We start from the raw sequence: 288,358 nt of genomic DNA, 5'->3' as shown, positions 1-288,358 counted from the left end.
TAAGCCCATGTTGAAATGGGGCAGTTGTCAAAACCCTACTTTCCGAAGGTGCACAGAGTCTAGAAATGTCCAAACCCAACAGTGGGTAAAACTAACCTTCCACTCTCTTTTTGGATACTTCCTCAAGTAAAGGTATCACAAATTCTTCAGGGTACCCCCTGTTGACTAACATACCCAATAAAACATCCCTTTCCTTGTAAAAGTCATCAGTTCTGCTGATCATGCAGACCAATGTCACCCCTTGTCCTTTTATTAAGGATCTTTTTTGATGAAGGGGATGTCCGTTATCAAAATGAAGAAGGGTGTTCAAGTATGTGGGTTTCTCCTACTATACTCTCTGTCTCTACCTACCAATAAATAAAAATTCATAAAAAATAGCCAAAAGCTACTGTGACTTACAAATAATTAATATAATATTATATATAAGTCAAAATAATAAGACATTTAATTTATTTTATATATTTTGCCATGCAGAACTATCCCCCCATTACTACATAAAAGTTTAATAATCCTCCTCTATTAATCACAAATATAAAATAATCCAACAAATAATGTACAGTATACCTATTTATGTAATAGTAGTATAAAATATCCATTAAATATTCCTAAATTATTCACTCACTCATTCAACATTATTATAACTAAATATCTAAATAAATCAGTAGAACAGAGTGGGACCTGAAGAGATAAAGATACATGTAAACTTACGGGTGACAGGTAATCTTATCATACTAAACTGTTGTACAAAAGGAATATCAATGCACATATATATTTAGCATGCTAAAATATACATAAATATTTCATAGATCTAACAAAAGATCTGAATTACTTTTTAAATTACAAATGTCCATAGCTCACAACTGTGTAACACTCTTAACATGACAAATATCAAAATATTTAAAAATCCCTTAGCTTATTAAACTACTTCATAAAAATATGTACATTACTGAGGTCAAAGAAAAGGTCTTGCTATTTCTATGAAGTCAAAAAAAAATTGCAGTCTATATTGTATTCAAAAGTTATGTGTTTAATTACAATCCCATTCTCCCTTCCCAAGTTCAAACATATTGAAAAATATATATAATATAAACAAAGCTTTAAAGTTCACATGACCAAGCTTTAAATTTCAGCTTTCAGATTATTTTCAAATTTGTATATGATTTTCTATGTAAATATATCAGCTCTTGTGCATTCACATTTCTGCCATATCCAGGTATATGTAATGCAGCTTTCTTATAAGCAGTTTGTCATTTAAATATATTTTCCTCTAATATTCTACTGTATTCTATACAACTTGTAGTTCTAAAATCTCCCTTCAAAGAGCTATTTAATCATCAGCTCTCTATCAGAGATTATAGTATGTGTGTATATTTCTTTACTTACGGATACTGCTCTTTTATTAATCTTACATATTAGATATTTCATTCCTTGTACATTTGCATATTATTCCTAGAATGTTTACTCTTCTTATTAATTCTAATATTAAAAGCAATCTTGACTGTATATAAAATAATGCTTAATTTGAATGTGTGTGTTTAGCTATTGTGAACTGCTGTTCTGATCTAAGCTTCACATCCTTACAGTGAAATTTGATTAAAGCATACAACACATTAACTTCTGCTTATACAGTATAATAATGTTCCTTCTCCAACATGAAACAATTACTTTATATTCAGATTATGCGGTCTTCTTTATAAATGGTCTGTTACTCTCAAGCAAATCCACTATATATTTTCATGGTAGCATTAGTGGCTGAAGCCTCAATTATAGGTTATACTGAGCAATCAAGAGAGTAAATTGTAGTTTTCTTACTGGGAATTTAATGGAAGGAAGGATAACAGTTAAATTACAATGCTGTGCCTCTGTCTCATTGTCTGTCTCTCTGAACAGCTAATTTGCTCACTGTCCTTTCACCAAAATAACACTAGGTAGAAACTGAAAGAAAAAAAAAATCTATAACATCTGCTTTGCTTTTAATAAACTAGCAAAACACCTGTGTGATATCAGGGGGTATGCTTTAACTGAAGTTAGGAATAAGAGACTGACTGATGTCACTTTATGAGCTTGGTTTACAGACAACATTGAAGCATGCTACCTCCATCTTGGCATCAGCTTTTTGCCAAGAAACCGCTTATTTTTTAGCTCATGAGACTTCACATTTGTGAAAGGAATCTTTGCTGTATGCTACTAAAAGAGAAATTACTGCTGATAGGTGCTCAGTTTGTTACTTTTGGTTCAGGGGCATACTTCTCAACTGTACAGATTTTTGTAGAATGTCCATATTTTTGCATCCTATTTTTGGTTAATTTTTCATAAAATTGTGATTTTCTGGCAAAGTACTTATTTATTTATTTTATTTTACATTTGTTGACCAGGTTAGTCCGACTGAGTTAAGTAGCCCTTTTTCAGCAGAAGCCTGGGGAGCTCCACAGTTTTACAATTTTTAGTGTTAACAGTGTCAGCATGTTACAACATTATACATGCAATGAAATACATTTTATCAGAAAAATAATAGAGGAAAAAAAACGTAATAAGCATACATAAGAGAAATTATAAGATACAAGCATTTTCAATAAACAGTGAAAAATAACAGTGGAAAAAACATAATAAGCATAAATAAGAGAAATTATTCGACACAAATATTTTCAATAAACAGTGAAGAAAAGTTCATGGAAATAAGAAATGGAGAAGAAGAAGAGTGATACCTTAAAGAGGTTTATGAGCTTAAAAGGTGTGAAGTTTTGGTGATAACATATGAATTAAGGGGCTAGATCAGGGAGGATGAGTGCATTGGCAGGTCCAGTGAGTTTGTAGGTACTCTCTAATTGCAGTTTTGAACTGATTTGGATATTTGAAGGACCTGATATTTAGTGGTAATTTGTTCCATCATATGGCAGGATTGTAGCTGCAGAGGTTGCAGCCAATTTTAGTATTAGGTTTGTATATTTGTAGTAGGTTAACATCAAAGCTATGTAGGGACCTAGTAGGGGAATATTGAGAGATGAGAGGAGATAGGCTAGGGCAGAAGGATTTCAGGTCTAATATAGAGTGAATTATTTGAAGTTGAGAGAGTAGAAGCTGGTGAGGTAATTCCAACCAATTTAGGTATCTTAGTGAAAGACGATGCGATTTATAAGTCTTTTGAGCAGCGAATCTGGCAATCTTGCTGTAGGTAGACTCTAGTTTAGTTAGTAGTGTGGAATTAAGATTGGTAAGAATTTGGCAGCTATATAGAAAGCTAGGTAAGAGATACGCATGAGAGAGGATTATTTTTGCTTTATTGAAACTTTTTGTTTCAATAAAGAAGGCCAAGTTTTTGGTGTGTCATTTTGATGCAGTTGTTTACATGTAGATCAAACTTGAGTTAGCCATCTATTGTTATTCCTAGTAGTTTTGTACGAGGTTCAACATTAATGGGGTGTTATTGAGGGACAGTACAGAAAATGTAGATTTATGGTGGGTGAAGTTCTTTGGGTGAAATAGTAAGAGTTTTGTCTTTTTAGGGTTAAGAATTAGCTGGCTGTCACAGAGCCAGGATTCAAATGAGTTAAGAAATGCTCGAGTTGTAGAGATAAGGTCAGAGGGAGTATTCGGGATGGTGATGACAGATGAGTCATCTGTGTATTGTACAAGGGATGACTGTGGACAGGAAGTGTAGAGTTGATTAGTGAATACATGGAATAGTAATGAGCCAAGGATAGATTCTTGGGGATGCCCATTTTGACAGGAAGAGAAGGGGAGAGAGCTGAGAGCCATCTCACTTATTGCAGATGGTCAGTGAGACAGCTGGAAAACCAGGTAATAGTAGAGGAGAGAAGTTTAGGTTAGTCAGTTTGTTCAGCAGAAGAGGGTGAGAGACCAAAGGCAAATGACCAGCTTATTATTGTCTCTGGCTAGAGAAATAGTATTAATGAAGGATATAAGGGCAGTTGTAGTGCTGTCTTTAGGGTGGAAGCCATGCTGTGTAGGTGTGAGCAAGCCTTTCTGAAGAAGGTATTTCATGATTTGCTTGTGTATGCATTTTTCTAGTATTTTTGAGAATGGTGAGAGGATTGGGATGGATCTGAAGTTTGTAATGTCATTGGAGTTCCTCCTTTTTGAATGGGTATGGTGTAGAATTCTTTCCAGATAGATGGGACCTTAGATTCTGAGATGGAGTGATTTATTAGGATTGATACAGGGAGGGCAACGGATTCAGCAGCAATTTGTAGGAAATAGGGAGGCAGGTTATCAGCAGAGGCATAGCACGGTTTAAGTTTAGAGAGCAAGGATTTTATATAGTTTGTGAGTACAGTTGTAAGAGAGAAAGTGGTAGAGGAGTTGAGAGTAGGAGAGGATTTGGAAATGTTAGTTATGTTGATAGTAGAGGGGAAGGAATTCATTAACTTAGATATGGATTCAATGAAATAGGAATTGAATGAGGTAGTTGTTTCTTCTGGTGAGTTGTTTGGGCAGGGGTTAGGAGAGGAAGGGTTACCAGGCTGCAGAATTTGGTTTATAGAGTTCCAAAATTTCTTAGGATCTGTTTTTTTGGGCAGTTGGGGGGTTTAAAGTAGAAGTTCTTTTTGTCTTTGTGGATGTGTTTTTTGCCTGATTTCTTAGTTCTTTATATTTTTGCAAATGAGAAGGGAGCTTAGTTTTTACCCACATTTTTCATGCCCTGTCTCTAGTTTTCATTAGGGTGCAGGTGGCATTGGTAAGCCAAGGGTATATATTAGATTTGATGTGAACAGTGCAGGGTGGAGCAAGAGAGTTAAGAATGTTGAGGAAAGTAGAGTTGAAAGAGTGGACAGCTTCATCAGGGGGGAGATAGGTTAGATGTGTCCAGTTTATCCTAGAGAGGAGGTTATTAAAAATCTCAGGACAGAAAGTGGACAGTTTGCAACAGGTTATATATCTGTGAGGCCAAGTGAAATAAGGAGTGTATCTAAGAACTTTCACAGGGGAGTGATCACTTAAGGAGTTGGGTAAGGTCTTAGGGTTATGGTATTTGTGGGGATCTGTGACTAAAATCCAATTGATGAGAGAGCTGGGGATATGTGATCTGTTTGTATTGGTGGGGTTAAGATAAGTTGTACAAAGCCATGTAAGTTGATGCATGAAGTAGTGTTTGGGGACTGAAGAGTTAGACAATTAATACTTACATCCACAAGAAGAATAGTTTCATTGTGGATGTTATGAGAAAGGTAAGAGAGAATGTTTTCTAGAAGGGTAATGTTATCTCTGGGGGGAATGTAAATAGTTACAACTGTGATAGTGGTATAATTGTTAAGTTTAAAGTTAGCTGTTAGGAGTTCAGTAAGTGAGAAGGAGAGAGAGGGTTGGTTTAGACTTGAAAGAGTAAGATGATTTGAATATACAATGGCCACTTCACCCCCTTTTTTTTCTTTTGTCTATCTAGTCTAAGAATATATCCAAGGGGAGGATATCTCTCTCACGGTTTTGCGGCTTCAGCCAGGTTTCAGTCAGGGCTGCTATATCAGGGGTGTGGTTAGCCATCCAGGCATGAAATTCACTAAGTTTGTTTAGGATGCATCTAAGATTCATGGAGTAAAAAGATACTTGCTTTTTTTGGAAGAGTAGTGTAGGGTTGGTTAGGGGAGTTAGCTTTATTGATTGGGAGGGAGGGCTTGGGCCAGGGTTTGTGTGAATGTTACCTCACAGTACTAGATACTTAGGGAGGAAATTTTGTTTGCATAGTACGTGCTTTATTTTATTTTCTAAAGAGTGGTAGGGGACGGGGGTATTTTCATTCTTGGGAGGATAGTATTTAGAGAAAAGATAGATAAGCAGATAGGGAAACATTGCAGAGGATGTGTGAAAACATTGGCATTAGTATTTGCTGGATGAAAGTAAGCTGGATTTAGGTGAAAATTATATGAGATAAGAGTGCATAGGAGGAGAAGGGGAGGCAATAGAAGAAAGGCTTGGATTGAAAAAGGCATGTCAGTAAGGAGGGTCAGCAGTTAAGAGGGAGGTAAAAGTTGGGCCTAAAAGAAAGGTTGTAGGAAAGTTAGGGATAGGTAACCAGTAGGGGGAGTCAGTACACAGATGGGAGAAGGGAGTGGCTGATGTCAAGAATTTGCAGAAGTGAGGAGGGAGGTAAGGCAAACAAATGTAGGAAGGGTGGGAAGCAGAGGAGGGGATTGTGCAAAGGAGATGGGTATAAAGGAAATTATATGGGGTGAGTGGGAATGGGGGTGGGTAGAGGAGTGGAGTAAGCCCGAGCAGAGTGAGAGCGAACGGTGTGGGATGCACAGCAGGAGGAGGCAGTGGACTGAGAGAAAGAGAAAAAAAAAACAATCAGTCAGGCAATTCCTTAACAGGTAAGCAGTACACTTCCCAAATTGGTTCCGACCTGTTTTTTTGAGAATGTACTGGGAGGGTTGCAGGTCCACATAGGACTGGAATTAGAGTCACCCTTTGCTTTATTGCTCATTCTTGTTCTGCTGTTATTTATGTTGCTTTTTTATTATATTAGCCACTCTACATAAAGAGTTTTACCTTGGTTTTGGTCAGGGTTTAATTGTTAACTAGGATTACTGAGTGTATGAACTTCACTATTTCTTACACAATGCTGCTATCTAGTGGCTGAAACAGGGAGCTGTTATTGAAAATATAAGAAAAAAAATAAAAATGTTCTCGTGGAAGTCCCTGCGAGTACAATAAAGAGAATAAAATATTGGAAAGTCAGTAGGCAAACACCTACATTTGTTTTTTAAAGGGGGATACTTGTCCCTGTTCTGTGAATTCAGAAACTTTCCTGGGCTTCCGAGAGGACACGGTCTGAGACAGCAGAGGTTCTAACCTGAGGTGGGGGAGTAGCACTTTCAGTACCAGATTTGTTTTCAAAAGAGGGATTCTTGTCCCTGTTCTGTGAGTTCAGAAACTTTCCCGGGCTTCCAAGATGATGTGCTCTGAGACAACAGAGGTTCTAACCGAAGGTGGGGGAGTAGCACTCACAGTACCAGATTTGTTTTTAAAAGAGAGATTATTGTCCCTGTTCTGTGAGTTCAGAAACTTTCCCGGGATTCTGAAAGGACGTGTTCTGAGACAGCAGAACTTCTAACTGGAGGTGGGGGAGTAGCACTCGAGGTACCAAATTTGTTTTTAAAAGAGGGATACTTGTCCCTATTCTGTGAGTTCAGAAACTTTCCTGGGCTTTCAAGAGGACATGGTCTGACACAGCAGAGGTACTAACTGGAGGTGGGGGAGTAGCACTCACAGTACCAGATTTATTTTTAAAAGAGGGATACTTGTCCCTGTTCTGTGAGTTCAGAAACTTTCCCGGGCTTCCAAGAGGGCATGGTCCAAGACAGCAGAGGTTCTAACTGGAGGTGGGGGAGTAGCACTCGCAGTACCAGATTTATTTTTAAAAGAGGGATACTTTTCCCTATTCTGTGAGTTCAGAAACTTTCCCGGGGTTCCGAGAGGATGTGGTCTGAGACAGCAGAGGTCCTACCTGGAGGTGGGGGAGTAGCACTCACAGTACAAGATTTGTTTTAAAAGAGGGATACGTGTCCCTGTTCTGTGAGTTCAGAAACTTTCCTGGGTTTCCGAAAGGACGTGTTCTGAGACAGCAGAGGTTCTAACTGGAGGTGGGGGAGTAGCACTCGAGGTACCAGATTTGTTTTTAAAAGAGGGATACTTGTCCCTATTCTGTGAGTTCAGAAACTTTCCTGGGCTTCCAAGAGGATGTGGTCTGAGACAGCAGAGGTTCTAACCAGAGGTGGGGGAGTAGCACTCACAGTACCAGATTTGTTTTGAAAGAGGGATACTTGTCCCTGTTCTGTGAGTTCAGAAACTTTCCCGGGCTTCCGAAAGGACGTGTTCTGAGACAGCAGAGGTTCTAACTGGAGGTGGGGTAGTAGTACTCAAGGTATCAGGTTTGTTTTTAAAAGAGGGATACTTGTCCCTATTCTGTGAGTTCAGAAACTTTCCTGGGATTTCGAGAGGACGTGGTCTGACACAGCAGAGGTTCTAACTGGAGGTGGGGAGGTAGCACTTGTAGTACCAGATTTGTTTTTAAAAGAGGGATACTTGTCCCTCTTCTGTGAGTTCAGAAACTTTCCCGAGCTTCCGAGAGGGCATGGTCCGAGACAGCAGAGGTTCTAACTGGAGGTGGGGGTGTAGCACTCGCAGTACCAGATTTGTTTTTAAAAGAGGGATACTTGTCCCTGTTCTGTGAGTTCAGAAACTTACCTGGGGTTCCGTGAGGATGTGGTCTGAGACAGCAGAGGTCCTACCCAGAGGTGGTGAAGTAGCACTCACAGTACCAGATTTGGTTTAAAAGAGGGATACTTGTCCCTTTTCTGTGAGTTCAGAAACTTTCCCGGGCTTCGGAAAGGACATGTTCTGAGATAGCAGAGGTTCTAACCGGAGGTGGGGGAGTAGCACTCGCAGTACCAGTGGCAAGCATACTGAGCAGAAGATGGGAGAAGTTTCCGATGTAGGGGAAAAAAATATTAAAAATAGGCAAGTCATTGAAAACTGAAGTCAGAAAATAATTACAGACATTTGGGTTTCAGACTTCATACTCTTCTGAAAATTCATGCTAACATGAAACCTGCTATGCTAACAACTTTCTAAGTTTGTAAGAGCAATGTATAAAAGTGTCCCTATTTTTAGGCCTTTTTCCACCAATAATTTAAGGCTTTGTCCAGATTTTTTGCTTTAAGAGGTTGAGAGGTATGTTCAGGGGTGAAAAGATTGGGATAAAAGCCAAGACGTTGTTAAGGATTTTAGCACTGCATACCATTGTTCTCCTTTAATAAGACTCATATATTTATATCTCTTAATCCTCCGGGTAAAAATACTTGCACTCCAGGGTGATAAGATATATATGTGGCTGTTAATTCAGGGATAGATGCCACAGCTACCTGCATCAACAATTTAAATCTGCAATGCATAGAGCGACTGGATTAAGGGAGTGCAGTATTTCCATTTGACAGATGTATATCGGCATTTATAACGCCAAGAAACATATGCATGTCATTCTCATTAGGGTTCTGCCCTGATACAGATTTATTTTATTTACTTGCTTACTTAGTGTTTGTTAACTTTGGAGGAAGACCAGTCAACTAATCCTTTTTAAGGCAAGACTCGGACCACAAGCAAATGGAGCTGCAGACAACCAGTTAGGGCAATCAATATAATGTACACATAGAACATTTCTATACAAAGCACATGTAATACACAGTTTGCTATCATACTTTCGAAGTGAACTCCGTCGACTGCACTTTTGTCGAACACGGTAATTCGAAAACAGTAATGTCGAACACCAAAAGCCAACCTAGGAATGGGTTTTAACATGGGTTGAGATAGGAGAGAGGTTTGTAGTTCGGCCATAACAGTGAACACCTATCTCGACCCATGTTAAAACCGTTCCTAGGTTGGCTTTTGGTGTTCGACATTACCATTTTCAAATTTCCGTGTTCGACAAAAGTGCAGGCGACAGAGTTCGCTTTGAAAATATGATAGTAAACCTAATACACACATAATGAACATAACAGGAAAGAGATTAGCTAATGGACTTTTTATTCAATGAGCAGTAGTTCAAAGAGAGCACTGCTAAATCCCTGATGCTGTAAACCTGTCAGTACTTATGGCTGAAGTCTAAAGTATTGAATGTGTCACTGTGTAAAACATACTGAAAAGATATGCACTTGGTGTAAGTATGCCCCAGTTCCAAAAGACTTGCTTCAACTATAAGAAACTTTCTCCAGTGTAAGCCCTATCTATATATAAAGCAGGCTTACACCAGAATAAGTCACTGACACTGAGAACAAGTCTTTCAGCATCAGGTCCAAGATGTCAGCAACATTAATCTGTTACCTTGCAACATTGTAAAACTTGAGAATACTCTGTCAACTTGGAAAGGCCATTCTGAGCTGAATTCCACACTAACGTCAAATGACAATCTCTTTAAATTGCTTCAAAGTATTATGCAATTTTTTTCAGAGAAGACCCCTTGATCATTTCACTTTCATTTTGTTTTGCACAGCTTAGTTTATTACAGGGAAAGTAGACAAAATAATCTCAAATATGGGCAATGTTCTCAGAGCACATAAAATAGGAATTATTTTCTAAGCCTAAAAAAAGAAAGTACTCCTTTTCTGATAATAGAACATTATTTTTTTGGTTCACATTTCAGAACTCTCATATAATGTGATTTTGATACATGCTGAGATTCTCAACTTGAAAATGCAATACATACATACATACATATATACACACATATTGTAAAATGAATGGCAAAACTAGTGCATCCAAATGGCTACATGAGACTGCTCGTGGTATCTAGCAGTAAAGGACCATTTCTCCATAACTGTACAAAAGTATTAGAGCACATTCTCGGTATAATATGTCATGACTCCCTAGACATAAAACTTACTTAACTGGTTGTTTCAGTTATAAGACACACACACACACACACACACACACACACACACACACACACACACACACACACACACACACACACACACACACATCATCTTGTATTGCTGTTTACTGTCTATGAGTGTAAACTAAGGGTCGGGGTGGGGTCATAAGTCCAGTGGGAAAAAAATCTTCTCTATTCAAGAGACATAAACAGGATTTTTACTTCTGATATAATGACAACTCAGTGACATAGTATTTAGACCATTATTATACTCATTATGCTAAGGAGAACTTCACCATAGCACCTCAAACCACTGGGGCCTGTATTTGAAAGGCTATACCTCTGTCCCTCTATGAGGTTTTATTACAAAGCTCTCACCTAGTCACAAGGTATTCTGCTAAACAATGCACCTAATACTGCAATTCCTACTTCAAAGCTTCAAGTGCAGCACACCTCTGAATTTGATTGCACAGCTTTAGCCACTTGAAAATATAGCATTGTAGCCATGGCATGTTAAAAGTGAAATATATATATTTGCAGTGAAATGTATAGGAATGTTCCTTCTGGTGTAATGAGAACTTCACATACAATTATTTTGGACATTAGAGGTAGAATAGTCGCCATGTGGGAACCTGATATAGTTTCCAACTGTGATAACAAAAACCTTTGGAAATGTTGGATTTACTAGCTGTACATAAGAGAGTATATGTCAGTTCCCCAAAAGCAGTTCAGAATAAAAAAAATCAGGGACTTTTAATAAAGTACTTGGATGCAAAACACACACATTGTGACCAAGTGGAATTTGACCCTTTTGAGATGGTATACTACCTCTGACTGTGAAGGAATCACATTAGTACAATGGCTATATTTCTTTTTGACAGATTCTAGCCCCCCAATAGACCATATCAGTAATCATTTAGAAGTGATATTGTAACTGCCATTTGTTTTCATACATCACATGCTGCCAAAAGCAATACTCACATTCTGTATACTTTTAAAATGTAATTGAGAAGAAAACAAAAAACATAACAGCATCAGAAATATACTCCATTTGCTGCTACAGGGCATCCCACCACATGCCAATTGCCATAAGAGATAGATTTGTTGACAAAGCAATTTATTGATAAAGAAATGTCAATATATAAATAAAATTTAAATAAAACATTTTGTGTTATGCTCAGTGTGTTACCAATGTCACAGATGTATCTGGTTTTCTACCAGAAAAAGTGAAAGAAAATACAGTTGTGTAGATGACTTCCCATAATTGTAGATGTTCGAGTAGATCAAGTTTTCAGTACCAAGTCTTGGGAACTTCCTGCCATACAAAAGCCTGTGACCAGCCCAAATAACAGAGTATTTCACCATCCTCCAGCCAATGTTGTCCTTGTCTATCTGATGTCACAATGTCAGGGTTATAAGATGTACGTTGTACACAGCCATATTTATGTCTTTCTTGTCAGAGTTTCTAAGGGTCCAATGATCCACAGGCAGAGCACAACCTGCCCAGCTATCCCAACTAATAGCCAGAACTCTGAACTAACTGATCTACTCGAATATTTACAACTATGGTAAGTGGGGTTGCCACCTTTTCAAATGGCCAAAGTGGGACATTTTCGGGGCACACATCAGATTTTACAGGCCGACACATACCCACGGTCAGTACAAAGGATAGAACTTTACTTTTTTGCCTAAATGAAAGCTTACTCTTGCAGCAGTTTAGTTGCTTATTCTGTTTCTTGTAACATTTAGGTATTTACATACAGAAATAACTATTTTATGCAACTATTACATGAAATATGGGACATAATTATGTCCTACAATCTCAGGATATTTGCCATTTTTAATATTTTTGGTCAGGACACAACTGCCCAAAGAGGGACTGTCCCTCGCAAAGTGGGACAGGTGGTAACCCTAATGGTAAGTCATCTACAAATCAAGTCTTGGGAAGATTCCCAAAGCTTCCTATTGAGGAATATTACAGTAATTGTCTGCTTGTTTTGCAGGTTACTGATATAGTCTGGAAGGAGAGAGATCTTGTCCTCTGGAAGGAATGCTTTTTAATGGACTGAGTCTATGACTGCCCCCAGGAAGACAGTCCTGGTGCTAGTAGAGAGTTGTAACTTCTGGACATTGAGGGTTAGCCCTACCTTCTGAAAGTAACTCATTTCAATTTGTATATGTGTCAGACATTCTGAGGGTAATGGGGTCTAGATCAGGCATTTGTCCAAGTAAGGGTAAATGTGGACTCCTTATGTTCTGCAAAAGGCAACGACTGGTGCTAGACATTTGGTAAATACCCTGGGTGGATTAGATAATCCAAATGGTAAGGCACATAACTGATACAGTAATCCCTTTGCCTGGAAATGTAGAAATCTGCTATGGTCCTGTAAAATAGGAAGATTAAAGCAGGCATCATTCAAGGTTAGGGTCACCATCAATGGTCCTGGGAAACAAGGATTGGTAGTTGTGTTTGTAGAGTCAACATTTTTAATTTTGGTACTGCTATAAACATGTTTAGTCTGGAAAGATCCAGGATGGGTCTCCAGGTACTTTCCTCTCTGGGGACTAAGAGGAGGCAGGGGTAGAACTCCAAGCCTGCTTCTCCTGGAGGCACTTTTTCAATGGATTATTGAAGCAAAAGGTCCTGTAGAATGGGAGGTGTCATTTTTTCTTGTTGCTTTGGAGTGGAGAAATGCCTAGAAAAGGTGGAGTTTTCCAAAAACTGAAGGAATAGTCCTTCTTTATGATCTACAGGACCCATTTGTCTTGAGTTACCTCTTCCCACTGAGTGTAGGAGGAAGGAAGCCTTACCTCTAGGCTGAGTAGGGGAAAGGGTTGTGGTGGCATCTGTGGGAGGGAACAGAGGTACTGGATATAGTAACAGCAGTTCCCTGGGAGCAAGGTCCTTGTGTCCCCAAAGTTTAGAATGGTGTTTAATTTGCCACGTCCTTTGGTGTCTGGGCCTTCACCCTTAGGTTGCTTGTTTTTTCATGCATAGCAAAAATGGACAGGACTTGCCAGTTTAATTTCTGTTACAGTATATCTGTGGGTAGGAAATAGGTAAATCTCCTTGACAGAGTATGTCTGTTTGCCTTTTTTATACAGTCAGTCAAATGTTTTTACTGCTGGAGATACAAAGAGAAACTCCTTATCCAAGGGTGCATCCAGGAGTTCTGCTTTAACCTGGGATAAAATGGGTGAAGTCCTCAGCCAGGCATGTCTCCACTTATCAGACCTGGTGGCAGACACACTGCATGATGTGTTCAATGCATTATAGCCATATTTTAAATGAGTGTCTGAATACTTGGAGGGTAACACTACACAGGTCCTGGATATGTCTCTGAGGCCCTTATCCTGTATTCCCTCTGTTTTGGACTTAATTTTTTCCTGTACTGTCTCAAGGTATTTGAGAATATGGATCTGGCAATTCAGAGCTCTTATGGCTAGGGTAGCTGAAGTGTAAGATTTCTTGCCAAATGAGTCAAGGAAATTATTCTCCCTGTCATTTGGCAAGGGATTCTTGGATGCTTGCCCACTAGCTCCCTTTGAGCATTTCAAAGAAATCACTGGATCTACCATTGGGGCTTTATAGAGATGCTTGTAGGACTCAAGTATTCTATAGAAGAAATAAGGCTTTCTGGAGGCAGTAGGGAGGGAGTTAGGCTGCAAGGACATATCTCAAAACACATAATCCAAGACAATGTGGACTGGAGGGATCACCAAAGGTCTAGGGGCAGGCAGATTCAGAAATTTTCTGTAGTGAGCTTGAGCCTTAGAGAATCCCTTAGACTGCCAGTTGAAGGTTTCCTTCCTTTGAGGGTGAGGGTGAGGCTGAGAATAGGATGCCTTCCAAGTAAAAGTATTCATAAGTCTGAAGGGGAAGGTGCACTAGGGAAAAATGCCCCTTCATCCACTGACTGTGAGGAATCTGAATTTCCCTGGGGATTTGCTCCTCTTTTGTTTTCTAAGGGAGGGTTACTGGCACAGGATCCTTTTGCAGGATTGGTTGCCTGAACTTCATGGAATCCATGAAGTCCTGCTCCAGCCTGACCAAGTCCTATGAAGAGACCTGGGAGGATGAGGCAGGGGATTCAGATAGCATTGGCTGGAGCAATCCTACCTGCCTCTTTGATTTGAAAGGATGGGTCTTAGGGGAAGACAAGGTCTTAGGTCATGGTCAGCTGGCTGCAACCTTAATCTGGTTGCTAGGGGATATCAACTTCACCCTTAGCCACCAGAACGCTGGTTATTTAAGCCATGGTCTGCTTCTGGTATTGGCATATGATGAGTGGGCTTCTGTCTCATTTGCCTCTGGGGGGGCCATGCCAGTGGACTCGGGCCTAACAGGCATCAGGCCAGGGGGCTGCAAAGGTGCTTTACCTGCATCACCAATCACAAGTCTAGGCAGGAAGTTGGATACAGACATGTCTTCAGCTTCTACAACTTCCTTCTTCTTCTTTAGGTGCTTATCGTTTTGATTTTTACAGATAATGGCATGGGAACTGACAGATGCCAAGGCATGTGATGGCCCAGCCCTGTCTAAGTGTTGCTGAAGGGATTCGGCTGTATGCCTAATAGCAGTGGCGGCTGGTGACTTCAAATCCAAGGGGGGGGGGCTGCAGGAGACAGTTGAATGGGTGGGGCCAATGGGAAGGGGTGTGACCAGATAGAAAGGTGTGGAGCTATGCTCAAAACCACAAAAACTGGGACTTTAATTAAATACACTGCCCTGGGTGCCAAACTGTCATTATGAGAACCCAATGAAGACAACGTGAAGTGTAGAAGAAAAACATATTTCAGTGCATTGGCTACATGACAGCTTACTTAATATCTACATGGAAACAAAAAGGTTGTGAGGCATGAAAAAATAAATTACTTTTTAAATACATTACTGGAATGCCAGTCAAAATCAAGTATAAAAAAAACAAGCAGCACTCAACTCAAACCACTTCTCCTTGCACTGCAGTTCTAATTATAATTTATATTCAGCTTTATAAAAGTACCAAGTAATATGCTGAAAGTAGCAATCTCTGTGATACCCCCACTTGTAAAAATGTTTCTTATCCAAAAAAGACCTGCTGCCTGACAACAACTATCTACTTGTTTCATGGGGAAAACATGATCAAAGTAAAAAATGAATAGCAAACAAGACAATTGCTCAAGATAAATTGCTTAAATGATTACTGCACAGGTTAAGGACCACACATGATAGATTGGCAATCTGTTTAGTTTACTGATAAAGCCTGCAAAGATGACTGCAAATCTTCAACAAATGTAGTGAGCTTCTGAAAATACTGTAATCCTGTCCTTTATTAGAAATACTGTCATATGCATTTCATTACCTAAGGCTTATATGTTATCTAGTTATGTAAATACTCTCTGCATGGCAATAACAAAAAGGATTTTAATGTTGGTAATTCTTTAACAATATGCTTATTAAAGCTTACTTGCATATTACAATCTCTGACAAGCTTACCTGATGGTCATTAAAGCATTGCTACTTAAACACAGAGCAACAGGCAGTGCAATAACATGCATTTTCTGAATAATAAGCATAAATCAACAGTATAAAAATATGACAGAAAAAAAGAACATTCTGCAAAATCAAGGACAGATGAAAAGCCACTGTAGTACTTGTGTCTACCTTGGATGGGGAGGATACTCTGCACATTTACACTGCATAACTGCTCTTTGCCTTCCTTGGACACATCCAGAGTCACTACATGGGGAGTGAGGTGCAACAAGTATGCCACAATTTGAAATGTCTCTGGCTGATGGTGATGGCCCTGACACATTTGTCATACCTCTCAACCTCAGAGCAAGAAATCTGGACAAAGCCATAAACAGAAGTGGGACAAAGTCCCAAAAATAAGGAAACATTTTTAAATATTGCTCTTATAAACTTAAAAAGATGATAGAATAGTAGGTTTTGCATTAGTTTGAATTTTCTGAAGGGTAAGAAATCTGAAACTCAAATGTCTGTCATTATTTTCTAATTTCAGTCTTTAATGATTTACCACTAATTTGCCAGAAAACCACAATTTTATGAAAACCGGACCAAAAATGTGATACAAAAATATAAAATAGCCACATAATACAGCTGGGAACCTGTGAAAGAAGGGACACTTTTTTAATATTAGTACTGTTAAGTTGAGCAGCTGACAAAATAAAAGAATCTACATGCATTTCTGAAATAAAAGTAATCTATAACTCTGATCATTAGAATTATTTATTAATTGTAAACCCTCAACATCTTCTTCCAAAACTGCCATTTTGCGGAGGGATTATTAGGGGGAGAGCAACATTTTGAGCCAAAGTCAGGGACAGTTGAGAGGTTTGGATATACCTTATTCTATAAAGCAATTTATTTGTGTGTACCTCTCAACCCCTTAATGCAGGAAATCTGGACAAGGCCAAATATATTGGGGGAACATACAGACAGTACTAAAAATTGCTGTTGTATAAACTTAGACAGTTGATAGAATAACAGGTCTTGCTTTAGCATGCATTTTTCTGAAGGGTATGAAGTCTGAAACTCAATGTCTGTCATTATTTAGTGACTTCATTCCTAAACGATTTGCCAGAAAACCACAAATACTATGAGGAACAAACCAAAAAATAAGAAGCAAAAATATATTCATTCTGCGAAAATCTGGACAGTTGAGAGGTATAGTTCAGCCAGAGATTACTTTGAGTTTGCCGCACTTCCCCCCCCCTCACAAAATCATGGTTGAATGGGGCCTCTCCCCTGCAGCCATTCCAATGTCCCATTACTTGGCTATTTCACCCCATTTACCATAAACACTGTAATTTGCATACTGCTTTACTTCTACAATTATTTGGATTTTATTTAAAAGTTTTATTTTACATTTTACAGCACAAACACTAACAGACATCTGCTAAACAAAGCAATGTAGTCTCACAATGAAAACAGACTTAGCATTAAAACTTCTCTGCCTTTGAAACTCACATTCCTTGAAACAGCAGTGAAACCCACATTCAAAGAAAATACATCTGACCAGTAGCAGATAAAGATTACCTTTGGGCTGTTTTAAAATCATAGGCCCCTTGCACATGAAACATACATATGTTCTTTAATACACCTTCCTGATTGTATTATATTTTATTCCTTGTATAATACAGTATAGTTGTTAGAGGGCCAACTGCCCAATTCAGAACATTTCCATCATAAAAGTCTACTCATACTCCTACAATTGACCAGTATCAGTAAATATGCACAATCTCTGCAGAAGTAAAAGTCATCTAAATAATTCCACATTAAAGAGATCTGTAACTAATGAAGAGGTTGCTGCTAGCAAACAACTTTATATTTCATTGTTTCATCTACAAATAAAGTGCCTGTTGCCCTTGAGGAATAAATTGCCCATGTTACATTAAAAAAATGATAAGCTACTAATATTGCAATAGGGAACAGATGGCAAACCGATAACATATTGATAGTTACTAGGTATCTCCGCCACAGAGGACATTCTCAGGACTGCAGCATCCACCCCCTTTAAAAGTACAACACAGTACAGTATCAGCAATGCATCTACATACCATGGGAGTAGAACCCACAGTCCTCTGCATTGAAAGCAAGTACACTACCTGTTGTGCTTTTAACATTGCAAGCAGACTCAGCATAAGCAGCACTAAACTTCTCTTCCCCTGAAGCTCTTCGCTCCTTATAAAATCCATTCGACACTCAACTGTATCTCTTAACTTTGCAGCACATGAGCACAAGAAATCTGGAACAAGCCAAAATTTATTGAGGGGGAGACAAAAGCCCAAAAACCAGGGACACATTTTAAACACTGCTTGTATAACCTTGGAAAGTTGATAGAATAAAATGCTGTACTACCGCCGTACATTTCACCACCCAGTCTTGAACCTAGGACTCTGTACACTACAGCAGTCAGAGCAACATACCACTATGCCAAATCAGCTGTTTCTTGAAAGACTGGAAGACTGAAACTTAAATGGCTATCATTTAGTGAATTCAGTTCTCACCATAGCTCTCAACCTCTTAGCACAAAACACCTGGACAAAGCCAATAATGGGGGAATACAGCCCCCAAACATATTCAGTGAATTCAGTTCTCACCATAGCCCTCAACCTCTTAGCACAAAAAAACCCTGCAAAAAGCCAATAATGGGGGAATACAGCCCCAAAAACAGGGACAAATTTCAAATATTGATCTTATAAACTTAGAAAATTGCTAGAATAAAATGTTTTGTGTTACCATGTACTTTCTGAAGAATATGAAATTTGAAATTCAAATGTCTGTCAATATTTAGTGAATTAAAAATCCAGAAAACGGCAGATTTTATGAGGAACAGAACAGAACAAAAATATGAGGCAAAAATCTGAATGCTTTTCACAAGTGGTGGTGGGTAGGGAATTCAGGGTCTTGCTTTCTGCACCCAAGGTTGAGGGTTTGAGCCTGATTTTCTCTCTGTAGCCACCAGTTATTGTTAACTGGGGCACTTCACACACACACACACACACACACACACACACACACACACACACACACACACACACACACACACACACACACACACACACAAACACACACCTGAGTGATCTGGATGCATGAACAAGCATGCATGCATGTGCTGCCTCTAGTTCGTTCTGAGCATGCACAGACTGCAGACCTTGCAGCCTCCCCCCCCCTCCCAGCTTCTAGCTGTACAAAAAACAAAATAAAAAAAATCTGGACTGCTGTTTAACCAGTCCAGATTCGGAAAGAAGGCAGCAGTCTGCAGATGCCCCAGAACTATGCGTTTACAACCGCATAGACTAGAAGGGGATGAGCCGCCACTGCCTAATAGTCTTACTATTAAACCCACCACTGAACAGGCAGTTAGAATCATTGTACTGAGGCCCTGAGTAAAAAGGCAATGCAAATCAAAGTCTTTCTGGAGAATTTGTTTCCCACATGAAAGGCACTTATTAACCCTTTTGAAATGGATTAGCAAGGAGGAAGTAAGGATAGCTATGAAGAGGATGAAGCATGGAAAGGCTGTTGGTCCAGGTGTTTAGATGAAATGGCAGTGGACTTTTTAACCAGATTGTTTAATGAAATTTTGGAAAGTGAGAGGATGCCTGAGGAATGGAGAAAAAGTGTTTTGGTGCCGATTTTTAAGAATAAGGGTGATGTGCAGAGCTGTAGTAACTACAGAGGGATTAAATTGATCAGTTACAGCATGAAGTTATGGGAAAGAGTTGTGGAAGCTAGGTTAAAAAGGGAGGTGATGATTAGTGATCAGCAATATGGTTTCATGCCGGGTAAGAGCACTACAGATGCAATGTTTGCTCTGAGAGTGTTGATGGAGAAGTACAGAGAAGGTCAGAAGGAGTTGCATTGTGTTTTTGTAGATTTAGAGAAAGCATATGACAGGGTGTCTAAAGAGGAGTTGTGGTATTGTATGAGGAAGTCGGGAGTGTCAGAGAAGTATGTAAGAGTGGTACAAGATATGTACAAGGGTAGAATGACAGCGGTGAGGTCTGTGGTGGGAGTGACGGATGCGTTTAAGGTGGAGGTGGGATTACATCAAGGATCAGGTCTGAGCCCTTTCTTATTTGCAATGGTGATGGGTAGGTTGACAGACGAGATCAGGCAGGAGTCCCTGTGGACTATGATGTTTGCAATTGTGATCTGTAGTGAGAGTAGGGAACAGGTGGAGGAGACCCTGGAGAGATGGAGATATGCTCTAGAGAGAAGAGGAATGAAGGTCAGCAGGACTAAGACAGAATATATGTGTGTGAATGAGAGGGAGGATAGAGGAATGGTGAGAATGCAAGGAGTAGATGTGGCAAAGGTGGATGAGTTTAAATACTTGGGATCAATAGTTCAGAGTAATGGTGAGTGTGGAAGAGAGGTGAAGAAGAGAGTACAGGCAGGATGGAGTGGGTGGAGAAGAATGTCAGGAGTGATTTGTGACAGACGAGTAAAAGTAAGAGTGAAATGGAAGGTCTACAAGAAGGTAGTGAGACCAGCTATGTTATATGGGTTGGAGACAGTGGCATTGACAAAAAGGCAGGAGTTAGAGCTGGATGTGGCAGAGTTAAAGATGTTAAGATTTGCACTTGGTGTGACGAGGGTGGACAGGATTAGGAATAAGTATATTAGAGGGTCAGCCCAGGTTGGAAGGTTTGGAGACAAAGCCAGAGAGGCAAGATTATGTTGGTTTGGACATGTGCTGAGGAGGGATGCTGAGTATATTGGGAAAAGGATGCTAAGGATGAAGTTACCTGGTAATAGGAAAAGAGGAAGGCCTAAGATAAGGTTTATGGATGTGGTGAGAGAGGATATGCAGGTGGTTGGTGTGACAAAGCAAGATGCAGAGGACAGGAAGAAATGGAAACAGATGATCCACTGTGGCGACCCCTAACAGGAACAGCCGAAAGATGATGATGAACATTTGCTAAAGAGATAAAGCAGATCCCCAGTGGGATAGTATCTGATATGCTGTGGTGATTTAAGCTGACGAATTGACTGATGATGCCAAGTAGCATAATCCTGTGCAAGGGACTATACAGCATGAAAGAACTGAAGATGGTGCTGGCCAATGTACCTCTTATACCCTGGACTGCCATAACTGAGGAAAGTTCCTGATAATGAGATACAGGTGAGAACTATGTTGGATCCCCATCCCAATTTTGGCCATCAACTGTGGTTGCCAAAAGTACTGAAAAAAAAAACAGACACAGAAATGTATTTCAAATTGCTGCTTTAGGGCTGAAGGTGTTGCTACAGGGAACCCTGTTATAGTTTTCAACCCTTTAGCTGAAGAACCAGGGACATAGCCAAAAATAATGAGGGAAGGCAAAGACCCCAAATCAGGGACAAATTTTATATATTGTTACATATTTAGAAAGTTGCTAAAATAGCACATGTTGCACTAGCATGCATTTTGTAAAGAACTGGTAGTTTAAAACTTAAATGTCTGTCATTTAGTGACTGCTGTAACTGTCAACCTTTGGTCTCCAAAATCATCCCTAAAATGTGGATCCCTACCTCACACAAAGTGAAACAAAATGGCAAACTGTGAAACATTCACTAACAACTTCAAGTAGGTATACATATTTAAAAGCTCTTTTGATGCATTAATATGTTTCAGTATTATTTTGCATTATTTATCATGGATATTTGAAAAATATCTTAAAGAATGTGTATCGTACTCTTTCAATATGAATATAGAATTTTTGACTCAAAATGAGGAATGTTCCCCGTGATGCTGTACATTACTGAGAGGAATAGTGTTTGCAATCCTCAGCAATTCAAGGAACAGACCAAAATATAAGCAAAATCAAGAACATTTGAAAGTTATGGTCTCACCCCTTTTCCCAAAGATTGATCACAGTAAAGTAAAGTAAAATAAAAAAATATATATATATATATATATATCCTTATTATTATGTTGTGGTAAATGTCTACTGTTACCACTGCTGACAGTTCTGTTTTTCCTGCCAGTAGCAGAATTTAAACTGAACTTTAAAAGACGTAGCTGTTGAAACAACAAAAAAAGTCACAAAAAATCTGCAAGCCTGCAGCTCCTGACCAGAAGTCTCTAGTCCAATGACTAGAGACTGGTGGGAAAGCACTGTGGTTAGAATACACTGCATGGTAATATGACGTGTTGGCTAGCTGAGTCCTATTACTATCAACTTAGAAAATTTAGGTTTTTAATACATTTATGGGCACACTGGTAGTCTTTTTTATATGCACACAAATACATTAGCCCCAAAAAGGTGTTTAATCTTACAGATGCACTCACTAGGGTACACTGTTTCAGAGATACAGCATATGCACAGCCTATGGATAGCAGTACATATGTCTTTTTGTAATCACTGTAAATAAGCACACCACTCAGTACGTTTGATGTCCTTCAGGACAATCTGCCACAATCTGTTTGTTTCTTTGAATTCCACAAATGTATGCATGTTTTTTTCTGTTAAAAAACCCTGACAAAACAAAAAAAATTTCAACAATATAAATAAGTACAAAATAAAGTCAAATACCAGATCAAAGCTGACATAAAACTTTATTACTCCAATATGCAGAATAGATGCTATAAAAATTGTAGACAATTTTAAGCCATCATATCTAAAATACTACACCGTGTTTCAAATGTGCAGCTTTCACATATACAGAGTAGAAAATGAGGTGGTTATTTCTCTGATATTTTAGAGAAGGACTTCTAAGCTAGAGCACTACTACATTTTATAAATCGCATTCAAAGTGTTGTAATAGTAGAATTTCTACACCAGTATATGCTTGATTTTATTTGTAGTTTGTTTTTTATTGGGGTCCACAGCTTTGCTGTACAAGTTTAAATTAGAGCAGTTAGCAGGAAAGTTGCTTTGGCTGTATTGGATAACCAGTTGGACTCGCTTATAGTTAAGCAGTGGTTTTCCATCATAGGAATTAACTATACTAATTAAAGTTATCTTATTTGCAGGTTGTTGTTGAGTGGTAGAATTCTGAGGGGAGAGTAGAGCAGGGTTGTGATCAGAAGAGCATACTCCAGCTGTGATAATAGACTTAATTATTATGGCTTATCTGAGATTCGGTGTGAAATTTTATATGCTACCTTCAACTAGATGAGTACATTTTATGTTTGAGATTGTACATGTGAGATAAATGGTAAAGTGTGATATAGTGTCAGTCCAAGGTATTTCTGTTGTGTTACAACTGGCATTTTTTGTTCATCTGAGTCTAGCAGTGACATAGGTTGATCTTTATTGAGTTTATTGAGGGTACCAAAAAGCATGACAGTGGGTTTTTGTGTATTTTGGGTGAGATTATTCCCTGTGTAACCAACAGTAGTGTTAGAGCATCTTAAAAATAGTAGATGATTTCTTTAACAGAGTTACTAGTTTTGACTGTGACTATGCCATCTGGATACAGGAGACAGTTTAGGTTTGGTAACTTCTAGGATAGATCATTGTTAATCACAGACAAAAGAAACAGTCCTAGAACTGTTCCTTGAGGAATCTCTCTATTGATGCTAGTAGTATTTGCATGTAGATTTTGTGATGATAATGCAAAGATTCTGTTTGACAGATAATCAAAACTCCAGGCAAGACATGAAAAACATATTTTAAATATAAGGATATTTATGTATATAATGTGTGTGTATATTTATTTAACTATACAAATATATATCAGATGTACACCCATTTTATATATTTATAAAGAGAGAGATGTGGAATGGAGAGCATTTGAAAATATCAGTAATATTTTTTTAAAAATGTTAATAAAAAGATTAAAAAAAAAAGAAAATATCAGAAATATTTTACCAATTATGTAGAAGCTGGCCAGGAACAATGCTTGCATAGTCATGGTGCTTAGCAGCAGTAACCTGAGGGAAATCTAGCATGTGGCGGTATGCTTCTTCTGCTAGAACTGCAATAATTGGTTTGGCAGAGACATCAAGGGGCAGGATTGCTCCCATTGAGAAGATGATAGGCCATCACCAGGACCAGCAAACTGGCCCACTCTATACTACAAGACTCCTGTTGGAGAATGCAGCTCTGATTGTGACACTTGGGTGGGAATGAATGCCAACCTTAGGAGTGCCAAGTCCATATGACCCCACAATGAATAGAACGATTGGACAAAGTCTTGGAACAAGCAAATAAAAAAAAAAATGAAAAAAAGCTTTGCCAAGGACATTTAGCCCTTGTGAATGTAAGAATTGCTTAGGTTAATAGTTACATTCTGTGACTCATAGGCGTGAGTTCTGGAATAGTGAGACTGAACGTGCAAAAATGGGGATTCACCTATACTACAACTGAAGGCAATGTATCTCACATTATTCCCTTTTCTCCCATGGATGGTAATCTCTAAGTTAGTATATGCTGTAGAGGTATGGTGGGTGCAGCCTTGCTAAAATTAGGGGGTGCAGGAGGGCTTGTCCCTTGCAAAAAATAACTTTAAAGTATAACAGCAATTGTCAACATTTACTTTTGGCCTCTAGTTTTGCTGTTTTTTCTTTAATTCCAGTACTCACATTTACTTGCCTTGGAATTACAATGTGGGGCTGTAGCAAAACCACAAGAAAGAATGAAAGAAAGTACAGAGGGATGAATAAATGAATGTTAAGAAAAAATCTGGAAAATAGAAAGCAATGACAAATAATGGACACTTGGCCTCACCTTCTCTGACATCCCTCCTCATGAATAAACTTTCATTATATTCTAACTAGTATTTAATTTATGTCTCCTTTTCTCCAAGAGAAATTAAGTCTTCTGCACGCTGCCATATATTCTCCCACTGTTGCTAAATCCATCACTTTTTACGGGAGGTTTTTCCATATGTGCACAACACTCACTGAAGAAATAGTTCTGCAAGTCCACAAGTCTGTCTTTCTTTATTTTTACATTGTATTTCCTTTTTCATATGCATTTTCACCTCCTTAAGATACCGCCCTCTAAACCTTATTGGTTAATTTCAGTTATTGGAATGTCTGCCATGTTTCTTCTCTTCTACTTCCTTCAGATATGTACATGATAAATTCAATTGATATTTCCTCATAAAATAAATGACACAGACCTAATATCATCTTGGTTTCCCCTCTCTGAACAGTGTCTATCCATTTGGTTCAGGAGAAACAGGGTTTTCATAAATCAGTTGCTAGTGGTCACAGTACTGTGGGGGTGAACACCTGTGTCACGTGATTTCTCTGAAGCAAGAAGAACCAGACATGAAAGGCATGGTATGGTGCAGGACTTTCACTACACAAGCCCACAGATGTAAGCATATACTAGTGGTATACTTTAACTTTAAAGACAAATACAGGAGAGAATGGCATCTATGCATAACATGATGCATGTGAACACACCACCAGAGCAGTCCTAGGACCATGGTGTCTCATATAATGTTCGCTGTCAGATTTAAAAAAAAAGGAAGTGCATTCCTTCTTCCTCCTCCTAACCAAATGACAAGAAGGACTTTTGAAATATTGAAACTACAACTAAGTTTTGAGGAAATCACAAAGGATGGATAAAACTAACATTAAAAGCTAAAAATGAGCTATGACAGAAGAGATGATGAATAAAATATATATCTTGAACAGTAGTGTTCTCCATAACTGTCACATCTTAACATTTTGTCACGTTTCAGTTTTTTGCTTGGTAGCCTTCAATCTCCATGACACATACACACACACACACACACACACACACACACACACACACACACACACACACACACACACACACACACACACACAAACACATGCAAGCAGATATACAGACACAAGCACACCTTCATAATCTGTTTCCTTAGCCTGCAGTCTGCCATATTATACATTTGTGTGTAAGGGTTGCTTTAGATTAACAGATGTACGAGTTTGCCAAAATTCACCTGTCTCAATAATCTGTCCAGTTATATTTCATATGTTCCTTATGTTCTGATAAATGTGATACCTTACAGGTTGGATTCCCTGCCATAAAGCATTGTATCATACAGACAGCAGCATCAAGAGGATTTGTCTCTCTAATCTGTACTACCACTTATTGCCACATTGACACAGGAGCCTTCTGTCTGCACAGAACTATATTTTAAGGACAACCACTTCTATTCTAAATCACTAAAGCACAGCCATTACAAATCTATTTTATACACCAAGATCATACAAACTCTCTGTTTGGTCATCTGAAACAATGCCATCCATTTTTAACAGGATTGAAACTCTGTGAAGCTGATAACAACTACCTGCCTGTCTGTAAAAACACAATCACAGGAGATGGTGCCATAACTCTCAACTGCCTAGATTTTCACAGAATGTGCAGATTTTTTCCTCATATTTTAGGTCTGTTCCTCATAAAATTTGTGATTTTTGGGCAAATCATTTAGGATTGAAGTCACTAAATAACAACAGACATTTGCGATTCAGACTTCATATCCTTCAGAAAATGTATGCTAACATAATGTCCTTTTGTGACAATGTGAGGTATTGCCAGCTATGCTAGAAGAAGTAAGCCAGTGGATGTGCAACATATACCAGCACAGGTAGCTGGAATTGTGTTAAGAATTATATGTCATTTGTATATCAAACTGATTTGTAGAGATGCTTTTGTTGAAAAATGTTTTTGTAATGCTGCTTGTGTTAAAAATGTATCAACAGTGTGCCCTGCTGGGCAGAAAAGAAATGTACATGCATTATTGTAACTGTTTAAATGTATATATTGTAACAGAGGATACTAGAAGAGAATAAGTTAATCTCAAGCCACCTGACTTTTGGGAAATAGGAAGAAAATTAAATTACTGGGCCTAGGACATAAAGATGTTATCTCATAGTTCTGAGTTCAGCCAGAGACAAAAAGTCTGTACTAGGAAGCTTCCTGTATTTTCATTGGAGTGAACTAATTGCTGCTATGAAAGGGTGGAGGTTTGAAATTGTTTTATGACTTCCAGGAGCTGCAGCAGATCTTAGCAAGGCCTTTTGTGTGTGTATTATTAACACCTATGTTATAAATCCTGACAGCTTCTGGCAATGGTGGTTACATAGGAACCAGATGTCAGATGACCAGAGGTAGGTGATGTAATTCTGTACAGAAATTATGTTTTAATATTAGAAGAAGCCGTCTGTTTCTTGGAATCTGACTTAGAAGGATCCCTCGCCTACTTCATTTTGCCTTGCTCTATTAAGTAAGTAGGAACAGTAATTCTCTAGAGCAGTCAGCAAAATATATGAGAATAGTTAAGTATTGTTTTTCTGTAACTGTGTGAATCTTTCCAGCTGTGTTATTTTTAATATTTCATGTGATTGAATCTCTGGTGTTTACTATAAATAGATATTTCATATTTTCATGTTCTTTTATTATTTATTATTAAATATATTTAAACTTTTCAATGTGGCCAGTCCCTTTAGAGAATATTTTAACCTTTGGGTGTACTTATGTCTATTGGTGACACTGAAGCCTGGCTATTTGGTCAATATTACCATTTGTATTAATATAATTTCACTCAGTATAATTGGGTACTCTTGCAAGAGCCTTAGGTAGCTGGCTTTGTAGTGTCTGGTGGCAGGGATAACTACCTTATAGTCTGGGCAGAAGGAAGCACAGTGAGTAAATCTGTGCTAGTCTTTCCCTGCTGTGTGTGCGCGTGCGCGTGTGTGTGTGTGTGTGTGTGTGTGTGTGTGTGTATGTGTGTGTGTGAAAATCAAATATCACAGTATGTGTGTGTCAGCTACTTGGAGCCAGGACACAAAGCACTGGTTTCACAGAGAGGGTGCTAGAGAATTTGGCTTGGACAGTTGGCTGAGGTCTCAACCCTACAGCTGTACCAGTGGGGAGTTTTATTGGGGATCTGGAGGGAAACAGAGAAATCCAGACCCGGGTTCCCTGTGTGCTCTTAAGGGAAATTGTGCTTGATGCAGAGAGGTCTACATCTGCAAATACTGAGTGTCTCCATTTGTATTCCAAGTGAACATCCCTCTCTAAAGTCAGTGATTAGGATTTAGGTTCCTAGATTACTGGTCTAGAGTGGGGATGTCACACTTTTATTCTAGCAACTTTATATGATTATAAAATCAATATTTAAAATTTGTTCCTAATTTTGGGTCTTTGTCCCCCCATTATTTTTGGCTTTGTCCAGATGTCTTGCTCTGAGAGGTTGAGAGGTATGTAGGGTTCATAAGATACCCATTCTGTACACAGTATCAAGAAAGCAAGTGTCTACACATACAATGTTGTTTCATCTCTGCTTGAGTCCAACACTGGCAGAGGAAGGAAGCTGTGAGTGTCAGAAAGGTATATAAAAGTTTACCCTGCATAATGCCTACAAGACACTACATTACAGCACTACATTAGTGAGAGGAGGAGCATTTATATAGGATCAGCCTAAAGTCTTCCAAAACAGAAAAGCAAGAAGGCATTATCTTATTTTTAGAACAGCATAAAGTAATATGAGTGTTAGCTTTTATTTTTACAGAGGGAAGAACACACTTCAACAGTTTAAAAAGAAGTTAATGAAAATGTTAGTACAGTGGTGTATAAATCTGCCAAAGTACCAAACTTTAGATTTATCTGAAATTCCAGTTTTAAAAGTGCTGTTGAGATATACCCCCTTCTCCCACCAGGTACTGTATGAGCAGTCAGGACTCTCACCCATAGATGGATTTAATGCTTCCACCTTGTACTTTGTGGCAGTAAGAAGTAAACAGATGTTCATAAAATAGCTCTTTTCTTTGTTCATGGATAAAATCAGGATATCTCAAAATTGGATAACATTGATGGATTAATTAACTTTTTCAGAATTCAAAATGTTTTTCACCTTAGCCATCCCAAGTTATTACCTTTTAATAAATTTGTTATAGAAAAAAACAATTGAACCAAAATTAAATGTTACCCTGATAGTAATAACCATTTAGCCTTTTACTTTCTTTACTGATGCCTTTTTTCATTATCCTTGGTAGTATTTTTCCTTACCTTTAGTCTTTCCAAAGCTGCACTTGCTGAAATCTAACATAGCCAAAGCTAAACAAATGTATTAAGATAGTGGATAAATGCTACACGTTTCACATTGGAACTGCTGTATACTATCATATTGTTAAAACAGTCCATAAAATCATTTTCATGTTCTTACACATGGATAGCAGCTAGTGCCTAAAAGGTGGCTAATGCTTCATGTAGCTCAAAAGGTAAGATCCTAAGGTATTTCCAAGATAGCTGCACACTGATCATCAGCTTAATTTCATCTCTCACAATGTGAAAAAAGAAACTGAGTGATAAGGGCCAGTAATTCTGCCAGTTTTAGTAAAATACAGTTACTTGCTAGTAAGTACACTGCCTAGATGCCAGAAAAGAAACTTAGAGAGACTGAAAGAAAATCAGCTAGAAAAGGTGAAGAGAAAACACTGACTGGGAAGATTCCTGCAGCTGCTCAGCAAAAAGTAGCTAAAGCTCCAGCTTTAGTACAAAAGATGGCTTCCAGTAATTTAGTGGAAAAAAATAAAAAAAACAAACACCGAAGGAGTATATTGACTCAAATAAAAAAAGGCTGGGGAAAAATGGAAGTAGCTTTAAACAGCTTTTCAGATGAACTGATAAAGCTGCAAAAAAAATTAGAGATCAACATGCAGAAGAGGCTGGCTGAGTATGAAACTGCTCAAGAAAAACTGTTTCAAAAAATGATAGAGTTAGAGGACAGAGCGCACCAAGAAAACCTTATATTTTCTGTTGTACCAGACAAACTGGAAGGAACAGACTGTATTAATATTTTATGAAATCACAAATAAGCAACTGGACTGGTATCCACAGCTGGATTTGTTAATTGAAAGGACACATTGCGGGTATGCACAAAAACCTGGCCATGAGAAAACAGTCAAGATTTGTATTAGTAAAGATACAATCATACCAGTAGAAGGAATTGATTCTGACAAAACTGTGGTAGAAGGGCAAAATATTAAAAATCAGAGATAGCAGAGTGTTTGTGGAAAATGATTATTCACTATACACCAGGTAGAAGAGAAGCACATTTATCCTAGCAATCAGGGAATGCCAAGAGGCAGGCATGAGAGTCAAGCTGTTGTATCCAGCTGTCTTCAGAATATTTTTTTTCCTGGAGGATCAAAGTCAGTTTTTTGACAATGAACAGGAGGACAGGCTGTAGCATGAGCCTTAGCATGCATAACCTAGGTTTAGGTTAGGTAATGCTTGTTGGTGTAGCTGTTGATTTGGGACAATTGTTCAAAACAGGAGGGTTAAACATCATTATTTGAACATGTACATAGTTTTGTGTTTATTTTAAGTTAATGGGTTATGGGTGTTCAGGGTTTTTTTATGTTCTTCATTAAAACAGAAAGTCTTGAAAAATGTAAAATAGGTTCAAATGGTGAAGACACGAAACTACTGCATAAGAGATCAACCTGTCAAACACTAGTGGGTGCATGTAACACAAAAGCTGGAAATAGACATTTAAAACCTCTGTCATATATAATAGGTGGTAATAATAACATCTTAGTATAATGGTCACAGTATCCATATTATTTTGGAATGTGAATGGCTTCACAGGTAAAGACAAAAAGGTAAGACCATTGAATTATATTAAAAAATGCAAAGTGCAAATAGCAATGCTACGGGAGACACATTTGGAAAGAAATGAGCATGTGAATTTGATAAAGAATGGATTTCAGGATAGATATTCAGCAGAATATCAGGAACAGAGGAAACTGGGAGCACTTATACTAATTGCTAGAGGAGATCCAATAGAAGTAGAGGACAAAAAGAAATAATAACTGTACACTGATGGTAGTAAGGGGCTACTGGCAAGGGAGGAGGATTATACTGGCATGTACATAAATTCCCTATTTGTAGGGGGATGAAAGCACTCAGTACAGTGACTTTATACATCCATTTACACCCTCTTTCAATGCATTTTTTCTGTTGGTTATTGTTTTATTTACGCACTACAATGTTGGAGTTTATGTACTTAAATTCCACCTAAAACTGCTGTCATGGATCTTAAAAACATTTTGGGAGAAATAAGCAGCTTTCAGCAGGGAATATTACTCATAGACTGGGACTAGAACTTGATTTGCAACAGTGAGAATGTATCTGGGGTATCTAGAAGGGAAATATAACAAAATATGGTATATTTCTGAAGAAATTTATGAAAATATTTAGTATGGTAGATGTGAATTCAGTAGTAGGAACTCTGAGACAATTTACATGTTATTACACAAGGTACAGTGACTGGGCTAGACTAGACAGAAATTATATTTCACAGGAACATGGGCATTTAATTAAAAGCTTCAACACACATCATATAATGATTTCAGATCATACACCAATAACAACTAAGAAATAAATGCAGGGTAATGAAGTAAAACTGAGACACTTGCACTTGGCCACCTACCAGTTAAAAAGAGAGGAACTTAAGGAATGGGAAGTGGAGATCATTCAGCAATTATTAGGGAAGACAGAAACTTTTTCAAAAATTATAGCTAGCAAATGGGATAAAATGAAAGTGGAGTTTAAAAATAGGGTAGAAATAAAAAAGAAATATATTTAAGAAGTAACAATAATTATTTAGAGGAGCTGACAATGGTTAAAGTATTTTATAATAAGGGGAATCTTACAGAACATGAAAAGCACAACTGCAGAATACTAAAGATAAAATAAGAGATTATCTGGGTAATATGAATGAGTATAGAAAGATTACTGCTAAGCAACTATTTTTGATAATGACTCCAAAGCACAAAAACTTTTAGCACAACAACATAGACAACAGAAAGAAGAAAGGGTTGTTGCCAAACATAGGAATCTATAACAAGAAAATGAACCAGAGATCCTGTACAGGTATTAGAGATATTTCAGAAATTGTATGAAAATTTGTATACAGCAGAGAAATGTGGAAATTAAGAAAGAGGACAAATGAAAATATTAACAGAAGACTTAAGTGTGCCAATATTAGAGATAGATGAGGTTCAACACTTAACAGTTAAGGAGATGAGATGAAGGAGGTGGGATAAAAATGGTGACATATAATCAATCTGCAGGAAAGTCTCCAGGAACAGATGGTACTCCTGTGGAAGTTCAGAAGCTAGGAGGAAAGAAAGTCATAACACACCAGACCAAGAACACTGCATCAATTGGCCCAGATAATATCCCAGGATGCCTTCTAAATAGCATGAAACATGACCTATCAAGGCCTTTGGAATTACTATTTAACTGTAGCCTCCAAACAGGCTTTGTGCCTCATGAATGGAGAAAGGCAACAGTCATCCCTCTGCACAAAGGAGGGCCATCTACAGACCCTGGAAACTACAGACCCATAAGTCTCACTAGTCTTATATGTAAAGCCATGGAAATAATTATCATGGAGATGATCAATAGAGATATAGTAAACCTCCAGACACTGGACCCAACCCAGTTTGGTTTTGTCAAGGACAGATTATGTCTACTCAATGTGGTGGACTTCTTTGAGAAGGTCACAAAAGCAATGGATGAGGGCAAAATCATTCACACTGCCTACCTTGACCTGCCCAAGGCATTTGACACAATACCCCACTCGGGCATTGTTGACAAACTCAAGAGGTTAGGTACAAACCTGTGTGTCACCAGGTGGATAGCCAACTGGCTCACGTATAGGACCCAGGAAATTAGAACTGGGGAGTCCACTTCTACAAAGAGGCCAGTTACAAGTGGAGTCCCTCAGGGATCAGTCTTTGAGCCACTCCTTTTTGGCATTTACTTCTCAGAAGTCAAGGCCAATATCAGTGGTCTCTGGCTGACTAAATCTGTAGATGATTGCAAATTAGGAGCTGTCATTGAATCTCACACTGACACAAATGTTCTCCAGGAGGGGCTGGCACAGACAAACAACCGGTGTCAGAGCCATGGACTAAAACTAAATGCCAAGAAATGCATAATAGTATCCTTTGGGAAGTCATCCATCCCTGGTAACTATCACATTGACAACACACCCCTTAGAACTGACCCAGTAGTCAGGGACTTAGGGACACGCATAGATAGTAATTTAGCCTTTGATCATCATGTGTCTACAGTGGTGAGGAAATCATTCTATGTTGTGCAACTTATAAACAAAGGTATGGCATCTAAATCCAAGGAAGTCATTGTTCCACTGTTTTTGGCATTCATCAGACCTATCATTGAGTACAATGCCCCCTTTGGTATGTACTTTATCAGGCATATCCAACAACTGGAATGTCCACAGAGGTTCCTCACTAAAAGAATACAAGGCGTAAGTGATATGTCCTATGCAGACCGCATCAAGGCCCTATCCCTGTATTCTGTCTCCTACAGGCTTTTGAGGGGAGATCTATGCCTGGCATACAGGACATTGTCAGACCCCTCTCTGATGGACCTCCTGCATATCCACAAAACAAACAGTACCAGAATTACCTATTCTAAAGACTTAAACCTTGCCTGTGATATACATAGGACCTACTGGAGAGATAGGTATATATCCCAGAGACTACCCCATCCATGGAGCAGGCTCCCCATCCATGTGATGCAGAGTTTCTCCCTAATCCAATTCAAGTGCAACTTGGACAATTGGATGGGAAACCAGAAATTCATCCTTGGTTTGGCATCTATGTATCTGATGCAAACAGGTAACCTGTAAATGGTTTGTCTCCTAGGACCATGCTTACACTTATCAAGGGTATCAGAACTTGTCAGAGATTTGGGATGCATGGCTAAGCTTAAAAAGGCCCTTGTGGTCATTAGCCTAGTAAACACCCATGAACCTATGAACCTATAAAGATCTAGAAGGTTTTGTTTAATGGTATTTTAAAAAGAAGGGAAACACCAACATCCTTGAAGAAAGCTGTGGTGGCCATAATACCGAAAGATGGCAAAGATCCACTGGATCCAGCTTCATATAAGCCCATTTCAATTTTAAACCATGATTATAAAGTGTTTATGTCTATAATAGCTAAAAGAATGGCAAAGGTGTTGCCAAAATTGACAGTTCTGGATCAGTGTGATTTTGTGGCTAGGAGGCAAACATTTGACAACATTAACAGAACAATGATGATCCAGAGGGAAGCAAAATATAAGAAAATGTCAATATTGTTGGTTGGTCTTGATGCAGAGAAACCATTTGAAAGAGTAAACTGTGATTTTATGAGTAGGGCAATGGAAGCATTTGCATCCCCTGATACAATAAGGTTAAAAAGGAAGATATATGAAAATTAAAGTGGGAAGGTTCCTGTCTGACAAGTTGCATCTGAACAGAGGAACCATTCGGGGTGTCCTCTTTCCCTTTTGTTATTTGCTTTATATTTAGAGCCATAGGCAAAAATAAGGGACTCAGAATTTCAAGGATATAATTGGTATGGCAATCAAGAAAAGTTGGTTTTATTTGCGGATGATATTATTTTGTACCTGATAAAACCAGAAAAGACATCAAGTGTTGCAGAACATTTTCAGAGAGTTTCAAGTTTTTTGAGATATAAAATTAATGAAGCTAAAATTAAGATTATAGCTGTAAACGATGTGCCCACGTATGAATTGGTTCAGCAATATCCATTTTTATGGAGACACAATAAAATGAAGTGTTTAGAAGTATAGATTAAAAAGGATTCTATTTTGACAGCTACGGATATGCGGGAAGAGACTAAATAAAGGATAATAAAAAACTGAGAAAATAGAAGCTCTTGCTTATGGATATGGATTTCAAGATACAAGCAGTGATAATATTTTTAGCCCCTTTAGTTTTATATGCAGGTCAGGCACATTTGGATCAATCAGAGGAGTAACTGTAATAAATAGCTGAAGAAATTTATCTGGGTGGGATAGAAGGCAAAAGTTAAGTGGGATAAGAGGATCCTTTCACTAGAACAAGGCAGTTTAGGATTACTTGATTTGAAGGGATATTTTAGAGCTGCACAGTTAAGGCTCATATACATAACACAACAGAAAGCTATAATTCAAAGTAGAAATGGATGATGATGAAGCAGTGAGAATTCAAGAACAGAGAGAGTGGAATTTTGGATGCAGATCCTTAAGAAAAATACAGAATACTATATTCCTAAAGTAGCAGAAAGTATTCTAAGAATTAAACCAAGAAAAGAATAGAGAAAGGATATTTTGCTGATAAGGATGACTGCAATTAGGGGTACAGAGAATAAAAAAGAGGGGACTAGAATTTACTGAAGAAACTGGCAAAGGAATTAAGGCATTGGGACAAATAACTATAGAGGGAAAGTTAACTGAACGGGATGAGGCCGAGAAGACATTTGGACTGCAAGCTAGAGATTGCCTTCAATGTCAGGGATTATCAGAGTATAGGCAAAGAGAAAGGGATAAGGAAATCCTAAGTGAAAGACCAACACTGGTAGAGTTTTTAGTTGATGCTAGAACAGAAGCTGCTGTTAAAAATGGATGGAGAAATTAATTCTCCACATTCTAGCCAGAAAATATTGGTGGACTACAAGGGTTCTTGCTAAGCCACATACTTTTCAACATATTCATCAATGACCTCTACACTACTACAAAAATGTCACTTAAGTTCAATATACACCAATGACCCTATCCTAATCTGCCAAAACACTACCATGCACAAAAATCCTTATCTACCGAATGGCTACATAATCACAAATACTTCTAAACCATATAAAGTCAAAATTCCTACTCTTTACTCCAAATCATCTCTCTATCAAAATGCTATTTAATATAGTCTCTGCCAGCAACATCAGGACAAAATATGTAAACCACACAAAATTACTGGGTGCCATCATAGATGACCAGCTGAGACCCGACCTGAATGCATCACACATAAAAAGTAGGTACATTGCACTGAGTAAAAACCTACCTCAATGACACAGCCAGAAGACATTTCACTGCATGTGCACTGAGAGGGAGCTGTGGAATCAGTGCAGTAAAGAGTTGTAAGCCATAAAGATGTGAGTTTATGTAACCATTTTGGTTGGAGACTATTATCATGCTTTTGCTAAATCTAGGAAGATGTTGGAGACTAGATTTCTGGCATTTGTCTTGGTGTTAACAGTATTAACAAAATTTAGCAAAGCAGTAGTTGTGTTGTGCAGAAGATGGAAGCCATGTTGGGTTAAAGACAGAAGTGGGTCCAGGAAAGTAAATACTGTGGGAAGAAATAGCCAGGGAATTGTTATGGCTAGGCTTGTATAGGCCATAGGGCCGATAGCCTAGTACCAATCTATGAACCTATAATTAATATAACATATAAAATATTGCACAATAACTATAGGAATTAATCTGAGGAGGATAGAAGAGATTGGGAAGAGAGACTGGATAAGCAATTCACAAGGAAACAGTGGGAGGAGATGTGTTTGGCTCCCAAATATGCAACATATCTAGAAGATTTATGATTTTTGCTTGGATGTGATTGCATTGGTATTTTTATACCCCAAGCAAACTTCAAAGAATTTTTCCTTATATTTATGTTTATTTTTCACTGAGCTGCTTGACATTGTACCTTTAAATTTTGTATTTCCATCAGTGAAGAATGTGCAGAATTCTCAAGCTTAATTGCTTGCACCTGTAGACAGATTATCTCCATGTAAAAGTAGTCAGCAATGAAAAAAAAAACAGCTAACAAACTACAGATGCTTGCAGGAATCTTTGTAAATTTCATTCAGAACACAAGTACCCAATTCCCATGGCTAATTGCCTTCAGCTACAGACTTTTCATCTGTCACTGACAACATTTACTAATGGAAAAAAGCTAATATATTAGTAGTTACAAGAAGATTAGAATTTTCCATGGCATTCGTCATTTTGCCTTATTTTTCAAGCCTATTTACGTACAAAAAGAAAATTGTTCAAAACTTAAGTGAATGACATTAATCCAGATATCCACTTTTGTAAAACAAGGGAAATTATCATTATTACACTTTTGCATACCACATCAGCAGCCCTGATCCCAGCATTATTTTAACTTAAACTTGCTTCTGTTCAGCCTTTTCCTCACTTATTTATACTGTAAATCTATATTTCTTACTGCTAAAAATGTATTTGTTAATTTTAATGTCTTTAACACATACATAGTCACTGAGGAGACTACCCTTCACACATTTAAAATCTCCCTGACTACTCACTGTACAAAACCGCTTTACAATATAACATGACATTTATATCATGGAATGTTTTATACAAATACTAACAAGAAAAAAATGTTTTACTTACAGTATTTTTCTTTTTCTTTTTAATGTTCTCCTAAACATTAAAGACATAATGTGGGGTATATGCTTTGCAGTCCACCCACAAGTTTAACAAAGTTAACAAAAGTCCAGTCTTTTCTTAGTCATTTTTATTTGCAAAGCCATATTTCACAAATGTGACCGATGCTTTATAATCTAACATTTATTCAGTAATTTCAGTGTAGCTGGGCATCTTTCTTATTATCTCAATCTTTCAAAGCTGAACTCTGGTTCAAGTTCAAGGTATGCTTGATTCTTCTAGATAATGCCTGGGATTTTTTCTGTCTCTCAAGCATTTTCCTTTGGAGTATTGGAAAGGTTTCATTGGCAAAGTCTCTCTATGAACTTTACTAGCAGAAGAATGAAAAGTAGAGTCCCCTTCTGCTTGTTGCCTCTCTTTGTTAGATAAACTTTTTTATTTCCTCCTTAGCCTGCTCTGCATCAATAAATGCCTTTGATCCTCCAGGACATATACACCGAAGATAGCTGAATAAAGTGGTTTGAATCTCACACCTGCCTCTCAATGCTATCTGATTGCTGAGAGAAATTTGTTTCTCTTCTATCAGGTGTACAGTGAATAATCATTTTCCATAAACACCCTGCTATCTCCAGTGTTTAATACTTTTCCCTTATGCCTCAGTTTTTTTTTTTCAGGATCAACTCTTTCTGGTGTTATTTTTGCATCTTAACTGATATATGTATTGGCTGTTTTCTCATGGCCAGGTTTGGAGCATACGCTCAATGTGCCCTTTCAGTTAAGAAATCCTACTGAGGAAAATTAGTCCAGCTGCTTATTTGTTCTTTCTTAAAATTAATACAGTCTGCTTTTTTCTTCTTTTCAACCTCTGATTTTTGCAATTTTAAAGTTCATCTGAATAGTTAAACTTCTATTTTTCCAGCCTTTTGTTATTTGTGTTGATACATTCCTTCAATGTTTCATTTATTTTAATCACTTCTCCGTATATCAGATTTATTTTTTTCCACAAAATTACTGGAAGCCATCTCTTAAACCAAAGCTGAAGTTTGCTTTTTACTGAACAGCTGAAAAATACTTCCCAGACAGTGTCTTCTTTTGACCTTTTCTGGCTGATCTTCCTTCAGGTTCTCCAAATTTTTTCTTTGCAACATATTTACTAGCCAGTAACAGAATTTACCCCCCCCCCCCCAAAAAAAAAAAAAAAAAAACCACACTCAATGTCACTCCTTTTTCTCATTTTCTGTTTTTGCACTGGGAGAGTTAAGCTACTGATCAGTGTGCAGCCATCTTGCAAGTCCATGAAATTATGTGCCTTGACCAGAAAGGGGGTATAATGTCTGACAGTGAAGGTACTAAATTATTATGGTAATGTCAGGTTTCTGTAAAAGTGTATCTAGTTATCTGTATGAATTGTGACTATGCATCAGCATAATGGTAGAAAATAAAGTACGCCTTAAAGAGTATATTTTGTTTCCTTTTTTTCCTTAATACATACAAAGCCTATACACTGCAAAAAACATTGTGAACTTTGATTAGAACTTTTCTTATTTATTACCCAGATAAGCTCCCTAGAAAGTGTCTCTTTTCAAGTGTAACACAGGAGCACAATCTGTTTAAATGACTTGCTCGTAGTCACACAGTAGGCAAATGGTGGCTGTTTAACTCAAATCTTGGACTACAGGCAGCAGCTCATAGACTTAATCATATTTTAAACTGGCAGGCAAATTAATGGTCAAGCATTCAGAATGATCTCTGTTGTAAGGAACTTGGGTACAGATACAAACAACAGTTTTCATTTAGATCAGAACAGTGGTTAGGAAGGCCTTTGGGACTGGGAATATCAGGATTGTCTGGCAACTGATAGTGCCATGCCTGACACTAATCTGGAATCTTTTGTACTTAAAGTGTATTATCATACTTTATTAGTGCATCATGGCATCTAGTGAGTTAAGTGCCATAATGCATCTCGACCTAGTTGATCCTTAATTATTTGGGCATTTTTTAATATAATGCTTCATAAACTTTTTGTTGAAACAATGGCCGAAATAAATTTAGTGTTTCCCTTGGTGATGTCTCCTTAGGGATAGGTGCATAGACTTTAATGGATGCATCTACATTTATTACAATCAAAGAATACATGTCACATTTTCCCTGAGTTGATGTCAATGAAATTAAAGATCACTCAATGGCATCAGTGTGGGAAAACAAATTAAAGAAAGGTGCAGAGGAAACTGAAAACATTTGCCAATGGGGTTAAAATTCTATTTGTCACCTTCTGAATTACTTATGGTTGTACAACATGTAAGCAATACAGGTGTAACAATACACTTTAATGAAACCCTGTACAGCTAAAGAAAGTTCTAATGTTTCTCAAAAAGGAAATAGTTAGGCTACAAAATGTAAACTACACAGACAGGCTAAGGGAATACTCACTGTATTCTGTCTCACATAGACTTCTGAGGGGTGAAATGTCTGGTCTTTAAAACAGTGTGAAGCTTGGCTCTCTTTTAAAACACAACTAGAACACACAAATTATAAGGCTAACATCAGGATGGGTATCTTGCTATTAAAACTAAATATATATAGCAGAGGAACTACATTTTGTGATACTGCTTACCTAAATTACAGAATAATTTATGTCTACTAGTTAAACAAAACATCTCTGTCTACTTTTTAGAAATCACTAGATGATTTTCTGGGTTATAAGAAATAAAAACACTGAGTTATGACTGTCAAGTTTCTAGATCAACAAATGGCAAGCTCAGTATTCAAAGCTGTTAACCCCAGCATCTAAGTCTCATTTTCACCAACTTGTGTCACTGATCCTTCTCTTCTATGACCACTTTCCCATACTTGGCCATCACCTTCTATCTCCTTTGCTGCCATTCCTAACCTGCTTGCCATATTTCTTTTCTGTTAGACACAAATCATCTTTACCTGTAATTATGTGATTTTAATTTCTTTCTGGTGCTTTACAACCTCTACCCTTTCTCCTTACTCTCATTGTTGTATCTACATATCTGCTCCTCTACTCCCTGCAATTTTGATTTATTTCCTCTAAGCACAGAGTTCTTATCTCTCAAATAGCTTATGCTTTTTAAATTCCCTTTAGCTCTTATGCACCTGATTCCTGCAGTAACACTTCCCTTCGTTATTTGCATTTTTTGAGCCAGATATAGTGACTCTCACAGGAGCCTATTTTCAGCAAAGACACAGGGTGTAAAGCTCCATTAACTTAACCATCTACATACATAAAAATCACTAACATAGACAATCAATAACATGGCTAATATAATACCACAAGTTAAAGCAGTTGTACCCATTATGGATGGTATACATAGGTAGATATATTGTAAACACTAAATCAGATATTCAGATCATCTTTTGCAATTTACTACTTTCAAATATGCAAAAATTTAAGAGAAAAGAGATTTAAGAATTTAAAGAGGAGAGATTTTGTACAGTGTACTGTAGTAGTGTTTGATTATAGGGCATTACATGTACAGTATAAAGTGTTTTACAGAGTAAAATAAAATCAGTGAAAATAAAGAAAAGGATAAACACCGGAAGGATGCCCATGCTGGGATAGAGGAGGATAGCTGGGAAAGAGTTAATAGAAGGAGAAAAGGAGATTTGATTGTTTCAGGACTGTGTAATGTCAACAGGAGCAGGTATGGACTGAAAGAGTAGGAAGACTTGGAAAACATGAGAACTACTGAAAAGGGAAGAGTCATAAAGATTAGAAGACGAGGGAGGGAGATAAAAATAGGGTGCAGACAACAGGTAAGGTAATAACAAGCTACATTTGATTGAGGAAAAGTAGCTTAGACAAGAGTAGGAGAATTTTAAAGCCACCAAAATAAAATGTTATAGCAGTGTTATTTTTGAAGAAGGCATAACTAGGTAATACTTATTGTACAACTACAGAACCATTTGCAGAGTAGATTTTTTCTGACATTTTGAATAAACTAATTTCTTGGGAATTCAGTTTTCTGGATCAAGGTTATTCCAGAGCTTAGCAATGGAATACAAAAAGGGAGACTATGTGGTGATTTTTTTCAGTTTTTGTTATTTTAGCAAATGTGTATGTGACTCAGACTGTAGAGATCAAATAGGGACATGCCATTTTAGGACTGACTGTGTAGCAGGGTATTTATTTGGGGGACAAACTATGCAATGTGTCATTTGTGTTTGTCTAATAGTTAGGAAATATGTAACTTCTACCCAATTCTGTTTGTTTCTGAGAGTGTGACAATGATGCTAGCAACACATTTTGCTTTTTTACTGGAACCTTGACCTGGCCTGTTAAGTTCAGAGTTGTGAAGACTGATAAATACTGAGCTGGCATATAAGTGGCCACCTAAAAGGCAGGACTGAATCAAGGCTGCCTGTGCATACTCTGTCAGGAATGGTTTCACTCTGTAGGTGCTTTTCCCTATTTTTCATGACTTATATCCTAATCAACCTTTATGCAGTGAAACAAGTGTGGTAATTAAATTCTATTATTGCAAAAAAAGACAAACCAGTTAAGCATTTCTATAGCATGAGACCCAGTTTCAACAACTGCTAAGCACCACTGCTTTAGTTGTTAAGATCAGGTATTGGGCTAGGCAATTAAACCTGCCAGTACTGACCAACAAATGACAGAGGCAGAATTAAAAACAGATTTGTTTCTGCTTGTCTGTGTTGTGTCCCTGGGACTTTTTCTAACATAATAGAATATCTTACACTGTCTTTCTGACAGTGCTCACTAACTGCTTTATGGCTTTGAAAGTTGTCAAAACACTTAGTTCAACTTATTTCTCTAAGTAGTAGCAAATAAAGTTCCATGCACTTCAAAAAAGTATGACTGGGTCTCTGATTATAATCCTTTATTTTGTGTTCTCAACATGGATGCCGAGATTCGCCTTTCACACTTCTCTCTTGAGGTGAATTTCTTGGCATCCATGGCTCAAGTACATAATAAGCTGGTTATAATATGCAACCTGATAATAATCCTCTATGTTGTGGCTGATAACTATTCCTATGCACTCTCTATTATTAATGGTCACTGCCTGAATTCCAGAGTCTGAGGTAATTTGAAAATCATGAGTAGCTAACATAAGCACCACACTGTTTGAGGAAGCACACGTTTTGCTTTGTTAGCATTCAGTAGAATCCCTGAAAAGGATAGGCATTTTTGGATTTTTGATAAGGAGACTTAAATGCAGTACAACTTACTTAAGTTGTCAGCATATTGGGTGTGCAGGGTAGGATGTGAATCAGAATGCATGTTATTAACAAAACACTGAAGAAGGAAGGGCCAGTTTTGACCCTTGAGCGTATTCAGCACTGATAAGATCAGCTTTGGAGAGGGCTTCAAACCAGCAAACAGTTCATGGCAGAGAGATAGCGGCTGAACCACTTGGAAGCTTCTCAACTAGCATTAAAGGCATTCAAATGTAAAACTGAAGTAGAGTTGGAAACTATCATAAAAGCTTTAGAGAGATCAAAGAAGAGATTACCAACAGTTAGACCATACTGAGTCCTGTTCGGATATACTGTACTAGATAGTGTGTGTGCTGTGACTTAGGCAAATGTTATGCTGAGTTGGGAATTCAGGTTATGACTATCTAGAGGTCATTTTACTGTTTATGATTGTTGACTTTCAATATTCTACTAAAATGAGTAAGTACAGTAATAGGAATTAGTTTGATAGTCTAGCTGAGGCGAACAATGATAGATTTCCAGCATTTTGGAATGTAACTTTCACTAATGGACTTTTTAATTAATATGGACAGTGGGTAGACAATTCCCTCCAAAATAAGACTAAAGTTGTCTGCAGGAAGCTTGTCAACTGCTGGTGATGTATGTTTGAGCTGGAAGAATGTGAGAAGGCACATTTCTCTAATCGTTGTTTAGCATGTTTAGCAAGAGAGGCAGAACAGACAAAAAGACCTCAGGTAATGGTCACTAAATTTATTAGCAACTGGCATGCTTGTTAAGGGATAAGCCTGCAACTTTTCTACCTGAGTTAATGAACTGTTTGATATTGCCTAAGAAAGCATGAGGTATTTTTATGTAAGCTGCTTAAGTAACCATGAACTTTTTCAGGAAAGCAATGATGAAATTATCTTGTTTTTAAGCTCACAGCATTGCTGCAGTAACTGTATGGATTTCTTTTGGAAATGCCAAGTCCAAGTTGTGATGTGTTGATTAATGAGAGATTGGATTTACTATGTAAGCCAAGGAAATGATATAACCTTGTGTTTTTTTTTATATTTTAGTGGGGATAACTGTTAAATAGGCAAATAAGAGGTAAATTGAAGTAAACTTATTGTAAAGTCATCTAAATATAGGTGAAATACTGATGATCAGCTGAACTTACTAAATACGTTTATGACTTTTTTTGTTGAAAAAGTCTGTCTTATTTGTTATCCATGTTATGACTCATTGAACTTTTCTGTGCTCTCTTAAGGCAAATATGGGGTGGCAGTTGCTAACACACTTGGACATTAGTGTGAAGGCAGGAATTTTCTTTGGAGTAGAAGTAAGTATCCAGCTGGCAATGCAATGCAATATCTCCTTGTTAATTTGTCTCTTTTGGCTGTATTAAAGTATGTTGTGTTAAACCAAAAAGGCTTATTAAAGAGTATGACTATAGATCAGATGTCATCCAATTGTTATTATAGTTATCTAGATCTATTTTCTTACCAACAATATCAGAGTTAATCAAAGAAAAGATGTCTTCTGTAAAAGATGTAGGGGTTTCTGGTGGGATAAAGGTACAGATTATACTGAGAAACTGATATTTTTTTACTTTAATTGAAGCTGATAATGGTGAGGGAATGTATGTAGTACATATGGAACATTGAACAGAATCATGGTATATACTGGTACTCCACCTGAACCTTTGTGAGGTCTGTCACAGCAGAAAAATATATAATGTGGAAGGAGTTCAGTAACTAGCAAATACTGTTTGAGCAATGTCTCTGTGAAAGCTACAAGGTCAGGACCATTGTGAGATAACCACCTCTGTGACAAGATGCACTTGTCACTTTAACTTATAACATCTAAATGAACACCTGAATGCGCTCCTGTATTATACCAATGTATAAGATAATGTGTCGCTGTCAAAATTAGGGCCAGGATTTGCATGAACACCTCCACATATAAGAAGAAATTTTATGGGATATTTATATCTAAATCATAACAAATATTCACTCTATGAGATATGAAAATTGTTTTGGCAGTTGTATGAATTTTAACAGTGGTAGGGAAAGATCTCAGAATTGGAAGTTGGCTTTTTCCAGGTGCTGATGTGGATAAATCATTGGCTGCATGACATAGTTGTGTTAGGAAATATGTTCATGATGTAGAATCTATAGCAAGGGGTAAGAGTGCTGAACAACCAGCACACTGGAATATTCATGGTAAGCAGGAGTTGTAACTGAAGGCCCATCATTCATTTTAGATGACTGATTTTATCTTCTGATTCTTTCAGCCTTCTACTAACCCACATCTTAGTTCTCCCACATATCCCCATTGTGCCCTAGCTTCATATCTTATATATCTTAGCCAGCTATTCCCCAACCATTTCTGGTTCTAGACCCCCTTCCTTCCTATGATTATTCACTGTAATAGTTCTGTGCCAGCCACATTGTTTGTTTACTTCACTTTGTCTGTGCTATAACATATTTTTGGCTTACAATGAATATTAATGGTAAGTACTTGAATCCTGAGTGCCCTGTCCTTGATCTAAGTGTCTATGAGTTAGAAAAGGACAAAACTGAGGTAGGTGGGTTCTATCCCAGATTACCTCAGTTTCAGTCAGGAAATAAACTATCTACAGAGTTACTAAAACCTGAGCAAATGATTCCTATTGGTTTATAGTATCCAGCGGAACGAATGTATACTTGACTGTTGAAAAGAGAGAGAGCACCAATAAGGACTAAAGGCTGCTGTAAACTTTGCAAAGCAGAACAGCATCGGGAAATGAGGTTATGGTGTGTTATAAAAGAAATGATGGTCACTGGGGTGGTGACATATAACAACTTCACTGCCCTACTCAAACTCAATAACTTCAGTAAAAAGGATAAAATAAAACTACAATGGGAAAAGTTGGGCAAATGTTTGCTTATTTTCTATTGTTATATAAAAAAAACAAATCTGCACTTTATCTGCTTTTACTGTATTTGTGTTTCTTCCTACTTTATTACCTTATTTACTTTTGCCTCTTCTTAAAAGTACTCAATTGTGTTTATTCTGCTGCATTTATTACTGCTTGGTAGTAGCCTGATTAAATTGTAACTGTTATTCTAAGTCTTTTGGTTAAAGCACTTGGGCTTCAGACCAGTTGTTTTACATTAAGAAGGTTTGTAGTCTGCACTGTTGTGGCAGGACAGGTAGCTTACATCCTTCTAAGTTGGGAATTGCTGATTGAAGGCTCAGTGTCTGTTATTCTAAAAGTGTATTAGTTCTGGTTTACGCACTTGGGCTCCAGGCCAGTTATTTTACATTAAGAAGGTTTGTGGTCTGCACTCTTGTGGGAGGAGAGGCTAGATTCTGCCTTTCTGAGCTGGGGATTTCTGGTTAAAGGCTTACTGTGCCTGCTTATTTGAACTGTTTTTCTGATATTGGTGCACCTTGTTTGCTGTAGCACAGACTAGATTCAGGCCTGCTGAATCTAGTTTTGTTTGTATAACTTGAGCACTAATCCAGGCCATCTTTTTGTGGAGAAGGTTCCCCTGCACCTTAGTGGCAGGAGTGTGCAGTTAGAACTTGTCAGATTGAAGACTGCTAGAACAGGGCTCAGTTTTGAGTTTTTTTACTGGTTAATTGGGTAATTTGTTTAAATCAGTTTGCTCGTTTTCTATTGTTATTAATAAATGCACTTTATTCATCTCCTTTTACTGTAATTGTGTTTCTTTCCACTTTATTACCTTATTTTGCTTGTGCTTCTTCTTAAAAGTACTCAATTGTATTATTCTGCTGCAGTTATTACTGCTTGGTAGTAGCCTGATTAAATTCTAACTGTTATTCTAAGCCTTTTGATTTAAGCACTTGGGCTTCAGACCAGTTGTTTTATATTAAGGTTTGGGGACTGCATTGTTGTGTCAGGACAGGTAGTTATTCTAAAACCGCATTAGTTCTGATTTAAGCACTTGGGCTTCAGGCCAGTTATTTTACATTAAGAAGGTTTGTGGTCTGTACTCTTGCGGGAGGAGATGCTAGATTCTGACCTTCTGAGATGGGAATTTCTGGTTAAAGGCTTATTGTGCCTGCTTATTTGATCTGTATCTTTCTGAAATTTGTGCGCCTTGTTTGCTGTAGCCCAGAAGTTAGTAATTTATTGGCCATTTTGGGCTAATTTCTATCTCTTTCATTTCCCTGCTATAACAAACGCATTTGCGTGGTTTTGCTCACTGGGCAGCACCAGTTAGCTAGGTTTAAACTATTTCCAGCTCCACTCATTAGCACTCTTCAAGAAAAATCTTGATGATTGGATGGGAAATAGGAAATTCACCCTGGGGATCACCTCTGTGGCTCTGCTCAACAGTGGCACAGGAAAATAATTTTCTTGGGTGGCAAAAGCCAGGGTACCTTTTTAGCTGGGCTTGTATAGGCCCCAGGGCAAATAGCCTAGTACCTACCTATGAACCCATGAACAAAGTCTACTCTTCAAACCACCATGAAAAACTTTTCAAAAGCAAACTTCACATTACTTAAGACCAAGGTGGAAAGGTTCACAGTCCCCATGCTAAAGGACAACACTGTCCAAGCTGCTGAGTCCCTTACAAAGGCACGTTATGAGCACCTGTAAGAATGCATGGATCTTGTTATCCCAAGCAAAACCAAGACTCCCTCCTCCAAGAAAAGGAAACCAGTCTAGTGGATCCCTGCCATAAATAAGCTATACAATAGAAGGAGGAAACTAGTAAAAGAGCAGAAAAGAGTAAAATCCCAAGAAGGAAAGACATCCCTGATCAGTATCAGCAGGAAACTACGATCCCTCATAAAATCATCCAAGGCTAGCTTCGAAAGAAAAATTGCCAAGGACTCCAAAGATAACCACAAAGTGTTCTTTAGCTATGTCAAGAACCTAAATGGAAACTCTCAGATCTGCTCTGAGTTAGTGCAGAATGGCACAAAATACACTGAACCGACTGATATTGCCAACATTCTGGCAGACAGGTTTAGTGCAAACTTCACCCCCTTCTCACCCCCTAAAGAGCCCATAACCATACCAGAAGAATGTAGAGCCCCGGCAATCACTGACGCACAGGTTAAAACAGCCCTATCCAAAGCCAAAAACACAGCTTCAATGGGACCGGACAGTGTCCTAGGCTGTGTCTTACACGAGCACCAAAATGAACTAACCCCTCACCTAAACACACTGTTCAAACTCAGCCTCTCTACAGGCTACGTACCCATAGGGTGGTGCACAGCAACAGTTATCCTGCTTCACAAAGGTGGAGCCACAACGGACCCCAGGAACTATTGCCCTATAAGCCTGCCTAGCCTGGTCTGCAAGGCTATGGAGCGCATCATCATGGAACTCATTAACAGAGACATTGGGAACCTCCAAACATTGGACCCTACCCAGTTTGGCTTTGTTAAGGGCAGATCATGCCTCCTATACCTGGTGGAGTTCTTTGAGACAGTTACCAAGGTTTTAGCCAAGGGAAAGGAGGCCCACACAGCCTACCTAAACCTCGCAAAGGCTTTCAACACCATTCCCCATTCTGGTATTATAGACAAGCTCACCAGCCTGAACATAAACCCCTACATCACGAGATGGGTTGCCAACTGGCTCATGGATAGAACCCACATGATGAGAGTTGCAGGCTCTAGGTCCGACTCTAAACCAGTTACAAGTGGCGTCCCCCAGGGCTCAGTCCTGGGACCTCTCCTGTACGGTATATACTTCTCAGTGGTACAGGCAAGCACAGGAGAACTATGGCTGACCAAGTTCTCAGACGACTGCAAACTGGGGCCCATAACTGACTCTCTGGCTGATACAGACATCCTCCAGAAGGGTCTCACTGAGACGGATACCTGGTGTCAAAATCATGGCCTCAAGCTAAATGCCAAAAAGTGCATAGTCATCCCCTTTGGAAAAAACAAAGTACCCACGAACTACCACATACGTGGTAGTCCACTAATTACAGAAAATGTAATAAGGGATTTGGGGACCCAAGTAGATAGTAATCTCTCCTTTGATAATCATATTACCAAGGTGGTTAGAAAATCCTTCTATGTGGCCCACCTAATCAAAAAAGAGTTCGCATCTAGAACAAAAGAGGTTATTGTGCCCCTCTACTCATCACTCATCAGACCCATCATAGAGTACAACTCCCCATTTGGGATGTAACTTACAAGACACCTGCAACAGCTGGAAAGACCACAGAAGTACCTCACCAAGAGGATTACTGGCCTCAAACAGATGCCCTATGCAGCCCGACTGAAGAAACTCCAGCTGTACTGGGTTGCATACCGCTTACTCAGAGATGATCTCTACCTGACATACAAGGCCATGTCCAACCCAGAATTGATGGACATGCTCCATCTAAAAAAAAAAATCAAATCCCCAAGAGCCACACGCTCTAGGGATCTAAACCTCACTAGAATGATAAATAGGACATGCTGGAGGGATAGATTCCTGTTCCAGAGACTCCCCATGCTTTGGAACAGGATTCCAATCTACATTAGGCAGAGCCCCTCACTAACACTCTTCAAGAGAAACCTTGACGAGTGGATGGGAAACAGAAAATTTACCCCGAGGATCATTGCAGTGGCTCTGCTGGACAGAGGCACAGGGAACTAATGGCTCTGCTGGACAGAGACACAGGGAACTAATCTAAGGGAGTGGCGAAAGCCAACACATTCTGGCTAGGCTTATAGATGCCCTAGTACTTACCTATGAACCTATGAACCTAATCTGTTTTATTAAGGCTCCTAGTGAAGACCAGATGTTGTGTACTACAGAACAGTAAGAAAAAAAGGGTTGCACTGAAAAATATCCTGTGAAGCAAATTACTTTGCTGACATTTGTGTATGCGGAGTGGGGGGGGGGGGGCAAGGGGCTGGTCATTTCCCCCAAATGCCTCATCTCCTGTCAATTCATTTATGGCAAATGATGAGGCGCAATGCGGTATGGCTGATGGTCAGAAGTATATAAGGCAAAATATTAAAACAATATAAAAAAATCCATAAAACTCCAACTAATTAAGCTTGGCAATTTTAGACACTATAAAAACATAAACATTCAGCAAATTTCAAAAGCAAAATAAAAAAATGCCACTTTTATGTACTTAGCTCTTGTTTCTGACTAACCACTAGCAGAAGTTCTTACAAATAACAACACACACTCCAGCTTCAACTACTTCTAAACTATTCTAGCGAAAGAGATTAAAGCACTTAGACCTCAGTACTTAAAAAAAACTCATTACTCTTAGACAGGAGTAGTATAAAAAAGTGTAACATCCAGCCAAACATTTAGGAAGCTTAAAACATAAAAAAGAAACCCCATTTTCCTGTGCTGTAGGTCTTTTCCGTGCCTAATTCACACAGTCCCATATTGGTACTGGCATGAGTGATACGTTTTAATTCATATGCAAATCTGGAGATATTAAAAAAAAAAACGAAAAAAAAAAACATATTAAAACTGTAGATAAGCAAACTGTAGATAAGCAACATACCTAGAAGGCAAATTCCTGATAAAAGTGGCCGAGTAAAATGTGTTGCCTGTTCTACCTCTACCAAAAAAAAAGCTAAGCAATTATCTATAATGCAATATTATATGTAAAAGAAAGAGTTTACGTTTTAAACAGAGGGGTTAAATGGGACTAGATTGTTAAAGCAATTATACAGGTTACACATCACCTGTAAACCTTCATGCTGGATAGAAACATATTAGATCTGATTGGTCCATCTTTGTAAGACAAATATCTAAGTTGCTTAAAGTGATGGTGAAAGTGAAATAACCCTGTTATGTTTCTAGCTCCTTAGTCTTGCACACAAGTACATACAGAATATAAGTCTATATATGGTATGAATAGACTTATAAAGTGATGTAAATACAAAATCCTCTATGTTTATTATGTTTTAAAAATTGTGTTTTAAAAGTATTAGCAATCATGCTATGACATTTCTTAAGAAAAGTATTTTGTTTTAAATTTAATGTCACTGCTGACAAGGAAATTTAAATCCCTTTTTTCACAAGCCTAGTTAATTATTATACAATGTGTAGGTGGCTTAAAAATTCAAGAACCAAAAAGGCAAAGCTTTGCATTTGTCTAACTCAAACTTATTGTGGCTGAATGAAGCACATAATTACATATGATACAGATCTAATTGCTGCAAATGACTCACATTACCATTGCAGATGATATTACCAAATTTAGAATCAATAGTAAATTTCTCCATCCATATATTAAAAGAGGCTTAAAATTAAGGTCAGAAATGGAAATATTAGAAAAAGGTATGCTGAGGCCCAAGCCCTACAGAAGCCTACCTGGGTTATGAGCCCAGTCAATGCTTACCTTTTAACATTATAGGCCTTATTATAATATATAGATACAGATTATTATTTTACAGCCCAGTGAGAACAGTATTGTAAAGCAAGGAGTACAATGTTTTCTTATAGAGCCTATTCTAGCAAGCTGTGGGTGCAACACAGAGAAACTATTCTGAGCAGTTTGTTGGTTCAGCACCTACCACCTAAAATACACATTCATAAACTTTCTCTGGTAATAAATCCATGCTGAAAAGGGTCTATTAAGTTATTTAGTTTCAGACGAGAGATATTTAACTGCATAGACGTGCTACATGCCTAGAATTAGCAAAAACAGATCCTGAGTCTTAAAAAAAATAGTTGTGCTGTTAGCTTGCTAGTGGGATGAAACCTGAAGTGAAACAGTAGTCAAAAAGATAGGCACAGAATTGCAGAAACTATTGAGAAGATGCAGATTGTCTTCTTTGCAGAAAGTAAGTAATACAGATGGTAATTTGACTAAAGCTGAAAGAATAAAGAATCAGAATTGAAGTCTTGTGACTATTAGGTGCTTGTCTGAATGGAAATTGACAACACAACAGCAAAGTGTGTCATTCATTTTAATACAAAACAGATTAATGGATGGCACTGGGGGTTGGGGGATGCAAGACTGATAAGGTACACAGCAGGGTAATACTGTGTTGTCTTACAAATTGATTGAGGCTCACCTATGTGCCCTGTTCAGTCACAGCATCAACTCAGGCTTTGTCCCTACCGAATGGCACACTGCTACAGTCATCCCTCTCCACAAAGGAGGAGTGACTACAGACCCTGGGAACTATTGCCCCATTAGCCTGACAAGTCTGATATGCAAAGCTATGGAATGCATCATCATGGACCTAATAAACAAGGATATAAGGAATCTCCAAACTCTGGATCCCACACAGTTTGATTTTCTAAAGGGTAGATCATGCCTGCTCAACTTGGTCAACTTCTTTGAGTCAGTCACCAGAGCTGAGGATGAAGGCAAGATGGTTCATACAGCCTACCTTGATCTGGCCAAGGTGTTTGATACCATTCCCCATTCAGGAATCATAGAAAAACTCACTAAGCTAGGCATCAACCCCTATATCACTAGGTGGTTTACAAACTGACTCACAGATAGAACCCACAGTGTGAAAGTAGCGGTCCTCTCCTGTTTGATATCTACTTCTCTGAAGTCCAGGCCAACACAAAGGGTCTCTGGCTGACAAAGTACGCAGACGATTGCAAGTTGGGAGCTATTATTAACTCCTTAAGTGATGTTGACATCCTACAGAAGGCCCTCACTGAGACCAACGACTGGTGTCAGAACCATGGCTTTAAGCTCAATGCCAAAAAATGTGTCGTCATCCCCTTTGGGAAAAACCCGGTTCCCATGAATTTACCACATCAATGGTAGTCCACTGAATACAGAAGGTGTTATAAGAGATCTAGGAACACAGGTTGACAGCAGCCTCTCTTTTGACCACCACATTGCCACTGTGGTCAGAAAGTCCTCTATGTGGCACATCTCATTACTAAGGGTTTTGCATCCAGGAAGAAAGAGGTCATTGTCTCCCTCTTCTCTTCCCTCATTACTCCATTCATCAAGTACAATGCCCCATTTGGCATGTACCTCACTAGACACCTGCAACAACTGGAGCGGCCACAAAAGTACCTCACAAAGAGGATCATAGGCCTTAAACACTTGTCCTATATGGATAGACTCAAAAAACTCCAACTATTTTCTGTCTCATATTGCCTACTTAGAGGTGATCTCTGCTTAACATACAAAGCCATGTCTAATCCAGCTCTGTTAGAAATGCTACATCTAAAGAAATTCCAATCCCTCCACACCACAAGCTCCAGTGACCTCAACCTCATTACCACAATCAACAGAACGTGCTGGAGGGACAGGTTCATAACTCAGATACTGCCCTTACTATGGAACAGACTTCCCATACATGTCAAACAGAGCACCTCACTGGCCCTCTTCAATAGAAACCTTGAGGAGTGGATGGGAAATAGAAAATTCACCCCGGGGATCGCTCTAGTGGCTCTACTCGATAGAGGCACTGGGAACTAAGGTCAGGTGGCATGATGTCAGGGTAATCCTATGGGTTAGGTTTGTAAAGGTTCCAGGGCCATTAGCACACACCTATGCACCTATAACACTTGGGTGCTTTGAAGTCTGAATTACAAGGGGCACACATCACTGTGGCATGCAATGTCTACATGAATATTGCATTAAGGAGAAAGCACACACAAAATACATAAGAGTCTTCACAGGAGAAGAGTACCACAAGAATCTACTCTTAGCCCACTCCTGTATACCACAATTATGTGTATAAGAGGAGCCTCACTACCAGACAATTGGAAAGTATTACATGCTATGCCAATAACAGGGTCTTCACTAGGTCTGACCCATTCCAACATGTAATCAGAGCAAAGTTAGAGGATGACCTATCCATCCTGTCTTTCTGACTCACTGATAAAAAGTTGATAATGAAAATTAGTGTGATTCAAACTGTACTCTTTCTCATCCTTGCTAAGAGTTCAAAGATTAAGCACAGAGGAACAAGGCTATGAATTGTTAACAAATTGTTTCCTATAGTCCAGAGTTTGATTACTTCAGCCTCCATTTTCCACTGTGTGATTCAAAGCAAGTCAGTTAGCAGGGGGTCCACTGTGGAATTTCAAAATTCCACAATTCCGATGTTCCAAATACCGATGCTCAGAACCTCGAGATTGTGGATCTTGAAACCTGTAACTGGAGATTGCCATACAGTGCAGAATGGGAACATTAACATTCTCTTCACTGTAGTGCGATCTCAGAGTTAGTATATTTAAGTTGCAGTGGTGTGGGGGTGCAGGGGGGCTTGCCCCCCTGCAAAAATGTGTTTTTTTGCTGTATTCTTGTTTTTTTTTTTTTTAATTTCAAGATTCCACAATCTCAAGTTTCTGACTTTCGGTATTTAGAACGTCGGGATTGTCGAATTTCAAAATTCTATAGTGGACCTCTTAGCAGGACAGTACACCTGGGATGAGTCTGAAAAAGGTCCATGCAGATCAATGTTCTGCCTTGGTTAACATATACAAATAAATCTCATCATAATTTTAGTCACTGCTCTGTCCATCGATATCCAAAATGAGCATATTCACAACAAATTTTCTATCATGCTGAAGATGTTATCATCTACCACCATTCTTCATTAATAAAGTCCAACTGGCACTCTGTAAAGGTTCATTTAACTTCTTCTTGAATAAGGTCTCCCAACTGTCACTCAGATAGTCACTAACAGAGCAATACTTCAAACATGCTTAGATAAAGTCTTTTTCTTTGCTTTGCATTATTGTCCTTCACGCCTACCAATCATCAAGCCACTACTGTAAACATTTGCTCCTCTTTATTTGATGAAAACGCAGTTGTGGTATGGCCATCTTCCAGGTAGTGATTAGATTTTTTTATTATCCCTATATTTTCACCCTTCTGCATGTCCACTGACATCCAAAGAAGAGAATACAATGAGCTGTCGTGCGGATGTCACCTACTTCTGTCAGTGACATAACCCCTCCAAAGACCCCATCGCTCTTACAAGTAGACTAATTTGATTTCTACTGACACTAGAGATTCTAGCATGGGATGTTCACTCTGTCCTAATCAGTCTTTCCTTGCACCTGAGAAGTGAGTAGGCAGTGCTTCTGTATTTCTCTTCCTCACCTCACCAACTCCTCTAGGTCCCAGACAGCTAACTGAATATGGGTTACTTGGGATTCTTAAACAAAATCTCCAGCTTCATACTACATGCACTCAAAAAGCAACACTATTTTAAGCCCTAAACTAGAAAAACTACCTACACTCAACTACAAGAGAATAATAAGTCTTTCCACTCTTATTTATAATATTCTTAACTTGAACTGCCGATCATCTAGACGTCCTCTTTATTTATTTGATGTCCTTCTATATTCTTCTGCTTTAATAGTCAATATACTATTCAATCATCCGCCACTGGGTGGTGCAGTGGTGCAGCAGTCAGCATTGTCGCCTCACAGCAAGAGGTTCTTCAGTTCAGTTCTCAGCTGGGGTGCCTTCTGTGTGGAGTCTGCATGTCCTCCCTGCATTTGCTTGAGTTTCTTCCAGGTGCTCCAGTTTCCTCCTACATTCCAAAGAAATGCTTCTGGAGTATTTCTCCCTGGGCCTCCACTGAAAATGGCCTCTGTCCCAGTCGGACATTCCCAGTAAACAAATATTAAATGAATAAATAAATCCATTTGGTAAACTCTTGTCCTGGTGATGGTTGTGGAAATAGCAAGCAGAATAGAGTAGACCAGATTTCCCTAGTTTCACTCCAACAGTTTCCAGCTCATACTGATGAACCCACATGTATTCCCATGTAAGCAGAAATGTATATTCCCTTCAACATTCCCTGGAGTTGGCTCAATATTTCATAGCCAAGACAGAATCTACACTGTTCTTCTTGAAACAAAGATTTGACCTTAGGATGACATTTCCTTTCTAGTATTGTGGCATATGATTTAATGACTGTGATCCCTCTACTACAGTAATACATGCTGCTGTTCCTGTTTCTGAAAATGGGGACCAGTACCACATTGTCCAACCAAGAGATACTATCCAAGCTTTCCATGTACAAGTGAAAAGGTGTTTAACCACAAAACTCTAAGAATGTCCAGTGCCTTCAGTTGTTCTGGCCATATAATTATGGTAATATATAATTATTGCTGATGGGATGGGCAAGTCCAATCTATAACCAAATGGGATAGGCTATTTCAAGCACAAAAAGGGAAATTGGCTAGGCTCAAAATGTTCTACAAGGGCAACTAGCCTTGCATTTACCTATGAACCTATATCTCGTCTAGTGTTATTGCCCTGCCACAACAGCGACCTTATCTACTATAATAGAACCAGTTCCACCATCGATTTTTGCCACTGACACTTGAGAGGAGATATGTTCACCATTTTTAGGAGTTCCTCAATGTTCCTTCTACCGCTCAATAATGTCCCCAGTCAAGGAACGTCCAAGATGGCTGCAGATTGAGTAACAGCTTATTTCTACTTCTCCCAATCCCAGCGTGAAAACAGAAACAGAAACTGGACAGCGCAGTGGTGCAGCTGTAGCATTGTCGCTTCACAGCAAGAGGTTTTCTGGTTTGATTCTCGTCTGGAGTGCCTTCTGTATGGAATCTGCTTGTCCTCCCTGTGTTTGTGTGGATTTTCTCTGGATACTCCAGTTTCCTCCCATGTTTCAAAGACATGCATCTGCAATGTTTCTTCCTGGGCCTCCACTGAAAATTGGCTTCATTCCAAGTCGGACTTTCCCGGTTAACAAATGTTAAATAAATAAATAAACTTAGCAGAGAAAGCAAGTGGACCTAGATTTCTGGGTAAATTTCAGTAACAGCTAGTAAGTGTACTGCCTTGATGCCAGGAAAAAAAGAAATACGGAGGACCTGAAGGAAAATCAGCTACAAAAGGAGACAAAAAAGAATACTGACTGGGAAAAGTACTGCACTGTTCAGGAAAAAGCAGTGCAAGCCCCAGACATGACTTCAGGTAACCAAGAGGAAATTATAAGACAACTGCACACAGACCTGACTAAAATAAATGAAACACTGATGGAGTATATCAACTCAAGCAATAAAAGGCTGGAAAAAAATGGAAGAAGCTTTAAACAGATATTCAGATGAGGTGATAAAGCTGCAAAACTCAGAGATCGAAATGAAGAAAAAAGGTTGGCTGAGTATGATACTGCACAAGAAAAGATGTTTCAAAAAATGATAGAATTAGAGGAAAGAGCATGTTGGGAAAACCTGAGAATCTGATGTTGTCCTTTTCATTCTTCCTCATGATTGGGTTATGGATCTGACCTTCGGATCCAGCTTGACCACATTTCTACAGACTAGGCTCCAAGTCTCGAGCTCCTTCCTCTGCCCATAATACTCTATCCTTTGCCTAGCCCTCTCAGATCTCATTTGCTGCCAGCAGTGACAGACGTGGTTTTCCTTGCACTCTTTGAGTTGATTAAATTGTTGTGGGATTTTTCAAGTTTTTACTCTCAGCTAACTGTAGTTTTATTATTTCTTGTTTTCTTCATCCTCTCCGCCCCTCCCACTAGTCTTTCACAGGCATTAGGGGCTTTTGTTTTTGTGTCCCTTTCTTTGCTTCTTCAGGCCTTGCCCTTTCTGTTGTTAGCTATACTGTTCATAATTCTATAAAAAAAAAAAAAAGGCTTAGATTCAATTTTTCATTGAATGTTTCTGTTGTGCATAGAGTACAGTGCTACTGCTCTTTTTATCTGATCATTTGGTGTGTTTTTTCTGGGGGGGGGGGGGTTGTGGTGCTCTTTGCAGTCACTATGTCAGAGGAACCGACTGGATTTAAGCAGTGTCCAGAATATGGACACAAGAGTCCACATTCTGATGAGCACAACCATTGTTTTTATTGTCTTGGTCCTGAACATCTGCGGTCGGCATGTAAGATTTGTGGTGGATTCAATCCCAGAGCCATCACTGACAGTAAAAATAAGTTAATCTTGAAAGGGCTTTTGCCTTCTTATTCTGTTTCTCTAGGGGGCTCAACACCCCTCAAAGAGTGTGGCAAGGTCTTTGGACCCCAAGAAATGCCTGCACAAGTACTCCAAGGCTTCTTCAGAGCCAACATCCAAGCTTTCCAAGCCCTCAGATCTGACTTTACAAGATCCTAGACCCACTTCTGCCCTGGTGGATTCAAAATGCTCCTCAGATCCTACTGGTGCTTTGATGTCGAAGAGCTCTCCAAGAATGTCCACTTCTGCATTGGATCCTTGATCCCCTGATCTGAGAGTACATAGCTGGACCTTGGAGTTCTCAATTAGATCAGTGTCTCCAACTTTATCTTCCAAGCTTTTGCAGACCCCAACCAGGCATTCCAAAACCAGCTTCAGTGGCTTCCTTGTGATCTTCAAGGAGCCTATCAGAACTTGATGTGGACAGGATGATATGAAAGAGACTCAAGAATCAGATCCAGATTGGGGTCTTGCCTTCTCCATCTCCTCTAAGATCTGTGATTGTCTCTTTTACGGTGCAGCCTCCTTCTCCAATCTAATCACTGGCATCAGAGCCCCAGGATCTTAGCCACCCAGGTGAGTTGGTGTCAGATCCAAGGAGGCTTTCTTCCCTGACTTTGGCAGTTACCCTGAGTGCCTCTGCTCCAATGATGTTGGATCAGAGTGGTTCTCAGATCAGGGATGTCATCATCAGATCTGGGGGGAGGACTTTGGTTCTGACCTTGTTGGATCCATCCCTTCCCCTCAGGGCTTTGGAGCTTGACAGCTCAGGTCCGATTCTAACTGGGAACCAGGGATCGTAGATACCTACCTTTTTTTCCTCAGTTGTTTCAGCTCTGAGGGAGTTGGGGAGGGTATCTCTGGGTGCATTGGCTTTCCAGATCATAGAAAGAGTTTTCTCTTCTTCTAGAGATCCAGCATCTCTGAGCTGCAATCCTCCTTGTCATCCCTCATTGGATCAGAGAACTGAGCATATCACACCATTCCAAGGTCAGGCCCACCCCAAGGGACCTTCAAATTGGAGACCCTTCTTCTTCTAAGACCTCTCTTGAGCTTCCCATGGAGGGGATTCCTCATAAGAAGACATGTAAGAAGAGACCCCTAGACTCCCCCTTGGAGTCTCTCACTGAGGACATGGACATCGATGAGGGAGAAGGATTCCCCAAGATCACCACTACAGGATGTCTCCTTTGGAGACACTTTAGAGATCCTGAGACAAAGAGGTGGTTGGTCAGACCAAACTCCCTCTCCTGAAGAGGATGTGTTTTTTGGACCCTTTCAGGGTGAGCCTGTCTACATCTTGGGTGACCCCCTGACAAGTGAACTCATTGATTTAGTGTCATGCCAGGCCTGGAAGGAGCCAGATGTGATTGAACCAATTCCAAAATGACCTGATAAGTTTTTGTCTCCTCCAAAGACCAACCACACTGACTAAGGGTATACCAGTAGATGCCATGGTTGTGGCGGCAGCTACCAAGAAGGAGCTAGTTAAGCAGAGCTCCTCTGTCAATCCACCAAAGAGGGAGTCCAGAGTGATGGACAGATTTGGTAAGTATATCTATGCCTCAGCCACTTTTTCACTGAGAGGATTACATTATCTGGCACACTTTACTTGGTTGCAAAGAGATCTGGTCAAAGAACTTTCCCACTCTCTAGCAGAGACCATGTCAGTGGAGGACTTCAAGAAAGTATCTCTCCAACTCGCTACTCTTTCCTTCCTGTCTAATTCCTCCATGATGATCATCTCTCATTATACAGAAAGTGCCTCATGGGCAGTCAGCTCAGGTATTGCTATTAGAAGACATGCCTCATGGAACCCTTCAAGGTGTCCTTTGTCAATGCCCCCTTTGATTGCTCATCCTTGTTTGAGCCATCCATCAAAGATACCTTACCCATAGTGAACAGGAAGGGAAGATCATGTCTGCCATTGGGGTCAAGTCTTCTATCCCTCAGTGTACTTTCTCCAGAAATCAGCACAGTGGCAAGAAAACCTGGTTGCAAAAATCCCAAGGGTCTTTCCAGGATCATTGTGGGGCCTCTTCCTCCAGAGACGGGGGAAGTTTTAATGGGAGATGCCACCCCCAGGCAGAGGTGGACAACAGAATCAGGGCTTCAGACAGCCTTTCTCTGACAAGTCCTGTCAGTGCTCCTGAAGAGCTGCCAGACTGCTCAGTTCTAGAGGCAGTTGGGGGTCATTTTTCATTGCACCCAAATACCTGGACCACTCTAACAAAAAACTTTTGGGTGCTAAGGATTATATCCAGAGGCTATTATATCCCCTATTCCTTTCAACCTCCAAAGACTCAAAAGAAACTCCCTTATGTTCCACCTAGCCAGAGGGAATATGCAGTACCAGAGACTCAAAAACACCTGTACAAAAGAGTCATCTAAGGGGTCCTGACTGATCAAAGAGGCTTCATTACTTACTCCCATTTCTTTTTAGTACCAAAGAAAACTGGGGACCTGAGACCCATTCTGCATCTAAGCAGCCTGAATTTGTTCATAAAGAAAGCAAAGTTCCACATGGTTACAGTTCAGTCCATCTTACTGCTATTGCAAAAGGATGATTCAATGTGCTCAGTAGACTTACAGGGTGCATACTATCACATCAAAATAGACAGATGCTCCAGGAGTCATCTGAGCTTCAGGCTGGGAGCCAGTCATTACTAATTCAGTGCTCTGCCCTTTGGACTCATCATAGCCCACAGGGTGTTTATCAAATGCATGGCCGTAGTCACAACTCACCTGAGACTGAAATGATTGTGAGTGTTTCCATATTTGGATGACTGGCTTCTGACTGCCCCAATTAGGCATCAACTTATTCAAGCCAGGGATTACTTGTTACAGATATCCAATCCTCTTGGTATCACCATAAACCTGACAAAATCAAACCCATCTTCAATGAGGCTCTTCTAGACATGTTGGATCAAAGAGCATCGCTACCCCTATCCCCTCACTGCATACAAACATTGAGAGATCATGCTCAAACTATTTTGGATCTTCTGTCTCCACCAGCAAGACTAGTACTTCAAGCTCTTGGGTCCATGGCAGCTGCCATCATTTTTGTCCCATTAGCAAGTTTTTTTTATGACAGTGCTTCAATGGACCCTGGCTGTTCAGTGGTCTATTCTCTACCAGCCTCTATCTGTTCCTATCAAGTTGACTCCATTTGCAGAATGCATCTTTGATGGTGGCTTCTTTCAGACAACCTGGCAATTAGCAGGCCATTCCTTGTCTCTTCTCCCACAGCCACTGTGACCACAGACATTTCCCAGTTGGGGTGGAAGGGCATTTCAAGGGAAATATGGTCCAAGGCAAGTGGGTTTACATAGAGACAAGATTGCATATCAGTGCTCTGCAGATGAGGGCAGTCCTCCTCATTTTCCAAACCTTTCAGGATGTTCTCCCTCTAGGAACTACTGCAGTTCACAAATACAATATGTTAGTTGTCTGGTATATCAACAAACAAGGGTGAACTCATTTGTATCCCTTGTGCAGAGAGGCCATGAGGGTATGGGAATGGGTGATATCTTCAGACCACTTTCTACTTGCAATGCACATACCAGGAAAGTCCAACATTCTTGCGGACAGACTCTGCAGGTCCAATCAGACTCCTCATGAGTGGTTCCTCAATCAATCGGTAGTGGACTTAATTTTTGGCCATTGAGACCAACCTTGCTGTGACCTGTTTGTGTCTCCTCAGAATTACAAGTTCAGCAAGTACTTTGCTCTGATCCCCCCTCTGGGAGAGTCCCCAAGGGATGTTCTATTTCATGATTGGCTCCCCGGTCTCCTCTACACATATCCTCCTCTTCCATTGATCCCAACATTTCTGCAGAAAGCCAATTGGTTGAAGACTTCAGTAATCCTCATTGCCCCCTTCTGGTCTTGTCTGGTTGGGTTCACCTTTCTCTGTTCTCACCTGAAATATCCCCCATGGATACTGGAACCCAGATAGGACCCCCTTTTCCACCCCCCTGAGGGTTATCATCTGAATCTATGCACCCTCAAACAGACCACTTGGTTTCTCCAGTTACAGTAATTGTACAGTGGTCCAGGCTTGCTTCTCCTGTTTGAGACATTGTGCTAGCTTCACAGAAACCTTCTAACAAAAAGGTGTACAGAAGCAAATATAACAGATTTGCCTTTTGGGCATCCAAGGAGAACACTGATCCTTTTTCAGCTTCACTCTCTACTATTCTTTCTTTTCTGGTGTCTCTCTTTAAGGAGGGTGCTAGCTTTTTAACGATTAAACTTCAACTGACAGCTATATTCAATTTTCATTCTGGGAATATTTTTGGTTATCCTGCTGCATCAAGACTATGTAAAGCCTTTATGAAGGGAATTTTTCTACTCTGACTCCCATTTAAGGATCCTTCCCCTCTGTGGGATCTCACCGTCATTCTCCAAGGCCTAACTCAGAAACCTTTGAACTATCCAGTGACTGTGAAATGAAATGTCTTTCCTGTAAAACTGTCTTTTTGGTAGCTATCACATCTGCCAGAAGGATTTCTGAAATTCAGGCTCTGTCTTCTAGACCACCTTACATTATTTTTCATAAAGATAGAGTATCCCTTCATACCAATCCTTCCTTCATGTCTAAAGTAGCCAGTGAAGTTAACTTGAATCAGTCTATTCAATTGTCAGTTTTCTTTCCCAAGTTCTCCTATAAGGGGGAACATTTTTGCTGCAGCTTCTTTATGTTCACAGACAACTATGTTTTTTACCTCCACAGGACAAAACACTGTAGAAAAACTGACCAATTATGTGTATCCTTTTCACCCAACCAGCTCGGCCAAGCAGTTTTGAAAGTTACCTTTACTAAATGGATTACAGACTGCATCTCTCAAATTTATTCCAGAAATGGCCTACAGTTGCCCCATCCCCCTAAAGCCCATTCAATTAGATCTCTGGCTACGTCATTGACTTTTTCTTCCAGAGGATCGAGTGATGATATTTGCGCTGCAGTCACCCGGTCAAAAACTCATACCTTTGTGACTCATTACAAATTGGATAATGTCTCCAGAAGCAGGGCTTCTTTTGGTTTGGCAGTGATCTGGCATATCCATTTTTGAGGCCACCCAAAGGTTATATAGCTGGGGACTCTGACTCAATCATGAGAAAGAATGAAAAGGACAACATCAGATTTATAAGCTATGTACTTACCATAACTTGGCATCTGTGTTGTCCATTTACATTCTTTTTTACCTTCCTCCCAACCATTCCCCAACCTTGCAGCTCTTAGAAGATCTCTGGAATTACTGGGAACCTAATGTTCCTAGTTTGAGCCTCTGGTTTTGTTTTTTTCTTTTTTGGTTACATTCTTGTTCTATAAACACTTGGGCAGCAAACTTGATCTGAGAGGGCTGGGCAAAGAGTAGATCATTATGGGTAGAAAAGGAGCTCAATACTTGGAGCCTAGTCTGTAGAAATGTGGCTGAGTCGGATCCAAGGGTCGGATCTGTAAGCCAATTGTGAGGAAGAATGAAGATGGACAACACAGATGCCAAGTACACAACTTATAATTTTCTGCTGTACCAAAGAAGCTGGAAGGAACATATGGTATTAATTTTATAAAAGCACAAATAAGAAATTGGACTGGTATTCCACAACATGAATTGTTAATTGAAAGGGCACATTGACTGCATGCGCCAAACCTGGCTATGATGAAAATAACCTACACCTTTAATTGTAAAGATGCAATCTTACCAGCAGAAAGAGTTAATTCTGACAAAACTGTGGTAGAAGGACAAAATACTAAAAAGATTGTTTGTGGTGAATGACTACTCACTGTACACCAGGCAGAAGAGGAGTACATTTATCCCATTATTCAGGGAACATTCAGAAGTGGGCATGAGATTCAAACCACTATACCGAGCTATCATCAAAATATTTTTCCCTGGAGGAACAAAATAATTTTTGATGAAGTACATGCTAAGGAAGAAATGCAAAAGTTTGTCTAACAAAAAGTGAGCTGTAAAACAGAAGGAAATTCTGCTTCTTGTTCTTCTGGTAATAAAAACCACATAGAGACTGCTCCAGTGAAACATTTTCCACTGTTTCAAAAGAAAATGCTTGAGATAGGGAAAAAAGCATAAGAATTGACTAGAAGAATCAATAGTGCATTAGAAATTAAGCAGATACAGGGTTTGGGAGAAGGAGATGAATAGGAATAGAATAAGAAAATCTGGAAACATTGGACTTTCTTAGACTTTGCTAAACTTGTAGGAGACTCTAAAGTGGATGCCCTACTTCATGTCATTAATGTCTGCAGAAGAAAATCAGTAGCTCAGAATTTGAAAAATGTGTGATTACAAAGCAATAATTATATTTGTGAAACATGACAGAACAAGACATTCTGGAAATATTGGACTTTTTTGGATTTACACTTGTAGGGGACTCTAAAGCATATGCCCTACTTCATGTCATTAGTGTTTGGAAAATACTCAGGAGAGGAGAAGGCGAGGGAGAAAGATAACTGTAAGTAAAATAGAATTTTTTAAATAATACTATTAAAATGGTGCATAATTTTCTTTGCATGTTATAAAGTAAAGCTTTTTTTCAGTTATTTTAAATGGAATGGGGATACTAATGTAAACAGGTGTTCCTGTTTTTTCTCTTTGTTTCTTTCTCCCTTCTTCTACCTTTCTCCTTGTTCAGTTTTAAAAAACAAAAAAAGAAAAATCTAGCAAAATCTAGCAAATCTAGACTTTCCACTGTGTGATACCTTTCTCCCTCACCTGGTGTTTTGTGTTTTTGTGTCTTTTTTAACCTGTTGGTTTTACTGTGTGACCTTTTTTTACTCCTTGTTCAGTTTTAAGAAATGTAGACACTGCAATGTAAAAAAAAAAAAAAAAAAGATCTGGTTAAAAGAGCATGACAAAAGAAAACTTAGTGTGCTTTTTCTCATTCTTGCATAGGGGAATGATTGTATTAAGAGGCCATTAGCTTAATCTAGTAATAGGTTTTGAGAGAAAGCAAGTAAATAAAAAAGAATATTGAATACTATAAGGCTTTTTCCTAGTAAACAGTTTTGTGTCTGGTTCTCGTGTCTCTAGCAGACAATCTGATAAAGAGAAATGGCTTTGACAAAATGTCTTCTGAAAACATACAAGTGTTTTCCAGCTGAGAGAGCTATAAAGACAAAAAAAAAAACAGCACTTACAACGACAGGCTATACAATGAAACTTAGCATGAATAATCTTTCTTTTAAGTAAGCACGAGTCTTTGTGTGTGTGGCTGCCAGTTTGGAACATTTGTTCCTATTAGGAGGCTAAAACTTCAATATTTGAAGATGTATATAATTTTGTGTGTTATTATGATTAAGTTAATAGGTTTTAGGGAGGTATAGGGTGGGTTTGTGTGTGTGTGTGTGTGTGTGTGTGTGTGTGTGTGTGTGTGTGTGTGTGTGTGTGTGTGTGTGTGTGTGTGTGTGTGTGTGTGTGTGTGTGTGTGTGTGTGTGTGTGTATTTTTGTTTGAGGGTTTTCAATAAAACAAAAAAGTTCTGTAAGATGTGACATAGGCTGAAATGGAGATGATAACAAACAACCTTATAAAAGATTAACCTGCCAAACAGTACATGCATGTAACACAAAAGCTGAAACTAGACATTTAACAAAAAAGCTGTTATACATAAAAGGTGGGAATAATAATCTCTCAAGAATATGGTGCTTTCTATAATGTCTTTAAACATTAATGGTCTCACAGATAATTGCAAAAAAAGAAAGAGTAGTGAACTATTTTAAAAATGTAGTGTTAAATAGCTATTCTACTGGAGACAAACCTGGAAAGAACTGAACATGTGAATTTGATAAAGAAATGTTTTCAGGATGGTTATTCAGCAGAATACTTTGGGAGAAGGAAGAGAGGAGTACTTATATTAATTGCAAGAGGAGCTTTAATAGTAATAGAAGAGGATAAAAAAAGAAAATAATGGTAGATTTGTACTATTAAGGGGTTACTGACAAGGGAGGAGGATTACACTGGCATGTATTTATATTCCATCTTAAACTGTTATAATGGAGCTTAAGAAAACTCTGGGTGAAAATAATCAGCTTTCAGCAAGGAATATTACTTATAGATGGGGAATGGAATTTGATTTGCAATAGTGAAGATGTGCCTGGGGTGCCTAGAAGGGAAAATATAACAAATGAGGGTAAATTTTTGAAGAAATTTATGAAAATATTTAGTATGGAAAATGTGAATTCAGTAAAAGGAGTTCGGAGTGAATTTACATATTCTTCTCCAAAATACAAAAAACTGGGCTAGGCTAGACAGAATTTCACATTAAAATGTGCATTTAATTGAAGCTCCTGATATGCACACAAAAACTATTTCAGGTCATGTGCCAATAATAACTAAAATAAAAACACAGGGTAATGAAATAAAAATGAGATACTGGCATTTTCCCACCTATCTGTTGAAAAGACAGGAATTTAAGGAATGGATAGCGGAAATTATTTAGGAGCTATTAGGGAAGATAGAAAATTTATTTTGAAAATATGTCTAGGGAGTGGGATAAAATTAAAGTGGACTTTAAAAATAGGGTGGAAATAAAGGAAAGGCAGATATGGTTAAGAAGTAACAGAAATTATTTAGAGGGACTGACAAATGTTTAAGTATTGCAAAATAGGGGGATATCACAGAACAAGAAAAGGAGAAAGTGCAGAATGTACGAGAAAATAATGGATTACCTGCACAATATGCATGAGTTTAGAAAGATTGCTGTTAAGCAACTGTTTTTTTTTATAATAACTCTAAAACACAAAAACTTTTAGCACAACAACTCAGACAACAGAAAGTAGAAAGGGCTGTCAATGGGCTTAGGGAGCCTATAAGAAGGAAGATAACAAGGGATCCTGTAGAAGTATTAGAAATATTTTGGAAATTCTATGAAAGTCTGTATAAAGCAGAAAAATATGGAAATCAAGAAATGGTACAAATGGAAATGTTTGTGGAAGAAGTAAATATGCCAAGGATAGAGGCAGAGGAGGCTCAATTACTAACAGTTAAGATAGGAGGAGATGAGATACAAATGGTGATACATAACCAATCTACAGGAAAATCCTCAGGAATAAATGGCATTCTTGTGGAAGTTTGGAAGCTAGGAAGGAGATAGCTGATAAATGTCTAGAAAGTTTTGTTTAACAGTATTTTAAGAGGATGTGAAGTACCAACATCCTGGAAGAAATCTGTAGTAGCTGTAATACCTAAAGAGGGTAAAGATCCATCAGAACCAGTTTCATACAGGCCCATTTCAATACTAAACAATGATTATAAAGCATCTAGGTCTATAATGGCTAAAAGAATGGCAAACGTGATGCCAAAATTGATAGATATGGATCAGTGTGGTTTTGTGGAGGAGAGGCAAACATTTGATATCATTAATCGAACACTAATGACCCAGAGGGAAGCAGAATGTAAGAAAGTACCACTGTTGTTGGTGGGTCTTGATGCAGAGAAAGCATTTGATAGAGTAAGCTGGGACTTCATGAGCATAGCAATGGAAGCATTTGCATTGTCTGATAAAAATTATACAGTTGATTAGGAGGATATATGAGGTATCAGAGGTGAAACTTAAAGTGGGTGTGGTTCTCTCTGATAATTTCTGCTTGAGCAGAGGAGCCAGGCAGGGGTGTCCTCTTTCCACTTTGTTATATGCATTATATTCAGAACCATTGGCAAGAAAAAAAGGGACTCAGAAATTCAAGGATATAACTGGTATGGCAATCAAGAAGAGAGAAGAGCTGTCTTTGTTTGCAAATGACATTATTTTATACCTACCAAACCAGAAAGGGACTTTACAGTGCTGCGGAACATATTGAGACAGTTTCAAATCTTTTAGGGATACAAAATTAATGAAGCTGAAACAAAAGCAATAGCGGTACATTATGTACCCACATATGAACTGGTTCAGCAATATCCATACTTATGGGGACATGATTAAATTAAGTATTTAGGACTATGGATTAAAAATTATTCTGGTGTGGCAGCTAAGGATATGTGGGAAGAGACTAAAAAGATAATACAAAAACTGAGAAAATGGAAGCTCTGTTATATGGATATTGATATTAAGATGCAAGCAGTTAAAATGTTTTTAGTCCCTTTAGTCTTATACACAGGTCAGGCATATTTTTATCAACCAGAAGAGAAGTTGTGGTAGCAATTAATAAAGAGCTGAAGTATTTTTTCTGGGAAGGGAAGATGGCAACAGTCAAGTGAGATAAGCTTATTTTTCCAATAGAACAGGGCGGATTGGGATTACCAGAATTGAAGTGGTATTTCAGAGCAACACAGTTAAGGCTCCTATACATAGCAGAAGCAGAAAACTATAAATCAAAGTGGAAAGAGATATGATGAAACGAGGGCGAAGCTCAACAAACAAGGAGAGACTGCGATTTTGGATGCAGACCTTTAAGGAGAATAACAATAACCATACAGAATATTATATTCATAAAGTAGTAGAAAATATTCTAAGAGCTAAGCCAACACAGGAATGGAGAAAGGAGATTCTGCTAATAAGGGATGACTGCAATTAGGGATACAGTCAATAGGCAAGAGGGAGCTGGAATTTATTGGAGAAAACTGGCAAAGGAACCAAGGTATTGGGAGCAAATAACTAGAGAGGGAAAGGTAATAGAATGGGGAACACGCCAAGAACCTATTTGGACTGCAGGTTAGAGATTGCCTTCCCCATCAAGGATTGCTATCAGATTATATGCAAAGAGAAAGGAATATGGGGTCCTAACCAAAAGATCAGCACTGGTAGAATTTTTAGTAGAATCTAGAACAGAAGCTGCCATTAAGAAAGGAATAATTAGTAGACCATACAACATATTGCATAACTATAAGAATCAATCAGAGATGGTTGGAAAGGATTGGGAAGAGAGATTGTATAAGCAATTCACAAAGAAACAATAGGGGATATATGTATGTCTCCCAAATATGCAACAAAGTCTAGAAGATTTAGGATCTTTGCTTGGAAGTGTTCACATTGGTATTTTTATACCCAAGTAGACTCCAAAGGTGTGATGGGGAAGAAAAAGGTAAATGGGAACTTATTTTCTGGCAGTATAATGAGTTCAGACTTTAAAGATTCCCTGCAGACTGCTCTGTCAGAGATGCTGGGTGAGCAAATTTGTGTAACTAAGGAAATTATTTTTTGAGCTATGATACACAATTGGAATTGCCTAGACACAGTAAGGCCTTTCTGACTCTAATTATGATGGTTGCAAAAACATAATTAATAGAAAATGGAAATCAAAGTTTAAACCAACTTTACTACAACTAGCAATGATTTTAACAGAGATAAAACAACTAGAAAAGGGTAGGAGCAAATATCATAGGAAAAGATGGGAAGTGTGGGATCAATATATGCAGAGGAGGAATGAGGTTTAAAAGAAGGCAGGAACTGAATGAGCTATGTAACAGTTGACTGACAATAACTGAATATATTATAAGTGCTGTATAATGTTTGCAGCTACAATTGTGTCGGCATGGTTTGTAATGTATAATGTTTGCAAATGAGATTGTGTCAGCATTGTTTATTTTCATTTATATAAATGCAAGATTGCCTATGTCATATGCGATAATTTAATAAAGATGTTTCTTGTTTAAAAAAAAATCTATGTCCCCATTCAATGTCAGAGCTTTCTCACCTCTCTTTCTAAGCCACTGCATGGTTTGCCAGAAACACTTTGAGGTCATCCAAAAGTCATTCTCCATAGCCTCACTAAACTCCTGCCACACCCGGCCCTTAACTTCAGCAACTGCAATAGATACTGCCTTCCTACGTTGGTGGTACCTTCATAGTCCACCATCTCTGACAAAATGTGTGCTGTTACCAGTCTCCTATCATTCAAAAGGTAACTTAGGCAGTTCCTCTCTTAAACTTCACTGCAACAAGTTTGGTTTAACCTAAGCTACCAGGCCTCATAACTCACTGTAATGTCTACTAAGTTCCTTGCTGAAACAACTGTTGAACCTCAGATAGTTTAACCTCCTTATTTTACCTGCTGTTTCTGACTGCTCATCATTTATCTATTGTCTGACTCTTGTCATAGTTATTTATGGATTTTATTCTCCCATTTGCCATTGTAAGCACTTGAGTTATTTATGGATTTTATTCTCCCATGTGCCATTGTGAGCTCTTTTATCTTATTTTACGTATTCTTTCCTATGACCTCTACTTTCTTTTAACCCCCACCCCCCACCCCACTATGGGGCTTGTGCAAAGGTTCCCCTTTCTTGTGTCCCATTGGCTCATTTCTTTCTTTCAAAGAGGGGTGGATAGTGGCATCATCATCATTCAGCAGAGCCATATCAGCCCATCCATTTTCCTGGAAGGTAAGAAATGGGCATTAGGAAGTAGGCCAGATGCTGGACTGGTTCCCCCCCCCCCCCTCGACTTACTTCCACCCAAGTAGGCAGCTTGCTGACTTAGTAATGGCTGCCTATTTGTAGAGAGGTATGAATGCTTCCACACATGCTGAACTCCCTGACTCATCTTTGCTCTCCCTGCTGAAACAACACCAACCTGCTTAGCCTCTTTCTTAAGTGATCACTCACCACTAGGTGGTAACAATCCAGTGGGCCAAGATGCCTCCCTTTCCCCAGGTTGGGTAAGTTGGAATATGCTGCTCAAGACCATTCTCCCCTGTCTTTCCTCTCCCTTAGTCATGTTTTGTTTTATTTATTTATTTGTTTGTTTGTTGGTGAACTGGTCTGCAGATCCTTTTTAGTCAAGATCTGGGCTCAGAGAGCAGAAAACACGAGTAAATACCTTAATAGCAATATAGATAGGAAATGAGAGATAATACTACAGATGCCACTTGAACATAAAAAGTTGTTATGCTAACACAATATTTATACTATTTATAGCTTTATTTAATTCTACAGTATCATGTGAAAAACTTGTAAATTATAGATAAAGTAAAAGATGGGAAACTGGGATTTATCCAGTATCCCAAAAAGTACAAATTGCTTCCTTTTGAAGTTTTTTTTTTTCATTTTTATTACTACCATAATGTTTTCTTCCTCTGTACCTCTTAGGGACTAGTTTTGTTCTCTAACTGGCAATATTTTTTCAGTGATGGGCAATATCCCAGATTTAGAGCTTTATACGGTAGAGTACTGATCGAGCAGGTGGTCCTGAGGGTTATACAGAGCCAAGTGATGTTTTCTAGGATCAGATAAGAGTACAATTCTGCAAATCTTGGTTTCAGTAGTCTGTAGTTTGTCAGTGTTATAGCCCAAATGGAAGCATAACAGGGGCACGATATCCTCAAGTTTAGGAATAAACATGAGTCTGCGTACTTAGATATTTTTATAGCCCAGACCAAAGAATTCTTCCTCAGCTAGATTGCAAATGATGGAATTGTGACGGGGAAGAAAGAAGTAAATGGGAACATATGTTTTAGGAGTGTAATGAGTGGACAGATTTAAAAAAATCCCTGCTGAGTAGTCTTGTCATATGTATTGGGTGTGCAAATGGCTGTAACTAAGGAAATCATTCTTTTGTGTTTAGGCACAGGATCTGAATTGCACAGACATAGTAAGGCCTTATTGAGTTTAATTTTGTTGGTTGCCAAAAAGGCAATTACTAATAAATGGAAAGCAAAGTCTAAACCAACTATATTTGAACTACTGAATATTCTAAAAGAGATGGGGATCTTTATAAAAGGAAAGGAGCAAAGTACGTAGAGATAAATGGAAATTGTGGGAACAATACATGCAGAATAATGTTCAGGAGGAGGAGTGAGGTTTAAGGGAAAGTAGGAATTTTGGCAATTTATGTAATGTTCATATGTTTATAGGTTCATAGGTGTGTATTAGGCTAATGGCCCTCGAGCCTTTACAAGCCTAGCCTATAGGATTACCCTGGTGTCGTGCCACCTGACCTTAGTTCCCAGTGCCTTTGTCGACTGGAGCCACTGGAGTGATCCCCGGGGTGAATTTTCTATTTCCCATCCACTCATCAAGATTTCTCTTGAAGAGGGCCAGTGAGGTACTCTGTTTCACATGTATGGGAAGTCTATTCCATAGCATGGGAAGTCTCTGGGTTGGTCTGGTTGGACTGATGATAGTGACAAGGAAATAAAAGATATGTGATTTATAATTTACCTAAATGGAAAAAATGTTAATATTATTTGTTTTCTTTTCTGTTAATGTATGTTAGGCAATGTCTCAAGTGATAACTTAATGAAAAGTGTTTAAAAATAATGTAAAAAATGTGTCTGGATGTAACAATTCTTGCATGGGGTGATAGGCGGTAGGAGATTTTGTAGCATAGCTTGAGCTGAGCTGACACTTTATGGGAAACCTTTTCAGTGTGTGTTGTGAAGCTGAGGCGGGGGTCCAGAGTAAGTCATTGATACCTGCGTTCTGTGACATTAGGGATGATGAGATTATTAGTGTCTAAGTGTCAGAGGCTGGAATGCTGATTTGCTATAAGATGAGAACATTATGAGATTTTTTTTTGGGGGGGTGGTTTATGAATAGTTTATCTGACAAAGAACTGTTGCACAGTTCAGTTAAGTAAGCTTATAACTTGGTGTGTAGGGGACTGCATAAAGCATAAGGTTAAGGGATGGCAGGTGTAAGCAGAGGTCATTGACAAAAAGGGAAAAAATAGTAAGGGGTCTAGAAGAACATCTTGAGGAGTGATACTATTTAGGGGAATATTAGTTGACAAGGAGTTATTGGAATAAAAAAGTTCTATTCTTTAGGTAGTCTTGGAACCATAAAAGTACATTATCAACTAAAGCTGAGCTTGGCCAGCTTGCTAAGTAGAAGGATGTGAAGCTGCAGGGAGCTTTTGGCTAGGGGTTACTGGCTACGCCTGCAATGGTCTACAGAATGACTGGCTAGTACATACCTATAAACAGTCTCAAATGCCTTAGTTCTGTCAATATCGACACTGACTGTTAGAACTCCGTCATTCATACTGTCATATGTGGTATGTACAGCTGTAAGGCAGCTGTAGTACTGAAAGCATGAGATATGTGTGTTGATCTCAAAGAAGGCCAAAGCTATTTATATGTCTGAGTTATTGTTTCTACAGTAGTTATTTTTCAAAAATATTGGTGCAGGACACAAGTTAGACATGGGGCAAGAGTCTTTTAGGTCTGTTTTCTAACATATTCTTAGACCTATCTCTTAAGAAAATAGGATTTATTTTATCATTGACTTGAATTCGTCCCTTTATTAGTACTTCAGTTACACGTCTCAGTTTTGCATGGTCTTTCGCTCTCATTTAGCACAATAAATTAAGGATCCGAGCTGCTAACGAAATGCTTGTTATAGTCAGGGGTACACAGGTTGATTTCTTTCACCTCCATTTGCCCAATGTGTGACTTTGAGCAAGTTGTTTACCAGACAGTCCTCTCAGGTCACCCCTAAAAAGGGACACTTTGTTCAGTAAACAAATGGATAAAATAAAATTGTGGTGTACTGTTTTATATGACATGCTCTTCTTTTCCTTCCTATTGTTAACTGTCTCGCTATTATTAATTTGTTTTTAAAGAACACCAAATCCCATGTTTGTGACAGTGCAAGTAATTAAGGCCTATGTTTTTTTCTTGTTACTGTAACTGAATTGTGACTGAAAAGGGGGTCTTTCGGTGTACTGCACTTACTCAAAATACAATAGAAACATTTGTTGTGTACTATTTCCAGTGTATTAAGTAGCGCATGATAGTTTCTTTAAATATTCTGCAGAAAGTGTTTTTTTTTAATCCATTATGAGTCACCTCGCCTTTCCAGCCTATATCATCACAAGAACATCTGCACAAGGAACTAAATGGTTAAAAAGAGTTAGTTCCATCCTGGTAGTACTGCTGAGCAGTTTCACTTTATACCAGGTACTTTCAGAACTTCAAAAAATATGCCAGAGGTAGTCAAATCACTTAAAAGCACAGGGATACAGAGCAACATGAGAAAACATGCAAATTCAGTAGGCTGCAGAGAAACATAACACATGTAAGCCGTAGAGGATCATGGCTAGGTTTCTGATTGTAGCTCCCTTAATGTGTATTCAAGTTATGGATGTAAAGAACAAATTCATCTTGGCAGCAAAGCTCGAAATGTGAATCTGGTCATCCATGTCAGGAACACATAAGTGAGTAGTAATGAGAAACCTGATCATAATTCCTTATAGGGCATGGAGCTTTACTTGTTCCAGGCACTACCAATAACGGACAAAAAAGAGAAAGTGTAGAAGCTGAAGTGTTTTACCAGTTTTGAAAGCTGTTAAAGTACTTAGCATTGTCAAACAGACAACAGAATACTTGTCAAATTCTTTGCTTAAGAATTTTGGACAAGTACAAAAATAATGAGGGGACGATGGATCAGAGCCAGGGACAATTTTTAAATAGTGCCCTAATTCATAGTGTCATGGGTATATACTAGGCTAACAATCACTGGGACCTTTATAAGCCTAGCCATGTAACCCAAATGTATACCATGGGCTATTTTACCTTAGATATTGTTTTAAGGTGTGTATGTTATTTAGGGCATGACTACTGCTGTCTTTGTCCATCAGAGAATATAGGTGTCAAACTAGAGGTGAATTAATGATTTCCCACCCCTGATGTGGGTTAGGCTTAGGTTCATAGGTTCATAGGTTGGTACTAGGCTATCAGCCCTAGGGCCTATACAAGCCTAGCCATAACAATTCCCTGGCTATTTCTTCCCACACTATTTACTTCCATGTACCCCTGTCTAGCAGGGTGACTGACATGATCCCTGGGGTGCATTTCCTTCCTTCCATCCAATCATCAAGGTTCCTTTTGAAGAGGGCCAAAGAGGCACTCTGCTTGACATGTACGGGCAATCTATTCCAGAGTCTGGGGAGTCTCTGGGTCAGGAACCTATCCCTCCAGCATGTTTTGTTTATTGTGATGACAAGGTTTAGATCCCTGGAGCGTGTGGCTCTGAGGAATTGTGATTTCTTTAAGTGTAGCATGTCCAACAGCTCTGGGTTTGACATGGCCTTGTATGTTAAGTAGAGATCACCTCTGAGTAGACGATATGCGACAGAGAATAGCTGGAGTTTTTTTAAGGTGGTCAGTGTAGGGCATCTGCTTTAGGCCTGTGATTCTTTTAGTGAGGTATTTCTGTGGCCTTTCCAGTTGTTGCAGATGTCTTGAGAGGTACATACCAAACGGGGCATTGTATTCTATAATGGGTCTAATGAGGGATGAGTACAGTGGGACAATGACCTCCTTTTTTCTGGATGAAAAGCCCTTAGTGATGAGGTGTGCTACATAGAAGGATTTCCTGACTGTTGTGGCAATGTGGTTATCAAAGGTGAGACCACTGTCCACCTGTGTCCCTAAGTCTCTTATCACACTTTTGGTGTTTAGTGTACTGCCACCTATATGGTAATTCACGGGTACATGTTTTTTTCCCAAAGGGGATAACTATACATTTCTTGGCATTGAGCTTGAGCTCATGGCTCTGGCACACTTGAATAGTGTTAGGGAAAGGTTCTGCTTCACATGGATGGGAAGCCTATTCCAGAGAATGGGATTTCTCTAAGATATATACCTCTCCTTCTAGCATGTCATATTTAAATAACAACCAAAGTTTAAATACTTAGAGCTAGTAGTTTGAATGCTCTTCATTCTGTGGATATGCAAAAGATCCATCAAGGCAGGATCCAAGGATGCCTTTTATGCCAAGGTATAAATTGCTTCTTAGCAGCCTACAGGAAAAAGAATATAGGGATAGGGTTTTGAGGCAATTTGCATAGGGCATTAAGTTTACACCCAGTATTCTTTTTGTGAGCAGGGCGGCCACAGTGGTGCAGCAGTTAGCAGTGTCACCTCACAGCAAGAGGTTCACTGGTTCGATCCTCAGCTGGGGTGCCTTCTGTGCGGAGTCTGCATGTCCTCCCTGTGGTTGCATGAGTTTCCTCTGGGTGCTCCGGTTTCCTCCCACATCCCAAAGACATGCTGTAGGTGGATTGGACACTCTAAATTGGCCCTAGGTGTGAGTATGTGCATGTGAGTGCCTTCCATGGAAGGTTGGGTGCCCGGCTGGCAACTCGACACTGTAAAAAACTCCACTGCCAATCATGAGCGGACAAGTGATCCGCTGTTGCGACCCCTAACTGGGAAAAGCCGAAAGAAGATGATTCTTTTTGTGAGCAACCTCTCTGGATGTTCCAACTGTTGCATGTGCGTGGTCAGATGTACACTGAAGGGAGAGTTATACTCAATGATGGGTCTGAGGAGAGCTGAGTATATTATCACAATGACTTCTCTGGACCTAGATACCATGCCCTTACTTATTAGTTGAGTGACATAGAATGATTTTCTTAATACCTTAGACCCATATTGGTTAAAAGTCAGGTTACCACCTACATGAGTCCCTAAATCCCTGATTACTTTGTCTACTTTTAGGGATGTTTTATTGATGACATAGTTTCCCAAGGTGGCTGACCTCCCAAAAGGTACTAGTGTGCATTTTTGGCACAGAGTTTTAAGCCATGGCTTTGGCAGTGGTCATTTGCCTGTATTAAACCTTGCTGAAAATGTTGGTATCTTGGTATATACTATGATTGTTTCCAGCTTGCAATCATTTGCAAACTTGGTAAGCTAGATGCCAAAGAGGAACTCACTTAAAACACTAATTGTACAGCAGGTTTTGCATCAACACATATTTTCTGAACAATAAGAAGTATGAGTGACATTATTGCCTGACTAATCTTCAGTGATTTACTAGAAAATCAAAGATTTTATGAGAGACAGGGTAAAACTGGAGACATTCTACAAAATCAAGAACTGTTGAGAGATACAGCAGGCAGAAACCAAGTGCTCCCATGGCAAAAGGTAAAACAGCTTTTAAAAGCTGTTAAGACACTTTATTCTGCCACACTTTTTTGTTTGTAAGTGTGGCAGACTAAAGTTCTAATAGCTTTTAAAGGTTGTATTTTTTGTCACTGTTTTTTTGCCAATCAACACTGTCCCTAGTATGAGGCCTGGTTGTAATGGTGTTCAGGAATGCATAACAAACTTTTGTTAATTGCACCTATGTGTTGTTACAATCAGGTTTCACAGTATGGAAGCTCTTAACAATCTTATTTTTCCTTGTTTTTGGAGCATAATCACGGTGCTCCATGCACTACAATTAAGTAACAAAGTACTCAGCAATTGCCATGCTGAACTTTTAAACTTCCAGACTTTCAGTGAGATGGACATTATGTAATAGTTTTTAATCAGACTCAGAAGTAGTAGAATGTTAAGGAGTGCTTCGATTACTCTGTTTCTCTTGTCACAAGGAGTGTACTGACATGGACAATCCTTATAAAGAGCAGTATTCATGCCACTGCTTGGCAAAAGAAACCAAATAAAATCCAGCTTCAGGGAAAACAATCAGCACTTGTCAGTATACCTCTCTCAACCTGCAGACATTGAAAATGGGAACAAAGGCCAATGAAAACTAGGGACATCCAGAAAAATCTGGACATCCAACTAGCATAAAATGTGAATACTAAATATTACATAACTCTTCCCACTTCCACTATTAATGTGGGATACTACTTAGAAACACATGTTTTAAAACAGTTACAAAAATTATGAAAAAATATAAGCACATTATCAAAGAGACAGTGTAAAAGCTACAGACTTTAATGAACTGTATTGCAAAACACACCATACAAGGTTGTATTATTTTGTTTCAGAAAAAAATGAAATGTAAGATTGTGTGTCCTTTTTTAATAAATTACTGTTGCCACTAGTATGTTGGTTATATAGTGGTGTGCTGTATACTAGATAGCTTCAAGAATCACATGTGTTGAAGAGGTTCAGAAAATTGTGTGATGGGGTAAATCAAGTCTGAAAATAGGGACATACTTCCAAAAATATGAACATCCTAAATCAGGCCAAAAAGTAGGAACTTAACTCCAAAGTAGGGATAGTTGAGAGGTCTGCTTGTCAGAAATTAACCAGATAAGAATTCTGGCTGGGGTAAAGTATACCACTCCCTATGCAGACTTGTGGTGTTGCCACTACCAGGAGATAAGTATGTTCAGTAGCATAGATATGGTGGGGCAACTGCCCTCGGTACAAAGTGTTTGGACCGTGACCTTGATCATCCAGTTCTGATGACTCTTGAGCACATATAAGCTTTTTAAAGTTAGTATTGAATCTGTGGTCAAATCTGAGTACTATAGCACTTCCATGTGGTTTAAAATAACAAAAGCATTTTGATACAGTTTAAAAGAAAAAAAAAAAGATTTTTCGCTCTCTCTCTTTTTTTTTAATAAAGTTTAACTATTGTGGCACTCTGTGTAGGGTATAAACTGACCGCAACAACTGCTTGCTGCAGTTTCAAACAAAAAATTTATTTTTCTCTTTTTTTTTCAAACAAAATCTGAGCGCTGTTGCCCTCAGTGTGGGGTATAAACTGTAGCAATTACTTTCAAAGAAAATAAGATTTGTTAAGATTTGTTTCTTTTTTTTGTTTGTTTGTTTTTGAAGTAAAATTTGAGGAAAGTGGTCTGGAAGCAGGGCACAGAAATGAGACTCAATTGTCTCCTACATATCAGGAGACCCAGGTACCTAATCACGGAAGTTTTTTCTCTAAATTGCTAATTACCCTAGAGCTGAGGAGGGTAGTGGGTAAGCTGAAACAGGACTGGGTTGCATTTCAGGAGCACCAGCCACCTGATTGTGGTCCTTTATTTTGCCCTTCAAATCAAGACCTGGGGAGGCAGGGCAGCAGTATAGACATCAACCCCAGGTGCTACATTTCGGAGTATGTACTGCAGCAAGCATGGACCATGTTAGACAGTAACAAGCCATGACCAAGTAGATGACACATGAACAAAAATAAATCTTAAATGCGATGAAAATTTTAAAAAAGAAAATATAGAAATAATATGAATTACTTCCTATTCCACGGTGGTGCAGTGGTAGCATTGTTGCCTCACAGCAAGAGGTTCTCCTGTTCAATTCTTGGCTGGAGTGCAGGGAGTGCCTTCTGTGTGGAGTCTGCATGTCCTCCCCGCGGTTGGGTGGGTGTTCAAAAGGCATGCGTAAATGGGCGTGTCTTTGTTGAAGGTTGAACGTCGAGCTGGCACATCGGTGTTCATAGGTTCATACTAGGCTATCTGCCCTAGGGCATTTATAAGCCTAGCCAGAGTGTGTTTGGCTTTCGCCACCCATTTTAAATTAATTTTGCTATGCCCTTTTTCGAGGTTAGTATACTGTGCCTCTGTCTAACAGTGACACAGAAGTGATACCCGGGGTAAACATACGATCTCCCATCCACTCATCAAGATTCCTCTTGAAGAGAGTCAATGAGGGACTCTGCCTAACCTGGACTGGGATTTTATTCCAGAGTGGAGGGAGCCTCTGGGTTATGAATCTGTCCCTCCATCATGTCCTATTTATTTCAGTGCTGAGGTTCAAGTCTCTCGAGCGTGTAGCTCGATGGGATTTGGATTTTCTGAGGTGCAGCATGTCCATTAATTCCAGGTTGGACATGGCTTTATACGTCAGGCACAGATCGCCTCTGAGCAGGCGGTATGCCACTGAGTAAAGCTGGAGTTTCTTTAACCAGGCAGCATATGGCATCTGTTTGAGCCCCTTGATCCTCTTGGTGAGGTACTTTTGGGGTCTTTCCAGTTGCTGCAGGTGTCTGGTAAGGTACATCCCAAAAGGGGCATTGTACTCAATTATGGGCCTGATGAGGGATGAGTAAAGAGGCACGATGACCTCCCCTGATCTAGATGTGAATGCCTTCATGATTAGGTGGGTTATATAAAATGTTTTTCTAACCACTCTGGCCACGTGGTTGTCAAATGAGAGATTGCTATCAACTTGGGTCCCCAGGTCCCTAATTACTTCTTCTGTACATAATGGATTACCACCTATGTGGTAATTTGTAGGCACTTTGTTTTTGCCAAAGTGGATGACTATACACTTTTTGGCGTTTAGCTTGAGGCCATGGTTCTGGCACCAGTTGTCTGTTTCTATGAGGCCCTTTTGGAGGATGCCTGTGTCAGCTGGAGAGTCGATTATGGTGCCCAGTTTGCAGTCATCTGCGAACTTGGCCAGCCACAGTCCTTCTGTGTTGGCCTGTACCTCCGAGAAATATATACCGAACAAGAGAGGTCCCAGGACTGAGCCTTGTGGGACACCACTTGTAACTGGTTTGGAGTCTGATATGGCTCCAGCAATTCTAACCATGTGGGTTCTGTCCTTGAGCCAGTTTGCAACCCATCTAGTGACATGGGGGTTTATATTTAAGCTGGTGAGCTTATCTATAATGCCCGAGTGGGGTATTGTATCGAAGGCTTTTGCGATATCCAGGTAGGCTGTGTGGACCACCTTCCCCTCGTCAATGGCCTTGGTGACTGTTTCAAAGAAATCAACCAGGTTTAAGAGGCAGGATCTGCCCTTAACAAAGCCAAACTGGGAAGGATCCAGTGTCTGTAGGTCCCCAATATCTTTATTTATGAGGTCCATGATGATCCTTTCCATAGCTTTGCAGACCAACCTAGTCAGGCTTATGGGGCGATAGTTTCCAGGATCCATTGAGGCACCACCTTTTGAAAATCTACTGCCAATCATTAGCGGACCGGAGTTCCGCTATGGCGACCCCTAACCGGGAAAAGCCGAAAGACAACAACAACAACAATATGAATTACTTCCTAGGCAGGGATTGCATTTTCAAGGTCAGACAAGAATCTAAAAAAAGTTTCACGCTGAAAGACAAACTGTTAAAGCTGAATACTGACCTTAAATGGAAGAGTAAGAGAACTGTGCAATAAGCACATGAGAAGGATACTAAAGAAACAACAGCACCTGACAAGGGACTAAGCCATTAACATTGAGAAACATTCTTTTTAACAGCCTTAACTGAATTAACACTTGTGACATAGACAAATTTATATTTACATAAAAGTAATCAAACTGTGTTAACAAGTTCACAGTTACAAACATTATACTTCATATATATTGCTATATATCATATAACCTAAGCAACATTACTTAAAATTTTCAATTCCTGCCATTTTTTTAAACAAAACACATCTTTATTAAACCATCACTTATGAAACAGGCAATCATACATTTATACGTGTGTAAATGAAAACAAACCACACCAACACAATCCTAGTTGCAAGCATTTTACATCAAAAAGCATGCTGACACACTCCCAGTTGCAAACATTATACGTCACTTATAATGTACCCAATCATTTTCAGTCAAATATTACATAGTTCATTTAAGTCCTGAATTCTTTTAAACCTCATTCCTCCCCTGTATGTATTGTTCCCACATTTCCTGTTTTTTCATATGTAGTTGCTCCTACCCTTTTCTCAAGATCTCAGTTCCAGTCATTTTATCTCTGTTACTATATTCACTACTTCTAGTATAGTTGGTTTAGATTTTGATTTCCCTTTTCTAGTAATTGCTTTTTTGGTGGCCACCATAATTAGGCACAGCAGGGCTTTACCATGTCTAGGCAATTCCGATTCTGTATCATAGCTCAGAAAAATCTTCTCCCTTGTCATACCAATCTGCCCACCCAGCATCTCCGACAATGCATCCCACAGGGAATCCTTAAAGTCCACTAACTCACTGTAATCCCAGAAAATATGTTTCCAGCTACCTCTTTCTTCCCTGTTACACCTCCAACATTTGCTGTCAACCTGAGGGAAAATTCTCTGGACTCTACTTGAGGTATAAAAATAGCTATGTAAATATTTCCAAGCAAAAAATCCTAAATCTTCTAGATTTTGTTGCATATTTCGGAGGCATACATAAATCATCCCATTGTTTCTTTATGACTTGCTTATCCAGTCTCTCTTCCCAATCCTTTCTAACCTCCTCTGATTGATTCTTATAGTGTTCATACAATATTTTATACAATCTACTAATTATTCCTTTTATAACGGCAGCTTCTTTTCTAGATTCTACTAAAAACTCTACCAGTGCTGATCTTTTGGTTAGGACCCCCCCCCCCCCATTTCTTTCTTTTTGCCTATACTCTCATATCACTCCTTGATAGTGAAGGCAATCTCTAACCCCTGCAGTCCAAATAAATTATTAGCATCTACCCATTCTGTCATCTTTCTCTCTCTAGTTATTTAGGTTCATAGGTTCATACTAGGCTATATGCCCTAGGGCATTTATAAGCCTAGCCAGAGTATGTTTGGCTTTCGCCATCCATTTTAAATTAATTTTGCTATGCCCTTTATCGCGGTTAGTATACTGTGCCTCCGTCTAACAGTGACACAGAAGTGATACCCGGGGTAAACCTACGATCTCCCATCCACTCATCAAGATTCCTCTTGAAGAGAGTCAATGAGGGACTCTGCCTAACCTGGACTGGGATTTTATTCCAGAGTGAAGGGTGCCTCTGGGTTATGAATCTGTCCCTCCAGCATGTCCTATTTATTTCAGAGCTGAGGTTCAAGTCTCTCGAGCGCATAGCTCAATGGGATTTGGATTTTTTGAGGTGCAGCATGTCCCTTAATTCCGGGTTGGACATGGTTTTATACGTCAGGCACAAATCGCCTCTGAGCAGGCGGTATGCCACTGAGTAGAGCTGGAGTTTCTTTAACCGTGCAGTATATGGCATCTGTTTGAGCCCTTTGATCCTCTTGGTGAGGTACTTTTGGGGTCTTTCCAGTTGCTGCAGGTGTTTGGTAAGGTACATCCCAAAAGGGGCATTGTACTCAATTATGGGCCTAATGAGGGATGAGTAAAGAGGCACGATGACCTCCCCTGATCTAGATGTGAATCCCTTCATGATTAGGTGGGTTATAGAAAATGTTTTTCTAACCACTTTGGCCATGTGGTTGTCAAATGAGAGATTGCTATCAACTTGGGTCCCCAGGTCCCTAATTACTTCTTCTGTACATAATGGATTACCACCTATGTGGTAATTTGTGGGCACTTTGTTTTTGCCAAAGTGGATGACTATACACTTTTTGGCGTTTAGCTTGAGGCCATGGTTCTGGCACCAGTTGTCTGTTTCTATGAGGCCCTTTTGGAGGATGCTTGTGTCGGCTGGAAGGTCAATTATGGTGCCCAGTTTGCAGTCATCTGTGAACTTGGCCAGCCACAGTCCTTCCATGTTGACCTGTACCTCCGAGAAATATATACCGAACAAGAGAGGTCCCAGGACTGAGCCTTGTGGGACACCACTTGTAACTGGTTTGGAGTCTGATATGGCTCCAGCAATTCTAACCATGTGGGTTCTGTCCTTGAGCCAGTTTGCAACCCATCTAGTGACATAGGGGTTTATATTTAAGCTGGTGAGCTTATCTATAATGCCCAAGTGGGGTATTGTATCGAAGGCTTTTGCGAGGTCCAGGTAGGCTGTGTGGACCACCTTCCCCTCGTCAATGGCCTTGGTGACTGTTTCAAAGAAATCAACCAGGTTTAAGAGGCAGGATCTGCCCTTAACAAAGCCGAACTGGGAAGGATCCAGTGTCTGTAGGTCCCCAATATCTTTATTTATGAGGTCCATTATGATCCTTTCCATAGCTTTGCAGACCAAGCTAGTCAGGCTTATGGGGCAATAGTTTCCAGGATCCATTGAGGCACCACCTTTTGAAAATCTACTGCCAATCATTAGCGGACCGGAGTTCCGCCATGGCGACCCCTAACCGGGAAAAGCTGAAAGACAACAACAACAACTGTAATAGAAATAGGTAAAATAGATGTGAGTTGTGTGAATATGAATAATGAATGAACAATATGAATTACTTCCTAGGCAGGGATTGCATTTTCAAGGTCAGACAAGAATCTATAAAAAGTTTCACACTGAAAAACATACTGTTAAAGCTGAATACTGACCTTAAATGGAAGAGTAAGAGAACTGTGCAATAAGCACATGAGAAGGATACTAAAGAAACAACAGCACCTGACAAGGGACTAAACCATTAACATTGAGAAATAAGAAGTTATGTACCTACCATAACGTTCCATGTTAGTTGTCTTCTCTCGCCTTCTTTCTTGCTTGATGGGTTCGGAGCCGATCCCTCGGCTCCGACTCGGCACTTGCTTTAGCTCGAGAACTCCTTTTACCAGCTCGAGGCAGCCCCATATCCCATGATGCAAGGCAGGAAGTACCCAGATCTCGTTTGTTGACAAAAGGGCAATAACACCAAGCATAAACAATACTTCCCAAAGGAAGAAGAAACTTACAAATGGAAAAAGGACCAGGTCTGAATGGTCTTTAGTATTATAGTTTCTTATACAAGGTCTGTCCAGGCCAGGGGGAAGGAGGGAGGGTCGCAAGAAAGAAGGCTAGATAAGACAACTAACATGGAACGTTATGGTAGGTACATAACTACTTTATGTTAAGTTGTCAAACTCGCCTTCATTCTTGCTTGATGGGACCGCCCCTAGCACCTCTATCCTGGGTGGCTCAATGGAACAAACTCTTGAGGACTGTAGAGCCAAAACTGGCTCTGTCCCTGGAGGCCAAGTCCAATTTGTAATGGGAAACAAAAGTGTGAGGAGTGGCCCAAGTGGCCGCTGCACAAATAGTGTCTAAAGGCAGTCTAGCTTGAAAAGCTGTAGAAGTAGCTAAACTCCTAGTTGAATGTGCTTTAGGTTTTGAGCACAGCTGTTTTCCCCTGATCGTATAAATTTCAGTGATGACCGAAGAAAGCCATCTGGACAAAGTCACTTTAGAAACAGGAAGGCCTTTTTATTATCCGCATAGGAAACAAAAAGTTGATCAGATTTTCTAAATTTTTTGTTCTGTCCAAATAATATCTAAGCTGACGGTGGACGTCAAGATAATGTAGCTTTTGTTCAGCTCTATCTGAATAGTTAGGAAAAATACAGGAGATCAATAGATTGATTCAGATTGTTTTTCGAGCGACCTTAGGTAAAAGGATGCATTAGTTCTCAAAGATACTCTGTCTTTGTGAAAAATCAAATAGGGTGGTCGAACCGAAAGAGCATGAAGTTCAGACACCCTCCTGGCAGATGTAATAGCCACTAGGAATAAAGTTTTCCAAGAAAGATATTTCAGGGAACAAGAAACAGCTGGCTCGAAGGGGAAGAATCAAGGATGTCAGCACTAAATTTAAATCCCACTGAGGAGGAGGATTCCTGATTGGAGGCTTTAGTAGGAAAATTCCTTTCAAAAGGCCCTGCAGAGCCTATGGGACATAATATTATGATCTGCTATCCCGACATGAAAATTAGAAATAGCAGCCAACTGAACTCTGACTGTGGAAGAAGAGGAGCCTGCATGGAAAATCTCTGCTAAGAAGTCCAGAACTGCCTGAACAGGGGCAGTAAAGGATCAATATTTTGGGCCTTAGCCCAATAAGAGAAACGTTCCATTTGCTTGTGTAAATCCTCCTGGTAGAGGATTTTAGTGAAGTTACTATGATATCTCTAACTGGGTTAGAGATCAAAGGAAGCCTGGCTAAGGAAGGAAGTGGAGCAACCATGCTGTGAGGTTGAGAGAAGGGATTGACCGGTGCAGCTGACCGGATTGGTGAATCAGTAGATCTGGCACTGGGTCCAGATGCCACGGCTGCACCAAAAGGTGATGATGGAGGAACGGGAACCAAACTTGTCGAGGCCAGTAAGGGGCAATGAGAATCAATTTGGCTCTCAAAACGGTAGCTTTCTGGATCACCTGAGGGATCAGAGGAAAAGGAGGGAAGGCATAAAGAAGTCCCTGGGGCCAATCCTGGGTCAGAGCGTCTCTGGGGGGATGGCCTGATAGAGGGAAGAGGCTGAAGAAGTCTGGACATTTGCTGTTTTGGGGAGTAGCAAAAAGATCGCAACATGGCCGACCCCATTCCAGAAAAATCTCTTCCGCTATGGATTGCTTGAGAGACCACTCGTGAGGCATGAGAATAGCTCTGCTCAATCTGTCCGCTATAATGTTGGTTTTCCCAGGGATATGCGTTGCTACCAGAAAACCGATGAGAGGAGATCGCCCATTGCCATAGTCTGAGCGCTTCTCGACACAAGGGGTAGGACTTGGTTCCGCCCTGTTTGTTGATATACCAAACTACAGACATGTTGTCTGTGTGGACTGCAATTGTCCCTACGGGAAGAAAGTCGTTGAGGGCTTGCAACGTTAAAAGCACTGCTCTCATCTCCAGGACATTTATGTGCAGATGGTACTCGAACGGTTGCCACGTCCATGAACCATCCTGCCCTGATAATGACCCCCCCACCCGATCAGGGAGGCATCCGTGGTGACAGTGGCTATCGGGGACGGAGGTACAAAGCACCTGCCTTGGTGAACCTGAGACGATGTGATCCACCAAGCAAGATGTTCTTTGCATGTTTGTGTCACCAGAATCTGGTGACGCATTGGGAGTTGCTGGTATGACCACTGTGTGAACAGCATCCACTGAAGGAGGCGCATGTAGAATCGAGCCAGGGGAAGAAGAGTGATGGCCGCAGCCATAAGACCTAACACCTTTAGAACCATTCTGGCCTGTACCTTCTTGCTGGCCAGAATGATCCTGACATGAGTCTGAATGTCTGAAACTCTTTGTTCTGTAAGGGTAGCTGACATCCGAACAGTGTTTAAGTTTGCGCCTATGAAGGTAATAGACTGGCAGGGCGATAAGGATGATTTTTCGTAGTTGACTGAGATGCCCAAATGAGAACAAAGGTCTATTGTGTAATCCCTGGCTTGTATAAGCTGATGCCTGGTGGTGGCTGACAGGAGCCAGTCGTCGAGATACGGAAACACCTGGAATCCTTGACGTCTCAGGTGAGCCGTGACCACTGCCATGCATTTGGTGAACACTCTGGGGGCTGTAGTGAGACCAAAGGGCAGGGCTCTGAACTGGAAATGACTGGACCCCAGCCGAAGCGGAGAAATCTCCTGGAGCGTCTGTGAATTTTGATGTGATAGTACGCATCCTGAAGATCTATTGAGCACATCCAGTTGTCCTTCTGTAAGAAGGGTAGAATTGACTGAAGAGTGACCATTCGAATCTTGTCTTCCTGACAGACTTGTTGAGTCTGCTGAGATCCAATATTGGTCTCCAGTCTCCCGTCTTTTGGGGACCAAAAGAACCTTGAGTAGATTCCGGGCTCTGAATGGTCTATAACTGGCTGAATGGCTCTTTTTTGCAGTAGTTTTGCGATCTCTAACTCTGCAATGTCCCTTAGACCGGGTGGTACATCTGGAAGGGAACTTGAGGGGAAGGGACTTTCCTCGAAAGGAATTATGTAACCCTTGGATATGATCGACTGTACCCATCTGTCTTGAGTGAGGGAATGCCAGGCTTCTGGGTACAGTGATAATCTTCCCCCGACTGCCTCCAAGGAGGGACAGCCGGGCAACACCTCAGGGATGCTGAAAAGGCTTCTCAGGAAGAGACTCCCTGTTGCCCTGATTCTTCGGACCCCTCTGCCTCTAGAGCGTCTGTTGTTGTTACCCCCTCTGCCTCTAGGGGTAAACTGACCACGTGAATCCGGCATGACTCCTTGAGATTTACGGAACCACATCTTCCCACCCTTCTGTCCTTTGGGATAAGGCCTAGAAGGGGTGGAAAAACGGACTCCAACAGCAGAAAGAGTCTTGCCGTCCTGCTCACACCTGGTCAAGGTTTCCTTCACCTGAGGGCCAAACAAAGCTGACCCATCAAAGGGAGAATTTGTGAAGGATGCCTTAAAGGGATCCGCAAAATCACATAGCCGCATCCAGGCTTGGCGTCTAAGAGCCACACCTGTGCCTGCAGCTCTACTCGCTCCATCAGCAGCATAAGATATTAGCCGCATGGAGGAGTTAGCAATGGAATTGAGGGTTCCTAGCTGCGAAGCAATCTTTTCTTGGGCCCCTGCAGCTGTAGGATCCTGAACTACTTCTCCCAGCTCCTTCAGGATATCTCTCTGGAGTCTGGTGAAGTGACAAAGATAATTCAGCGAACGCATAGCAAAGGTCGCTGAGGAAAACATCCGCTTGCCGTACCTATCCATGGTCCTAGAGTCCTTGTTAGGAGGATGGACAGGCACGGAAGGATCTGCAAGTTCCTTTTGGTGGCCGCAGCCACCACCATGGCATCAGCGGGGACACCCTTGGTAAGGAATTGTTTGTCACTAGGGGCAGTTATAAATTTAGAAGGCCTCCTAGGGACTGGCTCTACAGAGTCAGGAGCTGTCCACGCCTTTCGAGCTATAACCTGCATAAGGGGGTCGAAAGGCGGAGACACCCAGGAGGTGGAGGGCCGAGATCCAAACGCCTCTAGGTATACTGACTCATCCTCAGAGGGATTGTTGGTGGGCCAGTTTCCCCTCTGTTTCAGAAGTTCTAGGATGTCTGAGAAGGAGACATCCTCAGAGGGGGATCTAGGGGATCCCTCTGACTCATCAAAGTCAGTATCCGAAGTGACAGGCTCAGGGGAGTCTACATGCTTCCTCTTACAAGTCCTCTTCCTAGGAGGATCTCCCGAAACATCAGGAGAATCCTCGGAAGAGGGGGAAATTCCCAATGGGGAAACCTGAGGCGGAGGATCTCTGGGTCCTGTAGCAAGAGAAGTGGCAGAGATGTCAACAGGTACAATAGAGGGAGGAGCTACGGAAGAGACTGCTGACTGATACCAGTGGCCAGTACACTCTTCATCACCTCGAATGCTCCCCTCCCAGGCAGGTCCGAGAGACCCGCTCCAAGAGCTAGGAACTCCGGGGCCACCGAAGGGAAGTCTCCGAGGCAGATGTCGGAGCCGAGCTCACCAAGGCCGAGGCTCCAAGGGGAAGAGCGGGTTCGGACAAGGGTCCGATGCCACTCACCCCCTCGGAGGAGACCATGGAAGCCCGACCATCGAATCCCTCTAAGGAAGAGGAGATAAGAGTAGGGGCTGAAGGAACAGAAGGGGGGTATCCGTCCTCCAGCCGTAGCAGTAACCATGCCCGAAGACTCCAACTCCAAGCTCTGAGGTAGAGTTGAAGGAGGAACTGTAACGGGGTGTGGACCAACAGTCGTCTGCTGAGACGGACTGTGTAGCATTTGGGCCAGTACCTGTGACTTGAGCAATCTACTGACCACTCTCTCTAGGTCATGGTCTGACAACCTGGATGACCTTGAAGATCGGCTCCGATGGCTCCGTTCCGATAGAAGAGGCGAGGCCGGCGCCGAAAGTATCCGCTCCAAGGAAGGAGACCTCGACCTCTTCCTGGAATGGGTCATCGGAGCCGATATTACTGATCCTGTCGGCACCGATTTCGGAGCCGGCAGAACGCTAAGATGTATCGGCTCCAGCCGGAGCCGATACAGCCACCAAAGTAACGGTGTCGGAGCCGATCGGAGCCGACACCGATGCCTGTGCCACATGGGTGTCGGAGCCGATCGGAGCCGACACCGATGCCACGTGGGTGTCGGAGCCGGTCGGAACCGACACCACAGTGGTCAAAGCAGATTCAGCACCGATAGCCATCGGCGCCGAAAGCTTAGTGGATCCAGAATCGGCTCCAGCCGAGCGATCTCGACTCTATACGAGTCGGAGCCGAGGCCACAGGCTTAGAAACAGAAGCCTGGGTCTTGGCAGATTTAGTTGATTTTTGTGGGGCCGACTTAGCCGGAGAGCCCTCCGGCTTAAGAAGACCCGAGAATCAACTTATTCTCTCTCCTGCAGGACTCTCTGGCTGAAGGAGTGACAAATAGCACAGGAGTCCTGCAGGTGAAGAGGGCCTAAACAGTACAGGCAAGAAGTGTGACCGTCTGTCAGAGACATCTTCTGACAGCACGAGTCACACTTCTTAAAACCTGAAACCCTCTCTTTAGACATGGTGCCTAACAAAACACACACACACCAGTCCAATTAATTAAACTAATACCAAAAGGGTATTTAGTAAAAATACCAACACACACACCCTAACGGGGGGGGGATGGGATAGGAAATTAACTGACTAAAAAAAATTAAAAGAGACAGGGATTTCTGTCAGAAAAAGTTAAATTAAAGTTAAACTATCAAAACAAAAGTTTTAACTAAAAGGGGCTTAAATGTCACAAATGTGAATTACTTACCAGGAGCTGGTAAAGAGAAGACCTCCCAAGCGAAGCGGCAAACGAGATCTGGGTACTTCCTGCCTTGCATCATGGGATATGGGGCTGCCTCGAGCTGGTAAAAGGAGTTCTCGAGCTAAAGCAAGTGCCGAGTCGGAGCCGAGGGATCGGCTCCGAACCCATCAAGCAAGAATGAAGGCGAGATTGACAACTTAACATCATTCTTTTTAACAGCCTTAACTGAATTAACACTTGTGACATAGACAAATTTATATTTACATAAAAGTAATCAAACTGTGTTAACAAGTTCACAGTTACAAACATTATACTTCATATATATTGCTATATATCATATAACCTAAGCAACATTACTTAAAATTTTCAATTCCTGCCATTTTTTTAAACAAAAAACATCTTTATTAAACCATCACTTATGAAACAGGCAATCATACATTTATACGTGTGTAAATGAAAACAAACCACACCAACACAATCCTAGTTGCAAGCATTTTACATCAAAAAGCATGCTGACACACTCCCAGTTGCAAACATTATACATCACTTATAATGTACCCAATCATTTTCAGTCAAATATTACATAGTTCATTTAAGTCCTGAATTCTTTTAAACCTCATTCCTCCCCTGTATGTATTGTTCCCACATTTCCTGTTTTTTCATATGTAGTTGCTCCTACCCTTTTTTCAAGATCTCAGTTCCAGTCATTTTATCTCTGTTACTATATTCACTACTTCTAGTATAGTTGGTTTAGATTTTGATTTCCCTTTTCTAGTAATTGCTTTTTTGGCGGCCACCATAATTAGGTACAGCAGGGCTTTACCATGTCTAGGCAATTCCGATTCTGTATCATAGCTCAGAAAAATCTTCTCCCTTGTCATACCAATCTGCCCACCAAGCATCTCCGACAATGCATCCCACAGGGAATCCTTAAAGTCCACTAACTCACTGTAATCCCAGAAAATATGTTTCCAGCTACCTCTTTCATCCCTGTTACACCTCCAACATTTGCTGTCAACCTGAGGGAAAATTCTCTGGACTCTATTTGAGGTATAAAAATAGCTATGTAAATATTTCCAAGCAAAAAATCCTAAATCTTCTAGATTTTGTTGCATATTTCGGAGGCATACATAAATCATCCCATTGTTTCTTTATGACTTGCTTATCCAGTCTCTCTTCCCAATCCTTTCTAACCTCCTCTGATTGATTCTTATAGCGTTCATACAATATTTTATACGATCAACTAATTATTCCTTTTTTAATGGCAGCTTCTTTTCTAGAGTCTACTAAAAACTCTACCAGTGCTGATCTTTTGGTTAGGTCCCCCTCCCCATTTCTTTCTTTTTGCCTATACTCTCATATCACTTCTTGATAGGGAAGGCAAGCTCTAACCCCTGCAGTCCAAATAAATTATTAGCATCTACCCATTCTGTCATCTTTCTCTCTCTAGTTATTTAGGTTCATAGGTTCATACTAGGCTATATGACCTAGGGCATTTATAAGCCTAGCCAGAGTATGTTTGGCTTTCGCCACCCATTTTAAATTAATTTTGCTATGCCCTTTTTCGCGGTTAGTATACTGTGCCTCTGTCTAACAGTGACACAGAAGTGATACCCGGGGTAAACCTACGATCTCCCATCCACTCATCAAGATTCCTCTTGAAGAGAGTCAATGAGGGACTCTGCCTAACCTGGACTGGGATTTTATTCCAGAGTGAAGGGAGCCTCTGGGTTATGAATCTGTCCCTCCAGCATGTCCTATTTATTTCAGAGCTGAGGTTCAAGTCTCTCGAGCGCGTAGCTCGATGGGACTTGGATTTTTTGAGGTGCAGCATGTCCCTTAATTCCGGGTTGGACATGGCTTTATACGTCAGGCTCAGATTGCCTCTGAGCAGGTGGTATGCCATTGAGTAGAGCTGGAGTTTCTTTAACCGGGCAGCATATGGCATCTGTTTGAGCCCTTTGATCCTCTTTGTGAGGTACTTTTGGGGTCTTTCCAGTTGCTGCAGGTGTCTGGTAAGGTACATCCCAAAAGGGGCATTGTACTCGATTATGGGCCTGATGAGGGATGAGTAAAGAGGCACGATGACCTCCCCTGATCTAGATGTGAATCCCTTCATGGTTAGGTGGACTATATAAAATGTTTTTCTAACCACTTTGGCCGCGTGGTTGTCAAATGAGAGATTGCTATCAACTTGGGTCCCCAGGTCCCTTATTACTTCTTCTGTACTTAATGGATTACCACCTATGTGGTAATTTGTGGGCACTTTGTTTTTGCCAAAGGGGATGACTATACACTTTTTGGCGTTTAGCTTGAGGCCATGGCTCTGGCACCAGTTGTTGCTTTCTATGAGGCCCTTTTGGAGGATGCTTGTGTCGGCTGGAGAGTCGATTATGGCACCCAGTTTGCAGTCATCTGCGAACTTGGTCAGCCACAGTCCTTCCGTGTTGGCCTGTACCTCCGAGAAATATATACCGAACAAGAGAGGTCCCAGGACTGAGCCTTGTGGGATGCCACTTGTAATTGGTTTGGAGTCTGACATGGCTCCAGCAATTCTAACCATGTAGGTTCTGTCCTTGTGCCAGTTTGCAACCCATCTAGTGACATAGGGGTTTATATTTAAGCTGGTGAGCTTATCTATAATGCCCGAGTGGAGTATTGTATCGAAAGCTTTTGCGAGGTCCAGGTAGGCTGTGTGGACCACCTTCCCTTCGTCAATGTACTTGGTGATGGTTTCAAAGAAGTCGACCTGGTTTAAGAGGCAGGATCTGCCCTTAACATAGCCGAACTGGGTAGGATCCAGTGTCTGTAGGTCCCCAATATCTTTATTTATGAGGTTCATGATGATCCTTTCCATAGCTTTGCAGACCAAGCTAGTCAGGCTTATGGGGCGATAGTTTCCAGGGTCCGTTGCGGCACCACCTTTGTGGAGAGGGACCACTGTTGCTGTACCCCACTCTTTGGGTACATATCCTGTAGTAAGGCTGAGATTGAACAGTAGTTTTATGTTTGGGTTTAGCTCTTCTTGGAGTTCATGTAGGACGCAGCCCGGGACATCGTCTGGTCCCATTGATACTGTGTTTTCTGCTTTGGAGAGGGCAGCTCTTACCTGAGCATCTGAGATGTCAGGGGGGCAGCACTCCACTGGGATAGATATTTGCCCTTTTGGTGGGGAGGGGGGGAGAAGTTTGCGCTGAACCTGTCAGCTAGGATGTTGGCAATGTCTGTGGGTTCTGTGTATTTTTTGTCATTTTGAACTAATTCTGAGCATATCTGGGAATTCCCACCCAGGTTCCTAACATAACTAAAGAAAGCCTTGTGATTATCCTTAGTGTCCTGTGCAATTTTTCTCTCGAAGCTGGCCTTAGATGATTTTATGAGTGCCTGTAGTTTTTTGCTAATACTGATCAGAGACGCCTTCCCTTTTTGGGATTTTGCTCTATCTTTATAGCTGGGGTCCGCCAGACAGGACGTCTGCCTTTGGAGGATTGGGTCTTGGTTTTATTTGGGATTGCATGATCCATGCATTCCTGAAGGTGTTCATAGAATGCATTTATAAAGGATTCTGCGGTCTGGGCCGTATTTTCCACAGGCCCGGGGGCTTTGAAGGATTCCACCTCAGTTTTGAGGAGTGTGAAATTTGCTTTAGAGAAGTTTTTCACTGTGGTTTTCTGGGCAGGGGGTGGGGTCGTGATGTGAATATCCAGTTGGATTAGTTTATCATCTGATCTTACCAGTGAGGGTTACACTTCTGGTCTGGAGCATAGAGTCCCCATGTTGGTGATGATCAGGTCCAGTATGTTTTCCCCTCTTGTGGGAGTGGTAACAAGTTGTTCCATAGCATTTGAGTTTATGAATTCTAGGAACCTTTGGGCTAGGGTGCTGGAGCTAGAGTAATGCTCCCAGTCTATGTTTGGGTAGTTGAAGTCACCCAATATAATGGTGTTTGGAGAGACCTTCATATTTTCCAGTGTTCTCAGGAAGGCCGAGTGGGGTTCCTAGCTTTGGGAGGGTGGTCTGTAGCAGGCTATAAACTGGAAGGCAGTTTTACCCACTGTTAGTTGCACATGGATAGTCTCTGATGCTTTGTGCTGTGCCACCAACCTGGAGGTGTGGGCATCTTTGATGAATATTGATACTCCCCCCTCCTTTTGTAGTTCGGTCCAAGTTTTGAGGCCGAAACCTTGGTTCCTTTGCCAGTTTTCTCCAATAAATTCCAGCCCCCTCTTTCCTATTGTCTATATCCCTAATTGCAGTCATCCCTATCAACAGAATCTCCTTTCTCCATTCCTGTCTTGGCCTAGTTCTTAGGATACTTGCTGCTACTTCATAGATATAATATTCTGTATGATTATTGTTATTCTCCTTAAAGGCCTGTATCCAAAATTCCAGTCTCTCCTTGTTTCTTGAGCTTTCCTCCTGTTTCACCATCATCCCTTTCCACTTTGAATTATAGTTTTCTGCTTGTGCTATATATAGGAGCCTTAACTGTGTCGCTCTGAAATACCCATTCAAATTAGGTAACCCCAACCCTCCCTGGTCTACGGGAAGAATCAGCTTATCCCACTTGACTCTTGCTGTCTTCCCTGCTTACATCTGAGAAACATTCTTGTGCTAGGAGCACAAGAAGGACTTAATGCTTCTTGCAAGATGTAAAATACCTGTACATAAAATAAATGTTAGAAATCAAAATCTGAGCATTCAAACTTTAGCTGAGATGAGGCAGCAGTGGCAGAAGAAAAACCTAACCTTCTGCTGAAATGGAAGATCGTGCTTGTAAGGCAGATGAAGATGTTGAACAATGACTATGGAATGGGGAAAACAAAAAGCCAAATTGTATTGACAAAAAAGGGGTAACAAGAATTAAAAGTAAACATTTTTTTTATTTCAGAAGAAGGTTCTGAATTAGTGGCAGTACAGGAAGACACAAGTGGCATATTTACTCCACAGTATATTGACAAGTGTAAAAAGATTGTGTCTAGAAATCTGGAAGTTGGGCATTGATGTAGGAGATAAACAGATCTCTCTCACTCTCTCTCTTTTCCCATCTTTCTCTTTCTATCTGTTGCAGCTACCACATGTCCATTAGAGGTTTCACTTCAGAACATGGAGTTACTGAAAACTCGAACTTCATATGGTCAAGACCAGGCTGCATATCATTGCTGGAGTCTTCCTGTGTCCTGAAAGAGTGCTATTCAAACTATCTGGAGATATACAGAGCTGAGTATATTATTCTGGCACTTCAGAGTTGTGTACTGGTAATTGTTGTTTGACATTGCTGGCTGACTTCAGAGTTGTGCACTGTTATTTTTGCTTCACTGTATAGTTTTTCAGATCTCTGCTGAAGGTGTTGGTTTTCCCATACCCACCCTCCCTATTTTTGTGTTGTTGTTTAAATTTGGAGGTTTTTGCAGTTGCCCGCCCCCACTGTAGATTTGATCTGGGACACTCGCCCCAGTCCCACCTCTTTACCTCATTCTGTCTAATAGACTCCTTCTGCATTGTTTTTAGTCATTTTTAATTTAATTGCATTTTTTAAACTGTTTGGTTTAACACTGCTAGATACTCCAGTGTGCTAGCTTGCACTGCATTTGAATTGTTTTCACTGCTGTCTGTTTTAGCTACTTTTCTGTATATATATATATATATATATATATATATATATATATATATATATATATATATATATATATATGTGTGTGTGTGTGTGTGTGTGTGTGTGTATATATATATATATATATATATATATATATATATATATGTGTGTGTGTGTGTATGTATATATATATATATATATATATATATATATATATATATATATATATATATAAAAATACCTTTCCTGTAACTAGTGTAGTCCAGATTCAGATTTGCTGTATCCAGGACTGTATGTAAGCTTCTGAGCCCCCAAGCTTTTTATGTTGGAGAGAAGCCTTCTAGCTTATCAGTGGGAGTGGTAAGCACTAGGTAACCTATCTACCACATAAGGAGTGGCTCTGGCCAAGAAATTGTAGTTATTGGCCGTTTCGGCAGTTTTTCCATCTCTCTCAACTTTCTGATTTAAAAGCCCACATTTGCACTTGTTTCCCCCCTTTCCTGTAACTAGTTTAGTCCAGATACAGATTCTTACTTTTAGCACTTGAATTTGCTTATTCGTGATCAGCACTTGTTCAGAACTTGTAAGCACTAAATAACCTACTAATTACTACAGCACTCAACCTTCCTCATTACCTAGAGGAAAACAGTTTTGGTACTTACTTTCCTCACTTGCCTAAGAGAAAAACAGCTCTTGTACTCACTTTCCTCACTTATCTAGAGGAAAATAGTTTTTTTATTCAGGCATGTCCAAGGGTCAGCTCCCAGTGTTCTCTCCTGTCTATCTGATAAATCTGGGCATCTTGGGGCAATGTAGAAATTGCCTCATGTACACAGACAACCCTCTCCTCCTACCACCCGACACTACAACCTGTGAGAGATGCACTTATCTAGCCAAACTGGAGGTAAAGCTCTCTCCAATCAAGACTGAACTTGACAGTCAAGAGGAGAAGGTAAACACTTGCACCACACCACACTAATCACATAGTCTCACTAAATCTACACCACCAAAACACAAAAACATTCACGGAGGCTCTCAATAATAATCTGCTCAAGCAACAGAGACTTCCAAAGCAGAAATGCAAGCAACCTCCACCCCCCCAACACAACCAAAATGACACATAGCCCGCAGACTCAGTGTGCCACTCAACCACAGCCAATAAGGCAAAACAATGTACCCAGCACACTAGTCATAGGTGACTCTATAGTCAGGCACACTGATGTCCCACTCACCAGGCTAAACAAGGAGAAGGTTACTGTCAGCTGCCTGTCCAGTGCCAGGATCCGCCACATAACCCACACACTCAGGTCACTCCACAACAAGTATAAATATGACTCTGTCATTGTCCATGTTGGTGTGAATGACCTGAGATGTACCTCCCTGGACTACATGAAAAGAGACATGGAAGAGCTCTCCGATCTTGTAGCCCAGGCAGGTATGACCCTAGCCCTGAGTAGCATTCTGCCATCACCCAGAATGATGCCGCAGTACAAGGACAAATGATTGACTTCAACAACTGGCTAAGCTTCTGGTGCCATTCTAAAGGGATCCAGTATCTGTCTGCCTGGGATGACATGGTCGACACACCACGATGCTTTGCCAGAGATGGCCTGCACCTGTCACCCCTGGGATTCCGCATACTGGCTAAGGTTCTTGCCGCCCCTATAGTGCCTTTTTTAGGCAAGGTTCAAATGACAAATTCACCACCGTAACAGGAACAGGCAAGCAAAAACTGAGGGTGATGCTACTCAATGCTAGAAGTCTAAATCTCAAAATGCACTCACTCGAGGCACTCCTTAAAATAAAGAACATTGATATCTGTGCAGTGACTGAGACCTGGTTCAAGGCCCCAGAGAGCACCCCTGCACTACCAGACTATAACTCATACCACACTTTTCGGCCATGTAACCTGGACTGGAACACCAAAGGCAGAGGTGTGTCCATATTCATTAAGGATATCCACACCTCCAGGCTAGTTGCTCAGCATAATGCAGCCGAGGTTATCCAAGTGCAACTAACTCTGGGCAAAACTGCAATCCAAATTGTAGCTTGCTACAGATCACCCACCATGCCCCAGGATTCCCACTCCTCTTTTCTTGATATACTGGAAAATATTAGGGTTCAACCAAACACCCTAATAATGGGCGATTTCAACTACCCCACCATTAACTGGGAAAACTACTCATGTAAAAAACTTGAAAGATACATGAGCTAAAAACATACTCCAGCTGTTAGCGTCAATAAAGGCAGTCCATATTGTATATACCACCAATAGTTCCAAAATCCAATAGCTCCACGAAGCCCAAAGCACAGTAGAAAAATTGATTTTATAGATTTTATTCCAAAAACAAACGAACACAAATATAACGATTAAGCATTTTCGTCTCCTCACCGGAGACCTCTTCAGAATGTCTTGAAGAGGTCTCCGGTGAGGAGACGAAAACGCTTAATCGTTATATTTGTATTCGTTTGTTTTTGGAATAAAATCTATAAAATCAATTTTTCTACTGTGCTTTGGGCTTCGTGGAGCTATTGGAGCTATTGGATTTTGGAACTATTGGTGGTATATACAATATGCACTGCCTTTATTGACGCTAAAAACTACTCATGTACCAACTCCTTCGCTCAACGCTTTCTGTAATTCGTAAACTCCAATGCCCTGGATCAACTTATCCACACCCCCACCAGGGGCAACAATATCATAGATCTAGTCATTACCAATATGAGTGACCTGTGTTCCACACCTGAAGTCAATGCTTCATTGGTCCGATCCGACCATAAGCTAATTACCCTAGATATCCACATCCTGCCTCCACCCCCCATTAAGGAAACCATGGTAAAAAATTTCTCCAAAGCCAACTTCATGCTTCTTAAGACAGAAGTGGTGAACTTCATGACACCCATGCAGATGGACAATACAGTTATGACTACTGAATCCTACACAATTGCACTTTATAAGCACTTACATTAGTGCATGGATCGTGCTATCCCAAACAGAACCAAGACGCTATCCTCCAAAAAAAGGAAGCCAATCTGGTGGTTCCCTGCCATAAACAAACTGTACAACAGAAGGAAGAAACTCTTGCAAAAGAGAGTAAAATCCCACGAGTGGAGGAGCTCCCTGGTCAGCCTCAGCAAGAAGCTGCGATTCCTGCTAAAATCCTCCAAAGCTAGTTACGAAAACAAAATTGCCACTGATTCTAAAGACAACCATAAAGCATTCTATAGCTATGTCAATAATCTCAATGGCAACACTCAGATCTGCTCTGTTACAGCACAATGGCACTAAATATACAGACCCAACTGATATTGCCACCATCCTGGCAGATAGGTTCACTGCTAACTTTACCCCCCCTCTCACCCCCTAAAGAGCCCATCTCTATACCGGAAGAATGCAAAGTTCCTGTAATCACGGCTGCACAGGTAAAAAACACACTCTCCAAAGCCAAGAACACAGCATCCATGGGACCAGACAACATCCCAGGCTGCGTTCTACACGAACTACAGAACGAACTGGCACCCCACCTAAGTACCATGTTCAATCATAGCCTCACCTCAGGCTTTGTGCCTACTGAATGGTACACAGCAACGGTTATCCCACTCCACAAGGGGGGAGCCACCATGGACCCCGGGAACTACCGCCCCATTAGCCTGACGAGCCTGGTCTGCAAGGCCATGGAATGTATCATCATGGAACTTATAAACAAAGACATTGGTAATCTCCAAACTCTGGATCCCACCCAGTTCGGGTTTGTAAAAGGCCGATCATGTCTCCTAAACATGATAGACTTCTTTGAAGCAGTCACCAAAGCCGTAGACAAGGGTAAGGTGGTTCACACAGCCTATCTAGATCTTGCCAAGGCTTTCAACACCACCCCCCCCCCTCTGGAATTATAGATAAACTCACTAAACTAGGTATAAATCCCTATGTCACAAGATGGGTTGCCAACTGGCAGACTGACAGAACCCACACTGTGAAAGTAGCAGACTCCAAATCCGACTTCAGACCAGTGACAAATGGAGTACCACAGGGTTCCGTCCTGTATCCTCTCCTGTTTGGTATCTACTTCTCTGAAGTACAGGCTAACATAGAAGGTCTTTGGCTAATGAAGTTTGCAGATGACTGCAAACTAGGAGCCATAATCGAAACTCCTAACGATGCGGACATCCTAGAAAAGGGCCTCACTGAGACAGATGCCTGGTGTCAAAGCCATGGCCTCAAGCTCAATGCCAAAAAGTGCATTGTCATCTCCTTTGGTAAAAACTTTGTACCCATGAACTACAACATAGGAGGTAGTATGCTTAACACCGAAAGTGTGATAAGAGACCTTGGGACACAGGTGGACAGTAGTCTCTCCTTTGATAATCACATCGCCACAGAAGTCAGGAAATCCTTCTACGTGGCGCACCTCATCATAAAAGGTTTCTCATCCAGAAAAAAAGAGGTCATTGTTCCCCTCTACTCATCACTCATTAGACCCATTATAGAGTACAATGCCCCATTTGGTATGTACCTCACAAGACATATACAACAACTGGAAAGGCCGCAGAAATACCTCACAGAGAGGATTACCAGCCTCAAACAGATGCCCTACGCAGACCGTCTCAAAAAACTCCAGCTTTACTCCATCGCATATCGCCTACTCAGAGGTGATCTATGCCTAACATACAAAGCTATGTCAAACCCAAAGCTGTTGGACATGCTCCACTTAAAGAAATCCCAATCCCTCCGAGCTACACGCTCTAGGGACCTAAACCTTGTCACCACAAAAAACAGAACATGCTGGGGGGATAGATTCCTGTCCCAGAGACTTCCCATACTCTGGAATAAACTACCTATCTATATCAAACAAAGCTCCTCATTAGCACTCTTCCAGAAAAATCTTGATGATTGGATGGGAAATAGGAAATTCACCCCGGGGATCACCTCTGTGGCTCTGCTCGACAGTGGCACAAGAAAATAATTTTCTTGGGTGGCAAAAGCCAGGATACCTTTTTGGCTGGGCTTGTATAGGTCCCAGGGCCGATAGCCTAGTACCTACCTATGAACCTATGAACCTATATGACTGAGTTTTCAGAAACTCGAAATTCCAAACAGAAAAAAGAAAAAAAGAAAAAGAAAAGTCAAACACATCGTTTCTGCAGGGTGGCAAGCCCCCCTGCACCCCCCACACCCACCCTACTTAAATATACCAACTCTGAGATCGCACTACAGTGGGGAAAAGGGAAATCTCCTGTTCTGTGCTGTATGCAGAAGCACAGAATGGGAGATCTCCTGTTTCCTCGCTATAGTGCAATCACGGAGATGGTATATTTAAGTAGGGAGGGTACAGGGGGGCTTGCCCCCTGCAGAAACATTGTGTTTGCTTGTTTTTTTTTATTCCACTTCCTAATTTTGAGTTACTGAAAACTCGATCATATGGTCTCGACCATATGAAGTTCGGGTTTTCAGTAATTCGATATATGAAGTGGAACCCCATTAGAACACAAAGTGCTTCTGAAGTTTGTTGCTTCTCATAGTAAAGCTAAACTGCCCATCTTTTTTTTTTTATTTTGAAACACCTTTATTAAATTATCACTTAAAACACAGGCAAACAAGAATGAAAAACATATTAACATTTTTTTCATTTACATACATTATAGATCACATCTATTTTCTTTCTTTATAACTATCATCAATCCAGCATCATATAAATTGCTCAATTCTGGCTTTCCCTTAAACCTCACTTCTCCTCCTCCTGAACATTGTTCAAAATATTGACAATAACAGGCAAATAATTATTAGGGACACACCATGATGTACATCCACCACTATAATATTTCATGAGAATTTAATAGCAGACCTTACCCAATATAAGAACCTCTCCCCTCTTGGGAAAACTCTACGCATTTTTTATTACTCTAACTCTAGTTTCCCATCCTTAATATCAGCTCTTCCTTAAACATCACCAATTGTCCTTAAATTCAGTTTGACCTGAGTAGACCCAACTGGAATAGTGACACTGGACAATGTGATTTTAAAACCTTCATACTGGTAAAAAGAAGTTATGTTCTTACCATTACGTTCCATCTGTGTTGTTCATCTTCATTCATTCATTACTTACTGATGGGTGTCAGTTCCATCCTCGTAACTGAGTCAGCCTTGTAACAACCTCATGCCAGCCAAAAAACTCTCAAGGTAAGCTTTACCCATAGTGCCCCTCTCCCTGTTACCTCAGATTAAGTTTGCCCATAATAAAGAAAGCAGAGGCTATTTCTAAGCATGTCCCCTAATGCGGGATTTGGACCAAAACTGGACCTCCAGGATCCCCTTGGAGGGGGAATGAGGGTGGGACGTAATGAATGAATGAAGATGAACAACACAGATGGAACATTATGGTAAGAACATAACTTCTTTATCTGATGTTGTTAATCTTCATTCATTCCTTACTGATGGGACAGAGTCCCTAGCTACTTTATGCCCTAGGAGGCCCTTATGGAAGGATGTTCCTGAGTACCATTGAACCAAAGGACACTCTCCCGCTGGAGACCAAATCCAATTTGTAATGAGTGATAAAGGTATTAGGGGTAGCCCAAGTTACAGCTGCACAGATATCGTCCATTGAAGTCTTTGAGTGAAAGGCTACAGAAGTCGCCACTGATCTGGTGGAGTGTGCTTTGACCTTGCTCGTTAGAGGAATTTGATTATGTTGGTAGACAAAACATATACAATTTCTCAACCACTTAGATAAGGTCACTTTAGAAACAGAGTTTCTCAGTTTAGGGCCTGAATAGGAGACAAACAACTGGTCTGATTTATGTAGTGATGTAGCTCTGTCCAGATAAAATCGTAATTGTCTATGTACATCCAGCAAATGAAGGCAGTATTCTTCTTTGTTTGAGTAATTTGGAAAAAGACTGGTAGGTCAATGGTCTGGTTAACTGTCAATTTTGAAATAATAATGGGCAGGAAGGTAGGGTTAGTCTAGAGTGATACCCTGTCCTTATGAAAGACCATGTAAGGATGCTTTATACACAAGGCCTGAAGCTTAGAAATGCATCCTGCTGAGATAATAACTACTAAAAGCAGGGATTTCCAGGATAAGAACTTTATATCACAAGTGATAGCACATTCAAAAGGTGATTGAGTCAGGGATTGCAATACTAGTGTTAAACTCCAAGTTTCGGTTGGTTCTTTGAAGGATGGTCAGATATGCGAGACCCCTTTCAGAAAGGTTTTACAGAGACGATGGGAGATTAAGGATGAGTCTTGGAATCCATTATAGAAGTCTGAGATAGCAGCCAAATGTACTGTAATGGTGGAGGCTGCTGCTCCTGAATGAAGGAGACCTGACAAATAATCTAAAACCACACTAACAGGAGCTGAGCTAGTCCTCTGTGTAGAGACCAAATAAGGAATTTCTTCCACTTGCCAAGATAGATTTTCCTGGTAGATGCTTTATGTGAAGCCAGAGGAATGTTATGTACTGGGGAGGTAAGGTTATTCTGCCTGGCAATTACTGGAAGTGGAGAAACCAAACTGTCAGCTTGAGACTGGATATGTTTGGGTGAATCAACCCCTGCAGGTGTGAGATTAATTCCGGAGTTGGATCCAGAATCCATGGTTGGCATACTAGGTGAGGCCAAAGGAAGAGAAACCAGATCTGTTGGGGCCAGTAGGGTGCAATGAGGATTATTCTTCTTCTAAGCCAAAGGGCCTTCTTTAGAAATTGTGGGATCAGGGGAAAGGGAGGGAAAGCATGCAGAAGTTCCGTGGATCAATCGTGTATTAGAGCATCCCATGGGGACTCCCTCTGTGGGGGAATCCGGGCAAAGTACCTGCTGCATTTGTGATTTGCTGGAGAGATGAATAGGTTGCAGCAAGGCTGGCCCCAGTGGCTGAAGATCTTTGCTGCTACGGTTGAATTGAGGGACCACTCGTGAGGCAGGAGGATACATCTGCTCAGTTTGTCTGCTATCATGTTGGAATTCCTGGGAATGTCTGTTGCTATCAGAAAGTGGTTGGAAGCTATCACCCATTGCCAAATTCTTATGGCCTCTCGACACAACAGGTAGGACTTGGTTCCCCTTGTTTGTTGATGTACCAGACCACTGACATGTTGTCAGACTGGATAGCAATTGTCCCTGAGGGGAGGACAGATTGGAATGCTTGCAATGCTAGAAGCACTGCCCTCAATTCTAGGACATTGATATGCAGGTTGCCCTCTATGGTTGACAAGTGCCTTGGACCATCTGTCTCAGAAAGTGCCCCCACATCAGGGAAGAGTCCGTGGTCACTGTGGCTGTGGACTGAGATGGGGAGAAAGGGCAACTCCATAGGTCTTTTTCTGGCTTCATCCACCAACTTAAATCTTGTTTGCATCGCTTTTTTATGCAGATCTGAAAGGACATAGAATGGCGTGTAGGTTGATGAGGCAAACACTCACTTCCCTAACCTGTCCACCACCGAGACTCCCTGTTTGGGGAGTGGACAGTCTGGCTCTCCTCGGCGAGATCCTTCCTAGTGGCCACCACCACCACCACCACCACCATAGCATCTACCGGTAGGCCTTTGGACCAGTGTGGGCTTTCTTTGTGTGGGGACAAATTTTTTTCTGATCTCCAGGGGATTGTTTCAATAGTATCAGGGCACTTCCATGCGTGCTGCATGACAAGTTGGACTAATTCGTCTGCAGGTGGGGTTACCCAAGAAGAAGAGGGTTGAGCACGAAAAGCCTGCAAGAATACAGACGCCTCAGAGGAAGGGTTGGTGCCCTTCCAGTCTCCCTGCTGCTTTAAAATTTCCAGAATGTCAACAAAGAAGACATTCTCAGGGGGCAACCATGGGGACCCCTCCCCTTCTTTGTAGTCCATATCTTCGGTGAAGGACTCCTCGGGGGAGTCCACATGCTTCCTCTTGCACAATCTCTTACATGGTACCTCTTCAGTGCAGGCTTCTGATGAGGACTCTGAAGACAGGGCACCCTGTATTAGGGTATCTTGAGGCTTTTTAGCTCAATGTCCCAATGTGGTGGCTTGTGTCAGCTGTGGTTCAGAGGGAGGACATATCTGGTATTCTGACACTGATGGTTTGCCTACAGAGACAAGGGCCCTCTCCATCACTTGGAAAGCTGGCCACCTGAAGAGGGATGGGAGCCTGGAAATGAGAAGGACAACCTCGGAACCGAGATCACACACCGCTCCAATGGGTCTCCTCCCAAGGAACGAGCCCCAATCAGGGGCTTCAGCCTCAACCATTACTCCCAGAACCATAGTAGACAGCACTGTAGAAAAATTCTGCACCGTACTAGGGGTCATGGTGGCTGCAGTCCAGTCATAATCCTGAGGATGGCTCAGCTCCGAGCGAGCCGAAGACTAAAGAGTTGGCTCCGGAACCACGGTGAGATCCACCAGTGGAATTGAAGAAGTGGGAACTGAAATAGGCATCGGTGCCGAGGACTTCGATACCTGCAAGGAGGTCAAAGGAGGAGAATATGCAGGAGTCCGTGGAGAAAAATTTCCAACTCCAGTTGGGAGGGGAGTTCTGCAAGGTGTTGAAATCCCTCTGGCCATCAGCAGCTGGTCCACAAGATGCACCACATCCAGTTCCAAAAGGCTCCTGGAAGATCGGGTTGATATCCCTAATGGAGAATTGGGTCATTCTAAAAAAGGGCTATATTGCTGCACAAAGAAAAGATCTGCCATGGGGGAGTATTGGGTCTGAGCAGGCTTTCCTATTGGCACCATGGTCTCAAGACCAGTAACATGTATAGGGTGGGGGAAGTGACCGGTGCTGGATTTACTATTGCTGATGCCGAATAGGATGGAACTGAAGTGGTAGTTGAAGGCATACTTGGTACAGTGGGTATTGTCAGTGCCGTGGCGGGTGCTAGGATCAAAATTATAGAAGACAGCACCAAAGTAGATACATGCAGCTTCGGAACTGAGTACAATGCCATGGAGGGTGGTTGAGGCTCCAGAGCCGAAGTTGGTGGTGCCAATTTAGGAATTTTTCCCATCACCAAAAAGAGATGAAGAAGGAACAGAGTGGCTTCTTTTTTGTGTTTTTTCTTTGGAGGGGGTGAGCCCTTCGACCCAGAAATAGCCTCTGAGAAAGGTGTCTTTAATTGGCCCTTAAGAATCAGTTTGTTTTTCCACTCATTTAGGGTACAAGACCTGAACCCTTTACAAATGTCACAAGGTGGTTGAACAGATAAATGTGGGACACCCAAACAACAGACACAAAAAACAAAAAACATGAGTGTCCGAATTAGGCATTTTGAGATCACATTTGTCGCATTTTTTTGAATCCTTTTGTCCCTTTCTTCTCAGACCTGGCGGGGAACAACTTCAGAAAATTGCTTATCACGTATCAACAAAATACAACACAAATACAATACCAATACAAACTCTAAAAGTAAAGCAGATAGAGAAGTGTTTTTTTTGGAAAAAGAGATTTCAGAATAAAAAAATTTATAGTACTTGGCTGACAGCTGGCTTAACACATCTTGATGGCTATGCGGCAAATGAGATCTGGGATAACAGGGAGAGGGACACTATGGGTAAAGCTTATCTCGAGAGTTTTTTGGCTGGCATGAGCTTGTTACAAGGCTGACTTGGTTCCGAGGACAGAACCGACACCCATCAGTACGTAAGGAATGACTGAAGATTAACAACATCAGATTATATCTTTAAGATGTAAAGTACAAGGTTACCTAAGTCATGTGGCAGGGTAAGTCTTGGCACTTGTGAGTAAAGCTAAGAAGTAGAAGCAACATGTCTGTTTCATGTCTTGTGTAATCTTAAGGCCTTATATCTTTGCTAATGTGTAGCTACCCAATAAATAGTCTTTCAGGAATGTCACAACATGAATATAGAAGACTGAACATTGCATCTGAAGTGGCTTAACATCCAAATATGGGATCAGAATGGTAACAAAGATGGCAGAATTAGTCATTTATTTTGTTTTTTCTCACTTAGACACCAACTGTATAATTTGCTTCTGTGCCTGTTGCTGCAGCATATGCTTTGTTTCTACTGGTCAGCACTTAGTGAAGAGTATCTCTTTTTTTTATTCTGTTTACATAAAGTTCACCCGAATGAGATTTCTTTACTGCAATGACTAGCACTTGCTCACAAAAGTAAACAAATACATATTATCCTGGAGTTGTATGCAAGTTAACTTGATCATTGCTTGGCAGGATGATGCTTCCATCTTCAGCATTTTCCTTTTTTACAATTTATTAAATTATCATTTAAAACATAGGCTAACATATATTAATAGGAAATAAAATAAACTATATTAGCATTTTTTCATTACATACATTATTGTATTTTTTCTTTCTTTATAACAACTGTCACCTAGTCCAACATTACATATACTGTTCAATTCCTGCCACATTTTTCCTCCTGAACATTATTCTGTAAGTATTGTTTTCACAAATTCCATTTATTTCAATGTAATTAGCTCCTTTCCTTTTCTAAAGATCCCACTTCCAGTTATTTTACCTATTTTACAATATTCAATACTTCAGATAAACTTAACATGGCCTTATGTCTAGTCAATTCAGATCTTGTGTTCCAGCTCAAAATAATAATTTCCTAAGTTACAGCCATTTGCTCACTCAGTTTTTCTGACAGAGTACTCTGTAGAGGATTTTTAAAATATGCCAACTCATTACACTTCAAAAACATGTTCCTAATTTCCTCTTTCTTCCCCATCTCACCTCTTACATATGCTATCTACCAGAGGAAAAATACTTTGAAGTCTGCTTGGGGTATAAAAATACCTATGCAAATACTTCCAAGCAAAAATCGTAAACCTTCTGGACTTGTTGAATGCTATAGCAATAACCCACGCCTGGGTGTGGGTAATGCGGGATTTAACCACGGTTGGCGTGGTTTCGCCCAAGGGACCAAACAAAGACAACCGTGGTTAAATCCCGCATTACCCACACCCAGAAGTGGTTATTGTTATTATAATGACATTATTTAAGAAAAGAAATAATTACTTTTCTTAAATAATGGCATTGTATAATGCCTCTTTGCTGCCCTTCCGCAGCTGTCTGGTATTCCGCGGCAGTTCTGATGTACTGCGCATGCCTATGCAGTACATCAGAGCTGTGGGCAAAAGCAACGGAGAATGCAAGATCTCCGTTCCTTTTTACTGTTTCGCTATGTTAAATGGGTTTAACATAGCGAGACAGCTTTAAAATAAGCAACGGAGATCTCCGTTACTTATTTTAAAGCTGTCTCGCTATGTTAAACCCATTTAATATAGCGAGACAGGTTTAAAAAAAAAAGCAATGGAGATCGCAAGATCTCCTTGCTTTTTACACACTGTGTCGCTATGTTAAAGGAGTTTAACATAGCGAGACAGCTTTAAAAAAAGCAACGGAGATCTACGTTGCTTTTTTTAAACCTGTGTCGCTATGTTAAACTCTTTTAACATAGCGAGACAGTGTTTTATACTAACGGAAAAAGTCCGGGCGACCGGACCTTTTTCCGTTAGTATATTGAGGGATTTACAACGGGCACGCTGGTTGGGCTGGCCAATCAGCGTGCATGTTTTAGAGGAAGAATTGTATAATTTAGAACTATAAACATGTCCTCCCATTTTTCCTTTGTAAATTGCTTTTCCAGTCTCTCTCCAAAATCTTTTCTAACCTCCTATGATTGATTTTTATACTTATCGCTCAATATTTTATATGCCCTGCTAATTATCCCTTTTTAAACAGCAGCTTCTGTTCTAGAGTCAACTAAAAACTCTACCAAGCAGCTCTTTCACTTAGGATTCCTATATCCTTCTCTCTTTGTGTATACTCAGATATCAATTCCAGGTAGGGAAGACAGTTTCTAGCCTGCAATCCAAACATATTCTTGGTCTTATCCTACTCCTTCCCTGTCTGGTTATTTGTTCCCAATACCTTGGTTTCTTTGTCAGTTTTCTCCAGTAAATTCCAGCCCCCTCTTGCCTATTTGTGTACCCTACTTGCAGTCATCCCCACTGACAAAATCCCGTTTCTCCATTCTCCTGTTGGTTTAGTTCTTGGAGCACTTTCTGCTACTTTATAAATATTATATTCTTCATTGTTGTTATTTTTCTCCAGAGGATTTACATCCAGAATGCCACTCTCTATTTCTTGAACTCCCCCCCCTTGCTTGACCATCATCATCCCTTTCCACTTTGAATTACAACCTTCTGCTTGTATTATGTATATGAGCCTTAGCTATGCAGCTCTAAATATATATCACTTCAAATCAGGTAATCCTAAACCACTTGTTCTATGGGAAAGATTAATTTATTCCTCTTAATTCCTGCCTCTCCTCCTCCCACATAATTCCTTCAACTCTTTTATTATTATCCACAACTTTTCCTCTGGTTGATAAAAATATGCCTGACCCATGGGGACTAAACCCATTTTCACTGCTTTCATGTTACCATCCACATCCACACACCAGAACTTCCAGTTTCTCAGTTCCTAGATTGTATTTTAGAACTCCTTGCAAGGAAAAATGCTATTGGTTGAAGGTTTAGGGAGAGCACCAGACACTAGACATGCATAGCTAAACTGCAAAGCTATCGTTATCTTATTCTGTCTTTTATCAGTGTGCCAACATAACAAATGTGTTGATGATTACTGTCTGAATAAGGCCAGGACAGAGACAACTCTGAACACATTGACAGCACAGTTATGGGTTTGTTTATCATAACAGGAGATCTTCAGCAAGAGATTGCAGTAACAGTAAATGATAATGCTTGCATTTTACTCCTTATTTTGGGGTAATAAACCAATGCCCCACCCACCCCACAAAAAATGTGTAGTTTCCGGGAAACGGATTCAGTAAGAACAGTTAGTTAAATGTGTGAAAGGTGACAAAGATGGTAATATTTGGTATGAATAGTTTTTTTTTTTTTTGAAAAGGAGACTGAATACATGAAGATGAACAAGAATAAAGTCAACAATGAATACAGGACAATGATCAAGATGTCAATGATAAAGGGTGGGAGAGAAATAGAGCAAAAACTATGGGAGGATAAACAAAGTGAAACACAGGGAAAAATATCTAATAAATGAAACATTAGAATCTTCTAAAACTAAAAACACTGTACTGCAAAATGAGTGAAGTATTGCAAGAGGAAAGGAAACCCATCCTTTGTCACATTCTACTTGCTGCTTATTCAAATGTTTAAGCAGGAAGATTACTCATTTTTATTCATTTCCTTCTCAAAGTTTTAGTACATCTATACTTGTTAGGTCACACTGCATCCTTGTTTGTGGTTTACTGGACTCAGAAAAGGAGGAGAAGAAGAGTTGTTTCTACTTTTCTTCTCTTCTTCAAGCCTATGCATCCTTACAGTTTGTGTGTGTGCGTGTGTGTGCGCGCGCGTGTGTGTGTGTGTGTGTGTGTGTGTGTGTCTGTGTGTGTGTGTGTGTGTGTGTGCATGCGTGTGTGTGTGGGGGGGGTTCTATTGAATTATCGACAGCTTAGGTTGTCGAATGCTTAATAACCGACACCTAAGCGTCGAACGCTTACAATAGTGAACGGCCACATTATTGAATTCTTTCCTCGGGAAAGAATCCGCATGGCCGTTATTGGGGATTTGCCCTTTCCCCAATGTAGAGCGATCTCAGAGTTGGTATATTTAGTTAGGTGGGGTGGGGGGGCGAAGCCCCCCACTCTGTTTGGGTGTGTTTATTTTTTTTGTTTACGGATGGCCACCCTAATTCTTTCCCAAGGAAAGAATTTGATGATGTGGTCGTTCGCTATTGTTAACTTTCGATGCTTAGGTGTCGATGTTTTAGGATTCGACAACCTAAGCTGACGATGTTATGATATAGATGCTGTGTGTGTGTGTGTGTGTGTGTGTGTGTGTGTGTGTGTGTGTGTATAATTATGGGGTAGGGAGCTTGTCAGTGTTAAAAATGCTTTTGTGTGTACTGCAACATTAGGATGGTTGCTGTTTTGAGCTTGTGAACTTTAAAGAGTTTAGACTTTTTATTTTTGAATATGTATGATAATTACATGAAATGTATTCGTAAGTGGATAGTTTTGATACATCCAGATTTACACCTGCATTAATGAGTCTTAATTGCAGTTGTATAAAAACTGTTCATGGTAATAATGGAATAATGATGGGAGAGGCAAAAAGTGGTTAACCCCAGTTAATTATACTAAAAAGATATATGAGAAGAATGTCACTGACTCTTTTGTTGAATGGAGTATTAAACTTGACTAAATAAAATAAGAAATGCTGCAAAAAAGAATAGCAGCAGATGTTCGTTTACAAGGAACAAATCCAGGCATGACAACTGACTGCATTAAATTTAGTAGTTAACTTTCTGCAATAAATTTGATTAGTTTTGCGATCTCTGTTCTAAATAAAGGTTTAATATTTGTGCTTTCATGCAATGGTGTAGTGAAAACATTAATTGAATTAAGACTATTGACTAGACAGACAAATTTGTCCCTGCCATTCCCCCTACAATCAAACAAAAATGACTACAGATTTAAAAAGTAGTATATTTATACCCAACAGTCAATAACTCAAATGCTTTTCAGTTCACTTCTGAAATGTAAGTACACAAGTTATTATAACAGTGTTGTACTTTTAAATATTATAATTTGCCACCAGAGGAAATTGAAAGTAGTACAATATTAAGTCAACCAAGGTGGGGTGATAGTACTGATGAGTTTTGCTAAAGGCATAGAACAAATGCTGCCTTTGTTGGAAAAATATGGAATTAAGGACATTTCCTCATTATGTCTGAGGAGCTTATCACTACCATGAAGTTGATATTTTATGAGATCCACCTAGATAATGCTATTAGTAATAAGCCATTTCAGTTTTTATGCAAGATTTTGTACATTCTAAATATCCAACAATTTATGGACTTCCCAAAGTTCACAAATATATATATATATAATCCACCTACTAGGTAGAGGTATTTTATTCTGTTGATAGACAAAGGTAATGCAATCTCTCAACTACTTTGAAAAGGGGACTTTGGAAACTGACCTGCCCTGAAAAGGATAGGAACGGCTGGTCCGATTTCCTGAATACTTTAGTTCTGTTTAAGTAAAAACGTAATTGTCTATGAACATCTAACAAGTGTAAACAATATTCCCCATTTGTTAGAAAAATCTGGGAAGAAAACTGGCAAAGCAATGGACTGGTTGAGATTCGACTCTGAAATAACCTTGGGCAGAAAGGAGGGATTAGTCCGAAGTGATACTCTCTCTTTATGGAAAAAGATGTATGGGCTATTTACACACAAAGCTTATAACTCTGATATTCGCCTGGCTGAGGTGATGGCTACCAGGAATAAGGTTTTCCGTGACAAATATTTCATATCACAGGTGGCTGAAGGTTCAAATGGTCAACAAGTTAGAGTTTGTAAGACTAGTGTTAAATTCCAAGGTTCAATAGGGTCTTTAAGAGGTGGTCTCAATTGTAAGACTCCCTTTAGAAAACTTTTGCATACAGTGGGACAGCAATGAAGAATCATTAAAACCATTATGAAAATTGGAGATAGCTGCTAAGTGAACTGTAATGGTTGAGGCTGAGACCCCTGATTGGAGTAAAGTTGACAAGTATTCTAAGACTTTATGGACCGGACCTGAGAAGGAGTCTATTCCTTGGTCTTTAGTCCAGCACACAAACCTGTCCCATTTACTGTGATAAAGTTTCCTGGTGGATGGTTTGTGAGAGGCTAGAAGTATCCTTTGCTCTGGGGAAGATAGGTTATTCTGGCTGGCAATCAGCGGAAGTGGAGAAACCAAGCTGTCAGCTTGAATATCAGTAGACTGGGCTGGACCAGCCCCTATGGATGAGACAAGAGTCCTGGGGTTGGATCCAGAGTCCATGGATGGTGGACCAGATGAAGCCACAGGAAGGGAAGCCAAACTTGACGGGGCCAAAAAGGTGCAATGAGGATTACCTTGCTTCTCAACCGTTGCACTTTCTTTAAGAAAATTGGAATCAGTGGAAGGGGAGGGAAGGCATAAAGCAATCCCAGGGCCAACTGTATATCAGAGAATCTCTCGGTGACTCCCCTGAGGGGGTATCAGGGTGAAGTAGCTGCTGCTTTTGTGGTTTGAAGGAGAGGCAAAGAGATCGCTGGCCCCAATGATGAAAGATTTGTGGCACTATTACAGGGTTGAGAGACTACTTGTGAGGCATCAAAATGTTTCTGCTCAATTTGTCTGCAATCACATTGGAACTCCCAGGAATGTGCATTGCTATCAGAAAGCGGTCAGAATCTATCGCCCATTGCCACACTCTTAGTGCTTCCCGACATAGAGAGTAGGATCTGGTTCCTCCTTGTTGATGTACCAGACTACTGACATATTTTCTGAGTGGATAGCAATTATCCCTGACAGAAGGATCACTTGAAATGTTTGCAACACTAGAAGCACTGCCCTCAGTTCTAGGACATTGATATGCAGATTGGCCTCTAAGGGGGACCAAGTCCCTTGGATGGTTCTTCCCTGAAAATTTTCCCCCCACCCCATCTGGGAGGCATCCATGGAGACTGTGGCCTTGGGTTGAGGGGGTGAAAAAGGGTGACTCCATAACTCTTCTTCTGGTTTCATCCACCAAGTCAGATCTTGTTTGCAACGGTTTGTTATGCGAACTGGATTGGTCATTGGGAGTGTCATTATACACCATCGGGGAGGCCAGGAGCCATTGAAGCAGCCTCATATGGAATCTCACCAGTGGAACCAGAGTGATCATTGCAGCCATTGAACCCAGAAGTTGTAAGACCAATCAGGCTGGAACTAGATCTTGAGAGAGTATCATTTGCGGTTGAGATCTCAACCTTTGCAATCTCTGCTGAGGTAGAGCAACTAGGCAGGATTTTGTGTTGAACATCACCCCTATGAATTCTAAGTTTTAAACTGGCACTAGCTTTGACTTTTCATGGTTTATAGAGATGACCAACTTGTTTGCTAGTTTTAAGGTGCAGTGTATGGCTTGATGCAGTAGACTCTTGGTAGCAGCAGTAAGGACCCAATCATGTAGATATGGAAACACACGGAATCCTTGCAGTCTCAAGTGAGCTATTGCTACTGCCATGCATTTGGTGAACACCCTGGGGGCTGTGGAGAGACCAAAGGGCAGTATTTGAAATTGGTAGTGATTGGCTCCCAGCTGGAAACAGATATATCTTCTGGATCGTTTGTCCATTTTTATGCGGTAATACACATCCTGAAGATCTATGGAGCACATCCAATCATCTTTTCCCAAAAAGGGAAGGCTAGACTGAACTGTGACCATCCAGAATTTTGTTTGTCTGACAAACTTGTTCAAGATGCTGAGACCCAAAATTTGTCTCCAGTCCCCTGTCTTCTTTAGCACTAAAAAGAATTTTAAGCAAAACCCAGATCCTATTTGGTCAGGTGGGACTGTTTGGATGACTCTTTTTTTCTAGTAGCTTTAGAATTTTTTATGCTGCCCCATCCCTTTGGCTGGGTGGAACACTGGGGATTCGCCTTAAAGGCCTTGGATAAATGTAGAAGGGAATATGGTAACCTCTGGTCATGATCATCTGCAGCCAAGAATCTGAAGTTATTGAATGCCAGGCCCAGTGGTGCAGAGAGAATCTTCCCCGACTGCTTCCAGAGGTAAGCAATCGGGTTGCTCTTCAGGAGCGTTGCTAGGGTTGCCCCAAGAAGGAATCCCTGGACCCCTGGTTTTGCAGGCCTCCTCTGCCATGGGAGGGGCATCTTCCTGAAGAGTTTCCCCCTCTGCCTCAGAGAGAGAACTCACCATGTGCACCACGAAAGGGCCATTGGGATTTCTTGAACCACATTTTCCTACCTCTCTGATTCCTGGTGAAGGATTACTGAGGGGTGGAAAAATGTACACCCATGGCAGATAGGGTCTTTCCATCTTTCTCACACCTGGCTAAAGTGTCTTTAACCTTTGGGTCAAACAAGGAAGAGTCGTCAAAAGGAGCATTGATGAAGGAAGACTTGAAGGAGTCTGCAAAGTTACCCAAGCGCATCCAGGCATGACGTCTCATAACAATGCCTGAACCCGCAGCTCTGGCTACCCCCTCAGTTGTATGGGCAATCAACCGCATGGAGGAGTTAGAAATGGACTCCAGGGTGGCAAGCTGTGAGGCAACTTTGTCACGTACTTATCAGACAATGCTCCTGCCAAGGTTTCTGAGTGGTCTGTAATCAGGTCCCTCTGAAAACAGGTAAAATGTGCCAGGTAGTTCAGTGACCATATGACAAAGGTCGCTGAAGCATAAACCTGCTTCCCTAGTATGTCTATCATCTGGGATTCCCTTTTCAGAGGATGGACAGTTGAACTCTCTTCTGCAAGTTCTTTTCTAGTGGCCGCCACCACCACCATAGAATCTACTGCCATGCCTTTGGACCAATGAGGGTGATCCTGTAGAGGAGAAAGAATTTTATCTGACCTCCAGGGAATTGGCTCAATGATGTCAGGGGCCTTTCAAGTATGTTGCACAATGAGCTTGACTAGCTCATCTGTAGACCCAGGAAATAGGGGGTCGAGCACGGAAAGCCTGCAAGAATACAGATTCCTCAGTAGAAGGGTTAATGGGCTTCCAGTCGCCCCTCTGTTTCAGTATCTCTAATATGTCTCCAAATGATACATCCTCAGGGGGTGACCATGGTGACCCTTCTCCCTCATCAAAATCTGTATCTTCAGTGAGGGATTCCTCAGGGGAATCTATGTGCTTCCTCTTGCATGTTCTGTTACGGAGTGGCTCTTCAGGGGGACCATCTGAATAGGACTCCAAAGAGTGGGTGCCCTGAAGTAGGGTTTCTTGCTGCTCCCATGCCCAATGTCCAAGTGAAGTGGGCTGTGTCAGCTGCATACCAGAAGAAATATGAATGTGTGGTTCCAACACCGAAGGTGCCAAATACAAGCTTGCAGAAGCAAGAGCCCTCTCCATCACCTGGAAGGCAGGCCCACCTGAAGAGGGATGGGAGCGCAGAACTGAGAAGGACAACCTCGGAACCAGGGGTCACACCCCACTGTAGAAAAAATCGGCACCAATCTAGGGCTCATGGTACCAACAGGCCAGTCATGGTCCCAAGAGTGGATCAGCTCCGAATGAACCGAAGTCCACAAGGAAGGCTCCAGAAACATGGAAGGGACTATCGCAGGAACCAAAGAAGTTGGTACTGGGATAGGCATTGGTACCAAGGGCTCCAAGCCTGAGGAGAGGATGAAGGAGGATATGTTGGGAGTCTGTGCAGAAAATCCCTCGGCTCCAGCTGGGAGGGAGGGAGGTCTTGGTTGGGGGGGTTGGGATGCCTCTGGCTGCTAGGAGCTGATCAACAAGCCTCACTATATTGAGCTCCAAAAGACTCTTGGTTGACTGGGTGGATATCCCTGAAGAGGAGTCAGGCTTTTTGAGGAAAGGACTGTATTGCTGTCCAAAAAAGGGGTCAATGGATGGGGAGTATGTTGTCCTGGCAAAAATTCACATTTCAGCACCGAGGTTGAAGGACCTGTGCATTGTGAATGGGAGGGAGTGACCGTATTGGAGGGAGATACTATTGTTGGTGCCAAAAGTGTGTCTGGTACTGAGGGAATTATCAGTGCCATAGCAGAAATTATGGTTGACGGTTCCAAAAAAGCACTGACAACATCAGCACCATAGAGGGAGCTTTAGGCTCTGGTGCGAACAGTCAGTGCTGGCAATTTAGATTTCAGTTCTGTAATAGTCTTGAAGACTTCGGATCCTTAGAGCTAGGAGATGTCGGAACCAAATGACTTCTTCTCTTTTTACTGTCTTTCCTAGGAGGTGTTGAGACCTCTGCCTCAGATAGTGCCTCTGAAAAGGGAGTTTTTAGTAGTCATTTCAAGATTAATTTATTTTTCCACTCTGCTAGAATGCGAGAGCTGAAAGGTGGTTGAACTTGAAGGTGAGGGACTCCAAGACATTATACACACAAGAGATGCCCATCCAAGTTGGGCATCTTTCTTCCACATTTATCACACTGCTTAAATCCAGTTGTCCTTTTTTATCAGACATTATCTCAACACAAAACAAGACACAACCTTAACTATGTCAAATTTAAGTCAGAGGCTGAGAAAGGGCAAACATACACAGACTGAAAAAGAGATTTTTTTTTTTTTTTTTTTTTTTTACAAAGAAAGGTAAGGAAAGAAGGGAAAAAGGGAGAGGAATACCAACGATGGTATGATAATTACCACGGCTGTAAGGGAGGGGCCTGTACCAACAATGGTACTAAGAATACCAAAAAATAGTAAGAAAGGTGCTAGAACCACCCCAAAAACAACAAAGGGTAAGCAAAACTATCAACGACTTAAGAAGCAAAATATTTAACAGACTAGACAGAATTTTTGTGAAAAATTACAGAAAATGCCCACTTCTTAGCTGAGAGCTGGCTTGACACGTCTTGAGAAGTACGCAGCAAACAAGATCTGGGGGGATGAGGAGAGGGACACTACGGGTAAGACTTAGCTCAAGAGTCTTTGGGCTGGCGCAAGCTTGTTATATCAGCCGAGTCAGGTCCAAGGACAGAACCGAGACCCATCAGTAAGGAATGAATGAAGATTAACAACATCAGATAATGTATTTTTAATCAGGCTAATGAACTTGGCAGGTCAAACTTATTTTATAAATGTGTTGTGGATGATGTGTTTTGTTAATGAGATTTGTTTTCATGTCAGTGTAAACTCCATTCCTACAATACAAACAATCAGAAATGCACATTCCTCCTGCTTACTAAAAATCAGGGTAATGCAATCAATTGACATTTTTACAGCCAACATGCCATCAATGAACTGATTGCTCAAGAGCTCATTGTTGGCCAGAACTTCATCTCAGTACACGAAAATTATCTATGTGATCGCCATGTGCACTTCCAAGCCATGCAGGATGGAGAAGGCTAGTGGAACCCAACTACATCTCAGTTTCAGTCACAGCCTGGATGGTAGAATGACAAAGATGAGAATAGGCAGTGGGAATGCATGAAAAAAGCTCAGTGGAATGCCCCTCAGTAAGTAGAAGCTTAGCAAGTGTATTGTTCCTATTTATTGGGCAAGGAAAACAGACAAGATTTCTAACTACCAATACACCTAATATTCCAGTCATGTTGAAGCCTAGCACAAGCCATCTTTTCATATTTCAGCCACAAATCAGTTATCCATCAGAGAAGCTTTAAAACATCAGTAGCAGCAACAGTTTCCTACATCAAGTCCAATAAGCAATAAAGAATCTGCAGTCAGCTTACATGTTTACACAGAAGTTCACCACACCACCAATACATGAATACAATATAATGCAAAACACCACAATGGCCAGACAGTATAATGCAAAATGCCACAACAACATTGCAGTTAGAACAAATGTCCTCAGCAGGCCCAAAAGTACCAACCTCAACACATAACAGCCAGCCACGTCATGGAACCTCAGCTTCTAAGCTTATGAGACAAGTCACCATACAACCCAATATTTTGTTCACAAGATAATCCATTGGGAGACACAGAGATGTCCCACTCACCAGGCTAAAGAGAAAGTCACCCTCAGTAGCCTGTAAGGGGCAAAGATCCACCAGATTGTGCATGCACTCAGGTCATTGGATTGCAAGTCCCAGTATGGCTCAGTCAGTCCATGTGGGTAAACTACTTGAGATGTACCTTCCTGGACAATTTGACAAGAAGAGCTCTTGAACTATATGTCCCAGGCCCATAACAGCCTAGGAGTGAATAGCATTCTGCACCAAGGATGATCCTACAATATAAACAAAATATGGTTGACTAATTGGATTAGATTCTGGTGCCACCTCAAGAGAGCACAATATTTAGTAAAATAAAAAACAAGCACTCTAGACTGCTGACCACAATGGAAAATGTACTCAATATTTCTCAGCATGGGAGAAAGCATTTAACAGCATAAGCTGGGAGTTTATAAGCAGGGTAATGGAAGCATTTGCAATCCCTGATAAAATGATAAGGTCGATTAGGAGGATATATGAGGGATCAGAGGTGAAAATTAAAGTAGGTAGATTCCTCTCTGATAATTTCTGTTTTGAGCATAGGAGAAAGGCAGGGATGTCCTCTTTCTCCTTCATTATTTGCACTATATTTAGAACTATTGGCAAAGAAAATAAGAGACTCAGAAATTCAAGGATATGACTTGTATGATAGTCAAGAAAAGTTGGCTCTGTTTGCAGGTAATATTATTTTACACCTGATAAAAACAGAAAATTACATTTCGGTATTGTGGAACATTTTGAGGCAGTTTCATATATTTTCGGGATACAAAATTAATGAAGCTTAAACTAAGGCAATAGCTGCAAATTATGTACCCAAACACAAATTGGTTCAGCAATATCCATATTTATAGGGACATGATAAAATTAAGTACTTGGGAGTATGGGTTAAATAAGGATTGCAGTGTGGCAGCTAAGGATACGTGGGAAAGACTAAACAAAAGATAATACAAAAACTGAGAAATTGGAAGCTCTGTTATATGGACATGGATAGCAAGATACAAGTATTTAAAATGTTTTAGTACCTTTAGTTTTATACATGGGTCAGGCATATTTTAATCAACCAGAGGAGAAATTGTGGATAACAATTAATAAAGAGCTGAAGGATTTTGTCTGGAAGGAGAAGACAGCAAGTGTCAAGTGGGATAAGCTGATTCTTCCAATTGAACAAGGCAGTTTAGGATTACCTGACTTGAAGGGGTATTTCAGAGCTACACAGTTAAGGCTTCTATACATAGCACAAAACAGAAATCTATAATTCAAAGTGGAAAGGGATGATGATGAAATGGGGTAATGCTCAAGAAACAAAGAGACAATGGGATTTTGGATGCAGATCCTTAAGGAGAATAACAATAACCATGCAGAATATTATATTCACAGAATATTATATTCATAAAGTAGCAGAAAGTATTCTAAGAACTAAGTGAACACAGGGATGGAGAAAGGAGATTCCACCAATAGGGATGACTGCAATTAGGGATACAGACAATAGGCAAAAAGGGGCTGGAATTTAAAAGAACCAACGTAATGGGAGCAAATAAGAGGGGAAAGGTAACAGAATGGGGAGACACCAAGAAATTATTTGGACTGCAGGCTAGAGATTGCCTTCCCCATAAAGGATCAATATCAAAATATAGGCAATGAGAAAGAAATAGGGCAATCCTAAATGAAAGACCAGCACTGGTAGACATTTTAGTAGAATCTAGAACAGAAGCTGCTGTTAAAAAAGAATAATCAGTAGAGCATAGAAAATATTGCATGATAACACTAAGAACCATCAGAGGAGGTTAGAAGTGATTGGGAAGAGAGTTTGGATAAGCAATTCACAAAGAAACAATGGGGGGATATATGCATGTCTCTGAAATATGCAACAGAGTCTAGATGATTTAGGATATTTGTTTAGAAGTCTTTACATAGGTATTTTATACCCTGGTACACCACCAAAGAATTTTTTCTCAGGTAGACAGAAAATGTTGGAGATGTGATCGGGAAGAAAGAGATAATTGGGAACATATTTTCCTGGAGAAAACATGTTCCAGTTTACTACTGCCATACACATATACAATGTTCCCCTGGCAAACAATTTCAATAATCATTTAACAGTGTTCATGCAAATGACTTTTCCTTTCTCACACAACCTGTCTCCCTCAAAGTTAATCACTTTCTGTGTATACATCTGATAGCTGATTGGATGATAGTGAAAGAAATAATGGCGAGAGTAATGCATTTAAACTTGCTGCTGTCCCCTGGCACATTGCCCCTGAACAAACCATACCAATGATAGTTTAATGCAGATGGTGTAACTGCCCACGGTTTTTCACATAAAGCCTACCTCCCTTCACCTTAAATGACAGTCTTTCCCTGTGTACAGCACTGATATTTGATTGTGATAAAAGTTCAAGAAATAATGGACACAGTACCATATTAAAACTTGGAACTATTATACAAATGCAGTGCCCTGTGATAAGCCATTTAAAGGTATTAATTTACTGCCCTTTTGATTTTATGTGGTCTACTTCCACACCTTCTACACTAAAAATGATGATGTGTTGACTGTTTAACTAGCAGATGTCTGAATGACTAAAATGAAAAGAATAATGGACACAATAATGTATTTTTAATTTATTGTTCTCACAGACGTATTGTTCTTGCTAGTAAATACATTTTTCACATATTCTCCCTTTCACATGTACCAAATATCAGCTTCTCTCCATTCTCATAGGAAGGACATCATCTGAGCAGCCATGAGCATAGGTTTGGTCCTGCACCCTTACCACTCCTTTCTCACACACACACAGGATCTGCCTTCATCACAAAGGTCTGAAGTGTCTAGCTTCACTCCTCTCACCAAATCTCAGGCCATGTGTATAAAAGAGTGGACCCTTTTGTTGCAAGGACAAGGAGTCCCTGACTGCTAACATCTGCACAGTGCTGATAAGACAGAGATTTGCTTTATAATCCTAACCCTGCAGATCTGATGCACATGCCTCTAAGAAGGGAGTGGCGCAGTGCCATTCTGTGATGTGTGCCCACTTCCATACATGTGCTGAACCCTAGCTATATATATATATATATATATATATATATATATATAGAGAGAGAGAGAGACTTTTGAGCGCTACTTGATGCACTCATATGTATGCAATGATACATCCGGCTATTGTACCTAACCCTGCCTTGTCTAGATATCAGTAAAACAGCAGGCTGATTCACCTTCCCACCATCAGGAAGGATAAGCTGACAGTTGCCACTCACTTCATCTTTCCTTTCTTGGCTCAGCCGGTGGACTTACTAACTGAGAAAGGATCAGGTCATCTGTGTCAGAGTCAGGGCTTTATCCCTCTATGGATCCCAGCAAACCATGGCAAGCAATACTCTTGACACCTAACAGTGATCAAATGTTCCCTGGATTTTCACAGACAGTATGCCTCCCCACCTCTCTCCTCTGTATATGCCTTGGATTTATGACTGTGATGAAAATGGAAGAATTAATGGCAACAGTAATGAATGTGAACTTGCTGCTTACATAGTCATGAACTCCCATCCTCCTAGTAAGCCATACTAATGACTAGTGGTGATCAAGTAATGTCACTTTGTTTTCACACACACAGCCTTCCCACCACCCACCTAAACCCACAACTTTTAGCCCTTGATCAGATGTCTGACTGCATTCAAATGAGGAAAATAATGGCCACAGTAATATACTTCATCTTGCTGCTCTTGTATACAGTCCCACCACCCCAAGTGCAGAAATAATAATTAAATATAAATAAAGCAAATGAACAGCTGTTGTGTACAGTATGCACTCTTGTCCTTACACACAGATATATTGTGTTCTGGTAGCATTTATATTTAAAATATAATTGGAACAGAAAACTATCCACAGGATCAGTATTGTCTACTGTTATTGTCTGTGTTCAAAATACTAGAAATCATTAGGTAAGCAATGAGACCAGTTGCTCTGTGCAACTGTTTTCTAGATTTCATGACCTTACCTCACCTAATAAGAGGATGTAGACTTACTGGCCATACCCTGATATTTGTTGGAGGAATGAAAACATTTGCTAACGAATAGAACAACAACAATTCATTTCCAGATGGGATTTTATATTCAATCATGGGAGTATAGTTATGCAAATAGTAAGGTAATGTACTAATGACATAATTATACCTTAAGTGGGCTGGGGTGGTAATTTTTTTTAAAAATTTACCTTTAGCAATTTTAAAATAAAAAAAAGATGTAGGAAAACACATCTCATCACCTACTGTTCTGTCATTGATCCTATTGTTGAGTTAACTTAGCGCTCACATTTAAGATGATAAGCAGCATCCCCTCAAGCATTGTCTCTTAGTCCTGTCATCACTCTCTTGTCTCCATGTTGTCTTTGGCTTAAAGCCAGATATCTCTGAGTCATACCAAAGAGGAGGGTGTAAGGCAAGAATCAAATTTTAATCAAAGATCTTTTATGTGGCTTCCATGTGTTAGTCAAACACATTTAATATATCATATAAACCTCTTCCTAAATGAGACTGCAACACAAGAAACCACTCAAACCAGGCCTGCTACTTTTTACCAGTTTCTGTATAATGTCTAATCTTCTCATGGATCTCCTTTCTGAAGACACCCCACTGCAGTCTGGACTGACTGATCAGTCCAAATCTGACACCAGCCCCTAGTAATACTCCCAACAGCTCCTAAAATCACTCTGCAAATGTACTGTCAGTACAGTAACTGGTACCACGTCTCCAATGGATCTCCAGCCTATATGACTGTTATATGAGACTCATTCAATAAAGAGCATAACTGGATGTGCAAATGGAGAATGTCTTCATAAAATTAACCATAAAAATGCTTACAGAACACTATAGTCATGTCGCTTGTCTTATGCATTCAAAAGAGACAAAGAAGCGGTGTATGGGTTCAAGATATTTATTGTACATAAACATGTCAGGAACTGTAATTAGAACTTGTAATTAAGCTAACTGATTCACATATTACTTCAAACACACTTGCATGTGCATCTCTATTCATGACTGCATTCACTTTGGCTGACTGTACAAAATGGCACTGTTCTTGCACATGCTCAGTATTTATATGCACATGCTATCTAGCTACAGTGGCTGAATAGGAACAATACACTCAAAGAACTACATCCTCCCTCCTTGATTTATTCAATATGCAATAGGAAAACAATACAATCTACATGCTAGATAACATTTCAGTATTAATAAATCAGAACTCAAGCCCAAGATGCTGCATATTTTGGACTGGGTTGGGAAATTCTACCCAATCTGGTTACATAGAAACTTTAACTGGGCTTAGCAACAGGGACAGTATCTGGAGAATTCCTCTCAATAGGAACTTCAGGGATTGCATCAGGATTATGTGAGATAATTATACCATCTTCTGAAATCGGAACAAGTGTAGAGTCACTCTGAGAAATAAAGTCTTTAGCACAGGCAATCTGCTGCGTCACTGGTTCGGAGACTGGAAGTATATGTCTTCAGTTCCTTCTGAAATCCATTCTTTCTGATTGTAAAATATAAGATCTTGGTTCTTCACAAATATTTTTGATAATTGCCACTTGGTCATATCCTTTAGATGTTTGCATCCTTATGATCTCTCTTTGCCTTAATGGTCTAAGAGGTTTGCTAGATCTATTGTAGTACAACTTTTGTGACTGGCGTTTTTTCAAAAGTTGAGTCTTGACCACTCTGTTCTTCTTAGGATTTGGAATCAGTAGTTGTTTACTGATCAGTAAGATTAGACATTAATCTCTGAGCAGGTGAACTAAGCAAGTTATCTCAGGGAATGTTTCTGAAACTCAGTAGGTTAAGATAAACATCCATACCATCTCTCTTGGATTTCTCTAACAAACATTTCACACTTTGAACTGCAGGCTAAACTAAGCCACTGGACTGTGAATACTCAGGACTGCTAGTAACATGGACAAAGTCCCAAGACTCAGCAAATTTCTTGAACTGCTGACTTGTAAACTTGTGTACCATTGTTAGATACAACTTTGTGCAGACTACCATGGGCAGAAAAAATGTCTCTTCAATTTTGTGATAACAGTACTAGACTTTAAGTTAGGAAAAAGGCCAATTTCAAACCAATTTGAGAAAGAGTCTACTAACATTAAGTAATGTTGACCATTCCATTCAAAAATATCAGTAGCAACCATCGACCATGTTAATTCAGGAATCTGGTTTAGCTGAAGTGGTTCTTTTTGTTGGTGTGGTTTAGTACTACTGCAAATAGAACATGCTATGGTTTCCTTCTCTATATCTTTTGACATAGAAGGCCAAAATACAATGCTTCTTGCCCTTCCTTTGGCTGAATCAGTACCTGAGTGACCACGATGCAAAATTTGGATATATTCCTGTTGTAATGCTGAAGGAATTACCACTTTAGGATCTTTCATGATGATTCCATCTTCCAGCATGAGCTTGTCTCAGTAAGGAAAATACTTCTGTATGTCAAGATGTAAACTGGTTTGTTGGACTGGCTGTCCTTGACTGATAAAATGTTTTAGCTTCTGAAGAACAGGGTCTAAAGCTGTGTGATTCCTGAGTTCGTCAAGATGTGATGAGGAAAAAATGTTTGTCTTCCATGACTTCAAAGTCTGCTTTCTCATTGTCATGCTGTTCTGTTGTTTTCTGGGAGCTCTTGACAAAGCATCCGCAAGGTAAAGATATTTGCCTTTTGTGTAAACAATATTGAAATTGTACTTTTGCAATTTTAACATCATGCGTTGCCGATGTGCTGAGGCTGAATGTATTGGCTTTTTTACAGTTGTCACTAGAGGTTGGTGATCAGTCTCTCTTTAAACAGGTTTGCCATAAATATAGTCATTGAACTTTGAACATGCGAACACTACTGCCCAAAGCTCTTTTTCAATTTGCGCATACTGCATCTCAGTTTGGGTTAAAATTCTGGACACATAGGCTACTGGTATGCCTTCTTGAAGATATGCTGCATCAAGACCATACTTTGAAGCATCACATGAAAGAGTTACTGGTTTGTAAACATCATAATATCTCAATGCTGGTGGACTGGCAATTTTCTGTTTCAGAACGTCAAATGCTCTTTGGTGTTGTGCTAACCAAGACCAGTTTACATTTTTGCGTGTCATCTCATGTAATGGTGCTGAAAGCTCACTCAGGTCTGGGATGAACTTTCCTAAATAGTTGACTATACCTAGAAAACCCTGCAAAGATGTGACATTGTCTGGAACTGGCATCTCAAGGACTGCTGCTTGCTTAGATGCTTAGATTAGGTTGTAAGCCAGAACTAGTAAACAAATGACCCACATAAGTAACACCTCTTATAGGTTCATAGGTGTGTACTAGGCTAATAGCCCTGGAGCCTTCACAAGCCTAGCCCATAGGATTACCCTGGCATCATGCCACTCAACCTTAGTTCCCAGTGCCTCTGTCAAGCAGAGTCACTGGAGTGATCCCCGGGGTGAATTTTCTATTTCCCATCCACTCATTAAGATTTCTCTTGAAAAGGACCAGTGAGGTGCTCTATTTGACATGTATGGGAAGTTTATTCCATATCATGGGCAGTCTCTGGGTTATGAACCTGTCCCTCCAGCTTGTTCTGTTGATTATAGTAATGAGGTTGAGGTCTCTGGAGTGTGTGGTGTGGAGGGATTGGGATTTCTTTAGATGTAGCATTTCTAATAGAGCTGGGTCAGACATGGCTTTGTGAGTCAAGCAGAGATCGCCTCTAAGTAGGTGATATGAGACAGAAATTAGTTGGAATTTTTTGAGTCTGTCCATATAGGACAAGTGTTTAAGGCATAGGATCCTCTTTGTGAGGTACTTTTGCTGCCTCTCCATTTGTTGCAGGTGTTTAGTGATGTATATGTCAAATGGGGCATTGTACTCAATGATTGGCCTAATGAGGGAAGAGTAGAGGGAGACAATGACCTCTTTCTTCCTGGATGCAAACCCCTTAGTAATGAGATATGCCACATAGAAGGACTTTTTGACCACAGTAGCAATGTGGTGGTCAAAAGAGAGGTTGCTGTCAACCTGTGTTCCCAGATCTCTTATAACACCTTTTGTGTTCAGTGGACTACTATTGATGTGGTAATTCATGGGAACCGGGTTTTTCCCAAAGGGGATGATGACACATTTTTTGGCATTGAGCTTAAGGCCATGGTTCTGACACCAGTTGTTGGTCTCAGTGAGGCCTTTCTGTAGGATGTCAACATTACTTGTGGAGTAAATAATAGCTCCCAACTTGCAATCGTCTGTGAACTTTGTCAGAGACCCTTTGTGTTGGTCTGGACTTCAGAGAAGTCGATACCAAACAGGAGAGGATCCAGGACCGAACCCTGTGGGACTCCACTTGTGACTGGTCAGCAGTCTGACTTGGAGTCAGCTAATTTCACATTGTGGGTTCTATCTGTGAGCCACTTTGCAACCCACCTAATGATATAGGGGTTGATGCCTAGCTTAGTGAGTTTTTCTATGTTTCCTGAGTGGGGAATGGTATGGGACTTGGCAATATCCCTGGCTGTATTCTACATGAATTATAGAGAAAACTGGCACCTCACCTGTGTGCCCTGTTCAATCACAGCCTCACTTCAGGCTTTGTCCCTACCGAATGGTCCACTGCTACAGTCATCCCTCTTCACAAAGGAGGGGCAACTACAGACCCTGGGAACTATCGCCCCATTAGCCTGACGAGTCTGATATGCAAAGTTATGGAACACATCATCATGGACCTAATAAACAAGGATATAGGGAATCTCCAAACACTGGATCCCACACAGTTTGGTTTTGTGAAGGGTAGATCATGCCTGCTCAACCTGGTCGACTTCTTTGTGTCAGTCACCAGAGCTTTGGATGAGGGCAAGGTGGTTTATACAGCCTACCTTGATCTGGCCAAGGCCTTTGATACCATTCCCACTCAGGAATCATAGAAAAACTCAATAAGCTAGGCATCAACCCCTACATCACTAGGTGGGTTGCAAACTGGCTCACAGAACCCACAGTGTGAAAGTAGCTGATGATCGGATGATGAGGACATTAAAATACTCTGTTTAAATCTCGGGGATCAATACATATCCAAATATCATCTGAGCTTTTCTTATGAACTACAACCATGGAGAATACCCATTCAGTTTGTTCTTTTACTGGAGTTATCACATCCAAATTCACCATTTTATCTAGTGCTGTTTTCACTTTGCTCTGCATTGCTACTGGAACCTTCCTGGCTGGTCTGACAATTGGGCTTACTTCATGGTTTAACTTCATGGAATATGTGATTGGTAGTTTGCCAAGCTTGTCTTTGAACATATCAGCATATTCACAAAAAATATTCTGTGTAAAACTGTTGTGGTTGTTCAAGTTTATATGGTGAATCTCTTCATTAAGTGAAACCGTTCCCATTCTCAAACTATCTTTGAGGCCTAACTGTGACTGCACGTATCTTTTGACTACGTAAAGCTGCTCCCAGCAGAATGGCATGTAAGTACTGAGCCATCAGTCTGAATCTCTTTGCCATCATAAGCAACAAGTTTCACACACTTTGCTGAATCAAATTTCTCACCAGCTCATATTTTGGCAAACATTTGTGCTGATATAACATTGCACTTGGATCCAGTGTCTACTTTAAGCTTCACAGGTTTCCCATTAATTTGAACAGTACAAAATATTTCACTCTTTACTGCCAACTGGTAATCTACTGTATCAAGAGTTTCATCAATCACAGACATCATCCACATAAAAAGTTTGCTCATGGCTTTCTATCTGATCTACTTGCTTCTTCGGATGCTTTCTGTTAATAAAAGTATGTGCCACTTTAGACTTGCAAAGCCTTTGGAAATGATTCCACTTTTTACATTTGTGACATTCTGACAAAAAGTTAAGCATTTTTCTCATTTAGGTTCATGGTTGCCTCCACAATTACGACACTTAACAATAAGGTCTGGGGTAACAAACAATCTCTTCGATTTATGGTTAAGGTTGGATGTGGCACTGTCTCTCAGTATATATTTCTGCTTGCACCCAACCTTATGTTGCATGCTATCAAAATTTGCACTGTTAGATACTGCAAGCACATTTTTCTCATTCATAAGCATATTTGTGTGGTTTTCTGTAAGTGTGTATATTTGACAAATCCCTATGGCTTTGCTCAATGCTAAATCACTATTTTGAAGCAAAATCTTTCTCACTGCATCATTATTAACAGCACACACAAGTCTGTCCTTTATCAACTCATTTTACAAATCACCAAATTTGCACATTTTAGGTTTATTTCTCAAGCTGGTAATATATGTTGCTATAGTTTCACCAGGCTTTTGATTTCTTGTGTAAAACATGTGCCCTTCCATTGTAATATTTGTTTGAGGGTTACACATTTCTCTAAATTTACTTTTTAAGCAATCAGGGTCTTCCTGCATTTCAGCCTGTATCACAACATGGATACCCCCCCCCCCCCCACGTACATGGCAGGTGCATACACAAATGAACATTCTCTCTCGATGGCTCCTGCGCCTACTAAATTATGACGTATGAAGGCTTTTGTATGTGTGTTTTTATCAGAAAAAGCAGTCTGTATGAAAATGTCATATTCTTGCTCAAACACTCTCCAATTCTCAGCAATATTGTTATCAAACACCAGCAGTTCAGGTCTGCGAAATCCCTCTGCCATAACAACAAAATACATTTGAATATAAGCATAGACCAGGCACTTGTAATTATGTTCGAATGCACAATAGTCACTTTGACACTGCATAATGGGAAAAAGTAGTACATTGCGAAGAAATGTAATTTTAGCCCTTTTGTACATTTTAAACATTTCAGAAATTATTTCGAACACTTTTATATTTATTTCGAATACTTTTATCAGTATGTCCCAATTTTGGACATTTAGTTTATCTTGGTAATTATTTTGAACGTTTTGATTGCTTTGCCATACATTCAGCGACTGAAAAATGATTTAAACGAGTTTAAGTATCTTTGAATAACTGTTGACCTGTTTGCGAGTTCACGCTATATATTTCTTCTCTTCTAACTGAGTGCCTCATGGCTCATGTGTTGCTTTAACTTTGGATCCCATTCTGGCCCCATGTCACTTGTCTCATGCATTCAAAAGAGACGAAGAAGCAGTGTATGGGTTCAAGACATTTATTGTACATAAACATGTCAGAAACTGTAATTAGAACTTGTATTTAAGTTAACTCGTTCACACATTACTTCAAACACACTTGCATCTCCTTTCATGACTACATTCATTCTGGCTGACTGTACAAAATGGCACTGTTCTTGCACATGCACAGTATTTATATGCACATGCTATCTAGCTACAGTGGCTGAATAGGAACAATATACTCAATGATCTACAAGTCACATCTGAACTAGAGTTTAAAATGTTGGCATTAAAAGGCAAATAATTATTCAAAGGGCCACATACTGATGAACAGCCAGCACTAAAATACTTGTCAAGCATTTGGTGAAAGAACTTACCCAGCAAAGTTAGCTCTCCTCTCTTGAGAGTACCCTACACATTTTTATTCCTCTAAATTCCAGTTTCCCATCCTTAGCACTAGTTCCACTTAAAAATCACCAACTGCCCTTAGATTCTGGTCAATTTGACCTGAGTAGAACCAAATGGGATAGTGACACTGGACAATGTGAATTTAAAATCTTCATACTGTTAATATATCTTTAAGAACTAAAGTACAAGGGTATAGAAGTCCTGTGACATGGTAAGTCTTGGTACCTGTGAGCAAAGCTAAGAAGAAGCAACATATATATCCACTCTTTGTCTAATCTTAAGGCCTTATATTTGCTAGTGTCTAACCCAATAATGAATCATTCAGGAATACCACAACACAAGTCTGGAAGACTGAACTTGGCATGTGAAGTGGCGTAACACCCAATCATGTTTTTAGAATGCTGCAAAAGATGGCATATTTATTTCTTTTATTTTTGCTCACTTAGACAACAGCTGTATAATATGCTTCCCTGCCAGATGCTGTGGCATATGCTTTGCTTCTACTGCTCAGTACCTAGTAAATAGCATCCCTCAGCAAATGATGTTTTTTTTCTTTTATTTTGTTTGCCTAAAGTCCACCTCAACAACTTTTCTTTACTGCAACGACTAACCCTTGCTCACAAAATGTAGAAAATGCATATTATTCTGGAGTTGTGTGCATGTTAACTCAAACTTAATTTGGTGAGACATTTATCTTTGCTGTTTTTTTTTGATTCAGCAGAACAATACTTCCATCTTCAGCATATCTTTTTTAAGCAAACACTCTATTAAATTATCACTTAAAACATAGGCACATGTACATTAATAGAAAAGAAAACAACCATATAAGGTATAAGGGCTGGCATAATGGTTAAGGTGTTTATCTCACAGAAATAAGATACAGGGTTTGATTTTCACCTTTGAAAGGAAATTAGCTAGGCTTAAAATGGCCTGCTAGGGCATCTAGCCAAATACTAACATATGGAGTGTAAATTAACATTTGTTTTATTTATGTACATTATATTATATATATCTTCTTTCTTTATAAAGCCTGTCATTCAGTCCAACTTACATGATTTGCTCGATTTCTGCCTTCACTTAAACCTTACTCTTTCTCCTAACCATTATTCTGCATGTATCGTTGCCACAAATTCAATTTATTTCTGTGTAATTTATTCTTTTCGTTTTCTAATGATCCCAGTTCCAGTTCTTTTATCTCTTTTATGATATTCAATACTTCAGATACAGTTGGTTTTGATTTTGATTTCCATTTTCTAGTAATTACTTTTTTGGTAGCCAATAATATTAAAGTTAATTAGGTCTTACTATGTCTAGGCAATTCAGCAGAGGCATGGTGGCACAGCAGATGGTGTTGTTGCCTCACAACAATAAGTTTTCCAGTTTGATTCTCAGCTGGGGTGCCGTCTGTGCACAGTTAAAATGTCCACCCTGTGTTCACATGTGTTTCCTATAGGTGCTCCGGTTTCCTCCCACATTCCAAAGACAAGGAGTAGGTGGATTTGACACTCTAAATTGGCCATAAGTGTGAGTATGCATGTGAGAGTGTGGTATGGAAGAATAACCATGACAGGGCTAGCCACCCATCAAGGTGAACTTTGGCTCTAAATTAATGTTGCTGTTGAAGTGACACCCAACCCCCATATGCAAAAATGAGAAAAGTGATTATGTGTGGGTGGATGGATGTCTAGGCAATTCAGATTCTGTTTCCCAGCTCAAAAAAATCATTTCCATAGTTACAGTTTTTGCTTCCCTCGATATTTCTAACAAAAAATTTGCCAGCCCATTAAACTCCCACAAACATGTTCCCAATTACTTCTTTCTTCCCATCATACCTCTAACATTTGTTATCTACATGAGGAAAAATTATTTGAAGTCTGCTTGGAGTAAAAATACCTTAACAAATGCTTCCAAGCAAAAATCCTAAATTCTCTGGGCTTTGTTACATACTTGGGAGCCGTACATATGCTCTTCCATTGTTCCCTTGTAAATTACTTTTCTAACCTCCTTTGATTGAGTCATATAGTGAGTATACAATACCTTATATGCCCTACTAGTTATTCCTTTAACAGCAGCTTCTGTTCTAGATTCAAGTGAAAAGTGAAAAACCTGCTCTGGTAGAGTTAAGACACATCTCTTTAGCCTCACAGAAAGCTTTCAAAAAAGTAGTAGCTATAGATCTAAAAATCAAAGATGAATCTCAGTACAAGTAGCCTCTGTGACAAACCATAGAGAATTCAGTGTGCCATGATTCTTCATCCTGCAGTTGAAGAAGCCTTCATTGTATTTAATTCTTATGCTCTTAACTGTGAAGGAAGAAAGCAGTTTGACAATGCTGAAAGATACATTCCAAGTATACTAAAAGCCAAAGAAGAAATAATGTCTTGAGAAAGACCGTTGTTTGGTTATTTATGCATGTATATATTTATTTATTTTTTTACCAGAAACCAAGAGGTGCAACAGTCTACTGATGATCATGTGACTGACTTGAGGCATTAAGTGGATGTCTGTGAATCTGTGCAGCTGTATGAATCATTGATAAATATCAGAACTGCGTGAAGTATAAGAGGCAGACTTTTGAGAGTTGCAGATCTGATAGTTGATTAAGCCATATGTATGTCATGCAAAGGAACCCATAAAAGAGAAGTTAAAATTGTTAGCTGATAGCATGGAAGTGTGGAATAGTGACAATTAATTGGGAAATAAGGAGGAAAAAGTCTAAAAGTAACTAAACTAATAAAATTAAAAAACTTAAGGAATGCCACATGGCAGCCTAACACATTATTCAAGATGCCAGCTAGAGCTAGTAACAATGTGCAAGGAACCACACTAGTGTATTCTGTGGGGCTATCGGCATAAAATGAGGCAGTACAAGACAAAAACAAAAGTTTGAATGCTATGTAGAACTGGTGGCCATTGAGCAAGAATGTGCTTTATACAGAATGTTCGCATGCTAGAGACAATGTCAAGGTTCTGAATACTGTGGAGAAATATTTACAAAGCGTATTTGTGAATATTGTGCATGATATAAGTGGAAAACCTCAAGAGTGTGGCAAAAAAGCCTGAACATATAATTGGAAAAGAAGTTTGGTCTGAAAAAATATATATAAATAGCAAATCAGACATACTTAACTTTAACACTGGAACAGAATGTTACAGTGTCTGTGTCTACCTTTTAGAACTTTAGCTTTAAATTGTAAGTTAAATGAGTCTGCAATGTACTTTTGTCATTCTCTGAATATAAAATGAAGCTTTATAGGTAGGTACTAGGCTATCTGCCCAATGGCATTTATAAGCCTAGCCAGAGTGTGTCGGCTTTCGCCACCCCATTGATTAATTAACTGATCCTCTGTCAAGCAGAGCCAATGAAGTGATCCCAGGGGTGTATTTTCTGTTACCCATCCACTCGTCAAGGTTTCTCTTGAAGAGTGTTAGTGAGGGACTCTGCCAAATGCAGTTTGGAATTTTGTTCCAAAGCATGGGGAGTCTCTGTGACAGGAATCTATCCCTTTAGCATGTTCTATTAATTGTTGTGGCGAAGTTTAGCTCACTAGAGCGCATGGCTCACAGTGACTTGGATTTCTTTAGGTGAAGCATGTCCATCAATTCTGAGTTGGACAGGGCTTTGTAAGTCAGGCAGAGATCACCTCTGAGTAAGCGATATGCCACGGAGTACAGCCGGTGTTTTTTCAGTCGGGCTGCATAGGACATATATTTGAGGCCAGTAATCCTTTTGGTGAGGTACTTTTGTGGTCTTTCCAGCTGTTGAAAGTGTCTTGTGAGGTACATCCCAAATGGGGCATTGTACTCTATGATGGGTCTGATGAGTGACAAGTAGAGGGGCACTATAACCTCTTTATTTCTAGATGCGAACCCTTTAGTAATTAGATGGGCCACATAGAAGGATTTCCTAACTACTTTGGCAATATGATTGTCAAAGGAGAGATTACTATCTAGCTGGGTCCCCAGATCTCTTATTACCTCTTCTGTATTAAGGGGGCTGCCACCTATGTGGTAATTTGTGGGTGTTTTGTTTTTCCCAAACGGGATGACTGTGCATTTTTTGGCATTTAGCTTGAGGCCATGACTTTGACACCAGGAGTCCGTCTCAGTAAGGCCCATTTGGAGGATGTCCGTGTCAGCTGGAGAGTCAATTATGGCTCCCAGTTTGCAGTCATCGGCGAACTTGCTAAGCCATAGTCCTCCTGTGTTTGCCTGTACTTCTGAGAAGTATATGCCGAACAGTAGGGTTCCCAAGACCGAGCCTTGCGGGACACCACTTGTGACTGGTTTAGAGTTGGACATGGAGCTCGCTATTCTTACCGTGTGAGTTCTGTCTGTAAGCCAGTTGGCAGCCCATCTCGTGACGTAGGGGTTTATGTTCAGGCTGGTGAGCTTTTCTGTAATACCTGAATGGGGAATGGTGTCAAATGCTTTGACGAGGTCAAGGTAGGCTGTGTGAACCTATGGCCTTGGTGACTGTCTCGAAGAAGTCAGCCAGGTTTAGTAGACATGATCTGCCTTTAACAAAGCCAAACTGGGTCGGGTCAAGTGTTTGGAAGTTCCCAATGTCTTTGTCACTGAGTTCCATGATGATGCGCTACATAGCCTTGCAGACCAGGCTAGTCAGGCATATGGGGCAATAGTGACAAGGTGAATATGAGAAATGAGGAATCATACTTTTGTGCAAATGCTGTAAATGTGAGCAAACAGCACCAGTTTTCACATATGTAAAGTCTGCAAAGTAACAACCACCATAAACTAGACAGAGCTGAAAATGTCTAAAGTCAGCTACAAAGAATTCAAGAGCAGAAACTTCCAGGATGGCACCATGGTGCAGCTGTAACGTTGTTGCCTCATAGCAAGAGGTTCTCCGGTTCGATTCTCGGCTGCGGTGCCTTCTGTGTGGAGTCTGCATGTCCTCCCTGCATTCGTTTGAGTTTCCTCTGGGTGCTCCAGTTTCCTCCCACATTGCAAAGACATGCATCTGGAGCGTTTCTCCCTGGGCTTCCACTGAAAATTGGCTTTGTTCCAAGTCGGACTTTCCGGGTTAACAAATGTTAAATAAATAAATGTTTTCATCAATTATTGGTGAGTGCCTCTGCTCTACTATTGCAATAAATTACTGCAAGAAACTGCACGTATTGGAGCTCAGCACCATTGGCTAGCACCAAACAGCAACTATGAGATATTATTTTAGCATGAAGGTGTCCTTTTACTGATACGAGGTTTGGTCCTTTATGGAAAGATAGGAAAGATGGAAAAAGGGGAACAGCAAGCAAAGGGATCACAGTATAAGAGGGGCTGGGCTGGAGCTGGTGACAGAGGATGGGTAATTTATTTTTTTTTTGGTGGAGGGAGATGTATATGTTTTCGAAAAAAAAGGGGTCTAAGAGAATATGTTAAAGGAGAAAAGGTAGTAAGGGAAGGAAAGAGGGTTAGTGAACAGACAGGGTTTTCACAAAAACATAAAAAAGATAAGGCAGACAGATGGGTAGTCACATAGTAGATTGGGTTAACAAATGGAAGAAGAGACAGAAAGAGGGTAGACAAACAGATGGGGGAGGTAGAAGGAACCATTTTCACCCGAGTCTAGAGGGCCTCATAAGAAGTCCTGTCCTGATATTCCTGGTTGGGTGGGCTCTGATGGTGTGCTGGTTGAGGCGTCCAGTGGCTCTGGGTTGAAGCTGATAGAGTCAGTAAGTCTTGTACCCACTGAAGGAGGATGTGATATGGGTCCTACCTCCTCTTCACAACCTTCTCTACTGCTGCCTATACCAGATCCTGAAGCTCAGGCTAATTTGCCATGGGCTAGCCTTGGAGGAGTCAGTACTCCTATCCTGTGAAGTACGCCTTGGATGGGTTTACCGAATCCATCCAAGGCCCTAAACTCCTTGTAGGGTGATGGACAAGATGAGGTCTGCTCTGCGAGCTATTTCTTAATGGCTACTGCTACAACCATGGCATCAACTGGGACCCCCTTGCTCCAGTGTGTTCTGTAGTTTGGGGGGGCTACAATTTATTTAGGCACTTGAGGGTGGGCTCCACAGTATCTGGTTCCTTCCATGCCCAGTGTAAGATGAGATCTATAAGCTCATCAGCCAGGGAAGTCACCCAAGAAGTAGCCGGGCTAGACCCAAAAGCTTCCAAGAACAACAACTCCTCCAGGGACGGGGTGTTGGATGATCAACCATCTTTTTGTTTTAGAAGTTCAAGTATGTCTCCAAAGGAGATGTCCTCAGATGGAGATCTGGGTGACCCTTCCCTTTCATCACAGTCAGTGTCAGTGAAAGATTCCTGAGGGGAATCTAAGTGTCTGCTTTACACATTCTCTTCCGTGGGACCTCATCAGTAGGATGGTCTGGTGAGGTATTGGAAGTGACAATGGTACTTGAGGAAATACCAAAGATTCAGTAGAAGGGAAAAGATAAAAACCTGTCAATTAGAATCAAGGAAATGCAAAAGTAAGGGAGGACAGGTAAAAAAGCTCAAGGAATAGTACAAACTGAAAATTAAATGGAGGAAAATCTCACTCCTTTTGTGAAAATCACCAGATAACTCGAGAGGGAGTGGATCCATGTTTGAAGCAAAATGGCAGCAAATGAGATTCAAGGTATGTTTGGTTGGTGGGGCATTATGGGTAAATGGAGGAGCTCAAGAGATAGATCCAAGGATCTAGAAGAAGCAGTCGAGTCAGATTTGAGTTAGATCCAAAACCGATCAGTTCAGGAATTAATGAAAATGACATTAGATATGCTGTTAAACAAAATCCGAGATTTATCACTTTTTTCCCTCCAAACTTCAACAGGAATACCATCTTTTCTTGGAGATTTTCCTGTAGATTGATGATACATCACCATTTTTATCTCATCTCCTCCTCTCTTAACTGTTTGTTGTTGAGCCTCATCTACCTCTAACCTTGGTATAATTACGTCTTCCATAAATATTTCCATTTGTGGGCTTTTCAAGAGGGCTTCACACTGATCAATAGCTTAACTTCAGCTCTTCCAGTGTGAAAAAAACTGAAATACAAGGGCCAGGAACTGTGTCACTTGTAGTAAATTCAGTTACTGCCTAATAAGTGCACTGCCTGGATGCCAACAAAGAAGAAACTAAAACAGCCTGAAAGAAAATTAACCAGAAAAGGTGAAGAGAAGACACTGACTGGGATGAATTCTGCAGCTATTCAGAAAAAGCAGTTCAAGCTGCAGTTTTGGTGCAAGACATGGATTCCAGTAATTTAAGAGGAAAAAAGTCAAATGTGCTTAATATAAATAAATGCGCTAAAATAAATAAAACATTGAAGGAGTATATCAACTCAAATAATAAAAGGTTGGAAAAATTACAAGAAACTTTAAACAGATATTCAGATGAGTTGATGAAACTGCAAAAATGAGAGGTCAAAATAAAGAAAAGGTTGTCTGAGTATGAGACTTTTCAAAAACAGATGTTTCAAAAAAATGGTAGAAGAGGACAGAACACATAGGGGAAATCTGAGATTTTCTGTTGTACCAGAGAAACTAGAAATAACAGACAGTTAATTTTATGAAAGCACAAATAAGCAACTGGATTGGTATTCCACAGCAGGATCTGTTAATTGAAGGGTACATTGTGTGTTTGCTCCAAACCTGGCCATGAGAAAGCAGTCAAGAACTGTATTAGTAAAGACGCCCTCCTACCAACAGAAAGAGTTTATCCTGACAAAACTGTGGCAAAAGGGCAAAATATTAAAAGTCAGAGATAGTAGAGTGCTTGTGGAAACCATGTATTCAGTGTACACCAGGCAGAAGAAAAACAGATTTATTCAAGCAATCAGGAAATGTAGAGAGGCAGATGTGAGATTCAAGGTGCTGTATCCAGCTTCCTTCAGAATACTTTTTCCTGGAGGATCAAAGTCATTTTTGATGCAGAACAGGCTAAGGAGGAAATCCAAATATTTGCCCAACAAAAAGTGAGCCATCAAGAAGAGAATCTCTGCCTCTCATTCTTCTGATAATAATGCACATGGAGAGACTTTGCCAGTGAAATCTTATCCAATGTTCCAAAGGAAAATGTTTGAGAGACAGAGAAAAGCATAGGAGCTGACTAGAAGAATTGGAAGTACCTTGGACCTGAACTGGAATCTGGAGTTGAGAGGTGAAGATAAATAGGAAGAAGACCAGCAACACATAAACTGGTGAATAAATGTGAAATTACAAAGCATCAATCACATTTTTATATGACTGGACAAGGAAAAGTGGAAACAATGGACTTTTGTTAACTTTTTAAACTTGTGAGGAACCGAAAGTCATTTGCCGCGCTTTGTGATATTAATGTTTGAAAGTACACTAAGGGGATGGGAAGAGGAAGGAAACGGGTAACTGTAAGTAAAACAATTTATTTTCTTGTCAGTATTTCTATAAAAGTTTTCATGGTATAAATTGCATGTTTTATAGTAAAACATTTTTAGTTACTGCGGCATGTGATAAAGATACTAAAGTAAATAGATGCCTTTTTTCTTCTTTTTTTAGTATTAAGAAATATAGGCATTACAATACAAAAAGAGAATAAAGGCTAGACAAAAGCATGTTTAAATTAATAGTCTGCAATCTTGGGTTGCCAAGGTGAGGTTGCAAAAGTACACAGATTATAATACATGGAGGGTTGATATGTTTTCTCTTAATTTTGCATACGTGAATGTCTAGATTAAGACCCTTGGCTTAATGTAATACATTTTTATTAGAAACAAGTAAATAGGAACACTGAATGTAATGAAAAGTTTTCCTTTAGCAATAAATGTTTCAGCTTCTCTTTGGAAGCCTGCAGATGATGGCTACATTTTTTTTACATTGTCATGGAGATTAGCTGATTTTAGGATAATAAAAAAGCCAAAGCAATGGTTTCTTCAAGGCTAAAAGTTAATATTCTCTGAAAGTATTCAAGCTGTTTTTCAAATCTGGGAGGGGAATAAAGATAAAAACACCAATTAGTGTAAGTAGGAACACAGGCAGTAATGTGTGTCATCATGGATAACTAGGCTTTAGGGTAAATAAGACCTGTGTTTGCAGCTGTCTTATTTGTATCAACTGTTCCTATTAGGAAGATTAAACTTTTTTTGATGATGTACATAGTTTTGTGTGTTTGTAACACGTTAACAGGTAATGGGGGTATTCTGGTGTGCGTGCATGTGTATGCATGTGTATGCGTGTGCATGTGAGCACGCATGTGCTTTTTTGAGGGTTTTCATTAAAACAAAGTCATGTAAAATGTGACATAGCTTCAAATGCAGATAAGAAAAAATGTATAAAGGATCAACCTGCCAAAAATTAGTGGGTGCATATACCACAAAAGAGGGAATTAAGGCATTTAAAAAGCTGCCATATATAATAGGTAGGAATAATCACTTATAACGGCAAAACTTTCCAGATTATCTTGGAATGTGAAGGTCTCACAGGTATAGACAAAAGGGAAATAATATTTAATTATATTAAGAAATGCAGAGTGCAAATAGCATTGTTACAGGATACACATTTGGGAAGAACTGAGCATACAAATTTGTTAAAAAAATGATTTCAGGATGGATATTCAGCAGAATATCAGGAACAAAGGAACAGAGGAATACTTATTAGTTGCTAGAGGAGCTACAATACTGATACAGGAGGTAAAAAAGGCAGATAATAATGGTAGATTTGGGGTAGGAAGAGGCTGCCATCAAAGGATGATGGTTATGCTGGCATGTATTTATATTCCACCTAAAACAGCTATTATGGAGCTTATTACAGTTTTGGGAGAAATAATCAGCTTTCATCAGGGAATATTATTTATAGGTGGGGACTGGAATTTGATTTGTAACAATGAGGATTTATCAGGGGAGCATAGAAGAAAAAATATAACAACAGCAGGTAGTTTTCTTAAGAAATTTATGAAAACATTTGGTAAGGAACATGTGAATTCAGTAGCAGAAACTTAAGAGAGATTTTATTATTCCGCAAGGTACAATAACTGGTCTAGATTAGATACAAATTATATTTCACAGGAACATGTACATTTACTTGAGAGCTTTGACACCCATCCAATAACTACTTCAGATCATGTCCAATACCAACCAAGATAACAATACAGAGTAATCAAGTAAAAAAAAAATGAAACACTGGCACTTCTCCACCTACCTGTTAAAAAGAGAAGAATTTAAGGAATGGGTTTGTTTGTCTTTTCGGCTTTTCCCGGTTAGGGGTTGCCACAGCAGAACTCCGGTCTGCTAATGATTGGCAGTCGATTTTTATGGTGACGAGTTGCCAGCCCGCTGCCCAAACTTCAGCGAAGGCAAGCCCATTCACGCATGTCTTTCGGAGGCCACTCGACCACGGGGAGGACATGCAGACTCCACACAGAAGGCACTCCAGCCGAGAATCGAACAGGAGAACTTCTTGCTGTTAGGCAACAATGCTACCGCTGCACCACCATGGCTTACAATTTAAGGAATGGGTAGTGGAAATTATGTCTGCATTACTAAGGAAGATAGAAAGTACTCCAGAGGTTATAGCTAGTGAGTGGGATAAAATGAAAGTTTAGTTTAAAAATAGGGTGGAAACAAAAGAAAAAGTGATGTGGTTAAGAAGTAATAAGAATTATTTAGAGGGGCTGACAAAGGTTAACATTTTGCAGAATAAGGGGAATCTCAAAGAAGAAGAAGAAGTGCAACTGTAGCGTGCTGAAGAGAAAATAAGGTAACATTTTGATAGTATGCATTTGTTTAGAAAGATTGCTGTTAAGCAACATTTTTGTTAATAACTTCATAGCACAAAAACTTTTAGCACAATGACTTAGGCAGCAAAAAGTAGAAAGGGTTGTTGTCAAACTTAGGGAGTCTTTAACAGGAAAAATAACCAGAGGTCCTGTAGAGGTATTAGAGATATTTTGGAAATTTTATGAACATTTGTGTAAAACAGAGAAATGGGGAAATCAAGAAAAGGAACAAATGGAAATATTTATGGAAAACTTAAATATGCCAAGTTTAGAGGTAGATGAGGTTCAACAATTTATAGTTAAGACAGGAGGAGATGAAAGGAAAAACAATGATATATAATTAATTTGCAGAAAAGTCTTCAGGAATAGATGGTATTCCAGTGCAAGTTTGGAAGCTATCAGGGAAGAAAGTGAAAGATCTGGAAGGTTCTGTTTAATAGTATTTTAAAAGGAGAAGCGCCAACATCCTAGAAAAAAAGCTGTGCTGTTGTAACACCTAAAGATGGTAATGGCCCAAACAGATCCAGTTTTATATAGACCCATTTCAATTTTAAACCATGATTTTAAAGTGTTTATGTCTATAATGACCAAAAGAATGGGAAAGGGGTTGCCAAAACTGATAGATACGGATCAATGTGGTTTTGTGGAGGGGAGGCAAACATTTGACAACATTAATAGAACAAGGTTGATTTGGAGGGAAGCAGAATATAAGAAAATACCACTGTTGTTGGTGGGTCTTGATGCAGAGAAAGCATTCAACAGAATAAACTGGGATTTTATGAGTAGGGCAATGAAAGCATTTGCATTCCCTGATACAATAATAAGGTTTAGGAGGAATTTGAGGGATCAGAGGCAGAAATCAAAGTGGAATGGTTCCTCTCTGATATATTGTGTCTGAATAGAGGGACCAGGCAGAGGTGTCCTCTTTCCACTCTTTTTTTTTACTTTATATTTACAACTATTGGCAAAGAAAATAAGGGACACATGAATTCAAGGATACAATCGATATGGTAATGAAGAAAAGTTTGCTTTATTTGCAGATGATATTATTTTGTATCTGATAAAACCAGCAAAGGACATATCAGGGTTGTGGAACATTCTGAAACAGTTCCACGTTTTTTTTTTTCAGGAAATAAAATTAAGGAAGAGAAAACAAAGGCTATAGCTATAAACTATGAACCTACACATGATTTGGTTCAGCAATACCCATATTTATGTGCACATGACAGAATGAAGTATTCAGGCACATGGGTTAAAAAGGGATTCTGTTACAGCAGCTGAGGGTATGTGGAAAGAGACCAACACAAGATAATACAAAAAACTAGAAGCTGTTGCCTACAGATATAGATAGCAAGACACAAGCAGTAAAAATGTTTTAGTCCCTTAAGTTTTATACAGTGGTCAGGCATATTTTTAGCAACCAGAAGAGAAGTTGTGGATAGTAGTTAATAAAGAGCTGAAGGATTTTATCTGGGAGGGAAAGAGTACAGGAGTTAAGTGAGATAAGTTGATCCTTCCAATAGAAAAAGGTTGTTAAGGATTACCTGATTTGAAGGGGTATTTTACAGCTACACAGTTAAGGTTCTTAGACATAACACAAGCTACAATTCAAAGTGGAAAGGGATGATGAAGTGGGGTAAATTCAAGAAATAAGGAGAGAGAGGGACTTTGGATGCAGATCCTTGTTTTCAAACAGAAACATCTTCATTGAATTATCAGTTATGACACAGACACTCATGCATTTATATAAATGAAAACAAACCATATTGGCATTATACATCACTTATAATCTATAGAGTCATTGCCAGTCAAATATAACACAGCTCATTCATTTCCTATCTTCTCTTAAACCTCATTCCTCCTCCAAAACATTATCTGCATGTATTGTTCCCACATTTGTTTCTATTTCATTTGCTCCTACCCTTTTCTAGAGAACCTACTTCCAGTTCTTTAATCTCTTGTTACAATATTCACTACTTCTAGTAAAGTTGGTTTAAGACTTTGATTTTCATTTTCTAGTAATTGCATTGTTGGCAGCCAACAGAATTAAACTCAACAAATTACTCTGTCTAGCAATTCCCATCAAGATGCAGATCCTTAAGGAGAATAATAGTCATGCAGGATATTATATTCATAATGCTGCAGAAAAAATACCAAAAACAAAGCCAGCACAAGAGTGGAGGAAGGAGATTCTGCTGATAGGGGTGATTGCAATTAAGAGTACAGAAAATAGCTAAGAGGGAGCTGGAATCTACTGGTGGAAACAACAAAATCAAGAAGATTTAGCATTTTTGCTTGGAATTGTTTGCATAGGTACTATTATACACCAAGCAGACTCCAAATAGCTTTCCTTCAGGTAGATGGCAAACACTGGAGGTGTGATGGGAAGAAACAGGTACCTGAGAACAGATGTTTTTGGACTCTAAAGAGTTGGCAGACTAAACATTCCCTACAGAGTACTTTGTCAGGAATACTGGGTAAGCAGGTTAGTGTAACTAAGGAAATTATTGTTGTTTTGAGCCGGGATATAGGATCTGAATTGTCTAGACACAGTAAGGTCTTGTTAGGTTTAATTCTGGTGGCTCCTAAAAACTAATCACTAGAAAATGGAAATGAAAGTCTAAACCAATCATACTTGAAGTAATAAATATTGTAACAGAGATAAAAGAACAGGATAGGAGAACATCACATAGAAAAAGTGGAAATTGTGAGAACAAGACATAAGAAAAATTAGAAATTGAACAATTTATATAATGTTGGATTGATTATATTGTATAGGTGAATATGTGTGATGTATAACATTTGTAACTGTAAACTTGTTAATACGGTTTACATTTATATAAATGTAAGTTTGCCTATTTCACAAGTGATAATTCAGTAAAGGTGCTTAAAATATTTCCATTTGTGTTCTTTTTTTATTTCCACATTTCACTGATTTATAAAAATATTCATAAACTTTCCAAAATATCTCTAATACTTCTACAGATCTCTGGTTATTTTTCTTGTTATATCTCCCTAAGTTTGATGATGACCTCTTCAACTTCTGATGCCTAAGTTATTATGTTACATTTGTGTGTGCACTGGTTATCAAAAAATAGTTGCTTAACAGCAATCCTTCTAAACTCATGCATATTATCCAGATACTCCCTAACTTGCTCTTTATAACTCTGCATTTGCACGCCTGGAGACTCCCCTTATTCTGCAATAAAAAACAAGAAGGTAGCAAACCCAGTAAGTATTCCAGAAATAAAATAAACCAAGTGCTCCAAGGGACCAGAACGCGTATCCACAAAGTGTTTATTATCTTACAGTTTAAAAAAGTTTAAAAACAAACTGCTGTTGTAAAAAAATCAAATAGGTTTAGCACTTTTGTTTTTCAAGTGAATGACATCATCAGAACCATTGCATTTAGAGCAGCTAGGCTTTTATATCCAAAACCACACCCTTAATTAAAAACAAATCAAGAAGCCAAGTCCTGCATCTAGAGCTACATGCTCAGCTAGCATTCATCTTAATAAATATATGTAATAAATGGTTACAAAATAATACATCATGAATAAAATAAGTAAAAATAATATACATCTATACAAACTGTGCTTACAAAAATGCATACTACAAAAACAGCAAACAATCACATGTTCTTAACTACATTGCATCAACTTGTATTTTTCCAACTTACATTTAGACAACCTATATTTTTATTGATCTTTCTTTTAACTCACTAGCAATATAAACTGTTTCGTTTAAGCCTGGTGGCACAGTGGCATTAAATCTCAACTGCCAAAGCATTTCTTTATGTAACAACTTATTCTTCCAGTCCCCACAATATGCTGCCAAAGCAACTTGTTCTATGGCAAAGAACATAAATTTATCAAACCCCACACAGGTGACCAAGTGCCTAGCTAAAGCACTCTTGTTGTCATTTCGCTGGATGCTATAAACATGCTGGTAAATACGCTTATTAAAAGCGTTATTGGTTTTACCAATATAAAAAGCTTGGCATTGTGTGCACACAGCAAAATAAATCACTCTCTCTGTAAAACAATTAAACCTGCCTCCCTTGGCATAATCCCTGATTTTGTCATATAGCCACCCTTCATAGTGCCATTCAACATAGCCACATTGATTGCATCTTCCACATCTAGAATATTTAGGAAAATTATCCATCCTGCATGTAGGCTTATTCTTCAAAATACTTTTACTCCCTCTTTTAAAAGTAAAAGTAGGCTTAACCTCATTAAATCTTTTTGTGGCCTCATGACTACTTATAATAAACCAATTTTTCAAAATGATCTTTTGTATTTCCTTGGCATCAAGTGAGCAATGAAAAACCATGTTAGTACTTAAATCAAGGGACTGGTTTCTGTGAGCAACAGCTTCTGGATTATTGTTATACCCATGTTTAAAAATGGAACCATATATACCACTTCGTTCACACCACATTCCAAAAACTTTATTTTCAAAATAATAAATTCTTCTTGACACCTGTTGTCATTTGATGTCAATCTAGATACCCTAATAAATTGACTTTTTATAATGCCCTTTTTCTGGTGGTGTGGATGGCAGCTAGAATAAAATAAAAAATAATTACAGTAAGTGGGCTTTCTAAATATCCCTGTTTCCAGGGTTCCATCTGGTGAACTTTGAATTTTAATATCCAAGTAAGCAATTTCGCTGGCGTTAACATGGTACGTAAAATTCAGAAACTCTGTGTTATGTTGCATCTGCCCCAACAATTCATTAAATTGCTCTATTCTACCCTGCCACAAAATTAACAGGTCATCTAAATATCTATAATAAGCTTTGCAAAGCTTATTATAACATCTATAATAAGCTTTGCAAAGCTTAAAAAGTGGGAACTTAGATAAGGACATTAATTCCCACCTTAACAGAAAGCCATTTGCAAACACAGGGGCACAAATTGCTCCCATGGCCACCACAGAACACTGTTTATAGTATTCATTGCCAAAAACCAGGAAATTGTTGGACAAAATTATTTCCATGAAATCATGTATTAAATTTTCATTATTTTCAGTTATTCCCCCATAGAGTTTAACGTTCTCATCAAACCATAATAAGAAGTTATGTACCTACCATAACGTTCCATGTTAGTTGTCTTCTCTCGCCTTCTTTCTTGCTTGATGGGTTCGGAGCCGATCCTCAGCTCCGACTCGGCACTTGCTAAGCTCGAGAGTCACTTTTACCAGCTTGAGGCAGCCCCATATCCCATGATGCAAGGCGGTAAGTACCCAGATCTCGTTTGATGACAAAGGGCAATAGCACCAAGCATAAAACACTTCCAAAAGGAAGAAAGAAAACTTACAGGATGGAAGAAGGACCAGGTCTGAATGGTCTTCAGCATAATAATTTCTTATAAAAAAAAAAAAGGTCTGTCCAGGCCTGGGGGAAGGAGGGAGGGTCGCAAGAAAGAAGGCGAGAGAAGACAACTAACATGGAACGTTATGGTAGGTACATAACTTCTTAATGTTAAGTTGTCAATCTCGCCTTCATTCTTGCTTGATGGGACCGTGTCCCTAGCACCTCTATCCTGGGTGGCTCAATGGAACAGACTCTTGAGGACTGTAGAGCCAAAACTGGCTCTGTCCCTGGAGGCCAAGTCCAATTTGTAATGGGAAACAAAAGTGTGAGGAGTGGCCCAAGTGGCCGCTGCACAAATAGTGTCTAAAGGAAGTCTAGCTTGAAAGGCTGTAGAAGTAGCTAAGCTCCTAGTTGAATGTGCTTTAGGTTTTGAGCACAGCTGTTTTCCCTGAGCAGATAAATTTCAGAGATGACCAAGAAAGCCATCTAGACAAGGTCACTTTAGAAACAGGAAGGCCTTTCTTATTATCCGCATAGGAAACAAAAAGTTGATCAGATTTCCTAAATTTTTGTGTTCTGTCCAAATAATATCTGAGTTGACGGTGGACATCAAGATAATGTAGTTTTGTTCGGCTCTGTCTGAATAGTTTGGGAAAAATACAGGAGATCAATGGATTGATTCAAATTAGTCTTTGAAGCGACCTTAGGCAAAAAGGTCGGATTAGTTCTCAAAGATACTCTGTCTTTGTGAAAACCAAATAGGGGGGTCGAACCGACAGAGCATGAAGTTCAGACACCCTCCTGGCCGATGTAATAGCCACTAGGAATAAAGTTTTCCAAGAAAGAAATTTCAGGGAACAAGAAACAGCTGGCTCGAAGGGGGGAAGAATCAAGGATGTCAGCACTAAATTTAGATCCCACTGAGGAGGAGGATTCCTGATTGGAGGCTTTAGTAGGAAAATTCCTTTCAAGAAGGCCCTGCAGAGCCTATGGGACATAATATTGTGATCTGCGACCCCGACATGAAAGTTCGAGATAGCAGCCAATTGAACTCTGACTGTGGAAGAGGAGCCTGCATGAAAAATCTCTGCTAAGAAGTCCAGGACTGCCTGAACAGGGGCAGTGAAAGGATCAATATTCTTGGCCTTAGCCCAATAAGAGAAACGTTTCCATTTGCTTGCATAAATCCTCCTGGTAGAGGATTTTAAAGAAGCTACTATGATGTCTCTATCTGGGTTAGAGATCAAAGGAAGCCTGGCTAAGGAAGGAAGTGGAGCAACCATGCTGTGAGGTTGAGAGAAGGGATAGACCGGTGCAGCTGACCGGATTGGTGAATCAGAAGATCTGGCACTGGGTCCAGATGCCACGGCTGCACCAAAAGGTGACGATGGAGGAACGGGAACCAAACTTGTCGAGGCCAGTAAGGGGCAATGAGAATCAATTTGGCTCTCAAAACGGTAGCTTTCTGGATAACTTGAGGGATCAGAGGAAATGGAGGGAAGGCATAAAGAAGTCCCTGGGGCCAATCCTGGGTCAGAGCGTCTCTGGGGGGATGGCCTGGAAGAGGGAAGAGAGAGAAGAAGTCTGGGCATTTGCTGTTTTGGGGAGTAGCAAAAAGATCGCAACATGGACGACCCCATTCCAGAAAAATCTCTTCCGCTATAGATTGCTTGAGAGACCACTCGTGAGGCATGAGAATAGCTCTGCTCAATCTGTCCGCTACAATGTTGGTTTTCCCAGGGATATGCGTTGCTACCAGAAACCGATGAGAGGAGATTGCCCATTGCCATAGCCTGAGTGCTTCTCGACACAAGGGGTAGGACTTGGTTCCGCCCTGTTTGTTGATATACCAAACTACAGACATGTTGTCTGTGTGGACTGCAATTGTTCCTACGGGAAGAAAGTCGTTGAGGGCTTGCAACGTTAAAAGCACTGCTCTCATCTCCAGGACATTTATGTGCAGGTGGTACTCGAACGGCTGCCACGTCCCATGAACCATCTTGCCCTGATAATGACTCCCCCACCCGATCAGGGAGGCATCTGTGGTGACAGTGGCTACCGGGGATGGGGGTACAAAGTTTCTGCCTTGGTGAACCTGGGGAGATGTGATCCACCAAGCAAGATGATCTTTGCAAGTCTGTGTCACCAAAATCTGGTGACGCATTGGAAGTTGTTGGTACGACCACTGTGTGAACAACATCCACTGAAGAAGGCGCATGTAGAAGCGAGCCAGGGGAAGAAGAGTAATGGCCGCAGCCATGAGGCCTAATACCTTTAGAACCATTCTGGCCTGTACTTTCTTGTTGGCTAGAATGATCCTGACATGACTTTGAATGTCTGAAACTCTTTGATCTGTAAGGGTAGCTGACATCCGAACAGTGTTTAAGTTTGCGCCTATGAAAGTAATAGACTGGCAGGGCGATAAGGATGATTTTTCGAAGTTTATCGAGATGCCCAAAAGAGTACAAAGCTTTATTGTGTAATCCCTGGCTTGAATAAGCTGATGCCTGGTGGTGGCTGAAAGGAGCCAGTCATCGAGATACGGAAACACCTGGAATCCTTGACGTCTCAGGTGAGCCGTGACCACTGCCATGCATTTGGTGAACACTCTGGGGGCTGTAGTGAGACCAAAGGGCAGGGCTCTGAACTGAAAATGACTGGACCCCAGCCGAAAGCGGAGAAATCTCCTGGAGCGTCTGTGAATTTTGATGTGATAGTATGCATCCTGAAGATCTATTGAGCACATCCAGTTGTCCTTCTGTAAGAAGGGCAGAATTGACTGAAGAGTGACCATTCGAATCTTGTCTTCCTCACAGACTTGTTGAGTCTGCTGAGAGCCAATATTAGTCATCAGTCACCCGTCTTTTTTGGGACCTAAAAGAAGCTTGAGTAGATTCCGGCTCTGAATGATCTGTTGTGACTGGCTGAATGGCTCTTTTTTGCAGAAGTTTTAAGACTTCTAACTCTGCAATTTCCCTTACACCGGGTGGTACATCTGGAAGGGAATTTGAGTGATAAAAAGGACTTTCCTCGAAAGGAATTTTGTAACCCTTGGATATGATCGACTGTACCCATCTGTCTTGAGTGAGGGAATGCCAGGCTTCTGGGTACAGCGATAGTCTTCCCCCGACTGCCTCCAAGGATGGACAGCCGGGCAACATCTCAGGGATGCTGAAAGGGCTTGTCAGAGAGAGGCTCTCTGTTTCCCTGGTTTTGGACCCCCTCTGCCTCTAGAGCGGCGTCTGTTGTTGTTACCCCCTCTGCCTCTAGGGGTAAACTGACCACGTGAATCCGGCGTGACTCCTTTGGATTTACGGAACCACATTTTGCCACCTTTCTGTCCTTTGGGGTAAGGTCTAGAAGGGGTGGAAAAACGGACTCCTACGGCAGAAAGAGTCTTGCCGTCCTGCTCACACCTGGTCAGAGTTTCCTTCACTTGAGGGCCAAACAAAGCTGACCCATCAAAGGGAGAATTTGTGAAGGACGCCTTAAAGGGATCTGCAAAGTCACATAGCCGCATCCAGGCTTGGCGTCTAAGAGCCACACCTGTACCTGCGTGCCTACTCGCTCCATCAGCAGCATATGATATTAGCCGCATGGAGGAGTTTGCAATGGAATTAAGGGTTCCTAGCTGCGAAGCAATTTTTTCCTGAGCTCCTGCAGCTGTAGGATCCTGTACAACATCACCTAGCTCCTTAAGGATATCTCTTTGGAGTCTGGTGAAGTGACATAGGTAATTCAGCTTAACGCATAGCAAAGGTCGCTGAGGAAAACATCCGCCACCGTACCTATCCATGGTCCTAGAGTCCTTATTAGGAGGATGGACGGCACGGAAGGATCTGCAAGTTCCTTCTTGGTGGCAGCAGCCACCACCATGGCATCAGCGGAGACACTCTTAGTGAGGAATTGCTTATCACACGGGGCAGTAATAAATTTTGAAGGCCTCCTAGGGACTGGCTCTACAGAGTCAGGAGCAGCCCACGCCTTTCGGGCAATAACCTGCATCAGGGGGTCGAAAGGCAGAGACACCCAGGAGGTGGAGGGCCGAGATCCAAACGCCTCTAGGTATACTGACTCATCCTCAGAGGGATTATTGGTGGGCCAGTTTCCCCTCTGTCTAAGGAGTTCTAGGATGTCTGAGAAGGAGACATCCTCAGAGGGGGATCTTGGGGATCCCTCTGACTCATCAAAGTCAGTATCTGAAGTGATAGACTTGGGGGAGTCTACATGTTTCCTCTTACAAGTCCTCTTCCTAGGAGGATCTCCCAAAACATCAGGAGAATCCTCGGAAGAGGGGGATATTCCCAATGGGGAAACCTGAGGCGGAGGATCTCTGGGTCCTGTAGCAAGAGAAGTGGCAGAGATGTCAACAGGCACTATAGAGGGAGGAGCTAAGGGAACAGACTGCTGGCTGATACCAGTGGCCAGCACACTCTTCATCACCTCGAATGCTCCCGTCCCAGGCAGTTCCGAGAGAACCCGTTCCGAAGAGCTAGGAACTCCAGAGACCACCGAAAGGGAAGTCTCCGAGGCAGATGTCGGAGCCGAGCTCGCCAAGGCCGAGGCTCCAAGGGGAAGAGCGGGTTCGGACAAGGGTCCAATGCCACTCACCCCCTCGGAGGAGACCATGGAAGCCCGACCACCGAATCCCTCTAAGGAAGGTCTCGAAGAGGAGATAAGAGTAGAGGCTGAAGGAACAGAAGGGGGTATCTGTCCCTCAGCCGTAGCAGTAACCATTCCCGAAGACTCCAACTCCAAGCTCTGGTGTAGAGTTGGAGGAGGAACTGCAACGGGGTGTGGACCAATAGTCGTCCGTTGAGACGGACTATGTAACATTTGGGCCAGTGCCTGTGACTTAAGTAATCTACTGACCACTCTCTCTAAATCATGGTCAGAAAGCCTGGATGACCTTGAAGATCGGCTCCGATGGCTCCGTTCCGAGAGGAGAGGTGAAGTCGGAGCCGAAGTATCGGCTCCAAGGAAGGAGACCTAGACCTCTTCCTCGAAGGAGCCATCGGAACCGATGAAACTATTGAACCTGTCGGAGCCGACAACTTATCGGAGCCGACAGGTAGCCTCGATGCATCGGCTCCAGCCGGAGCCGATACAGCCACAAAAGTAACGGTGTCGGAGCCGATCGGAGCCGACACCGATGCCTGAGCCACATGGTGGTCGGAACCGATCGGAGCCGACACTGAAGTGGTCGATGCAGAATCGGCACCGATAGCCATCGGTGCCGAAGGCTTAGTTAAGCCAGAATCGGCTCCAGCCGGAGCCGATCTCGACTCAGAACGAGTCGGAGCCGAGGCCGCAGGCTTTGACACAGAAGCCTGGGCCTTGGAAGACTTGGCAGTCTTGGATGGAGCCGACTTAGCAGGAGAGCCCTCCGGCTTAAGAAGGCCCCTCAGTATTAACTTATTTCTTCTTTCCTGCAGGACTCTCTGGCTGAAAGAATGACATATAGCACAGGAGTCCTGCAGGTGAAGAGGCCCCAGGCAATACAGGCAAGAAGTGTGACCGTCTGTCAGAGACATCTTCTGACAGCACGAGTCACACTTCTTAAAGCCTGAGACCCTTTCTTTAGACATGGTGTAACACAAGCACACACACCAGTCAAAGAATTTAAATTAAATATACCAAAAGGTATAACTAGAAACACACACACACACCCTAACAGGGGGGGGATGGGATGGGTAAAAGTCTGACTAAAAAAATAAGAAGAGACAGGGAATTTTCTGTCAGAAACTGTTTAAAACTAAATTAAAACTAATAATAAAGGGTTTTTTTGTTAAAGGGGGCTAAAATAGCAAAGTAGCAAATCACTTACCAGGAGCTGGTAAAAGGAGGACCTCATCAGCGAAGCGGCAAACGAGATCTGGGTACTTACCGCCTTGCATCATGGGATATGGGGCTGCCTCGAGCTGGTAAAAGTGACTCTCGAGCTTAGCAAGTGCCGAGTCGGAGCCGAGGATCGGCTCCGAACCCATCAAGCAAGAATGAAGGCGAGATTGACAACTTAACATCAAGCCTTGTTCTTGTGGGATGACAGAAAACAAACTTTTTAATGTCACAAGTTATAAAGTAATGAAAATCATGATCAACTTGCCTTATTTTTTCCAACAAATCCCATGAATCACGAATGATTTTTCCAAAAGGTTTAAACAAATTTTTAAGTTTTGTATCAACAAATTTGGCCAGTGGCACAGTGATGGATCCTGCTGAAGCCACAATAGGCCGTACAGGTGGATCGCTGATGTTCGAGTGTAACTTTGGGATGCCAAAAATTCTCCAGATAACAGGGTCTTTCACTCTTAGAAACTCGTATAAATCCTGTGGCAACTGCTCAAACAGAAACAGCTCTTCAAATGTTATTCACACAGCCCTATATGCTATGTTTATCTCATTTAATGAAACAACATTATACACAGCGTTGTCACATAACAAGTTGAGCATTCTCCACTGACAATCAAGGTTGTACATAATTACACGTCCTCCACCTTTATCAGGACACATGCATCTAATGTCTAGATCTTGTGTAATAGATATTGAAATATCCTTTTCATAAGGTGACAAATTGTAGTATTGGTGTTGGCACCTTTGTTGTAGTAAATTTTTAATCTCCTTTTCACAAATTCATTCAAAAGTGTGAACAACAGGGTGCAATGGCAGATTAATGACACTTTTCCATTTTAAATTGTCTTTACATGCCCCCACCCTGCTACCATCATTCATGCCATACAAAATATCAAGATTTAATTTTCTCGTAAAGAACATCAAATCTAAAATTTTGTGCTCAATGTTAGCCATACATGAGTGCACAAAGTTAAACCCTTTTAAAAAGAGGGTGTGATGTACAGGCTCCACTGCAAGCTCAGTAAAATTGTATATATTGAACTGTTTATAAGATGTACCTTTAACAGTAACTGAAGAGCTGGAATACACAACTTCAGACATTATCTCCTGCTCTGGGTGTTGTCCCTGCCTTGTTGCCATCTCCCTTGCCTCACATTCTGGTTCCCTCTCAGTGGATTCCAATGGTTGTTGCCATAATTCCCTTGCTGCTAACAGTTGGCAATACGTTGTGAATGTCTGGGTGGTGGTGTTCCTAAAGGGACAGGGGTATCATCATTGTCATCCCATTGCATGACTTCTTGCTCTGCACCCTCCCTGTCATTATTCAGCTCTCTCGAAAAAGGTACAGGATAAACTGTCTTGTTGGAATAATCCAAATTATCCCTGGCAAGCTTCTTGACTATTCTATCTCATGAGGTGGCAATTTTTTTATCCACTTCAAAAAAAACTTTATCATAGTTCTTTTTATACTGAGAAAAAATTAAGTCCTGTGTGATTAACCTGACATGTTTCTGTACTGTATTCCTACGCTCAAACAACCATCTCTCATTCTCTCTCATAATGATTTTAAGCAAATCGAAACCAGTCTGATCAAAGAGCTCCAACAGTTTAAGATGAAAAACACTATTAGGCACCACATCTTGGGGGTACTTCCACACATGCAATCCCCTCAGAATGAGCTCCCTTTTAACACTCTCCCCAAGAAATGCATTGTCTAATTGTAGGGACTTATATTTAAAAAGATGCTTTTGCAGGAGGTGAATTTGGTCAATAAGCGTTAAATATTTACCATTACTTAACTTCTTGCCCTTCTAAAGTGGATGTAGTATTTAACCACCTATTAAACTGAGAAGGGCAAGCACAGTCATTAATGAAGGAACTTCCACCAACCTGTTGTCCATTACTATTACCTCCAGCTTGAGTATTAATTTCAGTCTCCAGAATAGGGCTGCCACCAAGAAGTTCCTGTCTCAGGGCAGTGGTGATTTGTCTTGTAACTTGCTGCGTGAGTTGCTGAATAAGGAGAGTCAAATCAATATTTCCTGATGCAAAAGGCCCAGCTGCATTGGAAAATAAGTCCTGTGAATCCCCGGTGCCATGCTGCAACCTCCAAGAAGCTAAAATCCAGTAAAAAACAAGAAGGTAGCAAGCCCACTAAGTATTCCAGAAATAAAATAAACCAGGTGCTCCAAGGGACCAGAACTCGTATCCACAAAGTGTTTATTATCTTACAGCTTAAAAAAGTTTAAAAAAAACTACTGTTGTAAAAAAATCAAACAGGTTTAGCACTTTCGTCTTTCAAGTGAATGGCATCATCAGAACCATTGTATTTAGAGCAGCTAGGCTTTTATATCCAAAACCACACCCTTAATTAAAAACAAATCGTGAAGTCAAGTCCTGCATTTAAAGCTACATGCTCAGCTATCCGCACTGGGTTGCAAGTGTCCACTGAAGAATTCTGATATGGTAACTTGCCAGTGGAACCAGAATGATTGCCGCTGACATGGGCCCTAAGGCCTGGAGACTCAATCGAGCTGATAGAGAGGAATTTTGAATGATCTTTTTGACCTGGAACTGAAGAGATTGAACTCTGGACAGAGAGAGAGAGAGAGAAGCTGTTTGAGTGACTGTATTGAGTAAGGCACAGATAAATTTCAATATCTGTGCTGGCTTGAGATAAGATTCGTTGTGACTGACTGAAATTCCCAGGCGAGAGCATAATTGGAGTACGTAATCTCAAGCTTGACTCAGATGATACCTGGTCAGAGCAGTTATGAGATAGCTGTCCAAATATGGAAACAAAGCACGAACCAAACACCAAATCCAGGAGGTCAAGTAAAAATGAATGAATGAAATGGTGGATCAGGTTGGCAGTATTTTAATCCTCATAAACGCACTACAAATCCTTAGCATTTTTGTCCCAAGGACTTCACTAGATAATACAAACATACTGCTATACCTTCCTTGTTATACCCTTAAACCCCCCACAATTAATTTATTAATCAATTAAACAGTTAATCAATTATGTGTTAATCAATTTCTCATAAAATATAAAATGCAGGGTCCCATAGAAAATTCATTTTCATTGATAAAATAACATATATACAAGTGTAGAAAAGTACATATAAAAATACATGAAAAAATATTTGTAAAAATGAACTTTTTCCCAAAGTCTATAGTTTAGCAGCTATCATCCTAAGTATAGGGACAATGGAAATATGCTCGTTCAAACCCGGGGGTCCGTTGGCTTCAAGAACCAACTACCGAAAGACAATGACAGGAGGGACCTTAACCCTACAAGAGATGGTACAGAGGAAATTACCAATACAAGGGGGAATTTTGTTACAAATATTAGTACTGATACCCCAGGCATTAGGGATGTTATTTCGAAACACTGACAAAAATTTGGTTGTTACTTGGATTTGGAACTGATATTTAAAACACCACTTCAGTTTACCTATAGGAAGGGAAGGAATTTAAAAGACCTATTGGAAAGGAGGAAGACCTTGTCTAATAGGAGGTGAAATGGTACTTTTAAATGCGGGACTTGTTCCCAGTGCCCCTATATTGAGAATAAGGAAACAGTAAATATTGCTGGTAGAAACAGGGTTATACAAGCTAACACCTTTTCTAACTGTCATAGTGCAGAAGTTATTTATCTTGCTACCTGCAAACAATGTGGGGCATTTCATATAGGTAAAACCATCCGGAAGTTAAAAAGACAGATATATGAACATCTTAATGAAATAAGAAATAAGGACACCAAAAATGTCTTGTATAAACATTATTTAACCTGTATCCACGCTACCTGGGGTTTTTTGTATTGGAAAAAGTGGATCAAGATCCAAGGGGAGGTCCCTGGGAAAACAAGATTGAGGTCAGGCAACTCTTTTGGTAGTTGGTTCTTGAAGCCAACCGACCCCCGGGTTTGAAAGAGCATATTTCCATTGTCCCTATACTTAGGATGACAGCTGCTAAACTATAGACTTTGGGAAAAGGTTCATGTCCTCTGGAGGGCAGTATTGCACATAATTTGTGTTACACCTACACATTCAAATATATGTTTTTAAATATTTTTAAAAGTTTTTACAAATATTTTTTCATGTATTTTTATATGTACTTTTCTACACTTGTATATATGTTATTTTATCATCGAAACTGAAGTTTCTATGGGACCCTGCATTTTATATTTTATGAGAAATTGCTTAACACATAATTGATTAACTGTTTAATTGATTAATAAATTAATTGTGGGGAGCTTATGTTGTTAAAAAGGAAGGTATAGCAGTATGTTTGTATCATCTGATGAAGTCCTTGGGATGAAAACACTAAGGATTTGTAGTGCGTTTATGATGATTAACATACTACCTGCCTGATCCACCATTTTGTTCATTCATTTTTACTTGACCTCCTGGATTTGCTGTTTGGTTTGTGCTTGGTTTTTGGTATTTGTGGACCCCTTTTGCCTCCTTGTTTTGGTTTATTGGTTTTTCAAATATGGAAACACTCGGAATCCTTGCAGTGTCAAGTGAGCTGCAACTACTGCTATACACTTGATAAACCCCCCTGGTGGGCTGTGGTAAGACCAAATGGCAGAGCTCTGAATTGGTAATGACTGGTTCCCAGCTGGAAGTGTAGATATCTCCTGAATCGTCTGTTCATTTTGAGGTGATAGTATGCATTCTTAAGATCTATTGAGCACATCCAGTTGTCCTTGTGCAGAAATGGTAGAATGGACTGAACCACGACCATCTGGAAGTTTGTGTGCTGAACCGACTGACTTAGATTGCTGAGATCCAAAATTGGTCTTCAGTCCCCGGCTTCCTTTTGCACTAAAAAGAATCTTGAATAAATTCCAGACTCTTTCTGGTCTGGGGAATCTTGGATGACTCTCTTTTAAAGCAGCTTGTTTATTTCTTGTGCTGCTGCTTCCCTCTGACTGGGTGGAACATCAAAGATCTTCTTTAAAACCATTGGGGGTGGATGGGAAAATGGCATGATATAATCTCTGTTACATTATCATTTGCACCTATGAATCTTTTGTAATCTTTTGCCAGGCACCCTGCTGCAGGGATAAATGACCCCCAACTACCTCCAGAGATAGACAGTAGGGCCTCCTTTCAGGAGTGCTGATAGGACCTGTCAGAGAAGGTATCTCTGGATCCTTGGTTATGCAGACCACCTATGCCATGGGAGCAGTGTCTTCCATTAGAGTTCCCCCCCCCCTCTGCTCCTGGGGGAACTGTCTCCACATGGATCTTGGATGGCGCCTTGAGATTTCTTGACCACATTTTCTGTCCACCTTATTGATTCCTAGAGAAGGTCTTTAGAGGGTGCAAAAATGTATGCTCACAGCAGAGAGGGTTTTCACTTCCTGTTCACACCTAGAGAGTGTACTTTTTACTTTGTGGTTAAATAAGGAACTTCCATCAAAAGGGGAAGTGACGAAGGAAGATTTTTAAGGGTTCTGCAAAATTACAAAAGCACATCAAATGTGTTTTCTGACAGAAATGCCTGAACCCACCGCCTGTGAGGTACCTTCAGCTGTGTGGGAGATAAGCCTCATGAACGAGTTTGAAAGGGTAGCCAACTGCAAGGCAATAGTGCTCTCTGCCTTGGAGGATGTGATCCCAGAGAAAGATTTGGCAAGGGTGTCAAATAATTCAGCAACAGAAGGGCAATGGCTGCCAAAACATAGACACGCTTCCCAAATCTGTCCAGTAGTGCCCTAGACTTTGTTGGGGGGGGGGGGTGGAGAGTGGAACTTTGCTCCAGTACTTCCTTCCTCATGGCAGACAATATGACCATGGCATTAACTAGTACTCACTTGCTCCAATATGTTCTTTCCAGGATCCTATCTGGTCTCTTTAGGGATAGGCTAAATGGTGTCAGGTTCCTTCCACTCCTGTTAAGAGACCAAATCAATAATCTCATCAGCAGGCAGAGTCTCCCAAGAAGTAGACAGGCCAGCTGCCATAGCATCCAGGAATACAGACTCCTCTTGAGAAGAGTTGTCAGGGGACCAACCACCCCTTTGCTTTAGGAGTTCTAGGATGCCTCTGTTGCAGTCAGGATAAAACAGATGAGCATTTGTGGGTTATGTTCAAGCAGCTTTATTATGTACAAACACATCAGGATTGAGACTTAATAAATTTAACTTAGATAAACGTATAAACAAACTAGCTGTCACACTCATACATGCTCACTCTCTGGCTGCACTGTCAAAATTGCACTGAAGCTAGCCCGTGCTTGCTATTTATATGCACGTGCTGTCCTTGAAATGCTTCTTAAAGGTACAACACACAGACACACTATTCTACAGTCTCCAAATGAGACATCATTGGGTGGTGATCTTGGGGACCCTTCCCCCTCATCAAAGTTTGTATCTTCTGTAACAGACTCTTGTGGAGAGTCTAAGTGCCTCCTTTTATACTCTCTCTCTTCCCAGGAACTTCTTTGGTGGTGTGTTGCAGAGAAGTGTCAAAAGAAATCAGTATATCCTGCTCGATATTCTGAAGACTTGAGCTGGCTGTCCCAGTGGCACAGTTGGTTGAGGCTCTAGATGCAGTGTCAAATGGAGTTGGGTAGTCAAGCCAAAAGGGGAGAGAAGTCCAGACTCTTGGAAGACGGAAAGCTTTCTTCACTACCTCGAACACAGAATGCCTTGGAGAGGAGGAGACCAACAGCTCTGACAAGACATGGTTACTCCACTCAGAAGGCAGACTACTCAAGGAGGGAGTTGAGGCTGAGCTATCTAGTGCCAAAGGTCTGAGGAGCAGGGACAGCTACAACAGCTTCAGAGTTGACACCAGCACCATGGATCCAGCACTGACACTACAGATCCGAGAGTCATATGGCTCCAAAGTGCTTGGTGCCAGGCCAGTCAGAGATGCCACAGGAGCTGAAGATACTAGTGTGGATGACTCCATAATCTTTGGATCTGATGGTTCCAAACCTAATGGCCAGATCAGAGAAGGAGCCATTATCACGGTAGTAGTACTGATAAAGCTCTCCAGACCCAGAGAGGTAGGAGCCAGAAGAACCCTCCATTTGAATCTGAGTCGAGAGGAATTTCCTCATCATCCTGTCCACATCAGCTTCAGTCAGACTCTTAGAAGATCATACAGAGGATGCTGTTGAAAATGTTCTGAAGTGATTATGTCTAGATGACAGCTCCAAAAAAGAGGAAGGGAGTCAAGAGGAGACAGGATCTGGGACCAGATGCAGCGATCGGATCAGAGGGGATTTTTCTAGTCAAGATTGCGGATCTGAAGAGGTCAGATCCAACACTTTAGGTACTTTGCAGGGAGGTTCAGATACCAGATCCAAAGAAGTAATCGGATCCGGGGAACATTTTCTCAATTCTTCATGAAGAGAATCTCCTTTCTTGTCAGGTTTTTGGAGGTTTGAGCCACAGATGATGTCGATGCAGATTTAGAGGGAAGCAAACCTCTTGAAATTAACTTGTTTTACCTCTCGATTAAAGTTCTTAAAAAATACACCAGTTAGAGACAATGTGCGCTGGGTCTAAACAATAGACACTCTTAATGTGTGTCAGATAATGGAATTTTAAGGTCGCAGGCTTCACACTTCTTAAAACCAGAAGGTTTCTCTGAAATTGTTTTTGTTTAAACAGTAAATATGATTAATAGGAAAAGTTTTTTTTTTTTAATAAAAGATAAGAGCAGAAAAATACCAACTATGGTAATTAAATTGTTACCTATAAGTACAATAAAGGGAGGATACCAGCAATGGTAATCAAGAAATCGGTAGGGAGGGTGGGCCTAATGGTTAAGGTGTTTGCCTTACACACAAGGTGCAGTGTTTGAGTCTCACAAGGGATAATTGGCTAGGCTTAAAATGGCTCGCAAGGGCAGTTAACTTAGGACTAATCTATGAACCTATGAACCTATAAAAAAATACGCAAGTAAAAGAAAATAATTTGAACAAGTAGAAGGGAGGATAGTGCTAGAGACTGAAATATTTTAAAAGCTATAAAGTTATACAGGTAATAAACTTTTAACTCACAAAGAAGTCACTACACTCCAGAGTATACAGTGACCATGTCCATACACAAAGGTGGCAAATGGGATCTGAGGTATGTGAGGTGACTAGAGCATTATAGGTAAAGGAACAGCTTGAGAGTGTCAGTGTTCCACAAGCTGGAAGAAGCGGCAGAGACAGATCAGGAGGTCGGATCCAAACCTAACAGTTGAGGAATGAATGAAAATTACATTATCAAATCTGAGATCAAACCTCATCTGCATAAGAACTTTTTTACGTGAAGTAAGATTGCTGAAACTTTGTTGTAAGTGCTGCCATTTTGTGTGTTACCGATTACCACATTTATGCAATGATTGATGGAAACCCATAACTGAAATCAACAGTTTTAAACAAGTGCGTTAACATCAGAGTAGAAGGACTAGATTCATAATATTGCTGTTTATTGATAAATCACCTCAAAAGTACTGGCAAGGAAAACTAATGATATTGCCTCCCACATCAGGAGTAAACTAGGCAGAATGCAATTGCTCTTAGTACCACAGATGTCGGACGTTCGACTGTCCAAAGTTTAACACCTGATGAGGAGTACTTACTGTCCTTACTAGGGATGTCTACCACACAGAAAATGGGGGCACTGGGTTTATTCAGGATGGTGTGGATACCAGCAATTAGGTACATCATCAATATTTACACACAAGAGGTACATAAGGTCAGTGTTGCTGCATATATATTTTTGTATTAAGGTACGTAGAGCTTAATATACCGTGTGCAAATTAATTTGAAATGTTTCATCATCAGGTACTTCTTCATTATCAGCAGTAGAAAAACAGCAAGGCAGCAGATAGTATCTATCAGCATTATAACTCCAACCTGTATTAGAAATTCATATATTTTAAATGGAGTAGATTATTCAAATACTTAACTTGTTCACATGTGCAGAACGAGAAATTGTAAAATCCTGTAGTGCACCACAGCAAGCATCTCTGTACAGGGTAAATCAACCTGTGCCATAATATATGCACAGCTGTGGAAGGCAAGACAACCAGGCAAACATCAGCCTGCGATTGGTGTCCCAAATGTTATGAATTCTACTGCAACAGTGACCTTATGGTAAACACCTGGGTAGAAAGGAATTAATGAATGCTATCCTCCTGGCATTAGTCCAGCTATGAAAAAATCCTCCAACAATAGCTCTAAATAATAATGTTACTTATAGGTTCATAGGTAGGTACTAGGCTATCGGCCCAAGGGCCTACGTAAGCCTAGCCAACAAGGTTCCCTGGCTTACGCCACCCAAGAAAGTTATTTCCTGTGCCACTGTCGAGCAGAGACACAGAAGTGATCCCCGGGGTGTATTTCTTATTTCCCATCCACTCATCAAGATTTTTCTTGAAGAGTGCTAATGAAGAACTTTGCTTGACATAGATGGGTAGCCTGTTCCATAGTATGGGAAGTCTCTGGGATAGGAATCTATCCTTCCAGCATGTCCTATTTATAGTGGTGACAAGGTTTAGGTCCTGTGTAACTCGGAGGGATTGGGATTTCTTTAGGTGTAGCATGTCCAACAGCTCTGGGTTTGACACAGCTTTATATGTTAGGCAGAGATCACCTTGGAGTAGGCGATATGCTACGGAGTAAAGCTGGAGTTTTTGGAGGCGGTCAGTGTAGGGCATTTGTCTGAGTCCAGTAATCCTCTTTGTGAGGTACTTCTGTGGCCTTTCCAGCTGCTGCAGATGTCTTGTGAGGTACACTCCAAAAGGGGCGTTGTACTCTATAATGGGTCTAATGAGTGTCGAGTAGAGGGGAATGATGACCTCTTTTTTCCTGGATGAGAACCCTTTTATGATGAGGTGTGCCACGTAGAAAGACTTCCTGACTACTGTGGCGATGTGACTATCAAAGGAGAGACTACTGTCCACCTGGGTCCCAAGGTCTCTTATCACACATTCGGTGTTAAGTAGATTGCTGCCTATGTGGTAGCTCATGGGTACAGAGTTTTTACCAAAGGGGATGACACTGCACTTTCTAGCATTGAGCTTGAGGCCATGGCTCTGACATCAGGCATCTGTCTCAGAGAGGCCCTTCTGTAGGATGCTCACATCATTTGGGGACTTGACTATGGCTCCTAGTTTGCAGTCATCTGCGAACTTCGTTAGCACACTTTGCAAGTGATGTCCAGTTTATAATGTCTGGTAAGAGTGTTAAGGTTGGACCATATGGCCACTGCATAAATACCATCAACTGATACATTCTGGAGAAAAGCATTAAAAGTGACTACTTTTCTTTTGGAATGAGCTGTATGGGGGTTGGGGTAACATTCTGAAGAGAATTTTATGCAGTCTGATAACCACCTAGAAATAATAATTTTGGACACCAGCAAGCCTTTTCTCCGTGCAAAATAGGAAATTAAGAGATGGTTACTCTTTCTGAGTTTTGTGCCCTTCCAAGTTAAAGTCTCAGTATACTATGAATATCCATGAAATGAAAGAGGTACACACCCTTATTTTCAAAGAAGGGGAAGAATACCATGAAGCTAAGAGACTAGTTCAATTTGATCCCTGTTGCTTCTGTGGACATTAAAAATTAAGGATTGCTTTGTACTAAGTACCACACTCTGCTTGTGAAAATCTGGATAGGAGGTTGCCTTAAAGTGATTCTAGCTGAGGAGATGGTTGCAAGGGACAGCATCTCCCAACACAGGCATTCAAGGTCGGCTTTTGCCTTGGCTCAAAAGGTAGATCTTGTTAAGGAATTATGATGATAAGGATTCCATGGTGACACCTGGCCTCTGACTGTGGGTCTCAGATAGAAGACAAGAAATGTTTTGCTGACTCCAAGTACTTGCCAGGAACTTGGAGTGGGAGACCATATGGAGCTCAGCAATTGCTGCCAAGTACACCTTAATAGTAGTGGAGGCCTTTGCTGAGTTCCATGAGGTACTGCAGAACTTTCTCCAAGAAGGGCTAATCTTGGCTTCAGACCACTCTGAAATTACCCAATTTGCAAAATGTGTCCATTTGTTCTTGTATATTCTAAGGTGGAGGTTTAGCGACAAGGTTATAATAGCCACAACTTTCAGGGAATAATGTGGCTTGTTTGCCCCTAAAGATTACAAAATGTATGCTGACAGCTTTAAAGCATTACTGTTTGGACAGGATTTGCCTAAGTGGTGAGTGAGCAGCTCTTGAAAGGGCAGTAAACTGTGGGGGTCATTTACAGTGTATGTGTTGAACATGTCCAGAAAGCATCCATTAAGATCAGCTTAGAATGCAGCCTTTTTTCCCCTTTTCTGGACAGTCTTGGGGGAAAGAGTGAAGTTGACCCCAGAGTTTCAAGGCTTCCCTGGATACAGTGAAGGAGTGAGTACCCCATTATTTGTTGGTGTACCAGACTGCTTTCATCTCTGTGTAATCTGCAGGCATAGTTTCTGTCAAGTGATCTCGCAACAAAGTCAGCAGTACTGTTTAGAGCTCTACCATATTTTTATTGATCCAAGACTCCTGAAGGAGTTTTGTGTTCTCCTGCTGTGTAAATAAACCCAAAGGCAGATGTAGCTGTGATTACTACAGAGGTGGATTACAGATGTTGGAAGAGGTTTAAGCTGGTTGAATGTAACTACCACTATAGGCATTTCTTGCAAGAGAATGAGTCTCCAGTAGAGGTTTGTTGAGACATATACTGGTCATTTTGATTTTAATGCAACTACAGGCCCCATTGCAACAGGCTCATGTTTAAACAGGTATGAAGTACCCCAGGGACTAGGACCATAACTACGGTGGGGTGAAGGGGTGGCTACCCTGGCCACAAGTTGTTAGGGAACATAATCAGCAGGTACTAATGGTATAAAAGTGCAGAACTGGAAATCATTAATGATGCAGGAAGAATACTGTGGCTTCATAAATGAATGTCAGTACTGCATTTGGAGTAATGTCTGAATTGCTGAAGCACTCTGGGTGTGGTAATTTAACTGTAGCAAGCTGCTTGTCACATTTATACAAGCAGCTTGCTACAGTTTTAGAACAGAAGAGTTTTTTTTCTTTTTTTCTTTCACTTTGAAAATATTTTTTTTTCATCCTGAGCTCAAAGTTGGTGAGGGTGAGTTGGCATCAGTACTGGGAACTGCACAGGGTCTCCAAGCAAAATAGCAGTGGTTTCACTGTTCAATAGTATCCAACAACAACTCTATAACACATCAAACACTTTATTGCAAAGCTTTCAGGTCTACACCCTTCATCAGTACAAAATAATTACATTCATCCAATATTTAAATAGGAGATACAATTAGCTCACATGCTTCAGCCTACCTATCACACTAACCAACAATCAACCTACCTATCACACTAACCAACAATCATCTAAAACATAAGATAAAATGCATTTCATAAATATGTTAAGTCTACCATTATATAAAATAATAACAAAATATACAAATATATAAACCCATATGGGTATAAATTTTACATTCAAATAGCAGCATAGTTTTAAAATATATATATATATATATATATATATATATATATATACATACATACACACACACATACACTTACAAATACACATATACATACATACGTATATATATATATATGTACATACATATATGCACATATATACACACTATACATATATATATATATATATATATATATATATATATATATATATACACATACACAAGCATATGCATACAAATAAAATTACCAATACATACTTATAGTTTCTCTCTTCGCCTTTTCATTAATACTGGCTTTAAACTAACAGCATTATTTAAACCAGGACTTACATCAGCCTGAAACCTAATGATCCACTCAAACTCTTTTAGCTCTAACAGATTATTCATATCACCTTTCCTTATACTCATTTCTACAATACTTAATACCCTAAACTTAAACCTATGCTCTTCACCCTTATCCATAATATGCTTACTTAACGCGTTTGTTAATACTTTCCTTCTTATATCAGATTTATGCTCTACAATCCTCTCTCTCAGCTTCCTAGTGGTTTTACCCACATAGAATGATGCACATGATATACATGTAGCCAAATAAACTACTTGTGCTGCATTGCAAGTTGTTAAGGTTTTAGAAACAAAAACTTCTCCACTTGTGGGGTGCATAAATATACCATCACCTTCATATAAATCACTACAACAGGAACAATTATAACATTTCCTAGCTCCTATTGCCTTCCCTACACTCTTAGTTTTTATTTTAAAATCTTTATAACTTTTAGTTATGTACTCACCATAACTTCAGATGTTTGGGATCCATCTCGCCTACATTCTGACTGATGGGTTCGGAGCCGATCCCTCGGCTCCGACTCGGCACGCTTATGCCAAAGAGCGAAGTCTCTTATTGGCTGAGCTTACTATATCCCAGGATGCACCACTACCAGTCCCCCAGATCTAGTTTGTCCGCATACATGCACACATGCAAGCACTGCTTATATAACATCGTCAGAAGAAACAAGATAAAACAGTAGAACTCAAAACCGTTCAATCTCTTCTGATCTCCAAGGCCGGGGAAGGAGGGTGGGTATTAGGAATGTGGCGAGATGGATCCCAAACATCTGAAGTTATGGTGAGTACATAACTAAAAGATGTTATGTGATCCTATCTCGCCTACATTCTGACTGATGGGACAGCGTCCCTAGCACCTGAATCCTGGGTGGCTCACTGGAAAACACTCCTGAGTACCGTGGAACCAAATGATGCTCGCCCTTTAGATGCCACATCCAATTTATAGTGGGAAATGAAAGTGTGTGGATTGGACCAAGTAGCCGCAGCACAAATCTCAGAAATAGCGAGCTTGGAATGAAAAGCTATAGAAGTCGCCATAGCTCTGGTAGAGTGAGCTTTGATAGATGTTGTAAGTTGCTTATTCGAAGAGGAATAAGCCTGAGTTATACAATCTCTAATCCATTTGGAGATAGTAGCTTTTGTGATGGTTTTACCCAATTTATTGTCTGAGAAGGACACAAACAACTGGTCTGATTTACGAATTTGCTGAGTCCTGTCTAGATAGAAGCGCAATTGCCTGTGAACATCCAATTTATGGAGAGTGTATTCTGCTTCATTGGAGAATTTTGGAAAGAAAACTGGTAGCTCTAGAGATTGTTGGAGACAGAGATTAGAACAGACCTTTGGGACAAAAGATGGATTAGGCCTAAGTGATACTCTATCCTTGTGAAAAATCAAGTACGGTGGTTTGATAGATAGGGCTTGAAGCTCTGAAACTCTTCTTGCAGAGGTAATTGCAACTAAGAAGGCAGTTTTCCAAGACAGATATTTTAACTCACATGTAGCAGCCGGTTCGAAAGGGGAAGATGTTAATGCACGAAGCACCAAATCAAGATCCCACGGGCGCAGGATGAAAAACTGGGGTCTTAACAGCCCGCACCTTTAATGAAAGTTTTGCATAATCTGCTGCTCATCAACGGAGGATCCATGGATTCGTGAAATTTAGAGATAGCCGCTAGTTGGACTTTAATAGTAGAGACAGAAGATCCTTGATTAAACAGGTATGTTAAAAATTTCAAAACCTCTGGGATTGGAGCAGTGATAGGGTCTAAGCCCCTGAGTTGAGCCCAGAAAGCAAACCTCTTCCACTTACTGAGGTACAATTTCTTAGTGGTGGGTTTGTGGGCCGAAGATAAAATGTGAATAACTTCCGGGTCTAAGGTGTGATTTCTGACTAAAGTCGGAAGTGGAGGAGCCAAGCTGTCAACTTCAAAGTGTGAAGGGACTGGTGTTGTCGTCCCGACTGATGAATTAGCAGATCCGGAGTTAGATCTAAAGTCCAAGGATCGTCCACCGCATGTTTCTTCAGGTAGGGAAACCATACCTGGCGAGGCCAGTGCGGAGCAATTAGTATCATTGTGGACCCCAATTGAGAAGCTTTCTGAATGACTTTGGGGAGAAGTGGAATCGGAGGAAAAGCATAAAGTAGCCCTGTTGGCCAAGGTTGTGCTAGAGCATCCATAGCTGCTTCCCCCTGATGTGGAGTCAAGGAGAAGAACCTTTTGCACTTTGTATTTTGTGGTGTTGCAAACAGGTCGCAGCACGGCGTCCCCATCTTCTGAAAACCTGAGCTGCTACTGTTTCGTTCAGGGACCACTCGTGAGGAGAGAGAATTGTCCTGCTTAATCTGTCTGCCAATATATTTGATTTCCCGAATGTGGGTCGCTACTAAGAAGCGGGTGGTAGCTACAGCCCATTCCCACACCCTCATGGCCTCTCTGCAAAGGGGTAAGATCTGGTCCCTCCTTGTTTGTTTAGATACCAGACCACCGACATGTTGTCTGTGTGGATGGCGATAATGCCCTGAGGGAGAAACTTGTGTAAGGCCTGTAGGGACAGAAGTACAGCCCTCATCTCCAATACATTGATGTGGAGAAAAGTTTCGTCTGGAAGCCAGGAACCCTGAACTAACCTGCCCAGACAATGCCCCCCCACCCTGTCTGGGAGGCATCTGTCGTCAGGGTGACCACTGGAGGGGGAATAACAAAAGGACTTCCCTGATTTAGATTGGATGTCTGAAGCCACCAGCGAAGGTCCCGTTTGCACGTTTCTGTAATCATAATGGGGTGATTGAGGGGAAGATCCTGAAAGGACCATTGAGTCGATAATAGCCACTGAAGAATCCTCATGTGCAATCTTGCCAGAGGAACTAGAAGAACTGTGGCAGACATCGAACCTAAAAGTTGCAGGACCATCCTGGCTGGGGCCTTGGATCTTGAAAGCAGGGCTTGAACTTGGCCTTGTAAAGTTTGGATCCTTTCGGTAGGAAGAAAAACGCAGCATCAATTTTGAGTCTATCTCTGCTCCTATGAACCTTATGCTGAGAGGGCAGCAAGACAGACTTTGACCAATTGAATGTAATTCCCAGGGTAGCACCCAGGGAAAAGGTGGCTTTGAGGTTGTCCATTAGTAGATGACTGGTGGTGGCAGTCAGGAGCCAGTCGTCCAGATAGGGAAACACTTGGAATCCAAGACTCCTCAGGTGAGCAGTTACTACTGCCAAACATTTGGTGAACACCCTGGGGGCTGTGTTGAGACCAAAGGGCAGAGCACAAAATTGGAAATGACTGTCTCCCAGGCTGAAGCGCAGATACTTCCTGGACGCCCGATGTATCGGTATGTGATAATAGGCGTCCTTGAGATCTATGGAGCACATCCAAACATCCTTCTCCAATAATGGGAGAATGGATTGTAACGTGACCATTCGGAATTTGGATTTCGTGATGGATTGGTTTAGTCTGCTGAGATCCAATATTGGTCTCAGGTCCCCTGTCTTTTTTGGCACTAAAAAGAACCTTGAGTAATTTCTGGATCCGATCTGGTCTGTGGGGACCGGTTGGATGACTCCTTTTTCTAGCAGCTTTAACGCTTCTGCGGCTGCAATTTCCCTTTGACTGGGTGGTGGGTCCGGGATATTTTTGGACGGTGGGGGTGAGTGTGTGAAGGGAATGGTGTAACCTCCGGCAATAATCCGAAGCACCCATCTGTCCTGAGTGATTGACTCCCAGGCTTTTAGGTGCTTGGCAAAACGGCACCCGACTGGCTCCGGAGCAGCACAGCCGGGCAATCCCTCATGAAGTGTGGGAGGCTGAAGAGCCACGAAAGGACTCGCGGTCTCCAGAATTGCGGGGCCCTCTGCTGCCTCTGGGATGGCGTCTCCCAGAAAAATTTCCCCGTCCTCTGCCTCTGGAAGGGGAATCTTCCTGCTGTTGATGGAAAAACTTACGTGATTTGCGGAACCACATCTTCCCTCCTCCTTTAGCCTTGGGATAAGGCCGAAAGGGAGTGGAATAACGTGCACCTACGGCAGATAAAGTTTTTTCTTCTTGCTCACAGCGGGTAAGAGTGTCTTTAACCTTAGGTCCAAACAAAGAGGACCCATCAAAGGGAGCGTCGGCGAAGGAAGACTTGAAGGCCTCCGCAAAATGACACAAACGGAGCCAGGCTTGTCTCCGTAGAGCCACGCCTGTGCCTGCCGCTCTACCCGCCCCTTTGGCCGCATATGAAATGAGCCTCATGGACGAGTTAGAAATTGAAGCAAGGATAGCCAACTGAGAGCTAACTGACTGGGCTAGCTGCTCAGGTAGGTTACCTGAGAGGGAATCTGACAGCTCCTTGACCAGATCCCTCTGAAGCCTGGTAAAATGTGCCAAATAATTCAGGGACCTTAAAGTAAAGGCCGCTGAAGTCAGGGTGCGCTTCCCGTACCGGTCCATGCTCCTAGACTCCTTATTAGGAGGATGGACGGACGTTGAAGCCTCTGCCACGTCCTGTTGTGTAGCAGATGCCACCACCATGGCATCTACAGCCACGCCTTTAGTCAGGAACTCCTTCTCGGGTGGGGCAGACAAAAATTTGTTAGGACGAGAAGGGACTGGTTCCACGGTATCTGGATGTTCCCGCCCTCCGACAAACTAAATCCAGGAGCTCGTCGGGCGGAGACACCCAGGAGGCGGAGGGCTGAGCCCCAAAGGCCTTGAGAAGCACTGACTCATCAGCAGAGGGCGGTTTGGATATCCAGCTGCCTCGTTGTTTGAGGATCTCTAAGATGTCTGCAAATGAGACATCATCCGAGGGCGACTCGGGACCCCTCTGCATCATCAAGATCAGTGTCCGATGTAATAGACTCGGGGAGTCCACGTGCTTCCTCTTGCACGATCTCTTCCTTGGGGCTCCTCTGAAGACAACTCGAAGAACCCTCAGGAGGAGGGAACCCCAGTGGGGTAACCTCAGGCCCAGGGGCTCCGCTGCCTAAGGACAGGGAACTGCCAAAGACCCAGTCTCCTCGCCCAGGAAAGGTGCCCGTAAAGCCGGAGAGATGGCCGAAGACTTGGCCAAGGCACTCCTCATAGCTCTGAAAGCCGGACCCCCAGAATCCTGGGAGTGTCCGGTCCCCGGAGCCATGATAGCAGATGGAAGTCCCGCAGCCGAAGCACCGAGAGGGAGGCTCGGAACCGACAGCATAGGTCCCGAAACATCACCCCCAGGTCCAGCCGAAGAAGTCCGTGTACCAAACTCGGACCCGAAGGCCGGGGTTGGAGTAAGGGTCGGAGCCGACCCTAAGACCTCCACCGGCTCCAACAGCACCTGCTCCGACGGAGCCGAAGCGGTCGGAGGAGGAATGGCAATGACATGGGCATGGGCCGTCGGCTCCGAAGCCAACTGGGTCAGAGCCAAAACAAATTTTTGAAAGACTGGGGACTGGAACAGTCTTTGGAGCACCCTGTCTATGTCCGAATCTGACATCCTCGATGACCTAGAGGATACTGAACGGGTTCGAGATGGCCTCTCCAACGGCCCCAAGGGGCTAGGGGACCGGCTCCGAGGTGACTCGATGACTATCGGCGCCGAAGGAATACCCAAACTAGTTTCCATCGGTGCCGAGGAGGACTTCGGCGCCGAGGAGGAAGTGTCTGAGCGGACAACCTTTGTCGGCTCCGAGACCAGTGGAGCCGACGAAGGTGACCCGCCTCTCGATGCCCCAGCCATCGGCTCCGAAGCCAGAGGAGTCGAGACTGGTGGCATCGAGGCAGACCGTTCGCCCTCGGCTCCAAGTCCTTGGAGCCGAAGGAGAAGCCTGCCTATGTCTTTTGGCGGACGGACCCGACGGACTGGTCGGAGCCGGCGCCTTTTTTTTTAGCAGGATAAGGAGAGGATGCTAAAGCTTCTTCAAAGGAGGGTTTTATAAGACCTTTTAATATGAGCTTATTTTTCCTCTCTTGGAGGACCCTCGAGGAAAAAGCGTGACACACGCTGCAGGACTCCTGCAAATGTTTTGCACCCAAACAATAAACACAGAGAGAGTGGTCATCTGTGATAGACATTTTAAAGTTGCACTTGGTGCACTTTTTAAAGCCTGAAGGCCTAGGTACCTGAGACATTCCGGTGAATTAAAGCCCAAAACACAGTACAAACACTGTAATTAGAAAGAAATTCTCTTCTTTGTCCTTCTTTACAAGAAAGAGAAACTATCAACAGTATAAAGGATCCGAGATCCCTAAACAAAACAGAAGTCACCTACAATCAAAAAGACCGGAAAGGCCTTTCCACACAAGAGGTACTCCTAGTCAACACTCACAACACAAGAATTTACCAAGTAAATTTCACCAAACTCACTCTAAACACAAGAATAGCTGTTAAAACAGCTTTTGTTGAAGAAAAAAGAAATTCCTGACAGAAAAACTAGTGAAAATAATCACTACTTAGCTCAGCCAGCTCGAGACCACGTCTTCACTTGTTAGCGGCAAACGAGATCTGGGGGACTGGTAGTGGTGCATCCTGGGATATAGTAAGCTCAGCCAATAAGAGACTTCACTCTTTGGCATAAGCGTGCCGAGTCGGAGCCGAGGGATCGGCTCCGAACCCATCAGTCAGAATGTAGGCGAGATAGGATCACATAACATCAAAGTTTTTGCTTTAATGTTTCCGAATTCCTATACGCATAACTTGGCTTATCCCCCACTATGGATCTTACCTCAGGCATGGCTAATAAAATAGGCTAATTTTTCTCTATTATATTACATACATTTCGTGTGTTTAAATTATATGTAGTAAGATATCTCACTATTTTATCATCCCTATGTGTACCTTCTGATTGTTGGTTAGTGTGATAGGTAGGCTGAAGCATGTGATCTAATTGTATCTCCTATTTAAATATTGGATGAATGTAATTATTTTGTACTGATGAAGGGTGTAAACCCGTAAGCTTTGCAATAAAGTGTTTGGTGTGTTATAGAACTACACAGGGTGCCAGGTGAGCTAGCTATGGTTATGCCAGGGACCGTGAAAGCTATATATTTCAGTAACCTGATGAATGTTTCTAAAGTGCCACATTGGGTGTGTAAGGTTTTGTCAGGATGAATTGTAGAACACTGACCTTGTATTCTGGTAAGAAAGTTTTACAAGCTCAGATATCCAGCCTTCACCTTAACACAGTTTTACATTGTATATGGCGACTGGGGTCAAGGGTAACTGACAGTAAAGCCCAGGGAATTGAAAGGACTGGTCAGAGAATGAGAACATTACATGATGAATCCAGTTAGTCAGTTTAAGGAAAATGTTGGTCCATAGAAGCTAATGGTGGGCTGCAACAACTGCCATACACCTGATTAACACCCTGACAGCTGTAGTGAGGCTGAAGGTCAGGCTTCTTAATTTATATTAACAGTCTCTTAATTTGAAGTACAACTATCTCATAAAGTCTTCAGTAATCTCATCTATAAATAAGCATCCTAAAAGTCCAAGTAGCATACACAATCTCCTGGTGACAGACAAGAAGCTATCATGTGCATTGAGATCATTATTTTTTTTCTTTTACAATATAATGGTTTAGGCTGTGAAGATCCAGTAGGAGCCTGAGGTTCTTTGTCTTCCCTGGGACCAAAAACAAAAATGAAATTCTGAATAGTAACCTTGACCTTTTTGGTTTGGTGTGACCTTCTGGACATCTCTTGCTTTTATAGGAGGCTGTTTAGATCCTGCTCTGCAACCTGTCTTTGACAGGACTGGGTGTTTGGCATTGATTTTGATGATGGGGATTCATTAAAGAATGGGATTCTATAACTTCTAGATATCACATCCCTTATCCACCTACCCCATGTGTTCTTCAATTACTGGTGTCAGCTAATGAACAGCTGTCTAATTCTGCTTCTGGAGGGGAGCAGCCAGGGAATATGACACTGTCACTGCTGTCTGCCCTGAGGCAGACTGTAATTTCTAGAGGAATGTTACAAACTTCTTCCCCTAGGTCACGGTGGAAACTATTTTAAAATAAATCTTGCCAGTGGCTTGGCTGTGGTCTCCACCAAAACTGCATTTGGCATTGACTCCTTTACATCTTGTTAAAGCACAGTTAAGGAGGCTGAACCTTACATTCCACAGTCATGGGGAGTTTCCTCTTACTCATCTACCTCCTTTAGGTACTTACTAACATCATTAAACAGGACAGGTTATGAAAACTGGGAGTCTATAAAGCTCTCAGTGTTTTCTTCTGCAAAATCTGATTGTTATTCCGAGTCAAGTATGTCAGCACATAGCTATACCTGCTGCCGTGGTTCTAATTAAACTCTCACCCATGCTGTAAATAATAAAGACATGGCTCTTGAGATTCCTGAACACTGGCATGGATTCCAGGTTTTTCTTTTTATGGCCATGCAGTAGCTCTTTCACCACATGGAGCATTTTGTTGGAGAGTTACTCTTGGAAATAAACAGTGCGAATCAAGCAGTTCAGTGTCATGTGCTTTAATATTCAAAATGGCCTATACAAGTTTCCTGTAATCTATCTCACACAGATAATGATCTGGTGTGATGATAGTTTCTCAGGCTATCCAGGTTCAGGGTGGCTTTGTGACAACAGAGAAATAGAATAATTCTGGCTAATTCTGATGTGTTGGGACTGATGTTTGGACCTGGGAATCCATGTTCATGGCTACCAGCATCAATGTGGATTTCAGTGCTGAGGCAATTTTCTTGATGACTGCCTTGAGTTGCTTTATGGGCTTGTCTTAGGGAACATGGCAATTTGCAGTACCAGTGTTGAAGTCAAAAGACTCTAAGATCAGGCCTTCTCTCACTAAGTGCCAGTTTTATCAGTAAGGTACTAAGCTATTCAGGCAATGTTTATGCTCTGTCTTGTCAAACAAATGGCACACTCAGTCTGCTTTATACTCCTACCCAAAGAAGTAAACACACTGACTGTGCCAGTTTCTGCGGGTAATGGCTCTGCTGCAAGGAATACAAACCATGGGTCTACACACAAAAGGAAGAGAAGGAGACAATACTAACAAGGATCTTAAAGCTCAGAAAAACAGAAAAGTAATGGAGTTAGTCCAGGTTGTTTACAGCGTAACAAACAAAAACTCAAAATAAACGATCACAAATAAATAATAATAATAATAATAATTGAGAAATAACTCTGAATCATACTGCAGGAACAAAGAAATTAATTTCATCAAGAGGAGCATGATGAGAACTGGCAGCCTGAAAAGCTCAGCTTGTGGGGTTTTAAATGTTTACTTGTTGCTACATAATTCTACCAAATTGAAATCCAAAACAATGCACAGAAGATTAATTACAGATTATATGGAAGCAAAATAGTCTCTGTGAAAACTAATTGGAGTGATGCAGTCAGTAAAAAAACTGCAGAAGGAATGTGAAAAGTTTTGAAATAGAAATTAAGTGCAAAAAAATCAAAAAATGTTTATCAATGAAAAAGAGGTCAAACTACAACTTTGAAAAATGAACTAAACAAGCTAGAGAAACAAATTAAGCATAGTGTGAGACAAGATCAAGAAAAAAAAATGGAGAAAATTGATATAAAGCTATTGGCCATTTCCGGAAACCATTTTATATATACATAACATGTGGAAGTAGTAAAAACATACAAATTGATAAACTATGTAGATTCTAAAATTTATTCTCAGACACAACAGATTATAGGCATATTTACAAAATCTTACGCAAAGCAATTTGGCTCTACAAAGAGGGTGATAATTCTCCTAGTGACTTCCAAGTAACCTCAGAAACTGAAATCAAATTAGATTATATTGAAAAAGAACTATGTAAACTGGATCCAAGCAAAGCACAGTGAGGAGATCAAATTAGTAATAATGACCTGCGAACAGTTCAGCAAGAACTCACAGTATCATTATAACTATTATTTATGGGTTCATGTTCTGGTACCGAAACAAAATATCTACAAACAGCTAAATATCAAATGTAAAACATCGAAAAGTAACATTACCAAATGTGTATAACTTCGAAAAATCATTCATTGAATTGCCATAATTGGCCAACAACCAGGAAGTAACACGATGCATAACGTAAGTGAAGGAAACATTTGAAGTTTTCCCTTCCAATCTCAGAGTTTGCATATGTAGTTAGGGAGGGTGTGGGAGGTGAAGCCTCCCACCTTGTTTGGTTGTGTTCGTGATGCTGGCCAACTATGGCCATTTGATGATTGATTTTTTGAAGTTATACGCATTGAGTAATGTTACTTTTCAATGCTTTATGTTCGATATTTAGCTGTTCATGGATATTTCTTTTTGGTAGCCGAACATAGACCCTTATTTACTAGGTTGTATAAATATGAGGAGATTCCTTAAGATTGGAGACATGCGATTATTAAACCCGTATTTAAGGGACAGGGGAAGAGAACAAATCCAGAGTCATACAAACCCTTAAGTCTACTTTTATGTTGCAGAAAAATAATGGAGTGGGTAATATTGGATAAGTTACTGTTAGAATTGGAAAGGTTGGGACTTGAAACCATATATCAGCATGCATATGATGAAAATAAATCTATGACCACCTGTAACATGATGTTCCATAACAATGTAACAACAGATATGAATGAAAAATTGCACTCTGACGTAATTTATATACATTTAACTTCAGCATTTGACAAGGTCATATACAAAACACTGATCAATACATTAGAACAACTAGGTATTGATGTACTCTTAATAAGATGGATAGCTGCATGGCTTACAAATAGGACATGGCAAGTATCATTCTGCAATTGGACAGTTGAAATTCTTGGTTACTTTCAGGGTGTCTCACAGGGTTCTGTCCTAGGCCCATACTTATTTAGACTGTATCTTTCCGACCTATCTTTTTCATCTGAGGTTTTCTACAGTCTGTAATCAGAGGATTTGAAATTGGGTAAACTGAATACATGTGTTAGAAATAGGGCATTTCTGCAAAAGAACTTGACTAAATTGACCATTTGAGTACAGGAGAATAGTATGCTGATAAATACATCAAAAATTAAGCATATGAGATTTGGGATACATAAACTGAAATATGAATACAGCACACAGTGATTGAAAAAAAAAGAAGTTATGTACTCAACATAACATTCCATATGTGTTGTCCATTTTCATTCTTCCTCAACTTATGGGCTCAGATCCAGTCCCTCAGTTCCAACTCGGGCATTGCAAAAGATCATGGCAACCAGAAAACTCTCAAGCTACTCCCTTACCCATAATGCACCACCCCCAATTACCTCAGATCATGTTCGCCAATAACACCAGAAAGAAATATTGCAGTTACAGAGAGAGGAGACTATATCTGGAGCTATGAACCAAGGAAGTGGCATACTTAAAAACACTCACTCTTCCAGAAGTTCGTAAGGGAGGGGATTGATGGGAGGGGAGTTGAGAAAGAATGAAAACGGACAACACAGGTGGAATATTATGGTAAATACATAACTCCTTTATCTGATGTTGTCAATTTTCGTTCTATTCTCAACTTATGGGACAGAGTCCCCAGCTTAAATCCTCAGGTGGACTCAAGGAAGGATATTCCTGAGCACCACTGAGCGAAATTATGCTCTGCCCCTGGAAACCATATCCAGTTTGTAAAGAGTAACACATTTGTTGGGAGTAGCCCAAGTAGCTGCTGCACAAATGTTGTCCATAGAGGCTCTAGACTGAAAGACTGATGAAGTAGCCATGGCTCTAGTGGAATGAGTCCTTAATGGTTTCAATGAGGTAATGTTCAATTTTCTGTATATATAAGAAATACAACCTGTAAGTCATCTGGCCAGAATAATTTTGGTAACAGGTTTTCCTAATTTCATGTCATAAAAAGAGACAAATAACTGGTCAGTCTTCCTGATATTTTCTGTTCTGTGTAGGTAAAAATGTAATTGCCTGTGAACATCCAAGAAATGTAACATGTATTCATCTTTGTTAGAAAACCTTGGGAAGAATACCAGCAAGTTAATAGATTGAGTTATATCACTCTCTGAAACCACTTTAGGGAAAAAGGAAACATTAGTTCATAAAGTACCCTGTCTTTGTGAAAGAAGTAATGGCTACTACAAAAATTGTTTTCCAAGAAAGGTACTTGAGGTCACATTTAGCTGCAGGTTCAAAGAGGGGGTTGAGTAAGTTGCTGCAGTACCAGCTTAAGGTCCCATGGGGGAGTAGGGTCCCTAAACAGAGGCCTGAGAAGAAGAGTACCTCACAAGAAGGTTTTGCATAGTCTATGGGAGGCAACAGAAACACCATCAAATCCTATGTGAAAATCTGATATCGCTGCTAGCTGGACCTTCACTGTGGAGGAGCTAGCTCCTTCTTTAAAATGTAAGGCTAAAAATTCAAGGATACTATGCAAGGGAGCTAAAAAAGGATTAACATTATTTTGGCAAGCTGAGTGAGCAAATCTTCTCCATTTAATGGAGTAGAGTTTACATGTAGATGGTTTATGGGAAGATAAGTAGACCGGGGGACCAATTTCGAAGTAGAGAATCCCTCTGTGACTCCTCGTGTGGGGGGATCAGGGCAAAGTACCTGCTGCATTTATTGTTTAGGGGAGAAGCAAAAAGATCACAGCAAGGCTGGCCCCACTGTTGAAAAAACATCTCCACCACATTCTTGTTGAGAGACAATTCATGAGGTGGAAGACTGCACCTGCTCAGCTTGTCTGCTATCACACTGGATTTCCCAGTAATGTGCATTGTGATGAGAAAGTGGTTGGATGAAATCACCCATTGCCACACTCTGAGTGCTTCTCGACATAGGGGGTAAGATTTGGTCCAGTAGATGACTCCAAGTCAGACTGCCGAACAGTCATGAGTGGAGTCCCACAGGGTTCGGTCCTGGGTCCTCTCCTGTTTGGTATCTACTTCTCTGAAGTCCAGGCCAAAATGAAGGGACTCTGGCTGACAAAGTTTGCAGATGATTGCAAGTTGGGAGCCATAATTAACTCCCCAAGTGATTCTGACATCCTACAGAAAGGCCTCATTGAGACCAACGACTGGTGTCAGAACCATGACCTTAAGCTCAATGCCAAAAAATGTGTCATCATCCCCTTTGAGAAAAACCCAGTTCTCATGAATTACCACATCGATGGTAGTCCACTGAACACAGAAGGCGTTATAAGAGATCTGGGAACACAGGTTGACAGCAACCTCTCTTTTGACCACCACATTGCCACTGTGGTCAGAAAGTCCTTCCATGTGGCACATCTCATTACTAAGGGTTTTGGTTTCAGGAAGAAAGAGGTCAGTCTCCCTCTACTCTTCCCTCATTAGGCCAATCATTGAGTATAATGCCTCATTTGGCATGTACCTCACTAGACACCTGCAACAAGTAGAGAGGCTGCAAAAGTATCTCACAAAGAGGATATTAGGCCTTAAACACTTGTCCTATATGGACAGACTCAAACAACTCCAACTATTCTCTGTCTCATATCGCCTACTTAGAGGCGATCTCTGCTTGACTTACAAAGCCATGTCTAACCCAACTCTGTTAGAAATGCTACATCTAAAGAAATCCCAATCCCTCTGCACTACATGCTCCAAAGACCTCAGCCTCATTACCACAACCAACAGATCAAGCTGGACAGACAGGTTCATAACCCAAAGATTGCCCATGCTATGGAATAGACTTCCCATGCATGTCAGGTCAAGCGCCTTACTGGCTCTCTTCAAGAGAAATCTTGATGAGTGGATGGGAAATAGAAAATTCACCCCGGGGATCACTCCAGTGGCTCTACTCAACAGATGCACTGGGAACTAAGGTCGGGTGGCATGATGCCAGGGTAATCCTATGGGCTAGGCTTGTAAAGGCTCCAGGGCCATTAGCCTAGTACACACCTGTGAACCTATGTACCAAACTACTGACATGCTGTCCATCTGAACTGCAATCGTCCCCAAGGGGAGAGCTTCTTGAAAGGCCCACAGTGCTAATAGCACTGCTCTCATTTCTAGGACACTGATATGCAAATTGGCCTCTTCGAGGGACCAAATGCCTTAGACTGTCTTCCCCAGTTAATGCCCCCCCACCCCAACTGTGAAGTGTCTGTGGTCACTATGGCCTTGGGCTGAGGGGGAATCAATGAACAGCCTTGTAGAACCTGTTCTAAATGACTCCACCACTTGAGAGCTCTCTTGCAAATTTAAGTGATATGTATCAGGTCTGACATAGGTTGATAAAGTATTAACCACTACATGGCTAGCATCCACTGTAGAATCCTCATGTGAAACCTGGCTAATGGAACTAGAGTTATTGCCACTGCCATTGATCCTAGATCCTGAAGAACCAAATGTGCAGAAAGTTTGGTACTGCAGATTATTTTCCTGACCTGTGTTCTTAAGGTCTGAACTCTTAGAGGAGGCATTGAAGCTATCATTGACTTTGTGTTGAACAGTGCTCCTATAAACTACAAGCTTAACTTTTGAGTAGGTTTGAAATGAGACTTTTTGTAGTTTATGGTTATTCCCAGATAAGAGCATGTCTGAAGAACCTAACTTCTTGTCCCTATTACTTGATGCCTGGTTGGGGAAGTAATGAGCCAATCATCTAAATATGGAAATACCCAGAAGCTACTACTGCCATAGATCTGGTGAACACCCAGAGGGCTGTGATGAGATCAAAGGGCAGACCTCTGAACTGGTAATGACTGGCTCCCAGCCAGAAGCATAAGCACCTTCTAGACAGCCTGTTCATCTTTTTGGGATAGTATGCATCCTGAAGGTATAATGAGCACATCCAATCGTCCTTTCCCAGAAATTGGAAAATGGACTGAAACATGACCATCCGAAACTTGGTGCGACAAACTGATTTGTTCTAGTTGCTGAGATCCAAGATTGGTTTTCAGTCCCCTGTTTTCTTTGGCACTAAAAAGAATGTTGAATAAGTTCCGGAATCTATCTTGTCTGGCAGGAACCTTTGGATGACTCTTTTTTTCTGTAGCTCTTGTATTTAAAGTGCTGCTTGTTCCCTCAGACTGGGGGTAGGATCTAATATTTTACAAGGGGAATGCAAAGGTTCTTTTGCTTGTGGACGGTGTAAGGTTGGTAGTAGAATAAAACTTGTCAGGCACAAAAATTAATGGGAGAGAATTCTACTCGGTGAAAAGATTTTGCTGCCATTCCTGTGGGGTAGTTTATATACTTGGTTGTGGATGTACAGCCACTAAATGGTATGTGGTTCAGACCAAAAGAATGGTAAAAATAAGTACTCTTGAGCATTTGGGAGACATCGAGAACTCTAATTTGGATAGCCCCATGGCACTGCATTTTCTCCAGGTCCATGGTGGTCTAGATGAGAGTTTTTTCTTCAGTGTGTTAGCTAAACCACAGTTAATTAGAGGGGGGATTTCATTCACAAACTTTTGGAGTTAGAAAGCAAATTTATTCTAAATTATAGAACGATGCAACCTGGGGGCATGTATTTGGAGGTTAATTTGAATATATAAAATTTTATGGAATATTTATGTCAAGTATATAACTGATATTTAAAAATTATTAATTTGAATTAACATTGAGATATTTTTTTTCAATGGTAATTATTAGAACATTGATATTTTATGCATTGTGCACTTTAATTTAAGTAATTCAAGTTTGCTAGATAAACATTATTGATCAATTGTTTACCTATTTGGTGATGGCACTTACATAAAATGAATCTGCTTGGTGCAAAAAAGTTATTCCATGAAAGCGTAAGCCGAGGTACCAGAAGTACTTGTTATTAAATTCAACAGCCATACATATTTTTGGTGTACCTGTTGCTTTACTCTACCATGCAAGAATATCTCCAACAAAATGTTATAATCAAATCATAGCTTGCACAGCATTAAGGACTGGACTAGCTAGTAGAAAGCAAGACCAGCATGCCTAAGGGGTGGTTGATGTGCTAAGTTCCTACCATAAAAAATGTTTGGACATAAAATAACTACAGCCAATACCACCATAGAAAATGCTGAAAATGCTGGCATACTATTGGCAAGGCAGCACTGAATTTGGTGAGGAAGATTGGAGTACTTTATATGACAAGTACATATCCTTACCTTTTGTATGTGCTAAGTGTATATCCTTACCTTTGGAGTTATTTGCAAAGTACCCTCTCTAACATCGCCGAAAATACAGATCTTACGCATTTAAATTCTATTGCTGTCTTGTTGAAGATTACCTTACCCTTCATTAATATGTTCTTTCTTTCTTTCCCAGCCATTTCTTGTTAGACTCCTTTCTCTGTGTTTCTTTGGCAGAATTAACATAGAAAACATTTATCATTACTGTGTTATGAACAAAGAGACTTAGAGAATACAATCACACTTTATTTATCGGTATTTTCTATATTAAGCCTTTGGGAAAACGGCTAAGAATAAAGAAGTGTGAGCCACTTTACCAATGAAAATATTCTGACATCAAAGGTAGATCTGCAGCACTGAAAGTGTCAAGAAATGAAGAGGAACCAAACAAAATATTGTTTGCATCCCAAGCAAGCTATCTTAGAAAATTTGGACTGAGGACCTACATCAGTCCTCACAGGAACAGTGCTGGTGACTCTGGGGGAAATGGATAAACTTAAATTATTTTGCTTTTGCAGTAACCCCTTTCTCAAACATTGTCAAAAGAGATGAACAGATGGTCATCTTTAAAAATGGCTTTCATTCTATGTAAAACCCAAACTTTGAAAAACTAAACTTAAAAAAATATAGTAACTGTAGTGTAAAATAATCTTTGATTGCCATAACCCTTGTGCTTTGGCACAAGTGCATTCTAGGGGGTTATACCCACACTTTATTCCCCACTATTTATAAAAGGCAATAAAACACCTAACCAATCATAGTCACCCCACTATCAAAATTTAAAGAGACATACATGAATTAAATAGCTCCACTCCAAATCACCATTTAAACCATTTGCTACCAGTGCATTGTATTTTAATATGCAGTGTACTTCTGAAATTAATACATCACATTCTATATTGGCTCTAAATTGTGGGGATAGCTTTATCAATACTAGCAGTAGAATGCACATGCATGGTGCTGAGTAATAAGTGACATTACTGGGCTAAAAGGGGAAACAGCATTTACTTCCTTCAAATGTTCTTGCAAATGTGCTTTTAATATTTTAATACTGTTCCCAACATAACATAAATTAGATGTACAATCACAACAAAATAAGCACATTATATGTACTTTAATAATATCTCTTTATATATTTACAAATAAGGCAGCAACCACATTTAAACATTCCCATAACAAGACCTCTCCAACATATTGTTTGTGGCTAGCATATTTTCTTAGCCTCTATTTTTGTATGAAAAAAGCCACTTAGGCAATCTTGTAAATCTGGGTCCCTTACCAAAATATGACAACTCTTATATCCATCTATCCATGCTCATGAAACACATCTGACTCCTATAGTCAGCTTATATACTACACTCCTAAATGTATCTGAAAAGAAGCTATAAATTGTCACTGCATACAAAATTTCTTTCTCTGCTATTCCTTGTAAATTATCTCCTCTCCTGCTTTTAAATCAAGATACATATTGAGTCAAAGTTTTATCTTGAATTCAACAACTGTCCACTTCACATTTGAATGAGACAGTTATTGCCGAATGTAGCAGGGACTCCTTGGATGACAGTTTGGGGAATTTAAGTATTTATGAATGTGAAAAACTTGATCATACTTTTGAAATTGATGATATAAAAAAATCATGTTCCCACACTACCTAATAAAAATGATAATCTGTTTCTAACTCTGCATTTGAAAAATTGTATTGTCTCAAAAGAAATTAGCTTTCTCACATTTTTTGAAGATAAAAACCTAGTATAATATAACTTACCTGCAATGGCAGCTGATACGTATGTAGTCACAAAGAGGTGTAAGATTTATTTTTAAATGCATTTAGTTAAAAGACGACTTCTTATGAAATACCGTACTGAGCCTTACTTTATGCATTACCAGAAATACAAAAGGACAATATGGACCCCTTCCAGATGCCCCATAGTATTAGCTTTGAATCGGATTACAGCTGAAGTAAGGCTCTTTTTAGATAGTCTGCATAAGCCATATGTAGTTTCCAAATAGTTGCATATTAAGGGTACTAGTCACTCTTTCTCTCAAGTTTGTAAGGTAACATGGCAAGAACAATTTCATGGATCTTCTGCAAGTGCTCACATGCTAGTAACTTGACACATGCTTGTTTGCTTGCAAGCAAGTGCCCTAACTCCAACTAGTCCAATACTACTTAACTACCTGGCCTTCCCGCTACCCAACTATATTAAACTGTATATCCCTACTAAAATCTTAATTCTAACTTTAAAACTACTACCTGGTCCCTAATCCTAACCCAAGTCGTTGTTTCCTAACAGTAAAACTTTCACTCCCTAAACCTAAAATCCCTGATCACTCCCTAAATCTAAAACCCTATTTCCCTCCCTTACTCTAAAATTCCCAATCATTCCTTAAACCTAAACCAAAAACTCCATTACTGTTCCTAACACTAAAGTCCTTGATTGTACCCTAAGCCTAAAACTCAATCCCCCCTCCTTAAACCTAAACTCCGCAATCAATTCCTAAACTTCACCTACCTGTTGCTTTCATGTTGGTACATTAATAAATGAGTCTTTGTGGGTTCTGTTTAAGCAGCTTTATTCCATACAAACATATTACTGTAGACACTACTGACTATGACTAAGTAACTTATATACAAACTAACTGCTGCAATCATACATGTTCACTCACTGGCTGCTTCTACAAAATGACACTAGGGATTTGCATGTGCCTGGAATTTATACGTGCAGGCACAGCCTCATGTGCTCCATAAAGACATAGCACACACACATGTTACACTCTGATCTACATCCTCCCTATTTGAGAAATAGATCATGCAATTTGTCATGAGATTATTTAGCATGCAGAAATCACAGATAATCTAAAGACATGCACTATACAATACTAAGTACACATATACATACAATCAAGTCCACATTGCTGTGTATTTCACACTAGGCTTAGAAACTTGTCCATATCGTGTGACATAAAATTGGGAATCAGATTTAGCAACTGGGACAGTCTCTGCAAAATGGTTGACCTGCAGAATGTTCCAATTACTTTCTGGAAAAGAATCAGACTTTTGAACACATTCTAGTCTGGAAACAATGTCTGACTCATTCTTGGATTTAGAGTTTGCATCACAGATACAATGTTGTGATTGCAATGATGATGATTCTGGTACAGGAAGAAGATGTCTGCGATTCCTCCTATACGCCACACTCTTGGAGCTTACCAAACAGGATCTCGGCTCAGCCCAGATGCCTGTAATCTCTCCTATTCGATCAAAACCTTTCATTGTCTGAATTCGTACCATCTCGCTTTCCCTCAACAAACAAAGTAATCTGCTCAATCTGTCGTAATTAGATTTCTGGATATTACGCTTCTTCAGCGATTGTGTCTTAATGGTTTTAGAGTTCTTAGCTTTAGGCTGCAACAAACTTAAAGAAATAGGTAGCATAATTCTAGTTTGTCTGGAAAGTAGTCTTTGAGAAGGTGAGCCAAGAATATCATCATGAGGTATGTTTCTGAGATTAAGCAAATTCAAGAATACATCGCTATTGTAATGCTTTGACTTTTTAAGTAATTACTTTGCACTCTGTACTGTTCGTTCAGCTAGACCATTGGATTGAGGATATTCAGGACTACTAGTGACATGTACAAAGTCCCATTCTCTTGCAAATTTCTGAAACAACTGGCTAGTAAATTGAGTACCATTGTCAGAATAAAGTTTGTGTGCACTACCATGAACTGAGAAATGACATTTCAACTTAGTAATAACAGCTGTTGAGGTTACGTTTGGTAGCAGATCAATCTCAAACCAATTTGAGTAACAGTCTACCAAAACCAAGTAGTGTTGATTGTTCCACTCAAAGATATCAGTTGGTACAGCAGACCAAGGTAGATCAGGTATTGTATTTAGCTGAAGAAGTTCTCTTTGCAAATGTGCTGTGGTACTATTACATACTGATCAAGAAGAAAGAACTCTATCAAAGCTTTTTGATAATGAAGGCCAAAATACTAGTTCTCTTGCCCTTCTCTTAGGGGATAATAAACCCGGGTGACCATGATGCAAAATCTGAATATATTCTTGCTGTAAGGAAGCAGGAACAACAATTTTAGGACTTTTGAAAACAATGCCATCTTCCATCAACAATTCATCTCTGTAAGGAAAATATGATTGCACATCAGGTGATACACTAGATTGTTTTTTCGGCCATCCACCATTGATGTAGTGATTAAGCTTTTTGAAATTGGATCAGTTGTAGCATAATCTCTCAGTTCATCAAGTCTAGCAATGGAAGAATTATGCACTGACATTACATCAAAGTCAAAATTTTCAGCTTCAAGAAAATACAGTGATATTCGGTTTTAGAGCTGCAACGTCCACAACTGTGCACATTGGATGATATGGCCTTTTTAATGCTTTGTTCAAATCTCTAGGATCAATGCATATTCTGATTTCGTCTGAGCCTTTCTTATGAGCAGTTACTAAGGATGACACACATTCAGTTGGTTCTGTGACTGGACAAATCATACCTTGTTGCACCATCTTATCCAAATAAGCTTTGACTTTATTTTGCATTGTTATTGGAACTCTTCTTGCTGGTCTGACTACTGGAGTGGCCTCTGGATCTAACTTCATAGAATATACAACTGGAAGTTTGCACAATTTGTCATCAAAAACATCAGCATACTCTGAGAAAATGGCTTTGGAAAAAAATGTAACTTGGAACTACACTCACATGATGAACTTCTTTAGCAAAAGAAAGCAGATTCATTCTCAGACTGTCTTTGAGACCTAGTAAAGATTGCACTGGTCTTTGGACTATGTAGAATAAGCATGAAAGTAGTACTGAACCTTCTGTTTTAATGTCTTCATCTCCATACGCAACAAGTCTCACACTGCTGGTCACATCGAGCTGTTCATTAGTTCTCACTTTCACAAATGTGTCTGCTGATATAACATTAAATTTTGACCCACTGTCTACTTTGAGCTCTGTGTATTTTCCATAGATCTGAACCATGCAAAACACGTCACTCCTTGTTAATAAGTTTACTGCATGAACTCTTTCTCCAAGTACTGATACACTATCCACATAGAAAGTTGACTTGTTTCGGCTCTACTTGATCAACTTGTTTTTTTGTATGATCTTTCTTTACAATTGAGTGAGGCATACTTGATTTGCAAAACTTTTGAAAATGGTTCCACTTTTTACACTTGTGGCATTGCTGTCCATATGCTAAACACTTCTCTCTTTTAAACTCATGATTTGCACCACAATTGTGGCAATTAACAATAAAGCTAGACTTGGGTTTTGCTGACTCACGGAGCTTACTGAAACCATGCTTTTATCACTCGCAAGCATGTTCGTATGTCTTTCCGTCACTTCATGGATCTGACAAATCTCTGTTGCTTTGCTTAATGTCAAATCACTGTCACGAAGTAGAATCTTTCTCACTGCAGCACTGTTAATACCACATACAAGTCTGTCCTTTATCACTTCATCTTTCAAATCACCAAACCGACATGTTTTAGCTTTGTTTATCAAGTCAGTTATATAAGCTGCAAATGTTTTCCCTGGTTTCTGATTTCTTGTGTAAAACAAATGCCTCTCTAATGTAATGTTCTTCTGAGGGTTGCACATCACTCTGAACTTGCACTTCAAACACTCAGGGCCTTCCCTTGATTCAGATTGTATAACAATATGACGGTCTGCACCTTCACCTTCATATACTGCTGGTGCATATACAAATGAATGTTCCCTTTCTATGGCCTCAGATCCTGCTAGATTTAGCAAAATAAATGCCTTGGCACATGCCTCTTTATCTGCATAAGCTGCTTGTATGAAAATATCATACTCTTGCTCAAATATTCTCCACTTCTCTTCAATATTCCGATCAAACACAAGTGGTTGAGGTTTTCTAAATCCGTCTGCCATATTAACACATACCAGCGAAGGATCTTGTAAATATGCACAAATATAAACACACACACATGTGAATTAGTAATTGGCATAAACACAATTTGTTTAATGCTTTTGTGTTCTGTACTTATACTTTCTCTCTCTGAGCTTTTTGGAATTGTGTGAATGAACAATCTCTTAGTACTTTCAAATAACTGGACTTTGCAAACTAAACTTCTTGAGCTTCTCGATGCTTTATTGCACTTTGTGAAATAGCTTTTCAGATTTCCCAATGTCTCACTATACTTTGTGAAATAGCTTCTTAAATTTCTTGCTACTTTATTGTGATTTGCAAAATAGCTTTTTAGAATTCTTGATGCTTTACTGTGCTTTGCAAAATAGTTTTTTAGAGCTATCAATGCTTTACAAAGCTTTGCAGAATAATTTCTCGGACTATGCTTTATAAAATCTTCGATTGGTAAAGTCAGAAATGCTAAAGTCATTTATTTTCGAAATTGGTAAAGGCAGAAATGCTAAAGTAATAATTTGGAACTTTATCGACAAAGGCAGGAATGCTACAGTCATGCACCATCATTTGTCAAAGTCATCACTTTAAGAAACATTCAAGAACTTTATGATGCAACTGAGCAATTCATGAGCACTGTAATACTCTTGTAATCTTTTGTAAGAAACACCTTTTATCAATGCAACAAATATATCAGGCAACTGTACAATGCGAATAAATCGAACTTCTGTTGCCCAAATTCAATATCTTTTGAAGTATTTGCACTTTGCAAATGACTACGTGCAATAAATACACTGAAATGTCCCCAGAATGATGGTACCTGGCTAGGCAAATATTTACAGTACAAGAAGCACTCTATATTGGCAGCACTTTGCGAATAGACACACCCAGCACAAGAACTTTTCTTCAAATAACCATGATTTGACTGGATTACATGAGATAGTTGCACTTTGCACACAGTGAACTCTTTGAAATACATGCACAGTAATAAGCGCACACTGTAAGCACTTTTACACATTCTGAGATACTCCGAATAACTTTAATTACGCCCTTGATACAATATGAAATTGTAGTTATTCCCAAATGTGCTTCTCTTTTCCATCCCGGTTCTGACACTATGTTGCTTTCATGTTGGTACATGAATAAATGAGTCTTTGTGGGTTCTGTTTAAGCAGCTTTATTCCACACAAACATATTACTGTAGAGACTACTGACTATGACTAAGTAACTTATATACAAACTAACTGCTGCGATCATACATACTCACTCACTGGCTGCTTCTACAAAATAGCACTAGGGATTTGCACATGTCTGGAATTTATACGTGCACGCACAGCCTTGCATGCTTCTTATAAACAAAGCACACACATGTTACACTCTGAGCTACACTACCCAACCCTAAAACTCCCTTTTCACTGCCTTATCCTAAATAACCCTGACAACTGCTAAAACACTAAGCTACACTTCCATTCCCTCCGCACCGCTTCTGCACTTATCCTGCTCAAGCACAATGTGCTTGAGCAAGCTGTGGCAGCTTCACTCTTGTTGCATGGCTGTTACACCTTACTCAGACTCATATTCAAGTTCAAGAATGATCACCAGCCCTTGTAAACTACAAGACACTCAAGTTACTATCTGCAAGATAGTGGTCTTTGGGCACTTGTAGTAGACTCCAATTTTACTGGGTAGTTATGGTTGTTAATTATACACTTCCACTGCACATCTGGCAGGCATTGAAAGGCTGTTTTGAAAACTTGGGGAAGGACTCAGGACTAAGTTTAGAGCTAGTCTGTTGCATTTTTATCTAACTGATAATTTATTTCCATTTTGTGCCAGTTTCTTTCTGCAGCAAAAAGGAGCTGCAATGGGTGCACGTTTTGTGCTAACTGACGCAAATATGCTTATGTACTCTTTTAAAGTTATGTATGTAATGCAGTGATTTCTATAAAATAAAAAGGTATAGTACAGTTGTATTAATAACATTATATTTATAAGGGATGTATTTCTGCATTTGATTTCTTTATTGAAAGAATTGGACAGAATAGGTTTGATGTGGGTTTCACAAAAGAGATACATCTACAAAAAGCTTAATTTTTTGCTGCTAATTTGATTGGAATAAATGGCAAGATAGTACTACAGTGCTAATGTTTTTGGCTGCTGATAGTATGCATGCATAACATTTAATGCTGGTGCTCTCACATGCGTAGTCTCTATTTGCATTAAGGAATACAAATGGGCTTACTTCCAATATGCTGTACACTGATCAACAGCTTCATTTCAGCTCTCCCACTATGAAAAAAAAGAAACTGAGAAATAAGAGCTAGTAATTCTGCCAGATTAAGTAAGATTCAATTATTGGTTAGTAAGTACACTGCTTGGATGGCAACAAAGAAGAAATTTAGATAACCTGAAAGAAAATCAACTAGAAAAGATGAAGAAAAACAAGGGCGCCAGAACCATAGGGAGAGAGGCACTTTTACAACTGCAAGACCATCTTGTCTCTTGGGGAACTAAAAATTAATAGCTAGCCTGATCCAGCACTAACAGATATAGATTACTGGGGGGGGGGGGTCACCCTGGCCATGAGGCTTCAACAACAACAAAAAAAACCCTCCATGGTGGCAGCGTCTTCACGGAAACTCAGTCCATACTTCTGAGTGCAGAATTTAAACTAGCTGTTCCACTGAGTGTGGTAGGTGTGTGAAGCAGTACCTCATCACGCCCAACAGGTGTATTTCAGGTACAGCTTTTAAAGAGAGTTTTCCAGCCCCCGAGTGTTTTTGCTGATCATTGCTGCCAGAGCCATGCTTCCAGGTAAGGAGTGTTGTTGCCTGAATGTTTTCTTATTGTTTTGTTGCTGCCCAACAGCTTCAGCTTTTTGTGTGTGTGTATGTGTGTGTGTGTGTGTGTGTGTGATACCTGGTGGTTAGTGCTACTGGGGCTCAAACCCTGTACCTTCAGTACATGAAGCAAAAGCCTGAATTTTCTACCCATACCACCACTTGTGATTCAAGGAGTTGAGTGTTGAGTCCATAGCTCTCCACTGTCCAGGTTTTCCCAGAATATTTGGCTCATACTTTTGGTCTGTTCCTCTTAAAATTTGTGGTTTTCTGGCATATCAGAATTCACTAAATAGTGATAGCCCTTTAAGTTTCAGTCTTCCTATCTTTCAGGAAACACATAGTAGCACAAAACACTTTATTCTGGCAACTTTCTAAGATTATATAAGCAATGTTCATAGGATGATAGGATCATAGGAAGTTACTAGGCTATTGACCCTGAGGCCCTTACAAGCCTAGCCAAGAATTTAGCCCATGTTCCTACAAGTTAGCACTCTATGCCACTGTCCAGCAGGGACACAGGTAGAGTCCCAGGGGTTTATTTTCTGTTCCCCATCCAGTTATCCAGGTTGTGCTTAAAAAGGGTTAATGAGGTACTCTGCTTTACATGGAGAAGGAGTCTATTCCACAAAAGGGGGAGTCTCTGGAACACAAATCTGTCCCACCAGCAAGTCTTATTGATGTCGCAGACCAGGTTGAGGTCATGTGTGCAGGTTATTTGAGTGGAGCTTGACTTGCGGATATGCAGCAGTCCCATCAGGGTGAGGTCTGAGATTGCTTTGTATGCCAGGCAGAGGTCACCTATAAGGAGTCTGTAGGAGACTGAGTAGAGGGACAAGGCTTTTAGCCTATCTGTGTAGGGTAGATGTTTGAGGCCCTGGATTCTCTGGGTGAGGAACCTCTGTGTTTTCTCCAGCTGTTGCATGTGCTTTGTGAGGTACATGTCAAAAGGGTTACTGTACTCAATAATGGGTTTTATAAGGGAAGAATACAGGGATGTTATGTTCACCTTGTCCCTGGATGAGATACCCTTACTAATGAGGTGGGCCATGTAGAAATCTTTCCATACAATGGAGGGAATATGGTGGTCAAAAGTCAGTTTGCTAACGACCTGGGTGCCCAAGTCCCTCACGACTGATTGTATGCTCATTATCAACGTGATAATTTGTGGGGATGTCACTCTCCCCAAAAGGGATGATGATGCATTTTTTGGCATTCAGTATGAGGCCATGTTTCTGGCACCAGCCATTTGTTTTGGTGAGACCCTCTTGGAACATGTCCACATCACTAGGGGAATTGATGACAGCACCCAGCTTGCAGTCATCTGCAAACTTGGTCAGTCATAATCCACTAGATTTGGCCTGCACCTCCGAAAAGTATATCCTAAACAGCAGAGGCTATAACTAATATTTAAAATGTGTCCCTGGTTTTGGGTATTTGTCCCCCCCCCCCAAATAAATTTTGGCTGTTTCCAGATTTCTTGTGCTGCTAAGTTGAGAGACTTAGTTGAATGCCAAGTGGATTTTACAAGGAGCTGAGAGCTTCAGGGGAAGAGAAGTTTAGTGCTACTTATGCCAAGTCTGTTTGCATTGTTAGTAGCACAACAGGTAGCATACTTGCTTTTGATGCAGAAGGCTGTGGGTTCTACTCCCACAGTATGCAGATGGATCACTGATACTGTACTGTGTTGTACTTTAAAGGGAGTGGATGCTGCAGTCCTGTGAATGTCCTCCTTTGGAGGAGTTACCTAGTAACTATGAACCTGTTATCAGTTTGCCATCCATTCCCTATTGCAATATCACTAGCTTATCATTTTTTTAATGTAACATGCACAATGTATTCTTCAAGGGCAACAGGCACTTTATTTGTAGATGAAACAATGGAATATAAAGCTGTTTGCTAGCAACAATCTCTTCATTAGTTACAGATCCCTTTAATGTGGAATTATTTAGATGACTTTTACTTCTGCAGAGATTTTGCATATTTACTGATATTGATGGATTGTAATGACAGAAGTTTAAGTGGCCTTTTATGGTTGAAATTTTCTGAAATGGGTAATTTTGTCATTATTGGTTCATACATTTTGTTTCATTGCTTACTAGAAGACTGTTTAAAACTACAAATTTAAAACACGGTCTAACAAGTGTACTCTATTATACAAGGAATATAATTTAATACAATCAGGAAGGTGACTCAAAGAACGCATGCATGTATGCATGGCCCTAAAAATGTATAAGGAGCCTGTGGTTTGCAAACACCCCAGAGGTAAGCTTAGTCCTCCACTGGCCAGATGGAAAATGAGTGTGGTTTTTTATGCCATTTCAATGAATGTGACTTTCAAGGGCAGAGAAGTTTACTGTTCATGCTAAAGTCTGTTATCATAGTGAGACTGTATTGCTTGTTTAACAAATGGCCCAGTGTTTGTGCTAGTTTATTTCAATATCTGTAATCATTGTAGAAGTAAATAAGAAAACAGTACGTATGCTGACATGTTTGAACAGTGTTTATGGTAACTGAATGGAGAAATAGCCAAATAATGCCACAATGGAGTGGCTGGGGAGGATGCTGCTGCTGGAGCGGTAGGGGGTTGCTGCAGGAGGGGCAGCTCTGGGGGGCCCAGTCTATTACCCTGCCTAGGGCCCCATTTAACCATGATTTAGTTCTGGTATTTTGCACTATTTACTATAAATAATCATAAGCTGGAATGAAACAACAAAGTGTCAGTTGTAAAAAATAATAAGCACTTTTGTTCTGTGTTTGACAAATGGTGCTACTTTAACCTATTAGACTTAGTACATTGTTAAATTTGTCTGTAATGATCTGCCTGGACATTGTTTCCTATTTTTTGTGATTCTTTACTCTTCCCTGGACATTTATCTATGTAGCTACTTATTGTAACATTTCTTGTACCAACTCTCTGTCTTCTGATAATCCTTCCATCACTCTCTGACTAATATCTCTACTCTCCTAATTGTCTCCATTTCTCCTAGATCTGTACTATTCACTTTCTGCTCACACTCTATTTTTTTCTCTTTGCAGTTTGCTCAGTCCATCCACAAGCCTCGGGACCACCCCCCCCCCCACACACACACACACATCTTCGGTTCTGAAGCAAATTTTCAGCAAAAGCTCAAATCAGCCCTGGGAAATCTCAGCTTTTAAACACAAGCCTTCCAGTAGAATTAATTATTAGGTGAATGCCATTGAATTGTTTTTAACAGTTGTCTCTTACTTTGTGACCATCATTGTGAGGTGAGCACAGCTGCATTGAGCTCCACTCAGCTTCTAACTTGGAGAGCTTTAATGAAGTCGGCCACTAGGTAAGAACATACTCTACTAATTGTACAGGTTCCTTATTCCCTCTGTATACAAACAGGTGAGCTCCAGAGTCTAAGGTCAAAACTATTCTAAAACAAACCTTTAGTTCAGTCCCAATTCCCTTAACTCTAGTCATCCTTAAAGAGCTTGCTAGCAACATTTGGTTTCTGTAAGCTGAAAAGCTCTAACATAGTGTATTGTCTTAATTCCATCTCCTGGCTCCTGATTTTTTATTTTCTTTTTTATTTGGAATCCCTCCTGCTGGGGTTGCTCTGCCCCGCTCCATTTGCCCTTCGAGCTCACTCCACTCCCCTACCCTACCCCCATATCCCACCCGACCCCAGTGCTACTACTCTTGAGCACTAGGCAGACACTCACTCTAGCCATCCAATTAGATGCACTTCCTGTTATCCTGTTTCCTCCTCCTAGACCTATACCATGTTCATGCTTTACCTGTCACTTCTTACTACACTTAAATTACTATCTCACCTCAGTAATTATCACCACAACACATTCCAGACACCCACTTTTAATCACACTACAAACCCACCTTACCATACTACTCCATGTACATATCTCACCATCAGTCCTACACTTGTCAATATTACGAGCCTCCAATATTTTCCATTTAAATTAATATATACTAAAGATAGTCACTATAATCCTCAGTTAGTCAACAATGAACCTATCAGACAATTGAAACTACTTACCAACATTGCCTCTAGGCTACTGCTTAGTGGTGATATCCACCCAAACCCTGGACCAGTCTCAGATAACACAAACCCATCTAATCACTCTAGTCTCAACACCCCCACACATCCAATCCTAAACAGAAAAAAAATCAGACCTATTGCTAATGAACATTAATATTAGAAGTATAGCCAACAAATTGGACATCCTCCATGCCACTCTAGCTACATTCTCCCCAGACATAGTCATAATCACTGAAACATGGTTAAAACCAAGTACAAAAGATAGTGAAATGCTATCCCCAGGTTACTCTATACTATGGGTGGATAGACTCAACAAAAGAGGAGGTGGAGTTGCTGTCCTGTTTAAAGACCATCTCACTTTTAACTTTCCTTGAATGCAAAACCCCACAACTGGACAGTGCAGAAATCATCTATACCACACTAACCATAAATTCAAGAAAAACACTTAATATAATTGGCTGCTATATCCCATCTGGAAATAATGTCCCAGTTTTAGAATGTCTACTGCACTGGGCAAGTACTAGCCGTAGTTAGGAGACATTCATACTGGGTGATTTTAATTTACATTGGTTTTCATATGATACAGATCACCCCATCTATCACATAAACTTGCATGGTTTTACACAAACAATTAAAGAACCTACCTGAATAGATAAAGCTAGTAAAAAACAATCCACCTTGGATTGGATATTATTAAATAACTCCTCTCACTCATTCCAATCAGGTTGCCTTCCTGATGGTCTGAGTGACCACCTACCCACATTTCTTATACAACACATACTCCCACCAAAACCTACTATGTTTAAACAACTCAGAAAAAACATAACTTTAATCTTGACAACTTCCTAGCTGATCTACAAAGGTGCAATTGGACTCCACTCAAATACCTTGACCTAGATGATGCAGTAAACCACTTTAATAAACCTTTCTTGGATATATTAAATTCACATGCCCCTGTTAGAACCATCAGAGTAAAATCAAACTATGCCCCCTGGCTAAGCAGAGACATTAGGGCCCCTCTGAAAACTTGAGATAAAGCCTGGGAACTATGGTGTACGACTAACACAGTAGTTTCTAAACAACAGTATCAAGAACTTAGAAATAAGGCAAAAAAAAAAAAACAAACAAATAAAACAGGATTAAATAAATTTGTATCATAACATTCAAAACACACATCAAAAAACCCTCAAAAATTCTGGACAGCTATAAACTCAATCCTTCACCAAGGAAAATCGACTACACCAATGCCAAACATCCACAACACATTCCGATAGTATAGCTACTATTTTTAACAAACATTTTACTGAATCTATAATTGCAGTTTCCAAACAGCAAACTTCTACTCCTGATACCAAACCAGCCAAGTCTACAACTAGCAATGCCTCATTCTCTTTCTCCCCAGTTTCTACAACCACTATAAAAAACTAGTACAAAAACTAAATCCTACTACACTTTCCATAGATAACTTACCCAGTGAATACCTCAAAATTGCAGCTGAATCTATAGCCTTCCCAGTATCAAGCCTTATAAATAAATCCATTCTCGAAAACAAGGTCCTAGAACTGTGGAAAATTTCCCATGTAATCCCACTTCATAAAGGGGACCTTCCACAGAACTGACAAACTATCGACCGATTGCTATTCTTTCACCTCTCTCTAAACTACTCGAAAGATATATTCATCTCCAGGTCATGAAATTCTTACTAACAAATAACCTTCTCACAAACACTCAGCATGGGTTTTGCCCATTACATAGTACCACTACAGCTCTCTTATCCTTCACTAATACCGTAAGCCATCACAGGAATAACAACAACTTTGTATCTGCCATCTTTCTAGACCTATCAAAAGCTTTTGATATGGTCTCCCATTCCAAACTAATAGATGTTCTAACTGAACTATCCTTCTCACCATCTGCCACAGCATGGTTTCATAACTATTTATCTGGCCATCAACAATCTGTTCTATGGCAGGGCGACCTATCTCCATGCCTTCCTTTATCCAATGGTGTCCCCCAAGGATCTATCTTGGGCCCTCTCCCTTTTTCCCTCTTTACTAATAATCTACACACAGCTACTCCACATGGTTCTATAATACAGTATGCAGATGATTCATCACTTATCTGTGCTGCCACTTCTTTATCTGCTCCTCATTCTCAAACACAGGAATCTTTCACTTCTGTTGCAACATGGTTAGCCAATGCCCATCTAACCCTGAACCCAAACAAAACTAAATTATTACTCTTCCAACCTGACAAGACATCTACCTCATGCCCAACATTTAACATAATATCCAAAGACAATATTGTGATCTCCCCGACAACCCATACAAAGCTTCTTGGAGTGGAAATAGACAATACTCTAAAATTTGATTTGCATGTCTCCCTAACTATTAAGAAAGTCCATAAGAAACTTGGACGTCTATATAGGCACAAAAGGTTCCTAACCACAATGGCCAGAATTAAATTAGCACAAACCCTTCTGCTCTCCACTCTACTATAAGCCTTTCCAATTTTAACTAATCTAAGGAAAACTGACTTATGTAAGCTAGAAGCATGTTATAATAAAATTGCTAAGTTTGCATCTGACTGCCCATATAAAACACATCATTGTACAGCTTTAAGGATACTAGACTGGCTTACATTATTCTTTACGATCAACTCTCACTAACTCACAAAATTGTAACATAACCAACTAGAACCCCTGCACTACAAAATCTCATCCTTCCTTACAGTTCCAGCAGACCACTTCGCTCTAACAACAAGAATTTACTCACTGTCTCCAAGGCCAACAACAATGCAAGAGAATCTTTATTTTCCAACTATATATCTTGTATATGGAACTTCTTTCCTAACTCCATTCTCTCAATCTCATCCACTAACCACTTTAAGCCATCACTTAGAGCTTATCTAAAAAATAAGTGGCTATATTCCTGTACTAACCCTTCATGAGTGCTCTGATACATCACAGTATACCCAAAACATATCCAACTTCTCCCCCGGTGTTTAAGCCTTTGTTCCTACCAAACTGTCTTAACCTTATATCTTGACATAAGTCATACCTACAAACAGTACTAGCTATGTTCAAAGCCTAGGTTTTGTTGTCAAGATTTAACAAATTTGTATGTTCTTATGTATACTACATTTTGTTTACTTTGTACTTTTTTTGATTGTTGTAATGTGTGAATGAAAGTTTACTGTTACTCATGGAGCTTTTTTCCCCGGGTCTCTGCTGAAAAAGGACTTGTGTCCAGTCGGACTTTCCTGCTAAACAAATGTTAAATAAAATAAATAAATAAATTTAAAAGAACAATAAAAAAAATATGTGATGTTTATTTTGCTTATAAAAAAAGTTATTAAAGCTTCTTGCCTGACTTTAAGCCTTCAGTTAGATTATTATTATTTTCAAGTTGCCCAGTTTTTGTTGCACTTAATTAATTGAACAAATAAAAAAAATACAACAGGTCAAGCTTGAAAGTGCTAAACAGCTTTTGCTCACAGTTCTTATTTAAACTTCAAAACCTCATAACTCAAGGGATAAACCAAAAACTTAATAGGTTAGGATAAAGACCAAAGATCCAGAATCAGGGACAGATTTTAAACATAGCATTGTTCTTATATGCTTTGTCACTAGAATAACAGGTTTTGCATTAGCCTGCATTTTCTGAAGCATATGAAGTCTAGAAGTCTGAAACTCAAGTGTATATCATATTTAACTTTTGCAGTCCTCATAAATATGCCAAAAAATCACACACATTATGAGGAACAGACCAAAAATATGACACAAAATCAAGGACAATCAAACATATGCTCTAATCTCTCAACCTCTTAGGGCAAGAATCAGGAGAAAGTGTGAAAGGCTCAAAATCATAGGCAAATTTAAGCATTACTCTTGTCACCAAAGCAATGGATGAAGCTAAAACAGTTCACACCACATTACCTTGACCTGGGCAAGCTTTTTGGCACAATCCCCTACTCAGGTATAGTATAGGTATAGTACAAAAGATGAATAATCTAGAAGTAAACACTTACATCACTAGCTGGATTGCGAACTTGCTCACAGGATGCAGGAGATCAAAATAGGAGAAGTTAACTCTAGAAAGAGACCAGTCATCAATGGAGTTCCCCAAGTATCTCTCAAAAGTAAAAAGAAATACCAAAGGGCTTTGGCCGACTAAGTCTGAGATGACTGCAAGCCAGGAGCAGTTATTGAATCCCCAAATGACTTAACTTTCATGCAGGAAGGTTTGCCCCAAACAATAAATAACTGGTGCCAGAATCATGGCTTGAAACTAAACTCCAAAAAATATATTAAAGTATCCTTTGGGAAGTCATCTACTCCAGGGACCTGACAAATTGACAATAACCCCTGACAACTGCCCAGTTGTTTGGCATATGGGAACTTGTGTGTACAGTTACCTAACTTTTGACCAGCATGTGCCCAGAGTCATAAGAAGGTCTTTCCATATTTCACAGCTTATAAACATATTGATTGCGACTATATCTAGAGATGTTATAGTCCCCCTTTTACAATGTTCTCATTAGATCAATCATTTTGTATAATACCCACTTCGGCATGTATTTGTCCAGATCCATGCAACAATTGGAATACTCACAGAGATACCTTACTAAAATGATACAAGTCCTAAACAATAGGTCTTGCATGGACAACCTCAAATATTTATCACTATGCTCAGTATCCAACAGAGTGGTTAGAGGTGACATGTCTGGCATACAAGACATCCTCTGAACTAATACAGATGGACCTACTGAACATCAGGAAGTTAAATGGCATCAGAAATACTCAGTCCAGGTATCGAAACTTAATGTTGTGGTGAGATGGATAGATATCATAGACGCTACAACTGTTCTAGAACAGACTATCCATTCAAGTAAAACAAAGCTCATCCCTTTCCATATTCAAATTCAACTTGGATCTAAGGATGGGTAATAGAAAATCAACTCCAGGATTGTCCCTTGTGACAGTTATGGATAGAGGCAGTTCCTAAATGCTGCATCCCTTGCATGGGTCCCCTCAAATTATCTATGGTATGATCACAGTTATTCTCACTAGGGCAAATATGCAATTATCAGCCATGGGATAGGTAAGGAAAAGCAGGAAATGTTAATTCAAGAACCAAAAGGGAAATTGGCTAAGCTTAAAATGCCCTCCAACTGAACCTATGTTGTGGTAGTAAATAGTTTTAAAAAATTGCCCTTTTTAGATCACTAAATGCCCCTCTCACCCTTCATCCCCCCCCCCCCCCAGCATTCAACAGCTTCCGACACCTCTGAGAAAAAAACACTGTCTGGGAAGAATCCTGCAGTTGTTCAGCAAAAAGCAGTTCAAGCTTCAACTTTAACAGAAGAGATGGGTTCCATTAATGTAGAAGAAAAATAAATCAAATGTACTCAGAGATGACTAAAATAAATGAAAGATTGAAGGAGTATATCAACTCAAATAACAAATATCTGGGAAAAATAGAAGCTTTAACTATTCAGGTAAACTGATAAAACTGTAAAAATCAGATGTTAAAATGAAGAAAAGGCTGTCCGAGTATGGCACTTCTCAAGGACACAGACAACCTGGCCATGAGAAACCAGCCATGACTTATATTAGTAAAGATGTAATCATACCAGCAGAAAGAGTTGATCCTGACAAAACTGTGGAAAAATGAAAAGTATTACAAATTGGAGACAATGGTGTATTTGTGGAAAATGACAATTCACCATACACCAAGCGAAAGAGAAGCAAATTTATCCCAGCATGTCAAGAGGTCGGTGTGAGATTCAAGCTGTTGTATACAGTTGTCTTCAGAATATTTTTCCTGGGGGATCAAAGATATTTTTGTATGCAGAACAGGCTAAGGAGAAAATAAAACAGTTTATCCAATAAAAACTGAGCCATCAAACATAAGAGGACTCTGCTTCTCATTCTTCTGACAATTAACCTCATAGAGAGACTTTGCCAGTGAAACCTTTTTTCAATGTCCCAAAAGAAAATGCTTCAGACACAGAAAAAAAGAACAGTAGCTGACTAAAAGAATCAAGAGTACCTTGAACTTCATCCAGCTTCTGGTGTTGGGAAATCGAGGTGAACAGGAAGAAGACCACAAACAATGAATTTAGTGAAGAATAACTAAGACTATAAAGCAATCACATTTGTGAAATATGACTTTGCAAGGAAATGTGCCCGAGAAATATTGGCCTTTTGTTGACTTTGTTAAACTTGTAGGTGTACTGTAAATCTTGTACCCCACTTTATATAATTAATGTTTAGGAGGACACTAAAAGGAAAAAGTAACTGTAAATAAAATTTTTGTTATTGACAATATTTTTATAAACATTTCATGATTTAAACTGCATGTTATATAGTAGCAGTTTTATGCGGTATGTAGTCAGGAGTATTTTAAATGTAGGGTCTCTTTTCAGTGATTGTTATATGTGTTAAAGATATAAAAGTAAACAAGTGCTTCTTTAGTTGTAAGAAATATAGGCTTTACAATGTAACAAGAGAAGAAAGGCTGTACAAAACCAAATTTAAGTTAATATGCTGTGATCTTGGGCTGCTAAGGTTGGGTGGGGTGTAAAAGTGTACTGATAATATGTAGTGTTGAATGTTTTTGTTTGCTTTTGCAAAAGTGAATGTCTAGACTAATGCCCTTGACAATCTATAAATAGTGTTTTATGTAAGCAAGTTGGCTTGAAAATAAGACAAAATGATAAAATCCTTGAGAATTGCTAAATTCCTTGCATATGCAATATTATCTTGTTTTTTTTCCATTGGCAAATATTGAGTGAGAGTCAAGAAGTCTGCAGATATAGGAAGCTGTATATTCTGTTCTGAATGAAATTAATAAATGTTCCTTCAGGCATCTGCAGCATTGCTAGCTGTTTTTTTTTCTCATTGCTGACTAAAATTCCATGGAGATGAGCTGTCTCCAGGTGAAAATTTAAAGTTCTGTGTATTCTTTGCTGAAGGAAATGTAAAATTTAGAATTACAAAGTGTGACAAAGGAGGTACTGCCAGCACAGCTAGCTGGAATTTTGTAAATAATTATATATCATTTGTGAATATCAACATTCTTTCTATGGAAGTGCGATGAAAGGAGAAACTGCCAGCACAGCTAGCTGGAATTTTGTAAATAATTATATGTCATTTTTGAATATCAACATGATTTATATAAAATGCTTGTGTTACAACTGTATTAGAACTGTATGTCATGTGTATATCAAACTGGTACAGAACTGTGTGTTGAAAAGGTTTTTGCAGAGTGCTTAAAATATAACCACAGTGTGCCCTACTGGAAAAGAACAGAAATATACATGCACTATTGTAACTGCTTAAATGTATATATTTAACAGGGGAAACTGGGATACAGGAGGTTAACCTCAGTCTAGTAAATTTCAGAAAAATATCTGAAATTAAATTACTTTATGGCAGCTAGAGACATAATGTCTATACTAGGGAGCTCTCTGTATTGTCTTTAAGGTGAACTAATTACTAGTTTTGAAAACATGAAGGAAGGTAATTGTTTTATGACTTCCAGCATCTACCAAAGATCCAAGGTCTATGTATTTTCACAGGTAGATGCTAAATACTGCTAGCTTCCAACAGTGGGGGCTTCACCTGGGATAGAGTCAGATAACAAGGAATTATGTCATTCTGCAAGCTATCCCAACATTAATATTTGAGATATTAATTTAAGAAGTTGCTGGTAGAGACACAGCATTCTGTATTCTGTCTTGGACCTGGCAACTAGAAGAACCATTCACCACATCTGCCTTGCTCTTAAATAAGTTAACTAGGGTAAAGTCATTCTCTTAGATTTAGTCAGAGACTGTCCTGCAATGTTCTTTTAAATATTTCCTGTGGTGTTGAACTCTGATGTCACTGTGAATATATATTGAGTATTTTCTTTTTCTTTTTCTTTTATTGTTTATTATTAAACATATTTAAATCTTTCATTATGGCTGATCTTTGTGAGACATTTTTAAATTTTGAGAGTACTTATATATTTATTTGGTGACACCGTGGGCCACTCCAAATAGCCTTGCTCTTGGTCAAACTACCATTTGTATTAATATTACACAATAAGATTGGGCAGCCTTTGTTAAGGGCCTTACAGTAGCTGATAAGAGAGTTGGCTGGTGGCAGTGATAACTACCTTATAGTCTGGAAAAAAGAGGGCACAGCTAGTAAACCTGTGCTAGCCTTTCCCAGGTATGTTTGTGTGTGTAAATCAAACCTCAAAGAGTGTCTGTGTCAGCTACTTGGGCAGGGACACGAAGCACTGCCTAAACAGAGAGGGTGCTGGAGGTCTTAGCTTGGCCACTCAGCTGATATCTCAACTCTATAGCTGTGTGGAGTCTTACTGGGGATCTGGATAAAGAGGGAGAAACTAGCTCCGGACTGACTGTGGTCTCTGTGTGCTGTTAAGAGAAATTGCAGTTGATGCAGAGAGCTGAATCTTGAAATATTGAGTGTGTACTTGTCATCCTCTCAGTGTACACCCCCCACTGTTGCCAGTTGTGAGGATTGAGGCTCCTTAATTACTCATCCAGTGGTTGATTGTCACACAAGGGCATAAAGTCTGAAATTACTGGAAGTGAATAAGAGAGAGCAGTTTCCCTAACAGCCATAATACTTTAATGCATTTAATAGAATGGTGTGTAATTTCGTTTTATTTAAAGATTGCCAGTGCACTTTTTCTTAGGGTGAAAAGTTAATGTTTTCTGAAAGTAAACAAGATGTTTTTCATATCTGAGAGGATACTAGAGAAAGGGAAAGAACAGACAACAATCAGTGTAAGTGGGAGCACAGGCTGTAACATGCACTTTAGCATGAGTAACCTTACTTTTAGGTTAGGTAATGCCTGTGGGTTTTGCTGTCAATTTGGATAATTTTTATATGGACAGTTAAACTTCACTTTTTGAAGATATACACAGTTTTTGTGTGTTCCTGTGTTTGTTCTAAGTTACCAAGTTATGGGGTGTTCTGAAATTGTATTTAGTTTTTTATTCGAGGGTTTTCGTTAAAACAAAAAGTCAGGAAAATGTGACAGTTCCAAATGGAGATGGCAAGAAACAACTGTCTGAAAGATCAGCCTGCCAAACATTAGTGTGTGCATGTAACACAAAAGTTTTAAATCCACATTCAAAAAAACTATCATGTATAAGAGGTGGGAACAAACTTGTTATGATAATGGCCATGCTATATATATTAACTTGGAAAGTAAATGGCCTTAGATGTATAGACAAGAATGAATGAGTATTAAATTATATTAAGCACTGAAGACTGCAAATAGTAATGCTGCAGGAGACACATGTAGAAATAAATGAACATGCAAAATATGACAAAAATATTTCAGAATGAATATTCAGCAGAATATCAAAGAAAGGAAAAGGGGAGTAATTACATTAATTCCTAGAGGGGTGCCAATAGTGACAGAAGATGGGAAAAATACAATAATGGTAGATTTGTGATAGTAATGGGCTATTGGCAAATATTATATTCTACCAAAAATGGCTATTATGGAGTTTAAGAAAATTTTGAGAGAAAATAATCAGCTTTCAGCAGGGAATATTACTTGTAAGTGGGGACTGGAACTTTATTGCAATTGTGAGGATAATTAAGGGGGAACTAGGAGGGAAATATAATTTCTGAAGAAATTTATGTAAATAGTTTGTATGGAAGACATTGATTCAATAGTAGGAACTCAGAGAATTTACATATTCTCCAAGGTACAATAACAGGGATAGACTAGATAGAAATTACATTTCCCAGGAACATGTGCATTTAATTGACAACACACATCCAATAACTATTTCAGAATATGCAGTAATAATAATTAATATAAAAATGGGCGGCCACGGTGGTGCAGTGGTTAGCATTGCTGCCTCACAGCAAGAGGTTCTCCGGTTCGATCCTCGGCTGGGGTGCCTTCTGTGCGGAGTCTGCATGTCCTCCCTGTGGTCGCGTGGATTTCCTCCGGGTGCTCCGGTTTCCTCCTACATCCCAAAGACATGCTGCAGGTGGATTGGACACTCTAAATTGGCCCTAGGTGTGCGTGTGAGTGTGCCATCTGTGGAAGGTTGGGCGCCGGGCTGGCAACTCGACACTGTAAAACTCCACTGCCATTCAATGTGCGGACAAGGTGATCCGCTGTGGCGACCCCTAACCGGGAAAAGCCGAAAGAAGAAGAAGAAGAAGAAGAATAACTAATATAAAAATGCAGGGTAATGAAATAAAAGTAAGCTTTCCTAACAACCTGTTAAAAAGAGAGGAATTTAAGGAATGGGTAATGTACATTTTTCAAGAGTTATTAGGGAAGATAGAAATTTCTTCAGAAGTTATAGCCAGTGAGTGGGATAAAATGAAAATGGAGTTCAAAATAGGGTAGAAATAAAAGAGAAAGAGAGATGGAAACCACCGTAAAAAACTTCTCCAAAGCCAACTTCACACTTCTTATGACAGAAGTGGCAAACTTCATGACATCCATGCAGAAGGACAATAGAGGTACAACTGCTGAATCCTACACAAATGCACTTTATAAGCACTTACACGAGTGCATGGATCATGCTATCCCTAATAGAACCAAGATGCTATCCTCCAAAAAAAGGAAGCCAATCTGGTGGTCCTCTGCCATAAACAATCTCTACAACAGAAGAAAGAAACTGTTGCAAAAAAAGAGTAAAATCCCATAACTGGAGGAACTCCCTGGTCAACCTCAGTAAGAAGCTGAGATCCCCTCATAAAATCCTCCAAAGCTAGTTACGAAAACAAAATTGCCACTGACTCTAAAGACAACCACAAAGCATTCTATAGGTATGTCAAGAATCTCAATGACAACACTCAGATCTGCTCTGAGTTACAGCACAATGGCACTAAATATACAGAACCAACTGATATTGCCAACATCCTGGCAGACAGGTTCAGTGCTAACTTTACCCCCCTCTCACCCCCTAGAGGGCCCATCTCTATACCGGAAGAATGCAAAGTTCCTGTAATCATGGCTGCACAGGTAAAAAACACACTCCAAAAAGCCAAGAACACAGCATCCATGGGACCTGACAATATCCTAGGCTGCATTCTACACGAACCACAGAATGAACTGGCACCCTACCTAAATACCATGTTCAATCATAGCCTCACCTCAGGCTTTGTGCCCATTGAATGGCGCACCACAACTGTTATCCCACTCCACAAAGGGGAAGCCACGAAGGACCCCGGGAACTATCGCCCCATTAGCCTGACAAGCCTGGTCTGCAAGGCCACAGAATGTATCATCATGGAACTCATAAACAAAGACATTGGTAATATCCAAACTCTGGACCCTACCCAGTTCGGGTTTGTAAAAGGCAGATCATGTCTCCTAAACCTGATTGACTTCTTTGAAGCAGTCACCAAAGCCATAGATGAGGGTAAGGTGGTTCACACAGCTTATCTAGATCTCGCCAAGGCTTTCAACACCATCCCCCACTCTGGAATTATAGATAAGCTCACTAAATTAGGTATAAATCCCTATGTCACTAGATGGGTTGCCAACTGGCTCATGGACAGAACCCACACTGTGAAAGTAGCAGACTCCAAATCAGACTTCAGACCAGTGACAAGTAGAGTACCACAGGGTTCAGTCCTGGGTCCTTTCCTGTTTGGTATCTACTTTTCTGAATTACAGGCTAACACAGAAGGTCTTTGGCTAACAAAGTTTGCAGATGACTGCAAACTAGGAACTATAATTGAAACTTCTAATGATGTGGACATACTACAAAAGGGCCTCAATTACACTGATACCTGGTGTCAAAGCCATGGCCTGAAGCTCAATGCCAAAAAGTGTATTGTCATTCGCTTTGGTAAAAACTCTGTACCCATGAACTACCACATAAGTGGTAGTCTACTTAATGCCGAAAGTGTGATAATAGACCTTGGGACACAGGTGGACAGTAGTATCTCCTTTGATCATCACATCGCCACAGTGGTCTGGAAATCCTTCTATGTGGCTCACCTCATAGGTTCATAGGTTCATACTAGGCTATCTGCCCTAGGGCATTTATAAGCCTAGCCAGAGTGTGTGTGGCTTTCACCACCCCTTAGGATGAGAATACTATACCCATTAGTTTGCTGTGCCTCTGTCCAGCAGTGATACAGAGATGATTCCTGGGGTAAACCTACGATCTCCCATCCACTCGTCAAGATTTCTCTTGAACAGAGTCAGTGAGGGGCTCTGCCTCACATGGACTGGGATTCTGTTCCATAGTGTAGGGAGTCTCTGGGTGATGAATCTGTCCCTCCAGCACGTCCTATTTATATCCGTGTTGAGGTTTAAGTCTCTTGCTCTCGTGGCTCTGGTGGATTTGGATTTTTTGAGGTGGAGCATGTCCATTAATTCCGGGTTGAACATGGCCTTATTTGTCAGGCACAGATCACCTCTGAGCAGATGGTATGCGACTGAATAGAGCTGGAGTTTCTTCAGTCGAGCATCGTATGACATATGTTTGAGCCCCTTTATCCTTTTGGTGAGGAACTTTTGGGGTCTCTGCTGCAGGTGTCGGGTAAGGTACATTCCGAATGGGGCGTTGTACTCAATCATTGGTCTGATAAGTGAAGAGTACAGGGGTACAATGACCTCTCCTGATCTGGATGTGAATCCCTTCATGATCAGGTGGGCAATGTAGAAGGTCTTCCTAACCACTTTGGCAATGTGAGTGTCAAAAGAGAGGTTACTGTCAACTTGGGTCCCCAGGTCCCTGATAACTTCTTCCGTGTTTAATGGATTACCACCTATGTGGTAATTAGGGGTTACCTTGTTTTTCCCCAAAGGGTATGACTATACATTTTTTGGCATTTAGCTTAAGGCCATGGCTATGGCACCAGTTATCCATTTCTATGAGACCTCTCTGGAGGATGTCTGTGTCTGATGGAGTGTCAATTATGGTGCCCAGTTTGCAGTCATCTGCAAATTTTGTCAGCCACAATCCCCCTATGTTTGCCTGCACTTCAGAAAAATAAATGCCGAACAAGAGGGGGCCCAGGACTGAGCCCTGTGGGACACCACTCGTGACTGGCTTAGAGTCTGACATGGCACCAGCAACTCTAACCCTGTGTGTTCTGTCCTTGAGCCAGTTTGCAACCCATCTTGTGACATATGTGTTTACATCTAAGCTGGTGAGCTTTTCTATGATGCCCGAGTGGGGTATTCTGTCGAATGCTTTTGCTAGGTCAAGGTAGGCTGTGTGAACTGCCTTACCCTCATCAATGGCCTTAGTGACTGTTTCGAAAAAGTCGACCAAGTTCAAGAGGCAGGATCTGCCCTTGACAAAGCCAAATTGGGTAGGATCCAGTGTCTGTAGATCCCCAATGTCTTTATTTATGAGTTCCATTATGATCCTTTCCATAGCTTTGCAGACAAGGCTCGTCAAGCTTATGGGGCGGTAATTTCCAGGGTCCGTAGAAGCACCGCCTTTGTGGAGTGGGACCACAGTTGCCGTACGCCATTCTTTGGGTACGTATCCTGTAGTAAGGCTAAGATTAAACAGCAGCCTTATGTGTGGGTTTAGTTCCTCATTGAGTTCGTGTAGCACACAGCCGGGGACACCGTCCGGTCCCATTGATGCTGTGTTTTTTGCTTTAGAGAGAGCAGCTCACACCTGGGCATCTGAGATGTTTGGGAGGCTAGACTCTGGTGGGATAGATATTTCTCCTTTTTGGGGGGGAGGGAGGGGAGAAATTTGCACTGAACCTGTCTGCCAGTATGTTGGCAATGTATGTGGGTTCAGTGATTTTTTTATCATTTTGGACTAATTCTGAGCATATCTGGGAGTTTCCACCCAGGTTTCTAACATAGCTAAAGAAGGCTTTATGATTGTCTTTTGTGTCATTAGCGATTTTTCTCTCAAAGTTGGCCTTGGATGATTTTATGAGTGATTGTAGTTTTTTGCTAGTATTGATCAGAGATGCTTTCCCTTTTAGGGATTTTGCTCTGTCATGTAGTAGCTTTCTCCTCTTATTGTAGAGTTTGTTTATGGCTGGGGTCCACCAGACCGGGCGCCTGCCTTTGGTGGAAAGGGTCTTGATTTTATTAGGGATTGCTTGATCCATACATTCCTGGAGGTGCTCGTAGAAGGCATTTGTAAGGGTTTCAGCAGCATGGGTTGTGGTTTCCACTGGCTCAGGGGCCTTGAAGGATACCACTCCAGTCTTAAGAAGTGTGAAGTTTGCTTTTGAGAAGTTCTTCACTGTGGTCTTTTTTGCTGGGGTGGGGGCGGGATGTGGATCTCCAGTGAGATTAATTTATGGTCTGATCTCACCAATGAGGGATATACTTCCAGTGTGGAGCATTTTGTCCCCATGTTTGTGATGATCAGGTCTAGTATATTTTCTCCTCTTGTGGGAATGGTGACTAGTTGTTCCATAGCATTTGAGTTTATGAACTCAAGGAACCTTTGGGCTAGGGTGTTGGGGCTTGAGTAATGTTCCCAGTCTATGTTTGGGTAGTTGAAGTCACCCAATATGATGGTGTTTGGAGAGACATTCATACTCTCCAGTGTCTTAAGGAAGGCTGTGTGGGTTTCCTGAGTTTGAGAAGGTGGTCTGTAGCATGTTACAAACTGTAGGGCAGTTTTACCTATGGTTAATTGCACCTGGATGGTCTCCGATGCTTCGTGCGTTGCCACTAACCTGGAGGTGTGGGTATCCTTTATGAATATGGATACTCCCCCTCCTTTTGTGGTTCGGTCCGGATTTTGGGGCTGGAACGCATGATATGAGGTATAACCTGATAGTGCTGGGGTGCTCTCAGGAGCCTTGAACCAGGTTTCAGTCACAGCACAGACATCGATGTTCTCCATACTGAGGAGGGCTTAGAGGGCGTGCATCTTGAGGTTTAGACTTCTGGCATTGAGCAGTATTACCCTTAGTTTTTCTCCATTTTTGTTTTCTAGGGTGGTAGGTTTATCATTTGAGCCCTGCCTAAAAAAGGCACTATGGGGGTGGCAAGTGCCTTTGCCAATATCCGGAAGCCCAGGGGTGACAGGTGCAAGCCGTCCCTTGTGAAGCAGCGTGGCTTGTCAAGCATGTCATCCCAGGCAGACAGACATTGGATCCCCTTAGAATGACACCAGTAATTAAGCCAATTATTAAAGCTGATCATTTTGTCTCTGTATTGTGGCATCAATCTTGGTGAGGGTAGGATACTGCTCAGGGTCAGGGTCGTACCGGCCTGGGCTACATAATCTGAGAGCTCCTCTATGTCTCTTTTCATGTAGTCCAGGGAGGTACGTCTCAGGTCGTTCACACCGGCATGGACAATTACTGAGTCATACTTGTACTTGCTGTGGAGTGACCTAAGTGCTTGTGTTATGTGGCGGATTCTAGCGCCTGACAGGCAACTTACTGTGATCTTTTCCTTGTTCAGTCTGGTGAGTGGGACTTCAGTGTGTCTGACTATGGAGTCACCTATAACAAGTGTGTCCGGCATTGTGTTTGGCCTTAAGGGCTGTGACTGTTTAGCACACTGACTTTGAGAACTATGTGTTGCATGACTTATGTCTTGAGGTGGCAGTTGCTTGGGTGTCTGCTTTGGAGGCCTCTGTAGTTTTGGTAGATTTTTGATCAGTGCCTCCGAGTATGTTTTTGTGTGTTTATGTGTTTGTTTTGCAGTTGTGATAGTTCTATGTGAAACTGGGTTTGTGGTGTGCGTGGTTTCCTTCTCCTCCTGTCTGGTCTTGCCAGTACTGAGTTGAGAGAGCTCAGCCTCCAGTTTGGCTATATAGTTGCATCTCTCACATGTATTTGTGTTTTGTGGGAGAAGGAGTGGGTTGTCTGTGTACATGAGGCAATTGTAACATTGCCTCAAGATGCCCAGATTCACCAGCTGAACAGGAGAGGACGCTAGCAACTGACCCTTCGACATGCTAGAAAAAGTGAAAAAGTTTGCTGTGTAACTGAGTCAGAAGGGACCTATAGGGAAATGGGTACTCAAGGGGATTCTAGGCTAATGTAGTACTTTGTTTAGTATACAAGTACTTTACCTATATAAAAATGCTTTAGGAGCAAGTGCTGAGCTTTTGAGATAGAGAATAGACTGTTTAGATTGCAAGTAGAGAAGTTCTAAGGGAAAAATTGAAGAGCAGACTTTACGGAGCCAGAAATAGTTTAACTGGCGCTGCCCGATGGTGCTCTATGGGTAACTCCGTGCTAAATCGCGCTAAAGCGGGCCTTATAGCAGGAGGCTGAAAAGAGCCAGGAATTGACCCAAAACAGCCAATAGACTACAAGTTTCTGGCTGGAACCACTGCTCTAGAGACAAATAGGCTGCTCAGTGCTCCCCACTCCCACTGGTGAACAAAGAAGCTTCCCTTTATCCAAATAAGGATATGGAATAGCACAGGAACCAAGCCAAAGCCCAGAGATCAGCAAACTCTGAAGACTGGACTATTCTAGTTCAGTAAGGCGGGAAAATTCTAGTTCAGTAAGGCGGGAAAAACACATCACAAAAGGTTTCTCATCCAGAAAAAAAGAGGTAATCATCAACTCTAACAAATCTAAAATTCTACTCCCCCCCCCCCCACTAGGGCTTTCTCCTTTGACAAAAACGCTTTCATAGTCCTAAGTCAAACCAACACTGCTATAGAAGTCGTCCCCTCCGCAAAACTTCTTGGCATTACTATAGACGAAAATCTTAAATTTGGCATCCACATTCACCAAAACATAAAGAAAACCCACCAAAAGTTAGGTATGCTCTATAGGAATAACCGCTTTCTCACAAACTCCTCTAGACATACCCTGGCAACTACCTACCTTCTACCTACACTACTTTATCGTGCTCCTCTCTCTTAACTAATATGTCCTCTTCTAACATCTCTAAACTTGAAACTTGCTATAATAAGATCTCTAAATTTGCCACTAATACTAAAACCTCAACTCACCACTGTCTTTCCCTACAATCTCTGAACTGGCTAGAACTCTCTAACCACCTAGACTACCTCCAACTAACTACAGCTCATAAATTAATATTCTACCCTGAAAAATGCCCAGCCTTAACAAATATCCTTCCTCCATACATCCCAAATAGATCTCCGAGATCCAAACACCAAAACTTAGTCTCCATTCACAAACCAAAATGTCCCGCTGGCCAACTACTACTCTCCTTCTCACTAGGTAAGAAATGGAACTCTCTTCCTCCTTCTCTCAGGACTACACCCAAATCACAATCTTTCAAGACCCAACTATTCCTATATCTATCATCCAAATGGAACTGCTCCTGCTTCCACCCTACATAAATTATAGTGAATACCCCACCAACTGTTCTACATCGCTTGCATTTCTCTACTATTCTCCTAAAATAGACTTAGCAGTCTTTCTCTGACTATGGAATTTCTTCCTCAATACTACATATTGTAAATACTGTATATATCTGTACCACCAATATTAAAAAAACAAAAAAATTCCTATTGCTACAGACATTAGTATCATGTTGTTTTGAATTTGGAACTCCTGTAAAGGTGTTCTCTATTACCTATTAGCTGCATTGTTTGATTTACATCTTATGCATTTGCATTACTGATTGTATGAATTTTATTCCTGTATTTTTCTTTAACATTTTGTAACCTTTTAATGTATTTGTATTGCTTACGGAGCTTTTCTCCCTGGGCCTCCACTGAAAACGGGCACTTTTAGGCCCAGTGGACTTCCCCGGTAATCAAACTGAAAATAAAATAAAATAAATAATTGTTCCCCTCTACTCATCACTCATTAGACTCATTATAGAGTACAACGCCCCTTTTGGTATGTACCTCACAAGACATCTACAACAACTGGAAAGGCCACAGAAATACCTCACAAAGAGGATTACTGGCCTCGGACAGATGCCCTACGCAGACCTCTGCCTAACATACAAAGCTATGTCAAACCCAGAGCTGGTGGACATGCTCCACTTAAAGAAATCCCAATCCCTCCGAGCTACATACTCTAGGGACCTAAACCTTGTCACCACAATAAACAGAACATGCTGGAGAGATAGATTCCTGTCCCAGAGACTTCCCATACTCTGGAACAGACTACCTATCTATGTCAAACAGAGCTCCTCATTAGCACTCTTCAAGAAAAATCTTGATGATTGGATGGGAAATAGGAAATTCACCCCGGGATCACTTCAGTGGCTCTGCTCGACAGGGGCACAGGAAAATAATTTTCTTGGGTGGAAATAGCCAGGGTACCTTTTTGGCTAGGCTTATATAGGCCCTAGGGCTAATAGCCTAGTACCTACCTATGAACCTATGGTTAATTAGTAGTTTGAATTACTGACAGAGGCTGACAAAGTTTAAAGTATTGCAGAATAAGGGGAATCTCACAAAACAAGAAGAGGCACAACTACAGAGGGCTAAACAGAAAACAAGGGAGTATCTGGATAATATGCATGAGTTTTAAAATATTGCAGTTAAGCAACTATTGTTGATAACTCCAGAACACAAAACCTTTTACCAAAACAATGTAGGCAACATAAAATAGAAAGGTCTGTCACCAAACTTAGGGAGCCTATAACAAGCAAATAAATAGAGATCCTATAGAGGTATTAGAGATATTTCAGACATTTTATGAAAATTTGTAAAAAGCAAGGTTAGAGACAGAGGCGGAATCAACAACTAACAGTTAAGATAGGAGGAGGTGAGAAAAATGGTGATGTACATCATCCACCCACCTACAATCCCTTTTTCTTACTTTTGCACATGGGGTCAGGGTATCACTTCACCAGTGACAATCATCTAGAGCCAAGATTTACACTGCTATCCCTGCCGCGGTAGTTCTTTCACACCATACTCACATGCACAATCATATCTATGGCCAATTTAGTGTGTTCAGTCCACTTACTGCATGTCTTTGGAATGTGGGAGGAAACTGGAGCAACCTGAAGAAACCCACGCAAACACAGGGAGGACATGCAACTCCACACAGAAGGCACCCCAGTTGAGAATCGAACCTGGAAAACCTCTTGCTGTGAGGCAACAATGCTATCCACTGTGCCGCCCAGGTAATGTATATCAATCTACAGGAAATTCTCCAATAACTGATGATATTGCTGTAGAAGTCTGGAAGTTAGGAGTTAATAAAGTGATAAAAATCTAGAAGATTTTGTTTTAACAGTATTTTAAGAGGAAGGAAAGCACTAACATCTTGGAAGAAAGTTGTGTTGGCTGTAATACCTAAAGATGGTAAAGTATCAATATTCATCAAAGATACCCACACCTCCAGATTGGTGGCACAGCACGAAACATCAGAGACTATCCATGTGCAACTAACAGTGGGTAAAACTGCCTTCCAGTTTATAGCCTGCTACAGACCACCCTCCCAAACCCAGGAACCCCACTCGGCCTTCCTGAGAACACTGGAAAATATGAAGGTCTCTCCAAACACCATTATATTGGGCGACTTCAACTACCCTAACATACATTACTCTAGCTCCAACACCCTAGCCCAAAGGTTCCTAGAATTTATAAACTCAAATGCTATGGAACAACTTGTTGCCACTCCCACAAGAGGGGAAAACATACTGGACCTGATCATCACCAACATGGGGACTCTATGCTCCAGACCAGAAGTGTATCCCTCACTGGTAAGATCAGACCATAAACTAATCTCACTAGATATTCACATCCCGATCCCAGCCCCTGCCCAGAAAACCACAGTGAAAAACTTCTCTAAAGCAAATTTCACACTCCTCAAAACCGAGGTGGAATCCTTCAAAGCCCCCGAGCCTGTGGAAAATACGGCCCAGACCGCAGAATCCTTTATAAACGCATTCTATGAACACCTTCAGGAATGCATGGATCATGCAATCCCAAATAAAACCAAGACCCAATCCTCCAAAGTTAGGCGTCCTGTCTGGTGGACCCCAGCCATAAACAAACTATACAATAGAAGGAGGAAGCTACTACATGATAGAGCAAAAGCCCAAAAAGGGAAGGCATCTCTGATCAGTATTAGCAAAAAACAACAGGCACTCATAAAATCGTCTAAGGCCAGCTTCGAGAGAAAAATTGCACAGGACACTAAGGATAATCACAAGGCTTTCTTTAGTTATGTTAGGAACCTGGGTGGAAATTTCCAGATATGCTCAGAATTAGTCCAAAATGACAAAAAATACACCGAACCCACAGACATTGCCAACATCCTAGATGACAGGTTCAGCGCACACTTCTCCCCCCCCTTCCCCACCAAAAGGGCAAATATCTATCCCAGCAGAGTGCTGCCCCCCTGACATCTCAAATGCTCAGGTAAGAGCCGCCCTCTCCAAAGCAAAAAACACAGCATCAATAGGACCAGACGGTGTCCCGGGCTGCGTCCTACATGAACTCCAAGAAGAACTAAACCCAAACATAAAACTACTGTTCAATCTCAGCCTTACTACAGGATATGTACCCAAAGAGTGGAGTACAGCAACAGTGGTCCCTCTCCACAAAGGTGGTGCCTCAACGGATCCTGGAAACTATCGCCCCATAAGCTTGACTAGCTTGGTCTGCAAAGCTATGGAAAGGATAATCATGGACCTCATAAATAAAGATATTGGGGAGCTACAGACACTGGATCCTACCCAGTTCAGCTTTGTTAAGGGCAGATCCTGCCTCTTAAACCTGGTTGATTTCTTTGAAACAGTCACCAAGGCCATTGACGAGGGGAAGGTGGTCCACACAGCCTACCTGGACCTTGCAAAAGCCTTCGATATAATACCCCACTCGGGCATTATAGATTAGCTCACCAGCTTAAATATAAACCCCTATGTCACTAGATGGGTTGCAAACTGGCTCAAGGACAGAACCCACATGGTTAGAATTGCTGGAGCCATGTCAGACTCCAAACCAGTTACAAGTGGCGTCCCACAAGGCTCAGTCCTGGGACCTCTCTTGTTCGGTATATATTTCTCGGAGGTACAGGCTAACAGGGAAGGACTGTGGCTGACCAAGTTCGCAGATGACTGCAAACTGGGCACCGTAACAGACTCTCCAGCCGACACAAGCATCCTACAAAATGGCCTCATAGAAACAGACAACTGGTGCCAGAGCCATGGCCTCAAGCTAAATGCCAAAAAGTGTATAGTCATCCCCTTTGGTAAAAACAAAGTGCCCACAAATTACCACATAGGTGGTAATCCATTAAGTACGGAAGAAGTAATTAGGGACCTGGGGACCCAAGTTGATAGCAATCTCTCATTTGACAACCACGTGGCCAAAGTGGTTAGAAAAACATTTTATATAGCCCACCTAATCATGAAGGGATTCACATCTAGATGAGGGGAGGTCATCGTGCCTCTTTACTCATCCCTCATCAGGCCCATAATTGAGTACAATGCCCCTTTTGGGATGTACCTTACCAGACACCTGCAGCAACTGGAAAGACCCCAAAAGTACCTCACCCAGAGGATCAATGGGCTCAAACAGATGCCATATGCTGCCCGGTTAAAGAAACTCCAGCTCTACTCAGTGGCATACCGCCTGCTCAGAGGCGATCTTTGCCTGACGTATAAAGCCATGTCCAACCTGGAATTAATAGACATGCTGCACCTCAGAAAATCCAAATCCCATCGAGCTACGTGCTCGAGAGACTTGAACCTCAGCACTGAAATAAATAGGACATGCTGGAAGGACAGATTCATAACCCAGAGGCTCCCTTCACTCTGGAATAAAATCCCAGTCCAGGTTAGGCAGAGTCCCTTATTGACTCTCTTCAAGAGGAATCTTGATGAGTGGATGGGATACAGTAGGTTTACCCCGGGTATCACTTCTGTGTCACTGTTAGACAGAGGCACAGTATACTAACCTCGAAAAAGGGCACAGCAAAATTCATTTAAAATGGGTGGCGAAAGCCAAACACACTCTGGCTAGGCTTATAAATGCCCTAGGGCAGATAGCCTAGTATGAACCTATGAACCTATGGATCCATCAAACTCAGATTCATACAGAAACATTTCAATTTTAAACCATGATTACAAAGAGATTATGTCTATACTAACTAAAAGAATGGCAAAGGTATTGCCATGAAATTGATAGATATGGATCAATTTGATTTTTTTTGGAGGGGAAACAAGCATTAATAGAACAATGGTGACCCAGAGGGAAGCAGAATGTAAGAAAATACAGGTTATTGTATGAGCCTTGATGCAGAGAAGGCATTCAACAGCAAGTTGGGATTTTAATGGTAAGAAAATGGAAGCCCCTGATACAAAAATAATGTTATTTAGGAGGATATATGAAGGAATGGAGGAAAGAATTAAACTGGGTGGTTTTCTCTGTTAAGCTGTGTCTGAACAGAGGAACGAGGCAGGGGTTTCCTCTTAATCCTTTCCACTTTCTTATTTGCTTTAAATTTAGGGAGTCAGAAATTTGAAGATGTAATAGGTATGGCAATCAAGAAAACATAGCTTTATTTTGCAAATGATATTATTTTGTCCCTGTCAAATCCAGAAAAGGACATCTCAGTGCTGTGGAAATTTTGAGATGGTTTCAAGTCTTTTTGGGATATAAAATTAAACAAGATAAAACAAAGGCTATAACTGTAAATTATGTACCCACACATGAATTGGTTCAGCAATATCCATATTTATGGGGAAGCAATAAGATGAAGTATTTAGGATTATGGATTAAAAAAGCTTCTGTTATGGCAGCTAAGGATATGTGGGAAGAGACTAAACAAAAGTTAATGCAAAAACTGAGAAACTAGATCTTGTTTATGGATATGGATAGTAAGATACATATGGGGAAAAGGTTTTTAGTCCACTTAATTTTATCTATGCCTCAGAAATATTTTTATCAATGAGAGAAGTTGTGGACTATAATTAATAAAGAGTTGAAGGAATTTATCTGGGAATGGAAGAGGCCAAGTTGATCCTTTCAATAGAATGAGGTGGTCTACGATTACCTTATTTTAAGGGATATTTTAGAGCTACATATTTAAGGTTTGTATATATATATATATATATATATATATATATATATATATATATATAACACAAGCAGAAGGTTATAATTCAAAATGGAAAGAGATGATAATGAAGCAAGTTGGGGGGGTCAACAAAGAGAGAGAGAGAAAGAGGGATTTTAGATGCAGATCCTTAAGGAGAACCACCGCCACCATACAGATTATATTCATAAAGTATCAGAAAGTATACTAAGAACTAAGCTATGAGAATGGTGAAAGGAGATGTTGCCAACAGATATGACTGCAAGTAGGAGCACAGAAAATAGGCAAGAGGGAGCTGGAATTTACTGGGGAAAACTGGAAATGATACCTAAGTATTGGGAACAACTAACTAAAGAGGAGAAATGTAACAGAGTGGGATGAGGCAAAGATGGTATTTGGACTATGAGCTAGAGACTGCTTTCCCTACCAGGGACTGATATCAAACTATAGTTAGAGAAAGAGATAGAGGAATCTTAAGTGAAAAGCCTGCTCTGGCGGGATTTTTAGTCAAATCTAAAACAGAAGCTGCCATTAAAAAGGGATAACTTTAGTATGGCATATAAATTGTTGCATGATAACTATAAGAATCAATCAGAGAAGGTTGAGAAAGACTGGGAAGAGACTGGAAAAGCAGTTTACAAGAGAACAATGGGAGAACATATGTATGGCTCCCAAGTATGCAAAAGTCCAGAAGGTTTAGGATCTTTTCTCAGAAGTCCGTGCACAGGTATTCTTATACCCCAAGCAGACTTCAAATAATTTTTCCTCAGGTAAATGGCAAATGTTGGAGGTGTGATAAGAAAGTGGTAACAAGGAACATATGTTTTGGGAATGTAATGAGTTAGCAGATTAAAAAAAAACCCTACAGAGTAGTCTGTCAGAAATATTGGGTGAGCAAATGTCTGTAACTAAGGAAATTATTCTTTTGACACAGGATATGAATTGTCTAGATGTAGTAAGGCATCAAGTTTAAATTCGGTGGCTGCCAAAAAAGCAATTACTAAAGAATGGCAATCAAAGTCTAAATCAATAGTAATTGAATTATTGAATATTGTGACAGAGATAAAAGAACTGGAAGTTGGATCTTCAGAATAGGGAAAGAGCAAATTACATAGAAAAAATGTAAACTGTGGGAACAATACATACAGAATAAAGTTCAGGAGGAGAAGTGAGCTTTAAGGGAAGGCAGGAATTCGGCAATTTATGTACTGTTGGACTGATGATAGTTATAAAAAAGAATATATGTGCTGTATAATATATGCAACCAGAAACATGTTAACATAGTTTGTTTCCTTTTATATTAGTGTACATTTAACAATGTTTTAGGTGATAATTTAATAAAGGTGTTAAAAAAGAAATACAAGTAGGCTGAAAAATAAAACTGTAAGCTGTAAAGCATTTTATATCTTCAGGCCGTGCAACAATTGCTTAATGCTTAGATAGTGAACTTTTACTTAATACAACACATTCTATTGTCTGAGATGCAAGTATTTAACTAACATGAAGGCCTCACTTTCACACAAAAACAAAAACTGTGAGCAACACATAATTCCACATCACTCTATACTAATACACACTAAAATGTTGTAATCTGAGGCTGTGCAAAAAACCTTGCCAAAACCTCCTGTGCCCAAGAAAAATAGGCCTCAGCAAAAAACTAATGCATCACTTCCTGGAATGCTTACAACAGTCAGTCACCAAGACTTAAATCAACTTAAAACTAGTACATGTGACCACTCTACAAATAACATTTTAGCGATTGGTGACTCTATAGTCACATATACACACACACACTGATTCTCCTCTCACTAGGCAGGACACAGAATAGTTATGGTAAGTTGTCTTTCAGAAACTAATATCTCTGATAGGTGAAAGAGCCTTAACTGCCCTTGTGTTAACAAACATGACAACAACATGGTCCATGTGGGAGTGAATCACTTGGCACACAAAATCTGGAAGAACATACATTAGAGACACATCAGAACTGTGCGTGCATGTCATAAATGCTGACAAGACTCAGGTCCTAAGAGGAATCCTTCCTTTTCCAAAAATGACGCATAGGTACAAAGAAAAGATGACTGGCTGAATAGTTGTCATTCCTGGGGGATCCAGTACATGCCAGTGTGGGATGAGATGTTTGACAGTCCTGTTTGTTTTGATAAGAATGGTCTGCACCTTTCATTCCAATGTTTCCACATACTGAATAATGCCTTTGCTGCTTCCTTAGTGCCTTTTTAGTCAGAGTCTAACTAATGAACATCTCAGTATAATTAACATATCAGCTCCAGAACTTGATCACATTAACGTGGCTTCTGCTCAATGTCAGAAGTCTCAACAAAATGCCCACCAGTGAGGCTGTCCTGCATTTGGACAGCACCCATGTCTGTGCAATTAATGAAACTTGTTTAAATGTTCAGAAAGTAGTCCCTCCATATCTGTTTTTTCTCTACAATACTTTCAGACCCAATGGAAATTGTGGTGGCATATCCATATTTGTTACTGACCATATAACCTATATACAGATTCTCAAATGTAGCTCATTGAGCTCCACATCACACTAAGTAAGACCAACTAACTATTACAAGACACCCTCTATGTTCCCTGACAGTCATGTGGCATTCCTAAATGTGCTTGATGAATTCACTATAAAAAGAACTCAGTTATGTTGGAAGACTTGAACTACTCATCAATAAAGTGGAGCACCTATACCTCAATGGTTCAAATATAATATATGCGCAAAAATTCTTAGATTTTATAAACAAAACCCCCCTGGACCAGATTGTTGACAAACCCGCAAGAGGGCACAAAATTCTTAACCTAGTCCTTACAACTATCGATTTTTCATGTACTATACCCCCAGTATCTCATTCCCTGGTTAAGCTGGACCATAAACTAAAGACCTTCACCTTCAAAATGTCTGAACCATCTGACAGCAATATCGCAGAATTCAAAGATTTCAAATGTACTAATTCCAATAAATTCTAGATGAAGTCTAAAAATTCACTTTTAGCAGCATCATCCAATACATTATCATGGAAGGTAGCTTCATAATAGAGTTCTGTGCCCATTTATTTATTTTATTTTACATTTGTTGACCGGGATATTCCGACTGGATACATGTCCATTTTCAGCGGAGGCCCGGGAGAAAAGCTCAAACGGTAAGCAGATACAGCATTACATAATATCAGCATTACATATTACAAACAGACTATTTACAGAGATTGGATACATTATGTGTAACTAGCTGTATAACGGGTGTCTGCTAAAAATTTCATTTTATTTATTTTATTTTACATTTGTTGACCGGGACAGGTTTAAACAAATTTATATAACTGGCAGTCTAAATAAACTGGGAAATGTAAAAACAGTGGTCCCCCTGACATAAGCAAACAATACAATAAAGGGAGAAAAAAAATCTTCAAATGCATAGCAGATTAAAAAAAATTATATCAAGGACAGCAACAGAAAATTGACAAAAGGCTTGAAATACACCATTAAGTTTAGTAAGGCAGCCCATTATTTTGTTGACCAGGTTAGTCCCATAAGTGGAGACCCAAGGTGGTATTTATACTGCTAGGGGAAAGTTGGCCAGGGCACTGGGGAAATTTCCATATTCTTTGTAGGAGGAAGTATTGCAACAGGCTGGATGGATGGATCAGTGTTGAAAAACTGGAGGTTAAAATGTGACCTTGTGGAGTAAAACAACAGAAGAAATTAATCCTGAAGAATCTGTTGCTCCTATGGTAAAGGAAGTGGTCTATCCATCTACAACCCCTCTTTCCCATCTCTGCACATGGGATCATGGTGTCACTTCAATAGTGACAATCATCCAGAGCAAAAGTTTACAATGCCAGATGGCTAGTCCTGCAACAGTTCTTCCACACCACACACTTAAAAGCACACCCATACCCATGGCCAATTTGGAGAATCCAATTCACCTACTGCATGTTTTTGGAATGTGGGAGAAAGCTGAATCACCAAGAGAAAACCCACATGACAAAGGAAGAACATGTAGACTCCACAAAGAAGGCAGCTCAGCCAAGAATCAAACCAGGGAACCACATGCTGTGAGGTAACAACACTGTCTGTTGCACCACTGTGATGTCAGGTGATAAAAGAAAGGAAGTTATTCCTTTTCTTTCCTGTTTGCCAGTCAATTTAAGGATCGGCTAGTATAGTGCAAACACCAACAACAGATATCTTTAGTGTTACATATGCTACTGTGGTGAAGAGGTTGCACACTGAACTTGTTAGGAACATTAAAAAAAAAAATCCATTACATGTAGTACATATCTCATCCACTAAAGACATTATTATTGATCAGTATTCTGTTTGGGACTTGCTCCTTTGGGATTTACAAGCAAAGACATTTGTGCATTTATACATATGGGAAAATACACTTTTTGTAATATCACCTTTGAAACTATTGAGACTGCAGATTGCTTTTCTACAGCAGGATGATATGAAAAGTTTGCATCAGCCTTGGGTGCAGTATACGTTTTACAGCCCTGAATATTAATGTTAAAAGAAAACTGATTCTACCATTTAAGAACTGTAGACATTAATGATTGCTTATATTAAGCAGTATTTCTCACTTCACTGTGAATGTGTTTTTGGTGCTAGCAAAGTGTATAATAATTCAGGATTATGGAACGGGTTCTGGGACGTGTGGATTTTGCTGTCTATGGATCTTATCATAGAGGTAGATTAACCACTTAGGTAGGATACAAAGGTGGGTTTGGCATATTGTTTAAGGTCTTTGCCACATAGACATAAGGTACAGAGTTTAATTCCAACTTTAGGTTATTGGCCAGGCTTAATCAGGCCCTTTAAGGCAGATAGCTTAAAATTCAACTACGAAGCATGGTAAAGTGAATCATGCTCCCAGTGACAAGCATATGTGTACTGCAAAGGGCAGCCTAAACTTTTTTGTGGTTCCTTATCACATCTGATTCAAAATTATGATAAATTACATTATAGTCAGTGTAGTGTGTGAGGGTATTCTGCTTCTAATTATGTTGTTCTTGAAGAAAATGTAAAACAGTCACACATTTTTTGTTTGGCTGTCCCAAGTTACTTACACAAAATGTAGAAGATACTAAGCAAGTTCTGCAAGATACTAAATGTAAAAATAATATGCCAGGGGCTGAGTTGTCTCCTTGGGAAAATATTTTAGCACCACATATCAAGGCTGTGCACGAAAATGTTCCTCTTAATAGTTCTAATAAGTTTGAAGTATTACATACAGAAGAGGTGTCTGATAGTGATTCTGAATATACTGTACAAGCAACAGTAGAGGGTAAAGCTAGTGATATATAAAAATCTGAAAATGAGGAAATGGTTAAAAATACTATTACTGTTGGTATGAAGGTACATAAAAGGAAGCTGAGATAAGAGGCTAATATTCTGTTAAGAAAGGAAAATATATAGTCTTGTTATTAACAGTTTAAATGTGACTTGCTTGATTAATGAATGTCATGGATTACAGATTTTGAATTTTTGTATATAGGTAGTGGCTGATATTAGTTTGCTAGATATAAAATTATTTACCAATTTAAAAAAATTATGTTCTGGTACAGTTATTTTTTTTAAATCAAGTATTTATTTTTTGTTAAACATATTAATTGATATTCCATGATGAATATTTTTATTTGTGATATACAATCCTGGGTGGGGATTTTTAAACTAGTTGTTTATGCTCCTACTGGTAAAAAAAATCTAGGGAGTATGTACCTAGTGCATTGTAACATTTCTTTAAGTGTTAATTGTCCTTGGCTCCCAAACAGCAGTTCCAAAAAAGTACAGCTATAAGGTTACTGAATGAGATATTGGACTTAAACAATCTTATTTTAGGACCTAATGTAGTGCCAACTTATTGTAGAGGTAGATTATCTAGTAAGAAATTTTTTTCTTTAATTTCTTCTGTTCGTATTCAAGTAAATATAACAAGCCTGTTAGCATTGCATCTGCTTTAACAGTTGGGTAAAGGCATTAAAAAGTTCAATGGGTGGGTTGAAAAAACAGACTGGAAAGATATGTTATGAGAACAAGTATTCACTTCAGTAAGAACTGTTCATAGTGGTGGATTGTTCATAAAGCAAAACATAAAAATGTATTTTGTTCTGCAGAACAAAAACTCAGTAAAAAAAGTACTTCTCTGCTTGGGAAAAGTATGAGGCTTTTCTCATTCTGTAGACTCTAATGCTTGCCTAGAAAATGAGAGAGTTTTAGAAACAGTCGCTAGAATAGATTTTCTGTTAGGAAAGCAATGCTATCTTATTCAAGGGTGTTAAACAAGAATGATTTCCCTTTTTTAATAAGTTAAAAAAGATTCAAAATTAAAGCTACTGTTACTTAACTCTTATGGTATTATGGTCACTACCCAATCTGGAATAATACGAATAATGGAGACTTATGTTCCAACTTTGTTCTCCCCTTTGAAACTGTTACTTATTTTAACAAAGCACTATATGCTTTATAACACAATCAATGTCCCTCAAATTTATGCAGAAAACACTACGCTATTAGACAGCCACATGTCTTTGTCAGAATTAGAAACTGTTTTGCGAAACCCTTCTACTGATTCTTCCCCAGGAATAGACAGCATTATATATGGGTTCTATAAAAATATGCCGAAGAGACAGAAAACTACAGTTATATAAGTAAACTTACCAGAACCACAAATGTTCAAATGATTACTGCTGCAGTTAGCTATATGGGTTACATCCTGCTGCAAGTGCACTAGCCATTTTATAGCATTTACTGTTTGCTACTGTATCTTTTTCTCCTTTCTCTGTAAAAAAAGAAAAAAAAAGAAAAAAATATCCTTGTTTTCCCGCTTTTCTGAACTAGAATAGTCCAGTCTTCAGATTTTGCTGATCTCTGGGCTTTGTCTTAGTTCCTGTGCTATCCATATCCTTATTTGGATAAGAGGAAGCTTCTTTGTTCACCAGTGGGAGTGGGGAGCACTGAGCAACCTATTTGTCCCTAGAGGATTGGTTCCAGCCCAGCAACTTGTAGTTTATTGGCCATTTTGGGTTAATTCCTGGCTCTTTTCAACCCCCTGCTATAAAGCCCGCTTTTGCCGCTTTTCACTTGTAATAGACTCAGCACAGCTCCTCGTGGTGTCCTGCAGAGCTCTACAAGCAGCAGAGAGTGAAAGAGTGACTTTCCTGGATTTATAAGTATTTTTTCTGGCTTTCGCTTAAATTATTGCATCTCAACTGCATTTCGCTTAAAAAACAGCTCTGCATATTGTTTTTACTGTACTTGTGTTGAACTTATACTGTTAGCACTTTAAAAAGTTATTTTTTGTTTAATTTAATTGTTAGGCTAACACACTCAAGTGCGCTAGCCGTTTTATAGCATTTACTGTTTGCTACTGTATCTTTTTCTCCTTTCTCTGTAAAAAAGAAAAAAAAAAAGAAAAAATATCCTTGTTTTCCCGCTTTTCTGAACTAGAATAGTCCAGTCTTCAGATTTTGCTGATCTCTGGGCTTTGTCTTAGTTCCTGTGCTATCCATATCCTTATTTGGATAAGAGGAAGCCTCTTTGTTCACCAGTGGGAGTGGGGAGCACTGAGCAACCTATTTGTCCCTAGAGGATTGGTTCCAGCCCAGCAACTTGTAGTTTATTGGCCATTTTGGGTCAATTCCTGGCTCTTTTCTACCCCCTACTATAAAGCCCGGTTTTGTGCGCTTTTTCACTTGTAAAAGACTCAGCACAGCTCCTCGTGGTATCCTGCAGAGCTCTACAAGCTGCAGAGAGTGTGACTTTCCTGGATTTATAAGTATTTTTTCTGGCTTTCGCTTAAATTACTGCATCTCGACTGCATTTCGCTTAAAAAACAGCTCTGCATATTGTTTTTACTGTACTTGTGTTGAACTTATACTGTTAGCACTTTAAAAAGTTATTTTTTGTTTAATTTAATTGTTAGGCTAACACACTCAAGTGCGCTAGCCGTTTTATAGCATTTACTGTTTGCTACTGTATCTTTTTCTCCTTTCTCTGTAAAAAAAGAAAAAAAAAAAGAAAAAAATATCCTTGTTTTCCCGCTTTCTGAACTAGAATAGTCCAGTCTTCAGATTTTGCTGATCTCTGAGCTTTGTCTTAGTTCCTGTGCTATCCATATCCTTATTTGGATAAGAGGAAGCTTCTTTGTTCACCAGTGGGAGTGGGGAGCACTGAGCAACCTATTTGTCCCTAGAGGATTGGTTCCAGCCCAGCAACTTGTAGTTTATTGGCCATTTTAGATCAATTCCTGGCTCTTTTCAACCCCCTGCTATAAAGCCCGCTTTTGCGCACTTTAGCGCGAATTAGCGTGAAGTTGCTCATAGAGCAGCTTAGGGCAGCGCTGGTTAATCAAGTTTAAACTATTTCTGGCTCCGTAAAGTCTACTCTTCAATTTTTCCCTTAGAACTGCTCTACTTGCAATCTAAACAGCCTATTCTCTAACTGAAAAGCTCAGCACTTGCTCCTAAAGCATTTTTTATACAGGTAAAGCACTCTTAAACAAAAGAAAGTACTTCATTCACCTAAATTCCCTTGAGTACCCATTTCCCTATAGGTCCTTTCTGACTCAGTTACACAGCAATCTTTTTCACTATTTCTAGCATGTCGAAGGGTCAGTTGCTGGCGTCCTCTCCTGTTCAGCTGGTGAATCTGGGAATCTTGAGGCAATGCTACAATTGCCGCATGTACACAGACAACCCTCTCCTCCTCCCAACAAATACAAATATATGCGAGAGATGCAACTATATAGCCAAACTGGAGGCTGAGCTCTCTCAATTCAGTACTGGCAAAACCAGTCAGGAGGAGAAGGTAACCACGCACACCATAAACCCAGTCTCACATAGAACTATCACAACTGCAAACCAAACACATAAACACACAAAAACATACTTGGAGGAGCTGATTAAAAATCTACCAAAACAACAGAGGCCTCCAAAGCAGACACCCAAGCAACCACCACCTCAAGACATAGCGCATGCAACACATAGTTCACAAAGTCAGTGTGCTAAACAGTCACAGCCCTTAAGGCCAAACAACATGCCAGACACACTTGTAATAGGTGACTCCATAGTCAGACACACTGACGTCCCACTCACCAGACTGAACAAGGAAAAGGTCACAGTAAGCTGCCTGTCGGGAGCTAGAATCCGCCACATAACACAAGCACTCAGGTCACTCCACAGTAAGTACAAATATGACTCAGACATTGTACATGCCGGTGTGAACGACCTGAGACGTACCTCCCTGGACTACATGAAAAGAGACATAGAGGAGCTCTCTGATTATGTAGCCCAGGCCGGTATGACCCTGATCCTGAGCAGCATCTTACTCTCACCAAGAATGATGCCACAGTACAAAGACAAAATGATCAGTTTTAACAATTGGCTTAATTACTGGTGTCATTCTATGGGGATCCAATGTCTGTCTGTTTGGGATGACATGCTTGACAAGCCATGCTGCTTCACAAGGGATGGCTTGCACCTGTCACCCCTGGGCTTCCGGATATTGGCCAAGGCTCTTGCCACCCCCATAGTGCCTTTTTTAGGCAAGGCTCAAATGACAAACCTACCTCCCTAGAAAACACAAGTGGAAAAAAACTAAGGGTAATGCTGCTCAATGCCAGAAGTCTAAACCTCAAGATGCATGCCCTCGAAGCCCTCCTCAGTATGGAGAACATCGATGTCTTTGCAGTGACTGAAACCTGGTTCAAGGCTCCTGAGAGCACCACAGCACTATCAGGTTTTACCTCATATCATGCTTTCCGGCCCCAAAACCTGGACCGAACCACAAAAGGAGGGGGAGTATCCATATTCATCAAAGATACCCACACCTCCAGGTTAGTGGCAACGCATGAAGCATCGGAGACCATCCAGGTGCAACTAACCATAGGCAAAACTGCCTTACAGTTTGTAGCATGCTACAGACCACCCTCTCAAACTCAGGAACCCCACACAGCCTTCCTGGAGACACTGGAGAGTATGAATGTCTCTCTAAATACCATCATTTTGGGAGACTTCAACTACCCAAACATAAACTGGGAACATTACTCAAGCCCCAACACCCTAGCCCAAAGGTTCCTAGAATTCATAAACTCAAATGCAATGGAACAACTAGTCACCATTCCCACAAGAGGAGACAATATACTAGACCTGATCATCACAAACATGGGGACAAAATGCTCCACACCGGAAGTATATCCCTCTTTGGTAAGATCAGACCATAAATTAATCTCACTAGATATCCACATCCCGCCCCCACCCCCTGCACAAAAGACCACAGTGAAGAACTTCTCAAAAGCCAACTTCACACTTCTTAAGACTGAAGTAGTATCCTTCAAGGCCCCTGGGCCAGTGGAAACCACAACCCACACTGCTGAATCCTTTGCAAATGCCTTCTACGGGGACCTTCAAGAATGCATGGATCATGCAATCCCAAATAAAACCAAGACCCATTCCCCCAAAGGCAGGCGCCTGGTCTGGTGGACCCCAGCCATAAACAAACTTTACAACAGGAGGAGGAAGCTACTACATGACAGAGCAAAATCCCTAAAAGGGAAGGCATCTCTGATCAGTACTAGCAAAAACTACGATCACTCATAAAATCATCCAAGGCCAACTTTGAGAGAAAAATCGCAAAAGACACAAAAGACAATCACAAGGCCTTCTTTAGCTATGTTAGAAACCTGGGTGGAAACTCCCAGATATGCTCAGAGTTAGTCCAAAATGACACAAAATACACTGAACCCACTGACATTGCCAACATTCTGGCAGACAGGTTCAGTGCAAATTTCTCCTCCCCCTCCCCCCCAAAAGGAGAAATAACTATCCCAGCAGAGTGTAGCCTCCCTAACATCTCAGATGCCCAGGTGAGCTAAAGCTAAAAACACAGCATCAATGGGACCGGACGGTGTCCCAGGCTGTGTACTACATGAACTCCAAGAGGAACTAAACCCACACATAAGGCTGCTGTTTAATCTTAGCCTTACTACAGGATACGTACCCAAAGAATGGCGTACAGCAACAATGGTCTCACTTCACAAAGGCGGTGCTTCTACAGACCCTGGAAATTACCGCCCCATAAGCTTGACGAGCCTGGTCTGCAAAGCTATGGAGAGGATCATTATGGAACTCATAAACAAAGACATTGGGGACCTACAGACATTGGATCCTACCCAATTTGGCTTTGTCAAGGGCAGATCCTGCCTTTTGAACTTGGTTGACTTTTTTGAAACAGTCACTAAGGCCATTGATGAGGGTAAGGCAGTTCACACAGCCTACCTTGACCTTGCAAAAGCCTTTGACACAATACCCCACTCGGGCATCATAGACAAACTCACCAGCTTAAATGTAAACCCATATGTCACAAGATGGGTTGCAAACTGGCTCAAGGACAGAACCCACAGGGTCAGAGTTGCTGGAGCTATGTCAGACTCTAAGCCAGTCACAAGCGGCGTCCCACAGGGCTCAGTCCTGGGACCCCTCTTGTTCGGCATTTATTTTTCCGAGGTACAGGCAAACATAGGAGGATTGTGGCTGACAAAGTTCACAGATGACTGCAAACTGGGCGCCATAATTGATACTCCAGCGGACACAAACATCCTTCAGAGAGGCCTCATAGAAATGGATAATTGGTGCCAGAGCCATGGCCTTAAGCTGAACGCCAAAAAATGTATAGTCATACCCTTTGGGAAAAACAAGGTACCCACAAATTACCACATAGGTGGTAATCCATTAAGTATGGAAGAGGTAATCAGGGACCTAGGGACCCAGGTTGACAGTAACCTCTCATTTGACACTCACATTGCCAAAGTGGTTAGGAAGACCTTCTATATTGCCCAACTTATCATGAAGGGTTTCACATCTAGATCAAGTGAGGTCATTGTGCCCCTGTACTCTTCTCTTATCAGGCCAATGATTGAGTACAATGCCCCATTTGGGATGTATCTTACCCGACACCTGCAGCAGTTGGAAAGACCCCAAAAGTTCCTCACCAAGAGGATAAAGGTTCTTAAACATATGTCATATGCTGACCGACTGAAAAAACTCCAGCTCTATTCAGTTGCATACTGCCTACTCAGAGGTGATCTGTGCCTGACGTACAAGGCCATGTCCAATCCGGAATTAATGGACATGCTCCACCTCAGAAAATCCAAATCCATCAGAGCCACGAGAGCAAGAGACTTAAACCTCAATACTGAAATAAATAGGACATGCTGGAGGGACAGATTCATAACCCAGAGGCTCCCTACACTCTGGAACAGAATCCCAATCCATGTTAGGCAGAGCCCCTCACTAACTCTATTCAAGAGAAATCTTGACGAGTGGATGGGAGATCGTAGGTTTACCCCGGGGGTCATCTCTGTGTCATTACTAGACAGAGGCACAGTAAACTAAACCCTAAAAGGGCGTAGTATTCTCATCCTAAGGGGTGGTGAAAGCCACAACACTCTGGCTAGGCTTATAAATGCCCTAGGGCAGATAGCCTAGTACGAACCTATGAACCTATGAATATAAAAGCAGGCTAGCTTCCAAAGGTTTAAACCGCCTTCCATGTGCCCAGTCAGTCAGCCCAGGCAGAGCCAACTAAACAGACAAGTTTGAGTCAAGCCCTTCAGAGCTTTCATGCCAACAGAGAGAGACATGGAAGCTGAGCCCTAAAAGGACAATGACAGGACAACAAAAAAATAAATAAATATTCACACACTAGCATAAGCACCAAACAAAAAAAAAAAACAAGGGGGATGGAGGGAGGGAGCAGCTACTACAAAAGTGATCATTCAAACTACTGTTATGGTAAGCTTACTTACACAAATGCACTATGTTCATCATATTGAGCACTACTGTAGTAGCCTTAGCTATATGGGTAGATTATCCTAGCTTACTACATTAGGGAGGCGGAAGGAGTAGAATCCAGGAGTCCCTGAAGAATGGTCCTAGCAAAACCTGGTTTAGACCTAGAAAAGGAATCAAGCATATAGTATTTTATTAAAGTATGTACAGAGGACCAAGTTGCAGCTTCTCTAATACTTCCAGAATCCAAACCTTTCAAAAAAGCCAGGGCTCTGGTAGAGTGGCCCTTGATTCTGCCTGGAACAGTTTTGTTGTGGTGAGTATAATACAGGGTAACAGCCTTAGACATCCATTTAGAAATATTCTGTTTTGACACACATTTTCCCTTTATCTCACCTTCACACACACACAAAAAATATGAACAATTGATCCAAACATCTGAAAGCTTTAGTTCTGTCAAGATAGTACAAGATTTGTTTGAGGACATCCAAGGTATGCTTTATCCTGTCTCCTTCAATTTAAGTTAAGGAAAGAAAATGAGGAGATGGGTAGTTTGGCATAAAGTAAACTCAGATAACACTAGGCGTAAAGGATTATTTCCCAGAACAAACCCTGTATCTGTGGAAAATGAGATAGGGATGACTCACCATAACAGCTTGTAACTCACACACCCTTCTTACAGAGGTCAGAACAGTCAGTAAAACAGTTTTCCATGTTAAGAACCTCAAATCAACCAGGTTAGCTGATTCAAATGGAGCAAGTGTTATCTTCTCTAACATAAAATTAATATCCCAAACAGGGGATATCGGTTTTCTTGGAGGCCTCTTAAGTAAAACTCTTTCAAAAACATTTTAACATGAGAATGCATTGAAAAAGAGAATCCAGGAGCATCATGACATGCTAAGATGGCAAATAAATGAACCTTGATGGAGGAGTAAGAAAGGCCACAGGACAGTAACTCACGCAAATATTGTAAAACCTAAAAACAACTAATTCTGAATGGGTGCTAGTTATACTGTTGCCACCAACTTGAAAACCTTTCCATTTACTAATATATGACTTTCTAGTAATAGACTTTCTTGCCTCCGTTAGTACCTGCTATACATCTTCAGTGAACAGATGCCTAAATGGAAATAAGACCCTGTCATCCAGGCAGTCAAATGAAGTAGATTGGCAATGGGGTGTATCAACAACAGTGTGAGTCGATATAATATGTGAGGAAGCTTATGGTAATTGTTCCTGGCCATTTTCCAAAAAAGAGAGAACTTCTGTTGCATGTGCCAGAAGGGAGTCACCACAATGATTTTGGGGGATTATTTCTGAATCTTCTGAAGTACCCTAGATATCACTGGAAAGGGTAGAAAAACATGCAGGAACATTTCTGTCCAAGAAAAAGAAAAGGCATCTGTCTTCCAGGTCTTCTTGCATGGAGTCCTGGAGCACACTTTTTCCAGCTGATTATTCAGGGTGGAGACAGAGAAATATTATTTGAGGAACACCCCATAGATGAATAAAATCTTGGAATACCCCCTGATCTAGTTTCCATTCATGAGGGGCTGCCTTTATCCTGCTCATCTTGTCTGCCTCAGAATTTTGCTCTGATGGAATGGAGGATGCCTGCAGAGTAAGATCTTGTTGTGAAGTTATATCCCAGACTAACACGGCTAGTCTACAAAGGGGGGGGGGACACCAGAGATGATTCAATGAGTTGAGTGCCTTGATCAAGGCAGGCATCTCTTTTTATATTTATGTGCTTGTGTCTGTTCTTGTTGTCCAATATACCATTTAATTTTATCCTTCCTGAAACTGTTCCCCAGGCAAAGTCTGAGGAATCTCTATTGACTGACCATTTTGGAACAAGGAGAGAGAAGGGAAAACCCAGATTTGGAGATATCTGCTGTCTCTACCAAGTGATTTCTCATCTGACAAACTCAAACACTGGGATTTGAAAAGATAATGGGTATTGGTGCTGGGACCAGAGACTTCAGATACCATTGTATCTTTCTTATGCGGAGTCTTGCCAGTGGTATCACAAGAATCAAAAGTCAACATATGAAGGAGAGGGGAAATATGGGAGGCTTACTTCCTGAAAGGGAGGAATTTCTTCTCACTGCCATCAGTAACCTTAACGAATGATCGTCAGAACCTTGGTCTCTTAAATAGTCATTCTGACTTGTTAGGCTGTCCTTTGTTTTTGTGTGTGTGTGTGGGGGGGGGGGGGTTCCTGCCTTCTTTTTGGAATCCCCTTAACATTGCTTCTTAAACATATGTTTACCAGCATGTTGCTGAGACTAATATTGTTTCTTGACAAAACTGGAGGAGGAGGGTAGAGAATCCCTTGGAAACCTTTGAAAAGGAGGCTGAAAAATGTGATAGATTCCCTGAATCAGTTTACCCCTCTCATCACCAAAAACAAACTCTGTCCAAAGAGGAATTTAAAATCTCATTTTTCACATCTTCTGGGAGGTTCTGAGAAACATAGTCAAGCAAAGCTCCTCAAAACAGTACTAGTGGTCATAGTCCTGAAAGAAGGATTGACAGTCACCCACACACTTCAAACAATGAGTTGTGACCTGTGAAATGAAAGAAACCAAACCATTTAAAGCAGATTTTTTCTCACAACAAAACTGTAGACAAAACATTTCTCATACTTTTACAATTAGTCAAAATAAATTTTAACCTATGATAATTAAAAAATTGGAAAATCAAGGTTGCAGTAGCATACATTTTTCCTAATACATATTTTATCATCCTTGTTAGAAAGTGAATGATTGGAGTTAACTAAATGTTTAGCAGCATTAGAATTAACCAAAGCTAAAGCTACTGGGTAGATTTGGGATGTGTATATAAAAACTCAAAAGACTGAGGAACTTTATACAATCTGTCTGCCTTTTTAGGGGCAGCAGGTTGACTATCATGGAAACTGCAAGCAGTATCTCACTCATACACACAAACACAAACATATGAACAGCTCCAATTCTTTTTTATTTTTTTATTTGATTTTAAAACAATAAATAAACTAATCAGTTATAAAACAAACAAATAACTATTTACTTAGGTTCACAGCTGATCAATATATCAGTTATACATTAAAAACAATTAATATTTTTCAAACAAGTCTTTAAGTTTAAGCCAAGATTTATATGAATGTGGAATATTAGAAGTTTCCATCTTTATAGTATGCAGTTCACTACTGAAAACAATTTTTTTGCCATACTAATAAATAATACACTTGAGGGGTAACTTTACTTTTCCAATTTTTAGAAATTACTTTTCTGGCTATAGCAAGAATAGACCAAAAAGAAGCACATGGGTTTTGGGAATTATTTCAGGAACTGGAGCATTAAATAAAACTAAAGATTTAGAAATATTACATCTATCTGAACATAGAGCTTGAATAAAATTAATTTCTTTCCAAAAATGAGAGATGACTTCAGATGCATATATAGTATGCTTCCAACCAGGTATTATTTCAGAATCACATCTCCAACATTTAATTCTATTTGATTTATACATAATTGTAATTTTGTTAGGAGTGACAAAAGCTCTGTGTAAAAATTTCCAATTGAAAATTTTCCAGTATAATGAAGATGTAATTTTAACTGTAGATTTTAATATTAATTTCTTGTATTCTTCAGACAAGTCTTCATTATTAATTTTTGAGGAGTAGTTCCAATGGGAATTGTTAAAATATGTGAAATCTAACTTAAGAATTTTATAAATTTATGACAAATATATATTTTTTCATTGCATTATTATTATTTATTAAGAATTCCAATGCTTTGGGGGGTTGATTTCTTATCTAGGTTAAATATCTTATTTACCTCTCTGTTTACAAAGACTCTAAATATTTGTAAATTAACCAGTTCTCAGAATCTTGACTGTATTTGAAAATTAAAGTTTCAACAGTGTATATATCAGTACCATTTAAGAACTGATGTCAATAAATTAATTTGTTGTTTCAATACTAGCATTTTGTTAAAGTTATAAGTTTCTAAGCAGTCATTTGTATATGCAATTGGAAACAAAGGAAACATTAAGTCTTTAATACAATGGTTAGAACATGTGAACTTTTGGAAAGAGGATATGATGTTATTTAAATAAGGAATTTGTGAAGAGGGTGTAATACCATTTAAGCAAAAATCTTTTAATAACCAGATAAAAATATTAGGTACTATTTGTTTATGACTGGTTGTGATATACTTATTATTTACTAATAATATTTCTTGATGTAATTGTTTCCATTTTGAATCATAAGATGAATTTATCCACAAGACTATAACTTTTACAGTTGTTGAAGTAGCATACAAGTGAATATCAGGGAATCCTCTTCCATTATTATCCCAAACTTTTCTGTGCCAATCAAAAAAAACTCTTGGTTTATTAGTATGCCATAAAAACGTAAGTAGAATATTATTTATCTTCTTCATATTTTGTTTTTGGTGGACATAGTACTAAAGATTGTAACAATATGTTAGGGAGAATTACCATCTTAATAAGCATTAATCACTCTTCTCTGGTAAAGAAGAATTTGTTCCAATTTTATCATCAATCTGTTGAAAGTTTGTAGCATTTCTTTACTATTAGACATAATGGTTATACCAAGGTATTTCATTTGATTGCTATTCTACCTGAAGTTAGAATATTTCTGTATGATTTTTTAAAATTTTTTATTAATTAATAATGTAGTTGTTTTATTTATTAAATCTTAATTTTGAGATTTGTTCAGACTGACTCGTAGAACTAATTATATGCTCTAATGCATTTTCTGTATTTCCTATTGTTAGTAAAATATCATCAGCAAAAAGCTGAATCTTTAGTTTGAAATCTTATTTTATGTTGATACCATTAATGTTCTTATTGGACCTAATATGGTTAGTAAAGGGTTCTATAGCTAATGCAAAACATTAAGTTGATAATGGACAGCCTTGTTTTGTGCCTTTTTATATTTTAAAGGAATTAGAAAGAAAACAACCCATTTTAACACAAGCACAAGAGTTACTGTATAACTTAGAAATTAATGCAATTAGCTCAGATGAGAAATTATACACTGTTTTAAACAGGTGCAACCAATTAACTGAGTCAAAAACCTTATCTAAATCAAGCTAATGATAGAAAGTTATTATTTTTATTTGCATAGTCTATTAATGTATGTATTATTATATTATCCTGTACATTTGATCATTAATTAGTTTAGGTATAAGTGGATTAATTCTGTAGCTAAAATGGGCATGAACATCTTATAGTCCACATTTAAAAGTAAAGTGGATCTGTATGATGAACACATTGCAGGATCCTTATCTTGTTTTAAAATAAGTGATATAAGGGAATAGTTCCATGACGGGGGACTTCAAAAGTTGTTTTTATTTCTCTATAGACTGTATTATCTGGTAGTATTGTATACAGTTCTGGTATAGTATAAGACCATCTAAACCTGGTGCCTTACTGTTTTTAAAGTACAGTTTTGTACCTACCATAAATGTAGATGTTCGAAGATCCACATTGCTGCAGTCCTAACACTTGGGTAGTCCGCTGTCCACGGTCGGCCCGAATATCAAAGTATAAGGCTGACGTCGGTCAGGGCGCATTTAACTGACGTCAGGACGTCAGGGTACAAATGCGCATGACCGGCGTCATATCCTCAGTCTTTTCTTGCCCCAGATGTCAGAAGACCTTAAAAAGAAAGGTCAAAACCAAAAGACAGCAAACAAATAACCAACCACCCTTGCACTAACTATATGTACAATAGAAATAATACACACAATATGTACAACCCAACCCACACAACCACCTCCAAGTACAGAGGGGAAGGAGGGCAAATTGGACTGCAGCAATGTGGATCTTCGAACATCTACATTTATGGTAGGTACAAAACTGTACTATGTTCTTCATCTCACATTGCTGCAGTCCTAACACTTGGGTAGAATCCCAAAGCAGAGATAAGGGAGGATGGCTAACTATAAGGAAGCAGGAGCTGCCAAAATGCCCTGCAAAATCGCAGTGGCAAAACCAGCCCTGGACTTAGAGTAAAGTGGCAGGTGATAATGCCTAGAGAAGGTATGCACAGAACTCCAAGTAGCTGCCTCTAAAATATCCTTGGTTGCCACTCCCCTCAAAAAAGCTGTGGAAGTGGCAGTAGCCCTAGTGGAATGAGGCCTAATCCCAGCTGGAACTTCCTTGCCATGATGGGAATAACAGAAAGCAATGCAAAACCCAATCCACTTAGAAATAGTTTGTTTTGACACAGGCTTGCCCTGAGAACTCAAAGCAAAAGAAACAAACAACTGCTGAGACTGCCTGAACCCTTTAGTTCTGTCCAAATAATAACGCAACTGCCTGTGTACATCCAAAGTGTGCAAAATCTTTTCCCCTTTATTTTGGGGATTTGCATAAAAAGTAGGCAAATGAATAGTCTGGTTTAAAGCCACACTAGAAACCACCTTAGGCATAAAGGAAGGATTAGTACGTAATGATACCCTATCCTTATGGAAAATCAAGAAAGGCTCAACTGCCATAAGGGCCTGCAATTCAGAAACCCTTCTTGCAGAGGTAATGGCCAACAAAAAAGCAGTCTTCCATGATAAATATTTCAACTCAGCAGTAGCTGCAGGCTCAAAAGGTTGTAGAGTGAGTTTCTCCAACACAAAATTGAGATCCCAAGCAGCAGTAGGAGCTCTTCGTGGGGGTCTGATATTCTTTGCCCCTCTAAGAAATTGCTTGAACAAAGGATGAGAAAACAATGGCGGGTCGCAATCATAGTGAGCTGAAATTGCTGCAGCATGAACTTTAATAGAAGAGAAGGACAAACCTTTGTCCAGTAACTCAGTAAGATATTGAAGAGCCACACTTAAATTAGGCTCAGAAACATCAAAATCCTTTGCTGCACTCCAAAATAAAAATCTCTTCAATTTATCTGCGTACACTTTCCTTGTACTAGGCCTTCTAGCATCCAAAATCACATTCAAAACTTGTTGTGGAAGTTGAGACCTTTTATGGTTCAAAACAGAATATGCCAGGCTGTTAGGTGAAGAGAGTGAAGGTTGACATTGAGCAAATGGCTGTCTTCCTGTGACAACAGGTGTGGAATCGAAGGCAAAGGCCATGGAGGCTTCCGTACTAGACTTCTCATTAATGGGTACCAGTGCTGTCGAGGCCAATCTGGAGCTATTAAAATCATCCTTGGCTTGTCCTGTCTGGCCTTCAGAAGTACCTTTGGGAGGAGAGGCAGAGGTGGAAAGGCATACACATGAAGATTGCTCCAATTGAAAGAAAGAGCATCCACTTTCCAAGCTGTGGGATGAAACCTTTTTGTGCAAAACTTTGGCAGCTGATGGTTTAGTGGAGAAGTGAGCAGATCTATGTCTGGAGTTCCCCATGACACTGTCAATTTCTGAAATACATGAGGATCCAATTTCCACTCGTGGGGATCCATAATTCGTCTGCTCAACACATCTGCTAAGGAGTTCTGTGCTCCTGGCAGAAACCTTGCCTGAAGATTGAGCTGTAAACTGAGAGCAGTCTCCCACAAAATCATTGTTTGCCTGCATAGAGGATAAGAATGCGTTCCCCCTTGCTTGTTGATGTACCACATGACAGTTGTGTTGTCTGTTAGAATCAACACCTGTCCTGGAAGAAGGAATTCCTTGAAAGCTATTAATGCAAACTGGACTGCTAACATCTCCTACATGTTGATATGTAGATGTTGTAGTCTGACAGGCCACTTGTTTTGTATCCATTTTCCATTCAGATGAGCTCCCCAAGCTTTGTCTGAGGCATCTGTCGTTAAAATCTGACTTGCCTCTGGCCGGGTCACAGAGAGTCCCTTGTTTAGGTGACATTCCTGAGCCCACCACAAAAATTCCTTCTGAATGCAAGGTATTATTGGAATGACAGTGTCCAGATCCTGGCAGTGCTGTGTCCATACATTTTGAGATACCATTGTAGCTTCCTCATATGCAGTTTGGCATTGGGAAGCACCAGAATACAAGATGCCATGAACCCTAAGGCTTGAAGGACTGTCCTTGCAGTCAGCCCGGACTGATGAGATAGTTGATGGAAGTAAAGGGATAGACTCTTTTGTTTGTCCGGGGTTAAAAAGGCCATCTGGGCTGCTGTATTCAGTCTCACACCCAGAAAGCACATGTCTTGAGAGGGTACTAGACTGGACTTTATTTCGTTCACAGAATACCCTAGGCATCTTAGCACTGCTATCACATACTCCAAATGACGAAGAAGCTCTTCCTTTCCTTGAGCCAGAATCAGGCAGCCGTCCAAATAAGGATAGATCTGTATTCCTTTTAGTCTGAAGAAAGCTATCACTGGAGCCAGAACTTTCGTGAACACTCTGGGCAGTAGATAAGCCAAAGGGCAATGCAGAGAACTGATAGTGAGAAGTCCCAGCTCGAAAACGCAGATACTTTCTGCAACTGAGTCTGATAGGAACATGAAGGTAAGCCTCCTTGAGATCCAAAGTTACCATCCAATGATCTTTGCCCAGCAGAGGTAAAAGCTGCTGCAACGTCAACATTTTGAACTTGGGAATGTCCAGATAAGTGTTGAGGATAGATAAATCCAAAATTGGTCTCCACGTGTTCCCCTTCTTTGGTACTAGGAACAGGCGAGAATAAAATCCTAGGCCCACTTCTGGCAGAGGGACCGGCTGTATGGCCCCTAGTTGGAGCAACAGAGAAACCTGTCTGTGAGCCTCTATTCTTTGTTGAGGAGGAACGTCTGGCATGCCTTTGAAAGGAGGCAAGGTATGGAAATAAAACCTGTAGCCGTGGTGTATGATATCCAATACCCATCTGTCCTGGGTAATTAAACTCCAATTTTCTTTGAAGAGTGCCAACCTTCCTCCCAAAGGTGCTGCCAGACGAGCAGGCTCTGGCAGCTGAAAAGGTAGGTCATTGGGTCTGTTTACGAAAGGACTGACCCCTGCCCTCACCCGAAGCCTGTGCAGGAGAACTCCCTGTTCTAGGCCGGAAAGAGCCCTGAGCTCTGCCCTTACCACGTCTAGATCTACCCCTAGACTGGGAATCATAAGAAGGATACGTCCACCCCTTAGTAGGCCAATTTCTACTAAACTTTGGAGGCTGGACTTGCAAAAAATCTTTAACAGTCTGCATAGATTTAGCCTTGTCTTCCATTTTCTTTAAGACTGTCTCAACAGGAGGCCCAAACAACACGTCAGATTGTAAAGGAGCATCTAAAATCCTTGTTTTAACATGTTCAGACAAATTCTGATCCCTCAGCCAGGCGTGCCTGCGAAGAACAGTCCCAGTGGCAGCCACCCTAGACGAGGCCTGTACAGCATCAAAACCACATTGCAAAGAATGCTTACCCACCTGTTCAGAAACATGGACTAAATCTTGCAACTCTTTACAATCAATACCAACTGCCAGAGCATCAACCTTAGACTTCAATTGTGAAAGGAGATAGTTTTGGTATTTCAACATGTGAAACTGGCAATTCAGAGCCCTTATAGCAAGAGTGGAAGAAGTATAAACTTTCTTTCCCCATCTATCCAAGGCCCTAGCCTCCTTATCTGTAGGAACCGGATTCCTAACAACAGAAGCCTTAACACCCTTAGGCCCCTGGCTAACAGTTTCTGGGTCTGCCCTAGGACTTTTAAAAGATACTTGTGAACGTCAGGCACCCTGTAATACCTATCCGGTTTAACAGGAGCAGGAGGCAAAGAATCAGGATTAAGAGAAGCCTCTGTAAAAACATCTTCCACTACATCCAAAACAGGAGGTATAGCCAAAGGCCTATGCTGGGGTAAAAACAGAAATTCCCTAAGCCTTTTCCTGGAATCAGAGAAGTCCTGACCTTCCCACTTAAAATGCTCCCTCATGGAATGAAGAGTTTCAGAAAAAAATCCTCAGGTGGAGTAGCAGAAGGAGTAGAATCATCCACATCAGAATCAGAATAAGGAGAGTACTCCTGCAAGTCTTCAGCCGAAGACTCTGAAACATCTGAAGCTTGCTCAAAACCCCCCAACTCAGGCTCCACCCTAGGTCTCTTAGCAGGAGGGGGCATAGAACCCCTAATCAAAGTAATCAAATCTTCTGCCATTTTAAGCATATGCTTCTTGGGCATAGTACCTGAAGAGCTAGGGGTAACACCAACTGAAGCTAAACCTGGCCTACCCCTGGGAGAAGCCTTAGTAACAGAAGGAGAGGGCCTAACCACCTTAGGAAGGGAGGGGAGTATAGTAACCTGAGAAGCCCCCTCAGCCTGACTTGCCTCCTGAGAGGCCACATCTTGCAATAATAAAGTTTCACTCTGTGAACACAAAGAAATCTCCGGTGGAGCCACCGGCTCCACCGACACCTCTAAAGAACCGGCGTCCGGCACAGACGGTTCTTCTAGCCTAGGCTTAACTGTCTTGTCCTTGCGCTTCTTCGTAGAAGCGGGCGTCGGAGCATCCGACGGCATTTTATAATTGCACCGCTTCCCAAAGACTAACCTTGCACAATCCAACCTTCTCTTTATAGTGCGTTTATTAAATCTAGCACAAGAGCGACAGCCAACAACGTCGTGCTCAGGCCCTAAGCAAGGAATACACAAAGTATGATAATCTCTATGCGGTATCTGTTTCCCACAAGAAACAGAATTATTAACTTTTTCTGACATCCGATAAATGACTGAGGCAAGAAAAAACAAAAATATTCCCCAACGGGGTACTTAGCCAACTTTGAACTCGGTCTGAAACTTCTAAATAGAAAAATCTCAGAACGCCAACCGGCACTTGCAATGCTGCTTCTGCATCGGACCATGCGGCAAAAAAGACTGAGGATATGACGCCGGTCATGCGCATTTGTACCCTGACGTCCTGACATCAGTTAAATGCGCCCTGACCGACGTCAGCCTTATACTTTGATATTCGGGCCGACCGTGGACAGCGGACTACCCAAGTGTTAGGACTGCAGCAATGTGAGATGAAGAACATCTTTTTATTTGATCTTTTATTTCTGTTAATGTGAATGGTTTATCAATTTTTTATTTGTTCACTTGTTCATTTATTTAGATTTTCCCTTAGAAAAGTTTCAACTATATCATCATTATCTAGATTACTTGTATTATTGTATATATTTCATAAAGTATTTAAAAGCTCCAAGAATACCTTTACTGTCTGCTTTACTTTCTTTTTTTATTATTTATATGTGTTATCATTTCTTTGATATGATTTATTAATTTTCTTTGATCTAAGAACAAGTTTATGCAGGCTTAAAAGGGTTTACTGAATCTGTCTGAAGTTTAAGTTTTTCCAGGTTTATTGAAACTTTATGATTTAGAATTTCAACATATTTTTTATTAAAGTTTTTAAGTTCAGACTGACTGATAATGTCATTCAGTTTTAGATTTAACTTTAGTGTGTCTATTTTGGCCTGTAGTGTATTCAATTCTTTGTCCCATTCTCTTCTTTTACTAATATACCAGTTTGTAACTTTTCCATTTAAGTAAGCCTTTAGTGAATCCCACAGGACAATGTACGTTTCTTTACCATTCATGTTTATTTCAAGGAAAATTTTGATCTCTTTAACACACCAGTCCTAGAATCCTTTTAATAATGTATGCTGGTAATATCCTGTGATGTATAAGGTTGTCAGTTTTTTAAAATAATATTAAAGATTATAGAATTAATGTCCGATAATGGACATGAAACTTCTCTGATATGTGATAACAGACTGCTTGAGACAAAATGTTATCAATATTGGTTTGTGTTCCATATCTATATAAATAATGGGTAAATTTAAGTGAGTTTATTTTCCTTAGCTCATATCTATCATTTAAATTAAGCCACAGCGGTAGTGCTGCTGCCTCACAGCAAGAGGTTATCCTGTTCGATTCTCGACTGGAGTGCCTTCTTTGTGGAGTCTGCATGTCCTCCCTGTGATCGAGTGGCTTCCAAAAGACATGCGTGAATGGGCGTGCCTTCACTGAAGGTTGGGTGTTGGGCTGGCAACTCAGCACCATAAAAACTGACTGCCAATCATTAGTGGACTCGAGTTCCACTGTGGCAACCCCTAACCGGGAAAAGCCGAAAAGACAAACATATACAGCCTTTAAATTCATTAGATTTACAAATTCATTCAATGTTTTCCTGAAGATGTGATTCTCAGCTTTCTATATGGAGTGGAGTCTTTGTTTGATAAAATACAATTAAAATCACCAGTCATTATGACTTCACCTTTCATGTAATAGGTTATAGTATCCAAGTAATTTTTTGCAGCTTTAGCTCCAACCCCTGGAATCCAATAACAGTTCACCGATGTATATAGTTTTCTGTTCCACTCAGTTATAACAATGCTTGACATACCATTTTTATCAACATAGGTTTTTTTTTTTTTTTACTTTGGGCATTACTGGTGAGTCCTTCCATAAAATGAGGGTGCGACTTCCTTTATCTTAAAAGCCAGAACTTGCTAAAACCAAATAATTATTTAATGAAAGTTTATTTACATCTTTATTAAGTAAATGTGTTTCCTGTAGAAATACTATTGAGCTTTATGTAATTGCAAGTACTTGAACAGACTCCCTCTCTTTACTGGATTACTCAATCCATTAATATTAGTAGATATGCACTTAAAATCAGACATTTATATGCAAGATAAAGAAAAAAAAATAGGTATGACCAAATTATATGTACAGAACTTATTAAATACTTTAAATATAATAATATGAAATCTTTGGACAAAACTTTTGAAACAAAAAAAAATTACCTAATGATATAACCCTAAAACATTCTACCATGGAATAATGTATTCCTAGTTTGTTGAAAAAGATGAACAACCTATATCTCTTACTCTCCATTAGACTTACAAAGCTTAGCTCATGCTTCTGATTAATATTAATGTGTCGCATTTTTTAGTATACGTCATCTTAAATAAGCCCATAAGTGAGTTATTATGAATAAGAAAAGTTAAACAGGTGCTCATAAGCTTTAATATAAGTTGACCAAACTGAATATCTCTACAACCATCTTCCCCTGTACCTCACATTATCTCTCTGGTCTACTACTATAGGGAGGAGGTCAGTTGTTATTTTCATATTTATTAATTTATAGATCAGACAATTTTTTATTTACTATGTGTAAAGTTGTACATAAGTTCATAAATTAGTATCAGGCTAACTGTCCTTGTGAGCCATTCTAAGCCCAGCCAATTACCTCATGTGAGAATGAAACCCTGCACCTTGTGCCTATATGGTGAACACATTAACCACTATACCAACATCCCACTCTTGTAGACATTTATATTCTTTAACTATATACACATTTACTTATTCTGATCTCTTTCTATTTCGGTTGGTATACTATGTCTTGTACTATTACTATATTTGTAGGTTGTATATTTTAGCTATAATAGTCATGTAATACAGCATTTATATTTACCCTTATATATTTGATACTCTTTAATCTATTACTACTGTTAGAATCAGTCCTATTTTTTTCCTTCAGTGTTATGTCTAATAGTATCTGAAAAATGTTCTCTTTTAAGATTCAAACTTTCCATAATAAATTGTTCTGAGATACTAAGTTTTGTTATCATTAAAAACAAAGACAATAACAGAGAAACATAATTATATATTTTTGACATTCTATAGGCTAGTATTTAAACTATCCTTTTGGTATACTGCAAGCATTCAGAACTATTTAATAACGGACTGTGGTTTAGAATGTAACACACTGTCTTTTGCTTATTATCTAACTTGTATTCACCGACATCTTAGCATATGATTCAAAATATTATGATTATTTACTTTTAGACAGAAGTAGTAACCTGGACGGTTCCTAGAATATCAGAACTCCCATAGCATCACAAAAGTGCTCATGATTCTAATTAAGCTGCTTCAAGCTGGTCCTCATGACAAGGGCTTGCAAATGAATGGTTTATCAGTTACAATTCACACAAAAACATTCACGAGTGAATCCAAGCCACCTCCACTCCACACATCAGTACCTCAAACCCTTCCAAATCACTATAAAAACAATAAAAAACATTTCAAAGTATGTTAACCATGAAAAAGCTAATGTAGTTAAAGAAATAACATTTAATGATTCAGTAAGCACTATTTGTATGAGATGTTTAATAAAAAGCAGACTATAATTTTTAAAAGGAAACATAGAATATAAACTTGCATTAAAAGAATGACAGTTTTGTGTGATTCAGGTTTAACTTGTAAAAGTGTGAATGTTACTCTAATTATTTGATAACATTTCAATAATAACTTTTATATATGCAAGAAACTACATTTTTTATACTTTGTTTATAGAATAATATAACTTTCCTGAGAGCTACTACATGTCAAGTAGCAAGCATTCAGAAAGTACAGTTACCATAAATACAAATGTTAAAGTGTATTCACTGTTGCAGTCATCACACTTAGGTTATCTGCCTGCAGGTAGCCCTCAGTCGGCCCGAATAACAGAGTCTTGAGATTTCTGCATCGGATGCTGTTGCCTCTTCCATGACGTTAGGTCATTAGGGGTATAAAACATGCAGCCACCATTACATCAGTTTTCTTGCTCCAGATGTCAGGAGCCCCCAAAATAGGAAGCAATTACATGGTGTGGAACACCTCCAGTAAAAAGTAAATACCATTTCCATAAGATATGGCCAAAAAGAGGATAGGTGGAAAGAATAGAAAAGACAGGGGGCTGGAGGGAGGGTAACCAGGACTGCAACACTGAATACACTCAAACATCTACATTTATGGTAAGTGTACACAACTGTACTATGTTCTTCGTGTTTCACTGTTGCAGTTATCACACTTGGGTTGATTCTCAAAGCTGAGGAAGGGTGGAGGCAGTCAAGTATTGGGGCTGGCTAGCAGGCCCTGTAAGACTGCTGTGGCAAATCCAGCTCTGGATTTAGAGAAAATAGTTATGTGGTAATGCTTGGTGAAGGTGTGTACAGAACTCCAGGTTGCAGCTTCCAGGATGTCCCTGGTAGGGACTCCCCTGAGGAATGTTCTAGAGGTTGAGGTAACCCTAGTGGAATGAGTTCTGATACCCTGTGGGGTAGGTTTTCCATGGTGTTTGTAGCAGAAATGGATGCAGTGTGCTATCCATTTGGAATGGCCTTGCCCTCTGCCCCAGTAGCAAAGCTGACTAGCAGCTGGTCAGATTTTCTGAAAGGTTTAATTCTGTCAAGGTAGAACCTGAGCTGTCTGTGCACATCCAAGGAGTGCAGAATCCTTTCTCCTTTATTCTGAGAATTAGGAAAAAAAGGTTGGTAAATGGATGGATTGGTTTAACGCCACCTTGGATACCACCTTGGGCATAAATGATGGATTAGTCCTGAGGGAAACCCTGTCCGCATGGAAAATAATGAAGGGTTCCACAGCCATTAGCACCTGTAACTCAAGACATTCTTCTTGCTGAAGTGATGGCCAGAAGTAAGGCTGTTTTCCAAGAGAGGAATTTTAACTCTGCTGTAGCAGCAGGCTCAAAAGGGGGGAAGCGTGAGCTTCTCTAGTACAAAGTTAAGGTCCCAGGCAGGGGTGGGACCCCTCCTTGGAAGCCTTAAATTGTTAGCTCCTCTCAGGAATTGTTTCATGAGATAATGAGAAAATAGAGGTGGCTCAGTATTGTAGTGAGCTGAGATGGCAGAGGCATGAATTTTAATTGATGAGAATAGGCCTTTGTGGAGTAGCTCTGCTAGGTAATCTAGGATTTGAGGTAAGGAGGGCACAGCTGTGTCCTTTCCTTGAGACTGGCTCCAAGAACAATATATTTTCCACTTTTCTGAAAAAGATTTCCTAGTACTAGGTCATCTGACCTCAAGGATGACGTGCAGCACCTGTTTGCTGAGGGTTGCTTGTGGTGTATTCAGGGGATAAGCCAGGCTGCAAGGTTCACGGTTTGCAGCTGTGGATGCAAAATCTGCCCCTCCTGCTGGGACAGCAGGGAGGGGGTCTGATGTAGATGCCAGGGTGACACTGCTGTCAGACTGTGTAGGAGTGGGTACCAGTGCTGGCATGGCCAGTCTGGGTCAATAAGGATCGACCTTGGCCTGTCCTGTTTGATCTTGAGTAGTACTTTTGAGAGGAGGGGCAAAGGGGGAAAGGCATAAATTGAGAGTTTTTCCCATGTAAAGGATAGAGCATCCACTTTCCATGCTTGGCTGTGGGGGTTTCTGGTGCAAAATTTGCTCAATTGATGGTTTTGAGGGGAGGCAAAGAGGTCCACCTCTGGAGTCCCGCACCTGCAGATTAGAAGTTTGAATGAGTTGGGTTCCAGCTTTCACTCGTGTGGGTCCAGTAGATTTTTGCTTAAGTTGTCTGCGGGTGAATTCTGTTTGCCTGGCAGGAATTGAGCTTGCAGGTGCATTTGGTTGCTCAGGGCTGTGTTCCACAAGGCCATGGCTAACCTGCAGAGGGGATAGGAATGAGATCCCCCCCTGCTTATGTACCACATAACTGTGGTGTTGTCGGTCTTTATCAGGACTTGTCCTGGAAGGATAAGGTATATGAAGGCTGTCAGAACATTCTGTACAGCTAACATTTCTTTTTGATTGATATGCAGAGGAATTTGTTCTGGGCTCTAGCTGCCTTGAATGCATTTGCCTGCCATGTGAGCTCCCCCACGCGTAGTCTGATGCATCTGTTGTCAGGGTTTGGGCAGTGAGGGGTTGAGTGAAAGGAAGTCCCTTGTTGTGGTTGCATGCCTCTGCCCACCAAAGGAACTCTGCCCTTAGACAAGGAATGATAGGAATCAGTGTTTCCAGGCCCTGAGAATGGTGACACCAGAGACTTTTTAAGTACCACTGAAGTTTCCTCATATGCATTTCTTGCATATGGAATTAGTAAAATGCATGAATCCATGAACCCTAGGGCTTGCAGTATTTTCCTTGCAGATAGCTGGTTTTTGATGGCCATTACTTTGTCAAATAAGTCTGCTTTTCTGGAGTGAGGAATGCCATCTGGGAAGTTGTGTCCAAGCTTGCTCCCAGGAATACAATCTTTTGGTTGGGCACCAGTTGTGATTTCTTTTCGTTGATGGTGTACCCCAGAGAAGTTAGAAGCCTCTTTACAAATGTCAGGTGCTGAAGTAGCAATTCCTGACTGTCCGCCTGAATCAGGCAATCATCCAAGTATGAGTAAATATGAATATTTGATTTAGAAAAATAAACTGCACAACTTACAAGGCGAGAAACTTTAGTAAGTAACAAAATAAAGAGAGATAAAAAGGTTAGCGCTTTCACGACTCACAGGTCACTTCATCAGACAATTTAAACAGATGAGAACATAAATTGTCTGATGAAGCAACCTGTGAGTCGTGAAAACGCTAACCTTTTTATCTCTTTTTATTTTGTTACGTATTAAAGTTTCTCGCCTTGTAAGTTGTTGTGCAGTTTATTTCTCTAAATCTAATATATTTTACTGCAATCTGTATCCGTTTTTTGGCTCTTAAATTTGAATATTTCTCTGTCTGCAGTATGCAATGGCTGGAGCCAGGCACTTTGCAAATACCCTGGGTGCAGTAGATAAGCCAAAGGGAAGTGCAGAGAACTGACACTGCATAGAGCCTACCCTGAAACGTAGACATTTCCTGCAAGATTCCCTCGGGGGGGATGTGCAGATAAACTTCTTTTACGTCTAGGGTGACTAGGCAGGTCTCCTTGGCTAGCATAGGAAGAAGCTGTTGAAGAGTCAACATTTTGAATCTTGGGACCACCAAGAAGGTGTTGAGAATTGACAGATCTAGGATAGCGTGCCAAGAGCCCTCCTTTCTGGGCACTAGGAATAGTCTGAAGAAGAAACCCTGTCCCCTTTGCTCTAGAAGCACAGGTTGAATAGCTCTGAAACTAAGTACTTGCTTTTGAGCCTCTGCTCACCGGTTTGGAGGAAGGTCTGGCAACCTGCTTGGGATTGGCAGTGAGTGGAAGTAGAATCTGTATCCCTGGGATACAATGTTTAGGACCCACCGGTCCTGGGTAATGGACATCCAGTTTTGTGCATGCAGGGCGGGTTTTCTTCCTAGGGGTGGCAAGTACTTGGACTTTGCTGGGAAGGAAGGTAGACAAGTCATTGTGAACTTTTTCCATAGGGGTGGCTTACCACTACCTGTTTTAGAGGAGGGAGCACTCCATTGTTTAGATCTCTGCATACCCTGAGACTGTAATCTTGGTGACCTGTTGCCCCTAGGTTTGGACTAAGAATGTCTGGGAGGGACTGGAAAGGACCAGTTTTTAGAAGGCCAATGCCTACTGAATCTAGGTGGCTGCACCTGTAAACATTCTTTAACAGTTTGCATAGATTTAGCTTTTTCCTCCATCTTTTTAAGAACAACTTCTGCTTTTGTGCCAAACAATTTTTCCTTGTTTAATGCAGCATCTAATAATTTTGCTTTGACATAGTCTGACAAAATTTGCTCATTCAGTCAAGCATGCCTTCTCAGTGCAGACCCAGTGACAGCAGTCCTGCAAGATGCTTCTAAGGCGTCAAAACCACACTGCAAAGTATATTTACTAACTTGGTTTGCAGAATGCATTAGCTGTTGTAAATCTTTATTTTCTGTACAGTCTGGAAGTAACAACATTTTTTGTTTAATTAGTTCCATAATATGCTGCTGGTACTTCAACATGTGAAACTGGCAATTCAAAGCCATGATGGCAAGAGTTGCAGAAGTATATATTACCCCATCTGTCTAAAGCTCTAGCATCCCTGTCCAAAGGGGTAGCGTTTTTTGCTGTAGTAGCCTTAATGCCTTTAGGTCCCTGGGAAATAGTCTCTGGATCTGCAGAGGGATTCTTAAAGAGAAATTTGTGAGAGTCAGGTACTCTGTAGTACCTGTCAGGCATTCTAGGAGCTGGTGGTAAAGTATCAGGAGTAAGACTGTATTCCATGAAGACATCATCTACAATGTCCAGGACAGGGGGTATAGCAAGAGGCCTGTGTTGGGGCAAGTCTAAAAATTCTCTTGAGTCTCTTTTTGGACTGAGGGTAGTCCTGGCATTTCCAGTGGAAATGCTCTCTTAAAGTATGCAAGGTTTCACCAAAAGAAAAGTCCTCTGGAGGGGAGGCAGAGGGAATGGAATCCTCTGCGTCTGAATCCTCATAGGTAGATAAGGGTATGTCCTGGTAATCAGTGGGATCAGAGTCATCAGACTCATGGTCTGTAGAATCAGAAGGAAAATCAAAGTCTTTGTCTTTTAGAGGGGGAAGGCTGGCTTCCCCTAATTAAAGTTATAAGGTCTTCAGCCAGTCTAAGCATTTGTTTCTGTGGCAAGGGACCTGGAGCATACACTTTGGTCATCAGTTTTCTAGGCATAGTACGAACTCTAGGCCTGAGAAACTCGGTATTTTTAGTCAAAACTGAAGCTGTTGGTTTAATGCGAGCATCAGAAGGTAGGAATACACCCTCAGATGCTGGTGCCTGCATAGCGGCTCTGGACCCATCCAAGGTAGAGACATCCACAGGTTCCATAGACGAAGAAGCAACTCGCGGCATACCGGACTCCAAATGGGTCTCAGCAGAGGCCTGCAAATCTGTAGAAGCAGGTATCACAGACTGTGAAAGCGCCTCACTGAGTACCGGTGAACTGGTGACTAGCTGAACGGAAGTGTCGTCCGCAGTATTGGACCTATGCAGTCTACCTCTGTCTTTATCCTTACGTTTTTTCAGAAGATCAACAGTTGGAAGACTTATGGAAGTCATTTCAGAAAACAGAGAACGAAAGAATTTAGTGACAAAGATAGCCCAATGATGAATAGTTTGGGTGTTAAACAAGGCACAAAACCTACAGCGAGGAACGTCGTGGTCTGGGCCTAAACAGATGACACAGTAAGAATGAAAATCTCTGTGAGGTATTTGCTTTCCACAGGCAAGACAATTAACTTTTTCTGACATCGGTTAGAGCAAGAAAAAAGGATCCCCAACGGGTACTTAGCTTTAGAAGACTTCAGGTATGAAACTCAAAAAACGAAAATTTCAGGTAGCGGCCGACCAGCACTTGGGAACTGCTTCTGCTTTGAGCTCCCACACGGCAAGAAAAGCTAATATAATGGCATCGGTTGCATGTTTTATACCCCTGATGACCTGATGTCATGGAAGAGGAGACAGCATCTGATGCAGAAATCCCAAGACTCTGGTATTCGGGCTGACTGAGGGCTACCTGCAGGCAGATAACCCAAGCGTGATGACTGCAACAGTGAAACATGAAGAACATCTATTTAATAACTGACAGTGGTTTAGACTGCAATTCACTGACTTTTGCTTATTATATAACTTTTGTTTATTGACATTTTAGCATATGATTCAAAATATTATGATTATTTACTTTTAGACAGGAAGAAGTAACCTAGACAGTTCTTAGTATTTTAGAACTCCTACAGCATCACAAAAGTGTTCATGATTCTAATTAAACTGCTTCAAGCTGGCCCTCATGACAAGGGCTTGCAAATGAACAGTTTATCAGCTACAATTCACACAAAAACGTTCCTACCACCATTTCACACATCAATCCCTCAAACTATTCCAAACCATTAAAAAAAAAAAACATTTCAAAGAACATTTCAAAGTATGTTGACCACTAAAAAGTGATTGTATTTAAGGAAATAGCATTTAATGATTAAGCACTGTTTGTACGATATGTTTAATATAAGGCAGATTGTCATTTTTCAAGGAGACACAGCATATAAATTTGCATTAAAAGAATTACCAGGTTTAAATTGTCAAAGTGTGTGTGTTACTCTAATTATTTGATATCATTCCAATAGTAACTTTTATATATGTAAAAAGCTATAGTGTTTACACTTTGTTTATAATATAGCATGTCTTTCCTTGGTGCAATTGCATGTTAAGTACACTATCAGTAGCACACTACTGGACCATTTGTAGAACCCAGAATGTAACTTAACATGCCTCTTTAGTGGCATTTGTTGCACCTTGTATTATATTTAATAGTACATTACTCAACTATGCCAAGATATCAGAAAGTGTACCACCTAATATAAGTTTCATCATAGTAATGATTAACTTTTAATAAGATGAATAGTTTAACCTTTTCAACTCTAAGTGAAAATAAGTGGCATTAATTTCATATATAGCTAAATGAATCAAAAAACATTTAAAAAATGGAACTAATAAGCATTTGAAGCAGAAAAATAAAGAAATGATTTACCATGTGAAAAGTATTATGCAGCACCTGTTCATAAGCATTTAAGTACTTTTTAAATTAACAATTCATAACCATGAAATACATTGATTTCCATTTGTCCTTCAGTTTTTTACTATTTTTGTCTTTTATTAACCAACCATCTCTTGTTGCATTTCTCTTTAAAGAAGTTGATAGATTTCAGTCCATTTCTTCTGTTTTTTTTTTCTAAGATTTTATTTTTCTGTATTAATCCATTGCACCTTCCAAAGTGTTAAACATCTTCTTTCCTTCTGGCAGATGAAACCTTATTTTTGCTGGAAACAAGATTTGTGCTTTAATGTTGTTTTTCTTTAAGCTTTTAACAAGTGGTACGCATGCTTTTCTCTTGGACATCACTAATGTTGAATAGTCATTGTCAAATCTTATAGTAGTTCCTTTAATTTTAACTGGATAATAAGTCCATGCAGCTTTTAAGACAACCCTTATCTTGACTTGAGAACAATCTTACGATCACTGACCTTGGCGAAGGTGGGTTTTTTTTAAAGATGAGTTAGAAAGTGATCTTATGTGCCCTTTCAATGCCAAAGGAAAAAGCTTCAGGCAGGTTTTAGGCAGCCAGGTATTAAGGAATTGAATCATACTGTCTCCCTATTCATTTTCAGGAGTCCTGTAAATCCTGATGTTATTCCTTCTAGATATGTTCTCTAATTCTTCTATTTTATCCCAGAATAAGTTATTTTGTTTCAGAAGAAATGCACTGTTATTCTCAATTTCAAGTACTCTTCCATCAAAATCAAACATTGTCTTTTCTGTGCTTGAGATTTGTGATGATTGTTGTTTAGGAGATTCACTCAGCCCTTCAACTTGTTTTTTACATTCCTCTCTAAAATTGTCCATTCTGCTTTCTAATTTATCTATCTTTACAAATAACTTACTGATGTTAGTACAGCTTGTATGTCTTTTTTTCATAGTACCTTCCTGTATACTGGGCTTACAGCGGCTCATTCCGAGACAGGTAGTTCTTTCTAGTTTTCCTGACAGGAAAAAGCAATTAAAGAGCTTCAAACTTGTTATTTTTTGTAGTAAATCTTTCAGCAGAAGCAGAACTATAAATCCATCAAGTTTTGAAATGTTCTGTTTGAGTTTTTTTAGTAAAAATCCTGTCAGAGATGTTAAATGAAGCAGAGCTAAAAAAAAAAAAAAACAGTGCTGTCAACTGCTCACCATCTTGGCCATGCCTCCCCAACTCTAATTCTGACAGTCCAGGATGGATGAGAAGGGTCAGTTGTAACAGCTTATTGTGTTTTCTGAGGGACTAAGAAACCTCATTGTTGTCCCATTAAAAAACATTTTCACACTCTGGAAAGTCTCAGAGAAAGAGAAACCCTCACAGGAGTAAATAAAATACCAACCCGAATAAGAAATCTGAGGAGAAAACCCTGCATGTGTCCCTTTATCTTTTTATCCAGATTCAGAATCTTGAATTTCTTCAGGAAAAGAGGTATCCCTTTTTCTTTTACCAGAAACCACATTATAAGAAGGATCAATAGCCTGAATTAAAACTTGAGGCTCTACTGCTGCCCAGGGAAATTTGAGCAGGAGCAGATATGTGCTTAATTTTTTTTTTGACAAGAAAATATATGGCCAACAGGGGTGTTACTAGCAGCAGCAACTTCCTCAGGGATGGGCACAACATTCTGACTAAATGGGGTAGACTTCACTGCTCCCTCTCCCAGGACTGACGAGTGGTTCTCCCTTGCCACTGACAGCCACAGAGGATGAGGCTAACCCACAGTCCCTTGTGGCTGGAGGTGCTATACCAGAGGCATCTGGGATAAAAGGTGAGTGGTATGAGGAACCAGCTTTGGCCACAGCAGAGTCACCTCCCCTTTGGCTGAGGCAGATTGCCAACGTGTTGTGGTGGCAAAGTCTGTTTGCTTAATGTTTTCTTTATGGGTGGAAGAAGGACCAACCATGGTACCAGTAGTTTGTTCCATGGTCAAACCAAAAATGGTGCCTCCTTTACAGGGAAAATGAGCAGCCAAAGCCAGTATAAATTTAAAAATCTGATAAAGTCCCCCCCCAAAAAAAACAAAAAGCACTTTAATACATTTTCCAGCCACAAAAAGTAAAATAAGCATAATTTTACCAGAGGAAAATTGTTTTAAACTATTTTTAACAACTTTTAAACTGACAGGAAAAATGAGAGCAGCCATTTAAAAGTATAGTTAAGTCTCATGACAGCTCATTAAAACACTAACTCCAACAAAAATAACGTTCCTAACAATGAAAGTACATTTAAATGATATTTTTTTAAATGTGGGATTTTTTCCCCCAAAGGGAACTTATCTGCCCAGCACAGTAGCACAAGCAGACCATTGATCCTCAGAAGCCCACAGTGGAGCACTCTCTTCAACATCTGGAAAGCTCTGAGGGGCTTAGCACTCAAACATGTCTTTTTAGGGAGCTCAGTCTAACCTGCCTACTATTTTGAGTGAGTGAAAGGTGCCTGAAAACTGGCCGGCTGTTATATCCTTGGCATGATATAATCCATATAGGTAAGGCTATTGTAGCAGTGATCAATATGATGAACATCTTCCTTGTCTACACTGAATACAAGAGAGAGATGGGTGGAGATACAGGTTGATATGAGCCTTGGTCAAGGCCTGCATCATAGGATTCCCAACCAATACGGGCTGAGAGAATCCTGGCACACCTTGCTGATGGGAGTCCAGGTTTCTAGACAAGTCCTTAGAGGAAAAACTGCCGACTCTTCCTCAGAGAAGGGTCTGAAATAACCATAACCACTAACTGTGAGGCCCCTTAATAAAGAAAGTTGGGACTGGTCCTGCACTACCTACTACTAGATGACATTAAACTCCAAATATTAGATGAAGTAGGCCTGCTACTAGTTGTGCCTCTTCCAATTTCCATTTTTCCTCTCCTCTCCTCTCTCTTTTTTTTTCTTTTATCACTATCTGGGCACTTTTCATCCAAAGGCAACTTCTCTGATGGCAAAAGTCCTCTTAATACAAGTCTGCCTTTACACTTTTGGTGTTTTCTATTGCTAAAAGCCTTACAAATATCACATTACTCCTTTAGCTTCTCCTGCTCCAGACATACCAATCTCAAATCATCTTATGACCATAATGGCCTCACTTTTAGAACCCAGAGGCCTTATCTTTTTCAATAGAACTCAAACGCCAGCACTCAGTATAGCTCCTTGTTCATATACACATTTTATTCAAATACAGCCATATCCCTTCAGAAGGAAACATAAAAAATTGTTCTAACCACCAAGAAGAGAAAACAGCATACCTTATAGCCAGCTTACAGCCTTCATCAGTGCTAATCAAATTTGTTCCCTAAACACCTACATTTTATTTAAGATCATCTGTGATGTCGCAACAATTCTGTTATCAAATTACAATTGCTCATTAATCCCAGGGGGAAATAACACCCCCAATTTTATTATCCATATATGTTCCTTGTAATTCAAAAGGGAATGCAAACCTTCCTGCTGCTTATATTTCTTAGAGATTTTATCAATTAGGGTAAAAGAAAATTTGGCAGTGGGGTGTTTCAAACTATGTTTGTAAAGGGCATTAGTACTTCTGGCACATCTAATATCACTCAGGTGCTCCGATATTCTCAATTTAAAAGCCCGTGATGTCTGCCCTACATAAAATGCTGGACAGGTACATTTAACCATGTAAACAACCCAATCACTGCTACAATTACCATAAATTGAAATATTGAATATTTTGGGACAATTATGTGAAGTAAATGAGTATTGTTTAGGGACAAACTTACAAAAACTACAATGTCCACAAGGGTGTTAGCCTACTAATCTGCTGCCATCCAGTCTCATCTGTGTATCAAATTGTTGAGTTTTATTCCCTTTCTTATAGTGATTAAACCAACCACTTAAACTTTTCCCTCTTCTATAAGAAGATCTACATTTACCTGGTGATATTGCTTTAATTTGTTCATCCATTTGCAATACATCCCAATGTTGATAAATAATATTCCGCAAAAACCCCACTTTGGTTCCAAAGTCCATAATAAACCTAATAGGAACATTCTGTTGTTGATTTTTGTCTATATTGAAGTGCCTGTTGTCTACTAACTTGTTTAACAAAAGCTGTGGCTTCATTTATATTCTTATTAGAATAACCCCCATCACAAAACCTTTTTGTCATATCTCTAGCCTGTATGTCATAATCACCACCATCAGAACAAATTCTCCTAACTCTCAAAAACTGTGACTTAGGAATATTCTTAATAAAATGTTGGGGGTGGCAACTGGTGGCATGAATTAGGGTATTAATTTGTGCATGTTTTCTATATACAATGCTACTCAAAGTACCATCTTCTAGCACTGTAACTCATAGCCGGCCTTAGGCATAGGCCAACTAGGCAGCCGCCTAGGGCACCGCTCTAACAGGGGCACTTTACCAGTATTTATTTGGTGTATGTAAACCAGGATGGGGACACTGAGTGATGTGGTGGGGGGTGCCATGGAGCCCTTTTGCCTAGGGCACCAGTTAACTTAGGGCCGCTCCTGCTGTAACTTGAACATCCAAAAAAGTTATAGTTTTTGGATGATAATTCACAGTGAATTTCATACCCACTTGTTTTCATTTAGGTATTCTACAAAACCTTGTAAATATGTCTCATCAGAATGCCAAATCAGCCAACAGTCATCCAAATAACAATGCCATATGTCCATATAGTCAAGAAAGATATTGTGATTAGCATCATAAATCAAATGATGCTCAATAAACCCCATGAATAAATCCACATTGATGGGAGCAAAAGATGCTCCCACCACGGTTCCTTTAAGTTGCAAATAGCATGAGTTATCAAAATAGAAAACATTTTTCATAAGCACATGCTCCGTGAGACATAATAAGAAAGTATTAAACCCCGGTTCATACAAAGAGGTATGTGTCAACCAAAAATCCAAAGCTGTTAGACCTGCCCAGTGCGGAATATTGGTGTATAAAGCACTAACATCAAATAGAAATCACCACCAACACCACATGGAAGATCACTTAAAAGATGGCTGCATACCGAGTAACAGCTTAATTTCAGCTCTTCTAATGTGTTAACAGAAAATCAGAAAAAAGAATCACTGAACTTGTCTTTTTTTGGGTAAATTGCAGTAACTAGATAGTAAGTGCACCACCTGGATGCCAGCAAAAAAGAAGTTCAGAAAAACTGAAAGAAAATCAATCACAAAAGGTGAGGAGAAAGCACTGACTGGGAAGAATTCTGCAGCTGTTCAGCAAAAGACAGTGCAAGCTCCAGCTTTGGTGCAAGACATGACTTCCACTAACCTAGAAGAAAAAAATTAGTAAAATGTACTCAGACCTGATTAAAATAAATGAAACACTGATGGAGTATATCAACTCAAATAACAAAGGTTAGGCTAGACAGAACGTATCGTTCACAGGAACACGTGCATTTAATTGAAAGTTTGGATACACTTCCAATAACTACTTTAGATCACATGCCACTTATATCTAAAAGTGCAGGTAATGAAATAAAATGGGACACTGGTACTTTACTACCTATCTCTTAAAAAGGGAGGGATTTAAGAAATGGGTGAAGGAAATTATTTGGGAGTTATTAAGAAAGATAGAAATTTCTTCTGAAAATATAGCTAGTGCGTGGGATAAAGTTAAAGTAAAGTTTAAATCCAGGGTGGAAATAAAAGAGAGAGAGTGATAAGAGTAAAAAGTGACAAGAATTATTATGAGGGACTGACAAAAGTTAAAGTATTGCAAAATGGGGGAATCTCACAGAATATTAAGAGGAGCAATTGCAGAATATTAAACTGAAAATAAGGGATTACCTCAATAATATGCATGAGTTTAGAAAGACTGCTGTTAAGCAACTGTTTTGATAACTCCAGAGCACAAAACCTTTTAGCACAATGACTCAAGCAACAGAAAATAGAAAGGGTTGTTGTCAATCTTAGGGAGCCTACAACAAAGAAGATAAATAGAAGTTATGTCCTTACCATAACGTTCCATGTGGAGTGTTCATCTCGCCTTTGTTCTTACACATGGGTTCGGAGCCGATCCTCGGCTCCGTGTAGGCCGCTTGCAAGCTCTGCATCGAGAAGAAGCTCGAGACAACCTAATACCCACAATCCCCCTCTGCCTTTACCTCAGATCTAGTTTGCAAGCAAACCAGCAGTCAGAGAGAGAACACATTCATGCCAAAAATCACAAAGACACAAAAATACTTATATCTACATATATATATATATATATATATATATATATATATATATATATATATATATATATATACATGTATATCATATATACAACTGCAATGCAGAAGCAGAATAATCCAGACCAGGCACCAAACTGAACGTTCTTCCTGAGGGTGGGAGGGTGGGAATGTAAGAACAAAGGCGAGATGAACACTCCACATGGAACATTATGGTAAGGACATAACTTCTATATGTGAGAGTGTTCGATCTCGCCGTTTGTTCTTACACATGGGTAGCATCCCTAGCTCCATGTTCCTGAGGAACTCACGGGAGGACGTTCTTGAGCACAGTGGAACCAAAGGTTGCCCTGTCCCTAGAAACCTTGTCTACCTTGTAATGAGAAATTAATGTATGTGGTTTAGACCAAGTAGCAGCCGCACAAATAGCGTCTAATGGTAGGCGAGCTGCATGAGCCAGGGATGTAGACACTGATCTTGTAGAATGTCCTTTGGGTTTGACAGATAAAGCTTGATTTGAAGAATCATAAACATAGATAATACAATCAGTTAACCATTTAGAAAGAGTTCTTTTAGTAACCGCTACACCTTTCCTGCTATCAGCAAAGGCCACAAAAAGTTGATCAGATTTTCTGTGATCTTTTGTTCTATCCAAGTAAAATCTAAGTTGTCTGTGGACATCCAACTTGTGTAACATATACTCCATTTTATTGGAGTGATTCTTGAAAAAGGTGGGTAATTCAATGGATTGATTAATATTATTAATAGAGCAAACTTTGGGAAGAAAGGATGAATTAGTGCGAAGAGATACTCTGTCAGAGTGAAAGATTAAATAAGGGTGTTTAATGGAGAGAGCCTGAAGCTCAGATACTCGCCTAGCGGATGTAATGGCTACCAAGAAGAGGGTCTTCCACGACAAATACTTCAATGGACAAGAGGAGGCTGGTTCAAATGGGGGTAACATCAATTTAGATAATAAGAGGTTTAGACTCCAAGGGGATGTAGGAGATCTAACTGGTGGTCTAATATGAAAAGACCCTTTTAAAAAGGCCTTACAAAGTCTGTGGGCCATAACAGGAGCCCCACATTCTTCCACATGAAAGTTGGAGATGGCAGCCAATAGTGGCAGGAGAAGCACCTTGGTGGAACAATTCTGTTAAAAACTCCAAGATTTTGTTTAAAGGAGCTATGACAGGGTCCAATTGCTGTGTATTTGCCCAGAATACAAAGCGCTTCCATTTACTAGTGTAGGTCTTAGTAGTGGAAGCTTTATGAGCAGCCACTAGTATATTCTGAACTGCAGGTGAAAGAAGATCAGACCTGGCTAAGTAGGGAATCGGAGCAGCCAAGCTGCTAGATGGAGGGACAAGAGCGAGGGGTGGGGAGCCCCTGACGAGTGAGTCAGTAGATCTGGCTCTGGGTCCAGGATCCAGGGTCCCCGAATGCGGTGTGTCAGAAGAAAGGGGAACCAAATTTGACGAGGCCAGAATGGGGCAATGAGGATGATCGTCCTTTGCAGGTTGTTGGCTTTCTGCAGAAACTTGGCAATCAGGGGAAATGGAGGAAAAGCATACAGGAGGCCCAGGGGCCAATCGTGAACTAGTGCGTCCCTGGGGACTTCCCCTGGAGGGGGTAATAGGGCAAAATAGCTCCTGCATTTGGCGTTCATTGGAGACGCAAACAGATCGCAGGAAGGCTGACCCCACTTGCGAAAAATCTTCTTCGCAACTGACTGTTTTAGGGACCACTCGTGCGGCAACAGGATTGCTCTGCTCAGCCTGTCGGCTATGACGTTGGATGACCCCGGGATGTGCGTTGCTATCAGAAAGCGACCCGTGGACTCCGCCCATTGCCAGATTCTCATGGCCTCTCTGCATAGCTGATAGGACTTGGTTCCCCCCTGCTTGTTTATGTACCAGACTACAGACATGTTGTCCGTCTGAACTGCAATAGTCCCTAGAGGAAGAAGGGGAGCAAAGTGCTGCAACGCTAGAAACACTGCCCTCAACTCCAGAACATTGATGTGCAGATTGTACTCTAAATTGGTCCATTCGCCTTGGACTGTCTGTCCCTGAAAGATGCCCCCCCACCCTATCAGGGAAGCGTCCGTGGTCACCGTAGCTGTCGGCATGGGTAGCACAAATGGTCTTCCTCTGGAAAGATTGCAAGTCTGAAGCCACCAGACTAGGTGCGACTTGCATGTGTTTGTGATCAGAATTTCGTGTGTCAGAGGTAGCTGTTGGAACGACCATTGTGCAAACAGTAGCCATTGTAGAACTCTCATGTGCAGTCTTCCCAATGGTATCGCAATGAGAGAAGCTGCCATGAGGCCCAAAACCTTTAGTACCAGTTTTGCTGGGGATTTTCTGGATGACAGAAGAAGAGATATGTGGGTTTGAAGTGAAGCTATCCTTTCTGGAGGAAGCCTTAGAATTAACTGATGCGTATCTAATTCCGCTCCTATGAATAAGATATGCTGTGATGGCTGTAGTAAAGATTTTTCGAAATTTACGGAAATTCCGAGGTGAACACACAATTGTAGAGTGTAATCCCTGGCCTGTATCAGTTGATGCTGGGTGGTGGCAGAAAGGAGCCAGTCGTCCAGATATGGAAACACCTGGAATCCTAGGCATCTCAGGTGAGACGCTACCACTGCCATGCATTTGGTGAAGACCCTGGGGGCTGAGGTCAGACCAAAGGGCAGGGCTCGAAACTGAAAGTGACTGGCTCCCAGCCGGAAGCGCAAATGATCTCTGGACGCCCTGGCCATTTTGATGTGGTAGTATGCGTCCTTCAGATCTATTGAGCACATCCAGTCGTCCTTCTGTAAAAATGGAAGGATCGATTGAAGCGTGACCATTCGGAACTTTTCTTTCTTGACGAAGGTATTGAGGTTGCTTAGGTCCAGAATGGGCCTCCAGTCCCCTGTCTTCTTTGGAACTAAAAAGAACCTTGAGTAAGTTCCGAATCCTCTTTGGTCCGCTGGGACTGGTTGGATGACTCTTTTTTCTAGCAGCTTTGAAATTTCTATAGCTGCTGATTCTCGCAGATGGGGCGGCACATCTGGGAGTCTTCTCTTTGGAATGGGGTTGGATAGGAATGGTATTCTGTAACCTCTGGTAACAACGCTTTTTACCCAGTTGTCTGTAGTAATGTTTTGCCAGGCCTGAGGGTATAAAGCTAAGCGACCCCCGACTGCCTCCAGAGCAGGACAGTTGGGCCTCCTCTCAGGAGTGCTGGAAAGGTTTTCCAGGGGGTGTATCCCTGTCACCTTGATTTTGCAGACCCCCTCTGCCGCCAGGGCGGCGTCTTCCACCTCTGCCTCCTCCTCTGCCTCTAGAGGGGGCATCACCCTGTGTGCCTGGGAAAAAACCTTGGGGTTTTTGAAACCACATTTTCCCACCGCGTTGCCCTTTGGGGTACGGTCTGGATGGGGTGGAAAAACGGACTCCGACAGCAGACAGAGTCTTTCCCTCCTGCTCACACCGGGTAAGGGTCTCCTTTACTTTGGGGCCAAAGAGAGTGGCACCGTCAAATGGGGCATTAGTAAAGGAAGACTTGAAGGCTTCCGCAAATGAACATAAGCACATCCAGGATTGTCTACGAAGAGCAATCGCTGAAGCTGCTGCCCTACTCGAACCTTCGGCTGCGTACGAGATCAGCCTCATGGACGAGTTTACAATGGATGTAAGGGTATTAAGTTGTGCTGTCACTTTCTCTGAGACAGCAGCATCTGTAGTACCCTGGAGGGTATCTCCCAACTCTTTGACTAGATCCCTCTGTAGCCGTGTGAAGTGGGTCAAATAGTTCAGGGATCGCATAGAAAAAGCCGCTGAACTAAAAATGCGTTTCCCATACCTGTCCATAGTCCTAGAATCTTTGTTAGGGGGATGGACAGATGAGGAAGATTCCGACATCTCCTTTTTCGTGGCCGCTGCCACCACCATAGCGTCCACTGGAACTCCTTTTGTCAAATAAGCCTTGTCCTGGGGTGCAGTAATGTATTTATTAGGCTTCCTAGGGACTGGCTCCACCGTGTCAGGAGCCTCCCACGCCCTTCGAGCAATCAGCTCCATTAATTCATCAAAGGGCAGAGTGACCCAGGAGGAGGAAGGGCGAGCACCAAATGTTTTCAGCAAGACTGACTCATCCTCAGAAGGGGGAGGGACTGCCAGTCACCTCTCTGCTTTAGGATCTCCAAGATGTCAGAAAAGGAGACATCTTCTGAAGGTGACTTTGGGGACCCTTCTGACTCATCCAAGTCAGTATCGGATGTCAAAGATTCTTGTAGAGAATCTAAGTGTCTCCTCTTACACAATCTTTTCCTAGGGACTTCTTCGGGGGGAGCATCCGAAGAAGCCTCCGAGGAAGAGGGGGCACCCTCCAGGGGTGGCTGAGACACAGGTGCTCGACGCTTAGCTGTAGCCGTGGGTGCAGAGGAGGATAATGGACCTTTATGGGGAGGAGAAGCTGTATCTGCTGATGTGGTTGTCTGGGTAGACAACACCTTCCTCATGAGATCGAAAGCCCCCGGGTCCCGAGTCGAGGCATCTCCCGGTTCCGAAGAAATGGGAAGAATCCCCGAAACAGGCACCGAAGGCATCGACTCCGAGGACGGAACCGAGTCGATCCGAGCCGAGGCCCCGAGAGGGAGAGTCGGAACCGAAACATCGGTCCGACTCTCGGTCCCGGAACCCAGGATGGATCTTCGGCTCCGAGACTCCGGTACCGGATCCGACGGAGTCGAGGTGAACGGAGCCGACCGAGAAAAGGACGGTTCTGGCACCGAGGGCTCCACAATCAGCAGCTCAGCCTCTTCCGGCTCCGAAGACTGGACAGGTCTCGGAGGAGGAACAGATGGAGACAGTGGAAGGCCTTCAAGTCTCGACACCAATTGAGAGGAGACCGAGATGAGTTTGGATAAGGCCGTATTCTCCATTAACTTCTGCACCACGCGGTCTACATCAGTGTCAGAGAGGGGCCTGGAAGAACGGGTCGAAGAAATCGAAGACGGAGCCGACCTCAACAGTGTCGGGGGAGGGAGCTCCATCACCGGTTCCAAGACTCGAGGCTCGGAAACTGACAACAGTTGAACACTTGGCCCCGAAGTCTGTGGAACCGGTGATCTAACTTTAGCTGAAGAGCTCGGAGCCGATGACCTGGGCTCCGACGTCTTCGATTCCTTCGAGGATTTGGATGCCTGGTCTGAAGCATCCAGAGCCTCTTGAAAGGTAGGTTTTAATAAACCCCTATCCATGAGTTTCCTGCGCCTATCTGTCATGACCCTCCCACTGAAAGAATGACAAATAGAGCAGTCTTCTTGCAGATGGAGAGGGCTAAGACAGTAGACGCAGGAACTATGATTGTCAGTAACTGACATCTTTTGCCCACATTGGCAACGCTTAAAACCCGATTTAGCCTTTTCAGACATCTCACACTAAATACTTTTAGAAACTGAAAAGTCAAGTCCAGTAAAGAAGTCAAGTCCGGTGAAATTGTCGAATCCAGTAAGGAAGTCAATCCGGTAGTCAAATCCAAGTAAGGGGTGGTAGGCCCCGAGGAGAACTCTAATAAGTTTTAAATAAACTTAACGGAACCGAGAATCCCTCAACCTTACCACACACACACACTATGTCACTAACAAACTTTTTATAATAAAATTACTAAGAAAAAACACAAGAATAAATTCTTAATCTTATCTTAGGTGCTCGAGCTCGACCCAGTGATGCGAACGCTGCAGCGGCAAACTAGATCTGAGGTAAAGGCAGAGGGGGATTGTGGGTATTAGGTTGTCTCGAGCTTCTTCTCGATGCAGAGCTTGCAAGCGGCCGACACGGAGCCGAGGATCGGCTCCGAACCCATGTGTAAGAACAAACGGTGAGATCGAACACTCTCACATCTAGAGATCCTGTAAAGGTACTAGAAACATTCAGAAATTTTATGAAAATCTGTATAAAGCAGAGAAATACTGAAATCAAGAAAAGGTACAAATGGAAATGTTTACGGAAGAATTAAATATGCCAAAGTTAAAGGTAGATGAGGCTCAATTGCTAACAGTTAGTATTAGAGGAGATGAGATAAAAATTGTGATGTATAACTGATCTACAGTAAAGTCTCCAGGAAAAGATGGTATTCTTATAAAAATATGGAAGATGGGGGGAAGAACACTGATAACGATCTGGAAGGTTTTGTTTAAAAGTATTTTAAAAGGGGGATAACCATCAACATCCTGGAAGAAAGTGTTGCTGGCTGCTATATCTAACGATGGTAAAGACCCATCAGATCGAGCTTCATATAGGCCCATTTCAATTCTAAACCATGATTATAAGGTATTTATACTATAATGGCTAAAAGAATGGCAAAGATGATGCCAAAATTGATAGATATGGATCAATGTGGTTTTGTGCAGAGGAGGCAAACATTTGACATAATTAGCAGAACAATGGTGATACAGAGGGAAGCAGAATGTAAGAGAATACCCACTGGTGTTAGTGAGTCTTGATGAAGAGATAGCATTTGACACAGTAAGCTGGGATTTAATGAGAAGGGCAATGGAAGCATTTGTATTCCCCGATAAAATTATAAGGTTGATTGGGAGGATATATGAGGGATTGGAGGTGAAAATTAAAGTGGGTTGGTTCCTCTCTCAAAAGTTCTGTTTGAGCAGAGGAATCTAGCAGGGGTGTCCCCTTTTGCCTTTGTTATTTGCATTATATTTTGAGCCACTGGCAAAGAAAATAAGGACTCGGAAATTCATGGACATAATTGGTATGGTAGTCAAGAAAAGCTGGCTTTATTTTCAGATGATATTTTATACCTGATAATACCAGAAAAGAAGATTTCAGTGTTGTGGAACATTTTGAGACAGTTTTAAGTCTATTAAGGATACAAAATTATTCCAGATAAAACAAAGGCAATAGCTGTAAACCATGTACCCACACAAGAATACGTTCAGCAATACCCATATTTATGGAGACATGATAAAATGAAGTACTTAGGAGTATAGATTAAAAAGGATTATGTTGCGACGGCTAAGGGTATGTGGGAAGAGACTATACAAAAATGATACAAAAAATGAGAAATTGGAAGCTCTGTTTCATGGATATAGCTATAAAGATACAAGCAGTCAAAATGCTTTAGTCCCTTTAGTTTTATACACAGGTCAGGCATATGTTTATCAACCACAGGGGAAGTCAGGGATAGCAATTAATAAAGAGCTGAAAGATTTTACATGGGAGGGGAAGATGGCAGGAGTCAAGGGGGATAAGTCGATTCATCCACCGGAAAAATGTGGTCTGGGATTATCTGATTTGAAGGAGTATTTCAAGAGCTACACAGTTAAGGTTCCTATACATAATACAAGCAGAAAACTATAATTCAAAGTGGAAAGGGATGACACCGAAATAGTGAGAAAGCTCAAGAAATAAGGAGAAACTAGGATTTTGGATGCAGCTAATTAAGAAGAATAACAGTAACAATAAACATATAGAATATTATGCTCATAAGTAGCAGAAAGTATTTTAAAAACTAAACCAACATGGAAATGGAGAAAGGAGATTCTGCCAATAGGGATGACTGCAATTAGGGATACAAACAATAGGCAAGAGGGGGCTGGAATTTTTGGAGAAAAGTGGCAAAGGAACCAAGGTATTTGAAGCAAATAATTAGAGGGGGAAGGTAATAGAATGGGAATAGGCCAATAATTTATTTGGACTGCAGGTTAGAAATTGCCTACACTATCAAGGATAGATACCAGAGTACAGGGAAAGAGAAAGACTTAGGGGGATCCTAAGTGAAAGACCAGCATTGATAGAGGTTTTAGTAGAATTTAAAACAGAAACCACTGTTAAAAGGGGATAATTAGTAGACCATGTAAAATATTGCATGATAAGTATAAGAATCAAACAGAAGAGGTTAGAAAGGATTGGGTAGAGAGATTGAACAAGCAATTCACAAAGAAACAATGGGGGAATATCTACATGTATACAAAATATGCAACAAAATCAAGAAGATTTAGGACCTTTGTTTGGAAGTTTTTACATAGGTATTTTTTTACCCCAGGTAGATTCCAAATAATTTTTCCTCAGGTAAATAGCAAATGTTTGAGGTGTAAAGGGGAAGAAAGAGGTAACTGGGAACATATTTTTTGGGAGTGTAATGAGTTGGGATACTTTAAAAATTGAAACCAATGAAAAGTGTCAGGCACCAGAAAAAAATCAAAAACCAAGAAAACAGTGCCTTTGACCAGGAAATACTCCTCCAACCTGAATAATTCCACAAGTTTTATTGACAGAGAAAAACGACATTAATGCTGTTTCCACTCAATTGCGTTTTCGTCCAACCAGGACTTCATCAGATAAAATCAAGTATCAAATCAATCAATTATATACTTTTACAAAGTTAATTAATTCAAACCAATCCAATGAAAGCCCTCAATTTCATTTAAAATCAACGAATCACCTTCTATGTAAGGGTTCATGAATATTCATTAGTTGAGTGCAATGAATATTCATGAACCCTTATATAGAAGGTGATTCGTTGATTTTAAATGAAACTGAGGGCTTTCATTGGATTGGTTTGAATTAATTAACTTTGTAAAAGTATATAATTGATTGATTTGATACTTGATTTTATCTGATGAAGTCCTGGTTGGACGAAAATGCAATTGAGTGGAAACAGCGTTAATGTCGTTTTTCTCTGTCAATAAAACTTGTGGAATTATTCAGGTTGGAGGAGTATTTCCTGGTCAAAGGCACTGTTTTCTTGGTTTTTGATACTTTAAAAATTCCCTGAAGACTACTCTATCAGAAACACTTGGCGAGCAAATTGGTATATCTAAGGAAATTATTTTTGAGCTATGAAACAGAATCTAAATTGCCCATCTCAAGTCTTGAAACGGCCACTAACTTCAACACATTTTTCATTGATTGTATAGCTAAATTATCCTCCACTTTCCCCAATCCATCCATCATTACTAACCCCTCACCCTGCACCCCAAACCCTCTCTCTCTCTCACCCCCCTCCTCCACCGCTATTTTCACTTAAACCTGTCTCCACCTATACTATAAAAAGACTACTACAAAAGCTAAAACCATGCCGCAATGCCCCTGACAACCTTCCAGCAAATTTTCTTCAAATATCAGCCGAATCTATAGCCTATCCCATATCCATCCTCATTAATAGATCCATTCAGGAATCCTATGTACCAACCATCCCCAAGGATCAGTACTTGGCCCTCTGCTCTTCAACTTATTCATTAACAACTTTCACCTCTCCATCCCTGAAGCCACAGTCATCCAATACGCAGATGACTCCACTATCATCTGCTCAGCCTCCTGCCCCTCCAAACTTCTACTTAATACCCAAACAGCCTTCTCCAAAATTGAATCATGGATGCAATCGCATAACTTGGCCCTAAATGCCAACAAAACAAAGCTAATGATATTTACTCCCACTAAAACTTCCCAGTTCCACAAAGTCCAATTTTCCATCAAAAGCCACAATAACACCCCTCTTGAAATCGTTCCTAGTACCAAACTACTTGGCATAACCATCGATGAAAACCTAAAATTCGACTCCCACATCCTCTCAGCAATCAAAAAAAACCCACCAGAAAATTGGCCTCCTCTACAGACACAACTACTACCTTACTCCATCTTCCCATCATACCCTTGCATCTACCTTCCTTCTCCCCTCTCTCTTGTACAGTGCTCCCCTATTCTCCAACCTACAACTCGGACTCCATGCTAAACTTGAGGCCTGTTACAACAAAATCTGTGCTAAACTTGAGGCCTGTTACAACAAAATCTGCAAATTTCCAACCAATTTTAAGAACTCTTCCCATCACTGTCACTCCCTACACACCCTAAACTGGCTAGAACTCCACAACCACCTAAAGTACCTTCAACTTACAACAGCCCACAAATTCATCTTTAAACCAGCAGAATGCCCCTCTCTTGCTAAATCTCTAACACCCTACACACCTACCCATACCCTGATATCCACAGGCCAAAACCTCCTGCATGTACACAAACCCATCCACCCAACTGGTAAACTACTACTATCCCACACTATAGCCAAACTATGGAACAATCTCCCTACACCACTACGTAATATACCTAACCACAACAATTTCAAATCCATGCTTCTCTCCCATCTCTCCTCCAAGTGGGAATGTCCTTCACATGCTCCCACCTAAAACTCCCACACTACTAACTCCACACCTAAATCATCATTTCTTTGCCTTCTTTAACTTAATTCAGAGATCTTGCTCAGAACACCTTTTCATAAATCTTTTGCATGCATGCCTCTGGCCTACCTTACTCATATTCTCAAACTTTCATTGTTTGTTTTTCTTATCCATTGTACCCATAATATTGTTTTCCTCTGTAATATTGTTAATTTGTCTCTATTCGTATGTATCTGTATGTCTGTTTGGGGCTTTTCCCCTTGGGTCTCCACTGAAAAAGGGTAATTCTCACCCAGCTGGACCAACCCGGTTAACAAATGCAAATAAATAAATAAATATGGCAAGGCCTTGCTGAGTTTAATTATGGTGGTTGCCAAAAAAGACTAGAAAATGGAAATGAAAGTCTAAACCAACTGTACTAGGAGTAGTAAATATGGTAACAGAGATGATACAACAGGAAATGGGATCTTTAGAAAAGAGTAGGAGCAAATTACATAGAAAAAAACTGGAATTGTGGGAACAATACAAGCAGAATAATGTTTGGGAGGAGCAGGACCAGCCTTAGAACAACTGGTCTCCTAGCCAAAAGGGCTCCACAGCACCCCCTACCACACCACCCGGTGCCCCCATCCTAGTCTACCTACAATAAATAAATACTGGAAAAGCATCCCTGCTAGAGCAGCGCCCTAGGCGGCCGCCTAGTTGGCCTATGCCTAAGGCCAGCTATGGGGAGGAGGAATGAGGTTTAAAAGAACGCAGGATTTGAACGTCCTATGTAATGTTTAAGTGACAATGACTGGATAGTTTATAAGTGCAACTAAAAATGTCAATATGGTTTGTTTTCATTTATACAAATGTATGATTACCTATGTCTTAAGTGATAATATAATAAAAATGTTTCTTGTTTAAAAAAAACAACACATGGAAGTTAACATTAAAAGCACATAGTAAACACCTTAGAAAAATATTTACAAGCAGTACATATTTTACAATTAGAATGCACAGTAACAACATTAGAAACAGAGAAAAGTGAAGCCTAGAAGCTATTTTTAACAATGCAGAAGATAATGGTCTGATTAGACACAGCCACCTAACTAGTGAAAAGGGAGGATTCTGACAGGAATTTGCAGATAAATTAAGTGAAAAAAATGTCTGTTTAGACAGAGCAAAGGAAAGCTAGATGCTAGTACTTGAAACAATTTTCCCACTTGCTGAAAAAAGAAAAAGCAGCAGTTATAGCATTCACTCAACCCTTATCAGCTTGCATAAGGATATGAAGGCAGTAAATAAAATCTGAAGTGTTAGTGGAAGTAAGGTGCACTGAGGAAGTCTGGGGAGCTCATGCTTTAGAGAGATTTATCAACACCTGCTCAAAACCACCTGTGGCAACCAGTCCTTCAATACTGAAGTGGACGAAGTAGACAATTAAAGACCATCTGTTTCAGAGACTGCATTGTCTTTCACTTCTCCAGCATCTTAAACAGCTGTTTAGAAGGAAGTTGAAAAAGCAACTCATCCTCTATGGGGCACTAAAGAACTGTGCTTTTACATGATCTAGAAGGGGCTGCATCCTCAGCTAGGCACATCTCCTAATGACTGACCACAAAGCTGCTGCTGGCCCTCATAATCCAGCCACAGCATCACAACCACACTTACCAGAGTGACTGCCAACCAAAGAGAAGAGTCTGCATATGTCTAGCACTTAGAGTAGTAGCTGGCTCATTTGGTGCCTAATCTGGTTGCCCCTAAACACACAGTTAAGGAGTAAAAAAAAAAAAAGTCCAAAAAATTCTCCAGTCTGGCACTCTTCTTTCTGAGGAGTGCAAGGTCCTAATGCCTCATACTTTACTGTCCTGTCATCACATTTACATGACTGAAATTTAAGAAAAAGAAATATCTGCCTTTCACCCCCCCCCCCCAAAAAAAAAACCTTGTGGCTGAGGTGGCTACACTTCTGCTTAATTTCTCAGAGTCATGCCCCCTACACCTCCACAGCTATGTTATTCAGTTGGAACTGAACATGCTCCCTGGTAGTTTTGACATATGTCACTGGCAGTTAAGAGCTCAGGAGGCTAGGAAGACAGAGGTCCAGACTTTCCTTCTAAAGCAGTCAAGTATTTAACTTTCTCTTTCATTTGGAAGGAGATTCTTGGTTGAAGCACCAGGAGGGCCCTTGCTAGCATCCATGGGCACCACTACTATATCAGCTAGAGAATTCTTACACAGACACTCACTTCTACGTGTCCACAATATTGTACAAATGGCTAAATTTTTTAGCAGCAGGGGGCTGGGAATCAGGCTCCAAAGCTGCACTAGTAAATGTACCCAAGATGTCAATCTTTGGAAGAATATCCAAGAGTCTTAGCATTTACAAACTCCAAATTTTCTTAAACCTCTTCTGGGAATCAAAATAATCTTCAGTCTCCCATTTAAAGTCATCAGCCATTCTACTTAAGGTATCTCCAAATGTAAAATCACTCAAAGGGGAGGTATTAGAAAAAGTGACATCAATGCATGTCTTACAGATAAGAAGGGAGGACAGCTGGTCAACAAAAGCCAGTTCATCTGTTTTACTAAGATGAGTCTGATGCCTCAGTGAGACATTCCCTTTGCAGAGACTTCCCTTACTATGGAACAGGGTCCCGATCTACATAAGACAGAGCCCCTCACTATCACTCTTCAAGAGGAACCTTGATGAGTGGATGGGTAACAGAAAGTTCACACCGGGGATCACACCAACAGCACTACTAGATAGGGGCCAAGGGTACTAGCTGCTAGTACAAGGGTCTAGGGAACTACTAAAGGGGCGGTGAATACCGCACAACATGGCTGGGCTAATGTATGCCTTCAGGCAGATAGCCCAGTACCAACCTATGAACCTATTTCCTCTCTTTTTAAAATAAGATCCTCTGACACTGATGTCACTTCTGATGATGGCAGCAGGTTCATGAGAAAAAAATACAAAATCTCATCTAACTTCATCAGATGTGGTGAGGGGGCCTGTGAGGAGGATCTAACCAACTCAGGCTGAAGAAAGGTGGAAAACAGCCAAGACTTGGACACCTTGGCCCTGCTTTTGGGAGTGGTGGTCATGTCAAAGCTATTCAGCTGTGGGTGGTTGTCAGTGACATTATTTTAGAGCTACAGCCATTCTTGAATATCAGAACTGAGGGAAGACTGCCCTCATCATCAGTTATCAAAATGTGGGCATTAGAACCAGATGATTGCAGAAAGGCAGCTGACTGACTTTGCTGGAATTCAACTTAGCGTCATTGTCCGAGCGCATGGTGTCTTCCTGAGGGGCATTGCCAAAGGCCTTAGTCCAACCTGGGGTGAAGGACTAAAAAAACACTGCATCAGACTTGACACTTCCAAGTCTAGAGTGGCCTTCAGATGCCATGGATATGCCATCAGTCTTCTGTGTTTCTTCTCTATGCATTCCAGCTCAAGAAATTAAAGTGGTGTATCAAAGTTGGGTATGGAGCTTTAAATAAGTTAATTACAAGCAGCGGCATGTTATAGAGTATACATTACTTTTAGAAACTCTGAATGGGCACCTTGCAGTAGCTAAAAGTCCATTCCCAGTGTGCATCCTGCATGCTGTCCATTGAAATGTCTATATCTTGCACTCCCCACTCAATAAGGTATCATACAATGGACATCATTGCAAGCCAAATCAGGTGAATACATCAGGAAGCCCAGAATTCATGGCTGATAGGGTGTCCAAGGTGGTGCAGCGGTTAGCATTACAGCCTCACAGTAAATGGTTCTCCGGTTCAATCCTCAGCTGGGGTGCCTTCTGTGCGGAGTCTGCATGTCCTCCCTGTGGTTGGATGGGTTTCCTCCGGGTGCCCTGGTTTCCTCTCACATCCCAAAGCCATGCTGTAGGTGGATTGGACACTCTAAATTGGCCCTAGGTGTGTATGCACGTGTGTGTGTGTGTGTGTGTGTGTGCCTTCTGTGGAAGGATGGGTGCCGGGCAGGTAACTCGACACTGTAAAACCCCACTGCCAATCATGAGTGGACAGGTGATCCACTGTGGCAACCCCTACCCGGGAAAAGCCGAAAGAAGAAGAAGAACGTAATGTCAAGCCCTCAGATTCATAAGACTAAAGATAACATCCTGAGGAGAGTGTGTAACTACTCAGAATTGAAAGAGAGCCTAAGTAAGCAAACTACAACCCCAGAAACTATGGGGAAGATCAAAGAAAAGATCCACCTAGGGTTCAGTAAAAACTACCAATTAATTGAGGACCTTCATAGCAGGAACCTGCACCACAGAAGGTAAAAAAAGTGGGATGTTGAACTGTCAAAGACTCCTCAAATACCTCAGCAAACCCTGTCCACATATGTTACAGCACCTTTTATATCCAGAGGATACAGTCTGATCCAAATGTATGAACTGCACCAAACACCCAAGCTGCCAAAAGTCAGACCATCTGTGTCCTCTTGATGGGTAGGGTTAACTAGCAAGGAGAGCACCAGCACCACACCTAAAAAAGGCAGCCTTTCAGCAGAAGCAAAGAAAAGCACCTCTGAAAAATCTGGTAATTCTCTGAGAGTTTCCAACTTAGGAGAAAGGTGGTTAACAAACCCCAGGCAGGACTACCAGCCACTGGTCACCAAGGGACAAATGTCATCCGTTGGACATCAGGGCTAACTCTTGAAATAATGTGGACAATTTAGGAACCTCACAGTACAGCACTCTGTCAGCCTGACCAGAGGAAACCACAACGAAGACACTTGAAACATGGCTGCAAGTTTCATCAGAAGAAACAATCGTCCAGACCTCCTGTAAGAGAAGGAATGTGACCTCAAAATACCTCTCAAAGGAAAAAAGAATACTAAAATGCAGAAGTAGAAGAAAACACATATCCACCATTTAAGGCAGAGAGGATGAACCTGAATCCTGAAGACGAGTGAACCTCTACTGCTCTTGGCTGGTAAAGCATCCCAACATTTCAATAAGTTAAAAACCTATGGAAAAAGGAAACTCCAAAAAAGGATTATAAAAAGTAATGATCAAGAAAGCCCAGTCTCAAATCTACTGACTCCAAAAAGATGTCTCTAGTGGCCTGGCACACTAGGTCAGAATGAAGTAAGGGAAGCAGCATGGGGACCAGCAAACAACCCTCAGGGGTATCAAACCTGAAACCTTGGCCTTGTTGTCAAGGGCAATTGCATAACCCAATAATTTTTGGAAGAGAATGGAATTAAAAGCAAAGGAAGTGGTCCACTCACTAAGAAGATAGTCTGTTTACTCTTAAGGAGGCCATTAACAAGAACCTGAGAGGATGAACAAAGATATTTCCCTTCTATGAAGGAAGCAACCTGAATACATTGGCTAAGCCAATTATTAAATAGAATGATCTCAAACATGCCATTCCATGCAGGAAAACTCCCAAGGTGTGCAGTTCAAGACACAACATCCATGCAATCCAAATTACAGGACTATATCGGACCTCATCTTAACAGACCATGGACATGCTTTGAAAAAAAACCCTTCATAAGGCCAGAGTCTGGGAGGGTCTGAAGCTTTTCAAATATCAACTACATCAAACTTCTTGTCAGGTGCAGATAGACTGTGTTCTCTGGGACCTAAGGTGGCCTACCAAGACAACAGGAATAAGCCTTATAATGCTTAAGCAAACCACTTCTGCTGACCATAGGTATATACTCAGGATTAGCATTTTTGAGGACATTTCAGGCTTTTGAGATAGCACCATTAAAGGTGAGCTCCAAGAGGAATGGTCATGAAATCCAATGGCTCCTTACTGTAATGGTACCTAGAGGAGATCAGATTAGGAGCAGCAGCCTGTTAGACCATCTGAATCAAAAGAAATTAAAAGAAATCCCCCAAAACAGATCAGTGAGGCTCAAACAACAGGACAGCTTACTGTATTTTTCCATCTCAATTATAGAACTGTCCCTGCTAACAGATCCCCCCACAAAGGGCATCCTGGATACGTGAGCCCTACAGTACAAACTCTACACCTAGGGTTTAGAAGAACAAGGTGCACAGATATTATCATGTATGCTAAATAAAATACAAAAGGAGGAGAGGCCTATGCAGGGCCTGGTGTTGGTATCCCATCAAGTCTCCAGTCAAGAAACCCCATGCCCTTATAGCTGGTGCACCCCAAAACAATACAGTACCATTCTCATGAGCCACAGACTATTGCAAGGGCTCACTCAATGCCTGCATCTCAACTAGGGCTACCCAAACTTGCTGGGCATTTGGAGGGGGATTCCAAGAATGGATAACACCTCCAAGATCAGGCTGCACAGATTCAGACCAATAAATGGAAGGGCAGTCAACTACACTACTCTGGGACACACTTCCATAGGTGAAAAACTAAAAGCAAATCTAGCAGATCTCTGATCCATTGCCATAAAGGCAGACTGAAAAATAATCAAGCTTCTGCTAAGTGAGGATTGTCTCCACCTGTGTGAGAATTAAGAGGCTATGCAAAAAACAGGAGTTACTCCTCTAAAGACTAAGCTCCAGACTATCCTGTAACCAAAGTCCACAGTGAGGAAACATGAGCCGTGCACTTACCAGAAAGATAGATTTATTGTGTCTCTGTCCAAATGACAGAAACAATTTGGCTAGTCACCTTTTGCATGGCAATACCTACTCCTGCAAGATCCTTATCCCATAAACCACTGGCTCCTGAAAGGACTCCTCCATACTGACATTATTAGCCAGCAATATACCCTGACAGAAGGTAAAACTAGGGACATTATGTAATTAAGAAGCAAGGAGTGGGGACCAGGTGTCCTGGAGTTCCTACAGAGCTCTTTGGAAGTAACAGTTTGGAGGAGCATCATTTGGGTGGGTTGCACAACTGTGCAGGCAAAGACCAGATATTTCTATCATTCTGGTAAGTACATACCTTACATATTTAATCTGGTTTTGTCTGGATACTGGAAGCTAGTGGACAAAATCCCCAGCAGATCTTGGGTTGTTGAGGACAATAATCCTTTTAGAATGTTTGCTCTAAAGGAAGCTTGAATTCTAGGCAGGGTATCTAAACTATAATGTTTAGTAAATGTATATAAGGTTGAGCTAGTAGCAGCAACAACTGTAATCTGAAATGACAAGTTTTATAGAAAGGCCATGGATGTAGTCAGAGCCCTGACATACTGCGTTTCAGTCTAGCTATCAAAGGTCTGTTACCAAAAAAGTAACAGAAATTAATACAATCAGATATCTACTTGGATAGTGTAACATTCACGAGTGTCTGACCTTTCCAAGTATTAGAAAAGGACACAACCTGTTATCATTCCTAAATATATTTCTATGATGAAGGCAAAATCTGAGTTGCCTGTGTACATCTAAACAACTTAACTGGTATTTACATTTATTAGAATAGTTTGGAGAAAATACTGGTAAGTGGAGGGACTGATTTAAATTTACCTGAGTGGAAACTTAAATTATAAAGAAAGAGAAATTCTTCAGCATGACTCTGTCCTGATAGAAAATCAAATAAGGACATTTGGACAATAGAATATGAAGCTCAGACATTTGTTTTGCAGAGATAATGTCTATCAGAAGGCTTGTCTTCCAGGACAGGAATTTTTATAACTGCAGTATGCACTAGCTTAAAAACAGACTTTGTCAACCTCTCCAATATGAACATCAGATCTGAAGGGAGAGTAGGGAAAACCAGATGTGTTCTGGAGTATAAAACTCCTTTCAATAATGCTTTGTATACTTTAAGTGAAGTCAGGGAAGAGGAAAAAAAATAATGGAGGAAAAAATATATGACTGTCACATAAATTTTTAATAAAGAGAAACTAGCCATTTTTTGAATCTGTTTGATAAAGAAAGGACTTGGGATTTATTGCCTGAGAATGGATCTCTCTTCTTTTGAACAGTATAAATATAGAACTATTTCACTTCCCTTTACATTTTTTCTCAAGAAGACAGTAGCTTTGGAACTTCCAAGATAGTTGTACACTGAACAGCAGCATAACTTCAGCTCTCTGTGTGTGGAAACAGAAACTGAGAAAAAGGAGTATCACTGATTTTTTTTTTTTTTGCTACAGTTCAGTTACTAGGTAGGACATACACTGCCTGGAAGACAGCAAAGAAGAAATTTGGAAAACGTGAAAGAAAATCAACCAGAAAAGATGTAGAGAAAACATGGTCTAGGAAGAATTCTGCAGCTGTTTAGCAAAAAGCAGTTCAAGCTTCAGCTTTGGTTCAAGAGATGGTTTCCACCAATTTAAATCAAATCTATTCAGAGATGATTCAAATAAATGAAACATTGAAGGAATTATTAATTCAAACAATGAAAGGCTGGACAAAAATAGAAGAAGCCTTAAAAAATAGTAGAGCTAAAAGACAGCCCCCAGAGAAAACCTGAGATATTTCTGCTGTACCAAAGCAAGTGGAAGGAACAGACTGTATTAATTTATGAAAGCACAAACACTAGACTAGTGTTCCACAGAAGAATTTGTTAGTTGAATGGGCACATCAAGTGTATGCTCTAAACCTGGCCATGAGAAAGCAGTCAAGACCTACATTAGTAAAAATGAAATCCTACCAGCAGAAAGAGTTGATTCTGGCAAAACTGTGGTAGGAGGGCAAATTATTAAAATTGGAGACAGCAGTGTGTTTATAAAAAATTATTATTCATTGTACATCAGGCAGAAGAAAAGCAAATTTATCCCAGTAATCAGAGAATGTTGAGAAGTAGGTATGAGATTCAAGCTACTGTATCCAGCTGTCTTTAAAGTGTTTTTCCTGGAAGATCAAAGCCATGTTTGATGCAGAACAGGCTACAGAGGAAATAAAAAAAGTTTATCCAACAAAAAAGTGAGTCAGCAAGCAGAAAGGGACTCTGCTCATCATTCTCCTGATGGTAAAGTTCATAGAGGGATTGCTAGTGAAACCTTTTTTAATGTTCCGCAGGAAAATGTTTGAGAGACAGAAAAAGCACAGGAGTTGACTAAAAGATTCAGCAGTATCTTGAAATTGAATCTGGTGTTGGGAAATGGTGATGAACAGGAAGACCAGCAACTCTGAAATAAGTGAATAAATGGGCGAATAAAAAAAAAACTATAAAGCATGTTATCACATTTGTGAAACATGGTTTTGCAAGGAAAAAGTGGCTGAAAAACACTGGACTTGTGTTGACTTTGTTAAACTTGTGGGTTGACTGGAAAGCATATACCCCACTTTATATCATTCTTCTTCTTTCGGCTTTTCCCGGTTAGGGGTCACCACAGCGGATCACTGTCCGCTCATGATTGGCAGTGGAGTTTTACAGTGTCGAGTTGCCAGCCCGGTGTCCAACCTTCCAGAGAAGGCACACGCACACACTCACACCTAGGGCCAATTTAGTGTGTCCAATCCACCTACAGCATGTCTTTGGAATGTGGGAGGAAACCAGAGCACCCAGAGGAAACCCATGCAACCACAGGGAGGACATGCAGACTCCGTACCGAAGGCACCCCAGCCGAGGATTGAACCAGAGAACCTCAGTTTAGAAAGACACTAAAAGGGGGGAACTAATCATAAGTAAAACCATTTTTGTTCTTATTAGTATTTTATTAAAAACATTTCATGATATAAACGGCATGTTATATACAGTAAAACAGTTTTGTGTTCTGTATAGTCAGGAATATTTTAAATGTGAGGGGAAGTCTTGTATGTGTTAAAGATACTAAAGTAAACAAGTACCTCTTTAGCTGTAAGAAATACAGATTTTACAGTATTACAAGAGAAAAAAGGCTGGACAAAAGCAACCTTATTGCTCATTTGTCGTGATCTTGGACTGCTGGGTGGGGTGTAAAAGTTCACTGTATTATATGTAGAAGTAGGACATTTTCTCTGCTTATTTTACAAGGGTGAATGTCTATATTACTACCTTTGTCTTAAGCTGTAAACAGGTGTTTTGTAAGCATGTGGGCTTTAAAAATAAGACAAAATGATGAAAGCCATGAAAATGCTAAGCTTCTTACAACTGCAAAGATATTAACTTTTTGCTTTCCACTGATAAGTGTTAAAGGACCACTACAGTCAAATTAGAAAACAACATATACTTTCTATCTTGTCATGATTTACTGCAACCCCCCCCCCCCCAAAGCTGTCTGCAGCAAAATAAGTACTCATTCCTAATTTTATTTATTTTCCCTTGTCTGCCCTCATGGGGGCAGACATTGTGATTCCTTTGGAAAGCTAAATCTGTCCCATAATGCAGACTGTAAGAATAAGTAGCTATACCATTTGTTGTCAGACTAGACTTCCATTCGCTTAGAATGGAACACCTGAAAAAAACTGCCAAGTTTGAGAGTCTGTGGTTCATGTGTCATTGACTGGTCTGCACTGAGTTTTACAAATGTCGTTCCTACTGATGTACTACACATTCTCTGAAAGAAGCTTGCAAAAGTGTCAAAAGGTTACTGAGATAAAAAAGACTATTTTACAAGGAGCAGTTTTGCAGGTTTCAGTTCTTGGCCAAGTTACTCCTCCCATCACCCCTCTTCAGTGGGCTAGTGTCTGATATTTCTAGCTTGGCTAGATTCAACTAATTAGTCAACTTTGCATGATAATTGACATCAAACAAATCCAGGGGCGGCTCGTGGCATAGGGCTGCCGGACTGCAGCCCCCTCAAAAATAAAAAAAGAAAGAAAAAAAAAATGAAAAATAAAAAAAAATAATTTTTTTAAAATTCGCGGACTTCATGCGCATAGACCGAGTCCCAACTTATCGGTCTATGCGCATGCTCAAGAACCGGCCGTCCCCATAGGGGGACACAAGGAGACGTCTGTGCACTTTTACAGTGCACAGACCCGTCAGGATTATGGGTCGCGTCCGGACTGCAAGAGGAGCAGCAGGGACTCGGGACAGAGCCTTAGGGATCTCGTCGGCGTCGGGAAGGAGCATTGGGATCTCGCGGGTCTTCAGTATTGCGCGGGAAGGATGTATGTACGTTAACTGGATGTATTCAGGTAAGGTGCCTTTAATTTACAATGTTTATTTTTATTTGTATGGAGTTTGTGCTTTTAATTTACAATGTTTATTTGTGTGTGTATGGTGCTTGTGCTTTTAATTTACAATGTTTATTTGTGTGTGTATGGTGCTTGTGCTTTACTGGAGTTTGTGTATGGTGCTTGTGCTTTACTGGAGTTTGTGTATGGTGCTTGTGCTTTACTGGAGTTTGTGTATGGTGCTTGTGCTTTACTGGAGAGAGTGTGTGTGTGTGTGTGTGTGTGAAAATGCCCAGGTGCTTATGGTGGTGTGGTAGAATGCCTCAGGCTTGAACCCTGTACCCTGTATGCAGGTGTTAAAGACTTGAGTTCCCTACCCACCACCATTTGTAAAAATTTCAGATTTTTGCCTCATATTCGATCTGATCTGTTCCTCATAATATCTGTGGTTTGTAAATGTTGCAATGCTTGATATTTGATGGTGTAGTAGTAGCATTGTTGCCTCACAGCTGCAGGTTCTTGGGTTTGATTCTTGGCTGGGGTTCCTTCTTTGTGGGGTCTGTATCTTCTCCCTGTGTTTGTGTGGGTTTGCTTTTGTGTCCTCCCATGTTACAAAGACATGTCTGCATTATTTCTTCCTGGGCCTCTGCTGAAAATTGTTTATTTGTTCCAAGTCAGACTGTCCTGATTAAAAATGTTAAATAAAATTGACAGGCATTTGAATTTCAGACTTAAGGGTTTCTGAATGTTTAATTCCTTGCGTATTTGATGGTGCAGTGGTAGTATTGTTGCCTCACAGCTATAGGTTTTCTGGTTTGATTCTTGGTTGGGTGGCTTCTGTGTGGAGTCTGCATCTCCTCCATGTGTTTGTGTGGATTTGCTCTGGTGCCCTGCCATTTTACAAAGACGTGTCTGCAGTTTTAATCCCTGCTGAAAATTGGTTTTGTTCTGTCCGCAGTAAAATTGACAGGCATTTGAATTTCAGACTTCAGGTTTCTGAATGTTTAATTCCTTGCATAATTGATGGTGCGGTGGTAGTATTGTTGCCTCACAGCTATAGGTTTTCTGGTTTGATTCTTGGTTGGGGTGGCTTCTGTCTGCATCTCCTCCCTGTATTTGTGTGGATTTGCTCTGGTGCCCTGCCATTTTACAAAGACGTGTCTGCAGTATTAATCCCTGCGTCTCTGCTGAAAATTGTTTTGTTCTGTCCGCAGTAAAATTGACAGGCATTTGAATTTCAGACTTCAGGTTTCTGAATGTTTAATTCCTTGCATAATTGATGGTGTGGTGGTAGTATTGTTGCCTCACAGCTATAGGTTTTCTGGTTTGATTCTTGGTTGGGGTGGCTTCTGTGTGGAGTGTGCATCTCCTGCCTGTGTTTGTGTGGATTTGCTCTGGTGCCCTGCCATTTTACAAAGATGTGTCTGCAGTTTTAATCCCTCATGCCTCTGCTGAAAATTGTTTTGTTCTGTCCGCAGTAAAATTGACCGGCATTTGAATTTCCAACTTCATGTTCTTCAGAATACATAGTAGCACAACCTTTTTTTTTTTTTTTTTAGCAATTTTCGAAGTTTATAAGATGAATATTTTAAATTTGTCCCTATTTTTGGGACTGTATTCCCCGATTATTGGCTTCGGCCCAGGTTTTTGTGCTAAGGTTGACAGCTATGGCAAGAACTGAATTCACTGAATATGTTTGAGGCTGTATTCCCTCATTACTGGGTTTGTCCAGGTGTTTTGTACTAAGAGGTTGACAGCTATGGTGAGAACTGAATTCACTAAATGATAGCCATTTAAGTTTCAGTCTTCCTCTCTTTTACAAAGCAGCTGATGTGGCAAGTGGTATGTTACTCTGACTGTTTTAGCTCAGGGACCTTGGCAGTAAAATATATGGTGGCAACAAAACATTTTATTCTAGCAACTTTCCAAGATTATACAAGCAATGTTTAATGTGTCCCTGTTGTGGGCTTTTGACCCCCCAATACATTTTGGCTTTTTCCAGTTTTCTTGAGCTGCGAAGTTGAGATGCAGTTGAGTATTGAGTAGATTTTACAAGGAACTGAGAGCTGCAGGGGAATAGAAGTTTAGTGCTTTGCCAAGTTAATACTATAGCACAACAGGCTGTGTACTTGCTTTTGATGCAGAAGGTTGTGGGTTCTACTCCCACAAGGGGTGGATGCTGCCATACTGAGAGTGTTCTCCTTGGTGAAGATACTAACTATGAGTTCGTTATCAGTTTGCCATCCATTTCCTTTTGCAATATTATTACTAGCTTATCATTTTTAATGTAATATAGACAATTTATTCTCAAGGGCAACAGACACTTTATTTTCGATGAAACCATGAAATATAAAGGTGATTGCTAGCAACCACTTCATTAGTTACAGATTTCTTTTAATGTGGAATTATTTAGATGACTGACTTCAGAGATTGTGCATATTTACTGATAATGGACTGTAGAATTGTGCATATTTACTGATAAAGGTGGACTGTAGAATTGTGCATATTTACTGATAATGGTGGACTGTGGAATTGTGCATATTTGCTGATAATGGTGGACTGTGGAATTGTGCATATTTACTAATAATGGTGGACTGTGGAATTGTGTATATTTACTAATAGTGGTGGACTGTGGAAGTCTGAGTAGACTTTTTTTTATGATAAATGTTCTCAACTGGGCAGTTTTGCCATTATGGGTGCATATGGTTTGTTTCATTGCTTACTGGAAAAATGTTCAAAACAAATTTAAAACATCCTGTAACAAGTGTACTGTATTGTACAAGGAATATAATTTTAGTACAATGAGGAAGGTGTATCAAAGAGCACATGTATGTTTCATATGCAAGGAGCCTATGATTCAAAACAGCCCAAAATTAATCTTTATCTGCCACTGGCAAAATGTATTTTCTTTGAATGTGGGTTTCAATGCTGTTTCAATGAATGTGAGTTTCAAGGGCAGAGAAGTTTTAATGCTAAGTTTTCATTGTGAGACTGCATTGCTTTGTTTAACAGATGACTTAGTGTTTGTGCAGTAAAATACAAAATAAAACTTTCAAATGAAGTCCAACTCATCATAGAAGTAAAGCAGTATGCACATTAGTGTTTATGGTAAATGGAGTGAAATAGCCAAGTATAATGGTTCATTGGAATGGCTGCAGAGGCTCCATTCAACCGTTGTTTTGTCAGGGGGGGAAGGGCAGCAAACTCAGACAGGCCCAGCTGAACTATACCTACCAACTGTCCAGATTTTCAAAGAATGAATAGATTTTGCTTCTTATTTTGGTTTGTTCATAAAATTTGTATACTTTAAGTGAAGTCAGGGAAGAGGAAAAAAAATAATGGAGGAAAAAATATATGACTGTCACATACATTTTTAATAAAGAGAAACTAGCCATTTTTTGAATCTGTTTGATAAAGAAAGGACTTGGGATTTATTGCCTGAGAATGGATCTCTCTTCTTTTGAACAGTATAAATATAGAACTATTTCACTTCCCTTTACATTTTTTCTCAAGAAGACAGTAGCTTTGGAACTTCCAAGATAGTTGTACACTGAACAGCAGCATAACTTCAGCTCTCTGTGTGTGGAAACAGAAACTGAGAAAAAGGAGTATCACTGATTTTTTTTTTTTTTGCTACAGTTCAGTTACTAGGTAGGACATACACTGCCTGGAAGACAGCAAAGAAGAAATTTGGAAAACGTGAAAGAAAATCAACCAGAAAAGATGTAGAAAACATGGTCTAGGAAGAATTCTGCAGCTGTTTAGCAAAAAGCAGTTCAAGCTTCAGCTTTGGTTCAAGAGATGGTTTCCACCAATTTAAATCAAATCTATTCAGAGATGATTCAAATAAATGAAACATTGAAGGAATTATTAATTCAAACAATGAAAGGCTGGACAAAAATAGAAGAAGCCTTAAAAAATAGTAGAGCTAAAAGACAGCCCCCAGAGAAAACCTGAGATATTTCTGCTGTACCAAAGCAAGTGGAAGGAACAGACTGTATTAATTTATGAAAGCACAAACACTAGACTAGTGTTCCACAGAAGAATTTGTTAGTTGAATGGGCACATCAAGTGTATGCTCTAAACCTGGCCATGAGAAAGCAGTCAAGACCTACATTAGTAAAAATGAAATCCTACCAGCAGAAAGAGTTGATTCTGGCAAAACTGTGGTAGGAGGGCAAATTATTAAAATTGGAGACAGCAGTGTGTTTATAAAAAATTATTATTCATTGTACATCAGGCAGAAGAAAAGCAAATTTATCCCAGTAATCAGAGAATGTTGAGAAGTAGGTATGAGATTCAAGCTACTGTATCCAGCTGTCTTTAAAGTGTTTTTCCTGGAAGATCAAAGCCATGTTTGATGCAGAACAGGCTACAGAGGAAATAAAAAAAGTTTATCCAACAAAAAAGTGAGTCAGCAAGCAGAAAGGGACTCTGCTCATCATTCTCCTGATGGTAAAAGTTCATAGAGGGATTGCTAGTGAAACCTTTAATGTTCCGCAGGAAAATGTTTGAGAGACAGAAAAAGCACAGGAGTTGACTAAAAGATTCAGCAGTATCTTGAAATTGAATCTGGTGTTGGGAAATGGTGATGAACAGGAAGACCAGCAACTCTGAAATAAGTGAATAAATGGGCGAATAAAAAAAAAACTATAAAGCATGTTATCACATTTGTGAAACATGGTTTTGCAAGGAAAAAGTGGCTGAAAAACACTGGACTTGTGTTGACTTTGTTAAACTTGTGGGTTGACTGGAAAGCATATACCCCACTTTATATCATTCTTCTTCTTTCGGCTTTTCCGGTTAGTCACCACAGCGGATCACTGTCCGCTCATGATTGGCAGTGGAGTTTTACAGTGTCGAGTTGCCAGCCCGGTGTCCAACCTTCCAGAGAAGGCACACGCACACACTCACACCTAGGGCCAATTTAGTGTGTCCAATCCACCTACAGCATGTCTTTGGAATGTGGGAGGAAGCAGAGCACCAGAGGAAACCCATGCAACCACAGGAGGACATGCAGACTCCGTGCAAGGCACCCCAGCCGAGGATTGAACCAGAGAACCTCAGTTTAGAAAGACACTAAAAGGGGAACTAATCATAAGTAAAACCATTTTGTTCTTATTAGTATTTTATTAAAACATTTCATGATATAAGCGGCATGTTATATACAGTAAAACAGTTTTGTGTTCTGTATAGTCAGGAATATTTTAAATGTGAGGAAGTCTTGTATGTGTTAAAAGATACTAAAGTAAACAAGTACCTCTTTAGCTGTAAGAAATACAGATTTTACAGTATTACAAAGAGAAAAAAGGTTGGACAAAAGCAACCTTATTGCTCATTTGTCGTGATCTTGGACTGCTGGGTGGGGTGTAAAAGTTCACTGTATTATATGTAGAAGTAGGACATTTTCTCTGCTTATTTTACAAGGGTGAATGTCTATATTACTACACTTGGCTTAAGCTGCAAGCAAGTGTTTTGTAAAAATGCGGGCTTTAAAAATAAGACAAAATGATGAAAGCCATGAAAATGCTAAGCTTCTTACAACTGCAAAGATATTAACTTTTGCTTTCCACTGATAAGTGTTAAAGGACCACTACAGTCAAATTAGAAAACAACATATACTTTCTATCTTGTCATGATTTACTGCACCCCCAAAGCTGTCTGCAGCAAAATAAGTACTCATTCTAATTTTATTTATTTTCCCTTGTCTGCCCTCATGGGGGCAGACATTGTGATTCCTTTGGAAAGCTAAATCTGTCCCATAATGCAGACTGTAAGAATAAGTAGCTATACCATTTGTTGTCAGACTAGACTTCCATTAAGCAGAATGGAACACCTGAAAAAAACTGCCAAGTTTGAGAGTCTGTGGTTCATGTGTCATTGACTGGTCTGCACTGAGTTTTACAAATGTCGTTCCTACTGATGTACTACACATTCTCTGAAAGAAGCTTGCAAAAGTGTCAAAAGGTTACTGAGATAAAAAAGACTATTTTACAAGGAGCAGTTTTGCAGGTTTCAGTTCTTGGCCAAGTTACTCCTCCCATCACCCCTCTTCAGTGGGCTAGTGTCTGATATTTCTAGCTTGGCTAGATTCAACTAATTAGTCAACTTTGCATGATAATTGACATCAAAATCACAGCCTGTTGTGCCACTAAAACTGTTCCTCATATGTCTCTTCACTGAATAGCATTTCCCCGGAATTATTTCTAAAAAAAATATACATCAATCCAGAGTTTAGGCCAATCTATCCATTTCTTAAAATGTGCACAGTAAAATACTTGATTTGAATGGTATTCTGGCTGCTCACATGGTTATCTTTGCATAGTTATTCTGTTATAGCATAACCTAAACTATGGTGTTTAATTTCAAGCTTTACATAACAATGAAACTGTTTTCAGTTTCTTTTTAACAATGAACTCCCAAGCCTCCGATGTGACCCAGTAATTTCTGTTACTATAGGTTTATGTAGTTTGTTTGTAGCATATATCTCATCCTCTCAGCAGCAGACTCCTGGAGAAAGCTTTCAAATCAGATACTTTTGAAAATAGCAGTACTACCAATTTAGTAAGATCACAAAATAAGACTACATGAATTAGCATTCATTTTATGAAAAAAAAAAGTCATCTTTAATTGTAATGAATGTCATTATTTGTTCATGCAAATCTAACACCTTTTTCAAAAGCTTTATGGATTGTAGTATTTTAGAGCAAATGTATAAGCCAAAATTAGTGACACTTGTGGGCACACTGATAACCAAACTGATGCTCCTAACTCAACTGTTCTCACATTGCATCTACCCTAACAGACGCATGGGTATTGAAACAGTACCAGCAACTGTAGCAGTGACATCATATTCCAAACAGGACACTCAGATAGTGTACTGACAAACACAATGGAATGTATATGTCTCAATCAAGCAATAATGAAATCAGTAGGGACTACAGTCATCACAATTTTACTCAGTTTCTCCATTTCACAATGCATAACATTCAGACTTACAAAGGCACACCTCCACTCCCCACAAACACACAGCCCCCACACCAACACAATATACCAGTCCACTTTGAGGCTTTTCACACATTTCTGCTAAATGTTGTGCCTTTCGGCTTTTCCTGGTTAGGGGTCACTACAGCGGAACTCCGGTCCGCTAATGATTGGCAGTAGATTTTTACGTGCCGAGTTGCCAGCCCTGACGCACAACCTTCAACGAAGGTACGCCCATTCACGCATGTCTCCACACGGAAGACGCTTTAGCTGAGAATCAAACAGGACAACGTCTTACTGCGAGGCGGCAACGCTACCGCAGCACCACCACCGCAGTACATTTCTGCTAAATACTGTTCTAATAACTTTGACAGATGAAAACAACTGATGGTTGTTTGCTCAGGATTCACATCCGTACCTATTAGAGCCTGTTCACTGCACTTACACAAGTTCCCTTCAGCAGGACAGCAAGCAGGTGTCAGTACATATTTGTTCCATAGTTCTTTTACACCATACACACACACACAAACAACAATACATGGTTAATGTGGGCAAATCTGTTTGTTCAGTGTCACTACCTGCTACCTATCACCTTGTCAGTACTTCTCAGTCCACAGCTGCAAATCCTGCTGTCCACTTCCCTTTGACTAGCAGACCCACACACAAAGGTGAAACAGAGTAATTTTAAAAGGTACTCCTGATTTGTGCCATTCTCTTCATTATTATTGGCTTGGTATGGAATTCTTAAACAAAAGAAGTTGAGAGGTATGAGTACACGGTGTTAGCAATTATGCTTTAATTTCTGCAAAGTGGAGGATCACTGTACTGGAGCTATTATTTTGCTACTTAACTGCTTGCACTAAAAATCAAAGAGAGTGTTTGTGAGGACACCATTTGTGTTATGTTTTGTAACAGTGACATGAAAAAGTAAGTAGTCATTTATTTGTTGTAAAGTAGCCCATTTACTTCTTCAGTCTTACATCCAACACTGGGAGTTAAAGATTGTTCCAGAAGTAATGTTTCCACTAGAAAGTGCAGCCCTGCTGTTGTTAATCTGTCATGCCTTTTATAATATTTTTTTTAATTGTAAGTATGTGTGTGTGTGGGGGGAGGGGTGCATTTTGTGATTCAATCTGCTGATTAGGATAACTGCAGTAAAGTCAGATGATATTATGCGCAAATCATCATTATATTCAACTACAAATACCGTTTGGTTTTCATTCTTTTAGCAGCAGATTGGTATCACAAAACCAGAAAATCAAAAGAGAATGGCATTTCCTGACAGTACAAGTATCTTACTGCTCTTCCTTTTAAATAAATTAAAAGACATGTGCGTATATTAATTACTTAACATTTGTTTCTATTTACTACTGTTAAATGAAGAGAAATGGCTTATCAGTATTCATTGTACTGTAAGTCTTCAAATTAAAAGCAATTATTAAGTTTCTGATTCTTTGCGGTGGTGCAGTGGTAGTGTTGTTGCCTCACAGCAAGAGGTTCTCCCGTTCGATTCTCGGCTTGGGTTGGGAGTCCCTTATGTGTGGAGTCTGTATGTCCTCCCCGCGGTCGAGTGGGCATTCGAAAGACATGCGTTGAATGAGTGTGCCCTTGTTGAAGGTTGGGCATCAGGCTGGCAACTCAACACCATAAAAAACAACTGCCAATCATTAGCGGACCGGAGTTCCGCTGTGGCGACCCCTAACCGGAAAAAGCCAAAAGACAAACAACAACATTAAGTTTCTGATTCTTTAAATAAATGTATGGGAACATGTATTGAAATAATGTATTTAATAATGAATTCAAGAAAACTTAATAATGCGCAACAGAGTAAATAACTTTCTTAAAAATACATTTTTTTAAATAGAGACTGATTATATTAATATAAAATGTTTAACTTAGTTGTAGATTATTTATGTTGTTGCAAATTACCGATACATACTTACTGTATATTTCAGTCTAACATAGATTAATACTTACTGAAATCTTATCATTGTATTTAATTTAATGGATGATAATCATTTTACTGTGCCAGGATCAGTGTAATACCTGAGATCATTTTATATATATTGAATGTGTAAGTTCAGCTGTAACTGCTGATTTTGAACCCATTAACTTTGGTTCTTGAGGCACAGACATCATCAACTCTCTTTTTCTTATTTTCTATATGGGGTCAGGGTGTTGTCACCATCTCTATTGATTCAATGCCACTCTCCTGCCTTTGACAGTCATGCCTGACTGTTGCAGGTCTTCTCTCACACAATCCATCACTTTGCTTGATTACCTCATTTCCTCCTGCTTTCTTTACAAGATTTTCTGCTTTTCTGCATATGTGCCTGAACCACCATAACTTGTTCTTTGACCTTCTGTGTAATTGGAGCTACTTTGGCTTCTGCTCTGATGTTCTCATTTCTTTGTCTGCCCCACAGTGTGCATCCTACCACCTTTTGTATCACCTCTAGCTTATTCGATCCCAGATGACTGGAGAATAAGCATACTAGTGTCAGTGTACAATAACAAAGTGGACATACACATCTTTGTGTAGTACAGAGGTATTAAATGCCTGTCACACTGCATGAAAGTTTTGGAGAGGATGATTGATCAATGAATATGCAGAGTAGTAGTAGAAAGTAAGATGGGAGATAAGCAGTTTGGATTTAGATCAGGATTGGGCAGTCCTTTGGTGGTTCAAAGTCTGAGAAACACTGGTAGAATTAGTGCTGGTTATGTCAAGGACCAAATGACTCAAGAACGAACAGTGTTCAGTCTTATAGAGGGGCTCCCAGTGGGAGTGAATCTGCATCAGGGTTCAGCTCTGAAGCCACCGTTGTTCATGCTAGTGATGGATTACATCTGAAAATAGGTCACGGAACAGATTAGCAAAGTTGCTGTATGATGATAATGTTACATTACAGGCAGACTGGAACTTCAGCAAAGGATAGGGTAATGTAATGCAAAACTGAAAGCACATGAGATGAAACTGAGCATGCATAAGACAGTTGTAATGGAAACAAATGGAAGAAATCAAAAGAAGCTACAAACAGACAGAAGAAAAAATACTGAAGCAGGCTAACAGTTTTAAGTATCTCAGAGGGGTGGCTGAGAAGAAGAGAAGTCTGAATGAGGAGGTCAAAGCTAGAATCAGAGGGGCTGCAGAGACACTAAGCAAGTTCTTGGGAAGAAACCCATGCAGCCACCAGAAGAACATGCAGACTTCACACAAATAGTGCCTAGAGAGATCTGAATCAGATTTTATACCCTTTTTTGTCGGAGGCACAGATCTTAACCATTATACCATAATGTCTCTGTGACATTCTTAAGCATTCTGTGCAGAACCACACATTACTATACACAATGAGATGGCCCAGACTGTTGTGTAATTCTGGAGACCTGAGGTATACAATAGTCTTACTGTATAAACAAGTATTTCATAAGTTGCTCTGCAAGGCAATGCCAGCACATGTACTATACCTTAGAAAAACTTTTCTGTAATACTACCACTTATGTCTGAATGTCTGAATATGTGAGTAGGATTTTGATGACACAATCAAGGAAACGTTTTCCTTCCTTCTGTGTCCTTTTCTTAAGTTTTGGATTTTTCTTATTATATTAATTTTTAAAATGCTAGCATTGATCACTGCATTTAAACGGCTGTGCATTTTGCAAAATTTTATATACACGTGTGTGTGTGTGTGTGTGTGTATATATATATATATATATATATATATATATATATATATATATATATATATATACACTCATTTTGGGGCATGGCATACATGCAATATAGAAACCACATATAAAGTAATTTTCTGATATGCACAACATAACACATTTCAAATATGGCACTTTTAAGACTCTGTTTTGTTACATGTCCCTTTCTCAACCTTCTTGATGTGAGAGTATGTACAGTGTCATGATTGCTTATTCTTTGGTGGGGCAGAAGCCACATGTGTCATAATATATGCTTGTGCTACCATGTACCAGACTTTCCATTTTATGTTGCTTAGGGTTACATAAACTAGTACTTACTTGGCAATGTAATACCCAAATGATGCCCTGACAGTACTTGTGAAATTACAAGACAAAGTCAGAGAGTAGACACTCTGAAAAAAATATATTAATTACTTGTTAATTCACGAGTTTATATTCTGTAAATGTACTCTTGTTTTTGAACCATTCTGTTCTTCTGCCACATTCCAGAAAGTACATTCCTCTGAGATCTCATCATAAAGTTACTAGGTATGTTGACATCTGTGCCAAATGGAGTATAGCTTGCATTGAGAATGCAGCCCTATATATCAAAATTAAAAAAAAGATGACTTTCACAACTGTAAATGACACATGGTTTTATTTTTGGGAAGCTGATATACTGTACATACACAGAAATGCACAATATATATGTGTGTGTGCATATCTACCAGATTTGCGATATGCACCTACACAACAAAAGTGTGTGTGTTTGTGCATTTTGGTTGTGTGTGTGTGTGTGTGTGTGTGTGTGTGTGTGTGTGTGTGTGTGTGTGTATATATATATATATATATATATATATATATATATATATAGATATGTATGTATGCATATGCATATGTATGTGTATATATATATATATATGTATATATATATATATATATATATATACATACATACATACACAGAGAGAGAGAGAGAGAGAGAGAGGGCAGTTCTTTTGTCTCAGTGCTCATTTGTTTGACCTAGAAAAACTGTGACTTGGTTTTATTGAACATTGGATTTGCCAAACATGCAGTTTCCCAATTTTGGTTATGGTAAGTTGTATGTGGAGAAGCTCAGGTGCATCATATTGCTTGACCCACCTTGAAGTCTGATGTAAATAGTGATACCTCTACCCTCTGCCCCTTTCTGTGCAATAGCTGTTCTAAATGTGTGAAAGGCATTATAGTCTTGCTCCGCTGATGTGCTTTTTGTGGCTTTGAACCA

Source organism: Protopterus annectens, chromosome 1.part0 (genome assembly GCF_019279795.1).
Source record: "Protopterus annectens isolate FY-2018-M chromosome 1.part0, PAN1.0, whole genome shotgun sequence".
Taxonomy (NCBI): domain Eukaryota; kingdom Metazoa; phylum Chordata; order Ceratodontiformes; family Protopteridae; genus Protopterus; species Protopterus annectens.
This window is presented reverse-complemented; position numbering follows the sequence as displayed.